The sequence below is a fragment of the Parasteatoda tepidariorum genome, chromosome 5 (genome assembly GCF_982258835.1).
Source record: "Parasteatoda tepidariorum strain Cologne lab strain chromosome 5, Ptep-v5.0, whole genome shotgun sequence".
Classification (NCBI taxonomy): Eukaryota; Metazoa; Arthropoda; class Arachnida; order Araneae; family Theridiidae; genus Parasteatoda; species Parasteatoda tepidariorum.
This window is the reverse complement of record NC_141759.1, coordinates 68,574,168-68,857,547: the sequence shown is the minus strand read 5'-3', so window position 1 is coordinate 68,857,547 and position 283,380 is coordinate 68,574,168. Positions and strand designations below refer to the sequence as shown.

Below are 283,380 nucleotides of genomic sequence, written 5' to 3'. Positions count from 1 at the left end.
AGCTGGTTTGTGTACAACCAAAATTGCGTGTTAACGTTACAGTTGAATCATAGCATAAACAAATGCCGTCATTCAGCAGCCAATTAGGTTCGACCTCCACATCTGACGTCTCTTGCTTGTACCACTGATCGCTTATAAACAAGATGGCGTGTTTAAGTCGAGCTAAGTTTCTTCACATAAGTTAGAACATTAATTAACGTGGAATTCATTAAACACAACGCCGTATTGTACATCGAATTTGTATAAATATTCTTTCTCTTCTTCGTCGTCTACTTAACTTAGATTTATTATTAGTTTATGCATTTTATTGTAACAGTGATATATTTTTGTTTTGTGCACGTGGCAACTTCGATGCATAATTAGTTTGTTTATGTTCCAATTGACTTCGCGCCTGTTTCGTGTTAAGTAAAAAATACATTGTGAAAGAATTGAAATATTTGTAAAAGAATTTTTGTGAAAGAATATAAAATGTGCCACTTAAGAGAACTGATACTTGATGGGCTTGGATTACTCGAAATAAAATGGAAAGATAGTTCCTAACGTAAACAGAGGAGACGTTTCAACAACCAATCGGGATCGAGGTACCCACACTATGTCCCTTGCAGTTATCCCATTCTTTATTATTATTGTTTAGATGCAGATTTTTAAAGTGTCATATTGTGATTGAACTCTTTTTTTTATTTATATAAAGATTTTTAAAGCGCCATTTTGTTACAATCGTAATGTCTCTAAACCGGCTAAATGCTATAGTTCTAAATTCTTTAGCTATATTTTATAACAGTCATTGAACAGCCGACATAATTTTGGATTTATGATTACGAATGTTCAACTCCGTAGCCTTGTAATTTTGAACTCAAGCCAGGAGACAAGGGAACTCCTGGATCAAATATTGGGAGAAATTTCGCCTTCGCAGAGGACTTTAGGATGGAACTAACCCGCATTGGCCTTACGTGAAGAGGAAAACCTCCCACGGTTAACCTGATTGGAAGAGGACTCTAACTCATGATCCATCTAGCACTGAGGATATTTTACGTCAACATTGTGGTCGATGCGAGCCGGGTGCGTAATTCACATCGGCCAGTCCTGGCTGGGACTCGAATTCAGTTCACCTCATTTTAAGGCGAACGTTCTATCCCCTGGGCCAACATGGCTCTTAGCTGTATTTTTAAAAATATGCAACTTTGAATAAGGAAATATTGCAATTTTCATTAATATATTTTTATCAGACGGATTTAATAACAAATTTATGTTGCTACTAACTATGACAAAAGGCATATCATTTCTAAAAATATTTATAGACTTCGCCCTTTTGTCTATATGTTTAATGTTTAGTTTCTTTAGTATGTGTACTTTTGTTGTTATTTTATAACGGTGAATACGAAATGTTCCGTTAAGTTCAAAGGTATTTTTACCTTTGATTGTAGGTAGTTTTTTACTACCTACAATATTCATTTTATAAAAGTAACATACGGCCTATTCAAATAAATGAATGTTTAGGTTGCTATCATATAACGGTATCCACGAATGTCTAGGTTGTTTCAGATGAGTTTTCACGAGGCAATAATGTTTGTATATACGAACGTAGTACTTTCTAGTACCGTCAATAAATAAAGAATTAAAATCGCGAATCAGACATTAACACATAAATTTTGTTTTGACTGGAAAAATTCGATCAAAAAGCGAAGTAAATTAATAAAAGGGAAGAGAGTATGATTGTGTATTCGAAATGAGATCAAACTATTCAGACGGAGTATTATCTATTCATTGAAATAAAACCATTTTGAAAATAATTAAAATAATTGCTTGTAATAACAGAAAAATGAAATGAAAAAATGAATGAGAATGGATTACTAGGGGGCTCCAGCTCCTGTTCGCTGCACTCGTCAACCTCCAGAACGGCTTCGCAATTTGAGGTCAATTTCATTGCACATCGAATACTTAAGTATTTAAGTTTAGGTTCGTGTGTACTGGTACACTTTTTTTAAAAAAGAAGTTGTAAAAGTATACAACACATATATCCCGTAAAACCTTTAATTTAAAAGCGTTTCGTTCACATTATATACATTGTAATTTCATTTGCATGTATATATCAACGGTTCTCGGAAATTATTTTTGGAACAATGCGTAAAAAACAAAGAAAAAGATAAGAGAATAAACACAAATTCACATTATAAAAGTAGGTAAAAATGCATTTGATGTACCATAGTCAAAAATATAAAACTATGTTGAAATAATTTGCAACGTATTTTTGTTTAATCTTTCTCTATAAAACGCACTCCCACTTATGCGTTAATAATTAAACAGCATTAAAGTAGAAATATAGTTTCGACATTAGTATGTTATCTGCATAAATTAGACAAAAATATAGAATAGTTTGTTTACATATATGAACTGTTCGTTTGTAACATTTCATTTTTGCATAACTTACAGGTAAGCTATGTTTTAGCTTTTCGTTGCCAATACGAGAATGAAATACATCGGTATCTTATGTAATATAGATGTTACCGGTATATATTTGCTCGGTATGCCTTACACTGATGTTTTTTTAAGGTCAAGTGCCATTGCCCGGTATACATTTGCCCGATACTCCAAACACTGACGTTTCTTCTAATCTATCGTCAGTAAGTATTAAAATATAGAATAAATGTAATTATATCCACGAATAAATTAATATCAAATCGGATGTAATAAATATTTCGGACATTCACCAAAGCGACTATGTGATTGTCAACATTCACCGGTGAAAGTCAAAAACCACCAATTTTTCTTATTCACAGTAACATGCACATCATTTACATAACAGCCTCATCAGGACCTTTATTTCATACTTTGCCTAAATAGCATCCGACATTGTATAGAATGCCTAGGCATTTTCGTACTTTGCCGGTAACATAGACATTAAAAGTATAGCATGGTGGGACAAAAGTCTTAATTTTACAAAACAAATGTTAAGAATCAGAAAAATCAAGTTATCACTTTTATCTTTTAGAAAACAGACATGTTTCCGAAAAAGAACACCGATATTTAAAGGGTGGGGTGTTTCCGAAATTGAGAAAAAACTTCAGCTTCTTTTAACCATTGATAATGTTGTGTTTGTAACTCTTTGTAGTGATGTAAAAGTAATTTTATCTGTAAAAAGTGGTGTCCCGCAGTGGACTAATCATTAAGACACGGCTCCCAACAGATTACAGAAGTCAAGCATCACAGGCTGAGGGTAAGTGTGCAGGTGGGTAACCATCTGGATCAGTCTGCGTAGGGTCGGAGGGTGTGTGGTATTGGTCCACTTTAAACTGTTCTACCGTAAAGTGCTCGACTTCGCACGCAGGTCGTCGGGCTACCAAAGCGTAAGAGCCATCCTCTCTGCAGAGGATCAAAATTGTGATGGCATGTCTTCGGATCATCCTCAGGGATGTTTCCCAGACAGTCGCCAACAGCCCATTCTGCAGCTCTAGTGCGATGTAAATGAACTACAACAACAACTGTAAAAAGTGGTAGGTTGTTAGTACTTAAGTTAAGATTATACTTTCGATTATAACTTTAATTTAAAAAGATATTCAAAATACATAATTTCAGAACAAAATGTGACTAATTTATCCAACTATAGAGATATCTAAGCTGACGTCACTTCATTTACCTGTCCACTGGGAATAAATAGTAATCAATAGATACAGATAGTAATTAATAAGATACATATATAAATTAGATACGTTACGGATAGCAATCAATAGGAATACGTTTCTATTAGGATGCGAGTGTGAATCGTACAATAGGAGTAGTGCTATCGACAATTGATTGATTTATTTCACTTAGTGATATAATTCAGCCTCTTGCTTGGACATCTCTATGACTAAAAAGAGACAAGTCTGTCTGTATGTGTGTCTCCCTTATAACTCCAGAACCATTTGTTCAAACGTCCTGAAATTAGGACATCGGGTGAAAGGTGTAATTTTAGCTCCCCATCCTAAAAATCGTTCAAAAATTTCAATTCGATTGTTTGAGAGAGACGCTTGAAGCATGGAATTTTCTCTTTAGTTTAGCAAAAGCCATTGATATAAATTAAACTGGAGATAATTCAATTTTTAAAAGTATTTTAAAGATAATATCAGTGATGTTTGCTAGCTTATAGCTCTTTAATGTAGAACGTCAAATCTGTCAGTTCACAAAGTTCTTCGTGTGCCCATTACAAATTATACCTCTGAGGGTACTGAATTGGAGATTGAGCTTTCTTTGGTTCAGGTCAAACTTACGATGTGTGGAGGAATGAATGGATTTATGAATGGGTCCGTCCTATTAATGGGCAGTGACGTGTGTGTGACTGAAGTAACATTCTTGATCATAGATGGCACCACTAAAAAACAAGAAATGCACCCTCTACCTTAAATTCATTTGGTTTCACCAAGCAGGTTTTGCTGATATATTGCAAGTGGCATTAGTAGAATTAACGAAAAAAAAAACGTGTTTCGATTAAACTAGATTTTTAAATTTAATGGTTATCAGAATAAAAATGATAATTTATGTTCTGAAAGCAAATGGAGAAATAATACTATTTTATTTTATCAGCACAACAAACACATTAATTTATAGGTATTAATTTGTTTCGGAGAATTGTAGAAAATCGTCATATTATTATTGACGCCAATGATGTGTAATTGATTTTGGTAATAGACGATCAATTAGATGATCAATTTTTTAAAACAAAGAATGTATTTTATAGCATAGATTTTAATATCAGTTCAAAAGTTTTGACAGACCTTTGGGCACCATGCATATGTAATTTATACCTTAACAAAGGCCTTTTCTCCATGGTCATCGGGCTCCAGAACTTGCAAATCTTGTTATCAAAACTTTTGGAGAACTCTAATCTTTGAACTAGCACTGTATGCATAGACACGACAACAACAACCTTAACAAAGGATATCTATTTGCTGTGTTGTGGAGTAATTCAGGTTCTGTTGGTATCAGCCAGAATTTAAACATATTCATTGTAAATATTATATATAGGGGAGAGTTGGATAAAACGGGATAGTCGGACAAAACGGGATACGTCTCCTAGGGACCAGACTATTACAGCTATCTAGTGGACAACGACGGAAACGTGTTATTCGACAGTGATTATATCATTCTCGGTGCGTTCCGCCTCGAGATCACTATTTGATAGAAAGTTGTAGGCCTCAGAACTTTTTTACTCTATTTTCTTGCCATTGTCTTTATTTACGTGCGTTGTTTTTTACATTGTACTGCCTACATATATGGGAATAAAATTCCGGTGAGTATTAAATTTAATTAACCATTTATTTACCAATATTTTTATGTGCAGTCTATCTAATTTTCTTTTCACATTTAGGCAGAAGCCATGTTTGTTTCAAAAAGTGTCGGAGTCGGGCAAAACGGGAGACTTGTGAATTGGATAAATCGGGATAGAGTTTTTTATGTCCCGTTTTATCCACCTATTTATTTGTTGGATTATTACGTTTTAAAATAGCCATATATTAATGTAGGCATAGGCTTTTTAAACAACTTATTTATATTAGCTATGTATATTTTTTAAAAATTTAGTCTCTTTATATAGTAAAGCAAAATTTGTTTATTAACGTTCATTATTAAGCATTTTATTTTCGACTCTAGGATTTCACATCTTTCTTTAAAACTAATTGTAATGTATTTCTCTGATGAGGACTTGAGCTTTTTTATATATAAACAATATTATTTATATATTTGCATTATTTATAATTTTATATTTATATATATGCAAAAAATTAAACATTGTAAGCCCTATCCCGTTTTATCCAACCCAGGTATGCTAAAACGGGATATGTAAGAGTTTGGAAATAAATTTTTTTTTCTATTTCGCAGTCATTAAAATTAGTTTAAAATATGTTTTTTGTGTGCTTCAATAAATGTTGTAGCTACAAAACAAATAATGTATGGTTTTCCTTAACAGATATTCCGTAGTGAATAAAAACAATAATGGTATCCCGTTTTATCCAACTCTTCCCTACATTGTAAATGTTACATATACATTGTAAATTGATAAAAAATTTAAATATAAATTAAAGGTCAATGAAGTGAGGGGATTATACAAATTAATAACATAGTAAAGTAACATAAATTGAACGTTAATGAAGTTAAGGGCAGAAATCCGTAAACAAGAAATTAAGAGTTAAGAGATCAAAAGTAAAATAAATTAAAAAAAACAAACAAAAATATATTAAGGAGAGTATAAACTTTTGATAATTAACAGTATCAAAAGGACTGTTTTTTTTTGATTTTGTAGATGCTGATTAATTTTTTACTGTCAGTTTGATTTGAAAATAAAACCCCATAAAAATCATAGTTGAAAATGGAACTAAGGTAGATAAGTGTTTAAATGTCATTCTCTTTAAGGTGACATAAAATTTAAAAAAAAAATATATATTTGTTAGGCTTCATGAAATTAGTATGTCTACTGATCACGAAATTTTTAATGGCCTTTATTCCAAATTCGATGATTTGCAAGGAATTTTGAGCTAACTAATTTTTAAGATTTAACACTTTCTTCAACAATCTGATTCTGAAGAATAGTAATTGGACGCCTGCAATTCAAGAAGAAGAAAAACACAGATACTCACACACGTGAGCTATGACGTCAGCGCCAGCTGATCGGTTCTAAGCAAAATGGCGTGTCAATTTTGAGATTCGTTTCTCCTCATAAGTTAGAATGTTAATTAACGTGTTAAGTTAAATTATTATAATTAAATTATTGAGTTAAATTATTAATTATATTAAGTTAAATTATTAATTATATTAAGTTAATTAAATACAGCGCAATATCGCTCATTGAATTTGTGGAAATATAATTCTTTCTCGCTCGTCTACATCGCTTACTCAACTTAGATTTATTATTTGTTTATGCATTTTATTGTAACTATGATATAATTTTGTTCTGTGTGCCTGGCAACTTCGATGAATAATTAATTTGCTTATATTCGACGTAGCTTTCTGTCTTTGTGTTAAGTAAGAATTATAGAGTGAAAAAACTGAACTCGCAAAAGAATCTTTGTGTGAAAATATAGAATGTGTCACTTAAGAGCATTGATACTTGACGGGCTTGACTTACTCGAAAAAGAATGGGAAGAGTAGTTTCTAATGTAAACAAATGCCACGTTCCAACAACCAATCAGGATCGAGATACCTACACTACGTCACTTGCAGGGATCCCATAATTTTTTTTCTCCATAACGAAGTGGTAATTAAGAGATTCACAAAGAGAAATTTTTGTTTTTGACTGTAGACATTCTGCGCAAAAAAAAAAAAAAAAAAAAAAAAAAGAAAAAAAAATTCAGGTTGTGCAATGGATCAGTATCTCTGTATTGTACGTTGAAACCGGTCCAAGGTATGTGCAACAGTTCAGTTCTAGTTAGCTTTCTCTATGGACTTCGACATTCCCAACCGGGGCTGAGAAGTCAAGAATCCTCAATTATTTTCTATTCGTTGTTCAACTAATGTCTTCTTTAGCAAATATTTATAAAAATTGCGGATAATTACCTCGTTTAGTGTTTAAACATCGCAAAATGTACACAAAATGTTTCCTTATTTCATCTTTCATTCCTTTTTTTTAAAAAAAAAAAAAAAAAAAAAACTTAAGAAATAGCAATTTTATATTGTTTTACATAACCTTTGACTGTGCTGCGTAACCAGTTTGGCTACACTGATTCGGCATATGTTACAAAACACTATAAATGTAAAACTAATTGCTTTTAAGCGTTTAACAACCACTATTCTTTAAGCAACAAAGTTACGTTATGTTGCCTCACTTAAAGTAAATCACAAAAAAAATTTCATTTCGAAAAAAAATTTCAAGCAAGAATCTTTCTTACTTGTCAGAAAGTTTCAATCAAAATTTGCTATTTCGGGAAATGTTGATAGTTAATAGTAAATACCAAAACGAGTTCTTAAAAAAAGTTATTAAAAATAATTAGAAGTTGAAAATTTCTATATTATATGCGCAAGTATGAAATTTTTTTTCGTTATTTCATATTATTCAAAAGTTTGTGAAAATCATCGGTAATTGTATCAGTTGATGCTTAAAATATAAAAATATACATTTAATACTAGCATTTTTGTAAGTATTAATAATATAAATAATTTCTTTAAAGGATATTCTGAATATGTTCCAACATTGTCTTTTTTATTTATTTATTATTTCAAACGTTAATAAAAATTCATGATAATTATATCAGTTAGCATTCAAATAACGCAACATATGCAAATCACTCTCATATTTTGAGTGTTTCTTCGTTTTTCCAAATTTACTGAACTTATGTCATAAAAACTTTAAAACCTACCACTTTTTTTTTATTGATTTAAGAATTAAAAATGAACACTAGAGTAAATTTAAAAAAAGAAAAAAAAAATTTTTTTTTAAATTTTCTTGTTTAAAACCCAACAATGAATGTTGAAAACATTTTACATATAAGTGTGCACAGCTGAAATTATTTTTCACAATATATGAGATGTAAAAACAAAAACGAATAAATACAAAATATATTCATAATTTAAAAGCACGAGGATATGAAGGGAGTAACTTTCAATAATCTCTAAATAGCGTTTTCACTTTCGCAGCTTTGATAACTTCCTGAAGTTTGTTAGACTTTAACAGTGAACAGTAATAATTTTTTTTTTTTTTTTGCTTCTTAATAGAGAATTATTTCATAGAAAGTATTGCGTATTGTATAGACTGTAATTATAGATATATTGTATATATCTATAATTGCGTAATTTTTCAAATTATGGGGCAATCTAAAAAAAAAAAAAACTGCAATAAATAAAAACCTGTAGAAGTGATTTCCGGCAAACAATGTATTTGCGCGGTGAAACCAACAATACAACACTCATTCACCGTCTCAAACATATACAGGCCCAGTTGTTTTTCGCATTCTTTTTGCATTTCATTGCAATATTTATTTGAATTTTCCATTGGAGCTTCTTTCGAAAATTGGTTTGCTTGATTAGCATCTCAACTATTTGTTAATTATTGTCCTACACATAATTGGATTCTGAAATAGGTTGCGTTTTATGTTTTCGAATTTTTCCCGAAATGTAAATTATTATTTTTGAACTAAAAGAATCCTTATTTTATACAGAGTGGATAATAATTTTGTTTTTAAGTCGCAATGGGTTTTTAAGTAAGACTTATTACTTATTTGTGATATTTTCAAAATAAAAATATGATTTTAAAAACTCTATTACAAAATAATTTCAATTGTTTAAATGGATGGCTTTTTTAAAGTAAGCTAAATGTTATTTTTAAACTATTTTTTAAAAAAAATTAAGTTATTGGTTTATAATATAATTATAGGTAAATAATTTTATACGCTTACAAAATAGCCTTGAAAGAGATAAATGAAAAAGGGAAGATTAATAATTTAAGTAAGTTTGTATGTTTATTTTAAATACTGGTGCAAATTATTTATAATAGAGATCTACCAGATTCTAAGAGTTTGCAGGTTTCGGATTGAATGTTTTCCCCGGCGAATTCCAGGTACCCAGTAAAAATTTTATATGTTGCTAGACTGGTCCTGAGTACCTGTTAAAATTTCGATTTAATATTCGGCCGGGTAGTATAAAATTTTTGGAAAATCATCTAACTTTTTATCTCAGAAATATTTTATAGGATATACATCCGAGAAAATTTATTGCACGCCTATATTAAAAAAATATGCTTTTAGTTTTGCATTTTTTAAACTCAATCAAAAAAGTTTTTTTTTAAAAAAAAATTACTGATGATTATTTAGATGTAGAATCATTAAACTAAAAATAATTTGCTATACATATTATGACCAGGAGACCTCATAATAAATTATTATTTTTATTTGATTCATTTAATTTTCAGTAAAATTAATTAATGTAGTTTTTGATAAACATAAGGCATATTAAAATATTTTTTACAAAAGGATAGTGCAGTTCACAATCAGGGTTTAATTTTTATTCATCGCATAACCATAAAAGTAATTTACGTGCAATGATATATTGTTTTGGTAAATTCTCTTAACTCCTTCGTTGGAAATTTTATCTTATAACCAACATTGAACAAAAGATTCATCTAGGTGTTTTGATGCTCTCAAAATTACGATTCCTATCCTAGTAATTTTGAATGTCAAAAAGGTCTACTAATCCTTATTTCAAGCTACAAAAAGGAGACAAACCGGCTTTCACAAGAAATTTTAAAAGCAAAAACTTGCAAAATTTGTTAAAGCAAAGAGAAATAAAAACCGCGAAAAGTTCCTATGGCTAGCTAGATGGTATGAGTACTTTAATCAAACTGGTTGGAGACTGAATTAATTGAACTAGCGAGTAACATAAAGTTTTCTAGTAGAAATTTTAAAGTTACCGATGGCCAAAACTATTCATACAGGCTTTTTTTTCAATGTAAAAACAAATAAACTTATACTGAAAATGTAATAAAATGTTTCTAAATAAGTGTTTTGCTGTTTTTAAACCAAAAATTTCTTAAAATTATTTTTTAAATTTTATTATTACAATTTGCTTGGTTGGACGCGTTTTTACTTGCTTGGAAATTAATCTTCATTTAAATCTAAGTTAGGTATAGAATTAGAATAACTACTGTGTCATTTGTAATGAAATATTTAATTTTTTTTGCAGCTGTTATCTTCTATAAAAACAGGTACTAATTCTATAAAACGCTAAGCTTGCAAACCCAAATAATAACATATTATTACATTTGCTCGTTTTGCTGAAAGAAAATTTAACATAAGACTAAAAATGAATATTTTAATCTAGCAGAAATTTAGATAAGACTTTCGGAAATAATGAAATATTATATTTTTTATAGCAGTTCTTCCATTCTAAATACATGAAGTTATATTTATCGTACAGTACAGACATTTAAAAAGAGATCTTACAAACTGTGGTAAAATATGTAAAATATGTCGTGTTAAGCCAAAGATGTCAACTTTTACAAAATTTCTGAAATCCTGCACAGTACTAAAATATGTCGTGTTAAGACAAAGATATAAGCTTTTACAAAATTTCTGAAACTCTGCACAATACTAAAATATGTCGTGTTAAGACAAAGGTGTCAACTTTTGCAAAATTTCTGAGACTCTGCACAATGCTAAAATATGTCGTGTTAAGACAAAGGTGTCAACTTTTACAAAATTTCTGAAATTCTGCACAATAGTAAAATATGTCGTGTTAAGCCAAAGATGTCAACTTTTACAAAATTTCTGAAATTTTGCACTATACTAAAATTGTTAAGCCAAAGGTGTCAACTTTTACAAAATTTCTGAAATCCTGCACAGTACTAAAATATGTCGTGTTAAGACAAAGATGTAAACTTTTACAAAATTTCTGAAACTCTGCACAATACTAAAATATGTCGTGTTAAGACAAATGTGTCAACTTTTTCAAAATTTCTGAAATTCTGCACAATAGTAAAATATGTCGTGTTAAGCCAAAGATGTCAACTTTTGCAAAATTTCTGAAATTCTGCACTATACTAAAATTGTTAAGCCAAAGGTGTCAACTTTTACAAAATTTCTGAAATCCTGCACAGTACTAAAATATGTCGTATTAAGACAAAGGTGTCAACTTTTACAAAATTTCTGAAATTCTGCACAATACTAAAATATCGACATATTTTACTATAGCCAACGATGTTAAGCCAAAGGTGTCAGCTTATACAAAATTTCTGCAATTCTGCACAATAATAAAATATGTCGTGTTAACCTCGCTTGTGATTACAAGAAAACTAATGGAATGGATGGATTTCTAAAACTAAAATTATATGAATGGTATTAAGATTACTATGAATTTGAATATGGTTGTGTAAAACCTAAATGTGTGTTACCCCGCTACCAGGTAAAAATGGCAGGGTCTGGCTATCCGGTACCGTGTCTTGAGACATAAAATCGGGTCCGGGTATCCAATACCGGGTAGTAAAATTATTTTGCCAGGTCTGGAAAATAACTGAGTAATGAAAATCTGACCGAGTAGGTGGGGTAGGCCAGGTACCCGATACATTTGTTTTGTTATTATTCCAAATATTTTATAATTCAGCTGCTTGATCTTAAATGAAATTATTTATATGTTTAACAGTATTACTGTTGGATGAATTGAATAAAAATTTAAATGGGTTTAGAGCGAGATAATACTTACATTTTCATTATTTCACAGTTTGTAGGATATTCATAATCTCTTTTTAAATGTCTTCATGTTTGTCAATTACGACAAATAACTTCATATTTTTAGTTTGTCGACTGTAATAAATTATATAAATATCATATTTCATTATTTAATAAAGGTGTTATATAAAATTATGTCAAATTAAGATATTTATGTCAGCACGAATAAATTATTTTACTAATATACAGCATTAACATATTTCTCAGGGAAAAAAAAAAAAAAAAAAAAAAAAAAAAAAAAAAAAAAATATATATATATATATATATATATATATATATATATATATATATATATATATATATATATATATATATATATATATATATATATATATATATATATGTAGAACATATTAATACTTACAATTCTTAGAATATATTTATATATATAAGTTTCTAAGTATTGTTTGCGATTCTTATTTGTTAGAAAAATCACCTGGTGTACTCCCTTTATTAATAAGGAAGATTTTTAATTTGATTATCTTTAGCATAAAATTAACAAAAGTTATAAAGATATATTTTGCTTGTAATTTTTATATTTATTCTTTATTTTTTGTAATATTCAATAGAAATGATTTCTTAGCATCATTCTCTATTATTATTGCGTTTTTGGACTTGATTTTTATTTCAAATTAAAATCTTAATCATCTGCGATTCTTAGTTGCAAATTAATCTTATATCATTAAGATTATGTTATTGTGATTACGCATCATTTTATTATAAATATTACTTAAAACGTTATATAACTTAATATAAAGCGCTTATAAAAGTAAATAAACAAAAGTGACTTTTATAATAAGCTTTATGTAAATCTGTATACACTAAAGGTATGTAATTAAAATAATAAATATAAAATTGTCAGAAATTATCAGAAATTAAATTTTTGCTCTATTACTAAACAATCTCTTAGGCAAAAACCAGTTAACGAGTTTTCATAGAACTCAAAAATTAAGTGGAAGCTTGAAAAACAAAATTATAACTTATATTTCAATGACAACCTTGGATGATGATTAGGCTTAAATTTTATTCCAATGTAATTAAAAACTAAATCTGTGTCAATACAATTTAATACATTTAATTGAATATTTTTTTAATTATGATGTAAAAATCTGTTCATTGCTAAGAAATAAAATTGGTTGTTTTTAAAAATAAAAAAGATTTGCGTTAAAATAAAATGGACTCTTCGTTTCATTTTCATCATTATTTACTTGGACGCCTAAGGCCGTTTACGGTCTTTTTCTCTTCCATCTTGTAAATTTTGACATTAAGATCGTACTTTCTAGTTGCTGGATTGTAAATTGGAGTAAGAGAATTAGATAAATATTTTATATTATAGATAAAGATACATCTCTGCAAAAAATAAACTCCTGTTTAAATGATTTGTATATATAAGGATATTATGCATGAAAGTTATACATGTATATAGACATTCGCAATCACTGAAATATATTCATAATATAAGTAGTTATATTTTAATCTGAAACTATGCATTTGCAATGTTTTTTAAAGTTAATGTGTGAATCACATTAAAAATCCTCACTGTAGCTTAAATTCTAGATCCCTATAACTTTTTTCAAAAAGATACTTTTTAATCTGATACATCTGTATCTTTTAAAAAGATACAGATGTTAATCTGTACAATTGCAACGTCAGCTATCAAAGGTAAAATAAAATTTAAATTCTTGGCAGAAAGCGGAACAGTTGACATCCTTGCTTTTGTTACATTTTAGGCAATGTGAAATATTTGAAAAAAACCTATTTAAGTTTCAAAATAGATCATTGGGTCATAAAGGGGACCTGGCCGTTAAATTTAGAACGTGACAAAGAATAAGTAAGGAGCTCCTGCACCAAGCTTAAGTAAAATAAATAAATAGCTTCATTTAAACTAAAAAAATATTCAAAACGGTTTTTGTTTAAGGCTGTCGGCAATATAGCCTAAAAACCTATTTTGTCACCATCTTTTTCATTCTTCTCTGGAAAAAATTCCACAGCTTGACAAATAATAGATCATTTTGGAAGAATATTTTGAACACTTTCACAAAGAAAACAACTTTCTATGCTCACGCATACTTTTTATTTCCTTAATAAAAATAAGGTTGGGCCAAAAGTTATTTATATTGTCGCCAATTTCTCCCGCCAAAGATTATTACTTTATCCCACAGAGTCGTTCCCCCCTTCATCCAAATAAAAGTAACGGTCCCTCGCTTTCGTTTGGCGATTACATCCGACCTAGATATCTTCTTAGAGCCTGACACTAGCATGTTTCCGTTTCTGACTTCCTGCAGCGGCGGGATGACCTCTTGAAGTTTAGGGAAGTTGATGCGAATATCGAGGGGACAGCCTTGACCTCCCCCTCTCTACAGAGTCATTTTTGAGGCCTCGTCTGGGGGTAGGAATGCAATGACTTCCCACCCCCATGCCTTGTCCAAAATGACAATAATATTCTTTGACTGAATGCTAGCTATATAATTAATTAAGGGGAGGGCATGCCAGGTCAATGAAATTGTGCGTTTATGATAAGTTTATGCATGAACATTTTAATTTTTTGTGCATTAATTTTTAAGGAAGTCATGGTGTGACTTTTTTTTCGTTTGATATACTTGTCTAAATCCTTGTAGTGCGTGATTTATTACGATAGCATATAATTTTTAAGCATTTTTTTAAATTTAAACTGAAAACTACGTTTTTAAAAATATGAGGTGGATAGTATAGGTCTGGGATGGCGAACCAATGGCACGCGTGCCATAAATGGCATGCGACATAATATTTTGGGCACGCCACCGATCACAAAGCTCCCTATGAAGCATATTAACAATTAAATTAAAATTCACAAAAACAAAAAAAATTGTATTAAATTAGAAGCAATTATGAGCAAAAAAATTAACAATTAATGCCAAAAAACAATTAATAACCATAAAAACAAGCTAACAGTAAATGACTAGCAAAAAAAATTAACAGTCCTGCTTAAATTAACATCTTGCAACCTGATATAAGTTATTTGTCATCTAATCTGCAAGAACAGAAGTCACACTGATGTTACTTGTTGAATTACGCCTATAACTGAGACATTGCAAAATGTATTTTTTCCCCATAGTAAATAAAGAGTTTTGAGTTGATACTATTTTGTATTATTATTTTCACAAAAATCACGAAGTCACAATTATTTGATGGCATGTCTCATTAAACTGTTTTTCAGAAAAAATGGCACGTTGGTGTATTAAGGTTCACCACCCCAGGTATTCTGATAATGTAATAAATTTCCACTAAGATGAAATTGCTGTTTTAAAGCCTCTAACGAAGAGGGGTCTAGCAAAAGCAGTTTAAATAATTTCCCTAAAAAATCGAATTCAATTATTATTTTAAACATATCTAGCATTTCGTCATTAAAATTTCATAATTTATTTTCATTTTGAATTTATTATAAGCTAATTTGGATTTATAATTTTTTAATGATTTATTATTTTTGTTTTTAATTTTAAGGCAGTTGCTTTAGTAGTAGTTGTTTTAGCCCAATGTCATGGATTTAGTGTGGAGATGTCTTATAATTAATTATTTAATCCATTACTACTTGTATAGAAAGAAAATAAAATACTAACTTCAGATTTAAAATTCCCCTACCCAAATCGGGTAAGATTAGATATTTATAAATGCAACAAAAAATTTGTCCCCTAATGTAATAATCCTCATGAATGAAGGGAAATACGATGAGGCAAATATATTAAAACTTGGTCAATATTTTTAAAAAAAATCTCAAACTGAGGATGAAGTCTTTTTTATGTAGCAATAAATTGTTTGAATCTTAAGACAATCAAAATTATTTAAATGTAAAATCATAAAATTTACTTTTGCTTTAAATACAAGGAGAAAATCTCCGGTGAAATCCGGACACGTTGGCAGGTCTATGTCCATAAGTATTGGTGAACATTTTTAAGAAAATTCAAGTTACTTTTAAAAAATGATGCTTTACTCTTCTACAACGAGTAAATTTATTTCTCAATATGCTTAAATGGTTTGCAGTTGCATATTAATTTAAAAAAAAATTCCCCGTGAAGTAAATGGTGACTGATGCTCGTTAAATCTGTAGTGTCACAAAGTCCTTCAAGTTACCGTAACAAATCAATACATCTGGGAGTGCTAAATTGGAGATTGATCGTTCTCTGGTTCAGGTCAAAATTACGATTTGTGATGAATGGTTCTATGAATGTGTCCGCCTTTTGAAACGGACTGTGACGTGTGTGTGGCTGAAGTCGTATTCTTAGCCATGGTGCCACTGAAAAAAATAAGAAACTCACCCCGGCTTTTAATTCGCTTGGTTTCCCCTAGCAGGCTTGTATTCGCAAGTGTTATTAGAAACAACAGTATATATGCAAAAAAAAAATAATAATAATAAATAAAATAAAAAAAAAAGCATTCTGCCATTTATCAAAATAAAAATTTACAATATAAATATTTTTGTACTCACATAAGGCTAATAACTTATTGTAATATTAATATTTAATAACCTTTTAATAAACTTTGATACTATTAAAAATGAAAATAATGTAGTAGAAATATTTTCAGTAAATACTTCTTGTACAGATTCACCGTCTAAATTGAAATATTTACGTTTGTTATGATTCTAATAGTATTAGTTTGTTTTCTCTTCTTTCAAAGTAATTAGAACTCTATTCTACAATAAACACATCGTTTTATCTTTCATAGAAATAAAGAAATGATATACCTCTCACTCTATATTAAATGTCTCGTTTTCTTCATTTAATTTTCGTCTTTTGCAATTCGACATGATGGAGAAAAATCGAATATCAAATAATAATCGAACATCATATCGTATAATACCCTATATATGAGAACACATAGAATCTATACGGTTTTATATATCTCTTTAAATAGTGTTTAGTGGTAGAAAAAATTCTTTAAATTCTAATTTATTCTAAGATTTTTCGAATATTCCAATTAAATCTAATTATATTAATTCTACCAATAGAAAAGATGATTTATGAAATTAAGGAAAATCCGCAATAGTTGGAGTCTGTATATGATTCTGTATACGCACTTAAAACGCTTTTGCTTGCCGGGATAGCCTGGTTGGCAGGGCGCTGGACTCACGTTTGCGAGAACGGGAGTTTGAATCCAGCTGGTCGAAGACTCCCCGTGTAGTAAATGGTGGCCGTGTAGTAAATGCACGTCAAATCTGTCGGGTCACAAAGTCATCCATATTCCCATAACAAATCAATACTTGGGGGTACTTAATAGGAGATAGATCGTTCTCTGGATCAAGTCAAAATTGCGATCTGTGGATGGGTCAGCCTTATAAACGGGTGTGACGTATGGAATGCACAAAAATCATATTCATGGCCATAGATGGCGTCACTGGAAAATAAGAACAATCGCATCCCCCTCTGTCTTAATGGCGTGGTCGACAACAACAACAACAACTTTTTCATTTTAACTTATTCTTCTTCTTCTTTTAATCTTTGAGCAGGGCCCCTGGGCCGCGCAGCTGAGTTACGAGTAAACGTAACACGACTTTTTAAAATATGAGCTATTTTCTCATTATTACAATGTAGAAATTTGAACATTAATGGGAACTGGAATTAATAAATCACTTAGGATGTGTGAATGATCAACTAATTCCAGAATTTTCATTCTTCTTTTGGCTGTTGATATTGTCTTTAATATTCCAAATTCTTCAATATTTTTGATTTCTTTTTAACATTTTATTTTTTAGTTAAAAATATACCCCAATCATGGAGAAAAAAAAGCACACACTTATGAATCTTGAAAAAAAGTACTGGAAGAAAAACCTCGAAAAAAGCACCGAAATAAAACGCATTATAACAAAGAGCACTGAAAGAAAGTCCCCGAAAAAAAGCACATCGTTAACTTTAATATAAATTTGATGTAAGATTCCATACGGGCATTGAAACTGAATTTAATGTAATTAAATAATTATCCAAACGAACTGTATTTCTTTTAAATTGTTTAGTTCGAAGTTGAATGAAAGGAGCTCTAAATTCTTAATATAATTTTTTTTATGATTATGTAATATATAATAGTATTGCAATAAATAAATGTATCAATTATAAATAGTGTCCAAGGGAGTTAATCGTTTCATAATTTAAAATTATTAACAAAAACGATATATTATTTAAATTTAATACAATTTAAAAATGCAACTAGTTAAAAAAGTATTATTTGTATATTAGTATCATTACTGTACAATAGGTATAGTTATTGGAATTTCGAACAATTTCAGAACTGCTTTACGGTCCTAATAATTTTGATAAATAGTGTGAAGTATGATAAGTTTCGTTCCTTAAATTTTAAATAAATCCTTATGCGTTGATGATTTTTTTTAAAATATTCAATCTCATTCAAATAAATATCAAATTCTATTAAATCTGGCTCAACAGCCCGAATCGAGTCGGTTGTTAATCTCATATAATTGCTGAGGTGCTTTTTTTCCCGCTTACCCTTTTCAACGGGATATTAAAAAAGATCTTATGGCTCTTATGTAGCAAAGATCTTGTGGATCAAAGTAGGATTTAAAGAATTATCGAATACGTTCTTTTTGATCAGAAGATTTCAATGAAGAACATGCTTTATTTCCTTCCTCTTCAATTTACTCAGCATTTCAGGCAATTTACACGTGTCGACTCCGTTGACAATGTGCAACTTGAAGCTGCAGTGTGAGGAAGCTGTCATTACACTGCGAACATGTGTTCCATTTGCAGAACGTCTTTCATCTCCTATGGTTTGGGGTGTCCAACAGTCCTCCTTGAAAACAAGGATGTGAGTTAGCAACTTGAAACAGCATCTACAGATGGAACAGCATATCTTTTTCTAGATGTTCTTTGTTTCCCGTGAGAGGTGGTGGGGGAGTGTGGATGAGTGACAAGTGCATTGACCCATGAACTAGAGAGCCACTTCAGTTCACTTCTTGTAAAAACTAGGTCGTCTGCTGTCTCGAGTACACATGAGACAACAGCGGCAGGACTGTAATTTGGGGGAATGGAACAGGTTCTGTTTGTTTTTTCCGAGCTATGGTTTTTGTTTTGCTTTTCATTTGGGAGGTACTTTGAGGGTCTTCGCCCAGAATCATGCTCGATTAATAGCTTTAATTCACTGAATTGATGGCACCCATGTAGCCTCAAGGGTGACTATGTCACTTGCCCGTGAAAAACAAGTCAGTTTATTCTATGGGAAGATCTTTCCTGATCGTGATCAATGCCATAATCTGACAGACAATTTATTTATTATTATATATTTTTTTATGAAGGGAGAATATCTTTATAACGGGAAATACTGCTTACTTAAGCCTCTTCAGGATAAATCTCATTTTGTCTAGTTCGTTGTATAGGGTCATAATACTCGAAAAGTGTTTGTGATGCAATTTTTTGTTGTTATATATAGAAAACAATAGAAAGTATTGTTTATGAAATAAAATAAAAGATTTTTGCTATTGTATAGATGTAGGTTAATTGAAGATTAAGCGGTAAATATAGCTGTAAACATTTTAAGGTCAACAGTTTCACTTTGGCACTTATGCTGACATAAAGGCTTGTCAGTATAACGGCTGACATATATAGGCATAATTGGTTTCTTTGAAAACGTACTGGTGATTAACTGGGTTAAATCCTGTTTTAAAGAATTGCGTCTTTTTATCAGGGGATAGGAAACCAAAACTGGACCCTTAACCTATATCCGTCCAACATTATTTGCACTGTCATTTACCAAATGCCGGCATTTTTTGATATTTGATTATTTACTTCGGTTTACAAATGACGAATCTCTGTTATTTGACTACCAGTTATTGACTGAGAAATAACTAATTTTCGAGGAAGCGTATTTTCTCATATCAGCGATCGAAGTGATGGATCTGAGGAGGGAAAATTCTTAATATGCTTTTAATCCGCCTTATTTAATTTTCACAACTGAACTGATGGAACCGCGATGGCTCAGGGGATAGAGCGTTTGCCTTCCAATGAGGTGAATCGAGTTCGATCCCCCTTGCCGTCAGGATAATCGTGAGTGGTTCTCGTGGTTTTCCTATCCACGTAACGCAAATGCGGATTAGTTCCATCAAAAAACCCTCCACGAAGGCAAATTTCTCTCACTACTTGACCCGGGAGTTCCCTTGTCTTTTGGATTGGGTTTAAAATGACAGGGCTACGGAGTTGAACATTGGTAGTCGTAAACCCAAAGATTGGGTCGGCTGTTCAACGACGGTTATAATATAAAATAAAACTGAACTGATGGTGCTCATTTACTTTATTTGGCAGTATTTTTTGATACATGTAAAATATAAGGCCTTCAACCAATCGGAACTTGAGACATTAAGCATGTGGTAATTTAGATTCCCTTTTAATTTTTTCTGGCAAAATTATACCAATACAGTCATTAGTTTTTAAAAGGTTGGTAAATAGTATACATTTGGCTGTTTTTTAATTTTTGATAAATATCTTTGTTATTGTGCTGTTTACGTTATAAGAACGATTCTAATTTGCTTTTATTAGTTTAAACCATGATAAAATTAAATTTTAAAATATCTAAAAACTGACAAACGTGCTGTTTTGAGACTCGATGGCTCGGGCAATAGAGCGTCCACCTTCCAATGAGGCGAACCGGGTTCGAATCCCAGTCGATACGAATTTCCGCATCCGGCTTGCACCGACCACAGTGCTGACGTGTAATATCCTTAGTGGTAGACGGATCATGGGTTAGAGTCCCCTTGCCGTCAGGCTAACCGTGGGTGGTCCTGGTGATCTTCCTCACCATGTAACGCAAATGCGGGTTTGCCCCAGTCCTCCACGAAGGCAAATTTCGTCCAATACTCGTTCCAGGAGTTCCCTTGTTTCCTGAATTGGGTTCAAAATTACAAAGCTACGGGGTTGAACATTAGTAGTAGTATACCCAATAAATAGGATCAGCTGTTCAACGACTGTTATAAAATATAAAACAAAAATGTACTTTTTTGAATTACTGATTCGAAACAGCATGTAGCAGAATTTTTTTGCTCTAAGGTTTTAAAAAAATTTCTTAGAAGCTCACAAAATTATCAAGGTTTATTTCCTCTTTATTTCCTATATATTTTTTGAAAGATACTGGGCTGCAGAATACTACTACTATATCATCGAAATTTGGTTAAGTAAAAAAAAAAAAAAAAAAAAAGAAGACACATTTTACCTAAATCCAAGATGGCGGGAGTAGAGGACTTTTAAATTTCCTCTTATTTTTCCTAAGCAGTCATGTGAATAAAATTGCTTACATTTTTAATTGAATGGTAAATTAACCTTTAATTTCCAAAAACAAACATGTTTCACTATGAATAAAATACATTTTGGAAGTTGAAGCATGCGAGTACCTAGTTTTACACAACCTGGTTGGATAAAACTATATACATCAAAATAACGAAAAAAATTTTTATTTTTTTCAATTGAAATATTTACTTACATTAAAATATTAAATTATTGAAAGATAATATTAAGATGACAGTAGTTTAAGCATCAAGGAACCTAAGTAATTTGGAATTAAATATGCTGTTAGCTTCTAGTAAATTAAGTCAGTTGATCAGATTTGATCAGATTGAAAATCACAAATAAAACTTTAATTATGTGTATTTGCATTGCTACAGGCATAATTTGACCTTCTTTCACAGGTGAGGCATAGTATTACACAATCCTTGGCTTTTGACTTGGACTTATAGCCTCGGACTTGGACTCTTAACTGTAACTTATAGTCTCTTGCTGTACGACTACCCTATTTTGTCTGACAGACAAACTCCCCAATATTCTTTAATTGAAAAGAACTGTTAAGAAAAGAACTGTTAATGCAAAAACTGTTAAGATAATATAAATAATTATGCTAATTTTTCTAAATAAATTTTTTTAAATATAATTTTATTTATTTTGTCTTATAACTGTTGATGAACATCCGACCCAATTTTGAGTTTATGACTACCACTGTTCAACTCCGTAGCCTTGTAATTTTGACCTAACCCAGAAGAGGGATTGGGTTTACAGTCGTGCACAATCTATTGAGAGGCGAGTGCTCTATTCCCTGAGCCCCCATTGCTCTTCTAATGGAATAGTCCTATTATTTTATATTAACATTGAAATTTTTTTGTAATAAATGTACTAAATCATTTGACCCTTTGCTCGCTGAATTTCACTTACAGCAAAAAGGATTGTTGAACGCACTCATCTAATGTTTGCAAAGCTAACAATGCAGTTTTCGCTTGCGAAATAGATAGCACAATATCTTTAACACCGTTTTAAATGACCAATGATAATCAATCCTTAAATTGCTTTTGTTCCTGAAAATGGCTTGTTAAAATAATTTAACAGATAAAGTGTATAAAGAAAAAATTGAATACAATAGTTGAGCCATTATATAAGTTATAATAAAAAATCAAATTATTTCCCACATTAATGCCCAGCCAGGATTAGGATTGCCAACTTTCTGCTCCCTGTGGAAATTTTTTTTCTCCATTGATAGCAACGTTTATGCTTTAATGTGTAACTCTTTGTATAGTGAATTTGATTTAGAAATGTTTTCCCCACCACTGCATATGAATGATCATAAAGTTCATATAAAAATTAATTCTGTACCAGATCTATCGTGGTAAGGCTCTTAAACTGTTCTCAAAATAAACCAAATTTGTGTACTTGCAACTCGAGAAGAAATGAAATGGTTATGCCTAACTATGTGATTTAAATCAGATTTGATTGGATACCTGTTAGCGACATTATGCATATGCGTCGAGCCTGGTTGTCTTCTAAATCGACAAATGCCACATGACCTCATTTAGAGGTATCCAATTAGTTTTTGATTGTCTACCACTAGATAAGATATTTTGAAAAAAGCGTAGCAACTGGCAGAAGTGCAGAAACATCACAGTGATGTAAAAAAATGCGTTAACGAAAATAATGGGCTTGGAGAAATGGATATTTTTTTCTGTTAATTACCACTGTAGCAAGACTGCTAACTAATACACTTTTTGTAACGTATTTAATAGAATAGTAGACAATTAAAAACTAAAAATTTTAGAAGTGGGGTAATTTTACCAACATTTTAAAAGCTTCATCGCGATGAAGCTGGAAAAAAAGTGGCATTTTATATGAACGTTTGAATCTTTTACATACAGTGGTGTGGAAAATACCTTTAAACCAAATTTGCAAAATAAAGGATCATACGGATCATTCTCACAAAAAGGTGATTTTTTAAGTCCCTTAGTAATAAATATTAGGAAATACAACAGATTTCTTAATATTTTTCTTCATCATTCTTCGTAAAGTTCTAACTAACAAATCATATGCATTTCTGCTAAATGTATTTAATATTTCATTCCTATTTTTTAATAAACATAACTTCAAAATCCCCTCCTTGGACGTCCCTGCGTCTGTGACACAAAATAACTTTTAATGGCTGTTGAACAATTTAAATTTTATTTTAATGGTTTCTGTAGTTTTACCTAGTTAAATGTTTATAGTAACTTTTTATTTAATATTTAAAAAAAAATTTTTTTAATAAAATAAATGACTAGTAAACTTTGTCCATCAAAAATGAAAACGCCCTCCATGGACAATTAATGTAGTTTGGTAAATATGCAATAAAGGGCAGAATATGCGAAATCCCTATAAGACAGCTGCTAGGAAAGGTAACCATTCTATTTTCTAATGTTAACTATCAGTTGTTTTTGTTCTCTTTGGTGTCAGTTTTGGATTGTTGTGTTCAAATGGGGCTTGGTAAAGTTCTCATCGTATACTCCGTGGACATCATAAGGAAGGTAAGAGTAAATTATTTTATTTTCGATAGATGAATTTCAGATTGCAAAAATAGTGCATTTAATAAAAAGAACTGCTCCATTTTTGTAACTTTAAAATCAAAAATCAGTAAAATTCAAGAACTAGTTTTTGTCTCCTCCGTGGACATAGCAAGTCCACGGAGGAGAAGACACAGTTAATGGAAGAGACAATATGTTGGATAACCATAATACAATTCTAATAATAAAAAAACTATTTTCTCTTAATTGATATTTTTTAAAATGGAACAAATGTGTTAATTTGCTTATATTTTTAAAGAAAATCAATTAAGTTTAACTTTTTCTAATCGGAGAAGTAAATATTGGCAATTTTTCTAAATAATTTCTGTGATGTTCAAAATTTTTTTTCTCTTCGAATTTTAGGAAGAAAATGGCAAAATCGAAATGTAAGAAAGGAAAGCAATCAAATGTTCAAATGCAAAAGAGAAGGGAACAGAAAAAACTTAGTATGAGACAAGATAGACAGAAATTAAAAGAAAACCCTTTATTGTTTGAAGAAAGCAAAAAAAAAAAAAAAAAAAAAAAAAGAGCAAGAAACTTTAAAATCTGTATCAGAAAAAAATTTAACAGAAAAATCGTGATTTAATGTACTTAAATTTCTAGAAATTGACAGAGCAAGCCGTTTGTGCCCAGGGAAAAAAGAAACAATAACAAGAAGAAAAGAGAAAAAACAAAAACGTTATTTGGATGACAGTATGTTTAACTTGCATAAAATGTTCATAAAAGAGTACCCTCAACACTAAACTTTCATGTGGAGTCTGAATTTTTATTTCAATAGTCTTCACATTTTAATTTATTAATATTCAGCAACAGTTACTTAAAAAATTGTTTGCCTAGGTTAAAAATGGATGTTTCCTTTCATAGCAGCATGATTAATCGGAAGTAGCTCTATCTCTAATAATGAAATATTTTATTATTTACTTATTAATGTTAAACTCATATCTGTTGCACCCAATAATTAATGAATTAGTCTTCATTGACATTTTATATTTTATAACATAAAATGCCTCCTCCGTTGACTATTACATCTCCTCCGTGGACAAGGCAGAATTTAAAATATTTTAAATCTTGTAAAAAATAAAATAAAAAACTTGACCATTATTATAAGGACATATAACAAAAATAAATAAAGGCATTTTTGTAATTTTTATCAATTTTTAATTACTCTAATTTAAGAAACTTTTTTAGCCTATTTATACCTTTTCAGTGAGAATGACCCACACATTAAAAGCAACGCCTTAGCTATTTAGCTAGTAGACTTAGCAACTTAGCTAGTAGAAGGAAGTTTTTCCAAAAGGCGTAAAAAGTTAGCATCCCTGCTGTAGCTTTAAAAATAAATAAAGATTCTCAGATTTAAATATAAACATTTTGTTATTGATTAATTATAATAGTCAGAACTATCTTGCTACCTCGAAATAAATATCAACAACAAATCACTAGTGATACCAATTTTTACTAAGCTTTTAAAAACTAGCCGTTATTTTAAAAAGACTCCAGGTACAAATGAGTTAAATCTTAATATGTTTCAAGTTTTTTTCCCTTCGCGTTTTATATTTTATTGATATTTTAGCTACAGTATATGGAATATTTAGCTGAGTGAGATTTCATGACATAGAACATTTTCACTTCGCTAGTAATAATATAATATATTATGCCAGAATTATCCAAAATTTTAAAAGCAATTAAAAATTAAGTAGTTTTAAAATATTTTTTGTTTTAGTGAGAAAAGTTTAAATATGGTGGATTTTTATTAAAACATAGTGGATAGAATTATTTTGTTATTGTTGCTAACCCTAACTGGCTATTGCCATTGGCTACACCAGCGATTTCCAATTTTTTTCGGATACGGAACCCTAATTAATCAACCTTCTTTCGGAGGAACCCCGACTTTTTAAATAAAGTTTATTAAGGCAATTGTGAACCTTATAACTTATGAAACATTGTTTTTAGACATTTAATTAGGTTAGGAGATTTTTAGTTGTTTTATTATTAATAATCTTAAATGATATTTTATGTCCGACGATTAAATTGGCAGTGTCTGCGCTCTATCTAGTCTAGTTTTAAATTTGTTTGTGTGCAGACATGAGATGAAAATGAATAAAAAAAAGACAAATTATGATTTATTTGAAATGAAAACTTAACAGAACTGCTATAAACATTAAAAACGGTATTTAAGGAAACTTATTTTCTTTTATTTGATTTTGAACTGAAAGGTGAAAACTAATGCATTATTTTTTATTTTCGTAATGTGTTTGATATAATATTATTAGAAATATTATATTTTCTTTCAAAAAATGTCATTTTCATTTCGTTGGCATTTTACTTTAAATGATTTCATAAAGGCAACCGAAAGATAAAATAAATTACATGCTGGATCTAAATATGATCTGAGGCTTCAAAACTCATCATTGGTTATAAAAAGTATTAATTCGCGGAACCTCTTTAACTCTCCAAGGGGGCCCTTTGGTTAGGCGGAACACTATTTAGGAACCACTGGGTTACACGCGTTCCTGCTGACAAAAAGTTTAACGCAATATGAGGATTGTCCTTTTATGAGATCCAAGTAAGAAAGAAGATATTCAAGCTTGAATGGAATACCCGCAAGTGATGTAGTGTGAGTATCTCGATCCTGATTGGTTGTTGAAACGTGCATTTGTTTACGTTACCAACTGTATTTTCCGTTCTATTTCGAGAAGGCTAAGCCCGTCAAGTAAAAATTCCCTGACACATTATATTTTTATGCAGTCATCGGATGGGCGATGATTGCATAGAATCGATATTTTCCGATGCATCGATTTATCGCCCAGTCCCAGTCGTAACTGATATACCGTTTTGTATTACCAGTAGCCTTTGACCTGTGTAAATCAAAGTGTATATATAAATATGTATATATGAAATCAATATGTCCGTATGAGCCGGTAGCCTTTGATGAAATTGTTCATACTTGTCATCGAAATTGATTGCATGGTCCATACAACCGTACCATAAAAGTACAGTAACCTTTTCTATAATTTGGCAAAAGCCAAAAGCAATAGCCAGAAAATAAAAGCAATAACCATAAAAGCAATAGCCAGATATTTCCTTTTTATGTTACAATTTGTGATCAAGATAAATATTTATCTTTTTACAATTATTAAGCGAAAATTGAGTTATATTTACTTTATAATAAGTGTTATACTCTTTTAAAATAAACTTAATGTATCTACGTATGAAATTAAAATAATGAATACAGAATAACTATTCGAATGTCTAATTAATACGAATTAACTTTTCGCACTATTGCTAAATAGTCTCAATGGCAAAAAATATTCAACAATTCTTTTTTGTTAGAGAAAATTATTTAAGAAGTTAAAAAACAATTGTATGAATGAACTTAAATCAAAAGAGTGCAAAATTATTATGTTTAAAATCAATCCCGATAAAATCTGAAACTGGATCGGAGTTAATTCAATTTAAGGAGTTAATTTGGGATTTTTAATTGATTAGTTTTTAATTTTGATCAAACAATCTGTTCATCTTAAAAAAAAAAAAAAAAAAAAAAAAAAAAAAAAAAAAAAAAACAATAATTTCAAAGCAATCTATCTTACGAAAACGGTTTAGTTCCCTATTATGATTTAAAATAGGGAGGTTACAAATTAAGTTGTTATGTAGAGAAATTGGAATCCCAGAATGTGGAAAAAGATAAGAAGGATCCTCTATTGTAAACTATTACCAAATGTAGAAATCAACCACAAAATGACTTAGAAATTTTCATTTTAGTCAATAATTTAATTTTTATTTCATAATTTTGATTTTAATCTTCGAGTAAAAAAATGAGATTCACTTTATGACTTTATGACTTTAGCTACTAGTTTGATGACTGTTTAATTGTATTATCTTTATTTGGATATTGAAAACTAAATAAATAACATGTTAATTTAAGATTACAGAAATGTTGCTGTTGTTCCATCAACGATTTTATTTTACCCTTAACAAGTGCTTAGTAGGTATTGTTCTTACATCCATTAAAGATTTTATTTTGCCTTTAATGACTGCTCATTAGGTAATGTGCAGATACCCATCAAAGATTTTATTTTGACCTTAACGAGTGCTTAGTAGGTAATATTCAGACACCCATTTAAGATTCAATCAAAGATTTTATTTTGCCTTTGACCAGTGCTTAGTGTGCAATGTGCATCAAAGATTTTATTTTACCTTTAACGAGTACTTAGTAGGTAAGGTGTATATACCCATCCAAGATTTTATTTTGACCTTAACGAGTACTTAGTAAGTAATACGCAGACACCCAATTAAGATTTAATTTTAGATTGCATTATGCCTTTGACGAGTGCTTAGTAGGTAATGTGCATCAAATATTTTATTTTGCCTATTACGAGTGCTTAGTAGGTATTGTGGGGACATCCATCAAATATTTTAATATGACCTTAACGAGTACTTAGTAGGTAATGTGCAGATACCCATCAACGATTTTATTTTGACCTTAACAAAAGCTTAGTAAGTAATACGCAGACACCCAATTAAGATTTAATTTTAGATTGTATTATGCCTTTGACGAGTGCTTAGTAGGTAATGTGCATCAAAGATTTTATTTTACCTTTAACGAGTGCTTAGTAGGTGTTGTGGGAACATCCATCAAATATTTTACTATGACCTTAACGAGTACTTAGTAGGTAATGTGCAGATACCCATCGAAGATTTTATTTTGACCTTAACAAGAGCTTAGTAAGTAATACGCAGACACCCAATTAAGATTTAATTTTAGATTGTATTATGCCATTGACGAGTGCATAGTAGGTAATGTGCACCAAAGATTTTATTTTACCCTTAACGAGTACTTAGTAGGTAAAGTGCAGATACCTATCAAAGATTTAATTTTGACCTTAACGAGTTCTTAGTATGCAATAAAAGATTTTACTTTGCCTTTGACGAGTGCTCAGTTGGTAATGTGCATCAAAGATTTTATTTTGCCTTTAACGAGTTCTTATCTGGTATTTTGCTGACACCCATCAAAGATTTTATTTTGCCTTTAACGAATGCTTGGTGGGTAATGTGGAGATACCCCAATTTCTTTAAGTGGTAAAGAATCTCATTGTTTTGCTTTTAGTATTTTTTTAAAATTTGATCATAAATATTACAACGAAATCTTAAATCGAACTTACCCTACTACCCCATTCTTATTTCTAAAAAAACTTTCACTGGGGTGTGGGAGATAAGAAAAGGGAAAACTACCCGTAAAAAAACTTCCCAACAGACACAACATAATTTATAAGCCACCGCCATCACTTTCATCTCGGTCCTCCGACGATCAAGATGGTTAGGGTGGGTAGAGGAGTGGAGGGGACCTCTTAAGAAATGTCGTCTGCGGCTTGGAAGATGAAGGGATGTGCACACTCTCACCTGGCACCCAGAAGCACCCTTCTAAAACCCCCCGTTGACCTGCCTTGAACTACCTCAGCTGTTTCCATTTTTCACATCCGACTATACTATAACGGCTTCTAAAGCATCTTCTCGACTTATTCCTTAAAGCATGCGGAGTGGAGAAAGTTCTCGATTTTTTTTTTATCCATCTTTTTCTTCAACTACCTCACATTATTGCCCCGTGGGGTTAGGGTCTTTCGATTATTATTACGTTTTTTTTTAATGTCTTTTTTTTTTTAATCCTCCACTTTCACTTTCGGGTGCAACAGATTGGATCGGAGTCTCCTTCTCGCTTTTTTTTTTTTTTTGATGCTTTCACTCCCTCCCTCCTTTTTCTTCTTCTTCTTTTTTATTTTTTATCTGAGAGTAAGTTTCTTGATGTCGGTGGTATTACGGTCGTCTTAGGATGGTGTTTAAAAAGTTTTTGTTAATATTTTTTTTTGAATTTGTTGTTAGTATTCTATCATCGGTGTATATTTGGTGGGATGGATTTTGCATTAGCTCTACCTTTCTTGTTTTTGGTGATGTCTTTGTGTGCGATATTTGGTTTGGGTCCAATAAGCCTATTAGATTTTGCATCTGCCTGCTTTGAAGATAGAGAATTCCGCAATCAGGGAGAAGAAAAAAAGTAAAAAGTGACCTGATTTTTAACAAAAGCAAAACCAATTTATTTCCAGTATTTGTTAGTCATCAGATTTGGTTTTTTATTTTTAAAAAATTATTAAGATACCGGTAAACAAAATAATGAAAAGATAAAATCTCGTCGATGACGTTCTTTTTTAAATTTTTTTTTTTAAATATTTCAAAAATATTTTACTTTAATAATTTTTCTTCTTCTTTATTACATTATTTTCCATATTTTCTCTATAATTTTAACTTACTGTATGAGTTTTATATACTTGCAGCTTATGCGTAGTAAATAAAACTTATCATTTTTCTTAATCTTTTTTCTCTCTTTTCTTTTTACCCTTTTTGTCTTTATTGCGTACCAGTTCTCTCCTTTTTGCATTTCAACAACCACAATAACTCTCCCTATGAGCCGTGGTTGATCAGAAAGCAGAGCACTCGCCTCCCAATGAGACGACCCGGGTTCGAATCCCTGCGATGACTGCTGAATACGAATTCTTCACCCGGCTAGCAATGACCTGATGTAGTACTGATGTAAAATATTCTCAGTGGGGTTTTTCGCGATTTTCCTCTCCATGTAACGCAAATACGGGTTAATTCCATCTAAAAGTCCTCCATGGAGGCAAATTTTTCCCAATACTCGATCCAAGAATTGTCTTCTGGATTGGGTTCAAAATTACAAGGCTATGGAATTGAACATTGCTAGTCATAAAATCAAAATTGGAATGGCTTTTCAAAGACGTTAATAAAAAATATAATATGATTCTCACTACAACGGTAGAAATCCATGCTGACCAGTTGAAAGATCCCGACTATCACATGGTAAGTTTATACTATAATTTCAAGATTATCCCATATGTCTTAGAGAGTCCTTTTACAAGGACAGTTACTTTTTACAAAGAAGAAAAAAGTGATAGAAAAAGAGGTTTATTGCTAGGATTAGTTTTGCAGGAACAAGATAGCTCTGTCTGCTATATGTATATTAGACATATATAGTATATTAGACAGAGACAGACAAGGGAACAGATACAGGCAGAGGACAGGGAAACTCCTGGATCCAGTATTAGGATAAATTTGCCTTCGTAGAAGACTTTTTGGTGGAACTAACCTGCAATTGCTTTACATGGAGCGGAAAACCATGAAAACCTCCCACGGTTAGTCTTGAGGCAAGGGGATATTACATATGATCCGTCTACTGCTGTCTCAACTCATTAGGAAACGAACGCTTTATTCTGTGCGCACATAATGTAACCAACCGTTCATAATTGGATCTGAAGTTAGGCAGATTTCTTTTTTAAAGTGAAAGATAATAATAAGAAATATCTACTGGTATAACTCTTTGCTGAACTGATATGTTCCTATAAACTAATATGTTCCTTCATCTTTTTTCGGATAGCAGTTTTTCATATGGAGACCGCTTTCTCAGCCTGTGTATAAATGGGAAAAACGAAATTCTGGAAATTTTAGAGCTTAATATTCGACCTCTTTAAAAAATATTTTGCAGAAAGTGAAGCAAAAAAAATGGAAAGTCTTTTACTTCGTTTTCTGATGAAATAAAAAAAAGCAAAAGAGTGAAAATTTCTAATATTTTGCAAAAAAACAGCCGTGGCTTAGGCGATAGAACGTGAGATGTGGCCTGAGTTTGAATCCCAGCTGTGGCTGATTGAATTCTGTTCCTGCTCGCATTAGCCACAGTGCAGATGTAAAATATCTTCAGTGATAGACAAGTCATGAGTTAGAATCTCCTTACAATTTTGCTAACCGAGGGATGTTTTTCTCTCCTTGTAACACAAATGCGGTTTAGTTCCATCAAAAACTGCTCCACGAAGTCTAGTTTGTCTCAATGCGTGATCCAGGAGTTTCCTTTTCTCCTGGTACGGATTCAAAATGGTAGGTTTTATAGAGATAAATACTGATAGTCGTAAACACAGAATGAGGTAGGTTGCTCAACACCACTCCAATAAGGGAGAAGAAATGGTAGTAAATAGTTACCTTGGTAGTATTTAATAATTTTAAAATTTCATTTGCGTCATAAATTATAAAGTTGGAAAACGTTAACGCGTTTCGAAGGCACGAAAATAGGCACAAACTATCTAAATTCGCCAAAAGTGATAGGGAGGGGGAGGGAAGAAAACAAATTTGAAACGAAAAACATACCAACGAAAAAAAAAGAAGAAGAAAGTTAAAAAACAGATCTAGAAAAAAAATCACTTTGAATCATAGATGAAAATCTGGGAAAAATACATTTCCACGCTCTATGAAGGGGTGTTGGGAAACTCGTATCGTAGGGAATCGGCATTCATATGAATTAGAGAAGATTCCAGAGCATCAAGATGAGCTGATGTGACAGAGGAAAAAAGAATTTTGGCATTATCTTAATTAAATTTATATTTAAGGTTAAAACAATGTGCGACAATAGACGATGCCGCATATACCTATGTTTATCTAGTTTGAATTAGTTAAACATTGTGATGATTAAAAATATTAACTTTTAATTTTAATTTCACAACCACTTTTAAAATTCATTAATTCCATAAGAACACTCTTCTATTTCTATTTAATACCTCTGGATCTTTTTTTAAAACTCATTTACTTTCTGCAAAAAAAGAGCTTTAAAACATTATTAACTTATTACTTTATCAATAGAAGAAGTTTTAATTTGTTGTGCATCATAACAGAGCAATATAAAATTTTATATTTAAATCAGAAATCTCGCACCTCTCTGATATTTTAAATTTAAAAAAAAAGCGAAAATATTTTAAAAACATATGATATATGCTTCCTGATATGCAATTTGAACGATTCCAGTTTCACTTTTACTTTAGAATTAAATTAGGCAGGATACAGATACATTTCCTTTAATTAAAAAATTTATTTTGGGAAATAGAAATTCGCGATCGCAACGAACTATAGGGGGCGTTGTTGTATGAGACGCTTACCTGCGATTTCTATATGAACCGTCATTCAGTTACTCTGGAGACGTCGTTAATGTAGCGTGTAGCATTGCAACGTTCCTTCTTTAATGTGGCTTATTAAATTTAAAAAAGAAAAATACTTGATCTTCTTTCTTGTACAACCGAAAACAAAATGGTATCTCTTTTTATTAGAGAAGGAAAATCCAAAACACATCGGAAAAATATTTGTACATTAACAGAAAAAAATATGTATATTCTTATAGGAGTTAAAACCTAATGCCCGAGAAATAGTATTACTAAATTTAATGATATAACATGAAAGGCCCATTTAAACTTTACATTCTATAGTTTTAAGAATCATATTAGTTCAATAATTAAAATGAACAAAAAGTATACATAAGCCTCATAATTTTATGAAATTTAATTTTGTAAACAACGTTTTTTGACAACAATTTTTATCAAAAAATTTCAAGTTTCAATAAAAATCATTATTTAGAAACTAAGAAACGTAAAATAAAGAATGCTGACGAAACAAAAACAAAAAAAACAATTCTTTTTTGTCGCCATTTTTAGTGCTACGAATATTCGTCTTTGGGATTTGCCAAAAACAAAACAAGATGCAATTTTATTTTTTCAGGAGGGAAATATTTTACCGAAAAAACGAAAATGTACCAATTCCCACAACATAAAACTTTATCTTGGTAAACGTACGTTTTGGAAATGTTATTTCATTTGGAATCTTATTCATCAGAGTTCATATGGCGATATGATTGTTTTGAATCTATGCTAAACTCTATATCGGCTCATTTTCCACCGAAATCCGATTAACTATTTTGATTTTAAATAAAGTGTTTTATTTTATGAATTGTCGCAAAAATTTTAAGTGTAGATTGGCGGCACTTAAAAACCGCCAAATCTGTAGCGGCGGTGGCGTTAATACGTAAGTACCAAATTTTTATTCCATACTTTTCTGAATCATATTATTTCAAACATTGGAATATACAAGAAGTATACATAAACACATAATGTTATACCATTTAATTTTTCAAAAGTATTTTGAGAACAATTTTTATCAAAAAATTATAAACTAAAAAACGGAAAATAAAGAATTCTTAGGATAAAAAAAACGATTTTAAGAATTCTTAACATTGAAATAAAAACTTTCATATTGTTTCTTTTTTTATTATTCTTATAGTTCTTAATCAGACGTAAAAAACCATTCTGTAGAGAACCATCATCAAATGAAAAAATAATATTTACAAGCAAATTTTTTATTGTAAAAATCATTGCACTTACCTGATTTATGATTCCCGGAGAATTCCAAAATGATAAGTTCCTTGTTTGAAAACTTTATTCTCAAATAATAGATACATAGTTTATACCTTCATTACTTTTAGATAACATACTACACAGCAAAATTTTATAATTGATATGAATTTGAATATGTAGCTAAAAACAGAATAGCTGAATTCTAGTTGAACTTATTCTTTCAAAATTAAAAAAAACTTACCAAGAAAACGATTTAAATTAATTAAGAATCAGCACAAATGGCACTATTTCAAGTAACTTGGATAATTTTTTATTGTTGTTTTCCGAATTATATGGATACAGAAATATATACTATTCTATAACGAAGAAGAATATGCTATAACTATTACAATTCTGTATGTTCTGAATTCATATTTATTCACTGGAATGACGAAAGCAATGTTGACTTCACTTTAATTCGTAATGAATTGAAGACAGAAGAAATGCATTTTACCTTAATACACACATCTGTAACAGTATCCGAAATCGGAAGTCATCAGTTGCAAGTTTGTTGATAATAGAAATTAAAAATAATTGAGGAATTTTTCTTCAAATGTTTGGCGTGTTCTGTTCCTGAAAGATTTACTAATATTCTGGAGATTTTTTTCAAGTTCTTCGGCCTTTTCCTTAGGGAAATTTTGTTTCTTATTTGCTGCTAAAAAATGGCGTCTGATTCAGTCAATGACTTTGATGGAACTAAATGAAAACGTGATAAATTAATGTCCGATATTTACAGGCTCCCGCTAGACGGCGTACTCGAGCGTTGCGATCGCGAATATCATAAGACTTAGTTTTTCCAATCTTGCTTGTGGCTACCTTGTATTAAGGCGACTATTTATGTAAAATGTAGTAGAAACTCAATTTACTTTTATTTATTTATTATCACTTGAATTATTCAATTATATCTACCAATATGACTTACATTTCATATTATTCATAGGCAAACATTTTTTGCATTCACTTTCAATAGTAAACAGAAACAAATGTACTTTAAAAAGTTGTTAGTTTTAATTTCTTACAATAAAATTTGGAATTTTATTAGTCAAGGCTTTTTATTTTATTTTTGGTCGCCAGTGGCAACCCTGCATTAAAGTACCCTGACACAAAAAGTAGTGTAGGTATGGAACGCCTATAGTTATCAATTGGTGATACAGTGCGCAAAATAAAAAATGGATCACACTTAATAACTATTAAACTAATGATCATATCTTCACATTTTAGGAACCATTCATAATCATTCGAAGGGATTACCTCAAACCTGCTGAGACGATATTGTAAGTTACGAAATCAGACAAAGAAACTTACTTTCTCTGAATAAACATCTCTGCTTTTCGACGGATTCGAATTTGTGACCACCAAAATGTGGGGGGTAGCGACAGTCTGGGAAATAAGGTTCCAATAGTTTGGTCAGGAAAGCTGTCCAAAGTTTGGCCCTGTTAATAATGGTAATTTAACATTGCGCGTATTTCGTCATATCTCGAGAAATTTTTAAACGAATTAAAAAATTTTTTACACACAATTCTAAAATTTATTTATCCAAAGATAATTTAATTCCATGCAAAAAAAAAACTTTTTCACGACTATTTATTATTTTACTTAATATTAATCGAAAAAAAATGGAATTGTAACTTTTACAATATTTGCATCATTTTAAAGAACACAATTTTACATTGCAAAATACAAAGGAGGGAAATCAGATGAAATAAAATTTTTCGGGAGCTATAATACACTGGTGGACAAAATTAAAAGATGGAAAGCATTTTCGCACATTCATTCACACATGCACGCCCCTCCATGTGTTTGACAATGGTTCCGTGAATGCCCAGAGGTACAGGCAGGAGGTCATAGAGCCCTATGTGCGTTCTTTCAGGGGCGCTGTTGGCCCTGAGTTCATTTTTATGGACGACAATGCGCGACACTCTCATGGTTAATGAGTATCTAGAAAGTGAGGATATTCAACGAATGGATTGGCCAGCCGAATCCCCTGACCTGAATCCTATTGAACATTCTTGGGATGCTCTTGGGAGAGCTATTGCGATGCGCCAACCTCCCCCCAGAACCAGTCTGGAGTTAAAAATTGCTCTGTTGGAAGAATGGGAGGGTCTTCCACAAGTCCTCCTTAACTCCCTTATCAACAGCATGCATACTCGTTGTGCATGCTGTCTGTCTGTCAGGGGTGACCCTACACCATACTAGAGGCAACACACACTGTACAAGCCTCACTTTTATTGTCATCTTTTATCCTTAAGTTCAGACTACATTGGATTTATTGGCAATAGGTCTTGCCAGTGAATGGTACTTTCATTTTTGTTTCGCATACTTTATTATCATGGAATAAGCTATATCCATACCAAATTTCATTTATTTATATTCAGTATTTTTTGAGATATTTGGGAAAATGTCTTCCATCTCTTAATTTGGTCCACCAGCGTATTTCTCGTTGATGAAATAATTATTTCATTTTTTTCAGTTTATTTCATATTTATGAAATAAACTGAAAAAAATTACTACCACTTTTGAATTTTGAAACCAATTTTAATATCAAGTAAAATTTCAATGTAAGTTGTATATCTGACAGCGGAGTCACTCGTGATGAATGCTAATATCTGTTAGCAAGCATTTCAAAGCAAGCATATTTTCACTTGTTGATTTGTGGTAGTCAAAAATAATTGTGTACGATCCGATTGCCGTTATTGACCCTTTTGTTATTTCGGCCCCATCCTGATTTAGTTCCCTTACTAATTCGATTTTTATGTATCAATAAAAACATTTCACTTTTTACTTTTTTTTATTACGGTAATTATGTTTCAATCACCCTATATATATATATATATATATATATATATATATATATTAGTTTATCAAATAATTTATTATTTCCAGTGGAAAAATTATAAATTTTGAAAGGGTATTAAATGTTTAAAAATTGTTAAGTGGAAAATCAAAAGTTTGAGTTATTAAGAATATTTGCCAGCGATTGATTGTCCACAATTTTCTGATAAATTAGCGAGAAACTTTTTCTTATTCCATCCTTTTTTTGTATTTAATTATTTTGCTAATTATGTAAAGATATATTATGATTGTTAATTTCTGTAAACAAATCAATAGGGATTTCTATGCTAACAATGCTCCACGTGGTGAAGTCCGGAAGATCCTCTTCAAATAATTTCGACCTTTAAAAAAAGAACATGTTTAAAAGGAGGCTAAATATTAGACGCAAGAAACTAATGAAATAGAAATAAGGGTCATTACATGGAATATTAGCATATTTGGTAAAATTTTTTAAATTTCAATATCTGAATGAGAAAAATAAATATGGAAAGGGAAGGAACGTTAACAGGACAAGAATGACTGGACTAAAACTTTCTGCTTCGTAATTGTGTGATTAAACACAAGGTTACTACTGTGTTGTTACATTTACTCCACTATTTCGAAGTAAGGGAAGCTATTTAAAAATTATTCAATAAAAAAAAGTAAAGAGGAAACATTATTTTAATGCATATCCTTCGAAATCTTAAATTATTGAAAATTATTTCTTCCACTGTTAGCGAACAAAAAAAAAAAAAAAGTTAAGGAAAATTTTGTGCAAAACTTTTATTTGAACTTATGAACAAGACAGTTTGTCTTTATTTATCAATACAGCAAATATTTGCAGACTTGAGTGCGAATTAAGGCTTACAAATCAAAGTCTAGTCAAAAGAGAGATAGCATAATATAGAGGACAGCACGAAGATACAGTGAGGGTGACAGCGGGGTTCGAGCAAGCCACCTCCCGGTTGTCCCGCTCGGCCAGGGAGTCTCTTTGCAAGATCTTGGCGTTTATTTTCTGTGCTGTGCGATGACGGTTATAAAATAAAAGGACTCTCACCATGAACCATGGTTGATCAGGGGACTATTCACAAATTATTGAAAAAAATTTAAGGTTAAAGTTTATTAACAATAAAATCGAATCAACTTCATGGCTGAAAATATTTTTTAGAACATTAAATGATAAATAAGAAAATGTTATCTTATGGGCTAGTATGGGCGCACAGTGGCGGGCACTCCACATCTCCTAGAAGCGAGAAGGCCTTCACACGGGTTACCATAAACGAGAAATTCAATCTTTAGTAGTCGGAACGTTGTGACATCTTTCTTATTTTCGCGAGGTTGCTGAAAAGATAATCTTCTGTATGAACAGGGCTGCCAACTTTCTACACTTTTGAGGGAAATTTCAGCAAGCGGTAGCTAAGATTATGTTTTAATGTCTGGTTCGTTTTGTAAATAAGATTTAAATTTATTTTACGGGCCTTTACATACAAATGATTCGAAAGTTTATATGATCAATCACTTCCAGATATGCCAACTTGCTCCGCTTTGTAAACTGATATTTTCTAGTGGTAACAAAATTCAATTGTTTATCCAATCTTGCTTGTGGCTATAGCTCGTTCACCAGGAGTTGGCACTTGGCTCCGCCTTAATATCGTTGTATGCGACTATACTATTTCACTATTTTCGGGAGAAGATTGTGAGCAATCCTGGCGATCTATTTGGCGATCTATTTGGCGATCGTATGGCAAAAATATTTATTTCGCAAACTTCCTTTTTTTTTAAACATTTCATAAAATTAATGATATTTCGCTCCATTTTTTATGATATTTCTCTCTTTTGAGTGAATAGTTTGTCCTTTTTGAGACATTTTGCTGGGAAAACAGCAGTTTTTAAATTTAAAATGTATTTAACTATATAGAGACACGAAAGGTACAATAGCAGATGATAAAGCGAAGTAAGTGACTGGAAAAAAATTCCCGTTTGTGTTTGGCGTGCATTAAGGGTTGTCTCAATTTCAAACGCGGAGATGTTTCTCTTCTTACTCCCGTGCTGAAATGAACTCTGCGTCCGAGGAGGTGGAGGTGGTGGAGCCAAGTAAAAAGTTGTAGAAACTCAATTCACTTTTATTTATTTATTGCCTCTTTAATAATTCAATCGTATCTACCAACATGGCTTACATTTCACATTATTCATATGCAAACATTTTTTGCATTAAATTTCAATAGTAAACAGAAACAAATATACTTTAAAAAGTTGCTAGTTTTAATTTCTCACAATAAAATTTTGAATTTTATTAGTCGGCACTTTTTTTATTTTTAGTCGCCCGTGGCAACCCTGTATTAAGGTACCCTGAACCAAGACACCAAAAGGTAGTCTAGGTATAGAACACCTATAGTTTCTGTATAGGTGTTCTATACCTATAACGGTATAGAACACCATTATAGGTATAGAACTATATAGTATAAAAATCTGTAATACAGTGCGCAAAATAAAAAATGGATCACACTTAATAACTATTGATCTAATGATATCTTCACATTTTAGGAACCATTCTTAATTCGAAGGGGTTACCTTAAACATGCTAATACGATATTGTAAGTTACAAAATCAGACAAAAAAACGTAATTTCTCTGAATTCTGCTTTTCGACGGATTCAAATTTGTGATCACCAAAATGTAGAGGGTAGCGGCAATCTGGGAAATAAGGTTCCAATAGTTTGGTCCGGAGAGCTGTCTAAAGTTTGGCCCTCTTAATAATGTTAATACAGTGAATTCGCGATAACTCGAATCTGATAGGACTGACGAAAAACTTCGACATATCGGAGGTTCGACTTACCGTTAGTTTCGGTTTGGACTTTCAAAATATTATCGGATTATTTAATTAATGCTTATCAATTACAAATCTTCCAAATGCTTACAATATTTAAGATCATTTTTCTGACAGGACATTTACGATAAGACTGTTTAAGCACTTTATGATACCCTGGTCTATCGGCTGCAACTTTGCTGTTGTGTTTGGCGGGAGAAACTGCAAGTTTACTGCTTTCAAATTAGGTAGATCACTATGCGCTGTGCATTTATACATAAAGAGTATCACTTTTCTTTTTTTAGCGAAGAATTTCCGATCCAATTTTCTTACATAGTCTTCAAATAAAACTGATGTCATCCAAAATTTTTTGTTAGACTTGTAATCCAAAGGATACTTTTTTACATTCTTGAAACATCGGGGATTTCGGTATTTTCCGATAACAAGTAAGGGCAATTTCTCTGTCCGAGACGCATTTCCTTCAACTTTCTTGCTCATTTTACCCCCTGAGCAGTTTTTATCCTTAAACATCATAGTCTTATTTGAAAGACATTTAAAAAATAAATCCATTTCATCAATATTGAAAGCATCATTTTAACTGTATGCTTGAAGCAAATTTGGTAACGTTTCATTTAATCACTGTTCACATACTTCAAGAGGGACAGCTTTAGCTTCTCCATGAAGAGTGCGAAAGACATTGTGTGTGTTTGTTGCAAAGGATGGGGCAAGATATCAGCTCCTAGGTTTTTTTTCTTGCTTTAAAAGATCCAAAAAAAAAATCGAGTTAAAGGGAGTAAAATTCGAGTAATCGAGAATAATTAACATGAAATTGAAGATAAAAGGGTCGGGCCCTCATAAGAAAATCGAGTTATAGTAATATTCGAGTTATCGAACTTCGAGTTATAGCGAATTGACTGTATTACTTTTTGCGTATTTCGTCATATCTCGAGAAATCTTTGAGCGAATTAAAAAAAATTTTTACACGCAATTCTGAAATTTATTCATCCAAAGATAATTTCATGCAAAAAAATAATTTTTTACAAAAAATACTCCATTTGTTATTTTATTTAATATTAGTCGAAAAAAATTTGAATTGTAAGGTTTACAATGTTTATATAATTTTAAAGAATACAATTTCACACTGCAAAATACAAAGGAGTGAAATCAGCTGAAATTCAATCTCTCGGGAACTATAATATTTCTGGTTGATGAAATAATATGAAATAAACTGAAACAAATTACTACCACTTTTCAATTTTAAAACAAATTTTAATATAAAGAAAAATTTCGACGTAAGTCATGTCTTCATCTGCAAAAAGAGTCTCATACCTGCCAACTTTTAATCCCTTTCATTATCATTTTTCCCAGTGGTATTAAAATGGAATTAAAACTTCAATTTTAAGCAAACAGATACGTTGTATTTGAGAAAACTTAAGTTGACAACAATGATAGTAGCGCATATTAATATATGTGCTTAATTTTTGTAAGAATAGTGGTGATCAAAATCATTTAAAAATTAAGTTTATAAAAGAAAAAATAGTATATATTTACTACCACTTTAAATATGAAAATAAAATCTTCCGGAAGAGTTGGCAGGTATGGAGTCTTAATGAATGCTAACATTTCTTAGCAAGCATTTCAAAGCAAGCATATATTCGCTATGAGGATTTGTGGTAGTTAAAAACTATTGTGTCAGATCCGATTGCCGTATTGGTGCTGTTGCTATTTAGGTCCCTTACTAATTTGATTTTTATATTTCAATAAAAACATTTCATTTTTTACTCTTTTTGATTACGGTAATTATGTTTCAATGACCCTGTATATATATATATATATATATATATATATATATATATATATTAGTTTATCAAATAATTTATAATTTCCGGTGATAGAAAATTCTAAATTTTGAAAGGGAAATCATCGTCTAATCAAAGGAGAGATAGCATAATATAGAGAAGACAGCACGAAGTTACATCCAGGGTAACAGCGGGGTTCGAACAAGCCACCTCCGGGCTGTCCCGCTCGGTCAGGGAGTCTCACTGCAAGCGTGAGGAAGAGGATCTTTGCTCTTTGCGTTTATTTTCTGTGCTGTGTGAAGGTCCCAGCTAGGAATTACTTAGCCTCTTTTTGTGATTGTTTAAATTATTTATGAAAAGAGGCACAGCTCTTTTAAATCTAATTCATTAAAATATTAAAAGAGAGCACGGTTCTCTCAATGAGCTGGATTCGAATCTGATCAATAAAAATTCGCAAGCTGGTCAATAAAAATTCCGCACCCGGCTCACACCGATCTTAGTGTTGACGTAAAATATCCTCAATTTTATACGGATCATGGATTGAAGTCATCTTTCTGTCTGGCCAATTGTGGGAAGTTTTCGTGGTGTCTTCTCCACGCAATGCTAATGCGAGTTAGTTTTACCAAAAAGTCGTCCACGAAGGTAAATTTCTCCCAATACTTGTTCCATAAACTTCCTTGTCTCCTGGGTTGTGTTCAAAACTACAAGGCTTCGGAGTTGAACATTGGTAGTCGTAAACTCAAAATTGCGCTGGTTGTTCAATGGCGGTTATAAAATAAAATGGTTCTCAGTATGAGCCGTAGTTGAGACACAGCAGTTGCTTGCCAATGCTATTCACAAATCGTTGAAAAAAATTTAAGGTTAAAGTGTGCCAACAATTTAATCGCGACAACTTCATGGTTGAAAATATTTTTAAAAATTAAATCATAAATAAGAAAATGTTATCTTATGGGCTGGTATGGACGCACAGTGGCGGGGGGGGCGGGCTGCTTCACATCTCCTAGATGCGAGAAGGCCTTCACACGGGCTACCATTAATGATGAATTCAATCTCTAGTAGTCGGAACGTTTTGACATCTTTCTTATTTTCACGTGGTTGCCAAAAAGATAATCCTTTATATGAACAGGGCTGCCAACTTTCTACACTTTTGAGGGAAATTTCAGCAAGCGGTAGCTAAGATTATGTTTTATTGTCTGATTGTTTGTTTTGTAAAATAGATTTAAAGTTATTTTACGCTCCATTACATACAAATGATTCGAAAGTTCATATGACCAATCACTTCCAGAGATGTTAACTTGACCCGCATTGTTTATTATTTTCTAGTGGTAACAAACGTTAAAATATTTTTAGTTTAATATTTTTCATTTTTAGTATTTCCCCCCCCCCCATCACATATCAAAAATTCAAAGTATCATATGAAATGCAACTTTATAGCAAATATCTCGTCTCAAAACCAATAGTTAAAAAAGTAAATTATCTTCGCCTTATAATCAATAGCAAACTCACCTTGAATTATCTTATCAAAAGCTCAATAGATAAATCAAATGCAGCAGTAATAGCCATACAACCATTAAAATCAGAATATGTCACTTAAACAAAAGAAGTTACTATATACAGCAATGATCTGCCCAGTACTCACCAATGCTTCACCTGCCTGAACAACAATACCTCAACATTTATTGGAGAAGTTAAACTAATGCCAAAACAAGATCCTTAGAAAAATAACCTGTGCGAGATGGTTCATCCGGAATACCAATATACACGCAGACTTATAATCTATAACAGCATAGCACAAACTAAACAACTGAACGCAAATTTTTTCGATAAAACCGTAGAATGTAAAACAGCAAATTTTAATTTTAATTAGCAAATTTAAAATTATAGCAAAGATAAAGACTACAGACTAATAGCTGCACATTTCACCTCCTCATATCATAACTACATCAACCCTTCTGAAAATAACGTTTCCTCATGCTGATACAACTCTGTACAACTTCAAGTTCAAACAAACATAGTTAAAAGCAAGCTGCTCATTTTATTTTTTGATTCCTCTTTAGTTGTTCAAACAAAGTGCTTGAAACATTCTATAAAACTCCATTGCCTGCTTACTTCAATGCTCAACACAACTCTGTTCAACTTCAAACAAACATAGTTTAGAGCAAGCTGCTCATTTTATTTTTTGATTCCTCTTTAGTAATTCAAACAAAGTGCCTGAAACATTCTATAAAACTCCATTGCCTGCTTACTTCAATGCTCAACACAACTCTGTTCAACTTCAAACAAACATAGTTTAGAGCAAGCTGCTCATTTTATTTTTTGATTCCTCTTTAGTAATTCAAACAAAGTGCCTGAAACATTCTATAAAACTCCATTGCCTGCTTACTTCAATGCTCAACACAACTCTGTTCAACTTCAAACAAACATAGTTTAGAGCAAGCTGCTCATTTTATTTTTTGATTCCTCTTTAGTAATTCAAACAAAGTGCCTGAAACATTCTATAAAACTCCATTGCCTGCTTACTTCAATGCTCAACACAACTCTGTTCAACTTCAAACAAACATAGTTTAGAGCAAGCTGCTCATTTTATTTTTTGATTCCTCTTTAGTAATTCAAACAAAGTGCCTGAAACATTCTATAAAACTCCATTGCCTGCTTACTTCAATGCTCAACACAACTCTGTTCAACTTCAAACAAACATAGTTTAGAGCAAGCTGCTCATTTTATTTTTTGATTCCTCTTTAGTAATTCAAACAAAGTGCCTGAAACATTCTAAAAAACTCCATTGCCTGCTTACTTCAATGCTCAACACAACTCTGTTCAACTTCAAACAAACATAGTTTAGAGCAAGCTGCTCATTTTATTTTTTGATTCCTCTTTAGTAATTCAAACAAAGTGCCTGAAACATTCTATAAAACTCCATTGCCTGCTTACTTCAATGCTCAACACATCTCTGTTGAACTTCAAACAAACATAGTTTAGAGCAAGCTGCTCATTTTATTTTTTGATTCCTCTTTAGTAATTCAAACAAAGTGCCTGAAACATTCTATAAAACTCCATTGCCTGCTTACTTCAATGCTCAACACATCTCTGTTGAACTTCAAACAAACATAGTTTAGAGCAAGCTGCTCATTTTATTTTTTGATTCCTCTTTAGTAATTCAAACAAAGTGCCTGAAACATTCTATGAAACTCCATTGCCTGCTTACTTCAATGCTCAACACATCTCTGTTGAACTTCAAACAAACATAGTTTAGAGCAAGCTGCTCATTTTATTTTTTGATTCCTCTTTAGTAATTCAAACAAAGTGCCTGAAACATTCTATAAAACTCCATTGCCTGCTTACTTCAATGCTCAACACATCTCTGTTGAACTTCAAACAAACATAGTTTAGAGCAAGCTGCTCATTTTATTTTTTGATTCCTCTTTAGTAATTCAAACAAAGTGCCTGAAACATTCTATAAAACTCCATTGCCTGCTTACTTCAATGCTCAACACATCTCTGTTGAACTTCAAACAAACATAGTTTAGAGCAAGCTGCTCATTTTATTTTTTGATTCCTCTTTAGTAATTCAAACAAAGTGCCTGAAACATTCTATAAAACTCCATTGCCTGCTTACTTCAATGCTCAACACATCTCTGTTGAACTTCAAACAAACATAGTTTAGAGCAAGCTGCTCATTTTATTTTTTGATTCCTCTTTAGTTATTCAATCAAAGTGCTTGAAACATTCATAAAGGCAACTCTAATGAACTCCAACTGAAAATTTCTCGAGATAGAGCAAAATACGGAAAAAATGAAAATAACATAAAAGGGTCTAAATATTTCACACCTCACCTGACCATATTTCCCAGATTGCGACTACCCCTTATATTTTGAGATAAAAATTTGAATCCGTCGAAAAAAAGGTGTTTATTCAGAGAAAAACTACTAATTTCGTATTTGTGACTAATTTCGCAACTTAAAATATCGTCTACACTAATTAATAAACATATCTGAGGTAACATATTATTATCATATTCGATCATTACATCAAAAGGGTGGTCGTTTTTTTATTTTGAGCACTGTACCTTTTTATATACCTATATAATTTAAATTTGAAGTCAATCGGTAAAGAATTTCTAAGTTCGAACAATTACAAAAATGTCGCCTTGAAATACGCTTTTGAAGTATTACTTACAGAGCAGAGCAAAAAAACGAAGACTAAGAGCAGCTAAGTAAAAAATTCTAAATTTGGGTGCTTGCAATTTTTCCTTAGACATGAAACTTTCGATACATCATTTTAAGGAAAGCACCTTTTAAGTAAAATAATAATGCTAAATAAAGAAATGAATTTTACAAAATCTTAGAATGTTCCAATTCCTTAACCCCTTGGGGACGAGTGATTCAGAAAAGCATTCGTACAAAATCAGAATCAAGTTGTAATTAAATAAAAAACGGTAACTTAAATGTAGTCGTTGCTAATTTGACAGACTTTGCTTTTACTTTAATTATTGTTAGTTTAATCATATATATAATCAATGTTAATTCAAAGTATAACTAAATACTTTTATTTTGAACAAAGTAATGGTGAATTAAATAAATCAAACAATTATAACTCAGCCCACAAATAAACTGCCAAAGAAATACTTTGATTACCAGTTTTATCTTTTTACCCTGATTGATACGGTTTTATGCTGGCACGTATTTGTGACAGTCGGCGCGAAAGGGTTAAACTTAAAACATATTGTTAGGTAATGCCACAAATGAACTTCATTTAAAGAAAAATGTAAAATGGAATTCTACATGAGAGTTTGTAATAAGACGTCAAATTTTAAGTAGATATATAAACTCAACAGCTTTTTTTCACTTCCTGTATGGAAAAAAAACGAATATATATAACGCTTATCGAGTAACTGAACGACCGACTCATGTTATCTTGTGGTATATTACATTATCTCTCTTAAAAAGAGTTTTCAGCGTTTGGTGATAGATTAAATCGATGAGAAAATCTTTCTAATAGTTAGATCACGATGTATCTTATAAACAACGCCTACTTTTCAATTCATTTCTAAATCAAGACTTCAAATTTTAAAAAAAAATAGAGCAATTTTTAAGAAGTATTTTTTTATTATCATCAACTTCCACGAAAATTTCATTTAAGCAGTGCTTTTTCTTTTAAAAAACGACGAAGTTCGTGTGAGAAGCACGTTCATTAACTCTCAATTTACACTTGCCGAAAAAATCCATCATCAGTCTTTTGCTCAAAAATTCAAAGTAATGAAATAAAGGACAACGAAAAAAAAATGATAAATAAAATTAAAAAAAAGAAAACGAAGGTCGACTCTGAGATCGCGGAACGGCCTTGAAAAGAAAGGGAGAGTAACAGAAAAAAGAACATGCTACGAAGAAAAGATTATAAGAAAAATCTCAGACTTCCTTGAGACTTTAGGGGGCCCTACAAAAGGGGTTTTAAGATTCAAGGACCATATTTTACTCTAAGATCAATCATTGGGTCTCTGCATGCTCGGCTTGCCCCCCTCCCCACCCCATCATCATTTTCCCATGTAGGTTATAAAGAATTTGGTTTTGAAGTGTAAAGTACCTTCACCATGGACTAGAACATTTTTCAACTTCTAGTGCAACCAAATGATCAATGATTCTTTGTGGTTTAAAAGAGAAAAGGTAGTAGTATTTGAATTGAAGTGTAATGAATAACCACGCGGAATTGCAAATTTCGTTCCTTTCATTGAACAGCTATAAATCACACAACCTCGTAAAAATAATTTTCGAGTGTGATTTAAATTTCGATCCACATTCTTTGGTTAAAGGATGGATAAAAATCATTTTGAGGAAATGAAGTTTAAGGATTCCCATGGAGGTGTTTGCATGTGTTTTGTGAAAATTTAATGGATTTGGTGGAAAAAATGAATTTGGCTACAAAGGTCATGTGTTGGAAGATGTTCTCTTGCACAATTTAAAAAATATAAGAAAAAAATAAGATATTACATAAGTTGGTGTAAATTTTTTTAAAAAATATCTAAAAATTTTTATGATTTTTTTTTACTAGGAAAGCACCCCGTAAGTATGTCCGTATTAGGAAAGCGTCCCTAGCAGTGTAAGATGACTTTTCCGGCCATGGTTTCTTAGGAAATTCTTAATCCTTATGATGTGCCCTACTTCCCCTAGAAGCTTGTCGCAACATTCACGGGCAACCTGTATATATATATACTATATATATACTGGATGCTGGATATTGGGGTTATCTCGGCGTTTGGCGCGAAGCGCCACTAACCGATTCATCGATTCTGTTTTGTTGTATTCTGGGAGGTCCTATATATCTTTGAAGTTGTAGTATGTTGTAACAACAAGTCAAGTCCTTAAGGAGTAAATCTTTAGTTTTGAAGGGAAAATCATCTTTGGATTGGGGAGATCCCCTTGAGTAGAGTTGTATGATAAAGTTAATAGTATTTTGATAGTATGCAGTCTGAGCATAAAATACTATATATATAAATATTTATAGTTAATATTTATAGTACGGTTAAATATTTTCGAGTGGTAGACTTTTAATGCATGATTTTGGTTTAGTAAATTCGATTTATAGTGTTTTTACACACCACTACTTTTAAATATAACTCAAAGGCTCATCTCATACGCCACTTTGCAGCGGTTGAACCTTTAAAAAAGTAGGCAGAATTAACCAAAAATCTGCAAATATTAGGTAGTAGCTCTCTACCAAGTGTATCAAACTGACTGCAACTGGACATTTTATTGTTTTCTTCTTTTAACCTTTTCGCGCCGACTGTCACAAATACGTGCCATCATAAAACCCTATCAACCAGGGTAAAAAGATAAAACTGGTAATCAAAGTATTTCTTTAGCAGTTTATTTGTGGGCTGAGTTATACGAGGATTGCTATTTATATTTCTGGCCTAATAATGAAAAACAAATATGTAGGATTGAAATTGGTTTTATTGTTTTTCAAAATATTCTCCATGATGATCACTACACTTTTGCATGCGTTTGAACGAATTTTCAAAGCACTTTTTCCAGTCCGATTGGGGTAACTCCAAAACATGCGTTTTGAATGCATCAACCGCTTCTTCGGGGGTCGAAAATCGTTGTCCACGTATTTTATTTTTGATGTGTGGGAATAAGAAGAAGTCATTGGGTGCCAAATCAGGGCTGTACGGCGGATGACCCATCAGTTCGATCTTTCGCTCCGTCAGAAATGCCTTTGTTTGAGTCGATGTGTGAGAGCTCGCATTGTCATGATGAAGAATGATTCGCCTGTTCCTCTGCCTTTTTCGAATTTCTCCGATGTCTTCTGGCAAACAAATGGTCGTGTGCCATTCAGAATTGACCGTCCTGCGTTGCTCTAACGCCACTGTTGTCACATGACCGTTAATGCCGAAGAAACAGGCAATCATTTGTTTCGATGTGCTTCTTCCTCGAATTTGTTGGTTTTGCCTCGTCTTGGAAGATCCATACAGTTGATTGCTGTTTTGTTTTCGGCTCATATGCATAGATCCATGATTCGTCACCTATGTAGATGTTATACACAGCCTTTCATGTATCTTGAACGTATTTTTCCAACATTTCCTTGCACCAATCGACACGAGCCTTTTTTTGAGCGTTTGTCAGATTATGCGGGATCCAACGCGAACAAATTTTTTTTACGCTCAAATGTTCATGCAATATTTTATTGATGCTAGTCATACTAATGTCCAAAGACGCCTCTATCTCACGGTATGTCACATGACGATCTTGCTTTATCAGTTCACGCACAGCATCGATCTTTTCTGGCACAACAACGGATTTTGGACGGCCTGCACGGGATTCGTCCTGGATCGAACATCGACCACGATTAAATTCGTTATACCAATTTTTTACAGTGCTGTAGGATGACGCTTTATCACTGAATAAAGAATTAAGTTCATCGAAGCACTCTTGTCTTGACAATCCACGTCGAAAGTTAAGAAAAATAATGGCACGAAAATGTTCACGATTCAATTCCATTTTTTGAAAGAGAAGAACTTTTCAATTTACTGTCAACAACACAAATGAAGCTATAATGGTAAATCGTCTGCTGAATTTATTTTTAAAAATATCAAACTTTCGATTAAAATCGTCTACGGTCGCCTAGCAACACTTACTGTTGCCAAGGCCAGAAATATAAATAGCAATCCTCGTAATTGTTTGATTTATTTAATTCACTATTACTTTGTTCAAAATAAAACTATCTAGTTATACTTTGAATTAACATTGATTATATATGATTAAACTAACAATAATTAAAGTAAAAGCAAAGTAAGTCTGTCAAATTAGCAACGACTACATTTGAGTTACCGTTTTTTATTTAATTACAACTTAATACTGATTTTGTACGAATGCTTTTCTGAATCACCCGTCCCCAAGGGGTTAAGAAAGTTAACACATTGCTGACCGGCAACTTTTCTGAAAATTACCCTATGTGCCCTTGTAATATTTTTTATTGTAAATTGTACAATAAAAATAATTTAAGAAATGCATACCTGCCAACTTTTAATTCCTTCAAGGATGATTTTCGATTTTCCCCAGTGGTAGTAAAATGGAATTTAAATTACAATTTTAAGCAGAAACTCTCTCTGTATTTTGGGCGAGCTTATGCGGTTTACCACAATAGTATAAATTAAGTTTATAAATGCAAGGAATACATAGAAAGCATCGATTTTACTACCACTTTAAATATAGAAATAAAATTTTACGCCAAATGCGTAAAAGTTGGCAGGTATGGAAATGTATGCAAACATTTTGTCAGGAATTCCAAATTAAAGTATTTTCTATAATTTTGTCCAACTAGTAAAATATTGTGCAGTTTTCTTTGTTTGTTTACATAAACTTTGAGAATGCAAGAAGTGAAACGAAAAAGATGGGCTCTGTGCTCTAGATTAGTTGTATTCAGAAGTACAGTGCGCAGGAAAAGAAAACTGACCACCCTGAAAAACTTTTGATTTAATGATCGGATCTTCACGTTCTAGGAGTCAATATTAATGGTTTGAGAAGGTAACCTAAAATATGCTAGTTAATAAGTACAAGTGATATTTTTAGTTCCGAAATCAGACACAATTACATTAATCGCTTTTACTTTCAACAGTAAACGGAAAAAAATATGCTATAAAAAGTTTCTAATTTTAATCTCTTTTAAAAAAATTTTGAATTTTATTTGTCACCACTTTTTGCGTCACCCGTGAGTGACACCGTTCAGATGCCTGTGACTACCCTTTAAGTAGGTAAAAGAATTACAGATAGCTTTTTTCTTCTAAATCGTTAGAAGAGGTGAAATAGTTTTACTATCAGAAGTTTTTTATTTTCTTGAAAAGAAGCATACCGGTTGTCGTAAAAATATTAATTCTTTCTGCCAATGATTGTACAAATAATAACCTTAACCTCCAACAAAGGTGTCAGCAAAATGTTCTTGTTAATGGAAGAAACTGAAATGGAAATATTTCTTAGGAAAGTAGAATTTTTATACGAGTTTTATCAGATTTTTTAAATATATCTAGCTCAGCGGTTTCCAATTTTTTCGGCTAAGGAACCCTAAATAATAAATCTTTTTTCGGCTGAACCCCGGTATAATATATAAATTTATTAACACGTTGAATACCACGGTAATTTTACATGGCGTGCCCGTCTGGCCACAACGGTAAATAACTACCAACTAAATTTGCAATTATTAGACAGATTTTGTTAGTTTTTTAAAAGGTTTAGCGCGACATATCTGATAAAAGTGGCGAATTATATAAGCCTACGAATTGCTTAGAAATAATGGTGGATAAAAATCTTCTAAATTGAATTTATTAAACCAAGAATCACAATTAATAAACTTGAAAATATTTATTCGCTGTCCGGAGCAAGTTGGCATCTCTGTGTGTATAAATAAAACTATTTTTGTGTGTTCTATATTGCATTAATTTCTTCAAACCATTTTAGTAACTATAATAATATTAAAAAAAATTTAAATTTACTCGAATTATGTGTTTGTAATAATCTTGGCTTCGACTATCACCGGTGACCCCTGTGGAGCTACAAACAAACTCAGTGCCGGTCACCAGTGACCCTCATAGCATTTAACGTGTTAAGGTAATTATGAACGTTTCAACTTTTAAAAAACTATTTTTAAAATATTTACTTTGAGAAATGACAATTTATAATAGTTTTATGATTAATAATCTTAAATTATTTATTTATTATTATTTATTCCCGACAGTTAAGTTTTCAGTCCTTGTTCTATATCTAGTCTAGTTATAAATTTGTTTTTGGTGTTTTTATATTTGTTTTTGGTGTTTTTATTTTTGGTGAATAAAATAAGCCGAACTATTGTTTTCTTCGAAGAAAGTGCTATTGAAAATGGTTATTAAGGAAACATATTTCTTTATTAAGGGATTTATTAATTTTGATTTGAAAAGTGCGACAGGAAATACTAACGGAATATTTTATAAGTGCTTGCTCTTTAACTAATACGTTCAATTTATTGTTAATAGAAATATTATATTTTCTTACAAAAATGGCATTTTTATTTATATGGCGTTTTACTTGAAACAATTTAATAAAGAATGCCGAAAAATTAAATAAATTATGAATTATTGATTGTATCTAAATATAATTAGTGGTTTCAAAACTCATAACTAGTTATAAAAAGTACTAATTCACGGAAGCCTTATCAATCTTCCACTGAATTCTAGGGTTCCACCACGCACCATTTGGGTACCCCTGATCTAACCTTTTATATACCTGATTAAATTATTTATACGTAATCATAGACTATATTATTTTAATATTTTTTTAAAATAATGCATTACTAGTTTATTTTTTTGCTGTATTTTATTAAAACAATGTAATGTTGTAATGTATAAAATACGACAACTTCGAAAAATATTTTCTGAAGTTAAGGAAATTTCGTAATAGCCGGAAGATATGTAGTAGCCTGGCAGATAGGAAAAAAATGTACCATTTTCACTTCTCAGTGGAAAATGAATTTCATTTCATTGATGAACTTGTGAAGAAAATCGTTTTCATTTTGTGAAAAGATAGGAAGAGCTTAATACTCTCCCACACCCCTGGAGCACCCCCCAAGAGAAGGAATCTTTTGTTGAGATTCACTTTCTTATGCGGGCTGTCACCTGTGGGAACTTTCCATTTCATCTGCACATTCGAAATGGGGAAAAAACTTCTGTTTATAGAATCTTTCTTATTGCAGCTGACAAATTGATTTCTCCGCCATTCCAAAGAAGAACGAATCGAATTACTTGTCCTATGAAGGCATCCTTTTCTATTGAGGACAATAATTGCTATGTTTGTCGTTGTTGGGATGGTATGCTGCCAGTTGTCAACGCGAATTTACATTTGATATGTGTATCTGTGAATGTCATTCTTGGTTCTGAGAAATCTATCTTCTAGTTTTTTTTCATTTGTCGTTTAAAACTCACTTATGACTGTGATTCCCTGCCTGTCATCCTCAATGCATAAAAACCTGCTGGTTGAATTTGTTGCTGAGAATAAAACACAATTTTCAAACCGGTTAAAATGAGATATAAAGAGCTAGAATGAAAAGGGTACGATGAGAATTTTTAAAAAGAGGCATATCATAGTTTGATGTGAGCATGGGACACAAATTTTTCTTCACGTGTTTGATTAAGTTTAACCCCTTAACTTGTGCGCTCGAGTTAATTCGAGCGCGCTAAGCAGGCCAAACTGCGCGCACTCGAGATAATTCGAGCGGCGTTGTATTTTATACTGCTATAATTTTTCACACTCGAATATAATCGAGAACTGAAAATAACAATGTGAAAGGTAAGAAAAAAAAATCGTTTTATTGATATTTATCATTTACATAGGATTGTAAGCTATTATTATTATTTATTCAAGAATAAAATATACAGCGGTGCCAACTTGCTCCGGACAACAAATATATATTTTAAAGTGGTAGTTTATCAATTGTGATTCTTGGTTTAATAAATTCAATTTAGTAGATTCCACCACTATTTCTAAATAATTCGCAGGCTTATATAGTTCACCACTTTATAGTACTTGTGTCATGCTATACCTTTTAAAAAGCGAGCAAAAATAGTTAAATATTTGTTAAATTTACTTTGTAGTTATTTACCGTTTTTTTTTCAAAACTATTTTGGCGTGTCCGGAGCGCTTGGCATCTCTGAATATGGCCTTTTTCCACGGAACAAAAGCGCAGTATGTCAAATTTGCCTACGAAAAGAAAAGACTATGTTCTAAAGTGTTGTTTTACATTAAAAAAAAGAAAGATTTTTTTTTAAAAGAAGAGAAGAGGAAAAGAATTTTTTTTAAAAGAGGAAACATGGATTGTAAAGAACTTCTTGGTGTTGCTACTTCTCTTAAAGATTCTATTTGTAAATTAATTAAATGTTACATAGCACATTTTGCCATTAAGCTTTTTACATAATATATAATTATTTAAAATTGGAAATCCATTTCCATGCATTTTTATTAATACAGACGTGAACTGTCTACGAGAGTATTCCTTAATTTCACGTTCTTTGAAGTTGTTCCGCGTTTTTACTACGGAAGACCCAAACGAAAATAAAAGACCCAATCCAATTATTTTGCTTGTTTGCTATAACTTTCAGTGAAAACGGGAATTTACTGGACGAAATTAGTGAACGAATTGCACATAAAATTGATTCTCAGATTCAGAATGAGACGAATAAGTGAATCAATGAATGAGTAAATCAAAGATACCGCAAATCGATGAATTAGTGAATCAATACACCTGTAAATTTAAATTAGTAAAGCAATGGTTGTAAAACCGGAATGTCAAGAAATCAAAAACTCTGTAGAGCAATAAATTTTGGAATTAATAAATCAATGAATGAATGGTTTAACTAATGGATGAACTAAGAGATAAGGAATTCAAGTAATATTAGAGCCTAACGAGTTGGAGAATGATATAGCTATTAAATCAGAGATTAAATGAATGGTAAAAGCCTTATCAATGAATCACTAGGGTCAACTAAACAGCAAATTACAAAAATCGAATTAATGAATAAGCGAATAAAAGAATCAGTCGGTCAATAAATATATAAGATATTGAATTACTGACTGGGCAAACCAAAATATTTACAAAATAATGAGTAAGGTAATGAATAAAAAAACAGCACATTAATGAACAAAGGAATCATCAGATCAAATAATCACTAATTCATTAATTTACGGATTTGTTACTTCACTCGTTCACTGATTGACCCAATGACTTATTAATTTTCTGACTAATTCCATCAGACAACAGTTGCACCCATTATTAGAAATTTCTACGCGTCACTATTGTAACATTTAACACAATTTCGACTTATTATTTCGTATGCAAATAGAATTGTAAACAGACAACTGCTACACGCATTCTTAGAAATTTCTGTGAGATATTAACATAACACTTAGCATTCAGACAACTGTTATACCCATTGTTAGAAATATTAGAGATTTCTGCTAGTTATTATTACAACACTTAACAAAATGAAATGCTGACTTATATTTCATCTGCAAATATTAATGCAAACAGGCAACTGTTACGTGCATTATTAGAAATTTCTGCGAGATATTATCATAACACTTAGCGCAATGAAATTCGGACCTACATTTTAAAATTTAAAAATGATCTTTCCCTTCAACCGGTTGTACCACAACTATGAAACACTTTAACTGTTGGTTTAGCAAATTCAATTTATGGGATTCTTACTTAGTACTATTTCTAAAAAAATTAAAAGCTTTCGTAATACGCAACTTTATTACAGTTGAGCTGTGTTAAGCCTTTTAAAAAATTGGCAAAATTGACTAAAAAAGTTTTAGTTTGTAGATCTTTGTTATCTTATAAAATATTTTGACGAATTTTGGTTTCTCTGAGTTTATTTATTTCAGTTTGTCTTCTTTCAAAATAACACTTATGACAAAAACGACCGTAATTTATCGTATCATAAACTGAAATGTATTATCGTCTTCTTTCTACCTCGCCTTGCGTAGCAGAGAAGTAAGTACACTTAATGTTCATTCGAATAAATTTTAAAAAAACCTGGTTAGTTTTATATTATTGAATTGTATGATAACTATAGCTTGTAGAGAGATTTTAGATTTGAAATCAGTGATGTAAAAATATTTAAGGTCCTTTCAGAAACCACATGCAACAATTGTTTCCCAGCGTTATTATCAGTAACATGCGAAGCAAAATTGAATTCTAAATTCCGTTGCAAGGCTTAACAGCGCAAACGAGGCAAAGTTTAATGATATTTTCCAATTCCATACTTCAGCAGAAGACATCAGAATACGATCCATAACAGTCTACTTCTGTAGTGATGCATCTATCTCCAAGATACAAAAAAAAAATGTATGTGTTTTTAGGTTGAAATACCGTTTGTATTCCCAATACCACAATAACTCTCACTACAGCGTTAGAAATCCATGATAACAGGAAAAAAGAACTCAAGCGGCTTCAGTTGATATATCAGGATCAGGTGCTTAACAGAGTGGTCGGCAAACTATGGCTCAAAATCACGTGTGATATTTCAAAAATTTGCGAGCGGCTTGGGTTGGACTTAAAGTACGGCGTGACACGTACGCCGTACTATTATAGTGTAATAGTACGGCGTCAATCGTCAGCAGTATTTTAAATTATGGAGGAGAGGAGAACTGGAATGAGTTTCAAAATGTAACGATTTTATATTTATTTAAATTAATAATGTATAGCGGAAGTCACAATTATTTTAATTAAATTAATTAAATTTAAAAATTACAGTTATAACCTATACAACCGCTTTAAATATGAAAAGAATTCATATCGAAGAGTCCGCAAGAGTTGGCAATTAGAGTTGCTATCTAAAAGGTTGAAATATATTTCCTCAGTTTCATACCTATCAGGGAATATTATGGAAGATTTCACATAACAAAACGAAAGGCACAATTTAAAAGATGATGCTTAAAGCTTTTTGAAATGGGGACCTTTTTATCCATGCATAATTCGAATCGACCAAAACGAAGAGAGGAAGTTGATAACTTTATTGTTTTAATGTCAGTACTTTCTAAATCATTTTAAAATATTGCAATATCTATATTTCGATGCTTCTTTAATTATAGCATAATTGAAAAAGGAAGAAAAAGCTTCTAATTTCTCACGCTTATCTTTGCCAACGCAAATTTTGCATAGGTAAGAAGGACACCATTTCTGAAAGCTTCAAGCTTGATCTTTCATATAGGGTCAAAAATTTTGTTACATAAAATCTCTTAAAATATTTGCTGACAAACAAAATAATATTTTCTAGTGTTGGCTACACTTCAGTTTTAAAACATCGCAGTTGTTGATTCTCGAAAGGAAATAGAGATATTTATACAGGTACTATAGTAGAGATGCCAACATGTTCCGCACAGATGCTTCGAACTGCCGATAAATATTTTCGAGTAATAGTGTCTTAATGAATTATTTATGGTTAGTAAATTCTATTTATAAAGTTTTTACTCACCTCAATTTCTAAATCATTCAAAGGCTTGTGAGAAACGAAACTTTTCCATTCATAAGCCGGGGTTTCCTTGGCCGAGTGGTATCAGTCACCAAACGCTTTTCAAAGCGTGAAGGTAGCGGGTTCGAATCCCACTGTTTCCCAGCATGTTTCTTCGTGGTGTCCTTCTCTGTATTGTGCTATCTGTCCTTCTATTTGACAAAGGCTTATAAGCCTAACTTGAGCACACAAGCCTGCAAATGTACGTAATTCCAATAAACCAATATACTTGTACCATGTTCAGCCTCTTAAAAATTTGGTAAAAAAAAACTGAATGTCTGCAAATTTTAGTTTATAGTTCCCTACCTTTTTTTAAATTTTTTTTTGTAGAATCTGGAGCAGTTGGCATCTCTGTTAAACAGGGTTCCTCAATGCATCGCATTCAAACTTGAAGGGAAGGTGCAGGATACATGGAAGGACAGAGAATTACATAGCTAACTATGGTCGGAAATGTCATCGTATGTTATGAGCTCTTCTCTACAATGAACTTCCTGTTCATGCGTTTTCAAACTAATACTTTTATTTATCTAAGTTTTCTTAATTTCATGTTGAAAATTATGCTTCCTAATAATTGTTGTCAACAATGAATTTCAAATAGGTTCTGGATTCTTCATAATTTAATATTTAGCAATTAAAGGGCCAAGCTTTGCCATTACCTCAAGCTGTCGAAGTAAGACGCTAAATAATTGAATAGCTTTTACTGAACCTATTTAAGAGTAATTACTGATAAGAATTATTAGGAAGCATCAAATTAAGATAACTCAGATAAATAAAGTTTTATTACCTGATTTGAAGCTTCGTTCGCTTCAAAAATATGCAAATATGAAATAATATTTGACATGTTTTAAGCGCTTTAAAAATAGGTGCTCATTTTCAAGACTTGCCAGATGTGAATGCAAAGAAACAAAAACGATTTGAAATTAAAAAAAACGTAAAGTTGCCAACTGAAATAAAAGTGAGAAATAAAAGTGAGAAACAAAACTAGAAAAAGCACAGAAGCCGAGAGAGGAAAAAAAAGGAAAGACAAGAAAAATCACAGTGGCCGAGATTAAATTAAATTCTAGTTATAAGGCTCATGAACTACAATTTCACAGCTCAGCCAGATACGATAAAAAAAAATTGTAGTAAAACATTTAACTTTTTTTCCTTAGAGAGTAATAAAATTAGACTAACAAATAAAACGTGTATGTCTGCTACAAATAGTGACAGACGCTAAAAGGTAACTTCTGTCAAGGAAAAAAAAATTTAATGTGTTTATTACCAGCTTAGGACAAGAAGCAATCCTGCAATAGGAATACAGAAAAGTCAATTTTCCAAACTTTGAATATTTTCTCGAATAAATAAAGTATAGTAGCATATTTTATTATTAAGCATTTAAATTTTTTATTTTATAGCCGTTGTTGAACAGACGACCCAATTTTGAGTGTACGATTACCAATGTTCAAGTCGTAGCCTCGTAATTTTGATCCCAATCCAGAAGACAAGAGAACTCCTGAATCAAATATTAAGACAAAATAGACTTCGCGGAGGATTTTTCAGGGATGTCAACTGCTCCGGATAGGTCAAAATATTTTTAAAAACGATGAAAAAATAACTAAAATTTGAGCATCTTTGATCAACTTAACCGACTTTTTAAAACACTCAACACGACTTAACTGCAAAAAAGTCGCGTATGACACAAGCCTTAGAATTATTTAGATGTAGGGGTGGTTAAAAACCGTATAAATCGAATCTGCTAAACCACAGAAACCTCCCACGGTTACCCTGACTACAAGGGAACTCAAACATATGATTCGTTTACCATTTAAGATATTTTACGTCACTGTGGTCAGTATGACCCGGGTACAGAATTCGTATCGATCCGTCATTGATGGGATTCGAACCCGGGTAACTTCCTTAGGTGGCTAGCACTCTATCCTTGAGCCCCCACGGCTCTAAAAAATTCTGATTTTCCTTATATTAAAAACCATAAACTTAAAATAATTCAATAATTGATATTTAATACTTTACGTGATAACTGTGAATTTAGTTAAGCGCTTTAATGAAGTTTAAATCATCTTTGGTTACTTATGTGTTGCTGTTTGATTACCATTTTAATACAGAGAAGAGCTTATATTTCTAAGTTGGTATGTATGAGAAAGCGCCTCCAGCAGCGTAAGATGACATTTTCGATCATGATTTAACAGTACAATTCTTAATCCTTATAATGTACTCAAACTCTATTTTACAGCCGTGTTGGCTTAGGTGACAGAGCACTCACCTCCTAATGAAGTGAAACGGGTTCGAGTCTCAGGGATGGCTAGTCAATTCGAATTCCGCATCTTGACTCGCACCGACCACAGTGCTGACATTAAGCATCCTCAGTGGTAGATGGATCATGGACTAGAGCTCCCCTGCCGTCTGGCTAACTGTGAGAGGTTTTCGAACTTTCCCTCTTTATGTAACGCTAATGCGGGTTAGATCCATCAAAAGAAGTCCTCCACGAATGCAAATTTAACCCAATACGTGATCTAGGAGTTCCCTTGTTCTATATACAATATATATATATATATATATATATATATATATATATATATATATATATATATATATATATATATATATATATATATATATATATATATATATAAGGAACCCCTCTGAGGGTACTTTGAGGGAAAAAAGGGTGAATTAAGGGGGAGAATTAAATTTCTTTTACGCAGGTAAGTGGGGCATTATTTTTTATGTATTTTTTACACTGGCGAATGAGACTAATTTCGAGATGATCTGACCAATAATGTAGAAGCTACAAAGATTTTATGCTCAAAAATATACAATTTTGTACTTGTATCTATCTATCTATCTATGCATCTAGTATTGAAATCTAAAAATAAAAAAAAACCGTGGTTTCCCATAAATTTTTTTACGCTTAATCGAATGAGTCTGACAGAGCCAATAGCATTACTAGTTCAGGAGTTGCATTTCTTTTTATGCAAATATATTGTATTACTTATAAAATAAATTTGATATGCGCGTTTTTTAAGTTGCTGCATATATAATGCATACTTTCTAATGCAATTTGTCATGCTGCCATGCTGTCATATAAAAAGCAAAGTTTCGTAGATATAGTCTAGAAAAATCAGACATCTTCTTCGGAAAATTAATACCCAAGATTTTTTTCAATGGAAACGTTATTTCATTCTAAATGATGGATGAAAACTGTACGCTTCACTCTTTTTGAAGGGAAATTATTGGGGTGATTTAGTGGGGGTGAGATCTATCTATCTATATATATATGTATATATAAAAATTATTCTTTAATAAAAAATAATTTGTTTTAATAAGAATTAAAATTCATTTGTTTTGTATTTTTAAATAAAGAAAAAAAAATCAAGGTTTTAACAAAAGTTATGCAAATAATACCATACACCGAACATACCTAAACAACCAAAAAATTCACAGGTTTACACGTACGAGTAAGAGGGAATTTCAAATTTTTTAATACATAAAACTGAAATTGAAATCAAAAGAAATAGTAGATAAAATTAAGCATAATATTCTCAAAATTCATAATATCAATTTTATATTATTAATTATTAACTATCAAAAATTAAAAATATAAATGAAACAAAGTAAATAAATAAATTATGTGATAGTAAACAGTTTTAATAGTAATTGTAAATAGTTTTAATAGTAATAGTAAATAGTTTTTTTAACAAAAAATAATTTGTTTTAATAAGAATTAAAATTCATTTGTTTTGTATTTTTAAATAAAGAAAAAAAAATTAAGGTTTTAACAAAAGTTATGCAAATAATACCATACATCGAGCATACCTAAGCAACCAAAAAATTCACAGGTTTACACGTACGAGTAAGAGGGAATTTCAAATTTTTTAATATATAAAACTGAAATTGAAGTCAAAAGAAATAGTAGATAAAATTAAACATAATATTCTCAAAATTCATAATATCAATTTTATATTATTAATTATTAACTATCAAAAATAAAAAATATAAATGAAACAAAGTAAATAAATGAAATATTTGATAGTAAGCAGTTTTAATAGTAATTGTAAATAGTTTTAATAGTAATAGTAAATAGTTTTTTTAACAAAAAATAATTTGTTTTAATAAGAATTAAAATTCATTTGTTTTGTATTTTTCAATAAAGAAAAAAAACTTAAGGTTTTAACAAAAGTTATGCAAATAATACCATACACCGAACATACCTAAACAACCAAAAAATTCACAGGTTTACACGTACGAGTAAGAGGGAATTTCAAATTTTTTAATATATAAAACTGAAATTGAAGTCAAAAGAAATAGTAGATAAAATTAAACATAATATTCTCAAAATCCATAATATCAATTTTATATTATTAATTATTAACTATCAAAAATAAAAAATATATATGAAACAAAGTAAATAAATAAATCATGTGATAGTAAATAGTTTTTTTAACAAAAAATAATTTGTTTTAATAAGAATTAAAATTCATTTGTTTTGTATTTTTAAATAAAGAAAAAAAAAATTAAGGTTTTAACAAAAGTTATGCAAATAATACCATACATCGAACATACCTAATCAACCAAAAAATTCACAGGTTTACACGTACGAGTAAGAGGGAATTTCTAATTTTTTAATATATAAAAACTGAAATTGAAGTCAAAAGAAATAGTAGATAAAATTAAACATAATATTCACAAAATTCATAATATCAATTTTATATTATTAATTATTAACTATCAAAAATAAAAAATATAAATGAAACAAAGTAAATAAATAAGATATGTGATAGTAAACAGCTTTAATAGTAATTGTAAATAGTTTTAATAGTAATAGTAAATAGTTTTTTTAACAAAAAATAATTTGTTTTAATAAGAATTAAAATTCATTTGTTTTGTATTTTTCAATAAAGAAAAAAAAATTAAGGTTTTAACAAAAGTTATGCAAATAATACCATACGCCGAACATACCTAAACAACCAAAAAATTCACAGGTTTACACGTACGAGTAAGAGGGAATTTCAAATTTTTTAATATATAAAGCTGAAATTGAAGTCAAAAGAAATAGTAGATAAAATTAAACATAATATTCTCAAAATCCATAATATCAATTTTATATTATTAATTATTAACTATCAAAAATAAAAAATATATATGAAACAAAGTAAATAAATAAATCATGTGATAGTAAACAGTTTTAATAGTAATTGTAAATAGTTTTAATAGTAATAGTAAATAGTTTTTTTAGCAAAAAATAATTTGTTTTAATAAGAATTAAAATTAATTTGTTTTGTATTTTTAAATAAAGGAAAAAAAATTAAGGCTTTAACAAAAGTTATGCAAATAATACCATACATCGAACATACCTAATCAACCAAAAAATTCACAGGTTTACACGTACGAGTAAGAGGGAATTTCAAATTTTTTAATATATAAAAACTGAAATTGAAGTCAAAAGAAATAGTAGATAAAATTAAACATAATATTCACAAAATTCATAATATCAATTTTGTATTATTAATTATTAACTATCAAAAATAAAAAATATATATGAAACAAAGTAAATAAATAAAATATGTGACAGTAAACAGTTTTAATAGTAATTGTAAATAGTTTTAATAGTAATAGTAAATAGTTTTTTTAACAAAAAATAATTTGTTTTAATAAGAATTAAAATTAATTTGTTTTGTATTTTTCAATTAAGAAAAAAAATTAAGGTTTTAACAAAAGTTATGCAAATAATACCATACATCAAACATACCTAAACAATCAAAAAATTCACAGGTTTACACGTACGAGTAAGAGGGAATTTCAAACTTTTTAATATATAAAACTAAAATTGAAGTCAAAAGAAATAATAGATAAAATTAAACATAATATTCTCAAAATTCATAATATCAGTTTTATATTATTAATTATTAACTATCAAAAATAAAAAATATAAATGAAACAAAGTAAATAAATAAAATATGTGATAGTAAACAGTTTTAATAGTAATTGTAAATAGTTTTAATAGTAATAGTAAATAGTTTTTTTAACAAAAAATAATTTGTTTTAATAAGAATTAAAATTCATTTGTTTCGTATTTTTCAATAAAGAAAAAAAAATTAAGGTTTTAGCAAAAGTTATGCAAATAATACCATACATCAAACATACCTAAACAACCAAAAAATTCACAGGTTTACACGTACGAGTAAGAGGGAATTTCAAATTTTTTAATATATAAAACTGAAATTGAAGTCAAAGGAAATAGTAGATAAAATTAAACATAATATTCACAAAATTCATAATATCAATTTTGTATTATTAATTATTAACTATCAAAAATAAAAAATATAAATGAAACAAAGTAAATAAATAAAATATGTGATAGTGAACAGTTTTAATAGTAATTGTAAATAGTTTTAATAGTAATAGTAAATAGTTTTTTTAGCAAAAAATAATTTGTTTTAATAAGAATTAAAATTCATTTGTTTTGTATTTTTCAATAAAGAAAAAAAATTATTAGTTTTAACAATATATATTAGTTTATATTAGTTTATTATTATATTAGTTTATTATTAGAATATTAGTTTTAAGAATATTAAAATTCAAATATGTTTGCATAACTATTAATGCTTTTCTAAAAAATTAAAGCTACAAAATGATATAACACACAGTGATTTATTTGTAAGTAACGTAATGACTTAGTGTCAAAAGAACCAATGATACAGGTATGTGCAATCATTTTTTCTTGATCCCTATTTTCACTATATAAGTTATTTTTCAAAAAATATTTCAAACAAAATAATAAACATTATGATGTTTAATTATGATAATGTAATGATACAGTGCCAAAAAGACAGATTATCTAAATAAGTGCAATCACTTTAACATATTTTATTAATATCGAAACTATTTTAAAGAAAATCTAACTAATAAAATATAACATGATTTTATTGCCAGAATGATTTAAATCATACGTTATTACGCAATTATTTATTGCTAAGAAACCTACAAATTTCTTAAATTGCAATCACTTTTGAAATCTAATTTATAAACGTATTAAACATTTCTATTTAAAAATGTAATTAACAGAAAAATTTAACACGGAAATTTGATTATAATAACGTAATGATTAAGTGCTACGAATCAATGATCTATGTAGAGGGCAATTAATTTTTAGTGATCTCATTTTTTTACATATTAATTATTTAAAAAAAAATATTATTATCTAAACGATGTACGATTTTGTTGTGTAACAATAATAAAGTAATGATTCAGAGAGAAAACATGAATGATCTTGATAAATGCAATTACTTTTTAGTGATCTCATTTACTTATATATTAATTAATTTGCTAAAAATTATATTTTTTAACTAAATAAATACTATAAAAACTTGTTATTTGAGTATAATAACGAAATGATTCAGTGCAAAAAATGGTTTAGACAAGTCCAACTACTTTTTAGTGATTTCATTTATTTACATATTAATTATTTTTACAAAATTTAATTAATTAAAAAATCCAATTAACTAAACGATATAAGATAATGTTATTTAACTCTGATAGTGAAATAATTCAGTGCCAAAAAGATCAATGATCTTGATAAGTGCAATTACTTTTTAGTGATCTCATTTATTTATATATTAATTATTTTGAAAAAAATATATAATTAACTCAATAATATATGATAGTGTCATTTAACTGTAATAACAAAATGATTCAGCGCCAAAATGATCAATGATCTAGATAAGTGCAATAACTTTTCAGTGATCTCATTTATTTATTTATTAATTATTTTAAAAAAAATATATAATTAACTAAATAATATCAGATAGTGTTTCTTAATTATAATAATGAAATGATCAAATGTCAAATAGACCGATGATTGTGATAAGTACAATTACTTTTTAGTGATCGCATTTATTTATATATTAATTATTTTTTCAAATAATATAATTAACTAAATAATATAAGATAGTGTTATTTAATTATAATAAGGAAATGATTTAGTATCAAAAAGACCAATGATCTTGTTAAGTACAATTACTTTTCAGTGATCGTATTTATTTATATATTAATTATTTTTTCAAATAATATAATGATAGTGTTATTTTATTATAATAAGGAAATGATTTAGTATTAAAAAGACCGACGATTTGATAAGTGCAATTACTTTTTCACGATCTCATTTTTTTACAAATAAATTTTTTAAAAAGAATGTAATTAACTAAACAATAAATAATAGCGTTATTTTATTATAATAACGAAGTTATTCTATTCCAAAAAAGACCAATGATCTCGATAAGTGCAAATCACTTTTCCAACGTTACACTTTATTTAAATTAACTATTAAATACAAATACTTCCATACATAATTCATTCATAGAGTAACTCATTAAGCATCAATCGCACTCGATTCAGCATTCATTGAAGCAAAAAAGGAAATCCTATTAAAAACATGACTGTCTTTGACATCTCGGCGTAAGTTCACAAAAAAGGCTCTCATCTGTTGCTTCCTACTATCGTCAAAATTTCTCTTTATAACCTGGATCTCTATAGACCCTGCGGATGAGCCAATGACCCAAACGCAGTTAGGTATATACCCTTTTATAGAGGCACCTACCTATATATGCAGCTGCAACTGTGTCTCGAAGAGCGTATAAGGGTGCACGATTTCCATATGGTGGGGAGAATATCTGACATGCTGAAAGTGAAAGTAATTGCTCTTTCAACTATCTGTTCAGCAATGGAAAGATGAGTTTGGGCTTTTAAGGAAACTCATGGATATCATCAGCTGTATCAATCCTATGGTTTGTCACGATTCTGCTTAATGTTTGTGGCCACGAATCGGGAGAAATGAAATTATAACGGCTGATTTATATCTTGATATTAAAAAGATCCGTTAACAAGAAATGTTGGGCGTTGTTATTATTAATCGGTGATCTGATACGGCTCGTTATAGCACACAGAAGGAGAATAGAGAATATGAGTTTTTTAAAAAAAGTTATCTCTTCAGACAATCAAGTATTGAAAAATATTAATTTAGGAAACTAGTTTGATACATATTGCTAACATCAGAATGATATTATGATGTAGTTTAATAGCAATAAAGTAGATGTAGTATGAGGTAGCTTAATCGTTGATATATTTTAAACTCGGTGCAATAATATTATTAGTCTGTTCAAATATTACGACAGCCTCGCGAAGCTTCAATCATTGCTTCATATAAAGATAAGTGTATGATTTGATGCAATTTGTTGCAACATGCAATAAAAGAATGGATGATAGAGTATGGGTTTCATTTTTAACCACTTGATATAATTAAATATAGAGAAATATTAACATTGGACACGAGTTCGATATTACTATAGTTTAACTTCGTAACATCAGAATGGTACTATGATATTGCTCAATTTCGATGAAGCAAACTCATGATATTTTTAAAACTCGTTGTAGTTATATTTCCTTAGTTAGCCTAACTATAATGACAACTTCACAAGCTTCAATCATTGCTTCGTATAAAGATAGCAGTTGATTTGATTCACTTCGTTACAGCATACAGAAAAAAAAATGGATGATTTAGTATGTGTTTCCTTTTTAACCACTTAATGTAATCAAATATAGAGAAATATTAATATTGGAAACCAGATCGATATTTTTTTCTTCTTTTTTTTGCATCAGAGTGGAATTACGATATAGTTTAACTTCGTAACATCAGAGTAGTATTATGATACTGCTCAATCTCGTTGAGGCAACTTCACGATATTTTTAAAACTCGTTGTAGTAATATTTTCTTAGTTAGCGTAACCATAATGACAACTTCACAAGCTTCAATCATTGTTGTGTATAAAGATAGCGGGTGATTTGATACACTTCGTTACAGCATACAGAAAAAGAATGGATGATTTAGCGTGGGTTTCATTTTTAACCACTTAATGTAATCAAATATCGAAAAATATTAATATTGGAAACGAGCACGATATATTTTTTTTTGCATTAGAGAGGAATTATGATATAGTTTAACTTCGTAACATCAGAATGGTACTATGATATTGCTCAATCTCGTTGAAGCAACCTCACGATATTTTCAAAACTAAGTGTGATAATGTTTCATTAGTTAGCCTAACTATAATTACAACTTCACGAATCTTCTCTTATTGCTTCTTATAAAGGTAATTGGTGATTTGATACACTTCGTTATAATATACAGAAAAAGAATGGAGGATACAATTTTGGCTTTATTTTAATCACTTGCTTCCATTGTGTTTTCGTTTTAAGATCCGGTGGTTTGAAATGCATGAAAGAAGAACAATGGACATCGTACGTTATTCTTTATGAATTTAATACAATATTGAAATATTGAAAATGTCTTATTTGTGAATGGCCTTGTATGATTTTCTTTGGCATTATAATAGAACAAAACATTAAATTACGTTAAGACAACTGTACGGTATTTTAAAATTCATTAAAATAGTGCTTCAGTAGTTAGTTTAACTATAAAATAGCAGTTTCTCAAAGCTCCACTCTTCGCTTTGTATATAGATAGTCTTAGATTCGATACACCTCATTATAAGTCACAAACAATGAGAATGGAAAATACCGTATTATTCTTTTTGATTTTTAAAACATTATTTGCCTCTAATATTGAAATTTTTTTATTTAATAAGCGTCCCGTTTGAGTTTTTCACGCTATCGTTAGTCCAATTATCTTAACTACTTTGGGAAGTTTTTATTATTGCTTCGAATAGACCTAGATGGGGGATTTTCTTATTAAAATTGCAAAGTTTTAATATGCAGGGTTCCAATCAAAAACTTGTTTTAAGTTAAATTTTTCAGGTTAACGTAGAACATGACCAATCCATTTCCAGATCAATCGGTTTCTGTTTTGATTTTCTAAGGATTTTAGCATTACAAATTTTATGGAACCACTTGATACGAAAGATTCTTCTTAAGCTGTTAATAAATGCTTGAAAATTTTTTATGTTATTTTTATTGCAGATCCTAATAGTTGGACAGATTTAACATTAGAATTAAAAATTATAATTTTTGTTTAAATAGTTATGTTTCTGTTTTTCCAGAATTTATTCAGAATAGCATAACTACATTGGGCTTTGTCTAATCTGTTTAGTATATCTTCTTCAGTTCCTTCTTTGTTGATAATTCTACTTCCATGCTAGGTAAAACTGTTTGCCTCCTTCTGTTTCTTATTTTCTAAGAACATGTCCTTTAACTGTAATTCTACACTCCTGACGTTTAACTGTAATGATTAATTTTCAAAGATTTAGTTTTATTTTGGTTGATAATATTTTAGTAATTATACTAATATTTTAAAAAAAAGTTGTCGAAACTAGCCGGATACTTTAAGTGTTTTTTTTTTGTTTTTTTTTTGCGTTTTTATTTTTTTTGATGATTATTTAAATGATGATTATTTCTCGATTGTTGTCAAAAAGTTTATCTCCTGATATCATCATTTCATCTGATTGTGCTTTTATTATAAATCAAAAGTAGCAACAAAAAAAAAGAATAAATAATATAAAAGAAATAAGCGAAAGCGATCAGATGTTGCCAGGTATAAATTATTTTTTAAATATATAAATATCTCAAGAGCGATGAGAATCGTTTGCAATTTGAGCTGTTATACATTATAAGGTTACGGTTACAGATTGTTAACAAAAAATTACTTCCCATTTAAAACTTTTTAGTGGGTCACACATTCTATATTAAGTTAAAATATATTTTTTCAAGTGCAGATGATTTTTTTCCAAGTCCAAATATTTAAGCCCAAGTCGTTCATTTTGTTACTATTATTACACCTAATGATAAGTATATATTTTATGAACAAAATTATCTTTTTCTTTTTTAAAAAAAGTTTTGGAATTTTAAGAAGAAAAAAGCAAAGATGGATGAGAGGTCATCATGAGGGCTGGTGAGCGAAGCGAGCTGTCACCAGAGTCTCCAAGTCCTTTAAAAAAGGTTAGTAATACTTAATCAGCTATTATGCTAAGAATATTTTAAATAGATTTCAAGTAATAGCTTTTCATTACCTATAGCTTCACTATCTACTTTTTTAGTGTAGATATATTTAGTATATATCTACACTAAGAAAGTGTAAGTATACACTAAAATAGTTTAGATATGTAGATATATTTTAACTATCTTCTTTTTTAGATATTTAATTAATTGGAAATTTATATTACAAAGTTACGGTTTATAGTTATATATAGTATCTTTTTTCCAAAATTGTTTTGTTACAGTAACAATAGAAGACGGTACTACAGGGTGGCTACCAAATACTGTAACACTCCAAAAGAAATTAATTGTAATCGTTCTGTAAAACAATTACTCTCACTGTGAGTAGAGCTTTGCATAAGTGCAGACGATTTTTGCTTTTCTAAATATATTGCAAAGCAATATATTTAGAATCAGTTTAAAGATGGAATCGAAAAGGTTGACGTTAAACAGCTTTTCGATCGCGTATTTTCTGGAGGTAGAATCTTTAAGCAATTAAAATCTCTTGCGTTTAATAGAACATTCATGCATGGAACTATAAATCGATTATTGTATACTAATAGCTGCAAAGATCTAACCAGGTCTGGTCGTCCACGCTCAGTTCGTACTAAAGAGCGCTTTAAAAGAATTCGTGAAAAAATAAGAGAAATCTACAACGTTCTGCTAATAAAATGCCTGCAGAAGAAAACGTGAGTCAGTGAACTATGCAAGTTATATTAAATAAAGACCTGAGTTTTCACCTATATTGCAAAAGGAAAATTCAGGGTTTGACAACTGTATCAAAATAAAGAAGGATACAAAGATGTACGAAATTGCTGAACAGGTACGGTAGCAATAGTATTAACAGAATAATCTTTTCTCATGAGAAAATATTTCGCCCAGAAAATTAGTTTTAATGCTAAAAACGATGTTGTATATATTTAGCAACTTTTAATGATATACCTGAAAGTGTTCGAACTGTACAACGCTTTCAGAACAAGAATCCAGTAATGGTTTGGGCTGCAGTGTCAAATAAAGGAAAATTACCTCTGAAATTCATCGATAAAAGGGAAAAACTCAATGCTGAATATTACAAAAAGGAAGTATTGGCTGCACATTTATTGCTACATGCTGACAGATTGTATTCCAAAAAGGTTTAAATATTTTAGATTTTGCGCCATCGCACCAATCATCGCCAAACAACACAGACTTGACTCCATGTAAATTGTCTGAAGTTTATCAAGCTGGAAGATTGGCCCCCTTCTTTACAGGATCTAAATCCTTTAAACTATTGTGTTTGGAGGATTTTAGAATCTAAAATTAATGCTAATCAGCACAAAAATTTGGACTCTCTAATGCTTTTTTATTGAGTGAATCGGACAAATTACCTCTTAAAATGATTTGTGTCGCCATCGAATAATGGCATAAGAGATTATCTTTAGTAATCGATAATGATGGCGGTCGATTTGAATAAAATTTTTTTGAAGTAAACTTCCATTTATGATGTTCATCATATTTGTTTATTTAGCATTTTCTATTTAATTTCTATGCAATAAAATGATTGAATATCTGTAACAGTATTTTGTAGCAACCCTGTAGTAAAAAAGGTACTAATATAAAAAATATATATTATTAATAATTATATATGTTACTAAAAATAAAGGTAAGTTTAAGGATTAAATTTTTTCTTTAAATAATGTATACTTGAATTATGATTACATAATTTAAGCATTACTTTTATGAATAGTAATTGTGGTTATTCGGCAATGTAAATTAATTTAAGGTAATAGTATAAGGAAGTATATATTTTACATTTATTTATGTAGCAAAAGTTTGCCTTACGACAAAACTCTTAGGTTAATTATTTTGCTTTTATGTACATTATTTTCATAATAAATAGGATTTTGCGGAACCTAATTATTAAAATTATCTTTTCTTCAGATATTCAATCCTAATCTGGAATAATTGTAAATAAAATCCGTATTATACCTTTAACTCTTATATTTAATTTTTATATTCTATTTCTCAATTTGCTTATTTATATAAATACTTTTTATTACTTTGGGTAAATAATTTTTTGTGTCTGTAAAATTCACTTTCTCTACTTTTACGTTTAATGTTAAAATTATTTCAACTATGAATTTACTGATATTTGTGGTATAGAGACAAAGGTAAATATTTTTTGGTAAGATTTCATAAATATTTTATGCATTTCATTGAGTACATTTTATTACTCATGTATTTATAATATTATAAGTCATTTATTTTATTTTCTCAATAAATATATAGATTATTAATTTATCTCATGTAAATCTGATTATTTATTGTCATATTTTCATCTTCCCATTATAAATAGGGCTTGTACCTCTAAAAGCATTGAATATTTCTTTAAATGAATTGATCTTTAATTTAATGGAACATGTTTAAAAATCTGTCTATTGATGCACATAATATTCAATTTCATACTCATGAATTTAAATTTCTTATTATTTATACTATACATGCTTTTTTAGATTGTATCTATTTCAAACATAACCTAATACAATAATCTAATAATTAAGTCCCATAATTGCGTTTAAACTTTAAACCGTGGTATATTTTTTGTAGTATTTATAACGCAATTATATTTTTTATTTATTTGATACATTTTATATTTTTTTAAAAAAATTCCTTTTATATTTAAATTTTATTTTTAACGCTTTCCTTTAGAAAATTAATTTTTCCAGTGGAGAATGACTAAAAGAATATTTTCAAGAATTAAATGCGCATTTATCTTTATATTTCGTATAGGCGTGTGTAGCACAAGGATTTACATACCATATAATTCTAAAACTGTCAAGCTTTTTGCCTTTTCAATTGAATCCGTAAGTAATTGTCTTTACCTTTTACAAGCAATCTTATGTTTCGTCCCAGAAATCAGAAATGAAGAGAAGATTTCAAAAATACAATAAAAAATACCTGAATTTTTTTTTATTCATTTCCTATAATGTGGAATGATTATCATAACTTTTCATTTACATTTTTGAAATGTAATACATTTCTTAAAAATTTCTGTTCTATAGTAATGTTATATTTCCATAATCCTACCACGGAAACCTGTTCAAATGCAGCGTCATGTTTTTCAGGAAATAAGTACACCTTTCAGAAATGTAATTTTTGAAATATAATTGAAACGTTTTGTGATGTGTAGGTACTAGCATAATGCAATATTTGTTTTATTTTAAATGATCTTAAAATATTACAAATTATTAAAAATATTATGCGAATTTTTGTACAGTTTTTAATTTTGAAGCATCAGGTAGAATTATGTTGTCATATATTTAAAAATATTACAGAACTTTAATTTTTAGAGAACTTTTGCACATTTTTTAGAGGAACCTAATACAAAAAAAAAGTATAAACACTTTCGTTATCAAAGACAGATTATTTTAAATAAATTTTTTTAAGGCATTTATCTTGAAGTTTTAAATTTTAAAGATAAAATTCAATGAAGTAATTCTATTTAATTTTATTTTAAATTAATTAAATTGTTTAAATAGTCTAATGTTTTAACTTAAATTTTTATATTATATCAACTTAGCATTGTATGAGATTTATATTCAAAACAATTATTTTCATGTTAATCTAAAGTAGTATTTTTAAAGAAATTTTAATAAACTTTAAAAAAAATGTGTTTATTGTATGCAATAAACACTTATATTTATTTCTATATTATATTACACAATTATATTTATTTCTCCTTTAACGAGTTATAATTTAATTAAAAACAAACTCAAAAGAAGAGGAGTGAATACTATGAAATATTAGGAAAAAAAGGCAACTAAAACTCATAAGTTCTAATGATTCGCGAGGGGTACAAACAAACTACGCGAAACAAAAATTTTGAGTAGAGCAAAAATAAAATCGATTTATGTTTACGGATGACAATTTCAGATTTAAATTTTTCTGTTTTCAAGTTTTTCTTACGTCAATATATGTTTTTATTTACATCAAAAAAATACTAAAGCATAAAAATCAATAAAGCATAGGTTTCCCAAAAGTTTTGATATTTTTAGTCTAAATAAATATCAGAGCATTTGAATTGAAAAAAAAATTCTTTGTAAAATCAATTTCGACTCATATGTTTTTCATAATTCAAATTTATTAAAAAATGTGTTAAGTAAAAAGGTTTAAATTTTAGATTCCTAAAGAATATAAGTTATATTTAATTATCAGAAAATTTTGACAAATTCTTAAGATATACATAGCTATTTTTAAAAACTTAAAAATACGTTTGTAATATATGTAAGAGGCATTTCTTTTCATTATTTTATCAGAAAATTAATTAATCATTAAAATGAAACATTAAGAGGTGGAAGGTGACATTCTAAAATTCACAATTTTTCATTCTAAATTTTGGGTTTAAGCATATTCTTGTCAGTCTTCTAAGTCTAGATCAGCGGTTCGTAAATTTTTTCGGCCAAGAAACCCTAAATGACGGACTTTCTTTCGACCGAACGTCAACTTTTTAAATAAATTACATAAGCAATTGTAAACTTACTACCCAATAAAAGAATTCTAATTATTTTGAAAATAATTAAGGTGATGGTTAGAGCCTTGGTGGCTCAAGTGGTATAGGGCTAGTCTTCCAATGAAGTGACCCGGGTTCGAATCCCAGTGTTGGCTAAAACGAATTCCGCACCCCCACAGTGCTGACGTAAAATATCCTCAGTGGTAGATGGATCATGGGTTAGTGTCCCATTGTCGTTGTGATTTTTGTTGCAAATCATTTTTTTCTATTTTAAATTGAAGTTTGATGGTAAATACTATTGTAATATTTTATAAATGCTTATTTTTTCATTATTTATCCTCTCTATTGTTATTCGAAAAAAAATTATTTTATTAAAATATTGTGATTTCTTTTTTTATAAGTATTTAATTTAAATAATCTCATAAAGCAATCCAAATGCTAAGTTATAGATCACAGAAGTCGTTGCAAGTTTTAAAAAAAGTTTTTCTGGAACCAAAAGTTTTTCCACCCAACCATTGGGTTCTGAGAAACGTTCTTCGTCAATCACTGGTGGGTTTAGAGAAAAAATTTTATTACCAAGCCATTGAATGAAACAGTTTCAATACGAAAGTATGTTTTGTATGTTTCCTAAATCTTGCATTCCTAAATTAACTCTAATAATATTTATAACCTTCTTCCCCTAAGTTTCTCAAATATCATTGCAGAGTACTCCTCTCAGATAGTTGAAAAGTTTTTACTAAATAATATTTGGCTGAGAAATTTTTAACTTAGAAAAATATTTAGCTGAGTGCACTCTGTTAGAAATTTCTCTAAAACAAAGTGTTGAATTATTGCTATTTTACCATATTCAAACAAAGCAGTCAAATTACCATAAATAAGATGGTATTCAAACTATTAACTGTGAGGAAAACTGTTTATTAACTGCTTTCACCTAATGCTAGATAAATGATATCAGTAAATATAACCAGTTAAATAACCAGAATTTTATCACACCAACTAAGATCACCTAAAATAGCAACTTAGTTCCTTGCAGTTGGGTACATATAATAGCCGAGTGGGCTTATCTGTTAAGATCATGATCGACGGAACGGGGGTTCGAATCCCAGCGCTAACACCACAATATTTCCTCGATTCCCTTCAACACAAAAATAGTGCTCCTTAATTTGTGTGCTGCACACTACAATGCCCATTTCCTCATCATGATTTTTGCTCCAATGTCTAGTAAAATTTTTTTTGTGGTTTTGAAATCATGCTAGATGTAAATGGTTAAAACACCCGCATAGTTTCATACCTATATTAGTTGTAAACGGTTTCAAAGCCATAAATGTAAGAAATATTCTTTACCTTAAACTTTATGGTTAATTGTATGAACAGACTGCTTTCGATTATTTTACTATAATTTTAGAAGGAGAATTTTAGAGGTGTATTTATGTTTTGTTAAGTTATAAATTATCTCCCATTTTTATACCGTAAAGAGTTTTATACTGCAAAAAATTGAACAAATATAATATTGTAATAATAATTGTCTTGATTTTTCTGATATTTTCCCACTTTGACTTAGATTTGTTTTTACGGTATCTTTCTATATTAAAAAACCGAATGCAACATCGCCACTGCTGTTTTGGGCGCTCAACTTTGAGTTAAATTTTTTTTTGCGCAACAAAAACAATAAGATTTAGAAACTAGAAGCTATTAAAATACACAGAAAAATATACAGAGAGTACTAAAATAAAAAAAAAATTAATAGTTAGTTCTAGAATTTTTAAACTTGTTGAAGAAAATTGCTAATCAGGTCGTTTAATATCCAGCAGAAATGCAATTATGAAGTTGAAATTTAACCTGCTCGAAGGATTATTCTTGTATACGAATTTCTTTTGAAATTTCAGCTTGCTCGAAAGTTATTTCGATTTTTCAGGAATTTTTCCTCATATATATCATAAAATTTTTTTTTACTTGCATACACATAAAATAAATACGTTTTGCTGAGCAAAACCTTTTAGACTTAGAAACTTGAAATTACGAAGTGATATACAAGAATGTTCTGAAAATACGATGGAATATAAAAAGTTTAGCATTTGATAAATAAATCGATATATACATAAATTGTTAAATTAAAAAATGCCGTGCGACCCGCTTTGCAGCCTGTGGAAATGCCGATTTACAACCAGCATAGGTGGACTTCGACATGATTAAAGGGCCAATTTGTTTAGTGAACTTAACACGGTTGTTTTTTAAATTCCTGTTTGTATAAAAGTTATTGCAATTTTAACTGCTTTTTTGCAAATTTTTCTGCTTTAAATGTTGGCTATTTATATATTTTTGTAAGAATAATTGGTTCTGTCTCTCAATATGTTTCTTTAAGAATTTGAGTTGATGTCAAAAATTGCGCTGACGTAAAAACGAAATAATTTTCGTTAACTAATGAAATTACTTCTTACTCATTTCTTCTTATTTGTTTAGTGAACTTAACACGGTTGTTTTTTTAATTCCTGTTTGTATAAAAGTTATTGCAATTTTAACTGCTTTTTTGCAAATTTTTCTGCTTTAAATGTTAACTATTTATATGTTTTTGTAAGAATAATTGCTTCTGTCTCTCGATATGTTTCTTTAAGAATTTGAGTTGATGTCAAAAATTGCGCTGACGTAAAAACGAAATAATTTTCGTTAACTAATAAAATTACTTCTTACTCATTTCTTCTTATTTGTTTAGTGAACTTAACACGGTTGTTTTTTTAATTCCTGTTTGTATAAAAGTTATTGCAATTTTAACTGCTTTTTTGCAAATTTTTCTGCTTTAAATGTTGGCTATTTATATATTTTTGTAAGAATAATTGTTTCTGTCTCTCGATATGTTTCTTTAAGAATTTGAGTTGATGTCAAAAATTGCGCTGACGTAAAAACGAAATAATTTTCGTTAACTAATAAAATTACTTCTTATTGAATCACACACTCTATATTCGTAATTTAATTCAATTTTTTTTCTAAATACAATCGATTTAGAGAAAAAAACTGTTTTTTTTAAGCCATTTGCTCAGGAATAAAACATTAACAAAACATTTCTACACAAAATTATAATAAATATATATTTTAATAACAAAACATTCTTTGTTTTTGAAAAAAAGTTTTGTCTTTTAAGAAAAAGCTCAATGATAAAAGAAGAGCAACAACTTGGATTGATGAACGGAAAAAAATCAGAACTGGAACCTTCTAGTACCCATAAAAATTGTTAACATTAAAATGGATTTGAATGATTCGCAAAGAAATCTTAGATTGCAACATTACTATCAAATTGTCTTCTTCAGTTGCTCACAGTTTTAGTTTTGTTTTTGGAGAAAAATATATACATAATCTTGCTTTTATTCTAGTATTGATTTCTCCAACCGAATTTCTATAATTCAACTGGAAATTGAGCACAATTATTGCTTAATGTTGAAAGAAACATTTTATTTTTACTAAAATTAAAACTTTATGCTCTAAAATTCATAATATATTCCGTTTACATGTTTTTATTCATGAATTATCTTCATATTTTTTATTCCCTGTTGAGTGTTTTCCTTTTCAGCGGATTTCAACTTTGAAAAGAAATATTATACAATTTTTGTTAAAATTACATCTTCACTTGGAAATATAACTCTGTTTTATTGTTTTTATAAATATAAAAATAATGATTTATATTTTTGAATCACTTCAACGAATTTTACCTCTCTTATAGATTAAAAATTTCTTTGGAAAAAAAATCACATGGTTAAACAAATGGAATTTTGTGATAAATAGTTTTAACAATATTAATTTAAACAATGTCAATTTTGAACTCTACATTTATTAAAAATATATTGTAAACAAAAGAAATAGCGGTTTCATTAGCGACATTTTATCTACTACTTGTTTTATTTACTTAAATGTTTATAAATTAGCTTTTATATACTTACTATTCATAGAACTTAAATATCCTCATATTATTTACCCTTTGAGGGACCACCATGATTTAAAAACTTATTTTGAAAAAATAACATCGTTAAAATAACAGAACTATATTGAAAATAGTTTTAATTATATAAATATTAATTCAAGCAATAACAATTTTGTACTCTACGTTTCTTTTAAAGATATAATAAAAGGCAGATTTATAACTGGTATTTCACTTCATAATTTGTTTCATTTACTTACATATTCTTAAATTAATTATTAATTAATTATTAATTATTCTTAAATTAAATTTTTATATTTATTATTCATAGAACTTCTTGATCCGTCTCATTTCACTTTGCGAAATCGCCATCAATTTGAAATTTACAGAATTATATTGCAAATAAGTTTAATAATATTAATTCAAACTATGTCAATTTTGAACTCTACATTTATTTAAAGATATTGTAAACAATGAAATAGCAGATTTATAACTGACATTTTATCTCATATTTTCTTTTATTTATTCAAATATTCTTAGAAAGAATTATCATTTTAATACTTACTATTCATTGAACTTCAAAGTCGGCCTCGTATCACTTAACCTTTGCGAAGCCACCATCAATTAGAAATTTAAGGAATTATATTTCAAATTGTTTTAATTACATTAATTTAAACAATGTCAATTTTGTGCTCAACATTCATTTTAAAGATATTGTAAACAAAGAAATATCAGATTTATAACTGACATTTTAGCTTATGGTTTGTTTCATTTACTTAAATATTCTTAAATATTACTTAAATATTCTTAAATATTACTTAAATATTCTTATTTTTACTTGCTATTCTTAGATCTTCAAGGCCGGCCCCATATCACTTACCCTTTGCGGAACCACCATCGGAGGAACACCGCCAAAATATTTCCTGGAGTTCACTGAGAAGCGGGAACTAAAGTTCATCTGCGGTTACCCTTTGGAGGTCGTCGGCAATACACCCCGAGAGCATCGGACTCCAGCTTCCAGTTTTATATCGGTACGGGTACAAAGTGCTCTTCAGAATAGAAGCATCAGAATGCTTACTTTTCTTATAAAGTTAAGTTCTTGAAACCAACGTATTCGTAGAGTATTATTAAGGTATTCCTCTCGTAGAGTATTATTAAGGTACGGTTCTGAGAAAAAGGACATTCTTGGAGAGGTAAATAATTAATTAGGAGAGATTCTGTTGAATAGAACATCCATGCTGCATAAAATATTTATTTTGTAGAGATTCAGAACAATCAGGCATTCTTGAAACAATACCTTTAATTTATTATGGTGCAGTCCCTCCCACCCCGAAAAAAAAGAGAACGCCTTTGGAGCAACAAATAAATACTTTGGACTGATTCAGAGTAACAGGACACTCATGAAATAATCATTTTCATTTATTTAAGTGAAGTTAAAAAGAAACAGGACACCTTTGGAGCAACAAATAAATACTTTGGACTGATTCAGAGCAACAGGACACTCATGAAATAATCCTTTTCATTTATTTTACTGTAGTTAAAAAGAAACAGGACACCTTTGGAGCAGCAAATATTTAATTTGGGCTGATTCAGAGCAACAGGACACTCATGAAATAATCCTTTTCATTCATTTTGCTGTAGTTAAAAAGAAACAGGACACCTTTGGAGCAGCAAATATTTAATTTGGACTGATTCAGAGCAACAGGACACCTTTGGAGCAGCAAATATTTAATTTGAACTGATTCAGAGCAACAGGACACTCATGACATAATCATTTTTATTCATTTTGCTGTAGTTAAAAGGAAGCATGACTCTTTTGGAGCAGCAAATATTCAATTTGGACTGATTTAGAGCAACAGGACACTCATGAAATAATCCTTTTAATTTATTTTGCTGTAGTTAAAAAGAAACATGACATCTTTGGAGCAACAAATATTCAATTTGGACTGATTCAGAGCAACAGGACACTCATGACATAATTATTTTAATTAATTTTGCTGTAGTTAAAAAGAAACATGACACCTTTGGAGCAGCAAATATTCAATTTGGACTGATTTAGAGCAACAGGACACTCATGAAATAATCCTTTTAATTTATTTTGCTGTTGTTAAAAAGAAACATGACATCTTTGGAGCAGAAAATATTCCATTTGGACTGATTCAGAGCAGCAGGACACTCATGACATGATAATTTTCATTTATTTTGCTGTAGTTAAAAAGAAACATGACACCTTTGGAGCAGCAAATATTTAATTTGGACTGATTTAGAGCAACAGGACACTCATGAAATAATCCTTTTCATTTATTTTGGTGTAGTTAAAGGGAAACATGACACCTTTGGAGCTGCAAATATTTAATTTGGACTGATTTAGAGCAACAGGACACTCATGAAATAATAATTTTTACTTATTTTGGTGCAGTTAAAAAAAAAAAAACAAAAAAAAAAAAAAAAAAAAAAACTGGACACCTTTGGAGAAGTAAATATTTGTTACTTTATTATTTTAATATTTATTATTTTATTATATACTTTGGACTGATTCAGAGCAACAGGACACTCATGAAATAATCCTTTTCATTTATTTTGCTGTAGTTAAAAAAAAAACATGACTACCTTGGATCAGTAACTATTTACATCAGGCTCTTTTGGTGTAATAATTTTCAATTATAGTTTGAATAGTCAACAAAAATGGAGTCGTCTGAGGCTGTAAGTATTTGTTTTGGAGAGGTTCCGAACAACAGAAAACTTCGGGAGTATTTCAATTACTTTCAAGTTCATTATTTTAGCTTAGATCATAACAATCAGATGCTCTATTCTTGGAGCAAAAATTTTCAATTATCCTGGAAAAGTAGAAAAAAATAATTGGCTTGGATAAGTAAGTATTTATTTTTCGGAGGTTCAGGACAACAGGACACTTCTAGAGTATTTCAATTATTTTCGATGTCATTATGAAATAATAATTTTCATTTAGTTTCATGTATTTAACAGTACCTGAACATTCTTGGAATCGAAAATATTTATTTTGTAGCGGTTCAGAAAAACAGGGTACCCTTGCATTAGTAAATATCATTTATATTGAAGATACTTAGATCTATCGGATAATTTTTCAGCAAAAATTTCAAATTATTCTGAAATAGTTTTAAAAAACTATTCGCTTGGATAAGTAAGTATTTGTGCTTCAGTACAACAGGACACTTTAAGAGTATTAAAATTATTTTTGAGTTCATTATTTTGGTGTAATTCAGAGATACTGGACTCTCATAAATTAATAATTGTCATCTATTTTGGTGTAGTTAACAGTAACAGAGCATTCTTGGAGTCAAAAATATTTATTTTGTGGAAGTTCAGAAAAACGGGGCACTCTTGCTGCAGAAAATATCATTTACTTTGAAGAGATTCAAATTAATCGACACTTTTGGAACATTAATTTTTCAATTATTTTGGAATAATTCAAAAAATGATCACGCGTAGAGAAATGAATATTTGTTTTGCAGAGGTTCAGAACAACAGGACATATTGGTAGCAGTTCAATAATTTTCAAGTTCTTTACTTTGGAGTAATTCAGAACAACAGCATGAAATGATAAATTTTAGAAAGCTAGTACAAGAATTTTACTCCACATAAAAGTGCTATTTGAAATCAAGTTTTTTGTTTGCAGACTGCTAAATCCAGGAAAGGTATTTGCTGACACAATATATGAGTATGAGTAAATGAGTATGAGTATATTTATGAATTATGAAATATTAAACATTGTAAAAAAATGATATCATTTAAAATAAATTAACTATTTTTATACAAAAAATTACATCTTTCTCATAAGAAATAAATGTAGAGCTTTTCATTTTCATTATTTTGAAAATTAAAGTTTTCCAACGTTACGTTTTACTTACGTTTTTGTAGATAATAAAAATTTAAATCTCTTTTTTAAATATATATTAATTGGAATCTATTATTTTAAAATAAAATTTTTAACTTCCATAGGGTCGATAAATATTGTAAGCCATGCTATATTAGTTTTAATGAACAGTATGAACAGTACTTACTTTTTACAACTTAACGAAAGCCTTTAAAAATTTTATGTATAAAAACTCCTTGCATATTTTGCGAGATTAAGATCAAAATTTTAACAAAGTGCTTTTTGTATTTTCACAGAACTACTAATTACACTAACTATAGAAAATGGTTCTTTTTAAATTAGGACAATTTAATTGGAAAACTAATAAATATTTTAGGGTATTAATTTCTTTTTACTTAAATCAGATCTACAGTTTCCTGTATATCCAAGAAAAATTAAGTTTAATCTAAAAGTATTACTGCCAAAAATTTTGGGGTTTTTGACTTTTAATTTGTATGTACCAATATCAATTAAATGTAATATATTTTTTAATTTGTCTGCTTATAAACACTGTAAAAAATTCCGGTAAAAATTCAAAATATGGTATAAAATACTGGCATTTTGGGTGCATCATTCGTAAAGTCAATTTTACCATTAGAATTCATTTTTACCGTAAAATATTATGCCGTAATTTTTAAATTTAATATTTATTTAATTAGCGTGATTTAGTGGTTTTACTGTAAATGTTAGATTAAAAACTACGGTAGATAATATTTTTTTATCCAGTGTTTGACAACTAAAAAAGTAACTCCAAATTATTTTAAAACTAATATTTCTTCAATTGTGATTTAACAAAGTTTCTTTTGAAACTGAAATTATAATTGCTTTAATTTAAAAATATTGCTGCTATGTAAGTTAAGATCTCTATTAATTTATACTTAATGTCGATTGAATTTAAATTTATTTACAAATTTGGCTTTAAAATTTTTCTTTACTTTCGTATCTTTTCTCATGTAATTAGAAACTTTTCAGGAATGAAATGCTTTTTATTGCCCTTTTGGTTTTGCGAAATCAATAACGAAATATCTTAATTTAAACTCTTTAATTTTTTAATTTGAATATATTTTAGAAAATAAAATATAAATACTTTCTTATGAGTCGATTTTTTTGAGTTTATATATTTTTCATTGTGATGAATGAAAAAAGTATATAAAATTACTTTATAATTTATTTATTAAATGTAATTAATTAATTTATTTTAATTTAAAATGTTATATTGAATTTCAGTTCTCTTAGTTAAGTAACAAATATATTAAAAGAACATAAAATTAAAATTCTCAAAATGTGAGTTTTATTTTAAATGCATTTCAGATTTTAAATTCATTTTTTAAAGTTAAAATTCTTTATTATTGTTCACATATTTCGGAAACTTAAAACTTAAATGACTTTTAATAATTTTTTTTAACCTTTAATTTTGAATAAAAACATAAAAATTAAATACTGCTAGAAAAAGAACATAATTATTTATATTTTGTACAGAGCTAAAATTATTTGTAACAAATCATGAAACTTAAAAGTACTTAGTAACTAAGTATTTTTCAATATAAATTTTCAAAAATATAAAATTTACTTGAATCTTTTTCAAAGTAATTATATTTCCCATTAAAGAGAAGAAGCTTTAAGAAGACTGTATCATTATTTATTTCTTGCTGGAAACATGATATTTTCATATATTGTACATATTAATAAATTAAAAGTAATCAATTTGCTTCAAAAACTGTGAAGTGTTTTTTTTTTTTTTAAATAATGCAATATTTAAAAAAGTACTATTAATAATTACACATTTACCGCTCAAAATTTTAATATGTTCTGGTAATGTGCTTGGATGTAAAATTAAATATTTTAATTATAAGGTATTTAATTTTACATCTAAACACATTAATAACGACTTAATCTTCTTATGACTTTTTTTTTAAACTTTTAACTTCTTGTAATCTTCTTATAACTTTTTTCTTAACCTGCATTAATAAAAACAATTTTTTTTTCATAAATGAAAATTAAAATAATAACTTTAGAAATAGTTATTTTAAAAAGTTTATTTTTTTAGTTTATAAATAGTTATATATTTATTAGTTTATAAATAGTTTAATTGCTAAAATGAAAGCTGCTAAAAATAGTTTTTTATTTGATTAAATGAAGAGTTTTTTTATGTTGTTGATAATATTTTGTGATAATTGTAATTTCAATATCAGTTTCAGTATTTGCTATGATACTGAAATTTGAATAACGTAGAATTTAATATTTTGATTTAAATGAATCTCAAAAGTACAGTATTTTAAATTAGGAGTAATGTATGTGAGATAATGAGATGCGAAATTCCTAGAATAAAGTATTTCTATTCGCTGATTATCTATCTCTCTATAACCAATAGCAAATATTGTAGGAGGGGTTCGGAGGAGTGAAAGGGTTGAGAGTATTATTTCTATTTGGAAGGTATTTCCCCCCTACTTTTCATTTTCCTCCTATTAGAATCTTTACAACTGAAATTTTAACTGAAGGATTTTTTTACTGGAGTTTAACGAACTGGTTCTATAAAAAAAGAGTTTATTTTTTTAAAGTTTACAAAAAATTTGTATCCTGGGTAGGGCATGAACCCCGAATGGTAGAAAGGAACTATAGCGCATTAAAAAAAAGTGTTTTTTTTTTCCTTCCTTTTTTTTTAAAAAAAAGATAGATCAGATTTTGTTAATTGGGCGTTCGTATTATTTTTCTGCTATGTTCTGTATTAGTTCAAAATTTACAATTAGCAATAAAGGCAAGTATTTGCAATTTTTTGACTTACAAAACTTGATAAAAGTTACCGTTATTTGATTTAAAGTTTCGATAGAATACGCGTTATACATATTTTACATATATTTTACACATTTCCGACGTTGTTCCATGAAAAAATATTATTCACAGTTTACAAAAAAATTGTATCCTGGGTAGGGCATGAACCCCGATTGCTAGAAAGAAACCATAACGCGTTAAAAAAAAGTTCTTTTTTTTCTTTTTAAAGATAGATCGGATTTTGCTAATTGAGCGTTCGTATTATCTTTCTGCCATGTTTTGTATTAGTTCAAAATTTACTATTGGCAATAAAAGCAATGATTTACAATTTTTTGACTTACAAAACTTGATAAAAGTTACCGTTATTTAATTTAAAGTTTCGATAGAATGCACGTTTTACGTACTTTACATATATTTTACACATTTCCGACGTTGTTCTATACAAAAATATTTTTCAAAATTTACAAAAAATTTGTATCCTGGGCAGGGCATGAACCCCGAATGGTTGAAAGAAACCATAGCGCATTAAAAAAAAATTCTTTTTTTTCCTCCTTTTTCAAAGATAGATCAGATTTTGTTAATTGGGCGATCGTATAATCCTTCTGCTTATGTTTTGTATTAGCAATAAAGGCAATGATTTGCAATTTTTTGACTAACAAAACTTAATGAAAGGTACCGCTATTTGATTGAAATTTTCGGTACGCGTTATACGTATTTTACATATATTTTACACATTTCCGTCGTTGATCAATAAAAAAATATTATTCAAAATTTGCAAAAAATTCGCATCCTGTGAGGAGTAAGAACTCCGAATGGTAGGAAGGAACTGTATAGCTTTAAAAAAAACTTTAAAAAATAAAATAAATAAAAAATAGATTCCGTTAATTATGCGTTTATATAATCTTTCTGCTAGGTTTCGAACCAGTTGAACGAAATATACTATCAGCAATCATGGCATTGGTTTTAAATTTTTTGACTTACATTTACAGAAATTAATAAAAATGTTTTAAAATGTATAATTTTTTTTTTAAAGAAAAACAAGTTAGCGTTTACTTAGCTCTCTCTCTCTATTACTCTAACATAACTCTAACACGTTAGACAAGTTAGGTTAATACGAGCAAGTTAGATTATTACTCAAGCAAGTTAACGATTACTTAGTTTAAATAAAATTTATTAAAATAAATAATAATAAATTAATTTTTTCAACTACTCTTGAATTTATTTCTACTTATTTTATCCTCGACCAACAAAGTATTACTGATAATACCCAACCCTATCTGACAGAAAGAACGCAGTTGTTGGGCTGTATTTTGCTCTAGGTTTCTCCGCCAAGTTAAATTCTAGGTACCAGAAGAGAAAAAAGCGAGACGGAAAAGAGGAAAGGCTCGGAGTAAAACCATTTCAGTTATTGCAAGTTTTCGGCAGGACTTTACTTATTTTTCTTTAAATCTGTTCAACAATACATACTTCATCTCGGAAAAGAAGCAGTTTTACATCTATCCTAAGACTATAAGAGAAATCTTGATGGTTGCAGATATTTTATTTTTCTCGAAAAAAAAAAATGCTAAAATGAAATGTTTTTCGTACCAGTTTTTGCTCTTTTTCGTCCATAAGGGCTTTCAGCCTTGCTGGGTACGGAGTATCTAGCATGGGGAGAGGGACTATCTGAATCCTCAGCGAAATTTAAGAGGATTACGTTCGTAAATTAACACGTTGAATGTAATGGGCATACCAGCCAACTTTTAGGCATTTGGCGCAAAATTTAATTTCTATATTTAAAGTGGTAGTAAAATATATGCTTTCTATATATTCTTGCATTTTCAAATTTAACTTATAATATTTTTAACCCACGGCTATTTTTTAAAAAATTAAGCATATATATTAATATGTAATACTGTTGTAGTAATCCCATACCTGCCAACTTTTACGCATTTGGCGTAAAATTTCATTTCTATTTTTAAAGTGGTAGTGAAATGTATGATTTCTATATATTCCTTGCATTTATAAACTTAATTTATAATCTTTTAGACCATCACTATTTTTAAAAAAATTAAGCATATATAATAACATGCAATATTATCATGACAGTCCGCATAAGCTGTTTCAAAATACGACGTATGCAGAGATGCCAACTGCTCCGGACACGCCAAAATAATTAAAAAAACGGTAAATAACTACAAACTAAATTTTGCTAAGATTTGACTATTTTTGCTTGTTTTTTAAAAGGTACAGTATGACATGACTACGATAAACGGGTGAATTATATAAGCCTACTAATTATTCAGAAATAGTGGTGGATAAAAATCTACTAAATTGAAATTATTAAACCACGAATCGCAATTGATAAACTACCACTTCAAAATATTTATTTGCTGTCCGGAGCAAGTTGGCATCTCTGCGTATGCTTTTGCCTAAAATTGTAATTTAAATTCTATTTTACTACCACTGGGGAAAATCCTCCTCGAAAAGATTAAAAGGTGGCATGTATGTAATCCGTTTAAGCTTGTTCAAAATACTAATATTGCATTTTAAATTTAAATTTACTACCACTGGGGAATGTCATCCTTGAAAGGATTAAAAGTTGGCAGGTGTGCATGGGGATGGTTATCGATGACCGGCACTGAGTTTGTTCGTAGCTCCACGGTGGTCACCGGTGACTGGCGATGCCAAGATTATTAGAAACGCATAATTCGAGTAAATTTTTAATTTTTTAAAATTATTATTATCGCTACTAAAATGGTTTGAAGAAATTAATGTAATATAGAACACACAAAAATAGTTTTACTTGCATATACAGAGAAGTCTTCTTGCTCCGGAGAGAGAATAAGTATTTTCAAGTGGTAGTATATTAATTGTGATTCTTGGTTTAATAAGTTCAATTTAGTAGATTTTTATCCACCACTATTTCTAAACAACTAGGAGGCTCCGCCCCCTGCTCGCTAACGCTCGCCAACCCCCGAGAATTGCTACGCAATCCTATGTGGTTAACGCCGTGAACCATGGCTCGCTGCGCTCGCTCGCCAATGAACACAATGTTCTAGCACAAAGACATAATATATTATCATCAAAGACGTAGTATTTTATCATCAAAGACATAGTATTGTACTTATGTAGAAGAATTCTACCAATGTTCTTATTGGCTTTTAAAAAAAGCATATTAATTTTTTAGATTGTACATGGTGAAAAAATCAAAACATTAGCTAAATAAGAAACATATTAGCAAAATAAATTATCAAATATTGCTTCACTAATATTCTGCATTTTAAAGCGTGAAAATTCGTGAAATAAACGTGAAATAAACGCGAAATATAAAAAAAATTCAATGCATTCAATACAAACACTTAAACGTTTTTTAGACGTTTAGGTAGCTTCCAGTAGAAAAATATCAATCCAACAGTGGCCTTTTAAAGCATTCTCACTTCAATTAATTAATTAATTCCTAATTGAGTTTAAATTAAATATTGTTATGTTTTTAGTGCATGAGTCTGAATTGAACAACCTGATAATGCTCACTCTGGTTATTGTTATCTGGTTGCTCACTACGTGCTCTTGCGCGCCGAATCCAATCAATTAAAAATGAAAACTGTTGCCAGCGCCAGAAAAGAAATATCATCGGTTTTATTGATACATACATACATACGTACGTATTAGCGTTTTATATAATATAGATTCGTAGGCTTATATAACTCACCACTTTTTTGGATATGTATGCTTGTATAGCTACCATGATGATGCTAATCCCACTATGCTTTTAACTCAATGTATGTTGCAAGATGTATGGGGTAGGCGGCGCTGCGCGTTCCAGGTACCCAGTTTTAATAAATAAAGGAAAGGAAAGATATGTATGTTAAACCTTTCAAAAACTAACAAAATCGTTTTAATGTATGCAAAGCTAATTTGTAGTTGTTTACCGTTTGGCTGCACGGGCAAGCCATGTAAAATTAGCGTGGCATCATTCAACGCATCAACATCATGTTAAAATGAACTAATTAAGTACATTACAAAATGAAAATCTGGGATAGGGGAAAAAGTATTTACTATTTATGTATAATATTGAATATGATTTCTAAGATTAACCCTTTCGCGCCGACTGCATACCTGCCAACTTTTACGCATTTGGCGTAAAATTTTATTTCTATGTTTAAAGTGGTAGTAAAATGTATGCTTTCTATATATTCCTGGCATTTATAAATTTAATTTATAATATTTTTAATTCACCACCATTTTTAAAAAAATTAAGCTTATACATTAATATGTAATATTGTTCTAGTAATCCGCATAAGCTTGTTCATAATACAACAAATGTTTCTGCCTAAAATTGTAATTTACATTTCATTTTACTACCACTGGGGAATATCATCCTTGAAAGGATTAAAAGTTGGCAGGTATGCGACTGTCACAAGTGCGTGCCAGCATAAAATCGTATCAATCAGGGTAAAAAGAAAAAACTGGTAATCAAAGTAATTCTTCAGCAGTTTATTTGTGGGCGGGGTTATAATTGTTTGATTTATTTAATTCGCCGTTACTTTAGCTCAAAATAAAATTATTTAGTTATACTTTGAACTAACACTGATTATATATATGATTAAACTACCAATAATTAAAGTAAAAGCAAAGTAAGTCTGTCAAATTAGCAACGCCTATATTTAAGTTACCGTTTTTTATTTATTTACATCCTTATTTTGTAAGAATGCTTTTATGGATCACCCGTCTCCAAGGGGTTAAAGGAGTAAAACACTTGAAATTTTATTATAAAACTGGTAGCATAAATCTTTAAAGAATTTTCTAATATGCTTATAGATTTTTGTTTCAAAAATTATAATAGTATATAAATGGTATCAGTAACAATGCTGTTAGTCTAAGCATTTATCGTGAGAAGTAAACTATCATTAATTCTTAACACCTTACCGCAAATGATGGCTGTAACCGTCCGATTTTCGGTAATGTGTAGGCAAATAACGGATATATCCGTCCTAAGGGTGTCTACCGTCTCAAACAAAAATATCTTATAGTAGATCTGTTAATGCCCACTTATTTTTTTAAACTAAATCCTCAATGTGAGATAGCTCAATCCCTGAAAATTGCATGTCAGAAATTTGGTCACACGCAGAAGACCTGCAATGCAGAACCGGCTTGCATGAAATGCGCCGATGCACATTTTACGTATTTATGTACGAAATCGATATGCGAGCCATCTAAATGCATAAACTGACATGGTGAGCAACCAGGCTGCAGTGCAAGACCCAAAAGAAAACCAAGAGGAAGTCCAACACAGCCCAGGAAAATCTCTGATTCAGCTACCGATTTCTACTGATCTTCAAAGAGATGCAGCAGCTACTAAAAGACCAGGAACTTCTCAATTTTCTTAGATCCCTGCACGCCGGAAAGCCATAGAAGCGGAGATCATCCTCCAAAACCTTCACACACTCAAAACGTGCACAACCATCTTGTGGAAATTACTACTTCTTTTGATGTCATTAGTCACCATTACCCTAGGACAGTGTTTCCCAAACTTATGACTTTTGTATACCCTTTCTAAATTTTTCATAATGCTGTGTGCATACCACTAGTAAAAGAATGAATGTATTTTTTTTTAAATGTTTATTTTTCTTTTTTGCACAAAGTTTTGTTAATAAGTTTATTTGTATCAGTGAGAAGGATGACATTGTTTTTGCTGTGATAACAGTTCATCATAATTCGGTTCACTTAAGGTCAATTTTAGTCTGATTCTACGTCCAATAATCTATTTCTTTTTTTCGACTTGATGTCCACTAATGCTGATAAAGCGACTTCACATGAATATGAAGTTAGAAAAGGAAAAATATATTTCGCAACTATACTGTTAAGACTGGATACATATTTTGCATTTGCTGTCAGAATGATGTTAAAATACAGTCCTCATGTTTTTTTTTTCAAGAATCCGTCTGAAGCCAATTCCAATAATTGCTCTTCTTCCGCATGCGACAACCTTTCTGGCATGGATGTTGCATTAAGCGGATATCTCATCCATTCCATATTTTTTTAAATCGGGGAAGCTCAAAAGTTAAAAATCACAACTGGCAGTTGACACTACTAATTATTAATTGTTAACTCTGCAAAAAGTAGCCAATAGAAAAATACGCAATCGTAAATTTTCTAAAAAAGATGTGCATTCCAGATAACGTATCAATTGTATTTTTGTTTGTTTGAGAAGAAAAAAAGAGTTGTGATTGGCAAATGACTGTTACAGCCTTCGAGAGTTTGCAATGGAAAAATACTGTTTCACTTCCGAACGCACGACTGGTCCTCAATCTCAGATGGCAGTCTTAAACAACTTAAAAAAAGTATTTCAGAGCATGATAGTCAAATTAAAAGCATGCGGCAACATGTTAATCGATATAATGTGTATATACATTTTTGTTTATTCAATTTATTGTTACTCATATGCAGGTTTATGTGCTTTAAAGTTCTTGTCAAACGGAAGAACAGTTTGTTCAAATTTAAGAAAGACATCACTAAGATACAACCCGCTATCTACACGCTATAAAGCGCTTGGGAGATGGGCATACCCTCCAACTGCTACGGAATTTCCGTAGTTTCAGAAATCTTCTTTTCAGACGGTAGCAAAATTAATGTCTTAATATTTAAAAAAAAATAATTTTAGCGTAACTTGTCCACTATTACTTATAAAAGTGCAGGCCATATGCATACCTGCCAACTTTTCCGGATTTTCCGGAAGATTTTATTTTCATATTTAAAGTGGTAGCAATACTCAGGTTATTCAAATTAACTTTTTGAATTATAATGATAATTATGAATGAGTTTGACCACCGCTACTTATTAATAATTACAATAAATATATTAAAGCATAATAATCCTTGCGCAAGCGAATTTCAACGGGATCAAAATGTAAATATATTTGTGAATCAGATTGTTTTTCTTTTATTGCTTTACAACCACTCTGAAAATCAATTCTCGGGAAGAGTGAAAGTTGGCAGGTATGCATATGGCTAGATTCTTAAGTTCTGATAAAAGTTTTATGAGAGATCCATTTGCTTTAAAAATTTCTACTTTGGTTCGCTACCACTAGAAAGAATTATTTTCAAAATCCTCATAAGTTGGAGGGTATGGAGATGGGCATGGGTGAAAGCCCTTACATAGCAAGACGGAAAAGAGAAAAACCTGGTACGTAAAACATTTCATTCCAGCATTTTTTTCGAAAAAAATGAAATATCTGTAATTATCAAGATTTCTTTTATAATTCTGGTATATATATAAAACTGCTTCTTTTCCAAGATAAAGTAAATATTGTTGAAAAATTTAAAAGTAGAATAAGTAAACTCCTCCCCAAAACTAGCTATAACTTGAAATGGTTTTACTACCAGCCTTTCCTCTTTTCCGTCTCGCTTTCACCCCTGGAGATGGGCGAGATCGCTCAGCTGCAGAAAGAAGCATTTTGAAATGTTTTTACCACCAGTACTTAATATATTTTTCGAACTTTTGTGTATCTGGTTTTAAAACCTCAACCTATGGTGGATTAATAATACCTAAAAAAATAAAATAAGATCCTTTCCAAAAGCTCTTAGATTTTATTATTCTTTCAAGAAAATATCATTGCGTGTCTGTTAAAAATGCAACCTTAAAATTTTTTATTGTAAAACTATTATTATTGCCAAATCTCATACTGTTTTACTGTAAAAGTTTTATGTAATCTATTTATGAGCCAATAAAAATTCTTTCGAATATCAGCATCACTAAATTTTTAATTTTTAAGTCTTTAATTACTTAGAACCTGGAATGGGTAGCACTGGTTCATGGTTCAGGTTGTTTTTCGAAGGCTATGCCGTCACATGAAATAACGCTTTTTCACTAAAGATATGCAGTAATTATATACCCATATATAATACACATTATATGCCTCGACGTATACATTTTATGTACCTTGACATAAACATATTACATACCTTAACGCATACATATTATTTACCTAGACATTTACATAGTATATACCTAGACATGTATTCCTAGGCATATACCTAGACATCACACGAAAATGTTGTGAGTTTGTAACAGTTATTCGTGTAAACTAGGTTAAGGTTTGCCTATTTGTAACTGGCGCATTTATGCTTCCTATAAAAATGGAAGAAGTGGTTGTGAAGGAAAGACACAGTTTTGTAAAAATCAAAATGACTTGTGACCTAAGTCAAAAATATGTGTAAAGTCATTCCTATACTGCAATGTCTAGGTTTATGAAACTTTGCAAAACTTGAAAACTATCCCATACATCTAGAAATTTACATAAGTTTAAAGTGATAACATTTTGAATTTAGCAGTCGATGTGGTTGCTAATACAAAATTACAAGCACTTTGCTTGGGTAAATAAACATTTGAATATCGAAACTAAATTTACACATATAAATATAAGCATATAAATATAAACATAATTTGAAATATATATACATAGGTTGACATAGATAAACATAGTAGATATAACATTTGACTATAGCATCTAAATTGACACATATTGACATATATAAATATAAACATAATTTGAAATATATATACACAGGTTGACATAAATTAATATAGTAAATATAACATTTGAATATCGAATCTAAATTGACATCTGTTGACGTATATAAATATAAGCGAAATATTGTTCATTAAATACGATAGAATTTGCAAAGAATTTAACGTGCATAAGTTGATATATATATATGCATAAATTGGCTATATTATCAGAAAATAAAATTTGATGTAATTTAATGTAACATAAGTAAAAGTCTACTGTGAAAAGTTCACTGAATTTAACTTGAGAATCTTGAAAATAAGAATAAAACTCACTGGGTTTGAGATGATTCCCCGATGATCTCCCTTAGAAGACGGAGCACTTCTTCATTTTTTAGCAATTCCTGTAATTCTTCGATTAATGACACTAATCGGTGAGCAAGTTTAGGCGTCGAATTTGATGTTGCTCGAGGGCTCCTTCTGCTGGGGCGGGTCTCGCACCCAGTATAGTTGGCTGTGTGGTTTTTGTAGCAATTACAACATTTTGGAGGTGTTGTTCTGTCTTTGTTGCATTCATGAGACTTGTGGTTTTCAGCGCATTTTACACACCTTGCAGGTGCAATGCAGTGGCTTTGCGTATGTCCATAATTTTGACAGTTGTAACATTGTGTAGGTCTTCGACCTCCTCGAAATCGTTCGATTATGATCGGGATCTGCTGTATGTTGTTGACTTTGAATACTCTATGGTGATTCACCGTTGATGTTAGGATTATGAGAAAAAGTGGAAGGTGCCGATAGGCCTCTCCCATTCTCTTCTTAAACTGCACTATTTTAAAGGTTTCAATATTGTTTTTCTGTAATTCTGTATTGATGGCATCTTTATCAAAGTTCACAGGCAGGCCCCGGACCAAAACCTTAATAAATCTGGCTTGCGGTGTTATTTCTGGTTTGCTGGGCGGATCCTGTACTTTGTCGGTAACCTCCTTAGGTTTTGTTGTCGGCAAGATAGTGACGTCATCTGCTGAGTTATGTTGGCTAGAAGAAGGACAGCTGTTTGTAGACATGAGTGTAGAACTCTGCAAACAGAGATGCCAACTAACTCCGGACAGCAAATATATATTTTAAAGTGGTAGTTTATCAATTGTGATTCGTGGTTTAATAAATTCAATTTAGTAGATTTTTATCCACCACTATTTCTAAAAAATTCATAAGCTTATATAATTCACTGCTTTATAGTACCTTTGTCATGCCATACGTTTTTAAAAGCAAGCAAAGCAAAAAAAATTTGCAAAATTTACTTATTTTGGCTTCTCCGGAGCAGTTGGTATCGCTGTGTAAAACATTCAAATTAGCTTTGAAATTTTTTTTTACTACTACATTTAAATATACGAAAAATAATATATTTGAATTAAATTTTAAGCAATGTGGATTCTACTGTAAATTTCTTAACACGTTCACGGCGGGGTGACCCACTGGTGGGTCACGCTAGATTGTCTCATCGAGCGGCGCACCGGAGTAAAAACTGATAACAAATAAATAAATTAATGGTTTAATTTTTGAGTTTTTTTCCGGGAATAATAAAAATTCATAACTACCAATTGCTTTTAACGGATACAATTTTTATATTGAATTGCTTCTTCGCCGTGATCAATTTATGCTACTTTAATGCTGCATAAATCAAAATGTTTGTAATTCAACCTGTAAATTATTTCATGATGTATGGGTTAGGGGCCGCTACGCGGCCCAGGCACCCAGTTTTTTGTTAAATAAAGCGTAAAAGCGTGATCAATTTCCTTACAGTGAATTGTTATTGTTGAGAATAAGATTAACTCCTCCCGAATATTATCTAATATTGAAATAGTTCTTCTACCAGTATTTTCTCTTTTCCGTCCCACTTTCAGGCGCAAAACCCGGCGTGAACGTGTTAAACTAAGTCTGTAATTCTTGTATAGCTACCATAATGATGCTAAACCCAATATGTTTAACTCAATGTATGTTATATTTCATGATGTATGGGGTAGGGGCTGCTGCGCGGCCCAGGTTCCCAGTTTTAATAAATAAAGGAAAGAAGGAAGCGATGTGGTTAAAGTTATGACAGATTAATGTTCATTAACCCCTTGGGGACGGGTGATTCAGAAAAGCATTCGCACAAAATCAGAATCAAGTTGCAATTAAATAAAAAACGGTAACTTAAATGTAGTCGTTACTAATTTGACAGACTTACTTTGCTTTTATTTTAATTATTGTTAGTTTAATCATATATATAATCAATGTTAATTCAAAGTATAACTAAATAGTTTTATTTTGAACAAAGTAATGGTGAATTAAATAAATCAAAAAATTATAACTCCGCCTACAAATAAACTGCTAAAGAAATACTTTGATTACCAGTTTTATTTTCTTACCCTGATTGATACGGTTTTTTGCTGTCACGTATTTGTGACAGTCGGCGCGAAAGGGTTAAAAGTGTTTGCTCGTTGTGAATTGTAAGCTTATATGTCTATGTATTAGTATTAAGTCAATTTTGTTTTCTGCGTGGTTATTGCTGATTTTACTGAAGAATTGCTACAAAGGGTTATGGTTTTATTACCAGTTTCAAGTGAAAGTCTGTGTTGAATTACCACCCAAAATTCAACGGGATTAAGTAAATTTTAGTTTTTAGTTGCTACCACTTTATAAAATCATTTGCCGAAAGTGGAGCAGTTGGCATCGCTGATTCCTACTATCAAAACATAACAGAAATGCCAACTGCTTCGGATTCGAAAAAATATTTTAATAAGCGGTAGAGAACTACAGATTTAAATTTGCAGATTTTCAGTTAATTTTGCTAACTTTTTTAATTTAACTGAAATACGTATCACGTAAGCTGAATTATTTAGAGGTAGTAGTAAGTAAAAAGCACTTAAATCGAATTTACAAAACAATTAATCAAACATTAAATGGCTATCATCGAAAATATTTATCTGCTGTCCGGAGCAAGTTGGCATCTTTGTCTTAGTACTCGTAATTTTACAAAGCTAAAATGCTTGGTAACAGAAAGATATAGCCGCTTTCATTTCGTAGGTCTTCATTATGCATAGGCTGTTTTTTGTGACTGGGCATTAACACTAGATTGCCTAAGGAAGTCATTTTGATTGCTTTTAGTTTCAATTAGAAGAACGATGATGTGGCGCAATTTCTTAGAATTTTGCGTAACATAAAATTTTTTTAAACTTACTAATAACTTGTTATCTAACTATAAATAATATAAAAAATATTAAAAATTAATTTTAAACAAATTTTTTCACACATTATTTATACTTTTACAATCCAGACCTTTTAACTTCTTTTGGGCAATATAGGTATATATTAAGTTTCCGTTTTTCTAGTGTTAATATAGTAGTAAATTCGACAGTTTGCTATTAACAAAAGCACAAACAGTGTATGTAGTCTTTGTAATTACTTTATTTGCTTCATTTATTTCTGCATTTCGAAAGAAAAAAGTATCATGTCTTCTTAATAATAATTTCAACATACTGGAGTCAGTTGGCATACAATTTAAGACGGACATTGATGAATAATTTCTCTGTATTATCCCCCGCAATATATTTCCCGCAGATTTTAAAGTCAGATTAATTTTTTTAAAAGTGCCTATGTAGCCACCAACTCAAAAATAGACGCTAATTAAACAAAGTTTTTTTTTCTCTTTGAAACACGGTTTTGATTTATTTTTTTAAAAATAATTATTTATTAATTAAATTATTTATTAAGCATCATTTTCAATACTTTTGTTTTGAAAACGAACACCTCGATTATTTATTTTTGGTAATGCAATTTGTACTATAAAATTTTTTCAAAGCAATTGTTTTTGACTCAATTACTTTAAAAATAGTAATTGAGATAAACCTTAGCGATATTACGATAATTTATTTATTTATTTATTTATTTTACTTTCAAACCTCGATTGTAAATTTATTAACAAAAAAATACTCTTTTTTTGCAGGACAAATTTCCAATCTGTAGCTACATTTTACTGCGATGCAAAGTAGCCTGTATTATATTTTTTTAATAAACATTTTGCAGTAAATAATTATCGAATACTATATTTTTATTTATTGCAATTTATTATGCACCATCTTAACCTCACGTTCCTAATACATTGCAAGCGGCTCACGTAAGAATTACGTTTATGAAATTTCTTCGATCCATACAAAAGTTAAAGTGGTAGCAAAACTACTGTTTTTGAAAGAAATTATCCATTCATGATTTCCATAAACGTATTTTTTTAAAATTGAAATTGCAGCTATAGTGACAAGTTTGCTTCAACTTTTATGAAATCTTACCAACCAGTTTTTTATAATTTTTATCGATAACAGTTGTTATACAATTTTTAGAAAAGCTGCCGGCGTGCAATGTGTCAAGTGTTATAGTAAATAAAATTGTACGTTATGTTGAATTTATAAAACAGCTGCGGCGTTTACAAATTTTTAATATGAAGAATTACTAGGGTACCCTGTGTTGTTCTTGCAGCTTCTATTATGAATTTAAAAAAACTGGTAAGAGAACTAGGACACTATTCATCTTTTTTTTCTTCTTCTTTTTTTGGGATAAAGTAAATTGTTTATGTTCGAATATTAACCCTTTCGCGCCGACTGTCACAAATACGTGCCAGCATAAAACCGTATCAACCAAGGCAAAAAGATAAAACTGGTAATCTAAGTAATTCTTTAGCAGTTTATTTGTGGGCGGAGTTATAATTGTTTGATTTATTTAATTCACCAATACTTTGTTCAAAATAAAACTATTTAGTTATACTTTGAATTAACATTGATTATATATATGATTAAACTAACAATAATTAAAGAAAAAGCGAAGTAAGTCTGTCAAATTAGAAACGACTACATTTAAGTTACCGTTTTTTATTTAATTACGTCCTGATCCTGATTTTGTACGAATGCTTTTCTGAATCACCCGTCTCCAAGGGGTTAAAGATCTCAGAGGTTCACATATTTAAGCAGAAGTAAGCATCTGACTACTTATGTTTAAACATTTTTCATCCTTATGATGTTATATTTCTGTGTAACTATTTGAGTTAAAGGGTTGTTGTAGTGATTAGAAACATTTTACAATAAACTAGCCTCCATTGGCTACCAGCTCGGTTACCTTTGAAAATTATCTTGATCAACATAACATTTTAATGGTAACCAAGACGAACGCACGGAACAACTGTATTTAATATTTCAATCCCTTTTACAATCCTAACACCTTAACCCTTTTGAAGGCCGTGGTAAGTATACTTACCACCACGTTTTACCACTTTTAATTTAGGTTTCCATTTTTCAATAACTTCAGCTTTCTTGAAGTGAGTTTGAATAAAATTGGTAACCATTTGTCACTTTTAAAAAACATATAAAGTTATAAAATACATAATTCCTTTTGAAGTTTGTAGCATTTAAGGAATTTATTTTATAAATAAAGAAAAATAAAAGTCAGTAAGTTCCTAATAGGTCATGTTAAATATATTTACCACCAAAAAAATGGCATTTTTATAAACTAAATGAGTTTTTTATTTTTTATATCAATTACTGTTCTTAAAACAATTTCAATTCCAAAAATACTTTAATTTACCTTTACTAGAAATAAAGAGCCCGTTAAAGGGTTAATTAGCTTTAAATCATACATTAACAAAACTTTTCACCGAGCTGAAGTACTTTGACTTCGATTTTAACTATTTTCAAGAGATGTTCACGATATTGTCAAAGTTCTTTATGTATTGAATTTTAGTAATAATTTCAAATCTGTCCGGCAGCCATTGACTTACACAAATAACCGTAAATATGTCTTCGGGACACTTTAACATTGTAGGGAGCAGAACTGTTAAAATTACTTTTGAGTTACTTACATTGCTATCTAAATATTCGTTACAATTTATCAGTTACAACTTAACGGATATTACTAAATATCAGTTTTTTCCACATACTAATGCGGAACAAAAAAAAGTCAAGAAATAATGAATTATCCCATTTTTTTAAAGTCATATTGGCAAAAATTTAGCTACACAGTATTAATTCCCGACTCTAATGGGATGAAATTTAAACCTAAAAATTTTGTTCCCTTACAGTTGTAACTTCCTTCACAATTTCGTTTTTTTAATTTCCCATTTAATTTTTGTTTAAAAACATTATTGTTTTTGCTAAGGAGATAAATTAATGTGTGAAAAGTAAATCCCAATTAAGGCTTTAGTATTCAGTATTTATTTAGTATTTATTATTTTAATTGCCTAGGTTGACTACAGTTTTACACAAAACTTGATAAAAATTAAGCATAAGTTTTTTTAACGCTCAATGATAGTGAATTATATAACAGTAACAGCAATAGTTGTAACGGTTAAGTTTTGATACCGATTTATAGATATTTATCATAAAATGTTGCGCAATAAGGTAATATTATAAGATAACTTTTTAATAGCGAAACACAGCTTTCAATTGCAAATCTACAACTGGGAATGATAAATAAATGCTACAGGAATATTATCTTTAAACTAGAGTTACAGAAATATTTTTCAAACTAACAGTACCATTCTACCTTTAGTAATTTTATGCTGATAACAAACTATAAAATTTTGATATCCGTGTGAAATAACCGAATCATACCATGTGATTTATGTCTTCAATGAAAGTACAAGGTCTAATCATAATTTTTGGCTGATTTCTAAGTATTTAGAACAAAAATAACATTGAATAATTTTAAAGAATTAATAAAATATTTAGAAGAATAGTAAAAAAAAATATAATAGTCATGAAATGTTGTGCCATGTATTGTACTTTATAAACTTTTTGATTCGCTAATGTTCTAATACGCTGATTCATAGATAATTTATAACAACGATTGCCTTAGCAACAATACGTTAAAAAAAATTTTTTTTAGTTAATTATTTACTTTTTTAAAAGTATAAATCCTGATAAATCAAGGCGGTGTTTTTTTTTAAAACAAAAAGTAGCAACTAGAATTAGAAAATTAATATTTGTGTTTCATTATTTAAGAGATCTAGCTTAAGTCCTAATTTTCCCATAACCTTTTCGGGTTAAAAAATTTTTTGAACGAAACTTTTATTCAAGAAAAGACATAAGAATTGCGCTTATTATTGGATACGAACGTTTATAAAGAAGCGAACGGTTATACATTATATTTTTCAAAGTGATTGATTAAAAATTGCTCTGTTTAAAAAGACAGTGTTCCTTAAACGTCCTAAAAAAAGATCCTTGTTCATTTGCAAGATTTTCTCATGAATATTGATGCTAGAGACCTATTTAATAATGTGAGAAATATACATATTCAAGGTACTTTATCTGAAAAATATGTTAAAATATATATAAAAGATTTTTATTACGATATTAATTACTTCAATCCTTCAACAATATGTCTATTGTTAAATGTCCATTGTGCAACAATTTTTTTCAAAAATATTTCAATCTTTAGTTTTTTTTTTTTTTAAATAAGGTCTACAACAATTGTTGCTTAAAATGAATTGAACCATTGAAATTTAAATTACAAATTTCTTGTAAAAAGGCATATTGAAATTTAAAATTTTATTACTTTTTATCTATGTAAACATATTTGAAACTATTTCAAGTAACATTTGTTTCAAACCTTATTCGTATTTAAAGATATGTAGATTTGATAAAAATTATATTTTCATTATTATTTCCATAATTTTTTGTATTTTCATTCAATGGTTTATTAGTTGTGCTGCTTATCTTATCTGCCAACTATAGCTCTTTCAATAAATTATTTTCTCAAGTGTTGGTAAATCGTAACTTGAAAAATCAATTAGAAATAATTATATTTTTAGCATTTTGCCTAGAGCTTGAACACATCAGTGGAACGTTAGAAATTTTTAATATCTCAGTGCGCTGCCGCTTAGCGGCATTAACTGATTCACCGGTGATTAAATATTGATAATGGTGGGTTGTGTTGAGGATCTGTAGTAGCTTGAACACATCGTCTTTCCTTTTGTTCTTTGAGCTGGGCATCTGGGCCACGAAGCGACCCCTATCCCATCCATATGTTTGTTTTGATATTTGTGGTAGGAATTTTTAAGATCAGCAGTCTATGTGATGGCACGCTTGAATACATCTACATTATGAAAATGTATATATGTATTTTTGTAGTGGTAATTAAAAACATTTATTATTACCTCTGTAAATAAAATGGAAAAGTAAGAATGAAATAGAAAATAAATGAAAGAGAAAAGAATGAAATAGAAAAGTAAATGTTTTACTACCATTTTAAATGTAAAAATAAGATCTTTAGAAAATCCGGAAATCCAGCTAAGTTTCCTCTATATTTTTATTTCCTTTTATTTTTGGTGAAGGAGCAGTTAGCCCTTTGGAGTAGGTACTCCGTACCCAAATTAACATCGTCCTAGTATTGTTCTGAAACTTATCCCCTCCATAGTGAACGTGCATAATATTTCTAGTATCACATTGCGGTCTGCTGACCTTTTGGTTGCTAAATGAAAAGTTCGAGCACTATACTCGAGGAAATAAAATAAGTTTAAATAAAAGGAAGCAGCTTGCTCAAAAACTTTAGATTGTTGATTCTAGATGAGGTTAAAGTATCAGCATGGCATGATTGCTGTATTATCTATTTACAAATTGGACAGTCACAGTAGATAAAATTTTGTTGTTTGCGAAATCGGAATTGATCAGGAGTTGAAATTACGGTTAAAATTTGTGTGTGAAACTGAAGCTGAGGATGAGGTTTGATGCTGATGAGATTTCTTAAGGGTTGATGAGGTTTATCAGATTGTTGGGGTTATTATTTATTTATTTTGATAATTGTGATATGGAGTGTCGGAAGTGAAGTGTGTTGTTATTGGTCGAATTTTTGAACTTTATTGAAGTTTTCAAGGTGGAATATTTGATTGAAGTTAGCAATCTATGGCTTGGTCGAGAAAATCTGCATTTAGTTAGTATATATGTTGTGATAGAGTCGGGGTACAAATTCACATCGGCATAGCAGCTAAGGCTTAGAAAAATGATTTTAAAGGTCCACTGTCCTTAGGGAAAAAAAACTATTAAAAATGGTGTGGTTATTTAGGTTTCTTGAGTTAATTATATATTAAATGTTTCTTGAAGTATATCTGTTTTTTTCCTTCACTTTCTGATTAAATTTCTCTGTTTAGGTGGCGATATCACAACAGATTTTAGCACTTACTGTCGTTATATCGTCTAGACGTGTGTAAATTTATTCAAATTATTTATATGTAGTGGATAAAATTATTATAAATCAACGTCGTTATATTCAGATAAAAAAATTTTTAACGCATACATTTTGTTACCATTTTAAAAATGAAAATAAAATCTTTTTCAAAAATCAGGATCTTCAACATCTTTGGAACTTACAGAGCTGCCAACTTTCTACGCTTTTTGTAAAGATTTATTCCAGTGGTATCTAAGTTTATGTATTATTTTTTATTCATTTGAACTTGTTTTCCACACCACTACATATAAAAGATTTAAAAGTTCCTATGCAACTCCACTTTGTTCCAGTTCCATCGTGAGAAGGCTTTTAAAATGTTGGCGAAATTACCAAAAGTTCTAAAAGCTTTGGTTTTAAATGTCTACCACTTAATAAAATATTTTGCAAAAAGCATATTAGCTGGCAGGCCTGTATTTAATAGCAGTAAGCTATATACATGCTTAGTGGTAGGGTCGCTTCGCGGCCCAGGAGCCTAATAAAATCTAAACACTAGGACATGTTTAACGGCAAATAATCTTTAGCTAGATGAAAATGTCTCTTAGGTAACATAATATTTAACTGCCATAAGCCACATTTATGCTTACTTATCAACAAATTATTTTCAAACATCAGACGTAAATACTTCTTAGAAAACATACAGAAATTGCAAAGTACTTATGAAACTTATGAGGCTTTTTCTTGTAGCATCAGTAATTAAAATTGTTTAATTTATGAAAATGAAAATTGTAACTCAGTCTATTTTTGATACTTAGATCTTAAAATGTCACATACTGATATTTAAAATCTAAATAATAAGTGAAATTTGAATATGTGTGTTATGTTCGCAATGTATATTAGTTTTGTTTCTAAGGACCGCAGGCTATCTAAAGGAAGATAAATTTGCTTTCACATCCATATGCAACAAATCACCATTTTGTAAGAATGTATTTATTCACATAAATACGATTTCAATACATGATATAGGTCTTCGGTGTATAAATGACAATCCTTAATTATATGGTAGATATCTACAGAAATAAAGTATCTAGACACGTAGATCGCTTTTAACGTAGATTGCAATCACATATATGAGGTTGGTGTTTCTAATTATATGGATGCTTTGATATCTTAACTAAAAGCATCAAGATATTCAGAGTAACTCAAAACAGGCATAAATTTATAAACCGTGCTTCAATTCATAATAGTCGTCTTTGCTATTGAATCCATTGGATGAGGCTTTTTATTCAAATTATTTATTTTAGGCGAAAATTGCGTTGGTACCGCTGAAAATTATAAGTTTAATTTCAGTCAAAATTAATTTAGTACATTACGATACATATGAGTACAAGAATACAAAATGATAAATTTTTACAGCTGGTGAACTTTCAACATTAAAGTGTTTACCATCCAAAAGTTCAAATCTATTGGTATTACTGTTTGAACTTTCTAAATATATGGATGCCTTAAGATCTTTAGTTAAACGCATCAAGATATACAGAGTAACTCTGCAGATGCGTAGCATTAAAAGTGGTACTTATTTTCAATTCATAATAAACGTCTTTGCTATTGAATCCATTGGGTGGATAATACACTCAAATTATTTATTTTAGGCAAAGATAGTGTAGGCACATGGTGAAAATTAAAAATTTAATTTCAGTCAAAAATTAATTCAGTACATTATGATACATATGAATACAAAGTGATAAATTTTTACAGCTGGTGAACTTTCAGCATTAAAGTTTTTATCATCCAAGAGTTCAAATCTGTTGAAACTACTGTTTGAACTTTCTAAATATATGGATGCTCTAAGATCCTTAATTGAACGCATCAAGATATTCAGAATAACTCGGCACATGCATAACTTTATAAATGGTACTTATTTCATAATAAACGTTTTTGCTGTTGAATCCATTGGATGGATAATACACTCAAATTATTTATTTTAGGCAAAGATTGTGTTGGTACATGGTGAAAATTATAAATTTAATTTCAGTAAAAAAATAATTCAGTACATTATGATACAAAGTGAAGTACAAGAATAGTGAAGTACAAAGTGAGTACAAGAATACAAAGTGATAAATTTTTACAGCTGGTGAACTTTCAACATTAAAGTTTTTACCATCCAAGAGTTCAAATCTATTGGTACTACTGTTTGAACTTTCGAACTTCCGCCAAGAATGTTGAACCGTTCTTTGGCACACGATAACCCATCTACCGGCGCGTGCCAACAAACAAAACGACTGATGCCAGCACAATTGCCTTTGTCCATTATTCTGCCATCCGCTTTACTTCGAGATAATCGAAAATCGAAGAAAAACTCCTCCTGAACCCTTTCCAAGATGTAGTGAAGAACTCAATTTGTGCTCACAGGAACCCGAAGGAAGGGTGAAAAAAAAAGGGTTAAAGTCCCCGTGGGTCAACGAATCCGTACTATTGATGAAAAACTCATTGAAAAAATATCCTCACCTGGAAAATTTTTTATGGATATACGTAACATCTGCGGATATCTCCGTCCGTACGGGATCTCCTTAAAAAATCAACCCTACCCCTTTGGATACAAGCCCTTACCCTAGTGATATGCCACCATTTAGTATTTTTTACCTCTTGCTCTAACCCTTTTTTTTGCCTACCTCCGTCTCAGAGGTAGGTGACCGTCCGCACCCACGGGGTAAACGGGGTACGTTTACCCTTTGAGCACAATGGAAGAGTTGTGGAACTAGGGGTAGGGCACAACCGGAGGAAGAGAAAAAAATAATAGAAGGATGGTACAAAAAAATGGTGCGTTAACCCTTGCAGTTCAAAAACCGTTGACCCCCGTGAACTGAAGAAATCTCTAGAGTTAATGATCCCTTATCCATTTCTAGGTGTTGCGTTTAGATATCGTAGACTCTGCGAGACGATAACAGAAGGTTCCGAGAAAGAAGAAAAAATGGCGGGAAAAGGTGAAAGATCGAGTGGGTTAAGAATCGTGATCGAAACTGTGGGTTGAAGATTAGTAGATCGGGTCAACAAGAAAAAATATATCACCCACGGGATGTGAAAAAATATTTATAACCCTCTTTTTTATGACTCATTTTCAAATAATTGTACACATTATAATGCGTGTAAATTGTGTTCAAATCATAGATATTTTTTTTAATTGTTTTATAATTTGGAATATCTAATTTCAATTCAGGCCATCAGTATCAATATAATTAAACTCAAGTTTTTAATTACAACTATGCGTAAGACTATTTATCAAATTTTTAGCTTCTGATATTTTATGTTTGATTATCATTTTATTTAAATAGCGAATTCTAATAATATATAAGCAGAACTTAGGCTACAATTAATCTCAATTTAATTGCTCCTCTTTAAATAAAATAAAATTCTCTTTTATTGTTATATTATATTATAAATATTATATTGTAAATATTATATTAGAAATATTACATTTTTAATACAAGCATTTGTATTTATAATAATAATAAACCATATTTAATATAATGAGAGAAAAAAAGCTTAATTTTTAAAAGTCATTAACAATGCAGGAACTTTTCAAAATTAAACCAAAGCATTCTAAACAAGCATAAACTTTACTTCAATATGAACTCATAAAATTGTAAATTTTAAAGTTAATTTAAATTTTTTTTTCTTCAAATTTGTATAAATTTTTATAAAATATGCGCAGTTACTTTAATAACAACTAAAGACGAGCATGAAAAAATTCAACGGGATTTGAAAACATAATCTGAACTACTTTTTTAAATGACTCCCTTTGAAATTATATTAATAATAATAAATATAATTTATGTAAATTGTGTTTAACTTGTAATTAATATTTTATATTACTTCCTAATTTAGAAATATCTAGATTAATACTAGGTCATCAGTATTATATTACTAAACCTAAATATATTCTAATTTTATATAACACATCTGTGCAAAGATATTTTTTATGTTATATTAGCTAATACTTTGTGACTGCTTGTCACGTAGTATGTATGTCAATAATATGATGCCAATTATAAATTTTAACTTAAATGAAAATCAAACCAAATCCATAATTAAGCTGAATTTAATTGTCATCTTTTGAATAAAACTATTTTTCGCTAATTATAAAAAATTAAATTAATTATAGAAGTATTAGTATTTATAATAACAGTAATATTTTATAAATTGTTATAATGAGTAAATTGCTTGATTTTTAAGTGTAAATAAAAATGAAAGAATATTTTAAAGTTAAAAAATATTCTAAACTAGCATTAAGTTTATCATCGTATTCACTGCGCATTTCGAAAAAAATTTTCAATATCCATTTTGGTTTTCAGTTTAAACTGATGCAAATTGATTTGGATGATGGTAAAAATTTCTTCTAGTGAAAATTGCACAAGAAAGATATTTAACAAATATTTAAGAACAAGCAAATGCATAATAATTAACTAATAGTTAATACTTAACTCATATATATCTATATATAATACATAATTACATCATCTAAAATTATCTTATTATATTAACATCATTTCAAAATTCAATGCAGAATTGTATTGGTATGACTATGACGGGAAAAAAAATAATAGGTATTCTAAAACAGCGCAAACTTCATGCCTCATATTCCAATTGAGTGAAAATATTGAATTTTAAATGTTTGATATGGCAGTATAGAATATAGATCAACCATCATTTTATTTCTGAAATTCAAATGAGGAAGATTAAAAGCGTATTCATTATTTCCCCCTCAGTCTCCATCCCATCGACGTGGAGTTCGGTCGAGAAGGAAAAGGCCTCTAAAGCATTTATTTTAAAAAAAATCAACAATATATTCATAATACAAATATTTATGTTTAATTTTGAGTCGAAGCACAGAATTTTTAGATATACTTGATATAAATAAATATATACAACTTCCCAGATAGAAGACAACGTTACGGCAAACGTTTTATTTTCATTTTAAATTCGTTGGCGAAGAAAGGTTGGCTAATTTATCTTCTTTTTTTGACTTAGTAGATATATCAGTATGCCAAACTCGTTTCATTAAAGATTGAAAAAAGGCAAGCAAAAAACTTTCCAAAAAAAAGAAGAAAAAAAAACTTTTTTGGCTTTTACTGAAAACCTAGTTTTTGCCCTTTTTTCATTCTAGTTTTGTTCAGGCTCTCAAATGCAACATTTTGTTTGTGTTGAAAACTTAATGATAGGGCCAATCTTCAATTTTGATGTGTTAAAGAAACCATGTTTAAAGTGATGGTCATAAAATTTAAAATAAATCAATCTTAAGAAGGGGAATTTTTCTTTAGTTCGGAAAGGTTTTCTACTCTTGATTTGCAAATGATGTTTCATTTTTGATTTCAGAAGGTTTTCCTTGCCTTATTTTCTAAAGCTAGCCTTATTTTGCAAATTTCGATATAAAAGGTTTATTTATGCAGGCTTAACGTGAACCTCATAGCAGGCAAACTAGCATAGTTAAATACAACATTGCTTCAAGCTTCCATGGTTTATTTGTTAATCATTTATAAACCTTGTTAGATTTTGTGGCAAAGGTTGTTGCTGACATTAAAATTAACCTTACTCTGTAGCTTAGGTTGTATATAGATCACTTGGAGGGCGAAAGTTGGTCAAGATGAGTAAACTAGATGAGAAGAATCAAGCAGATGAATCAAAAATACTGAGATCATATAAATCGTCGAAAATCATGTAGAGAATTTTATAACCATTCATAGTTGACAACTTTTAATCTTTTTAAATAAAACTTTTCCAATGGTTTTCGTTGAGCAAAAACTTCTAGCAACATGTCTGAAACCATCTCTTCCAAACTCCATCGCCATCAGATTATAAAATCTTTTATGCATGTGTTTAAATAACGAGTCATTATGATAAAAATAATTTTAAATTAAATTTAATTCAACCGAGAACTAAATATTGAAGCGGACGTTTTACTTCTAACGGAAAAAATCTTGATTTTAAAAAAAAGATGTAAAAGTTGCCAGCTGTGACTTAAGATTTGTTGCTCACTGTAAGAGAATAGGGAAATTGGAATAGATATATTCTCTAAGTATCATTTCTAAATTAGATTTATACATTTACACACAACATTCAGATTATTTTCATACAATTTATTGTAATTTATCAAGCTTTTTCCTTTAGTTCAGGGTTTCACAAATTTTTCAAAGTTGCAGCACTCTTATGAGATTTAAAATAGCCTCGCGTCACCTAATGTTTGCCTTGAGTACGTTTCACGTGTGTGTAATATACTGCATGCACATCCGGTTACAAATATGAAATATACATCTTATGTATGTTTCATGTGTGTAAAACATTCATGCAATTGCAGATATGTGTGTAAAACAGAAACTGTAGAAGTGGCAAGAATATAAACAGAGTTAATACAACTAATACTTAAAACTACCAAGTCCTATTAATAAAAATATCAATCATTATATATAACGTAAACATTGATAATATAAAAGAAAATATAAGCAAGGAAAAATAATTCTCCACCCTCTGAAGTATTTTGAACTCATTTATTGCAAATGGCAGACTTGTTGCTCGTTACATTTTTTTTTTTGTCGAATCATAGAATAAAACTCATTTGCATTTTTTTCTCGATATTTATTTTACCAAATCCAGCTTCGCATAGAAAGGAAGTGACTAAAGGAATGAGACCCAGGACGTTTTCTCTGAGGACAAGATATTTATATTTTACATCAAGGAAAAACTCTATCAACTCTACCTTATAACTTTTTCCTTTTGGATAGCAATAGTTTACAATAAAAAATTAATATTAGATAAATAAAATATATTTTGATATCTTATAAATAAAACATGTTTGGTATCTTATAATAAACATGGTTGATATCTTATAAATAAAATATGTTTTGATATTAACTCATAGTGTTTCTTTTTTTTTCTTTTTCACCGTGTGCCTTCTAACTTTATAAACCTTCCCTGCTCCCCAATGCGATTGTTGAGTTTTACTTACGCCACAGATTCGAAGGCATTTTTCTCTTCTGTTAAGTTGCGTTGTTCTGAAATGATCGTATTAGTTACCAATTCTAATCAAGTGTCGAATGTATGTGATGGTACTGAATTTTTTGGCCTTGCATGTTGAAAAAGGGAGCTACTTTTAACCAAATTTTTCTTTAAGTGAGTAACAAGACTGAAAACTTGTGTAATTTATTTTATGTGACGCTTCAGAAATTTTTATGACAATTTATTCAAAACATTTTATGACAATAGTACAAATTTGATAGATTATACAATAGTGAAATCTTATTATGTAATGTATTAAACTAAATAGTAAAATAACAGTATGGGTTGTTATTTGAAGAGCAATACTGTGCAGAAAATAGAAGAAACATTTTTTCTAATCCAAGTATAACGTAACTTGTTAGCTTTTTTTTTGTATTGCTTTTTGAAGGAAAAAAATTTATGAAACTTTACGTACCCATATATTTTTAAAACAAGCATTTCACATTAAAATCAAGGTATATAACGTATTCAATTATCGAATTTTAATTTACTAAATTTTCTAATTAATTAATTTTTTCTATTTACTGAACTCTACAAATTTCATTGAATATTTAATTTATGAAAATTCCAAAGACTATATCTTTGAAGTCAAATCAAAATGTGAAACCAATCAAGTTTACAAGATTACAAATTCATTACTACAAGTTAAAAGTAAAACATTTTGTAACACTAGTATATAGTGTCATAATTTTTCCTCCCATAACGTTTTTTCGCTCACGATAAAACTAATTATGGAGTAATTAAAGGATTGAGTTACCAATTTCGCTACCTTTTGAAGACAAAAGAACTGTCTCAAACTGAGGTCGCTAACGAGTTAATTATTATTATATTTCCACTTTAAAAATTGTTAGGAACTAGAACATATAAGAACGGTTAATAGATCACTTAATTAACTTGTTTTATCCGGATGATACAAAAAGATATGAAGTGATACAAAAAAGATTCTTTATGGAAAAAGTGGTGTATTGGGTAGGTTCCCTGACACGGTGCCTTTGGAGCCCGCTCCAAACTGTTTTGACGATGCCGTTCGAAAACAAACTGATAAGTTTAATCGGTTTTCATCACATGAGAAGAGTGAAGATATTTTTTCCTTCTCTTTTTGTTACAAGCAAACGATTTTGTGTAGAATTTAAATGTTTTGAAAGCAAAATTATCATTTATATACAAAATATTTTCCAACGCTGCACCGACACAATTTTGTGTCTTTCTTATTTTTCTTTGAAATAAATATCCATATAAAATATACATTCAGAATATGAGACTTCGATTAGTGCATTTAAGGTAGAAATATCAACCGAAATTCTATAGGAATGTTTCCTAAGTTTGTAAAAATCGTGAATTGTATTTTATTTAACTTTAAGAATTTAACTTTTTCATTGTCGTTTAATTTTCTGAAAGAAATATTTAAACTATTGATAAGAGAATTAATATTAGATGAAGATTAATGACGTCACGTAAAAATACGAATTGAATCGATCGCAATAATTAACAGTTAAGCGATTAACAACCGTTAAGTATTAAACGATAAACTTCTCTCAAATTGAGAAAATTTTGAACGGACTCCAAAGCTCCGTGTCTTGGTACAGATCTAATGCATAATATTAAAGCTAAGTTACTATTTTTTACTAAATTCTCAACTTTCTATGACTATCTAGATCTAATCCCGGATACCTAAATCAGTATTAAATTCCATTAGGTGAAAATCTACTGATTTTTCCTAAACAAATGATAACAGTAAAGCAATTGTTCTATCACAATGTATATTTTTGAGAAAAGAAACTGTTCCATAAAGATGACTCTCAGCTTTATGCAAAGATACTTATAAATTAGTAGCAAATTTAAAAATAAAAATTCTAGAATAAGGGACATTTCCGCCAACTCTCTAAAATTTTAATCACGAAAAAGCTGCAACTAGGATGCATTTTATATTAAACTTTGTAAGTTTGATATGTTGTTATGGAAAAATAAATCAAAATCAAATTTACTAAACTAGAAATAACTTAATCATCGACTACCACCAGAAAATATTGTTTTTAAAAACACGTTATCATCTCTGTGGTTCATCTGAATACTACGAAAATCTATCGCATGAACAGATTTCATGTATAATAAAATTATATATATAATATAATTGTTTTCTTGAAAGCTGACAGTAAAATGCTCTGAGAATTTTTCTTAGTGTTTTAATACAGTTTATGGTTTCACAGGGTTGCTACTTAGGGTACCACATGCGCCGAAACTAATAAAAGTAGTAATTAACAAAAATCAAAATAAAATACTGAAAGAGAATAAAAGTAACAACTTTTTCTAGGATATTTCTTCCAATTTACTATACAGCAAAGAATATTTGCGCTTTAAATAAATCAAACTTGCAATATAAGTCACGGTGGTAGCTAAGATTGAATAATTGGATAGATTAAAAATTAAGTAAATTAAAAATTAAAAAAAAAAAGATTTAAATTCCTATAACTTCCTTTAGGCATCCCTAGTTGCAGAAAAAAAGGAAAAAAATTAAAAAGTGATGAATTAAAAGTCAAAAAAATAATTAAAAGTTAAAAATTAAAAGTTAAAAATGAAAAATAAAATAAATGAAAATAATGAAAAATGAAAAAAAAAATGATAGTTAAGGTTTCTCAAAGATACTAAAAATTGTTTAAATGTAGATTTTTGAGCATTACAGAAACAGAGAGCTTTGGTATCCATACGTATTTCCTTCAGATTGAAAATGCTTGAACAGCATTGAGAAATGTTTTAGAGAAGGCCAAGGCCCTACCTTGGCTGTCTCATCAATGATGATGATGCTTTAGCTCTCTACTGGACGGAAAAATTCGTAAATCGCTCGAATGTTAAAGGGTATGGAATTCCCTATCCAACATGGAATAAATGTAGAAGTACTTAAAAAATCATGTTTAACTGAATACTGAACAATGCTACCGTTCATTGGTTAACCCATTACAGCTGTTGGACAAGACATTTACTTAAGTGGTAGTTAAGATAAGAAAATACTACTTCCAAATTATAATTTTATTGAATAAGAAATGTGAGTCGGAAACCAGAAATTTATACTAATTTCAGAAATTAATAATAAATTGTTAATAACTGCTAATAATGTGCTTAATACTTTCTTTTATGTTTGATTGGGTGCTTCTTTTAACAAGTACTTTTGGCATTTTTTATTTCCAAATGTAAAAGAAGTTTCCGCAATAGAATGAAAGGTGTTAAATAATGTTCAAAAAGGAAGAATTTTCGCACGTTCTTATCAGTTAGTTGTTTGTCTTTTTATGTTAAGTGCTTTACAGTTGATAACCAACTAAGTTTGTTTTCGCTTCACCTAATCCAACTGATAATAAACAATTAATAGGAAATGCAGTTTTCCTAAAATCAAAACATTAAAATGCCCTATATTTTTGCTAAATAATGGATTGTTCCTGCTGTTTTGATTTTTTTTCGATAAAGTTTTAAGAGTTAGATAAAAAAAAAAAGTTCGCAATTTTTAATCATTTGATACAAAAAAATTTTCATTGTTTCATTTAAATGTAATTAGCACATTGTTAAAATCGCAAGGTGTTCAGTTTACTTAACCCATCGGAAGATATTTTTCTATTTTCTCTTTTTTGTTTTGACGCGATATGTGCGCAGGTATTAGGATTCTAAATGCCAATTGAATTGTACTTTCTGTTATCTATAGACTTAGATTTCTAGGAAAAATGAAAAAACTAGAGATAATCTTTTAACAGGATAGATATTTGAAAATTTATTGTTTTAACATTTTCAATTTTTTAAAAAAAAAGAACTTTTCTGTACGAAATTTTTAGATTTAAAAGGTAAAATTGCGAGTTTACGAATATTCTTTGAAAGCTTTTACTACCAGAATTTTTGTTTCCTTTAGACTGTAGTTAGCCAAGTTATCTGAGTTTTTATTCTAAAAATGTAAAAATGTTATTACACTGTAAGAAATTCAAGATCAAATTACGGTATAAAATACCAGCACTTTGAGTGCATCATCCTTAAATTTCCTTTTATCGAAAAATCCGTTCTTGCGTAAAAGTCATTCTTGCAGTAATATATTATACCGGAATTGTTACAGTAACATTTATTTAATTATCGTGATTCAGTGATTTTACGAAAAATATTACTGTAAAGAAATACAGTATGTTAAATTTTATGTTCCGTAACATGTTCCGGTAAAAATTACCGACATCCTGAGTGCCGATAATTTTTACAGTAATTTGATACGGAATATTTCATTGTTGATTAATTGTTGTTAAATTGGAATATTGCGCAGTATTGGAATATTGCACATACGGAATATTGCGCAGTGTACAGTTATAGAACTGCAACAATGACAGAAAAGGTTCTTTTGTTTTTGCTTTCGGTATACTAAGTTTTTCTGTAGACAAGTATTTTTGTATATTTTTTATCAATTATGTCAAATTAATTAAATTGTTCAAATGGAATGAAGTTTCTTTAGTGTTTTAAACTTAGTTTTAAATCAATTTATATTAAATAATTTAATCTGTAAGTTTATTCGAAGTAATACGAACAAAAACTACTTGCAATTTCAATCTAAATTAATCCAGTGTACGTAACGATTCTACAGTTTTAAGAGAGCGCCACACGCAGACATAGATAAATTCTTCATTTTATTATGGATAATAAAGTAATACGGATGTTATTAAAAGCTTCTATTTCCTTATTTCTTTTAATTATTTTTCGAAATAGCTTTAAGGCCGTTAAATTGAATAAATTCCGTTTAATAAAGTAGAAAGTACGAAGTAAATATTTTCTTAAACAAATATTCAATATCTATTACAATTTTAAACAACTCTAAAAACCTATTTTGTTAAATTATTAAACTTTATAAGAGATCACTGATATTCCATTCAAACTTAAAAGAAATGTAACAGTTGTTTTGTCAGCTGCTTAACATTATATTTTCCGAAGATGATATAAACAAATTTACATCAGTAATTTTAAATATTTTAAAATTTGAAAGATAATTTAAATTTAAAAATTGGTGTTTGCGTATTTCTTCTCAAAATTAATAGGAAACACTTTTATACGAATTAGTGCTTAAAATTGAAAAGGCTTTATTTATGTTATAGTAAACTAATTTTTATTGGAATATACTGTAGTATTTCTTCTATTTTTCTTTAGCAATATTTTAGTCTTCGCATTAACTAAACTATTTTAGAAAAAATCTAAAACGTATGTAAAACTATTTTGACGTTATGCGACTTAATCCTTAAAGTTTTCTAGAACTAGCACGTGTCACACAAAAGTTTATAAATTTGCAAATATATGGTTGTGTAATTTATAAAAATACTGAATAAAGCTACGTTTAAAAAAATTTTTCTTATTTTTTTTATTCAAAAGTAGGGTAGTGTAAGATAATTTTTTTTAAATGTAAAATGCAACATTAATTTATTACATCAGATAAAATCAGAAAGTACCATAACAATTTTTATTTTGAATCAGCTCTGACTATTTTCGTTTATTTTTTATAAAAAAATAGGCTTTTTAGTTTATATGAATTTATTAAATTTTAATATAAAGAAAAAATCGTGTCATAAATTTGTAACACTTTTCCTGATTATAATCTTTTAATTACTGAGGGGTTCAAACCCCTACACGCTTCGCTCCCCTTCTGCCTGATAACTAAGCGATTAACTTTGTGCACGTAGAAAAAATATATTTTGAAACTATCGTGCTGCATGGTAATGAAATTTACTGCAAAAAAAAAAAAAAAAACAATAATTCTAGTTAATAAAATCAAAATCATTCATTTGGTAATTTTTTCTTTCATTTGGTAACAGTTTAACAAGAAATCAGGCTTTTAAAATTAATTGTAGTTCTCGTCACCACATATTTAGTAAAATGAATACAAAATTTAAAAGAAAATTTAACCTAATAAATAGTTTTTTGTCATGTTCTAAGGTATCATGGTAAATATAACAAATTTTACCACATATGCTAAATTTTATTCACACATCATAAAACCATATCTTATTGTTAAATTTGCCAAACTCATAATCGAAGCACTTTAGTAAAAATTATCTTTTTTAAGCTTTTTAGTGTTCCCATAGAGCCAGAAACACAATGGTAATTTTACCATATACTGGTAGGTTTGAGCATTTTTTTAAAATGTATTTCGATGTGAAACAAAAATTTCATTAAAGAGCAAAATTTATTCCAGGTTATCGTGATGCATTGATGTTAGCCTCCTCTTCTTTGTAACTTTAAACTTAACTTTGTGCTAAATTTGCTGACAAAGAATCAAATTCATTTTTAGGTATTGTTTTTTCGAATGAAATTAAAAGTTAAATCTCTCGCGTTTGTCAAACATTTCATGCATTTTAGAATTTCTTTTCATTTACGACCCTATAGAGACACAATGTGACGTTTTGTTTCGCATTGGAACAAAGAAATCTTACTAGAATAGTAATATGTTTTGTTTTCTGACTAAAATTAGTGCTCAAAATAGTAATTATTTGTTGTGGTTTGTCAGTTTAAATTCATTGTGGAAATGCATATCAAATGTTGTAAAAATAATTTTGTTCGGTACTCTTTGAAAAAGCCAAAAGAAAACCGCTTGAATTTTTTATTTATTATATAAACATATTACGGTATGACTAACAAATTTTGTAGAATAAAATGCCATGCAATCTACAGCGAAATCACACTCAAACATTGAAATCTATGGTACAAGTTAAAAACAAAGGTTAATGTTATTACAAAATGAATAATATTTTTAAGCAATCTAGCTTTGTATGAATTTATTTTTCGTAAAAAATTGTATCGGGCAATTTTGAAATAAATTTAGATTTAAAAAAAGAAATAAAATCAATGAAAACTTTTTGTTGTAAATTTTCAATGCATAATTTGCTCAGAAATTAATTTCTCATTATCTGAGAAAGACAATTTGGTCAAACTACCAAAATATGGGAAAATTTACAGTATTTTAGGCTCTGTGGGAACGCCAAACGCTTTGGTAATTTTTATCAAAACGTTTTAGTAAAGATTTTGCAAAATTAACAAATAAAATATGTTTTCATTATGTATTACAAAATATGGTAAACCAGGTAAAATTTCATAATTTTATCATGATATTTTAGAGCATGGCATGAAGTTCTTTTAACCATGTTAATCTTTTAATCAAATTAAATTCTTTTACTGTTCAGTTTTTTAATTTTTTATTCAACTTGTGGTAATAAGAATTATAATTTTCAAAAATTAAAATTTGTAGTAAATCATTACTATGTTTATGGTAAAAATGTTGAAAGAATCGTTTAAATGCTGTATATTTTGGTTTTATCACTAGAATTATGTTTTTTCCCTTTTTTACCAATACCAATACGGTAATTTTAAGAGAATTTTTTTTTACATGTAGAAAATAAAGATTAGCTTTAGTCGTTTAAATGAGCTACTTTTAATATGTTCTTAAGTTTGTTTTTGGTCAGCCATGTTATAACTCCTATTAAGGGCTTCATTTTGTACTTCTTAATCTTTATGTTTTAATTTTAATAATTTTAATAGTTCGACATAAATTTCCTAATTTTTGTAAAAAGAAAGAAAAAATGCAGCTTGTGTACAATACTTCAACTAAAACAAAATTTTTAATGTAAGCAATTTATCAGTTTACGCTTTAAAAAAGTGTAAAGCTATACAAATTTATTTTATCCTTCAGAAATTCCCGCGTACTTTTAGACAGATGCATGTATTGATGTTAATCCATTATGGAAAAAAATTAGTTTCCCTTTCTTATTCTCTAATTATAAGTGCTTGACTTAATTTAAGTTTTATATTTGTTTAACTGGTTTTTTTTAATATTTATTGTAAATAAATTTTTAAATTTTAATAATTCTCACTTAAATTTAGACAGACATGCAAGCCAGTGATAATCATAATGAAAAAAAAAATTTTTTTTTCAAATTTTATACTCCAATTGATAAGTGCCTGATTTAGATATTATTAGTTTTACAATTGTTTTAATGATTTTATTTAATATGAATTTTAATAATTTTCACCTGCAATTATGTGGATACGTGGCTCAATAATAATCCATAATGAGAAAAAATTAGTTTCAAATTTTTTATACTCGATTTTATAAGTGCCTGATTTTTTCTATCTGTTTAAACAGTATTATTTAAGATAACTTCCATTAATTTTTTTAAAAAAATAGCTTGTCAACATTGATTCAATTAAGATAAAACTATTTATTAAAACAACTTATCAAACTCCTCTATGAAATAGTTCTCAGCAATATGTATTTGTTACATCTTTCAATAATACCCACCTACATTTAGACAGATACGCGAGCCGATGTTAATCCATGATGAAAAAAAAAATTCCGCTTCAATTTTTTATACCCTCCTTCTGCCCAGAGTCATCTCATCTCTGGATATTTTTTTAACATCCCGTATCCTCGAATCCCAACCCCAGGGAGATCTGAGGGGTAGGGTAGCGGGGGGTCGGGTCATATATATAGGGAACAACGTTAAAAAAAATGGTAATGTTTTTTGTTGAGCCCGTACCCAAGGGGCAGACTAGCGCACTCCCGGAAAGTTTTATAAGAACTTTGGCAGAGAAAAATTCGAACAGGCTGGTTGCGACGAAAAAGTTTTCGGCATACTATCAGATATCCTTTTCTCAAAGTTTAATGGGTCAGCAACTCCTTAATCAGCTAAAAACAATGCAAAGATCTAAAGTGTAAACAATAAATGTTTTTGATATTAGAGAAAGGTAGTTAGTTGTGGTTTCAGCCGCAACTAGGAAGTTTTTCGCTGCAGAACTTTCCTTCTCATTTACCCTATCTTTGGATTGTTTTTCATTAGTGAAAAAGATTTTTTTAAAGAAAACTTTCTAGGATTTTGTGCATTTTTGGATTTTCTAATGCTGTTCATGGTTTTCATCATTTTTAACAATTAAATTACAAAACTTCAAAAGCTTGTTGCAAGAGATATTTAAACGAACTTTAATGGATTGATAAAAGCCTATTAAAAAAAAAACTCTGATTTTTTGACATTTGAAAAAAAAACTTTAGTACTGAACCATGATAAATGTTGAAGTGTGGACTAAGAGATTTTCTGACATTTTTTTAAATTTTGTGGTTGAAACTGATTTGGATTATTCCAAGAATTCCCGTGGAACAACAGAATTCAAAATAAACTATAAGGAAATAGCACTCATCTCTGTTAAAGATTTATGGAATAATTCTATTGCATGAAACAATTTTAACAAGCACGCATATATGAGATAAATTCAGTGATATTTTTCCTATATCTATATTAGTAAAAAATTAAAATCACACTTTAAAGACCTTCTGGTTACACATTTAAACGCCATTTTTCAGAAAAGAAGTGCATCAAGAACTTAAACAATTATAAGTCATTTACTTTTCAATCAAACCAACTCTTTAGATTACAGAGTTGTAGTTTTGAAAAATATTATATAATATATTTGAATAATTACTTTTAAATTCACAATATGGAGAGAAAAGATAGAAGAAAAAAGCACAAAAAGACTGGACATAACAAGCAGGAGAGGAAGAAGTCTCCACAGGGTCGTACGAAATCTAATCATGGTCAAAGACGAGATGAAACCAGAGTTCAAGAAGTATACACGATACACTCATCTGAATCAGAAAAATCTTCTACTTCACCTGAGCGGTAAGCATATTTTCAAAAGCTACTTCTACAGTTAAAAAGACAAATTTATCTTAAAATCAATGTAAAGAGAAAAATTCTATAAAAAAAAACTTATGTTCAAAATAGATATTAAATTTCAACAACTTTTAAATTAATGTCTTAAAAAAATTTTTTATCGAAAAATATGCTATGTTATTGTATTTAAAATATTTTAAAGCAAAAAGAAGGAACATTTTATTTTAGAAAACGATTCTATAGAAGACACTATTTCGCTATCGTTTTCTTATTTTAAAATTAGTTTATGCAGAAATTATGATATTCAAAGGTATGCTTTTGATAAAAGTATAATTTCGCAGCAGCATTTCCTGTATTGCTTAAACTTTTAAAGCTATTTTTTAAAAAGTTTATTTAACAAGAATACAAAGATAGGAGGCATTTTATAATTTATTCCGTACTTTATATTACGCATCAGTACATTTATTTGGCAGATGATTAAAAAAAAAGTCAGACGATAAATAGAAATCTTAATTTCAAATTTAATATAACTTTTTCTGGCTTAAAAAATGAATTCATAAGAAAGTATAATTAAACTATCTTTGAGATGCATTATATTAAATTAAAAAAAGTTTTTTCTTTAAATTTAAAAGATTGAAATGTTGACGAAAATTACAAAAAATGAAACCAGTAGTTTTTTTTAAAAATATTTTAGGCATTAATGAATTTTTTTTTATCTTAATGAAACGTTTATTAACGATTTCACATAATTTGAAATAATTAATAAATGAAAAAAAAATATTGGAGTGTTAATATTTTAAGGAAAAAAATTCAAACGATATTAACTTCTTGTAAACTTCAACTGCATTATACCATTTTTTCATTCGGTAGAGTTAAATGTTGGAACATATGATTTTGATTCGTGACAATTAGTTTAAACGTGAAAAAAGAACTTATATATTTATAGCAAAAGTAAAATTAACTGCAATAGCAATAAAATAGACAGACCTGAGAACGAAAATATAATTATGGAACATGTACTTATGGTACTTTTCTTAAAATGTCTTCAAATTTGATGCGTGATTGTCGGAACAAAGAATAGTTTCTAAAATGTTGGAGACAGGTAATTTTTCAACTAATTAATTTAATTTTGAATTATTTTAAAACTAATTTCAATAGTAATAAATACACAGGCATCAGAAAAAAAATTATGGAACATGTGATTCCGTTATTTTTCTTAAAAAGTCTTCAAATTTGATGTGTGATTGCCGAAACAGAGAATAGTTTCTAAACAGTTGAAAACAGCTAAAAATTTCAAGTTTTACATTTTTCAAGATTCTTTTTTAGTTTCTTGCTTATTATGCAAGAATCGAAAAAAAGAAAAACGATATGAAAATATTACGTTTTACTCGTTATTTTGCAAATGAAATTATTTTTGTTCAGTAAATACAATTTTAACAAAATCAGGAGTTTGATAAAAAATACTTTTTTTTAATATTTTTTATCAATTATTCTACATTGTATACATTTAATGTTATGTGCTGCGAATTTGAAATAACATTTTATATAAGAGAACAAAGAGCAGTTGTTTGCGTTTAAAAAAGCACACAATAATTGAGTCAACTAAATATTTATTTATACATTTTTATTTATACTTTTTTATTCATACATTTTTATTTAATCAACATTATATTGAAAGAAGATTCCTATTTCAGTACATTTTGGTCTCTATTATTTGAAAATTGTTACTGAAGAACAATTTATTATTTCTAATGGAAACAAATATATTTTTCAAATTTTTCTTATTTATGTTATGTTTGTCCGAAAATTTCTATACATTGCACAACTCCACAGTTAATGTTCATTTTCAACTTATTCTAAAGTTATAATTGAATTATATTATCTAATTATTTGCATACATTATTCCATAAAAATAAATTTTAAAACTTGTTTTGTGAGGCAAATTTTTACTCAATTCTTAAAGAATTTGTTCAAGCAAAATTTTAAAATTGTATAAGCAAAGTTAATATCTGAATCAGGTTTCTTCAAATTTTAAATTAATTAAGCAATAATTTCAGTTAAATCTATAAATTTGTATTTATTATAAAAAATATTATTTTAGCAAAAATTTTATAGATTATTTTATATTGTTTCGTATTATTTTGTATAAAGCATTCAGGCAATTATTTTAGTAAATAAAGAATATGATATTCAATATTTTTATGGTAACAATGAAACAGAAGATATATATTGTACAACAATTACAAAAACTATAAAAACAAAGGTTTATAAAAAATAATGTAAGGAGCATTAATGACATGCTTCACATTATATCAAACTTGCTTTCTATTCCATTCTTTCGGAACTTTACTCAAGTTTCTGGCACGTTTGAGATTTCTGCAAATTAAAAAAACTTAAACAGTTATTTATGCTAAAAATCGAAGTTACCATTGCCAGTAAAAATTTTATTTTCAGTACAAATTGTTATTACATTAGATTGTTTTGCAGAAATTTACATAGAGTAGTGATGATACAACTTCAACGAACAAAAAAATACTGCCTTCTATAATCCTACTATGACAACTAGAAAGAAAAGCTTCATTGTTCAAAAATTACAAAACTATATAAATGATAAATGCAAAGCCAGTGTGATAAATTAATATTGTTAAGCTTCTTGTTACATTGGGTAGCTTTATGATAACGTAATGCAATAAAGTAAATGTAATAAAATTCATAATACTTATTAAATGATATTAGCAAATTAAAAGGTTGTGTTACAATTTCTCAATTAAAGGAAGTTGTTGGTATACATTTTAATACAGCACAGCATGCAATATTTAAACTATGGAAACAAACTAGATAGAGAATATTAATAATACAATAATTTAAAAAAATGCATAAAATGATTCATAAAAGTCAATATAATGAATTAATAATGACAAGTTTCACTTTCCATTACATTTCAAAGTAGTTTTTTGATCATTTTATAAAGCTATGAAACTCATAATACTTTTCGATAACAAAAAATTATTCAGAAATTAGTAGGTTATGGTACACTTTCTTTTTCAAAAAAATTTAGTGGCATACATTTTAATAGCCTACTTTTAAAACTTCACAGCTGTTTAAGTTTGGGCGGTTCAAATACTTCCTTTATGAACTTGAAGAGCCAATCTGATTACCGCTACACACAGAACGCTCGCTGCGTGATTGGCTGATCATTATTAACGACTAACTACACTCTGTATGACTTCTAAAAGCTTAAATTTTTTTTAAGTTACGCTAAAAAATTAAAAATTATTATATATAAATAAATTTTCTCCATTTTTTAAAATTTTTTTAATTTTTGAAATAGTAATGTGGTAATTAAATAATTATCATTGAACATAAAAATTAGGTTTAGGTTCTTTTTTATAGATATAATAGATCTTAAAAGTCTTTTTTATAGATATATGTAAAAATGCATTTTAAAAATATAAAACTGTATATGTTTTTACGATAAATTTATTTCAAACATGCATATTCGTTGGCTTTTAATATGTGATAAACTCTTGTTATTTGCATATAAAATACTAAAGACGATTTTTGGAGAAATAAAATGATCCTATTTAATAAAATATTCAAAATTTCTTTTTGAGTTTTGTTTACAACCACGGAATTCTTTCTTTTAAACATTTATTTTGATACTTTTAGATTGCTCAAAGTGCAAGTTTTTTTTCCGTAAACATAAATTTGGAAAAAGTTACCGAAAAAAAAAACATTTACATGGTAAAGATATTTGAATGGCAATGCATTGGCATTAAAACTCGCCTGTTATCTATAATTTTCTTACTACCATTATATCATATGTTCTCTAAGAGATTAAAGATGTATCTTCTTAATATACTTTTTCTGCTCTCTCAAAATAGCAAAACAGGAATATCAAAAAATTTCCTCTAAATCTCGTAATTTTAAAACATACATTCATAAATTCTTAAGAAATGCTGAAAAATCCGTATTTTTGTAACAAATTACAGAAATTGGCAAAAGAGTCTATCATATTATTATAATTTTTAGTCATTTAATAAGCAAAATTATTTATGAATTTTTTAATGTACGAACTTGTGCTACATAAATCATTTTTTCCAATTTTTCTCTGTTAAATCACAAATAATTATGCTATCTATTATTTTTAAAAAAACAGTTATTATTTAATTACTTTTTGCATATGTTTCTTGCGAACTGGTTTACTGAAAGTTTTCAAACTTTTTATGAAAGGAAAATGACTTATTTTTTTATTCTTCATGCTTAGAAGTTTCCATTTATATCCATTCTCACAGCGTCATTTTTTGCACAATAAATTGAATCTTGCTGACGTAAAAGGAAGTTAAATTGTTGATATGAAAGAAAAGGCAAAAAGAAAGCAATTTATTTTTCAAAAAAACAGCCAATCTTTTTAAAACCAAAATTTTGATTATTCGCAATTATTGTACTTCTTTTTTTTGCACATGAAAGAGAAAAAAATTCTGTTAAAATTACCGTACTGTATGGTAGTAACATTTCCGGGGGAAAAACCCATAATTCTTCTTAAAAAATCCAAAATATATTGTATTTAAACCATTTATTTGTTAATTTCTCCGTTCAGCTAAAATTTTGGTTTTCAAAATAAAAGTTCTTATTACTAAACATTTAGTTAAAAACACAAAACATAAAAGTTAATTAAACTGAATGAATGATTTTCATGCCATGCTCTAAGAAATCATAATACAATTACCAAATTGCACAACCCCTAATTTTATCATATATTTTAAAATCACCATATTACCAAAATGCTTCGGTAAAAATTACTGAGCTTTTTGGTGTTCAGATAGAGTCAGAAACACGATATATTTTACCATATTCTGGTAGTTCTTACCGTATTTTTTTCTCAGTGCATTGACAATAATTTTAAATTTTAAGGCAATGAAAATAGTATTCTCTTTCTTCATGCATAGAAAATGTCAAAAATAACATAAGTAGGAACACATTTTTTGCTAAAATAAAGTTGTCTTTCTCTTAATTTTGTCCAGTTTCTTGAGGAAAAAGCTATCACGATCAATTGCGTGTCAAAAAGATACTCATCGACTTTTATTTTATACGCCATGGGAATCGAGTTTCCGACATTTGATACGTTACCCAACATGTGCACGATGTTACGAAGTACTCTTAGTGGCCAATTAAATGTGAAAGTAGAAATTCATTGAGGTTCTTTTAGGGCCACTTTAGCTTTATAATGTGGCATGTATCCATAAAAGTTTCACGAATCCCAGGTCATATTTCACCAAAAACTTGAAAAACCCATTTGTTTTGTAAAGAAGTGACTTTATTATATATGGCATGATTTCAATACTCCAACTTTTTTGTAATTTTTAAAAATCTAAATTCTAATCCTACATGATTGATCAAATAAATAAAAATGATCAAATATTATATAGTTCCCTTGAGTTATAAGGAATTGAAATTATCAGCATTATCACAAATAAATTTCAATATTCTTCTTTCGCTGTTTTGTATAGTTTGTTTAGTTTTTCTTATGAATGACACTATAAGTGCGAGAGGTTCACAAATGCCTTCCAATGGCGAGCGCTTGTCCTTTCATTAAAGATAATTAACATTTTTTTTTTAATAGGAAAAAAAATACAAGTTTTTCAATGTATACTTATTTTATATTTACATATTATGATTTATTACGTTTTATAATTTGTTACATGATTACATATTATGATTTATATTTACATACATTTTATATTCTGTATTTGCTTATTATGATGGTATTTCGCCAACCGAGAATTTCGATACTCCTTGTCGGGCATATCTGCTGCTATGACAGCCAATCTGTAGAAAATAACAGTTTAATATTTTATTGAAATATTCATTACGTTAAATATTTTCGAATCGAGATTCTTAAACTCAAGCAATTAAATTGTCTGCTGTTCACCAGCAATAAAATACTTTATTTGACTAATAGAAGCGTGTATTTACAGTTTGACAAAATTATTTTAGGTGTTAACCATTTTTCGTGTTCACTTCAAATGTCGAAGAATCCATTAATGAGAATTAAACTTTTTAGATTTTGCATAAATTTTCTTTCTTAAAAAACGTATTTCATAATGGATAAAAACAGTATTTTTCATGGTTATTAATTTTTTTTACGTTTAAATTAGTTTCGAAACATTTCAATTGAAATTAAACATGAAAACGAAAAGGTACTGATGACTACTAACACTAATGATTATTGCGGGTATAAAAAAAAATTGTCAAAATTAAAATGCAGAAATTTTTTAAAAAAAATTTTGTTTAATAAAGACGTTTGTTCAACCATGCTGCATACTATTGATGCGACAATAATTATAAATGTTTAAAGGCAGTAAACGTTCTGCTAACATTACCTTTAAAATACTATATTTATAATTTGTAAACTAACTAACTAAATAAATACGCAAATAAAACACTTTAAGCAAAAATCTCACTTAGGTAACGACATATCACTTATTTCGAAAGGAAAAATTCTAATGGGGAAGTCACTCAAATTACGTAAGGGGATAAAAAAAAATGAAAGTTTCCCTCTGATTTTTTTATGTTCCCGACCCCACACCTTTTTTTCCACTCATCGAAAAAAAAAAATTTGGGGGGCTTTTCCTTGCAATTCTAATTCGAAGATGGTTCTGCCATCTAGTGGGCACATCAGTAGTTAATTTCAGTCAATGTTTAATTGGAAAATAAAATTTAAAAAAAAAAAAATTATAATAATAATAATAACTCCTTAAAAACATAGATTTTTTTAAAAAAAAAACTAGATTCCTTATGGTTAGTCAACAAGCATTCTTTTTTAATTCCTTTTCCTCTTGAAATAATTAAAAAAACAGACTTTTCAATAATACAAACTCTTCAGTTTCAGTTTTATTTTCATAATTTTTGTTAAGGTTTAAAATTCTTATTAATTTATTTTATTAATAAACTTATGTTCTCTTATATTAAAAACAATTGTCATTTCACTTATGATTTACAAATAAATAAAAATTTATTATTTCCATTAAGATTAATTTAAAAGAAAAACTTAGATTAATAGATTTATTATTTTCAACAATGAACTAAAATTTCATTACATTTTTCATGTAAAATAATATGTTTGTTTTGAATAATAAGAAAAATCTGAACACGACTTTTAGGGTGTCAGAAATTATTCCCAAAAAATGACATTTATTCAAAATTTGAACCTATAGACTAGGAATTCTCATATGATGTAAGTAAAATTTATAAAAAACAACAACATTATTTTAAGTTATTTTACGAATAGCTATCAGAGATAGGCTTCAAAAAGTATACGAATTATAGTCGGATCTTCCACTTAGATTAGTTCGTTTATTGTTAGAAGGCAATGCAAGATAATCTACGTATTAATAATAATAATCGCAAGATAATCTATGTATAAGAATATTAAAGCAGTAAGAGCTTAAAATTAAACTAAACATAATTTATTATTTTTTTCTTCATATTTTAAATTCTCTTAGAAATTTTTAAGTTATAAAAAATAACTATAAAAAATAATAATAGTTAATAATTATTAAAATTTAATGTCAATATCAAATGTCGTTTGATTTGAACTAATTTTTTTACTCTTATTAATTCTCCACTTGACAATTCAGAAAGAAAACAACGTGCATTGCAGGAAAACTGTATATCGTAACGTGAATTGATTTCGTTGATGATCTATGGTGGAATTGAAACGTAACCAATTCAGCTTTAATTAATAGAATTATTCATGTACAAAAATAATAATTTACATTTACAAGAGCCCATTTCAGCAATTTATTAGTTTATTTTTTTCTTCGTATTTTGTATTCCCTTAGAAAATTTTAAAGATATAAAAAATGATTGTAAAACAAATAATAATAGTTAATAATTATTAAAATTTAATGTCAATAAAATTCAAACAGAAAAAAACAGTTCAGGGGAACTGTATCTTATTTGTTTTTCATTATTTCCTGTGGTTTACTAATCACGTTGTGTAATAAAATTTATTGTCTTTTTTTATTAATTTTGTATTCAAACAATAATGAACAGTACATTTTTGTTTTCTCCTTTTTTTGGATATATTTATAATTAAAGAAAGAAAAAGAAGAATATAGATTAAATCATATTATCTGAAAATTCCCTTTGCTTCGTTAATAATATATGACAGTTAAAGAGCTAAAAAAAGGAAGATAAAGGAAGATTGATTTAGGAAAGTAAAAAGAAAGAAAAAATTGAATAATGCTCAAATTAATTTGTGCAAACGATATTCTAAGTAAACAAAAACATACTATCTCTAAAACATACTATCTTTAAATAAACTTTTTGTGTGTGTGTGGCAGATTTGGTTTTCTGAGTCGCAAACTATTGGGGGTTGCCACAATCTGGGAAAAATGGTCCTAATAGTTTGGTCTGGAGGGTGGTATAAGGTTTAGGCCCCTTAATCTTGCGTATGTCGTATATTGCGTATTACCCTTTTAGCGTACTTCACCATATCTCAAGAATTTTTTAAACATATCGAAACATTTTTATACTCAATCATAAATTCCGTTTATTCAAAGATAATCCTGTGCAAACAATGATTTTTAATGATTTTTCAGCATTTTTTAAAATTTTATTTAATATTAGTTGAAAAATTTGTAATTCCAAAGTATAAAAAGTTTTGCGTAGTTTAAAAGAATGTAACTTTATAAGGCGAAATATGAAATTTGAACTAAATCAGTCGAATCGTTCCTAAAACATCGAATTTTAAATATACTTCTTTAAAATTTAATTTCTCAGGGACTATTCGTCAAATTTCGCTCAAATTTTGTAGTTTGCCTTATGCATGTAAAAAAAAAAACGACCATAACTTATATCGCCTGCACAAATTAATTACCATATTTGAGGTCACCCCTCGAACCATTAAGATTTAGTTGCAGTACGTGGAAATCCGATCTTTAGATCAAAAGTTTTTCAGGGAGTTTCGATTCTTCCTTTCTTTTTTTAACATTGCACGATACTTTAATAATAAAAATGTAATTATAAATTTAAAGTACATTTATAAATTTTAATAATTGAAGTATATTTGTGTTCAGAGTTATGTTTGTGAGCTGTTTAAAATGAAATAGAGTCATTTCGATACGTTTTGAAGATTTTATTGTATTTTTTTAAGCTCTTACTTTTCTTTTTTCATACGTTTCTTTAATTCTTTGGTGCAAATAAAAGTAAATTTTAATTGCATTTTAGGCATCGATTGAATATTTAATATTATTAGTTTATTATTATAGTTTTTCTCACTGTTTTATTCTGAGTTTAGAATAAATTGTACTTTCAAAAATCAACTCTTTATGTACGATAAATTTAACAATTATTTTTGAAAAACTTGTTTATGATGTTTCAACGAAAAAAAAATTTTTTTTTTGAATTATTATTCACATATTCGACTTCAGGTTTATGTCAAATAGCAGAATTTTTAGGTCAATCAGAAGAAATTTAATAACGTAAAAAATATCTCCAACAGAGCTTTTGCCATTAATAAGAAAATAGAAATTGTTACTTTGAATATTTTCTTTTTTTCATTCACCTTTCGTTTGATAACAAAATTATCAGTCATTATATTAACTCTCCTTTAAAAAAACTATTTTTCAAGTTGAACGATGTCTAATTTAAACCACTCAAAATGTATGTTATAACAGTTAGGTTTTAACAAAATTCCCTAACTAATAAAAGAATGTTTTTGGACTTCCAATCTTAAAACATAACTGTACGTTATTTAATATCTGCGTGAAAATTACTACCAATTTTTTCAGGTAATTTATTTCCGTGGTGTACGTCAAATTTATCCAAATTGTAATTAGTTAAAACTATTTCGTGTAGGAATGTTTGAAAAAGATTCTTTTTGTCTTATTGATTAATAATAGTCATTTAATTTTTTCGGAGACTCATTCAATCTAATCAGAGATTTAATTATGACTTTTTAATTTATTGGCTAGGTAACTTTGACCTAAATCAACACTTTTACGCAATATCTTTTAAATTATTATTATTTTTTTTTTATGTTTCATTTACATGATAAAAATGACATATTTTGTTTTAACACTATGCGTATAATTTTTGATGAAAAAAAAAGTAGGCTCACAATTTTTATTTGACTCCTACATGCCAGACCAGTGCAGTTATTATAATCATTATTATTTTTTAATATTATATGATGTGTACATTTTTAGGATGGAAAAATAAAATATTTTGAACAATTAATTAATGATAATTTTATCACATTTGCCAGAAATTGCATACCTGATCATGTCTTCTTTTCATTAAATAGTTTAAATATTTTTATTTTTGACGAGGAAAAATTGTATGGTGTAAGTCTAATTTCGTCACATATCGCTCTGAAATCATTTTAACCATTTTATGACAAATTGGAGAATAATTATGACAATTTCGTCGCATATCGCCCTGAAATCCTTTTACCCATTTTATGACAAATTGGTGCACAATTATGACAATTTGGTGAATACGAAAGACTAATTTCGTCACATATCACCCTGAAATCATTTTAACCATTTTATGACAATTTGGTGAATAATTATGACAATTTGGAGAATACTAAAGTCTAATTTCGTCACATATCGCCCTGAAATCATTTTAACCATTTTATGACAAATTGGTGAATAATTATGACAATTTGGTGTATACTAAAGTCTAATTTCGTCGCAGATCGCCATGAAATCAATTTAACCATTTTATGACAATTTGGTAAATAATTTTGCTTGTAATGCAAACGGATAAAACGGCGTGCATAATACTTCCGATGAGGCCCCCTGATTCCCACACTCTTAAAATTCGATTAAGTAAAAATTATTCTTTTTGAATTCGCTACACGAGGCCAGCAACGAGTTCATTTTGAAGCCTTTCCAAAAAAACATGAATGAAAAAAAAATGGCAAAAGATTCCACAAACTTCAAAGTGTTACCGCAGCTAAATCCTAAATATAAAAAAAAAAGCCTCAATGGTCCAGAGGAAAGGTGAAAGTGGTGCGCTGAGGGAAATGGGTGTAAAAAGGGGATTTTCAAAATGAAAGTGAAAGGAAAGGGAGGTAAAAAAAATAATAAAAACGAAAATGGGCCAAGGTCGTCCCATCCAAAATACATCCCCCTTTTTTGGTGTCGATTTATTTTTATCGTATCTGTCAGAATAGCGGATCATATGGGATCCGAAAAAATCAATAATCGACTTGTATGGGAAGGGAATAAGAAAAAATTAGAATTTAAAAATGAACATCAATGTATATATTTTTTTTCCTGATGTAAACGAATCCCACGAATCTAGATAACAGTTACCAAAGTGATCTAAAGAAATGGAATAGACCGTGTTTTCCTTCCTTTTGTAGAAATCTATTGATTTGTGTAGAAAACATGCTATAAAAAATTAAATTCAAATGACAGATGGCATCTTCAGGTGGCCAAGTATCATTTCATTTAAATTTATAGCTTTCAATAAGTTGGTATTATAATGCGTTCTCCAAAACTTTTGTCTTAATATAACCTCAATATAGATATTCTCAACACAAACTTTTGTTTCAATATAGACCTCAATATACATATTCTTAATAATAAATGTAGCTTACATAAAAATGAATTCTCGTTGATAAAAGTAGTGCAATTATAACATTGTTTTCTCTTTGTGCTGAAAACAGGAATTCACTCCATAGTTGAAAAGTATCCATAGTTGAAAAAGCAAATTTTTTATAAAAACGATACTCACTTTTTTTAATGACTGCAAGAATTTTTCTTGTCAAAATCTATTGTATTGGTCATTTTTTTAAATTTTTTTTCCTACGTAGCATTTTAAGTTTCCTGAAATTGATGCACTCAAACTGTGGTAAAAAGTACTGGCACTCAGGGTGCCGGTACTTTTTACCGCAAAATTCATTTTTGCCGGAACATGTTAGGGAACAAAAAATTTTATATATAATAAATTTAATAGTAATAATTATCTTAAAATCACTTTATCACTTTAATTAAATTAACATTAATGCAAAAATTACGTTATATTAACGGTAAAGATGGATTTTACGGATGATGCACCCAAAGAACCGGTACTTTATACCGTAGTTTGATCGGGAATTTTTGTAGTGCTGTGTGTATCGCCCAGAAATATAACATTTCTCTTCTGGTACCACAGGTATTATCTAATTGAAACTCACTTCATGTTACTATTGATCTATGACAACGTCTTATTAGTTCAAAAGTCACTAATAGTTCAAAATAGACAGCGGTTAGTTAGCAAGGGTTGCTGTGGATATATGAGCATAGCTTCTGAAATAATAAGTTAATTAATTTAATGAATATTTAGCAATAAATATATTTTTCAATTTTAACTCAATTATTCGAGAATATAGTTAATTAGCCCACATTTCCCTTAAAATGAATGACAAACAATAGTACTGATTGCACACTATACTTGTTGAATTTTCTAGAAGTATTCACACAGATTTCCTTTATAACAGATTCATTTAAATAATCATTAAAAATCATTAATTAAAAAAACTTTTGAAATATGTATGATTTTGTTAAAATAACTTATGTAATCAATTAATTAAAAAATAAAACGCAAAGTTGATTGTATTAATAACTATTCTAATTTTCTACATTGTGAGTATAATTTAGCATACGAGGGAATGAATTCAATTCTTTTGATCATTTGACCAAATAAAGAAACAATCACCATTATAAGTATTATTGAATATAGATGCATCGACTTGTCTAACTGTTAAATGTGATTGTCTATAAAAAAATTTGAGAAAAAATTCAAATACACAAATCAACAAACCCATTTGCAGGTCGATCACTTCTACGCCCATTCTGTGAAACGAAACTTAAAAAAAAATATAGCCTAATGACCCTTAATATCTGCTTATATTTTTTTTAGACTCAAGGGCGCCATTTTTATAAATACTAATCCTTCATTCAAATTACTGTAACAAGTCTCACGGATTCAACGCTATTTTAGCCAGCCAGTCCAAAATAAATACTCACATCCCGAGATAATAATAACAATAAGCTTAATTCATCCGCAGAATCCTTTAAAAAGTAACCGCAAGAGGTCAAAGACAGAAAACCGCAAGTAAATGTCTCAAAATTGTGCGAAAGTGATGTTTTTTCCCTCATGCAGAGAATTCTTAATAGGTTTGTTGATAGAGATGAGCTCAATGTGCAATATTTTCGGTTGAGCACATTGCACAATTTCCATGAATTTAAATAAAAGGGTTTTTATCATTTGATTTCTTATCTAAAGCCGATGTAATCGATAGCATCTAGGAACTACAACTATTGATTATGAAGATATATAAAAATGCATATAATATCGATTCGATTTAAATACATATTTTATAAAATTGAATTCCTTTCAAAATATTCTAAAATAATACTGCAGAAATCAGAAATTCTTAATAAATAATAAAACGAAAAGTTTATATGAAGTGAGAATTGCTATTACAGTAACAATAAAGCCTCGTTTTCAAAAATTTTTGAAATTATCAAATAATAAAATAAACTGAATGTTATAAGTACGGAATATAAAATAACTCAGTTAGAAATTTTAGAGCGTGAACCATTATATTATTTAATTTTGCTTCAACCTCAGAATGGTGCTAAAGTTGAAGCATATTATCATACTTCTTTAACCGAATTACGAGATAGTATGGTTAAGCATGGGCAAAAACATTGTTCTGTTCTCAAAACATTGTTCTGTACTAAAAAACAGCAAATTTGCCTATTAATACTGTTTGCATTTTAAATCGGTAATTTTTCTGTGACATTCAATGAAAAGTTTCAAATAATGTTTAAAACAATAATTTGAATGATATGAGCCTAATATCAATTTTCAGTAAAACTGACTTCATTTTGAAACTCTAAAGCAGAAACTATATTAAAGATGGAAAAATAAAAATAAATCAATAAAAATAAAAAATTTAAAAAAAGACTTTCAAAATACATTTTTTGTTACGAGTTTACTAAAAAGGAGATAATAAAGTAAACTAAAAAAAAAGTTTATCAATATTACAACAAATACAAATAAATATGGCATAGCATTTACAAGGAGAAAATAATTCTACTAAAATTACCGTACTGTATTGTAATTGCATTTCTGTGTAAAAAAATGTTTCTGGTATTAAAAACAAAATATACGGTATTTATAAGATTCGTTTCGCAATTTTTCCGTATTTATAATAACGGTATTCCAGAAATTCTGATTTTCTAATTTATCGTTTTTATTGCAATACATTTAGAAAAAAATACAAGACTGAAAAGTAAATTTATCCGAATAAATAATTTTTATACCATATTCTACAATATCATGATTAAATTACCAAATTTTACCACATTTGATAAATTTTATCATACGTTATTAAAGCAAATTTCATTGTTAAGATTACCAAAATCACAAAATGACTTTGACAAAATGTATCGAGTTTTTTGGTGTTCCCAAAGAGTCAGAGAAGCAGTAAATTTTATCATATTTTGGCAGTTTTGACCATATAGTCTTTCTGAGTGTAGTAATTGAAATTGGTTAAAAGTGAATCGCATATTTAGTTATTGTAGTGTAGTAAATTGACAATTTAATAGTATAGTAAATAGACTTTCTTTTACCTCGTGAATCCGCCTTTAAATGCTTTGTAGCAGAACTCAAAACCTACTTATTATACTATCTATATACTCGAACTTCGAAATTTTATAATATAAAAAATAAATTATTTTTGATTTTCCTAATCTAGTTTTTTTAATGATTAAAGACGTTTTGACTCTCTTTATTTAATTTTATATTGATTACATTTTTCTTTACTCTCACGATTTAATTTTATAAGATTTAAATTTTTATTGAACTGATTTCATTACGGTTTAAATTTCTCATGACTTAATTCATTTTCTTCCCCATTTAATTTGAATGAATTTGAGTGAAAGGTAGGAATGTAACAAAATTATTTAAACACTAATGAACGATTTTTTATCTAGTTACATGAGAATAAAAAACCTAGCTGTCGCTAATGCATTTTGTTTAGTTACAATTCAAAAGCTAATTTCCATTTAAAACTCTACTGGATGTAAATAATTACCTTAATCAAAATAAACTCAGCAGTAGGGAAAGGAAATCAAATTAGATGGATATCAATGAAAGCGACGACACGGAGTGAAAGGGTTGAGTGAACGGGGGAAGAAAAAAAAGAAAGCTCCCTTGTAAATTTTTTTTCTCTCCACTCTCTTCCTTTAACAAAGTTGCTCTTCCATTTGAATAGAAAAAGAGACGATCGGGTTAGGGGGTCACGCGAAGGGGTTGATCTGTCAGGTGGCTATTTTTGTAATTTTTTGTTACTAAAGGAAGGGGGGACAGGAAGCAAGTGGGCGTCGGAACGCAGTGCTTGAAGTATTCTAAAAAAATAGAAGGGGCGTTGAAGTATTTGCACTGTTTCCCCCTTCCCTCGTAACCCATTACTCCCGGTCTATAACCCCATCGTTACAGCATGAGGTTTCTAAATGGAGAATTTTTTAGGTGGAGTTGATAGAGTTAAATGTAGATACAGACGAGAATGAATATGGAGTTATGTCGGTAGGGGTGATCTTTATCCGTGTAATTTGAATTGTTTTCTTTGTACTTAAATACTACTTTACTGTCAATGTAAAGGGAGTATCTATATACTGCATCAGGGAGAGAAATCACCAATATTTTACATTCATGAAACTATCGAACAATTTTTAAAATATTAACAAATGCAGCATTTTTGGTTACCAAAAACATAAAGGAATGAAGAACTTAAAAATTGAAACGTATTCTTTGGTATAATAATACTACATTAAAATAAGGTTGTCATGAGATTTCAGTATTTTCAGAAACAATGTTTCCCTAGGTGGAATGTGAGAGACCCAGCATTTTTTGCTCTTAATAGAAATAACATGCCATTACTTTGGTTTCAAAAAACTATGAGTCGCTCGATTGAGACTCGATAAAAACGTATATAGTTTAATTTAAAATTCAGCATACAAACGTTATTTCTCGCCATCAAAGTATGAAACTTATACGCCAGCATCAAATATTTGATCGCCTATGGCAAGGAAATTTCACGCCTGGTATTACTGTATACTTTTAAAATTAGTCACTCATCTCCAAGTTCGTGACACAGATCATACAAATTTAAGTCAATAAGTAAAATTCAAATAATTTTTTTTTTTTGGAATACACAAATTAATGCAGTATGGTGACTCTTTTAACAATTTTTTAAGCTATTTGACTGCTAAATGTCAAGTTAAATCAAATGTACAAATGATTAATTCTATAATAAATCTAGAACATAAAGCTATCTGAAAAAGAAATATGGAGACCGTACATTTATGAAAAAATATTGAAGAAATAATTATGTAATTTATTTAAATATCATGCGAAAATATCCTACTTTAAATAAATGTACCTTAAATTGGTAAATGTTGTAGTTGCTATTAATGTGAAAATGTTCCTGTTATCTCAGAAATCGATTATTCTGCCTTATAAAGATAACTCAATAAAATAAAAAATATCCTTCTTCTTATTTCAAAGTATGTATTAAACAAAATAAGAATGGAATGATTTTTTTATATATAATTTGTTGTGGTTATTTTAGATATCGGGACAAATACGTCAAAGTGTTTTTGCAATTGTTGTGTTCGAACTAAACAATATTATATGAAGATTATTACTAATCAATAATCATATTTTACAATTCAAGTTTCCTCTTCAAAGCATCTCGTACTGGGTCATAAATAAGGCAAAAGCCGTAGCATCTGCGCGTTAAGTAATACATAAGCCTTAGATGAACCGTAAACCATAGCATCCAATATAATAAAAATCCTAGTGCAAGATTTATAAATAAATATTTTAGAGTTTTATTTCGTGAAAATATTTTAAATGTGACATAAAATGTTGAAAAGGGAGTTGATTGTTATTTGATCAAATTTAAACAGATTCAAAAGCTATAAAAATGAATCTCACTGAAACTAAAGTCATATTTCCTGATTGAAAATTCATTTGCTTCAGAAATAAACAAATATGTAATAACAGTCGACATGTTTGAAGCACTTCAGAAAACATTTCGCTTCGGTGCATTCACGTAAGTCTTGAAAAGTTTAAAACATGTCGACTGTTATTTTATATTTACGCGAAAGTTTTCAATCAGGTTATATCTCACCGCTTCAGCGTTTCGGTATTACTTATTTACAGACATATTTGTTAAAATTATAACCTGTATGTTATTTCACATTTCGCCACCACATTCAAATTGGATTTTTTATGGGCAGAATTTTCAATCTTTTTTAATTAAAATATATTTTTAAATTTTATGTTTTTTCTCTTTAACACGTTCTTCATTCTCGTTTTAATTAGTACATGTAGCAATAAAGTTTCAAACATAATTCAAAGATATTCGAAGCTACTCTGAAATTACGTAGGTATACAAAACAAAGAGCAACTACTTATAACTTGAAGAAAAAAATTTTATGTATACATAGATATCTGGTTCTTACTAAGAAAACCACAACATCCAGTTTAGAAAGAAGAGAAAGTTTTTTATTCTCTTCCCAAGTTCAAAGACCTTAGCCATGAAAAATAATGATCTTTGTGGTTTGCTTCATGAATGCGCGAATTCAGCAATAGGCTACTATGTCATTGGATTTTGCACCCACTCATAAAGAAATTGTAAAGATGATTCAATTGCGCATCCTCTCTTTCGCTTACCACAAAGCAACCATACAGTCACTTTCTTTCTCCTTCGAACATTTTAACAAATAATGGAACCCATATATTATGTAACCGTTTCTTAAATTTCAAAACTATTAGCAAAATTTTATTTAGATTAATTGCTGTGCATTACACAGCGCACATACTTAATAGTTTTATTTTTTATTTATGATTTCCATAATTTAATGATTACCATGTGCTTATTTAAACTCGATACAAAGAAAATTATAATTAAGTTTTGTAACTAATATTATTTATTGTAAATATTTTTATACTTCAAATTAGATATTTTATTACTTATATACCTTAGTGCACGTGTGTAGTTAAAATTTTTTTATCCGCAGCTTCATTCATTTTGCTTCTGAGTTAACTGCTAATCAAATGCAAATTACTTTCGTTTAAAATGATTTGCAAAATGAGTTTTTTATATTAATAATTACTTATATAAAAAAATTTAAAATTTTCGCACTTTAAATATTTTAAAAGTGGAATTATTACGATTTTAAAAATGCAAAACATAAAGTTATGTAACCCATTATAAGGACAGACGTTAATTTCTCTACGATTAAATTTCCAAAAAAAGTTTTGGATCTAAAAAATTAATTTAATGATTTAAAAATTAATATTACGATTTTAACATTGCAAAACATAAAGTTATGTAACCCATTATAAGGACAGGCGTTAATTTCTCTACGATTAAAATTCCAAAAAAAGTTTTGGATCTAAAAAATTGATTTAATGATTTAAAAATTAATATTGCGATTTTAACAATGCAAAACATAAAGTTATGTAACCCATCATAAGGACAGACGTTAATTTCTCCACGATTAAATTTCCAAAAAAATTTTTGGATCTAAAAAATTCATTGAACAATTTAAAAATTAATATTACAATTTTAATAATGCAAAACATAAAGTTGTGTAACCCATTATAAGGACAGACGTTAATTTCTCTATGATTAAATTTCCAAAAAAATTTTTGAATCTAAAAAATTTATTTAATAAGTCTAATTATTAATTCACCTTAAAAAAATTAAGATTTACTAAAAAGACTTCTTTAGATTTATCGATTTTAAAAATTTTTTGGCGCTTTTCAGCTGACATGTCCCTTTTAGTTCACCTCCCCATTCTCTTGATGGTCCTGGGCCGGAGAAGCTTTAACCTGTGTTCTTCCCACCTCAAAACGACCGTTCTACCTCTTTTTGTCATTGTAATATTAAAAGGGAGAAAAAGGATGAAAATAACAATAAAATTTACAGAAAAGTAGGTCAACTTCTGCTGCATCCTCTCTTAATAAGAATAAAATAACTGCATGAAATCCTTCTCCCTACCCAACTATTATTATATTTAAAAAAAGTATTGACCGGAAGGGGGGCTCACATTACTATGCGTCACCCTTTGTTGTTCACCTCCCCCTTTAAAGTAACCTTGACCCAAATTTAAAAAAAAAAAAAAATCTTCTTCGGCCCTTCTGAGAATGCCCCCTCCCCCTTTGCTTCTATAACGGGATTCGAGAACTTTTTTTTTTTTATTAATGTTATTTTATTATTCACAGAGAAGCAGTTTTCGTTTTCGATGCAAAATTTTTTTGTTTTCATTTCGTTTTATTTCGTCACCTTCGATGACAGATTCTGACCCAGAAGAAGAGGAAAATGAATAATTGAATGGCCAGGAAGTCTTTTCAATGCATTTGGTCCACTCCAAAAAAAGTTGAAGGATAAACCATCTTCACACAATAATTTGTAAACCAAGGTCATAATTTTTTTTTTTAAACTTCTCTTTTATTTTATCAATGTCTCTAGAAATAGTAAGCTATCTTGTAATTTAATTTACTACTATTAGTAAAATTTTTGCTTGGTTGCCTCAAAATTTAATTGAGTCTTTTCTTTTAAATATAATCTGCAGTCTATTATCAAGAGTGTAAAGCCTGAAAATCAACATTTTTTAAAGAATTCTGAATATATATATGCAAAAAGTATAGTTCTGGTTAACTGTTAGTAAGTTTTGTAGCATCATTAATCGATCAAAACGAATCATATTGCTACAATAAAGACTAATATTATAAGAAGCTTCATTTGTTTCAGAAAATATATCGAAAGTAGAATATTTACGGCTGCTGTGATTGCCAAAAAACTTACTAATGCCTAGACATTTATAAATTAAGTTTTTTTTATTTTTATAAATTAAGATTACAATTAAGTGCCAAATACAATAAAGTGCCAAATCTTTTTGCATTATTTAACTGTAAAACAATAGATATTTGTAGAACTTAAAAAGAGTTTAATCCATATTAAATCTATACCGGAGGTTAAAGTCCAGCCAAAGATTTAATATGGGTCGTAGGAAGCTTAATGGAAAGTGATACAAAGAAATTCTAGTCAAATTTGTACCGTACTAATTAGCTTTCCTTGAATTTTTTAAATTTTATTTATTTATTTATTTATTTTTTACACGCAACGCATCTGACACGTTTAAGCAGTTCGAAAATGAGTATTAACTTCGCATCTAAAGACTTCTCTCTCTCCCTTTTTTTATTAGTTATAAATTTTTAAATCTATCATTATTTTAATTCTCTAAAATTAATTATATTAATAAACTCTAAAGTTATTCATCTGGTATGTACACACTAATACTATTTTTATACATTTATACACATGCACAATTTCTGTAGATACAATAAGAAAAAATAAATCACAAGCTTCTGAATTTATAATTACTCAATAAATATTTTGAAACATAATAATATTACAAAAAACTGTTGTATTAGTCGTTATAGTATATTAGTATGTAAGTATTTTATATTCGTATATAAAATTGTCTGTTTCAGAGAACGGAATTTGGATTTCGTAAAACAATATTCCTCTCTTCATTACTTAAAATATACCACAATAATATATCCTATTTCTTATTATAAATGATAATTAAACAAATCAACTATGTAAACAAAATAAGTATTGAAATGAAAAGAGAGAAGCATTTACTTTTATATGTTTCGAAAGGATTTATTATTATTCTTTTTAAGTTTTCTCTGTAATTTTTTCCTAAACAAATAAATTTATTTATTTGAAAATTTGAAAATTTCTTTCGGAGTAACTATTTATGTTTATTAAAAATTTTAATGTTTTTGCTCAATCTGCCGGTATTTTTTTCTGAAAATATTTAACCAAATACTATGTAAAATGTTTGAAGCATTTACTTGCTTTACTTTACTCTAAAGAAATATATTTATTTAAAGTATAGATACTGTGAAGATATATTTCAAATTATTGTTTTTTTTAATAGTATATATTATTTTTCTAAAATTTCCAAGAAAAAGATATTGTTGCATTAATTAAGAGCTGAATGTATTGAAGTTTCATTCTTTTTGTGTTTTTTTTTCCCCTTCATTTTTTCATTATTTATTTAAGGAAAAACAAGCAAAACTTTTCGTTCCGTTGTTGGTAAAAATATTTGAATAAATTATCTTTTCATTTGCATGCTAGATGGCAGCACTAGCTATTTAAATAAACATTCATCCCTTTGCTCCCCCTGCTCTCAAACCCCTTTGTATCCCCTTCCCTCCTTCTAATATATTAGGGATGCATTGAAGCTTGCTCGTCAGGAGGGTACTGATTTAGGTGGAAATAAAAGCCGTTATACCTAGTGCAGTGCTTGACGGTTAAATGTTGAATTGTTTAAATATCAAATTATTTTTGAAAGCATTCACATTATTTGATTAAGCTGAATATATTTTTGAAAAAGTTTGCAATCAAATAATTCGGTGCTGAAAAAATATCTTGAAAACAAATGGATAAGTTCTGAAAAAAATTTTGAATTATAAAATTTGAATGAAATATATTGTGATAAGCATTTTTGTCTTTCGTTAATGCTCTTCGCTAAAGATTAATCAAAATATTAAATTACTTATATTGTACAGTTGAATTCGAAATTAGTTATAGATATTGCATAAGTATTATTAATTAAATATAAGAGTTATTTTCAGATTTTGAACAGTACAGAACTACACAAATTTAATTGATAAATTTAAGAATTTATGTTATTAAATACCAATTTGTATGCCTCAAGTTGATAATTGTTTCAAGTCGATTTCTGGTTTTGCCTCATTTAATTCTATTTTTTACGTAGAAATTCAGTTGAATGAATGTTTTCCTAATTTAATTCAATGATTGGTTTGTTATAATAAAAACACAGGTCCAAAACTTGTCAAAACATTAAGAACTAACCAAAGTTTACTGATTCTACTGAGGAATTTTCTCTTTGAATTAGATTTATTTTGACGAAGACAATATTTATTAAGTTTTATTTAAATTACATCGCATTGCCGAGAAAACATACAAATATTCTCAGGCGTTCCACTTTAAATTTTCTTTTTCATATTCTTTTATTTTTTAGCATATTAACTAAGAAAATAAATAAATAGTTAAATAAATGGAAAATAAATAGAAAAATAAACAGTTTCATACTTTTATTTCAGTGTAATTCTAAAGTATTATTTCCCATTTTTTTCTTTCGATCAGAGTTTGTGCAAGTAAAGCATAAAGATAAAATTATAAATTTCCAATTTGAATAAATTTATGATCAGAAAAAAATGTTTGACTCTGATATTTTGAGGATTGAGTTATTATAACGGAAATAAATGTTTCGATATACCAACCATATGAAGTTTCTGGGAAACAACTTCAAGATTTTAAACATCATTTTTTGTAGAAATTATATTTGTAAGGATAACGGAAAGCACTTCCATAAAAGGTCTTTTTCCTCTTTCTCCCTCTTTAAGCCTGAAATCTTAAGATTTCCGTCCTTTCGTTTTCTTTTTCTTTTTAATTACGAGTTTGATACTTGAAAATGTAGAGGGAAAAAGTCAATTTCCAGTATATTTCGTGAATCAAACCAACTGTAAATGTCGGTTTCTTTATACTAACTACTTTTCTAGTTTATTGTTTTGACGGTTTCCGGAATAAATGAGAGGGGGCCCATCAAGAAAAGGGGCCCCAGGAGACACGCTTTCACTTTAAAAGCATATTTTTTCTGCAAACAGAGATCATTGACCGCTAAGAAAAGTGCAGATTAGCAGTGTCGTGTCTAATGAGGAAAGAGGGATTTCGAGGGGTCAAACTCGTATAAAATTCCAGGCAAACTAGCTGGTATAGACCCTATAACGTTCCTCAATGGATGTATTTCAAGATTGTGGAATCAAAATAATGGCTATGTTCTATATTTTTAAATTCTACTTTTTCAATCTATTGCTAAATTGTTTATTAACAGTAAATGAAGGTGCAAATTATTTAAAAAAATTAATTGAACCCCAAACTAAATTTTATAAATCATATTAAGACATTCAAAGCATTTCACTCAGTTTAAATATGTTACAGACAAAACTAAAAAGGAACCGGAATAATTAGGCAATTTTCTCATTACTTGGTATCTTTTGGCATCATATGACGTATGAGATTTTTGATATTGAGATATTGCTAAATTGTTTATTAACAGTAAATGAGGGTGCAAATTATTTTAAAAATTAATTGAACTCCAAACTAGATTTTATAAATCATATTAAGACATTCAAAGCATTCCACTCAGTTTAAATATGTTACAGACACAAAAAAAAAAAAAAAAAAAAAAAAAAGCCGGAATATTTAGGCAATTTTCACATTACCTGGTATCTTTTGGCATCATATGACATATGAGAATTATTAGATGCTTTTCTTAGGTATTGCATAGGAGCCGATTATTACACATATAGATTAATCCCATTTCTTGAAATATTCTAAAATTAAGTGTCAAAGCTCTTGCATTTCTCTTTGGATATTTAGAATAAATTTCCCAAATGAAAAGAAGTAGCAACTCTCAGCGACGAAAGGTTAATAAAAACATTATATTCTGAAAGGAGGTTCAAGAAATATTATGTGCTAAATTCGATACGATAATAATTACTCAATTTCCACTCATTATCCACTTGCACAGTAGTTTCCTGGAGTTTATGGAGTCAATGGCTGCAGTGTGTGAATCATACAATTACTTAGGTATTTCAGAGAATGACAAATATTTTTACGCAGAGTAGCAAAAATAAATTCTTTATGCAGCTATTATTTAAAAGACGCGCATTCCTCAAAAATTCGAGTGTAATTTCGAATAAAAAAAAGGGAAAATATACCTTTTAAGGGGCATTTTATCTATGGAAATCTATGAAACGCCTTGTCATCATACAATACCTGAGGATTTTATAGAATGCTTTTGTGTATTTAATATTTTTCTAGTTTATTACTTCGTATGCTAAATAACAAATCAGCAAAACACGAAACACTCCAGGTATTCTATAATATGATTTATCAATATGTGAAATGATTTTTCGTATCCTACTTTGATAGCAAAATTTCTGTATTCTATTAATTACCTAGTTATGTTTTAGAAGCTGGAGTTTCATTCTTTTCCGGTAGTATATATAAACTTTTTTTTTCCATTGCCGGCCTGGGGAATGAACTTTCGTCACACAGGCATCTGAAAGGCAGATTTGTTTACTTTTTCAGGAGTACCATATTAGGTGGGCTGACTTTGCTCCCACAGTAAGAACAGATAGTACAGGGACTGAAAGAACATGCATACCTTGCCCGGGATTCGTACCCAGAACCTTTCTGACGCAAGGCCAGTTCCCTGATCCCTACATAGGCCGGTCGGCGGAATATATATATAAACTTCACAACGCAAATTGATTTTACTTCGTTTCTTATTTCTTTTTAGTCATTGTTTAATACGATAAAAGATTTCAATTTTTACGAAAAGCTTTATCTTATCTCATTTTTTTTAAAAAATGCTTTAAAGTATTTAATACTCTATATCTCCATAAATATCAGAACATTTCATATATATATTTAAAAAATACATAATATATTACCGCGATATTAAATAATTTCCAATAGATATTTTCATTTAATCTTATAAGTGTAAACACCAAAGCTCTATTTACTCAGTGGCATTCCGTGTCTAATTTTTTTAGGTATGTCACTTGCTAAAATAATAAATAACAAACCACCACTGTTCAGTTCAATGACCTGAGAAAATAGAAAACACAATAGAAAAACTAAAAAATTCCAGAATCGGGATTAATCATTTAATATAAATGCACCTTCTCTCACGTTTTTAATTAGCAAGTCATTGCGTAATTTCGAAAACAAGAAGATATCAAAGAAATTAAATGATGATGTAACAAATGAATTAAAGACGTTATTAAAAATATCGTTTGTGGCGCACGAATATAATGGCGCAATGAAATAAAAGAATAACTAGTTCGTTCACCTTCTCATTTTGAAAATGAAAAGATCGTGAGAAAGTGTGAAGAGGTGCTCTTAATATTTCGTAATTTGCTTCCGAAATTTCAGTTATTAATGTCAAATATATCTGAAAACAGATCCGCTTCACCTTCGAGCATGATTAATATTTGCTTGGGTCATGAGATGCAAATATGGAACTGCAAGGTTAGATTTGGATTGTTAGTTCATATGGAACCGTGTCGTAACTCATCTCACCTTTACAAACGGACGTATTTTTTCTTCTTCTCAAGTTAGGAAATGATTTTTAAACTATATGCATAACATTGAATCTTGACGTGAGATTAAATTTATAATAGTTAATCATCGGCTTCTATCTAAAATTTCATAATATTATTTCTGCTGTATTTAAATAATTTTACGTAGAACGATTTCGCTCAAATTTTTGCATCTTGCCACGCAAAATTATGTTTTATAAAATGATGTAAAAAATTGTATACCTTACACAATTCAAAATATTTTCGACCCTTATTAAGTAAAATAATGAGAAATAATAAATATTTACTAAAAGCGGAATTATCTTTAAATTATCAATGGATCTTCGGATAAACGAATTTTATAATTGTGAGCATAAATTTCTCAATTCGCCTTGTAATTTTAAAACCAATTTAGAAAACAAGGGAACTCCTGGATCATACATTGGGACAAACTAGCCTCCATGGAAGACTTTTTGATACAATTAATTCCCATTTGAGTAACAGGAAGAGCAAAACCACGAAAACCACACAGGCTTAACTCGACGGTAAAAGGATTCTAACGCATGATCCGTCCACCACTGTTATTTTTCTTCAGCACCGCGTTTTTTGCTTTAGAAATTTTTGAGTTTGTTGAATCATAATATCGCTCAAATAATCTGCTACCTTAATATGGTACTAAGTTTAACTATATTATCTTACTTCTTAAACTTCGTTTCATGATGTTGAACCGATTGTTTTGAGAGTGTACCATTGTATTTTACAAAAGAAAAAAAAAAAGAAAAAAAAAGTGCTACGCGATAAAAAGTATGGTTTAAAAATATTGTAGCTTTTGTCAATTTTTAAAGTGCACTGTAATAAGATAATGCTTTCACAAGGGTATAAATATTTTTTTGCAAATGTAGCGTTAAAAATTAAGCAAAACTTAAAAACTAATTTGCTGAAATCGCTATGAGAATGAAGTTTGCTTTTGTTTGTCCTTTAACTTTTAGAAAAATAGTTATAAAAATTAGAACTACATATCATTTGAAAATTACCTGGGCGATAAAATTTAAATATAATTAGGAATCAGCTTTCAACAAATTAAAATTTAATACATAAATTAAAATTTCTTTCTAAGTTAAAGTGATATTTTTAATTTATGCATACTCATTTGAAGCTTTAGTATATCGTAAGTGGGAAACACTTGACACCGTATTGTATTTCAGCAAAAAAATTCTTTTTAAAAAAATGCTTTTAATATATCAATGCATTTCAAATTACGTTACTTTAAGACATTTAATTTTGTTTTTAGAATAATAGAAAAAAAGTTTACAATTGTATAATTTTACAACTGTGCAAAAATTTTAAAATTTTTAAAATCTTGGTTTAGTTTGAAAATTTAGTTTTTATATAGTATCACATTTAAAAAAAAATTCATTTACGTTATTCATCGTTATTCTATTAAATTTTACTTTATTTAACTATGTTTTGTTTTCGATTTAGTTTCTTATTAATAATTTTTCATGCAAACCATTTCCCTTTTTTTTAAAAAAATTATTCGTAGAAAGGCTTCACATTTTACTTAAGAGTTAAAACTGGTTAAATTGGGGTTTAAAGAAACGGAAAAGCTTCACGAAAGTACCAGAAAAAAACTATTATTTTCCACTCAAATAATTTTTACAACGATTTTCACATGATTTTCGCAACCATAAAACTCAACTATTTGGAATCGGGACTTATTATTAGTGAAGTTTTCGCTTGAATCATCGAATCTCACTAAACCACATAAGTTTAACGAATTCGTTTTCTTCATGCCCTCCAGAATTGGTAAAGTCGGACACAGGTGAATGATACAATTCAAAGAAGAAATGCGTTTTCTTACTTGAAGCGGATGTTGTAGATATTACTAGGAAAATTCCTTGTATAATAACTTCGAAATAGGGGAATAGCGGTGAAACAGCAAACAAAGTCACGTGATTTTGTCTTAAGTGTTACAAGGTCGAATGTCTGGAAGGTTGTTTGGCTTTGTTCCCTCTTTCTTACTTTCCCCTCCAGTGTCTTTGACCCCACGATCACGTGTTTTAACAATACAGAATTGATAAACGACATTCCTTTAGAATTCTAAAATAATGAGTAATTAAATTGCTTTAATTAAACATTTGGAGTTTTCACGCATACTAAATGAATCGGAAATAAGGAGGTAAAAATATGTCATCAAAGAAAAATTCTTAATTATTTCACAAGGTTTGTAACATATTTTTGTATTGAAATCACTATAAAGTGATTACTTATTAGTTCTTAAAAGGAAAGTAATTTATTTGGAACTACTAGCTTTTATTTCAAAATAAGTTTAGTTTAAAGATCAATTTTGCCTATTTTCCGAAACTAAAAAACAAAACCCATGAATGCAGTTTTGAATTTAATTTCATATTAGAGTTTAATTTCATATTAATTTCATTTAGATTTTAATTCCATATTAATTTCATTTAGAGTTTAATTTCATATTAATTTCATATTAGAGTTTAATTTCATATTAATTTCATTTACAGTTTAATTTCATATTTAATGTCCTATTAGAGTTTAATTTCATATTAATTTCATTTAGAGTTTAATTTCATATTAATTTCATTTAGAGTTTAATTTCACATTAATTTCTTATTAGAGTTTAATTTCACATTAATTTCTTATTGGAGTTTAATTTCATAATAATTTCATTTAGAGTTCAATTTCATATTAATTTCATTTAGAGTTTAATTTCATATGAAATATTTTAAATTGAAGTCACCACAGAAACATAAAACAATTGTGCCTACGTTGCGTTGATAATCTTGGTTGTAGTACCTGACCAACTACTAACTAATACCTGACTAAAAAATTAGCCAGTTATTAGTGAAATCAACCAAAGTTATCAAAGTGACTCACTTTGTTATGTGAGCTGAATATGAGCTCAAATGATTTCATAGTTAAGGTGCTTTGGCTTTCTAGAAAAGTACACGCAGCATTTATTTATTATTTTAAAACAAACTTGAGAAATATCTTTTTCCCCCCACATTATTTATACTTTTCGAGTAAAATAAGGGGGGGGGGAGGAGCTGAGTTAGGCAAATGGATTTATATTTCACAATAATAATATAATAATATTAAAAATAATGAAATAGTTGTTTATTACTGGAATTGCTCAAAGACAACAAATAGTCATATTTCTATAAAACTGTATATAATGAGTTTTTGAAGAAGATTGAGCTAAACTAAGTAAAAAATAAATAAGTAAAAAAATTGGATAATTTAGCTACATAAATATGCAAATATATGTAGCTGAAAATGTATAGGATGTAATGAAATATTACTAGGATTTATATATGATGGAAATGTGAAGTGTTAAATGTAAGACACTTAAATTACATCTACAATGAAAAAAAAATATGGTCAAATATAGTAAAACTTACCGTGTTGAGGAACTATGGGAGCAGTAAAACTCGGTAATTTTTAACGAAGCGTTTTGGTAATGATTTTTGTAAAACTAGCAACAAAATATAGTTTTATAATTATGTGGTAAAATTAGGTAAATATGGTAAAAATCGGTAATTTTATCATGATACCTAAGAGCAAGGCATAAAAAGCATTTATTCAGTTAATTTTACTTTTCAGGATCGTATTTTTTAGTAAATGTGTAGTAATAAGAACTATAGTTTTAAAAACTAGAATTCCTGGTAAACCGGTACCATATGATCGGAAAACTTACCAAATGAATGGCTTAAATACCGTATATTTTGGTTTTCATTACCAGAATTATGCTTGTTTAAGACAAGAAATGTCATTACCATATATTACGATGATTTTGTCAAATTTTCTTCGTCGTATACAGTAAAGACCACTGAATTTTTTTATAGCATTATATACAAAAATGGCTTGTACTAAAGCGTTTTCATGTGTAACCTTTTAGGTAAAAACACTGAGTGATAATATGTAATAGTACATTCAGAGATTCAAGAATTCCGTAACTTTTTCACGTTATCGTGTTTTTAAGCTTGAATAATGACAAAAATGTTGTTTTCCAGAAAATTCTTAAAAGTTTTCTACCACATGTACTTCCTGTTCGAAAACTGAGATAAAAATAACTACAATTCTATTCTAAGAATGGTTTAAATAGGGTGCCAATGCTTTGTTTATAGATAGATAGCTAGTTGTAGATTTAAATAAGTGAATATCTGCTAAAATGAATTAAAACAAACAATTGATTACGAGTTGCGAGTAATAATCAATCGTTAGTAGAATATTCAATTTTTTTAAGCAATATTTTTGAATATTTTATAAAGTTTTCCAAAAATGCATGTTTAAATTTAATTAAATCAAAACATAGTATGTTGCATTAGTGTATAAATAGAAGAATAACCATTAGCAATCTTTTAATAAATTTAAGAAAAATAACGTATGAGATCTATAAAAAATGCAATCATTTTATCTATTAAGCAATCTATTAAGCAATAGTAAAATAATGGCAACTGTCTGAATATCACAAGTTAATTGTCTGTATATTAGAGGTCTGAATATCACAGGACATCGTATGGTTAATCTTTCTTTTGTCGAGTTAAGCTTCTAACTCATATTATGGTAAATCTAATAGTATGGAGCAGATCCGGAATTTGAAAAAAAATAAAACGAAATACTAAATAATTTTGTATTAGATGCCATGAACGAGTATCATGGTGATATTAGTGTACTTATCCGTTTCGGGGGGCGGTTAGGAAACCTATTATTACAGTACCCATTTTAGGCACCTATATTGGTTTAACAGGCTCTCATTTTCACTGCATCTATAATACCATATTTAATTCAATATCAATGGTGCTAATAATAGTTTGGTGATTTTTACAACCTTCAATATATTCATATTAGTTCGTCAAAAATGATTAAAAAACATTTTTGTTATTGATTATTTTCGAAAATTTCAATTAATTTATTTCTGTAGTATATACAAATTTAAGTAAAATTCTAATTATTTTTTAATACTTTAAATTTTTAGAAATTTTTTTTAATATTTTTAATTTTGTTTTTATTTTTTTTAGAAATTCCAATTATATTTTTAATATTTCTTAAGAATTTAGATTTGTAATAAAAACCGCAAGAAATTGTCATACTTTTTTTTATATAATTTTGGTAATACGTACAAACGGAAATTTAAAAAAAAGTATTGTATTAAAAATCTAAATGGAGAAAAGGAACTTACTCGCTATTCGTCTAGGTGAACCACAAAAAATCGCCATGTTTTATTTTTGATACCAATGATACTTACTTAATTTTGGTAATAAATGCTACTGATATTATGTTAATTGGTGTTTTTAATAGGTAATAAATATAAAAATAATTGAATCGAGATGCCTACTGTAGGAGAGTGGAAATAGGTTTTTTACATCTAAACACCACCGAATATTGGCGATTATGGTAATACTTGACTGTCAGGAGTAGTATTTGGCAAAATTATACTGAATATAGTTAATCCTTATTTTGATGGGATGAATTTATAAACACATATTGTGCTTAATCGTATAACATAAAGCAACCGGGAAGAGTAACAAATAATAATAAATTTAAAAAAAAAAGGATTTGTTTTACCTTATTGTGTCGGTATATGTCTTTCAGTTTTGTGCATAATTTTGCAGTGCAATACCAATTTAATGATTATTCATTCTCCCCCCCCTCGCATGAAGAACGGGTGTTCAGCTAGTTTTTAAAATATTTGCGAATTAAAAGGAACAGCAATATCTTTTTTTGAAAAAAAAATTTGTTTCACGAATTTTTTAACTCCTTAGAATGAAAATACACCCACTGTATGAGAAATAATGTAAAAGTAAACAGTAATAACAATGGATAATATAAGCTTACTTGAGCAAAAAAGTTTAATTTTCAATATTTTTCCTTTTAATTTTAACTGTGGTTAAAACTAATTAGAAAACTACTAAAAACTTAGTTTTTAAAAAAAATGTTTTCTTTTATTCGAAGGGAGGGGAAATTTTATAAAATTTTGGAGCTCATTGTAAAATGTAGTAAAAAATCTACTTTTCACAAAATTTAATGAAAAATAAATTCTTACAATTATTTTCGCTAAAACTTTAACTGAATAAAAATTTATTAATCAATGAAAAATTAAGAAAACTTCACGTAAAAAATGAGATATTAATCAAACGTTTGATTCGTGTTGTCATTGATAAAATTAAATCGAATAAAGAACTTAAATGTAATTTAATGTTATGATAAATTATTATTGGAAGCTTATTACGCCTTTTACATGCACTTGAAAAAGAAGTACCTGGTACACTAATTGGTTAAATAAGGATTACTGCTATTCTTTTCCCCGTGAAATAAAAAAACTGAAGTGAAAAAATTTACTTGTCAATGGAAAACTTAATTAAATTCAAAATTTTGAGTGAAATTATCGACATCAAAAGGTTAAGTTTACTCCCTAAATTTTTGAGGTTAATGAAGTGTATCTTCTAACAAGTAAAGCTATCAGTCAGTTTTAAAATCTCATTACCTGCTGATTGATTTTCCCAATATCAGATATGCTAAATGAATACAAATTTTGTTTAGAATAATTTTAAAAGCGATAAGAAATAATGCAATTAAAGTAATTTTCAACTCTTTCAGTGCGTATTCATAATAAATTTATTTCACCATTTTAATTTTGAAGCATTGTGGAAGATAGGGAAGTGTTGCGGTCAAAACTAAATAATATTTTGATTTGTTACTTCTTAAAGATTGTTTACCGCTATTACTAGATATAATGTTATTTTCAAAGTTCATTATTTGTTGATTGATTTTGCCCGTCTTCAAAACTGCTTATGGGTTCAATTCTATTCAGAAAAAGGAAAACATTTTAAGGAAAGGAACAATAATACCGGAACTGAGATTAAAAAACAAAAAGCTTGTTTTTCGATGGAAGGTGATGCTGCACAACAAACAGCAGATGTGAAGATGTTGACACACAGTTATCAATCCATTGCGCAAAATATGCCTCCCCCTTTTTTTTCCACCTGGTTTTCAATTTTTTTCCTCCAAAATTTCCTTTGAATCCTTTGAAGACCCCTCCCTGTTGACCCTTAGACTCAGGGGGGTGTCGTAAGGGTCGTAAAAAACTGCAAAAATAAGCAGACTCTAACTCATGTTTTTCTAGTGAAAAGTTTTTTTTTCTTCCTCCTCTCTCTTATTTTTTGTTAAAGAAAAAAATAAAAAAAGATAAGGAATGGAACAACAAGAAGGGTTACCTTAATGTTCAAAAAGCGCACTTACTTTCTCATTTCCCTCTCTCTTCTTTTCTAAACATTGAATATTGTATTGCATGAATTAATAAAAAATATCTTAGTCTTAGAACGTATCTAAGTATAATTTAAATTAACAAATAATGTATGCTTAATTAGTTTATTAATAAGGATAAATTTTTACTATTACTTATATATTTTTGATCTAATATTACTCATATCTTATTATTACTTTTGTTTTATTACTTTTTCAATTATTGTATATTACTATATTTTATTTCTTTAAAAAAAAATTTTCTGTAAATGTTACAATAATTCCTTTTTTTGTTTTGCATGTGCAGTAAGAGAAAAAGCGTAAAAGTTACACTGTTAATATTTTTAATTAAAAAAGTATTTTCAGAGTTCAAAATGAAAGTTAGAGAATTATTGCATAATTTTGGGCAAATAACAAATAATATTTTGATAGAGGGAGAGAGAACATTTTATGTGTAATCCGGCAATAAAATTTCCTACTACGTTACATTTGCTAATAAAATATGAATTTAAAGAAGCAAATAAGAAACTTTTATTAAATAAATGTATACATAACAATTATAACTAAAACATCGACATTAATTTACTAACTTATTAAAACACATTATATATTACAATATGTTTTAGTTAACTTCCTCTTAGTTTAAAATAAATAACCGATTAAAATATTTAATATTGATATTTTCTTATTCGAGAATAAAACAGTTCCTTAAAATCCTTAAACTTTACCATTGGAGCATCCTTGCATAATCCCCTTATTTTCTTCTTTGGTAAAATGAAGCTCAATTTTTTCTTCTTCTCATGATCATAAATTAAAATTTCATGTGACATTCCTTATTAATAAGAGCAAGTAAATCTTTAATATTTTACTTCTTAATATGTTAAGGATTTATATAGTTTAATGATTACGATATAGAATACTTAGCTATTAACGAACTTGGCTTCTTTTTTCAGATAACTTTACGCAAATGTCATGCATTTTAATCTAACAGTATTTTCCTTGGCGCAATTTAGAAATTCTCTTTCATATAGTAACCCCTAATACCGTGTATGCTTGACCGAAGGAAGGGATCGGAAGAATATGGTAAAAAACACTCTCGCTTGAGATATGGAGTAAAAGAAAAAAAAACCAAGTAAACAGCCACCTTCCCCCTTACCTGTACGTAATAAAAGTCAACTATATAAAAATATGTAAACAACATATGCAGTCCCGACAATAGTCAATTTTTGTGTACGCCTCTTACCTGCAAAGAAAAATAATTTTGTATTCAATATTAATGTGTATAATCAGAATAATTCCTTTTTTGAAATCAAATTTATGAAGTTACAGAATTACATTGAATAGAATTTAATGCTACTGTAATATCATAAAAATGTCTGCGTTGTCATATTGTCAACAGACGTCTCTATTGCGTTAAAATGAGGACAAGTTTTACGCTATAACACTTGTGATTATCCTTGTAGCAAACATATTGCATTAAACAGTGCTTTTTTTTTATTTGCTTAAACCTGTTTTTTCAAAATTTATTCAATCTGGGAATATTAAATAAACTTACAAGAATTTACTCAGTATAGAACTCCAAAGAAATTAGCTACTAGATTTAAAGAATGTTTGAGATTTATATGAGTGACGAAAAGTATAATTTAATAATTGAAAATTATATGAAAAAAACGTGATATTTTATATTAATGTAATTAAACTTTTTTGAAACAAAAAAAGAAGGAAATTTTTGAATAAGTAAAAAACTAATGAAATAATATAAAAGCGCTCAGTATAACACGTGTAGAAGATAATTGAAATTTTAAATTTAATAACTAATTTTTCAATTGTCAAAAATTAAAATAAATCTTTAAAACTTCGATATGTTTATTCAAATTCAAAGTTAGTAATTTCAATTTGGAAAATTAAAACTTATATTTGAAAAAAGAATTCCTTAACCTCAAAAATAAGAATGCAGAATTTTTGAAATAATTCAATAGGCAACTTTATGTATGTTAGAAACTTCTATTTCTAGCTATTTTTCTAATGATTATATTTGAAAAATTTAGTCTTGTAGTTGTGAAACTTATTTAAATAGTTTAGAAAAAAAATAGAGACAAAAAGTAGAGAGCACCAGTTTCCGACTTTACGGGAACACAAAAAAGCTCAGTAATTTTTACCGAAGAGCTTTGGTTACGATTTTGTTAAAATTACAATGAAATGTGGCTTTATAATATGCGATGAAATATGGAAATGTGGTAAAATTTTGTAATTTTATCATGCATGATATCTTAAAGCATGGCATAAAAAGCATTTATTTGGTAAAATTTACTTTTCACTTTAGTATTCTATACTAAATGTATGGTAATAAGAACTATAATTTTGAATACCAGAATTTCCGGTAAACCGTTACTGTGTGGACGAAAATTTACCAAATGAATAGCTTAAATACAGTACGCTGTTAGAATTTTCTCCCTGAAATAATGGTAAAATAACCGGTAGGAGTCAGTCCATCTGATTAACTCCAAAGTTTATGGTTAGGAACAATTTTTACTGTTATGGTTTTAAAACCGCTAAAAACTAGTACGGTTAAAGAACCATAGATTCAAAACTATACAGTTTTGTAACCATTTACAAGTATCATAGTTTCAAAACCATAAAAATAAAACTTAAACGGACATAGGAGCTCTGTGGGTGCTGCGCAATAGATGCGTGAGTGATAATTTCGTATTCTAATAACCCAGGGTCATTGATTGAAGAGTGAGATAATGGAAATTCTTCATGTATTGAAGGAACAGAAGAAATAGTGCAGTATCAAAACAGGGATTGGATTGAATGTGGCAAAATGATAATTAAATAAATTACTATTTAACCATCCTTACCGAGAAATTTCGAACAGTATATAGTTTGGTTTTATTAAACGGAATTATATTTTTTCTTTCTTTCTTCATATTTTTTACCAGAATTATCATTACATACAGTGCGGTAATTTTAACAGAATACTTTTTCCGTGCGATGGATGTTTCATAACATTAATTGTTTATCGTTCATCATAGTAAGAAAATATAGAATGCTCGTAAACATAATATCTCTCAAATTTGATGCAACTTGCATCCTATTGAGGTTGCAGCAAATGTACAAGATTAATTAATGAAATATGAGAGTATTATAATCAATTGGTTCAAACTTGGATTAATTTTTTTCGGTGAATAGTTTTTTATAGCAACAATATATAGAAATAAAAATTAATTTAAATTATTAACAACTAATTGAATAAATTTAAATTAATTAAAAAAGCTATACACAAGCAAGTATTAGTGTTAAAAAATCTATGAGAATTAGAATACTGTGCACGGTACTGCTTGGAAAAGTAACTTCCTCGAAGTCATTCGCTCTTCTTTGTCACTAATGCTCCACTTTCCTAAGACCATGAACTATAAGCTCTACAAAAGCGGCAAAACAATTTAATTTAAATTTACAAAACCGTTTTGAATTGATTAAATTTCAGAGGAAGTCATACTTCCTTACACACCCCCTCATCTTCCGTTTCTGCCCCTGTGAAGCTAGTAACCTGGACTCCTCAAGCAAAGTGTTTGTTCCTAGAGCCCTTTGAGACTCAGAATGAAGTCAGCAGAAAAGGGAAAAAATAAGGGGAGTGGGAAAAGCGAACAACTCGGTTGTTTATCAGGGGTCAACGAGGGATATTGCTTTCGAAGGGGAGTGCCTATTTTTCTATCTAAATGTCTTCACAGGTCAACGCCTGATGCTTTTTTTTCTCTAGCAGTAGAAAAATTTAAATGACCTGTATTGAGATCATCTTTTCTTTTGTACGATGAGTTGAACAAGTAAAGTGGTCAAAGTTAGAAGTCTATACAATATGATGCAATCCCTGTGTGGCTTACTTTTATGTTAAATAGATGTCCCCTATTTTTCTTAATTCTGTACTGCCCATGGAAGCTGGGAGACTAACCGGAAAAAACACTATTCGGGGGGAAAAAAGTGCTGGAAAAGAATGTAACGGATAAAAAAATATATTCCGGAAAAAGTGCAACAAATGAAATTCACTTTTAAAATTTAATATTTAATTTTATAATCCATAATTAATATATTAGATTAATAAAGTTAGTACAAATATGGTGTTTGTAAATCTTATGCTTTATATTTTAAAATAATTCATAAATTTAAAATTACGCTTTATTTGAAAAAGAACTAATTGCTAACATAATTTCGTTGTTATTTGTTTGATATATAATAATGTTTTTTTTTGTTAGCTTTATTGAAAATAATAATTTATCTTCAAGATCTAATCAACCCAACGTGTACGCAACGCTACCCAACGTTAACGCAATTGTTTTGGACTTTTCAGGACACACCAACTATTTAATTTAAAAATAAACTCTTTGCTAGGCACATTTTGTCCATTAAAAGTGTTATTAACGTCAAGTGTGTTGGAGGCTAAAACAAATTCCCACCAAAGGATCAGAAAACAGTTAAAAATTTAAATTGTCTGTATAGTTTTCCCTAATTTTTGCATTGGTAAATCACCAACTCTCTTTGTAATAATTGGAGCTGCCTAATGCTCATGCTATTTTTAATGACTTCTGAATCAAATTACCTTGTAAGTATTTTTTCCAAAATGTACTCAAAATTGTTATGAAGTTAGGATTTAGATCATAGTAATGTTGGGATATAAACTGTTCGGCCTAGAGTGTAATAACAAATGTTCAAGGATTTCAGAAAATAGAAATTCTGGTAAGGAAAAAAAGATGATCTGAGCAGTTCTCTTAACGGTAACAAAATAAAAAGGAAAAAAAAAAACAGAATTATTAAGTTTCAATGAGAGGAATTTTAAAAAATCTATGAATGTTTAAAAACATGTAAATTTAATGACCAATTAATGATCATGACATTAACTTAAAATTGGTGAACGTGTATTTGTAGATTTTCGATCTTAAGTAAAAAAAAAAAAAGGGTAGGTGTGAGCAAGTAATAAAATTGATTATATAAACTATTGTTGTTCTTAAAAAGAGCAGGTATAATTAAAATGGAACAGATTTTTACCTAAAATACAGTTTGAAGTATATTATTTTAACATTTTTATTTAAAATAATGTTAAGGTCCAACAAGTTTTAATTTATAATTACTAAGTGAACTTAATTCCATCTATATGGAGAAAAAATTTCGCGAGTATTTTAAATAAATTAAAATTTTTTTTTTTATTTTTTTATCTCGAAATTGATTCTTATTTAATAAACTACATTTTGTGAATTAATATTAGTTGAGAAGCAATAATGGTATTTCGGAAATACCAATTTAGGAAGACAATAAAGAAATAAAATTCCACGGGTAATTATTATTTTGGATCATTATTATTAAAATATGTTCAAAAAAATTAGTTTCTAATAAATTCTCTATTGGGCAAACATTACATGGTAAACTTTTTTTGAGGAAGTATGAAGATTACAAAGAAATTCTATTCTTGAACAAGGTTAATCGAATTATATATCCTAAGAAGTGATTTTCTGGTGCTTTTTTCCAGTACTCTTTTTTGTTCTCCTACTTAGACCACTTATGGTCTATTAAGGATTGCTTTACAGAGAAATTTAATAGTGAAGTGTTTTCGGTTACCTTTGGTATTAATGTTTTTATATCACATATACGTTGCCATCCGTGCCAGTGCTGTTTTCTGACAGTTGTGCCTTGTTATCTTTTTGTAAACTGAGTTTTGCCATGGTCGGCTTTCTCATTACTAGAATGTCGATTATCTATATTAAAACATATCAGATTTAAAAAACAACTTTTTATTCATTTTTTTAGGGGAGAATCATTACACATATGATTTACAAGCGCTTGTATAGTAGATAAAAAGTTCAAAAATCCAGATGTTGATAATGTACCGAATTTTTCCAATTTAAGAAATCGCTTAAAGCATGGTACTAAGCTCTGTGATAAACAAAATCTTATTAGAGAATCCCATAATGGTATATACATATAATACCATGTACTTAATAACATTATTTGATATTATTGAACTGAAAATTTTGACTAAATGACTGAAATGAAAATTTTGGTATTCTATCGTAAAATTTAAAGACTATGAAACTACATTTATTAATGCATTATATTCATTGTATATTCCATAAGTTTAAAACAATTGATTAAAATTAAAATGAAAATTTTAATGACCTACTAGTAGAAAGTTTTATATAGAATTTCAAAGATGAGCGATAAAAAAAGAATTATAGAGCATTTAATAAATCTTTTAAAAAGTTAGCCAATTTTATAATTTTTTTTCTTAAATATTGGGAACATTACACACAAAAAAAATTTGACTTTTTTTTCAATTTATTGTTTGAAACTTTCAAACGATTCTGTAGGAAAGATTATAAAAATATTAAAACATTTCATTTTCAAGCCATAAATCATTATTTCATTTCTTCTAAAACACATGCAGACTTATTATTTTCTCTGTGCATTTTAACAGTCTTTTAAAAATTTATTTGAGTGACTTAATTCGCGAGCTATGATATCATAAAATATGTGACGAAATGGCGCAATTATTAATTTTTCTGGTTCAAATGCAAAGATATTTTTTCAGCTGTTAATATTATATTGAATAATTTCTATACATCTTTCTAAATTTCATATTAAAAATGATACTGAAACTAATTTCTGTTTCAAAGTTCACTGTCTTCTCTTACACAAATATTTTTTAATATTATTTGTTTAGTTCATTTTACAATTTTTAGAAGATATTTACTATAAAATAACGAAAAACTTTACTGTTTTATTAATTTTCATATCTTTAAATTTTTACTGAGTGTGTTGAGTACAGAAGCAGTACACATAATTAGTCAACCCTTAGCTGCCTAAACTAATAAAAACGATTTGTTACTCTAAAAAAGGCGAGAATAATTAAACAAAAATTCACATTAATCTTGATTAGTTCTCTCTTACTAATATAACAAAATACCATTTTACTTTGCTTAGCTAAATCATTTCCTATTCAATATAATTTTGACAACTTTGTCTTAGTCCAAAATTTAATTCCTCTTGTATAATTTAATTTTAGATTTATAAAGCATTGTTTATCCATCCTTATACTCCAAACATAGTTTGAAAAAAATTATCTGAAAAGTTGATTAAGTGAAAGGCTTTCTAAGAAAAGTTTTCTATCAAAGAAATTGCAGCACTATCATCACTAATTTCTGAAAGGAGAATTTTAATCTTCAACAATCAACAAATCTTTATTTCTGTACTTTTAAATGTTTTCTTTTTCAGCTTATGCTAAAAGCAAAATCTACTTAACAATATAATCTTTCCTCGTCGCAAATTGCACCATTTTTTTTAGGTTTTGACGATGAATTGTTTGGCTTTAGATACGAAGCTGTATACAAAATCCTTTCATTCGCTTGCAACTTTCATTGCAACTGATGAAAAAAGGTTGTCTTTATTTAAAAAAAAAAAAAAATCAGGTTTATTTTTTTAATAAAGATTATCTCTTACTAGCAAAAGAATGATGATACCCAGTGATATAAAATTGAAATGAAATAAACGATTTCTTTAAAAGAAATAGAATTTTTGATGATTGATAGCTTAAGGTTGATGACATTGATTAAACCTTATAACTGCTTTCATGGAAATTATCCAGAATGTTTAGGTGATTCGCCTGTTATACTTGCATGTTTATTTTTAACAGGTTCATTGAACGGAATTATCTGAAAGCCTAAATTTTTTTTTTATGAGTACGATATGACTTATGCACAGATTTCACTAAGAGTATTGCCAGAAAAACGCCTATTTAATCGCCATCTATAAATTAAATCGTAGATATTTTTTTATAAATCCAATGCATGACTTTATGATTTAAAGTCTTCAATAAACTTGAGAATGCAAAACGTAAATATTGAAAATTGCTTTTTGTTGATAACATTAAAGATGCTACCGTTTTTTTACAGTTAAATCTATTTTGTTATCCTTATTTTTTTCTTCTATCATCCATTTTTTAAAGATTAATACTTTAATATTACTTTATTTACAATAATTATAAAATCACATTAATTTTTGATGGAAGGAAGCATTGATCTAGTATTTTGATGATAAATCAGCTTCTTTCTCATTTTCAGGACGTTATTGATGATTAGAATGCTGATTCATTCTGAGAAGAAATACAAAAGTTAAAAGTAAAAATATGCAAGTCTAATAGAATAAGCTGTAATAAGATTTAATTAATAGCAAAACACAAATAGTTTTGATATACTTAAAGTTACATTTTATTTAAGTAATGAGTAAATCAAACAAAAGCTTTAGCATTGAAAAAAAAAACACTTTTGAACTTTACGACAAAATTCTTTTCTAAAAACGTTTTTCATAATACTATTTATTTATAATAAAAATAAGTTTTAGTTATAGATAAAATTTGATGATTGAAATTGTTGTTTTAAAAAAAATTCAAAGAAACACTTTTGTCTGCAAATAAAAAAATTTTCGAAAAAAAAGGAGAAAAAAAACACCCGCTTTTTTTAGATTAACACTGTGCATAAAGCCTTTTGCTAAAACGGATAATTAGTTTACTATTTTTAAGTCAAAAATTTAAATTTTCCGAATTTGCAATTTAAAAAGTTTTGTTTTTTAATACAGTAAAACAATTTCAGTTGAAATTTACCAAAAGTTAAACTTAAATTTCTCGTCAATTATTTAGAAACATTATCACGAACAAAAACAAACAAGTCGAACAAACTAATAATTATATCATTATCATGTTTGTGAACAAGTTTATTAGCAGTGCTTAAATATGCTGTTATTTCTAATCATCATAGAGCAGGTGGTGTGCATCGGTTTACCTGACCGCTATGCGTACGTATTATTGACCCAATGACCTGAGCAGCTGACGATCTGTAGAATAGAGAGCGGACTTAAATATGTGCAAACAACCATCGATACACAGTTGCCAAAACTTTAAACCGCTGGACCGTAGTTTGCGGGTTTTTATAAGAATACGCCTGAAAGTTAGAATACATACTCCTTTTCATCTTTATGGGTTTAAAACCCTTTTTTGAAAGTGAAAGGAATCCTGTCTTCACTTCAACTAGTACTTCCGGTCACAATTCACGAATGTCGCCGGTGCCATTTGTCCACCAGCTGCATATGCAGCAGAATTTGTGGGTTTATGTGTCAGTGGTATGTGCTTGAAATAATGTAAATATTTTGAAGTCAAATGCAGCTTATTGTAGCCGAATATCTTTATATTAGGAATAAAAAAATATATATCATGTTTTTAACTAAGTATTTGTTTTTAAAATAAGTGTAAGTTTTTAAAAAATGGAAATATATATTTGAAAACAGGGTGCGTGGTGTTTTTAAAAAGTGCTTTAAAGGTGCTTATTTTTGATTTTCATTTTTAAAAACCCTTAAATGTGCTTTTTTCATTCGGGGTTTGTAAAAAGTGCTTAATTTTCTATCTTTTAAAAAGAGATTTTTCTTTGCCGTGTCGATTGTCGTTCTAAATTACAAAAATGCAGATTTTTTAACAATTTTCTCCACAATTTTTTTATCAGAAACTAGTTATTCTATCATAATTATGTGAAGTTTTTGGAAAGTGTTTTTGAATTTTATTGATTTTATGTTCATAAATTAAGAGCAAAAAACTGTAGAAAAAAATAATTTTTATTATTGCTTAGATTCTAATTATGATTTTTTTTTTTTGGAAAGGGATTAAAAATATTTTTTGATGCTTAAAAAGTACTTAAAAGGTGTTTATTTTTTGTTGAAAAATTTGGCTACGCACCCTGGAAAAGTATTGCTAACATTAAACTTCAATACTAACAAAATATGCAATAATATGATGCAAACTACAAACAAACATGATTCTCTTTTTTATTCAGAAAGTAATAGAAATTCATTATAAAAACTAGGGTTAACAGCCAGAAATATAAAAAATATTCTTCATGCAGTAATTTAACTATAGTATTTGTAATAACATATAATCTTCTCATTATTAAAAAGAAAATTTACTTTATAATAATAAAAATTGTTCGTTACAAAAATGAGAGTTGCTATAAATCTATGTATCGAGTTTAAGGTTCTTATTCAAAGTATTAATATAAATTTGCTTTCCAGAATTTCCATGAGATTTATTTTTACGAATAATTGTAAAGTAATAAACAATCACCAGTTTGAGAATTATTTTTCAGCCTGTTTTAATGAAAACTCTATCATAAAACGAACGTCTTAAAGCAAGTGAAGTTATCTTTTGTGCTTCACAACTTATAACATTCGAGTGCACTTTAATTTGTCCTCTCATTCACTGTTAGAAAAAAGTATAAAAGAATGAGATCAAAAATCAACCTTTCGTAATTTTAGAAGAAAAAAGAAAATTCTTAAATTGCACTTTCTTCTAGCGTGTGATACGCATTCTGATACGGCACATAAATTTATATTATTAGCACAATCACATTTATTTGACAAATGGACATTTTAAAACTTGAAAAATTATTTTTAAATTGTTCTTTAGAGAATGCAAATCAATAAAATCTTGAATCAATTAGCATCTAGTATATATTTGTTATTACCTAATTTAACTTTTTTTAAAAAGTCAATATTTAGCTGCTTTAATATTTCAAGTACAAAGCTTCATATTTTTTCAAAACTATAAGCAATTTCAGATTAAATATTTTTTTTATCAGCATTCATGTTAAATTTCAAGACAAGATCCCTTAATGATATTGTTATAATAATAATCGAGATTGTGAAATAATACCTTGAAGACTAATAAATTATTTAAGTGCTTAAATGTTCGAAATATACTAGCATTTTTATTAATTGGAAGGAATTTTTACCATTTCTAACTTGCTCCTCAATAATCTTCAAGCCAGTCACGAATTTTCATTTATCTTCTACCGATCATTTTTTTCGCTTTTTTCTAAAAAGCAGGTGTTAAAAATATGTTTTTAGTAGTTATAAGGTTGCGGAATACACAATGGGGCAATAGGGTATTGTAAAAAGATGTACTTGCGAGAGGCGCGTGTTGTGCATGCGAACGGTAATGGAGTTTTGAAGTGGTGCGAGGGTAAAAAAAATTGAGTGTCAAGGTCATACTTCATCTTAAAAAAAAGTACGGCACCTCATAAATCCGGAACTGCAGCAAGTAAAATGGCAGCTGTTTCACGCAATCAAGTAAAATAAGTATTTAAATTGAAAGTATTTAACCTTTGTATATAACTGAACATATAATTAGCAAAACACATTTTAAGCGGCACTCAAAATTCCGTTCCACTTTGTGGATGTTTTCCGCCACAATTTATGGTTTTTTGAAAAATAATTTAGGATTTTCTGGAAAAAGGTTCATAGTACTCATTTTTAAGCTTTTTGTCGTGATGTCGAAACAAACATTCTGTTTTCTGTTTTCTTTCACGAAGGAATTAAATTGCTATATATATATATATATATATATATATATATATATATATATATATATATATATATATATATATATATATATATAATTGAATTGGTTAAAATTAAAATATATAGTAGTGGTGGGTTAGGATATAGAGCGCTCGCTTCCCAAATACGGTGGCCCAGGTTCGAATCCCAGCGATGTCTGGTCAATAAGAATTCTATACCTGGTTCGCACCAACCAGTGCTGACATGAAATATTCTCAGTTGTAGGCGGATAATGGGGTTTGAGTCCCTTTGCCGTTAGGCTAACTGTGGGATATTTTCGTGGTTTTCCTCTCCATGTAATAATGCAAATGTGGGTTAGCTCCATCAAAAAGTACTCTACGCTAATGGGCTAATTTCTCCAAATACTTGATCCGGAAGTTCCCTTTATTGTCTTCCGTACTGGGATCAAATTACTAAGTCACGAAGTAGAAAATGAGTGGGCTTATTAAACATAATGATTTAATTGAATGAAATAAAGGTCTGTACCAACATACAGCGGTAAAATAATCTTAAAACTGTAAAATTGTCATCAAAATGTAGAATATGCTACTTTTATTATGAGTATTTTATGCATTTTATTTTATTTTATAACCGTCGTTGAACAGCAGTATTTAATGTATTGAGATCTATTCAGATGCTGACGCTAGGAATGTGTACATATGTGTAGAATTTTATTTATAATGCATTATATTAAAAAAATTTCCACGCGTACTTAAAAAATAATTTTTTCTGGCTTTGGAACAACATTTGCTGAATTTCTTCAAATGCTGACCTGACACTTTCCAATTTCGATACACTTGACAAACACCAGACGGAGTGTACATCAACACGATCGAAAACCATCTGTTTCTGGATGAAGCAGGTTTCAAAGCAGATGGTTTTATCTGGTGCAGCTTTCTTGTCCTCTGCCATTTGTCCCATTCAAACATTTCTTCGATTGTATGCTGATGGTCCATTGAAGTTGACACGTGCCTACAATGCTATTCTTATCAAAGGTCATACCTACCTTTTTTTCATTACTTTCAAGAAAGAGTAGCTCGGTAATAACTGTACTTTAATAAAAGAATTCGAGCAGTGAAGCAGATCAAAACTGGAGAAGAATTATTTCTGCACTATACCAAAATTCTCCCCAACTTCAAAATTGTTTGATTTATTGTACCAAATGCTTTGATTTCATTTTTGAAAGAGTGCAATAAGAACTTATGGTGGGGATCTTTGTTTTAGAATGTGCTAAAAAGCAATTTTGAAAAATTCCGAAATTTCCGCAATTTTGAAAATTTGACATTTTCCGATGAAAGATATTATTTCAATTCTATATTATTATATGTACAAAATTAATTAATTTTTTCAATTCTTTAAATCTGCATAAATTAGTGGATATCTAAATGATGTTTAGTAGTGGATGTCTCTGTATAAATTAGTGGATTTAGGGACAGTTTTTGAGTAAATTTTTATAATTTTTTTAAACCGTCGTTGAACAGCCGACCTAATTTTTTTTTTTTTTGAGTTTTCGACTACAAAAGTTTAATGATAGCAAACTAAAACGCTAAGTCTGCTCACGAATTATAGATTTTGGCAATAGGATTTTTTTCGAACATGAAATATATTCGATGTTATATTAATCTTATTTCCGATTGTCATAATATATCTTAAAGCTAATATACTTAAATTTATTAAAACAAATTTACTCACCTCAAACTAATTTACTAACTAAAAACAAACTTACTCATTTAAAAATCATCAACCCTGCTCTTCAAATATGTCATTTTCTTACCTTTTTTGTTAATAAAATGAGACATAACATTTTAGCTATTCTAGTTTAGAAATTTAAATTAAGAAATAGTGAGATTGAAACCACACACATTAAATTTAATGAGTTTGATCATTGTTCAAGAGAAACAATAAAATATTTAACAATAATAACATGTAACTATAAATGTATTGACATGAAATAACATGTAATGACATGAAATAACATGCAACGACATAAAGTAACATGTAACGACATAAAATAACATGTAACGATATAACAATTGAATATTTAAGAGAAACATTAGCACCAGAAAATAAAAATAATGGATAAGGTTATGCTTTTTAATTTAAGAATTTTCTTACTAAGCATGTATCATGATAAACGTTTATGCCTAAAACAAATATTTAAATCATAAATTCAACAATTCTTAGCCAGATGATTTCTTCCAAGTATTTAATCTAACCTGCATAAAATCTGAGCATCTTTATAATTGGTATCATATCAATCAATGCCTTACTGCTATTATTTTCCAATTTTCATATAATAATTGGAAAATAATAGCAGTAATAAAGGCCAGTTCCAAAATTTCATTTTTAGTCAAAAGCATCAATAGAATACAAGCAGTGTAAAGATTATTTTCATGTGTGTTTTTATTAAAATTAACTTTTATGTAATTCATTATGTGTAATATGTATTTTAATATATTTTAATTAAACAGTTGTTTTTAAACTACTATTATAAAATATTAATGTGCCTCAAATGCACAACTTTCTAAAAATTAAATCAAAATAATATCTCTTTTGAAATCAAAGCTATATAATAATCATTTTGAATTAAGAAACAGTCAAACGATTTAGAAAAAAAAAATTAAGAACTATGCAACTAAAAAATAACATAATAAAAAAAATCTTTTCTTTTATTACTTCTTGATGCAACACAAGTGTAAAAAATTACAATTACTTTTCTGTCTGAACTTGTGAAAATAAATAAATGAAAATAACGTTAAGAAATTATCATCAACTTCCTCAAAAAGTTTCGAGAGGTCAACGGCGTAATACCAATTATCTCAGAATTACTTCTACTTTTATGGACTTCCATCGAATTTCAGGATGCTTGGATTTTCCGGTTGAGAGAATCAGTAATTAATCCCCTCTACATTTTTTTTTTTGAAACACATATTGTTGCACAGCCCTGTTCCCGATGACCCGCTTTCTTGGACGCGGTCAGCAACAGCCAGCCGTTATGGTCATTGTTGAGGTCATGGACGGCCGATCCCAATGAAGGGGCGTATCCAGAGCCCCTCAACAGTACCTCTTTTCACTGAAATCTCTTTCTAGCGTGTCTAGTAAATCTTAATCGGGGATCCACAGAGAAATAATAAGTGGCGGCAAAGGTCAAAGCTATTTTGTACTCATATGGCACGTGAGTGCAGGTGCCACCCCGTAGAACTTCAGGTCATATACCCGGGTAAAGTCTGTTCAAATCCTTTAACAATGGTAAAGTATTTCTGTGGTTATTGGGCAGAAAAGTCAACTGCAATAAAATTCTGCTCCAGGGTGATGTAATTTATTATTACGGCAAAAGGGAAACGTAAAATGAATTCGTCTAAATAGGGTGCAACTATTTTGCAGTACATTTGAGCATTATGTTGAAAAATTTCTTGTTCTGCTTTGTTATGTATGTTCACAAAGTTTATGGTTAAAACAAGTTTTTTTTATGACAAAGATTAGATTTTCTTTGTTTCAAAAATGTGAAAGTTCAGAAATCTCCAACTTATGTAGATTCTGTAAAGGCCAGTTTCAATGTATAGATTTCGAAACGGTTAGATTCAGAAATGGCCAATCTGCATGCATTTATACAAAAATGGCCAATTTCAGTTGTTTTAATAAGAATTGCTAAAGATAATGGATAAGAATGATCGTGTCTGAAAAAATATGGACTTCTCTTTTGATGTAGTTTCTTTCTAATTAGCTTAGAAAAATCTTGAGGCTTGATTACAGCTTTGAATTTTGAAAAAAGGTGTAGCTTTAAATTTTGAAAAAAGGCAACTGAAATAACTTTTAACAAAGTAAGGATTTCGAAACTGTTCGAGTATTAATTGTATTTTAAACAACTAAGCAATTTTTATAATCAAAATTTTGATTTTTAAAGAAGATTATTTTTTTAAATTTTTTTTTATAAAGCACACGTGCCTTTCTCAAAAGTGAACATAATTAATTTTTTTAATATAAGTTTTAAAAATTACTAATTATAACATTTTAGTTCAAGTATGTTTAAGAAACGGGGAAGCATTTTTAAGTTTAAAAATATTTTCCCTGAAAACTTAATACTCATCTTTCAAATAAATTTAGAAAAGGAAATTTTATAAATTTGTTTGAATTAGCTTAATTTTAAAACTATAAAATTTGATGTACCTCGTATCGTCCTACTAACCTCTTTCACTGAATGAATTCTTTACGGTAAGGCAAAATGAAAGCGAAACTGACCGATTACAATGGTCAACGGAAGTGCTAAAGCACGGGGGGAAACTTGTCCCATATTATCAGATAAACCACCCACCCCAAATCACTGCCCATAACCTGAAAAGAAGAATTTGACAGCTGCTTTCTTCAATCCAAGCAGCTATTCTAAGAACATGTTCAAAAAGGGGAGAAGGAAAAAAAATGTAACACTTTCACTGGAAAAAATGGGTTCCCTTTAAAAATACTAAAAAAATACAATTCTTTATTTATTTTTTTGTTCTAAGATTAACTTTTTATCCCTTTTAGGAGTTGCTTAAAAATGATGTCCATGTTGTTCATCACATTTCAATCATTATTTTGAACGAAAAGTTAAAATTTCCAAGCGAATACGTTATTTTTCCTTTTGAAATTAAATATTGAAATTTGTAGTCAATACTAATAATGTGGAACTTATCTAAGGAACAACATATTTGGTAAATGTCTTCTGTTTGGAGTGAATTTTGGCTCGGAGGAATAATTGGATCATTTCTGTTCATGTAATCTCTCGTTTAGGTGTCGCGTCAGGATTGTTCCGATACACCACGCCATTAAATCCTCTTATAACTTCCTATTTTAAGGCAGTAAACCTTAGAGCATCCAAGCATTAATTAGTGAGATTCTGAATCACTGAAATTACGCAATGAAATTACTGTATCACTGAAATTACGCAATAATAAATTGATTTGGAATACGTTCGTTTACCAATAAGAGCCACTTTTTATTTTCATCACTAAATAGACTAAAAAATTTTAATTCATCCATTGATTTTTTTCAGTTTTGATAATTATTCGCTCGAATATTTATTTGTGACCTTCAATGCAAATATTTAATATTCTTTTATTACATAGATTCTGAAATTAAGGAAGGTTTCTACGGAATATCTAATTATACGTTCATACAAATAATATCTCGACGTATTTTATGATTAAGTAAAAATTTCATTATTGTATTTTTTTTCTTGCTCTCATTGGGGCACATTGCAATAGTTTAAAATATCTAAGGTTCCATAAGAATTTAGTATAGTTGCACTTGAAGTAATTATTATGATTAATGCAAATAAATATAGAAATGTCATATTACTGAAATGCCCTATTATTTAATGAAGAGTTATTAACTGTGTCTAAGCTGGTCACCATAGGCGGCAGATAAAGGCGGCTAGTATTACATTATTGCATAATATAAAGCTTGGTTTCTGTAACCCTTTTAGGACCAGGTAGAATAAAAACTGCCACACTTATTTTTGATAATAATATAAATCACTAAAATTGTAATAGTTTTTATTTCTTAAACAACGTGACTTTTGGTCTTTCTCATCTTTATTTTTTTTTTTTAATTTTCTGCTCCGTAGGGAGTTAAATTAATGAAAACTTTTACCTGTTACCACAAATTTACTACAATAACCAAGAATTATATTTGTTTCTTCTTATTATTGTTTACTATTTCAGTCAAATTAAGGAAACGGAAAAAAATTCCTTACATTCAGTAGTAAGATCAATTTATTTATTTATACTTCTGTCTTTCAATATTATGACGTCTATTAGATAATCAGTCATTATTGGCGTAATAAAATGGAACCATGCATCTAAAAGTTACGAGTTTAATCAATTAACGGGGATTATTTACCGCATGGGAGCAAACAAATTTCGACACCAGTGTAATCTTATGAGATATGCAAAGGTCGGTGTTCGGAGTCAGATAATGCAACAAAGATTTATTTGTAGTTGTAGAAGAGCAAAGAACTATTCTGGTCGTAGTAGATATTCAACGATAGGACTAATCTGATTGAGAATGAATCGCCAGTTTTCTCGGTCATTGTCAAAGTTAATGCTTGTCCAGATCTATCTCAGTCAGGGGCAGATCAAAGGGGAGAAACAAGGACAAACTTCCTGATGCAAAACTAGAAGGAATTCCAAAAGCTGAAAGATGCAAATAAATTAATCATTTTTTACATGAAATACTTCCAGTGGTAGGTGGATCGTATGTTACATGACAGCTGGGTTAACAGGCTGTCCCCAATCAAATGCAAATGAGTGGTATTTAAGTATGGCAAAGTATATAAGTGGCGTTTTCACTTAAAACGGCTTCCATGATGAAGTTTGCTGAAGAGATTCTAAACTAAACTTGTCTGCTGGTTGACGTTCAGAGATGAATGATTGCGGGATTGAACATTAAGGTTCAATCCTGCCTTTGATTAATTTGTATAACTTTAAGGTTCAATACTGAGTTAGATCCGGTTGACCAACTCAGGAGGTAAAATAAAATAAAAGCAAATCTTAAATTACCTTCCTGTAAATATCAAAGAATATGGTATAAAAAAATTGGTTCTAGCTTTAATAATTTAATAAAACTGATCTATGGTATCATAAAATTTTTTATTCAATGAGAATTTTTTACATATATTTTTACTATTTCTCATATTTATGAAAGGATGATTTTTTGATCAAAATTTTGCTTTATCAAAAAAAAAAAAAAAAAAAAAAAAAAAAAAAAAAAAAAAAAAAAACGTGTGAAATCCCGAAAAAATACGCCAATCAACCGAAAGTCTTTATGAAGTTAAAACTATTTTTTAGATATTTTTTTTAATATTTTTTTTTAAAATTCTATTATTTACAGAAAAACTATTTATTAATTCATTTTAATATTACATATTTCCTTATTATTTAAACCATTATTAATAATAAATATTAGTCACAGTTTTAAAAAGGCAATATCTGACTTTTGAAGCATTCTGTAAGGGCTTCTGGTTTGAGTCATGAAAGCATAATGACATTCAAAGTTTTATTATCCACAGATTTAAATTAATTCATATAAAAGTGCATTCATTTTTCTAATAAAATAATTATTTTACCCCATCCCTTCATTTTAATGGTTCTGTTAAATACCTACACTACTCTTATAATTTTAAAATTTAAAATGTTTATTACACATTCCTTATCAATTAAGATTTTAAATAAATTTAACTAGCATAAAATACTCACCTTTTAAGAGGAGACAGTATATTTTTTCATTATAAATTAGCATATTATTTCACAATAAAAGAACTGAAGAGAAAATAATCAGAAAAAGATAATTTTCCTTTATCAAATCGCACTCTTATAATTCTCTCAACAGTTCAAAGGTAATATGTTTCTAGATTATACATTTAAATCAGTTTTACTTTTGTATTACATACAAAATTAAAGTATTTGCAAATGGAGTTTCAAGAAGGCGCAAAATATTAGTGAAAACACTTATAATTTGCAAAAGTTTTAATAAAAATCTCTGGTTTACTATGCCTTAAACATGGAGTGCATCATGAAAAGTCGCCTTTTCAAGTATTTATTTACCTAATTATAAATAAATAAAATAATTATAAATCAATAATATTGCTTTTTTACTAATAGGAAAATTTATTAAAACTTCTTCCTTTATTCGTTTACATCGTTTTTAAATTTTCAAAAAAATAATTTGATTTAATACGTTTTAAACTCAAATTTTACAATAAACGCTTACGAGTACAAATATTTTTTTAACGCTTCTTTCAAATCACTTATGATATAATTTCTTTAAATGGTACTATTTACAGTGTACGGGCAAAAGATTTTTTTTTTCATTTTTCGAAGGAAAATGACACAAAATTTATGGATTGATAAAGAGAAATCAATAACTCATTGTTATGAAATTATGAAGTTCCGTATCAAATTACAGTAAAAAGGTGCCATTCAGGGTGCCAGTACTTTTTACCGTAAAATCCATTTTTACTGGAATATGCTATGGAACAAAAAATCTGATGTACCATAATTTTTACAGTAATAATTTCAAAACAACCGAATCATTAAAACAAATATTACTTGCAAATTACGGTAAAATGGATTTTATGTACGATGCTATTAAAGTACCGGTTCCTTATACCGTAATTTGATCCAAATTTTTTTTACAGTGTAATTTTTATTCACTGTAAAAAATATTTTTAATGTACACAGTGTAATTTTTATACTTTTAGTAATTCATTTGTGATACAACTTCTTAAATGGTACTATTTTTGGCACAAGAAGAGTGAAATTTAAATGTCTTTTACTAAAGAAAGTAACTAAAATTTTATGGACTGATAAAAAAAGGAATTGATAGAGTTCAATCCTGATAAATCAGTTCTTTACCTTTAAAAAGGCGTTCATCTTCGGTGAAACCTCTGTTCACCTTGACCTTCAGTTGTCAGTGCATTGCCAAGGCAAGGTCAAATTTTTACAAGATTATAAGAATAACATATTCAATTCTAAAAACATACGTGACTTCTAAGCACATGCACCAATGGACATTCTACCAGAATTTTGTTTCTAAAACAAAATCTTGTTAGAGAAGATTTGTTAATTATAATTATCAGGTACATGCAATTATATTTTTTCGAGTTTCAATTTCATATTTGCAACCATAAAAATATTTATAAGCATTTAACAGTTTTTGTTTCAAATTTTGATTTCTTTTTAAAAAATCATCCACTCTATTTTATTACAGTTATTTAATTTTATGCTTGATTTCCTTAGCAAATCATATTTCTTACAATTAATCACTCTTCTCATCTTTAAATAATCGATATAAAACAACTTAAAAGTCTCAAAATGTGTTTGTTCTGTGCTTTAATTGGTGAAAAAACAATTGGTTAATTGAATTCAATTTAAAACAATGTAGAAATATTATAAAGGAGTTTAAAAATCTTCAAAACTGATAGAAATTCATTGTAACAGAAGCTTCAAAAAACGATAAAAACCCAAATCACCTTCGTGTTCTTCGTACCTTCAAAATTGATTAAAAGATTGCCTACCTTATGTTAATAACTCACCTTTTTGCTTTAAGGTAGCTATTTCTTTTTTATATTATTTGCATTTATTTTATATTTATTCTTAATAGTTTCATATTGATGTCTTCATTTTGAAATAATCTACGCAAAGAATTTCAACAAGAAATAGTTAATCTAGAAAATGGAAGCTTTCTTCTTTGAAAATTGAACAATTATTAGATTTAGTATATAGAATTATTGGTAGGGAATAAACCTATAATTAACTTATTTATGAAAGATGTAAAATTGTGAAACATTATTGAGTCATTCAATTTCTTTTTTGTTTTGTTCCGCGAACTTTGAGTCTAACAATATTTTTTAAACGTTTCTAAAAGATTTGCAGGAGAAATATTTATGCCATGGATGGTAATCTGGGGCGACACGTTTTTATATAAAATCAGCAAGCACTCCTTTTAAAATTTATAAACGGGTAACTCTTAACGTTTCAATTTTTTATTTATTTACTATGTTCCTTTTAACTGGGTCTGTTCTTGTAGTAGTGTTGTTCAAGCTATTGTTAATGTGTAATTTGGAACAATGTATTATAGCTTATTTTCTGCATTTGCTATACTAAGACATCTTTGTATCTGCAAATCTACTAAAATATTTGTATTTAATTCTACACTGAAGAAATTTCAGTGTTGAATTACGGTATAAAGTACCGGCATTTTTTCGTAAAATTCATTTTACAGTAAAATCCATTTTTACCGTGATATATTATATTGTAATTTTTTATTTAATAAGAATGATTCATTATTCTTGTTATAATTATTAAAGCGATTGCAAAAGTATTCAAGCGATTGCATTCAAGCGATTGCAAAAGTAAGATAAAAAGTTTTTTTAGTTGTTAGTACTTAACTATAAGACTTAGTAGTAAATGAGAATTATTTGACCAGCTTTGACAAACAATCATTCCTAATCGAAGCATTGAGGAACATATTTTGTATCATATTACAGCCACAAATAAAATTTTATTTAAGTAACACGTAGAAGAAACAGAAGCAGTAGAAACATTAAAGATTTAAAAAATATGAAATAACAATGAAAATACTTTCTGAAGCAGCATATGGATAAAAAAGTGCACAAATAAAATTTCATGTATTGTAGGGACATGGACTTTACTATCTTATTTTCTTTAGGTGCTTTTATAAGCTTCAAAATTTGTTTACACTAGATATATATTCTTCAAGTTTTTGTTTACATTTTACATTTAATTCATCCAAAGCTAAGTAAATTTGTGTAAGTTGATAAAAGGAGTAATTTTTTTACTAAAAAAAGCAAGTCTCTGTTTATTTTTAAAGATATTTACAAAGGTGAGAAGGTAATTATTTTAGCTATTTAACATGATCTAGTAGAATCTAACTAAATATAAATTTAAACCCCACGCTCTAATAGTTTTCGATACAGATTCAGTTCAATTGTGTTATTGTGTTAGTAACTATTTTAACTATTATATAGTCTATTATTCTTTGTTTCTCAGTTTAGTATAGTTTACTCTAGCATTAATCTTAAATATCCTCCCTCCCTCCGGTCGCAGTGAGCCGCAACATGGCCGAGTGGCCTTCTGCTGAGGTCAACGACCCTACTCGTAGCAGAGTATTCTCACACGAGGGCATGGCGACTTCTTTTTTTCTTAGTCTTTTTTTCGATTTTATTTAGAGTTGTACACATTTTAGTTTTGCTTCAGTACTTGTAATGTTTTTTTTTTTATTTCTCTTTATTCTACCCCATTGTGATTCTCTTTGAATAAAGTGTTTTTATTGGCTTCCTGTTAGCGTCAGCATTCTTCACTCTGACGTAACGGTCAGAGAGAGGAAAAGGGTGATTTGATGTTCTTTTTTTCATTTTTTTTTTTATATTCTCTCCCTTCTACCGATTATAATAGGGATACTTCAGGGGGTTTGATCTTGACCTGTTGCGGCGTTTACTAAAACAAAGACCCTTTCCTGCCGGTATCCGGTGCCCCTCGTGCAACAATGCAGAATGTATCCTGTCCCTGTCTCATGTTCCTTCCCTTATCAGCATGAAGAATCATCAGAATGGGAAAACGCACGCATATCTTATTTTGATCAGGTCATTATAAATACATGCATAAAAGTAAAATGAATGGCTTATATAATATAAGAATAAGAGTGATGAACAAAATGTTGACAAATTCGACAACATTTCTTGCCAAAATATTAATAACAGTACTAGATAAGTCAGATAAATCTAATTAATATTAATAATTTTAATCCGTTGATTCTTTTAATTAATGTAATGCTTTTTCATACTAGAATTAATAATAATGCATAGTATAATTAACTATTATTAATTTAAATTGTAGCTTTGCACAGCAAATTAAAGGCTTATATAATATAAGAATAAGAGTGATGAACAAAATGTTGACAAATTCGACAACATTTCTTGCCAAAATATGAATAACAGTACTAGATAAGTCAGATAAATCTAATTAATATTAACAATTTTAATCCGTCGATTCTTTTAATTAATGTAATGTCTTTTTTTACTAGAATTAATAATAATGCATAGTAAAATTAACTATTATTAATTTAAATTTTAACTTTGTACAGTAAATTAAATCTGTAATTTTTTTTTTAATTTACCTTAAGTTAATCAGTATGTATTTTCTTTCTTTCCTTTGGTATAATTTATAGTTTATTATTTATTTACTGCCCTTAGTTTAATACTTATAGATTTCGCTGAAGCTAAAAATCTGCTTATATCCGTTAAAATAACATCTTTATAAATAAATATTAATAATTTTGAAAAAAAAAACATTTTTTCAAATAATAAGAAACGCTACAGATGTCAGAAACTTAAAGATATTGACTGCTATGTGTTATTTGCGTACGATAAACTAATTAATAATAATGAGTATCTAGCATGCAAGTAGAAGTTTAAATAAAATCATAAACACATGCGTAAAAAATATTATTTCATACTTTTATTTTATCTGAAGCCACGTTGGCATAGAGGTTAATGCTGTGACTGTTAAAATGATGAACTGGGGTACGATCCCCAGTGGCGGCTTAAAGCACACCTAGCTGCACATCAATGGGATCGAGCTTGTCTGGAAGCTTGGCTTTGCGCTGTAATAACCACGTTGCCGCAATCATGCCGTTGGTCACATATTTGTGCAGCCTTAACTCCCTCGCCTACAACGGGCTGTTGCGAGACTGTTTTCTTTTATTTAGTTTATTATATAGCTATGTCCAGTTTCAGTTATTGTTTCTGATTTCATTTTATTATAATGTTATTCCATTATTAAAATAACTTTAGATTGTACGAAAAATGCTTTTTTATCTGAAGTATAGAATTTAATGGTTCAACCCAGAAGACGAAAGGGTGTTACGCATTAGCTTATGCATTCCATTCGTATGCTAGTTAATGATAGAAAACTCATATTTAAAACTAATATCTTTTAGTTCAAAACTGGTCCTTTGGGTTAAATTTTCGGAAAATTTTGGTAGTCTTATCTTTCGATGATATATTGTGAGCTTCAAGAATCGTAAGATATCAGTATTTTGGAAATAATAAATTTATTGACTGTAAGTAAATTAAGTTCCAAAAGTAATATGTTTTGCGAGAGAAAAGCTTTACATTTAATCTAATTAATATTTAACAACTGAGTCACTCATTTTAGTTTATGAAGGTATCTGCATTTGCATTTTAGTTTGACAGCTGTAGTTATTGTATAACTCAATTCGGCTCATTGCTATTATATTGCGTTTTTTTCTGATTATATAAAGACAAAATATCTAAAAATATTAATAAATACGTAAGACAAAATATTTAAAATATGAAAAATATTTATATATAAAGACAAAAATATCAAAAATATTTAAATATCAAAATATTTACATATAAAGACAAAAAAGTTTTTTAAAAAAAGAGAGAAAATTAAGAACGTAGAAAATTAAGAAAAATAATAATAAATTAGATTAATTGCACATAAGCTGCAAGTATATAGAAATATTTCATTTTGATAATTTTTCTTCTGCTTTTTTCATTAATTTCTATTACATTTTTTCCATGTTTCTCTATATTTTTAACTTACATCTATACATGTCAGGTTGCTCTTTATGCTCTAAAATATCTATGCTCTAAAATATCTATGCTCTAAAATACGTGTTAAAATGCAAAATTTTTACTTATTATTTTTTTCTTGATCTTTTTTTTTATTTTTTAACCTTTTTAACTCATTTAGATTAGTTCGAAAACGATCAATCACCAAACTTGATACAGAATGAATAAACTTATCTCCGTCTAATAGCATTTTTAACAGCTTCAGATAGCTTCTGCAGCGTATCTCTTTTCCTACTTCAATTTCGAGGCAAGATTTTGGATAGAAATGTCCTCTTTTAAGTGTTATCTTTAAAAATTTTAATTAATTCTAGTAAAAGTAACTAAGTCGAAGGTAGTTAAGATACTTTTAAGTATTTCGACTGTTTTTATTGGAAATACCATTTATTTAATTTTCATCACGCGTGTCTGACTGTTACTGAAATAATATAAATCTATCTCATTTCGTGGTATACAAAATGAAATTGATGTCAATTTTATGTTTAAAAAAAATCTCTAATCGAAGTTAGGAAGCATTTGGAAAAATAAATAAGTTTGAATCTTTCAAGGTTATGTATATGCTTTGCGTCGTATGTCATTATATACCATCATTAATTTGAAAAGCAAATAAAAGAACGGATTTTTAAATTATAGTTCAAAAACATTAAAAAAAAAATTCTAATTCCATAAAGTTTGAAAGAAATATTTAAAAAAAAGTAATATTAAGAATGAAGTTTGGGAAATATAGCCAAAGGAAATAGAGAAAATGAAACTAAGGAATACGCTGATTAAAGCGAAAAAGAACATGAATAAAGATTTAATGAAGTACAGAAATGGACATACTATAGTTTCGGTTATTTAAGCAAGAACTTTTCATAGTGTCTAAACACCAAAAGATAGAAGAAAAAATAAAGATATTAACACATGTAAAGTGGTTTAACCATTAGGGACATAATTTTATTATCTTGTTCCTCTTTCCCTATGGCTTAAACTATTTTCACCTTTAAACTGTACCTTATCAACTTCAAAATCTACTGTTAAAAATAACTGCTGTAACCCATGTCATCTTATTCTGAATCTTTCCAAACTCGCATCTCAGTTAATTCTTTATTATTTATGTATAACAAACAATTGAATAAATGAGGTGCGCTGTACATCTTTTTCAACTTGTATTTAGGTATTATACTGAATTGTCCAAAAAGTTTATGCCTTGTTTCAAAAGGTATGGACAGGCAATGACGATTTATGGATAAGTTTGTATATATGAGAATAATTAAACGTAAATTATATGTGTAGATATTCTAAAATGCTCGAATAGCATTGCTTTTAAATTCAAAATAGCATACTTCAGAGTTCGAATAGCATTGCTTTTAAGTGTACAAACAGAAGAAAACAATTGAACGAAGAAGTTGATGGCAATTAGAATAGGTCTTTAAAAGCGTTTGAGGTGTCTTTGACAATTCAACAAATGTTGCTTGAGCTTAATGAGGATGTTCTATCTCATCCACCATGCTAAAGAACACTTGTGCTTTAAAATTTATAACTATTTCAATAACTACACATTTATCTTGATGGAAAAAAACTTCAATTCTTAGGTCAAGATAGAAGCCCATGAAGAAAAACCTGAGAGTTTATGTAAAAACGGAGATAATAAGTTACTTGAATGATACAAAAAGATTTGGAACAAAATGCACTTATTTTAATTTAAACCAAAGTTGTGGTTTTTATAGTGTTTTCCTTCAAAATCGGATCGAACTTTCGCAACAACTTAATATTTATGCATGTTACCTAAAAAAATTAGGTAAAAAATTTAAAAATATAAATTCTATTCAATACGTTTTATATCATTTATACATTAAAAAAATGTCTAAAACTCATTACAGAGGAATTGATTTCTGGTTTGTAAATGTCATGGCTCAATTTTAGATTCAAGGAGAATTAGATTCAAGGATAATTGCCATATTTATTTGAAGCTTTTCATTCATTTAAGTAAGACGATATGATTAATCCATTATTTGGATCCTAAACGTTGTAATTTTCAGCTGATTTCCTATTTATGTCCTTACTTCTATTCCTTGATGTAGTACTTGTTATTTCTTCCGATTAAAGGTAGGCTATAAGTCATATTTCGAACACTTATCCAAAAGTAGGTACTTTTTAATCTGGAGATCACCCCTAAACTTTTCTTCCTCTTTCATATATTTGGAAAGTTAATTAAATGATTCTGAGAAGATTCAGTGCCGTAAAAAATTGCTGGTGTCAAATGTTTCGCTTGAATAATTTTGTAAGAAATTTTATGGATTTTTCCGTTTTCTATGAAAGATGAAAAGAAAAAGCGTGGGACATCATCGGTTTACTGTTTCGCCTCAGTATAACATAAATAGTTAATTATGATATTCTAGCATATACAGTTAAAGTCTGACATTTTTTGTTTTTATGCTTCTTAATATATCAATATTTCCTACATTCTTTATAGAATACATTTTTAAAACGTGCTTAGCTTCTCAAGCTTACACAACTGTATAGATTTAATTTTGAATTTTTTTTCTTTATCATTATTAATCATTAATTTAATTGTATTATGTTTAATTGGGATTAAAGCAAGACACAAAGTATAGAAAATTATGAACTGTTGGAATTTAAATACATTTAAAGATAAAAAGTTTCTTTATTTCAGAAATATTTAATACTTAATTATAAGTTTAGCTCTTTTATTTCAATTAATTAATTAGAAATACTTACGAATTCAATTTGAAGCAAAATAACTTTTTTAAGGCAATTAAATGGAAATTGAATAAAATCTATAATGATTACTTCTTTCTTAAAAAATATTAATTATTAAATATGACTCTAAAAAGAGTTTTTGAAAATTTATTAAATGAAATTTTTTAAGGAAATAAGCAAATCGATAGAATTCAGATATCAAGTTAATTATAATATTTTATGAATAATCAATTAAACATTATTTGTAAAATAAAGCATCAAAGTTTTGCTGCTTTCGATTTTTTCTTTAGTGAAATTATGACTACCTAATTTAATTTTTGATGAGTTTTGCTTAAAGTTATTCAATTTTTAAAACTGAGTTGAAAATTTGAAGTGTATCACTTTCCAATGGGAAAATATTTCCTAAAACATTTAGTGGTTTTCTTTCATGATGTAATTAGTGTTACTTGGATTTCTCTTTGTGGTCCTTATTTCATAGTAGAGGTAAAATCTTTCTTAATGCATCATGTTTACTTTATTAAGCCATTCACATCAATAAATGTCTGGGAAATATTACGTTAAAAATTAAATGTCATACTTTTCCGTACATTATTTATTTTGTTGTTATTTTAAATAAAAATTATTATACAATTCATCAAAAATTACATAAGTAGCCTGTGATTTTGTCAACTCTAACCAATAACCATTTCGACTTTATTGGGCACTCATATAATTTTTAAAAAATATGTATGCATAATTTTTATTTTCTATTCGTATCTTTCTTTGCTCTGCGTTTAAAACTGAAAATGTTCTGAATGATGGAAATAGATCAGTTTAATACTTTAAATTTGATATGACAAGTTGTTATAAATGATGATTTCCTACGTATCTGGCTTCATAAAATATTGACCTTGTGCCCCCAAACATGAAGTTAACGAATTCAAAGGTCGGTTATTCAACTCGTTATTATAAAAAAAAAACTGTTAAAGGAGTTGATACTAGTTTTTTTTATCCAGCGATGTATCTAAAAAAGAATAACTTTATTTATGCAGGCATTAAGCGTGAAAAAATATTTCGCAACTTTCAAGATATTCTATTTCCATTTTTGTAAAAAACTGTGGAAAGTATTTTTCAACATTAAACACTATGGAAAATTTAAGGTGGAAAATTCTCTAATATACTTAAAATATATAAAGTAGAATATGAGATATTAAACTAAAATATATTTTTATAATTTTGTATACACCGTAAAAAATTAGAGAGTGTTTTGAACTAAATATCTTTCAATTTTGTTCCAACTTTAAAATGGTGTAAATTTTCTTTAATTTGCATGAAAACTTTTCTTAAGTTTGAACGCTGGGTTTTAAAATTTTTATCACTTTAGATTACTTTTATCACTTAAGTTAATTTTTCATTTATTATTTATATGCTCAACTCATTTTTACTTAAAAAAAAATATTGTTTGCAATTAGAAATCTTGCTTTCTTACAACAGAATAAATTTAAATTCGACAACTTCCGCGTGATCAAAACAAACCACAAGGTATTTCAATTTGAATCGTTTTATTTAAACATGACTTAAAACGACAAAAACTGAATTACAGTTTTACTTAAAAAAATTTAGATCAGATTTACATTGTTTTACATTTTATTTGAATACATCAAATCATACAGTGGAAATTTTTCAAATCAATTTCTTTCATGTGTATAAAGAAAACTGCATCAGTTTAATTCACAAAAATTTGAATTAAATTTTAGTTTCATCAAGAAATGAATTTATTTAAAAAAATTCGTAGACTTTTTCTGTTGATATGTTTGATAATTTGATTATGCATATATTCTTTTCAATTTTATCTCATCTGTCACGTTCTTTAATTTTGTAAAAATTTCATTACAAAGAATCACTTAACTCTCTCACTTTTTTCCATATATCAATCAGGCTCTTAGTATTTATTTACTTTTCTCTTCCTCGAAGTTCTTTCTTAAAACAATTTCTAGTAAAAAAGAATTAAAAAAGGGATAGGTTCAAAGGAAAGTGAGTGTTTCTTGTTTCCGGGATTGTTTTTTCTGTCTTAAATGACAAGTGCAAAAAGGAGGCACCTCAGATAAAGTGACGAAAATAAGATCGCGTTGGCCCCAACAACGCTTCGCAGTTCATTGAACTTTTGTGGAAAAACTTATATCGTATTTTCTAATACGTCATTTTTTCGGAATTCCATTGAGTCATTTAAAGGGTAAAATTACAAAAGATAATAGTTCAAAATTTCAGCTTTTTTCTAATAGGGTGCCAAAATAAAACACTTAATGGTCGCGTCTGAAAATGAGGTTATCAAACACGCTCAACGCAATAATATAATAATATTGAACCTTAAACCGTAATATCATTCAAATTTGCTGCAACTTTACTAATGTGTTTAATTAAATCATGATTCTGGTTAACTCAAACTGTAGTATCATGCAATTACATTTAAAATGGTTGAATCTGCGTAATAATATGGTCCTACTTAGCAACATGTTAGGTTTGCAGAAAATTTGTAGTATAGTTCGTTTAAAATTTTTTTGCAGAATACAATCAAGTTAGTTACTGAAGCAGTAATTAGTCAAATTGCTGATTTGAATCAAAATATAAATGCAATTTTTTTTTGTTGAAGAATTAACGTTTAATGGAAATCTATATTTTGACAATTCAAACTATTATATGTCGTCGTAAACTCGAATTAATATTTCAACATTTTAAGTAACAGTTAAATTATTTAATTTTGTTGATAGTAATCATTGATTTGGATTATGTGATTTTTTGATGACGATGAAATTCGCTGATCCACTTTGGCACTCATTCAAATCAATAATTCTGGTAGTGTTATTTGAAATAATCGATGCTATTCCTTGAGTATAATTGATTGATTCATTTCTACGCTAACATTTATTTCCACACTAACTATTTCTTGAGTGTAAGCTATTGTTTTCTTCCAACACTAACTAATCCTTGAGTATAATTGATTGTTTCATTTCTACACTAGCGTTTATTTCTAGATTTACTATTTCTTGAGTATTCCTTCAGATGATTTTTTCATTTCTACATCAAGGATTTTAATATATAGATTTTAGCTGTTTGTTTCTAACCACTTTATTCGAACTAGTGAAATTAATCAAATAAATAGAGCCATTTAATTCAAATAAGTTGATAATAATTTATAAATTTAAATAAATAGAACTAACTAAAAAGGAACTTCTATGATTAAATAAAAAAAAAAAAATTTAAAAAAAAATTTAAAAAAAAAATAAATAAATAAAAAATAAATAAAAAAAAATAAATAAAAAATAAATAAAAAAATAAATAAATAAACAAAAATAAATAAAAAAATAAATAAATAAAAATAAATAAATAAAAAAATAAATAAAAAAATAAATAAATAAACAAAAATAAATAAAAAATAAATAAATAAATAAAAAATAATAAATAAATAAAAATATAATACCTCCTTTCCTTTGAAAACTATAGTATTTTGCTGTATTGCTTATTTCAGATTACTGATAAATAAAATTTCACACCTAAGCTATAGTTTTGGCTCTAAGATCTGTACATTAATGAATAAAAAACTCTGTATTTAGAAAGCAAAAAGTTTAAATAAAAAATTTTCGAAAACACAGATGTAATTTTTCAGTTCCAGAAAAAAAATAAATAAATAAACATCTTCAAAATACTATTTTACGTTCCATGGTCAGCGTCTGTTCTTTCAGAGTGAGAAAAAAAAAAGTCTCTTCAATTTTCCTGCTGAGAGGCAATTTCTCCCGAAGGAAAGAAGATGAAGTGTCCCCACGAGACATTTCAGCCTTGAACTGTTCTAACAAACGTAACAAGATCTGTCAATAACGAGCATAACTCTGACTAAACTATTCCTGGTTGCCCATTTTGCAAAATGCGAAGAGGCAAAAGGATGAACTGATGAGAGGTCAATGAACTCCTCTATCCAATGGGAATTTTAATCCATGATCTTAAGCAGAAAACTCACTATGTTTGAATCAGCATTCTTTTTTTTTACAATTTTTTTTCGACTCACCTTGAAATAGGAAGTCGCTTGTAAAATGCTTCGGGTTTGAAATGGACACGATGTTTACTACAATTTGTATCATCCAGAATTTAGACAAATAAATAAACTTGTTAAGAAGTTTTGAACTTAGAAAGTTCAACTACAAGGGCTTTTACATTCATTAACTTTTCGATCTGTTATTTTAATCAAGAGAAGTGTTTGATTTTTTTTTTCTTTTCATTTCAATGTATTGTTGCAACTGCAAATGCGTAAATTTAAATTTGTAACTTTTTATTTCCGTAATAATTACTTAATTATGATTTTCATATATGCTAGATTTTTTACACTAATATCTCATCTGTGTTATAAAAAAAGTAGTTTTATAACTCTACCTGTAATATTATTATTTTAATTTGTATACATTTCTCTTTTTTTTCCTTTTTAAACTCATTTTCATTATCAGGTAAGGCATTTACTACTAAATTGAGTTCTTTTGTTGAAATATTTGCTTCGTTTTCTTTTCCTTTTATTTTCTCTCTCTCTCACTCCTGAAGAAAATACATAGTAATAAGAATATAAATTCGCATTAAAATGATCTATTTTACATATTTTTTTAAATTTTAATGTGATAAATTTTTATACACTTCGTAAAACTGGAGTCATATTTTCCTAACAATTATTATTACGAACTGAAAGGAGTGCAAGCAATTTTTTCGCTAAATCCTAATGTCAAGGATTGACAAATATTATATATAGGATTCGTGGTAAATATAATGCAGCTTACAGAACGCAAATTTTTAATGAAGTCTATACTAAAAATTACTTTCACATATGGCAATTTTTTAGTAGAAAAGAACTTCTTATATGATCCCTAGTTGAATTTATAGAAACTTCTGTACTCATAGGATAAACTTCAACTTCCTATAAATACGTTATATCATAAAATCTTGTATTGCTTCGTATAAAATTGACCTTTCATAACAACCTACATGACCAAGCAGTGGAAAAACTAGTTGATATAAGTCTAGTTTCACTAGTTTCTTACCTTTATGTTTTACCCAACAGGGCCTCATAGTGCATTATTTACTTTCACAACTTTCTGCGATTTCGATGGCATTAGCTTTCATTTTAAAACTTCCTGTTAGTGAATGTGCATTCTATTTTTGTCGTTCTTTGTATAGATTTTTTTTATATTGTGGTTATGACCTACTTTTTTGTCTCTCGTGAAATATTAGTGATTCTTGGAAATAACTCCAACTTGACCTGCACAGTATCATTCAGTAAATGTGATATCTATGCTTATGTTAATGGTGGAAATCGGATATTTCAGCAAATCTAGTGATTTGGTTTTAAGTTTATTAATTTATTACCATACATACTGATTAAAACAGCCAGTACTATTGTTTAGTTATAAATCATGACAACTGAGTGCAGGCATGGTAAAAGGTAGTAAATGCCTCTCAATTTTTTGAATCAATTATTCGAATCACTTATAATTTGGTTACAATGAATAATATGTAGTTATCCTCTTGTGGCAAAGTATGTTGTATTATTAATTGGATATTATTGGACAATATCTCATAAAGTGATGAAGTAGTTAAAATTACATCACTTCAGCTTAAATTTTGCCTCATTGTGCACTTTAGTTTGTAGAAGTCTGCTATATCTGATAATTTTTAAAATTTCATATGTAGTGTATTTACTCTTTTTAATTTTTTTTAAAAATTAATTTTGAATCATCACTAAGAATAGAACTTAAAAAACAGTAGGAAAAATCATTGAATAAAGTAGTCTTTTGTACAAAAATTGTTAAATGCATTTTATTTTTTATAAAAATGAAAAGGAACAATACGAAATAGTTTTTAAATACCACTGGTAAGACAATTTTAATTTTTTTTACTTGAATATTATTGATAATACTATTATTAATAATACTTCTCAGCTATTATGATGCACCTATTACAGCTTAAACTGAGAAGTATTATCAATTATAGGTGTTTATATAAGAAAAGAAGTAGCTAATTAAATGCAAACAATTGATAATTGATGTATGTACGCCATAGTTGATTAAAATAATTTACAACAGGTAAATTGAGCACATTTTTGTATTATTAATAATACTGATTTACAACAAGTAATGTTCAAATTTATTTTATTAAAAATGCAATAAAAATGCGTTATAATATTAAAGGTGATGTCATTTCAATGGATTTTTTCGAATTCATTTAGGCAAAAGATAAAAACATCAATATTTCTTCTTTTTTTTTCACGAAAATCATTACACTCACCTTTGTATTACCTTTAACCGGTTTTTAAATCATTCAAGATGAGGTATTTCGTTCAGTAGAGGAGATCACTGTTATAACGGACGGAGGTAAACAACATTAACTTCTGACCTGAAAGAAAGGGGTAATAGCTATTCAGCCATATAATAGTTAGTATAACTAACATGCATTACGTCACTCTAAAATAGTATATTAAAAACCCATCATTCAATATATAAAAAAGATGAATTTATATTTATTAAGATTCAGGTGATGTAAATATCTTATTGTATTCTTTCTTAACCTCTTTTCTCATTGATAGTCCATACAGAATTATAGCTCTTTTCTTATAAAAATGGGTCATTAAATGAAAAAAATTGCATTTACTATTCCTTGAAAAATTCCAATTTCTTAATATTTGGAAAAATAAAGTTTTTAAATTGACAAATTCTAAAAAATTATTTTACGTCTGAATATTTGTAACTCTGTGAAAAATCAATTGAATTTTTTTGTTTCATAACCTAATAAATCCTTCCGTATATTTATGATTACATGATCTTTCTGGTCTTGTCGTAGAAATCATATCATGGATATCTTCTCCTATCTCAAAAGAAAAAAAAACCTTTTCAACAGGTAACCAGTTCTAACACAGAAATATTTTCCTACTTCACATAAATATTACTAATCGCATAGCAAGGAAAAAAGAAAGAGGAAAAGAAAAAAAAAAACGCTGTTTTTTTTCTTCTTGTATTACATCACAAAAATCTATTTAAAGCTTATAGGAATTTTTCTGACCTCCTTAACATTCATATCATAGATATCATTTCGTGTTTTATAGAAACCTCTCGGATCTCGTAATCATTCATATCACAAAAATCTCTTCGTATTCTTCATGGAACTTCCTGATTTCTTACATACTCATATCATCTCCCTTCTTAAATGAACCACCCTGATTTCGTTACCGTTCATATAACCTTAATCTACCTTCATTTCATATGAACTCTTCTGTTCTCTTATTTGCAATCTTCTAAAACACACATATAGCATAACAATAAATCCAGTAAAATTCGCATCGTCCAGCCAACGCTGGCATTCGGACCCGGGTCACCTCATCGGGAGGCGAGCGTTTTATTCCCTGAGCAATCACGGCTCTAATTGATAGATTATTTAAATGTAAAACTAATTGATAGATAATTTTTCTTTGTGATTGACATTATACTAAGTTATTTTAAAATCTAACCAAAAGAAAGAGTTGTTTTGTAAGTGTGGAATGAATTTTCTTGTTTGCTTTTAGCTTATTCAGATATATATATATTTTTAAATCTTGTAGTAAGTCACATTCTCAAATGCCCGCTTTCTAAATAGGCTTCAGTATTCCTCTGTAAAAAATAATAAGAACAATTATCAATTATTTTCTAACAATGTATGAAGAATTTATTCAATAAATATTACAGCTACCAAAATTTTCTGTAATGAAAATGCTTGAAATCAATTAAGTATGTAAGGAACTTTCATAGTTCAGCATCAACATAAATTTAAGAAGATAACAATTGTAAATTTTATTACGCAAAGTTGCAAATTTATAAATGAAAAAACTGCGATTTAACATTATGGATTTATGATTATTTATTATCTAAATCATCCTATTGAATCCATCCTTGAATGAGCAAATAATTTGTTAAACATTTCGACACAATTGCTCAACTCTTTAAAAGGAAGTAACAAAGGATAACTTTTATCCCTGTTGTATTGTTTTTGTCCTTCATCAATCACCAAGCACTTCTTTCCATGACACTTTACTATCTATTACTCTATTCTTACAATTGATGTGAGCGTTACCTAACTTACTGTTTCACTTTAAGAATTGAAATTGTGGAACTGACAAATAACTGACACAGTATTATAGAGAAACCGATTTATGTTATTTAAAAGCGCTTAACGTTAGACATAAAGAGACTCAATGTTTTAAAGAAATACTCTGTAGAGAGAATTCAGTTAAACATATATACTTCAGCTGATTGGATAGTTTCTGTTCTACTATGGACATAAAGGGTATTAATTTGTAAAATTTACAAATGTTAAATTAAAATTTGACTTATAAAAATGTGTTGAAACTAGTAATTACAATGCCATAAATGATTATTAAAGTTGAATATGCATAATAAAACAAGTAGTAATTATGTATAGTGGACTATGCATTTTTCATGTTTAAGATTTATAATTTAAGATCCATGGTATTTTAGATAATTTAGTTTTTATTATCTCTATATCTGCAAAGACGGAAGAAATATCTTTATATTTACACATTGCATAGTATAAATGTGGCTTTTTTACTACTTTTTTTCCATTTAGAAACTATTAAGATGATAAGAATATACACTCCGTGAGGGGTTCCCGGTTGCTAATTAACAATCAACGGGCTTTTAACGACTCACTCGCTTTTTTGGAGATTGGTTCACGATTTGGTGTAGTTTGGAGATTGGTTCACAGTTTGGTTTTCAATTCCTCCAAGATTTGTTAACTGAACTAAGAAAAGCAGATAATCAAATATATTTTTAATTTAAAAAAATACTAAACGAGAGAGGGGGTCGTTAAAGACCTCTGGATTGAAAAATCACTTCTCGGTATATCTGAAATCCTAATCAAGCGCAAAACTTTTTATGCAGTGCATATAAGTGTATTTAATTTTACACAAATTTTAATTTAATCAAAAATTAAACTTAAACTTTACTTAAAATACAGACTGGCTGTAAAATTAAACACCTGAATGTATTATAAAATAATTCAGTTTGCCAGTCAATTATTTTTACAAAAGCAATTTCTTAAGAAGTAAATTAACATTTATAATGGAAATAAATTTCCCTTTCAAATTTAAGAATTAAATCTGAATTGCTTGCGTGCGTAGTGCTAAAACAACAACGATGCTATTGAACCTTAATCACAAATAATATATTGCAAAACTATAACGATACTCATGACAAGTTTCTACAAGAATTCCACCAAAAACACTGATGATAATTTTTAAGCTAGTTCTCATTTCATCTCATCTATAATTCATCTTTTTTTTCCTCCCTCAAATAATTCTTTAAAGCATAGTATTAACTAAAGCACCCTCAAAGTTATCTCAGTGGGGTGTTCGAATGATTCTTCACAGAGCTTCCATTATTCTCGAGATTAATTCGAGAAATTGGATCTTAAGTCTCTCATTCTTAATGCTGTGACCTAGCTAAAGATGCACCAAAATCTGCAACAAAAGCGTATCATGTAGTTGCATGTAATTAGAATAATAAATAATGCAAAAACGATAGGAGGAATTATTCGGTTTCCGGAACTACATCATTTTTATTTATTATTATTCATTTATTTTTTCCCTCGTGCACTAACCACGGGAGGCAAACAGCGCTTCGATCAGTAGGCTTCAGGGTCAAGCTATTACAATGGCGTCGATTGAGGCTACTACTGCTCCGAGTTCATTGACTTGGCTTGACCAAGTTTCCGTTATAATGCTTGAGTATCATTTTCTTGCTTTTGTTACCATGCTTTTTATTTTGTTGGTAGTTGTTATTTACTATTATTACCCTCAAGGAATTCGCATCACGTGACCGGGTTGCTTAAATTTTTTGAGTAATATATTTATTATATCGAATTTTAATTTGATGTAATTTAAGTGTTTTTTTTTTAAACGATATATTAAGGTGCGTTTTGTAAGTTGAAGAAATTGTTATTTATCTAATTATCGCTCTATTATTCTAGTTTTATGAGGAGTTTATATAAATGTTTAGGTTATGTTGTTCGTAAACAAATTTTAAACTAATCATCTATATCCTGTTCCCCGAAATCTAGAATACAGAAAAAAGATATAATATTATAAAAAAAAGATACAATAATGTATTAAAAAATTATATAATTGTCTATTGGGCTTAAGACTCAGATGTTGCGCAATTTGAATCTTAAAAAAAACCAGTAAAAAAGTAGTAAAATATAAGCAAACTTAAAGTGAATGGAATATTTTAATTGACGAACTCCAAGTTTAGAAAAAAATAGCATAGGAAGAGCATAAATCCTATTTCCATAATTTTTAAAGATTCTATAAACTTCCTAGGTTAATTGTTTATTGTTTTACTGTTTTGCAACTTATCGTTTTATTTTAAGCTTTGTAGTTAATTTTTTTTTATGAATCATGTAACACCTTACCATTGCTTGTATTTTTAAATATCTTTTATTTAAAATTATCTCTTTTTGGAAGTTCAAATAAACTCCATTGCCTATCAGAACTTCTGTTTACCTCCATAATTATTTTTATAGTTGAGTTAGTTGAGTTTATTCCATTTCAACACCGAAAGCAGTTGTTTATAATTTTATAACTATTAAAGAACGAAAGCAGCATAATTAATATATTAATAAGCATAAATGAAATAAATATAGATAGAAATAAACACTGACTTAAGTACCTATAAACACTGACTTAAGTATCGCTTTTATCACTTTTTGATTGTACACTTCTAACTTCAAAGTTCTTTCATAATTTAAAGTAAATTTTCATTAAAGAAATCTTTTTCACACTTCACACAGCGTAACAAGAAAATTTGAATTGAAAGTTTCAAATGATTTTACAAATTGGTAAACAAATGTATATGCATATATATTTGAATGTGTTGTTTTTTTGCTGAATGCTTTAAATTGGCTATAAAGCAAATAAAAGTTATCGAAATACAGCAAAAGTTAGCGGAACCTACAGGAAGAAAGTAATACTGGTAAATTAACTGTACTATATTGTAATGACATTTTCAGTAAAAAATCGTAATTCTTATTACTGAAACAAAAATATAAGGTAGTTGAACGATAGTAATTTTTTCGTTCGTATGCTAAGGGTTTTCTGAAAATTCTGCTTTTTTAAAAATAATAATTATTATTACCACACATTTAGTAAAAAAAATGAAACACCGAAAAGTAAATTTTACCGAATAAATGGTTTTTATGAAATGCTCGATGGTAACAAGATAAAATTACCAAATTTTATAGCATATTACAAAACAATATTTTTTGGCTAATTTTACCAAAATGATTACCAAACAGCTTCTATAAAATTTTACAAGCTTCTTGATTCTCTCATAGCTTCTTGATTCGTGGTTGAAATACAGAGACACGATAAATTTTTATTTTGACCATACTTTTTTTCTCAATGTACTAACGTTAAACTAGTATTTTTTTATTATAAATACGATATATTACTCAACCTTATAAGTGTTTTTTGTTGGAATATAATGATTTACATATTAGTATTATCAGAAAATTTTTTTTATAAATTTTGTCTCCTGCTATACAATTTTGTCTAAGATAAATCTTGCCTCCAGCTTAGTTCGTTCTTTTTTTTTCTTCTTTTTTTTTTTTTTTTTTGGTTTGAAACGTGTATTATGTATTAAATGATAAGTGCTTCTGGCATTTGTCAATTTCTTTAAATGGTTGATTGCCATTATTAATACTTTTTCTTGTGGGAGATTTATTAAGTGTTTGCTTGTTAGTTTCGTAAAACATTCGATTAAGAAATTCTCAAAGTTAAGAAACGAAATATTTTTTTAAAACTTTTGAATACTCTTAGCTATCCTATAGAAAATAGTTATCACATAAATTATTAAAATAGTTTTTTCACTATAAGTTTTTCTTTAAAAATAAAATTTAAGTAAAATGCGAATTCGTCAAAATATGAAAATATATTACTATATATTTTTTTTACAATACCCAATGAAAATTTCATATAATAACACATATTTTATAGATTTAAATAGAATGCCTATAGATGACATTGAATTTACGATGTACCATTTCAACCACGCATATTATTAAATAACACATAACTCTTGTCCAATCAAATAAAATACTTATAACTTTAAATCTGGTTTATAAATCTAGGTGTATTAATGAATTAATTATATTTTCTTTAGAGTTCACCACTGAATTAAAATGAATGTTGAAGATATGTTTTCATACATTCCTTTTGTAATGTAATATAAAACCAAATTAATAATGAGTATAATATTAATTTAAAGTAAATAAATAAATGAAAATATTGTTATACAAAGACATTATTTCTTGAAATATATATTTAGAGGATTGTTATTATATTTTTGTTGAAAAAATTACTCTGGTGAAGCTAATTATTCTTCTTAAGCAAGAATACGTTAGAGCATCGTAGCGTAAGTGTGAGGACGTAAGCAAGAGTACGTTAGAGCATCGTAGCGTAAGTGTGAGGACGTAAGCAAGAGTACGTTAGAGCATCGTAGCGTAAGTGTGAGGACGTAAGCTAGAGTACGTAAGCGTGAGGTACACACAGAGAAAAAAAAATCTGCTAAAATTACCGTTCTGTATGGCAATGACATTTCTGGTAAAAAGGAACATAATTCTGGTAAATAATACCAAAATATACGATATTTAAACCATTCATTTGATAATTTTTCTGTTATATATTAACGGTTCACCGGAAATTCTCATTTTTAAAATTATAGTTGTGTGTGAGTGTGTGACTAATCCTCTCACTGTCTAGCGGCAGATAGACATTATCCATGAGTCCATACACTCTCAAAAAGTCTAGGACAAGCAAGGGGTCCGTCGCGAAAGTTAAATTATAGTTGTTATTATCACAAATTTAGTAAATACAAAACTTAAAACTAAATTTAACCAGATAAAGGATTTTAATGCCATACTCTATGATATCACTATAAAATTATCACATAATCATTACTTAAGCACCTTGGTAAAAATTACTGAGCTTTTCGCTGATCCCATAAAGTCAGATACACGTTATATTTTACCATATTCTGGTAGTTATGATCATACTATTTTTTTCTTAACGTAGGATTTAATGGCACAAGGTTCAAAAAAGGGCACCTTGTGTCAAGTACCAAGAAATAATGCCAAGTACTTGGATTTAAGATACATATCTATTGTGAAATAAATAAAATTGGCATAGCACAATGCTTTGGAGTTAAAACTATAAGATTAGTAAACAATATCCCACGCATAAATTTCAGTAAACAAACATAAAAAAATAGTTTTTAAAACTAAATCCTTGGGTCATTCATTTTAATTGTCAAACGGAAGCACTTCATCTCCGCATTACAATTCAAATGATTATTTTCCAACAACTTTTGAAAAGACCACTCAATAAAGAGAACAGTTCGTTGTTGGTAAATAACTCTTGATTTCTTAATTCTGACCACGTTTCATTTACAATAGCCCTGACGGAGATATGCCGCGAAACGTCTGAGCCATAGTTGTTCTACGCAGATATTTCCTGCTCAAACTACTACAATGAATGTTATTGTTTTTCTACACAAACAATTTTGTATACTCATACTTGCTGCCGAATGCTCTTTTTTTCTCTTCCATTCTACTGGTGTTTGCGCAAGAACTTTCTATGAGTTTTAAAACAAATTGAGGTCACTTTATAATGAAGGTGTTTTTTCTGAAAGCTTTGGAACAGATAAATCTGAAGTATGTGAAAGCGTCTTTACATTTATATAAAGTGAACTAAGGAAATAACGTAATTCGAATTCACTTTTGCATCCTTAACGCTCATCTGGTTTACGATTTTTCAACACTAATGCTTAATAACACTTAATAAGGGGAATGTTTTGAATCACATGCATCTGAAAGTAGTATACTGAAAAAAATTCCGATTCAAATATCGGAAAAAATTATCGGCACCTTACTTTTTACCGTAAAATCCATTCTCATATAAACATGCTACGGAGCAAAAAATCTGATTTACCATAATAATTGCCGTAGAAGTCACTGAATCACTCGGATTGAATAAATATCAATGTAAAAATTACGGCATAATATTTTACGTTAAATATGGCTTTTACGGTAAAATGTATGTTATTGATGATGCACCCTAAGTTCTGGTACTTTATATCGTAATTTGTTACAATGTTATCCGATTTTGACTAGATTTTTTTTTATTATTTTGATAAATCTAATTCAAACATTTTATGCGTATTTTAATCATTTCATTACGTATTTAATCATTTCAAAGAACCAATTTTATTTGGTTATAATCCAATTTGGTGTTGTAGATAGTAGTTTAATTGAAATAACAATATTTTTGTAGCAGTAAAATTTTTCATGATATAAGATTAGTCAGTTACATGAACTAAAGATATATTATATAAAAAAAACAATTCACAACTTTCTAAAATATCCATGTCTGAAGCTTGTCCTTTCGCAAAATTAGCAGCCCTACGATTTTCCTTTCCGATGTAATAATATACAGAAAACCTTAGATTTCATATATAAATTAAAATTGTTGAATTACCCTATAATCTAACACAACATAACTTTTTGTTGTCCTAGCGTCTTGGAATGTCTTATTTTATTTTAAAACAATATTTTAAAGGTAAAGGTATACGAAATTTCAACTAAAAACTTTTGTTTTTTGCAAAAATATGATAAAACCGTAACAATGTTTTGCTGTGGAATTGTACTGATGCAGCTTGTAATCTGTTTAAAGTTTTTTAATAGCATAAAATAATATCAACAACAAACAATACCATTTGTGCTTTTGACGTAATAACACAATAATTTTATTTGGTAGGCAAACGATGTTAAGAGTTACCTAAGTATTTAACTCCAAATATTTAGCATTTAGTGAATGTATTTTGAACAACATATAAACATGAAAAAAATTATTCTGAAGACTTAAAGTAACATTAAAACAGTAGATAACTACAAGAATTTAAAATCACTTAAATAGTTTATTAAATTTTAACTAGTTGGATGTGTATAAAAAATACCCATAAAAATACTGCAATTGTTATTTTCAATCCATTTCTCGCACCCTAAAGTTATCATTAAAACTATTATTTTTATTTTAGTTCTTCTGAAAATAGTAATCTTGTATGCTTTATCAAACGTTTATGAAACTTGTGTATTAAAAAAAGTGTGTTTTAATCAGTTTAATCAATCAAAATATCAGTAATCAAAAGTTGTTTAAAAAGATTTTGTAAATAAAAAATAAAAACATAAAATCAACCTTTCAAAAAATGTTTCTTATCAGGAGCTAATCGTACCGAATATTTCTGTTAAATCTCTTTGCTGTATCAGAAACTCTGATAGTTAAATGACCGCAAATATATTGCATCATGTGTATTCCGGAATTATATTATTTTCTCGGAATTATCACAATCTTATTATTTTCTTGCTCAAGTTTTATCGAACTTATAGTTGATATTTCCGTGTTTTCTTTGCCATGCCACCCCATTTCATAGTTCTTTCAATGCTCGATTTGGAAGTTAGGTTTTCTAGTCATCTGAGTTCGTTTCAATTTTACGAGGTTATGATGTTTAAAAGTTTTGAGTCATTGATTCACTATGTATGTATGTTGTTGGAAAAATAAATGAAGGTTAGATACATTTGTCTTGCACTCGGCATTTTTTAGGGAAATAAGCACCTTAAAAGGGTATTAGCAGCTGAATGTGGCTTTTTAAAATTGCTTATTTACTTTAGATTAATAAATTTAGCGTAACAATTAATTAATATTAAGGAATTTTCAGTAACATGAAAATAATGAAAAAATATTTCACGCAATATAAAACGAATTTTTTCTTAAAAGTTGCTTATTTCCTCAAACAATAATAAGTTTTGCTTATAGAAATTATGTGCCTCATGAAAACTAGAATCTGAAAACGTATTTCCTAATGGTGAGATCAAAATTAATGAATTTTTAATTGTTAAAATAACTTAGAACTAAAGTTGATATAATTAGTTAATTAATTCAAAATACATGAAAAACAAGAGTAATGCAAAATTGAAATGTTTTCTGAAACCTGAAAGTCAAAACCTCATCTTTTTTTATTTCAGATTTTTTTTGCTGCTAACTTAAATAGTACTTTAATCAGAAGGTAGATTTTTATTTGACTTTTTAAAATTATTTCTTGCTATGGTAATTTATTTCATAAAAGAAGATACACTTATTAGTTTTATTTTGAAATCGCTTTGCTTATTTAGATGATTTCTTCGCAGAAAAACTGAAACAGATGATATCAACAAACTTAGATCCGGCTTCGCGTTGGCGCCTGTGATAGTTTTTCCTGTCAAGTATGACTTTGTGTAAGGAAATAGTTTTGCAGGAATTTAAGATAGTCGAAGTCAGTTTAGTAGTTAGTTAGCCATTCGTATATTCGTTTTTCCCCAAGTGTCGTAAGAATTGATTCCGTGTAGATTGCGTTTCAAACTGAATATTTTAATAATTTTAGGGTGGGTATTTTCTTTCTGGTTGTTCTTTTGAAGTGGTTTTTTTGCCCCTTAATTATAAAAGTTTTATTTTATTTATTTTTATGCGTTCGTTGAAGAAGACTTGGAATAATTTATCATGCGCAATTTGTAAATTTTTATTTTTCTGAACAAAACTAATCTTTTAACAAAAATATCTATGGTTATAAGCTTCAATATTTGCAATTTAGTTTTGTTGAAATACTTTGAACTAAAATTTCATTTGATAATAGCCCAAAATAGTATATATTGAAACTATTTATTTTCAGCATATAACTTATTACAAAAATGTTTTATTATAAAAATGAAATGAAATAAACATTGAAATAATTAAGCCTTTATGAAAATTTTTATTTTATGCAGTAAAGTGGCTGTAATAAAATAGTGCTCCCTAGTTATGATGTCTGAAAGTTTCATAGAAAAACTTTAATAGTTAATCTTCAAAGAATGAGTTTTTTTTAAACACATAATGCGCATTTTGAAATAAATAAAAATAGGCATAAAAAGAATGTTACAAATAAACTGCGCTAAATTTAAGTATGGAAGCTACGATCTTTCATTTAGGGAATGGGACTTCCAGAATTTGGATATCACAATAGTTTTTTTCTAAATATTCCTAAAACAGAATTTTAATAAAATAAATATCATTTTTTTCATGCCCAAACAAAAGTTATGTAATGCACAGTTTAAGTCATTTTTTTTAAATATCATTATTATTTTTTCCATAAGTAAATAAATAATGAGTCAAAAAATAGTGCAGCGGAAGAAGTAGTTTCATTTACATACGCTTTTTTTTTATTTAAGAGAGAAAAAAAACTCACATTTTCCATGATTTTTTTTTTTGTTTCCTTGAGACTATATTCCATTTAAACATTTTTATTAAACAACATAATTTTTATATTATTTAGTCATTTATTAAACAAAAACGCTTTTTATTTATTATATAATTTTTGTATTATATTTTTAAACACCGTCGGAAATCGATAAAAAATCTTCTGTAGAGAAAAATCTTTCTTCAGATTATCTTCTTAGATTATCTTCTGTTGAGAAAAAAATTTAAGATTTTTTTTTAAAAATAGCAATTTAAGAGCAATTGCAAATAAGTGCTTTTTAATAAAACACATTTTTTTTAAAATATTTTCCTTGCGTTGCATTACAAGTTTCCCTCATGCGCTCTACATTTAAAGTGCTGCTAACTTTTATTGAAAGGAAACTACTTGGTGTTTCAATGCTTTAGCCTTTCATGGTCATTTCATATTAGATAAAATAAGCTTTATTATAGGGTAAACAGAGATTTTAAGATAAATTATAACAATAATTTATTCTATAAAATAATAGTAAGCATTATTTTATAAAAGAATTTTAAGAATGCACTTTTGAATAACGTTCTTGTTAATTTGCTCTCTCAGTTTTTTATTCTTCTTTATTTAAAATTGTTTACTCAACATTTAAATTTATAACCCTTCTACATCCACAGCATTCTCCCAACACCTACTTTCCATATATGCAAATCACCATTTCCCAATGTCACTGTCATTCACGGTTCATACCCTTTTTTTTATCTCTCCCAAAAATGTCATAATCTGCCGGACACATTTACGAAATCTTAATTTATGAGTTCGGAATTTTCTCTCTTATGAAACCGGAGTGTGTAATATCCCTACAGCTGGTGCAAAGAAATTCGGAAGAAGCAACATCTTCCCCCACTCTTCCCTACACCCCCTGCCACTACTCGCTCTATTCAACGATCGCCAAAGGTTCTGCTGTGTCGCGTGGCTCTTATTCTCATTCGCCACTGTGCTTCTTAGTGAATCGGAGGAGCCCTTACGTCCTCTTGCGCTTCAGAAGTGGCCTAGTACTTGGACGGGCATAGTCCACTCTTCTGTTCAGTTATATACTATTTAGCTTGTAGCTCTATTTAGCCAAATTTTTTGGTTTGAAAAGTACAGATGAGAAGTTGTTTTTAAGGTCTAATCTGTTATAGATTTGAGAGAAAAATTATGATTATTTCGAAAGATTTGATGGTAATTGGGCAACATTATTTGAATCTGAGTCAGCACGAAAAAACAGGAAATATGCAGTAAGTTTTTTTTTTAAATAATGACATTAATTAGTGCTTCGTGAAAAATAATTAAGATTGAAAAAAAAAACGTATCATTTGTTTAAAATAAAAATTTTAATTTGTGTGAAAAAACTTGGGTATAATATAATAACATCCACGAATTTAGGCTACATCCACGAATTTACTGTCATGTCATAATATTTAAAAATAATTTTTTTTTAATCGACGAAAATATATGAATTTGAGTTTTTTTTTTAAAATTATTTTTTGATTATTTTTAAACGTGATTTTTTTTAAAAATAGACTTCTTTAAAAAACTGTTTTTTTTATTAAAATAAAATTTTACTTTAAAAAGTTTAAAAAAATAATTTAATCAAATGACATTTAATTAATTATAAATCATTTTAGTTTTATTTTGAAATTTCGAAGCTCGTAAAGAATACCAAGGATATATGCTAAATAACTTGAAAATGAAGTGTAAGTCTAAAAACCTAATTTGATATTTACTCTAATTTGATGTTTACTGATTTAGTTTACTAATTTATCATTTTGAAATTTGGGGTATTTCTGCATAGAGAACATCCATCCTATCCTAAAAATTATAAAACTAATAACATGTTTAAAATTAAAAAAAAAAGAAATTCTAAAATATACTTTGGAAAGGAAAAATTTTATGAGCAGTTAACTTTAATAACATTTAAAATAATATGATGAAAGTATGTTACATCAAGAATGTTTTTACTCTTAAGTTTGCTTATTTATAGCAGAACTTAGAGATAAAACGTTTTGAACTAAGTATTTATAATTGGTAATAGTTAAATAAAAATAATAGTGAGAATTGGTTACTTGTAAGTAACAATAATATGATTAAAAAATATTGTATTTGATATAAATTATAAAAATAATAATGTAATTAGAAGGTTTTACAATCGTTTTGCAAATAAGTCATAAAAATCCGCTTTTTACTGTGCTATGAAAAAGAGATGCGTTGAGAAATATGATTTAAATTGTAGAATAAATGTGGAAGTTTTATTTGCAATTTATAATTCTATTTTAATACAGACATAGAACTATTAAAATATTAAAATTTAAGAAAATCCTTAACTGTTTAAATATTTAATATTTTCATAAAGATGAAATGTCTTAAAGATACAACAGAGGTATTTCCAGCTACATAAGTCTGATCATATTCATTACCTTTAGAATAATTAACTTTTTTGTATGCAAGTTTAATTTTATAATTTTTTTGTTCATAAGAAATAAATAGTACATTTTATTTCATCACTTTAAATATTGTCTAGGTAATTTATTTAGTTGATTCCAAGCAATTATTTTCCAAGTTTTAAATTTTTAATTCAAGTCAACTCGTCTTATTTTAACTATGTAACTTTTACAATTTATTTTAATAACTGGCATTAATTAAATAACTACATTGTTTAACTTAATTTATTAGCAATTTCTATCAATTATTTTACACAAGCTTTAATTTATTCATATTTGAATGTTTTTCTTATTTTTTTTTTCAATTTTACAATTTCTTACCCTAGATTAAAGTAAATTATTTTAATAAAAGTAGACATTAAAATAAACAAATTCCAAATATTTCACGGCATTAAAATAGTAGTTAAAAATTTACAGTAACACAAATTGGAAAAAATTTAAGAAGTAAATATACAATATCCTTGAAAAAACATTATGGCAATTTAATGTGAAGCAAAGTGGCTTATTTAATGACAAGTGCAAAGTTAATCACATATAAACACAGGACGTAATGCATCTGATATGACACAATACTAAATTACTTGTTTCTTAATGCCCTTCTCTGGTCATGCTCCATTATCATCTTCTTTTCAATCCACATCACGTTTCTCAAAGTCTTGCAAGGAAGTATTCGTTGGAGATTTATTAATAGTCTCTAATAGACATTATATGTCTTATGATTCCATTAAAAGAGATAATAATACTTTATTTTGGTAAACATGAAATCTACGTTAATAGAGATAAATTCTTTGCTAAGTTACGATTATTTTGAAAGAGGACTGAGGTAAAATTTATTATGTTTAAATCAAATTTATTATGTTTTATACAAAATGTTCTTCGATACATAATAAAATAAATCAAAATGAAATTTTAAAATGTTGATTTTAATTTAGCTTGTAAACAGAATGATTTGTGAGCCATTAAATCTTTACAATTTTCATTTTATACTGCTTTTAAATCTGCTTTATTACAACTAATTTTATATCACGAAAAACATGAAACCTCTTTTAATATGGAAATTTTTTTCACCGAATTAAGACTTTAAATTATTTCTAATGATGATTTAAATGTTCCTAAAGGTATAATTTCATATATGTTTTATATAAAAACCTTATATTTTACCTTATGAAATTAATTAAAGTAGGAGGAAAAATTTTTAAGTGTTAAAAAGGGGCAAATAAAATGTTTAAATAATTGTTCTCAATGTTGAAAAGTGTTTTAATAAATATTTTTAATTTTGTTTGTTAACGAAAGACTTTTTGAATAATTATTTGTGTTTATTTTCTTAAATTTACACTGAATGATGGTATGCGAATTTTAGTAACGTTATCTTTTTGACTATACTTTGTTATTCATTACAAACTTTGAAAAAGAATTTGATCGAATCAATTAAGAACACTACTATTATACTTTTTTGATGCATTACTAAAAATAAATTAAATCGTAATTTTTATTCACGCAGCGGAAACATTTATTTTCTTAGTAGAAATAAATATCAATATTATGTACTGGGACTATTATTACTTGTAATTATATATATTTCTACTATTTACTTTATGGTGCAACATTATAAATTATTATTATGAAAAAAACAGTTACGCACAGTTTTTATTTTTATTAGATATTTTTTGTCATAAAATATACCAGCGGTATGACATAAATTAATGTGAGAGTGCCTTTACATTTTTGTTTTTGACACAAAATATTTATTTTTGTAGATTTAAGAGTATGCGAATTTGATTTTAAAAAGCTTTAACTCAATATTCAATATACAGGCATTGAATACAGTTGGTACCAAAAGAGAAAAAATGTTAAATTTTAAATGTATATACACTTTTTCCTTCGAAAATTTCATACATTTCATAATGTTTACAATTTTAAAAATTATAAAATAGCCAGTTTAAATATATTTTGCTTGTTCAATTAAGTTTATTAATAAATCGCAATTTTATTATGCTGCATTAATTCCATTATAAATTATACATGATAAAATGAAATCCATTTTATATAGTATATTTATTCAAACGTTGGAGTAAGTTATATTTAAATTAATGAAATTATTGTTTTCGCAAATAATTTAATTTAGTTAATATATTAAATGAATGCTTCTAATTTTGTAACCAATACGGTTTATGGAAAACTCACTATGGATTTAACATATTGTTTCAAAAACTTGCATTAACATGTTGGGTTTTTTGCGAGATTTGTGACAGCATTTCAATTGCGTTTTGTTGTCGAATTCGATTTCCAGATTGCTCCACTTTAGTTCTTATTATGAATTTTAATGTTTTATTTTTAGTCCTATCTTAGAATTTATTTCCTTAGATAACTAAATTTGAAATTAATGAAACATTAATCAGTTAAGTATTTTAATTGATGCATGGATTTTTTAATAAGATTGGGTGAATAATTATTCATTAATTTGCAGTGCAACAGCCATTCAATCATTAAATACTACAAGAAGTAATTTTTTTTCAATCTAGCTTTTATGTGATACAGAATTTAACCGCGTGTGATTGTAATTTACAAGATACTTATTTTAAACTTTGAAATGAAAAAAAAAAAAACGGAATAAGTTATATATTTTAACATACTTCCATAAATATTTCCCTTAAAATTTTAAATTGAAAAATGACATTATATATCAATTTATATTATTTTATCTCTGCGCACTGAGTATTTTTTTTTTGTAAAATTACAGTACTGTATGGTGATGGCATTTCTGGTAAAAATACCATAATTGTGGTAATAAAAGACAAAATATACGCTGTTTAAACCATTCATTTGATAATTTTTCCTTTCATATGGTAAAGGTTAACCGGAAATTTTGGTTTTCAAATTCATAGTTCTTATTACCAAACATTTAGTAAAATATACAAAACTGAAGAACAAATTTAACGGAATAAATGGTGTTTATGCAATGCTCCAAGATACCGTGATAAAATAACAAGAGTTAACCAGCTTTACCAAATTTTATCACATGTAATAAAACTATATTTTATTGTTTATTTTACCAAAATCATTACCAAAGCACTTCTGTAAAAATTACAGAGCTTTTTGGTGTTTCTTTAGAGTCAAAAACTCGGTAAAGTTTACCATATTCTGGTAGTTTTGAACATAATTTTAAGAATAGACACTTCTACTCCAAATAAAGAAGAGACATCGTATCAGTATTTTACATAGAGCAAAGGGCAATTTACTTAATCGTAAACTTTAAGTTTTAGTTTTTTTGTATTTGAAAACAAAATTCATGAATATCATTAATGAAAATTTTTAATCAATCATTTTTAAGCATCATATCCTTTGCATTATTTGTTTTATTTTGCTGAAAGGCACTTAAATCTGATTTTATTATAAGAGAGTCTTTCCAAGGTTCTCCCTTGACCTTACAGCTAAACTTGACATTAAAGTTACGAGGACAGAGACTATCTTTATTTTTCTTTTTTAATATTACTGTCCGTGAGACAGTAGCCTTGGCTGAGAATTTGACGATTGAAAGAAGACATTAATATGTAATTTCACGCGACTGATTAAAAAATAAACTGTAACACGAGTACTTTGTACATAAACAAATCACTTCTTAGCTTTTCCATCAGATCCACCCTTTTCCAATTTACTTTTAATTTGCTGGTGTTATGTGAGTGCAACTTTTTTCATTATGTGCGACTTTAATAACTTTATGCGTGAGTTTGTGCGTTTGGGGTTTCTTGAAAATGTTTTTTGTCGTATAATTGGACTGGAAAGGTACTTCTTTGAAAAATTGTTTATAGTCTTAACTCTGATTTATGAAATATTATATTTAGTGTAAAATAAGTGTATTTCTCACATTTTTTTCTGGATACTGATAAAAATATAAATTTGTATTTTATCTTATGTATATAAAAACTAAATAAGAAATGGTTGACTAATGCATTTCTACTAGCTTTTAATTTTAAAACGTATAAGCTTTCAGATCAGATAATCAAATGAACGAAAATCTTTTTAACAGAATTGTTTATTTTTGAAGTTAACTCATTTTTAGCAGAGTTTTGTATTTTTGACGTTTAAAGCTATTGCGTTGAAAATATTTTGAAAAGTTTTCGGTATAAGTGAAAACGTAATAAAAAGTTTAAAAAGTATTGTATAACTTTATTAAAATCTATGGATATGAAAAAAAAAAATAAACTTATAAAATTTAATACAAATGAATAACAAAAATAATTTGGCTTAATATACAAAAAATTTCAATATTAACATTGAATACCGGAACATTTTCTTTTTAACAAATTTGCTTCATTCCTAATTTTTTTATTTCCTTATCTAAAAGTTTAATATTTTAAATCTTAATTTTTTCTTCCACGAAATTGTTCATTAAACTTTAAAAGTATAAAAAAAATATTACCAATACATACCTGGTTTCACTTTTTTTCGGCTTGTATTCTGTTAACTAATTTAACATTTATGTTGAAAATGAACGATACGCAGTAACAGGTAAAAATATTTATAAAAAAATTAAATTACATTATTTTTAGCAATATATAGTGTAATCTACTACAATCTGTAAATAAATGTGTGAAAATATATGCGAAAGTTACATTCTTAAAAATAAATAGTAAATATACCTCGTAACATTATGTCGTCCGCTACTTTCCTGTATATAATTTTGCTAAAATATTTATGCGATTTCTTTCATAAATGGAAACGAAATAAATGAATTTATATGTTTGCCCATATAATCCCTATTCACCTAGTGGCCCAGTGTCTCGATTTCTGTCTTATCACACCTACCTCTTAACCGCATATCTTATTTCAAAATACTCTCTTATAAGTAAATATACAACAGGTTTGTCTACTAAGGTCCCTAACCCGCACTCCCTGATAACTGCTGTCTAGCCCCCTGCTTAATGACTGTTTTAGTTGCAAGGAAGTAAAATAGAATTGCCTATCGTACATTCCAGAAAAATGATTCTGGAACTCTCCACTCCCCCTAATAGAGGCCTTTTACCAGGGGCAGACACAAATATTTTTCATTCGGGATGTTTATTTTAATACATTCCAGGCATCAACATAACATGCTAATATATATATATATATATATATATATATATATATATATATATATATATATATATATATATATATATATATATATATATATATATATATATATATATATATATATATATATATATATTATAATATAATACAATCGACTGATTCTTTGCTTGAGTAATACTGCATCTTATAAAATGATACATGTTATGATACATTTTCTGTAAATAATTTTACTGTTGGAATTTAAATGTTCATAAAATGATAAATGTTGGAATATATTTCTCTATTGATCATTTCATAGCTTGAAAACTTAATATTTATGAAATGATAAATTTAGTTAAATTTTACATTTAAAGTCTACGCTGATATTGATTAAGTTTTTTGTTTGGATTTTAATTTCTTTCTTATAAGCTTTTTTAAAATTAATTTCTGATTACTCACAATGCATCATCATCGTAAAAAACTATGAGAATTCGGACAGAAATATTATCTTCCTCTTACAATTTTTCATATAACAGCATATAACTAAAAGTAACTTTTTTTTTTACTCCCAAGCATAGACACTATATTTTAAAGACGGTTGCCTATTAATTGGTATCTAATTATATATACAACATAAAGGTATTTCAAAATAATATTACAGCTGCAGTTCATTAAACATTCGTGATGTTCTTCTTATGTTCTTAAATCACGATCGTTATTACTTCATTCTTGTGTATTGCAATATTACTATAAAATAAATTAAAATAACTCCAAATACTGCAGTTTAGATTAGAATTTTTAGCCATTAATTCTGTTTATGAACTTTCTATCCTTTCTTATTTGCATCTGAATTAGGTATCTTATTTTTAATTGAAAAGAGAGATTACGGATCTTAATTTATTTTTGAAAGGAATAACGAGTTAATATCTTTTAATTCAAAAATATTCTGACAAATACTTAAACAAGCATTTACTTGTGCATTTTTATGTTGAGAAAATTTGGATTTTTGAAATGAATTTTCAAATATTTTTTCGTTTGTGCGAAAGTTGTCTTTGAAGTATATGAAAAACAGATTACTAAAATTTTTTTAAAAAAAATACCTTTTTCAAAATTTAAAGTATGACCCTAACAATAAAATGTGTTCAGTATTATATGAGAAAGAAAGGGTGAATCAAAGTTGTCCAACACATAACATCCGACTCCATGTAGGAGGAGCATTAGCTATCAGTTTTAGATATTCACACAAGATGGCGCTATATGACATAGAATTGAAATCACGCTATATATTATCATGTCATTAGAAGAGGAACACGTGCTGTTTTGTTCCGCTTGTATTTTTTAGTTTTTGGCATTGCTGTGTCACACACACCGACTAATCTGCATTATGGTTTTTACCTATTCACCTTATGTTCGACTATTCTTCTTTAAAAGTTGAAGCCCAGTTAGAATTTCGCAAAGGATTTTTAGAGTTTTTAGCTTAAGAATGGGACTAAGCATGCTAAATCTTTAATTTTTTTATGCGATCATCTAATGTGAATTATGCACAAATTGTGTTAAATATAAATTCAAAATTTTATTTTTGTTTTAGAAAATCAATGCAAAAAATATATTTATATTTTTGAGTGTTTGCCCAATTCGATCTATTTGACACAAAACATAGACCAATATTAATAATTTTTTTAGATATAACAGTCATTTAATTACAGAAATTAAGTACGAAATTATAAAACTCTATCAAATTTCTTAATTATTAATTAGTTTTTAAGAATTTTTTTTTTAGAACCTTAGTTAATCGTGAATCGGGGGAAACTTATACTTATATGAATAATAAAAGAAAATAAACATTACTTTGTCGTTGGATATTGTAAAATGTTTTTAAATTGCAATTACAGAACTTAAATATATGTAATAAATTTTGATTTTTCTTTAAAATAATAAGCACCTTCAATTTTAGAAAGTTCATTAATCGTCTTAAAAGTTAAAAACAGTATTTAGATCAATCTTTTTATGCTAGCAAATGTTTTTAACTATTTTTTATTTTATTTTCTAATTTTTTTTTTTAATTACTATTTTCGAAATATTGTTGGAAGAAAAAAAAAGGTTAGTGTGAAGGTTTTTGTGCTGCCATCTATATTGGAATTATGACACTAGGTTACGGCATAGCTAATAAAGTATCTCTGCTCCCTTTTCTTTTCTAATTCACATGCAAACATTCTATATTAATTTTGAAATTAAATAATATTAATATTTAAATAATATTATTTTTTTTAAATAAATATTATTATATAAGAATCGAAACATTGATTTAATTAGGAAGTTAAAATAAATAGGGCAAATTTAAGCAAAAATTTTTACATAAAATTTTAATTCCTACAAATTCTGCTTCCTTTTTTAATTAAAAAAAATATTTTTTTTTCTACATCGGAAGTATTTTCTTTAAACTGATAAAAGCACAATTTGAAAATGGCATATTGTTTGAAAGAGGGAAGGGAAATATTCCCATCTTGGTTTTTTAATAATGAATCATACATTTATTACAACTTTTCCACAGCTGCATGTCCTTCACCTAACGACTTTAACCCGCTCTAATCCAACAATTCAAACTGAAAAAAAAAAAAAAAAATTTGAACATGGTCCGTCCTTAGCATAATCCACCTCTAACCCACCAGATAAATTCCTCAACCCCTTCTCACACGTTTTTGATTGTTAACCGTCTTATTATTTGTGAGCGCGGGGAAGCAATAAAAAGAAGTATTTCAAAATCGGAACCCGAAACCATACCGGAAGTAGCTAAAGGCGCAGCCCTGAATCACTTCCGTCCTTACCGGTTGACCGCGACTGTATCCACTGACCTACAAGAAGTGGATGCTATGGATGGCACACGTGTGACCCAGCGAGCATCAAAATGTGTGTATATATTATTTCTCAGTTGAGCATGGACCTTATATAGTCTGTCCTTGGTGGGTCAGTAACCTTAACACATTGAATAATGGTTATTTTATCTTGTATCGAATCCCCAATTCTGTTTATTCTACTTCAAAATAACTAATTCAACATTATTAATTAGTAATTTGCATTCAGTTTTTTTTCTTCACTCATTTACCATTTTCGACATATTTTTATACTCATTTTTCCTTTTGATTTTTTTTTCATAATCCCCGATTGAGTTACCAATATAACTACAAATTATAATGTGTTTTATAATTAGCTGCTTTTATATGCGTGTTTTTGACTTTCTAAAACAAATAGTTACTGATTATTTTTCTATACGTTTTATGTTTTCATAGATTTTTATTTTATTTCGTAAAATAATCGGAAAGACAAAATACAATAGGATTAGCATTATTCACTTATTGTTCATAACAATCACAATATTCATTTATTATTATTATCACTAATTTTAAGCAATAATAACATCAATCAAATGTTGCTATTGCTTAAATTTTATTTGATTAAATTTGACTTTATATATATTTTGGATTTAGTATTATAGATTCTTTATAAATAGGTAAATCAATGTGCGAGAAAAGCAAATTGTAAGTTGTATTTTTTTAGCAGAAATGTTATTTAGTGTTGTTAATTTTTTGAGTTAAGTAAATAAGTGATAATTGGTAAACAATAAAAAATAAATTGGTTATAAATATTATCTATTCAAATTAATTAAAAAGTTACATTTTTATTTCTTTAGGTCTCATTTCTTATTCGGAGAATAGGCGATAACTTGTTTTCTCAACCTCTTTATAGATGGCGCTAAAAGCCGTTCATAAAAAAATATCTACTTTCCGGGGGCATCCTCCCCATCCTCCAGCAATTGATCATGTATTGGTTTTTTTTCTCCACATCATCTTGCGTTTTTTTAAAATTTATTTATTTACACAGAAGAATTTTTAAATTAAAAATAAATGTAATTAATTGCACATTGAGTTCTATAAAGCTATTTATTATACATGTACTCATATAGTAAAAGATTAATCTTATTGTATGCAATTAAATGCAATGCAAATTAAAAAAAAGAAAAAAATATTACTTTTCATAGTATCGGACTAAGTCAAACTTTCTTTATCTATAGAAAAAAAAAATTGCATTCATATTCTAAATACAAAATAGAATAATACCTAGTATACGAAATAAAATAGTATGAAATATATAACAGCATGCAATGAATGAAATGGAAAAAACATTTAATAAATGAAGTTAAAATAATTTTTATTCTGTTAAATTAAATAGACGCCAAATCTTTGACCCTGTATTATTACAGCCTCAAATTCTTAAACCCGTTTGAATGGCATTCCATCACCTGTAAAAAAATATTTAAAAACTGAAATAAATAAATAAAATAGTTTATTCGAATGAGATAACTGTAAAAACTATTTCTTAAACTGACGTGACGACTCCAACCGAAAGAAAAATAGACAATAATTTTGTTTCCCTTTCCATCTCAAGAGTGAAGAAAGCAATTTTTTTTCGTTATAAAAGTTTTCTCCTTTGCCTTTTATGAACACCGTACCGTACTGTAAGGCAAACATAAAACATGGGGTAATAAGAAAGAGAAGGGGAAAGAAAAAGTTGAGTGGCTCTTTTATTGAACGAATTCCGACATTATGTTTTCTCCTATCAACAGCGACCTTGACTCAGTGTAATAAAGAAGGTTATTTCTGTTGATTTGAATAAGACTCGGATGACGTCTTTCCTCTAACATTTTCTTCTTTTTTCTCCTTTCAGTCTTTGTTTCAGACCAGCTGCAGAATCTAAATTAAGGCACTCGATTAACTTACGCTCAACATCTTGATTCTTATTTTTAAATTGTATTATGATCGCGATTCATTTTTTTTTTAAATCCAAGGATGTATAAATAATGATTTCTCTATATTGAACTTACAAAGTTTGGTATCTTAAATTTTATAATGTTTAAAACGCTTGGTTAATAAGGTGGTCTAAAGGTTATTCAAATCTGTGTTGCGATACAGGGTTCATTGATTTGGACATACACGGAGGAAAAAAAATTTTTTTTGATAAAATTACTGTCCTGCACGGTAAAGACATTTCTGGTAAAAATAATTTTCGTAATAATACCAATTTTCAGTTACAATACGGTATTTAAACCATTCACATGCTAACGGCTTAACGGAAATTCTAACTTTCAAAATTATAGTTATTATAACTACACTTTAGTAAAAATACGAAACTGAAATGAAAATTTAATTGAATAAATGGTTTTTATGCCATGCTCTAAGGCATCATAATAAAAAGAAGGAAAAATTAAATTTACCAAATTTTCTTACAAATTCTAAAACCGTATTTTATTCTTAATTTTACTAAAATAATTACCGAAGCTCGTCAATAAAAATTACCGTGCTTTTGGTGCTCCCATTAGGGCCAGAAACACGATAAATGTTACCATATTATGCCAGTTTTTACCGTGCTTTTTTTCTCAGTGAAGAAATAATAATTCAAATTGGTGGATTTATTTGAATTAGTGTTTTTATTTAATTAACTAGTCGACCAGGATATTGAATTGATGATTCAAATTACTTGGTTTCAGTTGTTCTTATGAATGTTTTGATATTTGGTTCAAATAGTTTTAACTAACTTAGTGACATAGATTTAATGGTTTATTTGAATCATTGTTTTAATTCTGAATTTTAATTTACCTAGTTTAATTTAACAGTGAATAGAATATTCAAACTAATATCAACTATTGGAATCAGTGATTCGATTTAGAATTGAATCTACTTCTTTAATAAAACTTAAATCAATTTTTCAACTTACTTGATATTAGTAAATCTACTCAAAGAAACGATCTTTGGTTCAATTGATTTTAATTAACTAGTTAACATTATTTTAACAATTTATTGGAACCTGTGCTTTTATTCAGGTTTCAATTTGTCTTGTTTATTCGGGTACTAAATCAATTATTTAAATTATTTGATTTAAATTTATTTTAATCCGTAATTCCCCGTATTCTAATCTTCTATTAAACACTGATTCAAATTAAACACTGATTCAAATTAAACACTGACTAAAATTCGTAACAGTTATTCGAATTAGTGTTTCGATTTAAGATTTAACTATTTCTCTAAATTTAAAACTCTAAGTAAATTTTTCAAATTACTTGATATTAGTAAATCTCATCAATTTTTCGAGTTCTGATTCAAATGTTTATAATTACTATATGACATAAATTTGGTTTGTGTTTCTATTCAGTGTTTGATTTGGCTTGTTTAGTTGAGCACTGAATCATTGATATAAGTTATTTGATTATTTGATTTAAATATATTCAAATCAGTATTTCGATTAACGGCTTAATTCATTCTAATTACCTGAGTATAATGAGTAGAACCAGTTCCTTTGATTCATGATTCAAACTGTTTCCTTCAAATCTCTGAAGCGATTCGTGGGTTAATGAATCAAATAGTAATCCCTGGAATAAAATGAATTCGTATAATTTAAATCAACTAAGTCGCTTGATTTGAACAAGTTTCACTTTCCTTGTTCTCATACGTTTATATAATTTTTAATTTTTTTTAGTTTAATTTTATTCACTTTTATACGAGATAAGCGATTGAGGAACTTATACACTCTATTAGAATATAACAATTAATTCAACACTTAATTAAACTTTTTTTTTTGAAATTCCTGGAACAACATGGAAAATTCCTGTGCAAAATTTCATGGAAACCTACAAATTTTCAATAATATTAAGTTAATTGAAAGTTGACATTTGAAACAAATGGTATTTTGAATGATTTTTAATTTAACTTAATATGAGATCTTATACTTTCATACCAATACTTACTAATCAGATAAATTTTTGTTTGAAGTTTAAAAATAAATGATATTACATTATAAATTATTTAAACTCTAATGGTATTATCATATAAGCTATATTATTACAATTGGACTTGTTTTCATTCGAAAATTATTTTTAATAGCTAGATATTTCGCCTTTCATTAATTTTCCTAAAGATGAAGCATTTTATTTTCTAATTTATATTTTGCTTTTTAAAAATTTTCTTAAGACCAACCAAACGCAAAATGTATAATATTTTCGTTATATAGTCTGTCTATTTGTAATTTTGTAATGTGTAAAATTAAATTTATAATTTTATATTATGTAAAATTATATCTATAATTTCATAATATGTAAAATTATCTTAAAACTAGTAAATTTTCAGAATTCTGTAAAATCGTTTACAAAAAATTTTTTATAACATGCATTCATAATTTATTTAAAAACAATATCAATTATGTATTTTAATTTAAATATTTTTCCAATGCTTCTTTTCCTCGTTTATTTAAATGAGCAGGATAAATGAATTGCATATAAATGAAAATAAAGAACAGTTACATCTGTTTTATTTCTCATTATGCAATATCCTATTTGATATATCATTCTTTTATCTCTTAAAAATTCTTTCCTTTTTTTTCTGGCGAGTCTAACAAGTTTCCCAAAAAACTGGAAGCTTGGAATTTTGTTTCTACTGACACATATATTCTCTACACCCTTCCCTGCTCTTTTCTTTTGAACTGCATTTTGCAGGGTTGTCGCACAAATGGTTTTCTTTACTCTCATAATCGCCAAATATTATAAAGTTGGCGATCATTTGAAATATTAATTATATTTGACGATCATGAAAATGCCGCGAAATCTACCTACAGAGATTTGTTTTTATTTTCTATAATAAGCGTTATTTATTTCTTTAGTCGAAAAACTTTAAGTTATGTAAAAATGTACTCTTTCTAGTACTTTGAATCTCTATAAATTTTCTCGCCGCTAATTTTTGTCACTCGAAACTAGCGTAGTCGGTTATTCCTTTTAAGACAGAATTTTTGTTAACTTTTCATATTATAATTTTCATTATTCATTTATAATTTCCTCATTTTGTATTAATATAGGCAATATAAGTGATCAATATTATATTTAGCAATTTAATGATTTATAGTTATGGAATACAGCATAAAACACTGGTGCCTTTCTTTTGCGTTAAAGGTAAAATTTTTCTAACATGGTTCACCTCCAAACAATGCATTTTTTTTAAAATTTACAGTTATTCAGGTCTAATAGAAATAGTTATTCATCATTGAAATTTAATTACTTTATAAAATCAATTATTAATAAATTTTTCATTATGAATGAAAAAAATTCTCTAACAACTTTTTTTAGATTTTATATTTTAGTTCAAATATAATTCATTCGATAACCTAACAGAATTTTTTAGTAACTATTATTTTTAGTTAAAAAAACAAATTTTTTTTTGCTTGTAATTAAGAGAGTTAGAAAAGAAAATACAAGAAGGACATCGGTGTCCAATACGCGTCAAAGGGCTAAAGTAGCTATTTAATATCTTTTTCCCCCTCACATGCTTTATTTGATTACTTTATTTATTATTATAAGCATTAAATAAACTCTATGCATATTGATAAATATTATTAAAATGAGGGAAATTTATTTTTTTGATTAATATTCCTTTATAGTTTTCAGGAATAAATAAAGTACTACAGATTCCTCATGTTTTCTCTTAATACACAGAACCTAAATTGAGATAAAACGCCAAATATTGTACGTTGCGTGCCAATCTTCAGTCATTTTATGCGATAGGGTCGTTGACCGTAACTGGCAAACTCACAATTCTATCATAGGGTGCATTCGCAACTGTTGTGACATTTATCCTATACACCTATTTCTATTTTTCCTCTAAGTAAAAGGGAAATGAATATATGGATAATATATTATGATTTCTGTCAAAAACAAACTTAGAATGATCTATTTTTAAAGCAATCAGCAAAATCTTATCACTAGATATTACAATATTTAAAGTAAATCTGCTGAATCAGTATGAAAGTTTTTACTTCATTAACCCTTTGGCGCAGAATTTGTATTAAACATATTTTTCATACTTATTTTCATTATTTTGTATTAATTTAGGTTAAAATAAGTGAATATTATTTTTAGTTTTTTAATAATTTATGGTTATGAAATACTACTTGTTATACATCTTTTTCTGTGTTAACAGTATAATTTTTCAAACACTGCTCACTTCCAAACAATAAGGTTTTAAATTTGCAATTATATACAGTACTAAGAGAGACATATATACATCATTGAAATTTCTTTAATTTACGAAATCAATTATAAAGTTTTTGAATATGAATGAAAAAGATTTTTTCAAACTATTTTTTTTTTTTTTGGATTTATATCTTAGTACAAATATAATTTCTAATCTAACAGATTTTTTGAATAAATATCAGACTGTCATTTATAATTTAAAAAAATTCTAAAATATATTTTTGCTTGTAATTGGAAAGTAAGAAAAAAAATATTAAATGCACTGGTATCTCATTTGCAGCAAAGGGATAAACAGTTTACAGTATATTAAAACATGCAAAAATAAATCCAATTAAAAATTACCTTTCAAAAATCACCATCTCCAAAAAACATGAAAAAACTGACATAAAATTGTAAATAAGTTATTTTATTTTTGCTTAATAAATACTATTTGTTGTGATATTTTTTAGAACGGGTACTTTTGTAATTTTATTTTTCTTTAAACTGTAAGTATTTTAATGTTTTCATTGACGTATGTGTAAATATTTTCATAAGTTTCTCAGAAGTTATTGACTTCTATCATAAAATATGGAGGTAGTAAAATCAAAATAAAATCAATTTCCTATATTTACTCACTTTTTATTTCCCTGTAAACAAGTCAAATGCGTCATTGCAAATGTTAAAGCCTATAAAGCATTTTTTTTATTGTTATATAACTGAAATAAGCTAGAGTAAAACCCTTCCTTTCTTTTCACATAATTCTTTAAAATTAAAAATTTTCCGGGTAAACAGTAGTTACTTTAGAATTCTAAAAGCAAGATCAAAAATCTAAACGTAATTGGTCGGAACATTAAAATATTTATGCATTAACAAACATAGAAAAAAATTTTTTTACCTCTTAGTTTTGTTGTTACATTTTATTCTTTTTTTTTTAATAATAGCACACTGATTGTAATTATTTTTACGCAAAAATTATTTTCAAGTTTAATGTCAGTGCGCATACGTTAATGTGAAATGGTAATGTGCTACATTTATGTGATTATATATATTTAGGGAGTATTTTGAAAGTTATATTCTTTTCCTTTATTAAAAGCAGAAAAAAAATGATCTTAAATGAATCGATTTCCCGCATATTACGCACTATTCAGTAGGTTACAGAGTCACTAATACTGACTCTGTAAAATAGTTTTCACTGCTATAATTGATATATGGCAGAGAAAATCACTTTCCTCACACGCAGATCGTGTTAGTTTAAAGGTGTGCACTTACTTCCTATGAAGTCGATAGCTTGCGTTTATGACTGAATAATGAAACATTATTATTTAACTGATATTTTTAATTCATGTCAAAAACGCACACAAAGCAAAATATATGTAATTAATTATTTATTTTATGCAGTTTTGTTTTAAGTGAATATACTTGATTTTGCTAAGTTATAATTGTTCTAATTATTTCATATATATTTGTCAGATAAATCATTTGATGATTTTAATTTAGTTTTCAGTATTAACGCGGAATATAATCAAGTTTGATATAAGATCGAAGCAAGTAGTTTGTTTTCAAATTCACTTCTTGTTATTTTTAAAATTAAAAAACATTTGTCTTGATTTAAATTGCGTTTTAAAAGTATTTCATTTATAAAAAATATGGTTTCTGAAATATTTTAGCACATTAATTTTACTTAATTAACGACTTTTTTAAAGTCAAACTCATCTAATGAAATTATGAAGCTGCCTTTTAAATTATATGTTTCCATTTGCATTCATATTTAGAACTGTTAAATCTTTCTGTAAATCCTTATTTGGGCAATATTTTAATCAAAACAAAGAACTGTATGTGAACTTGAAAATAAGATTTTAAAAAAACTATTCATTTATTTAGACTATTCATTTAAGTTTCGGATAATGAGGCGTTATTTCTCTAAAAATGGTCAAGTTTCTTTAAAAAAAAAAAAATTAATACGTATTTTTTAAGAAATCTTTAAAATAAACAATAAGTGCTCTTCATTATTTTTGCTTCAATAAATGCTTGCTTATGTATTCAAGTCATTACTTTAGATTTACTAATATATTTTCCATTGTTTCGCTAAGTAACTACTTTGTTTCTTAATTTTTTGTTTTCACTTTTGTTTTTTATACTAAAATAATATATTTGTATCAATTTTCATTTATTATTGATTATATTTCAACTTCATATCTAACTGACATTTTATTTTTAAGCCATCAGTATAGTTTATATTTTAATGTTTCATTAATCTTAGCTATTTAACTTTGTGTTTAACTTTTTGTGACTTATATGTAATTATCAGAATTGATGAGCATTGAATTATAAAGATAATAATATGAAAATGTCATACACTATTTCAGAATTACTTCACTTAATGCATGTTTAGGTCACCAACCCTTAATATTTATATACTATTCACTCCATTTTAGCAGGTGTGCTATGGTTATTAAATCCACGTGTTTAGTTTGGAATCATGAATAGCTGAGATTGAAAGCAAGTTACATAACAAATCTACTTTACTTATAAATGAAATGTACATGAATCATCCCATATTTTTTACGCCTTTCACCGTTTTATTAGTTATAAATATGTATTCTAATAAAACTATGAAGCCGTTAAAGCTTTCAATATCTTGATAATTTTCAGAGTATTTAATACTGAAAGATAAGTCAGTTTTTTCTTCTCTCATTATATTAATAGTAAATGTTGATCTCATTATATTAATAGTAAATGTGATAATAGTGAATGTTGATTTTTATCTAATGTAGTTTTCGATGCGTATACATAAGATGAAAACGATTAAAATGCAATTTTTTGTGATTGCATGTCTTTTCTATAGGTTATTGTATAAATTGTTATTAGAAAAATTTTATTTCTTAAAATAATAATAAAAAAATAAAGAAAAGAATTAATTAAAGAATTAAAAGAATGATATAATAGCGGCAACCGAAATGTTGAACAAACAATGGATTGTTGATTGAATTTAAATATAATTAAGAGTTTCAAGAAAAACGTTGGAGCACTACTTGGACCCTTATAACTTTTCGTTGGAGCACCATTAGGAAACCGCTGCAATACACAAATGAATACACAATCAATGAATTAAATTGATTGAATGATTGAATACACAATGAAGAAAAAATGGTATTAAAATATTATTGTATATCAAAACCTCGAAGATGAATTAAAAATATAACTCATTTATTAAGTGTGTACTGCAATTATATGGCTCTTCTTTCATTTGTTAAATTGCGGCAAAAATATCTCTTAGAAGTTTATGTATGTTGTGTAAAAATAATGATTTGAGATAAATAAATGATTGAGATAAATAATTTAAGAAAAATAATGAGAGATTTTAGTTAATATTTTAAATGGGGTTTCGCTTATATATTTAAAAAAAAAATAAGTGCAGATTTAACATGATTGGAAGTAATAATTAAGTGCAAATATATATATATTTTCAATAACCTTCAATAGATGAAATACAATTTTCTACTAATTCAGTCACTAAATTTTTGTTCCAAACCTTTCTTTCAAATTCATTCTCTGCACTTGCAAATTGAAAATTTACACCTTTTGCACATTGCATTGGGAAAAGAGAAAAAGTTAAGGAAAAAAATCGAATAAAATGTATTGGTAAAAAAAATCGCCCCACCCCAGAATAAAAATTTATCAGGCTCTATTATTCGTTTTATTTTTTTTATGGCAGCATCAGCTGCATTAAAAAAAGTATCCATGGTGGGGTTGCTTCTAGTAACAAAGAAAAAATAGTTTTATAAACTTTTTTTTTTTAAACTTATGGGGTGCAGGGGATATTCGATCGATCAGTTCAAGCGGGGGAGGCTCGAAAGAATAAAGCTTGCACATTGAATTCAATGCTTCGGAGCCGTTTTCTGTCACCCCTTAAAAGTTTAGAATTTTTTTTTCATCTCAAAAACTTGAAAGTTAAATACAAATTTGATGAAAAAAATATCAGATTTTTTGATCGGTGGTGGTTTTTTTATACTCTTTTTTTGCATGGTGGCGAAGGTGGTTTTATCGGGTTATTGCCCTGGTAGTTAATGTTGATCAATATCAATTAATTTAAATGCATAATTAATGAGTGTTGTATTTCTTCATTAAGCGATAATTTAAACTTATATTAAAATGCTTCCAATTTAAATATGGTAGGCTGCAATGTGTACTACAAAACTACAATTAAAAACATTTTGTTGGAAATTTAAGGTCGTTGCCCCTACTCGCCCTAGGGGCAACTACACTCCAAACAAGTTATATGCGCCAAGAGAACGGATAACAATTTTTGCTCAAAAGAGTTTTTTAAAAGAAAGTTTAAAAATGAAAATTTATAAATATCTTTTCTAAAATTATGTGTTTATAAGAATCATATTTTCTAAAAAAAAATTTTTTTTTTCTTCTCCTCAATGTAGTATTGCTTCAATGATAGTATAACATATTCGGTAAAATTTTGTTAATCTATTATTTTTTCTCAATAACAGCCTGTAAGATATTCTGAATTTAAAAGATTAGTTTATAATTTTTTTTTCTAGAACATTTTTGTACATTCTCCCATTAGAAAATAACAAACGTAACTGAACGACGAGATTAGTGCTTTTGTTACACTAAGAAGGAAAATATTTTCAAAACTACCAAAATATGGTAAAATCAGGCTCTGTTGGATCACCAAAATTTTCGGTAATTTTTACCAATGCGCTTTGGTAATGATTTTGGTAAAATTAACAATTAAATATAATTTTACAATATATGATAAAATTTGGTAATTTTATCATGATATCTTAGAGCATAGAATGAAAACCATTTATTCGGTTAAATTTACTTTTCAATTTTATATTTTTTTAATATTATTATAGTAATAAGAACTATAATTATGAAAAGTTTTAATTTCCGGTCCATAAGAACAGAAAAATTACCAAATGAATAGTTTAAATTACGTATATTTTGGTTTTGCGTACCAGATTTATGGCTTTGTTTCAAAACAAAGCTTTTACTTTAAAAATAAATTATAATTTTATATTATAACTTTGATAATTTTCTATATAACTACAAATTATTGTAGATTTCATAAATAGGTGTTTTTAAAAGTGTTATCATAATTGAAGACCTAGGGAGAAAAACGGTTTATGACCATGAAAGGAGATTCTGAGAAGAAAAAAAACTAATTTTAAGGCAGGAAGGAACCGTTTTTTCAGAGTTCGACCCATCTTTACTGTGTTATAACTCCTGAGCGATTTTCCACGTCATTGATTTAAAAAATTTAGTAACCCTCAAATGGCAACAGAATGCAGTCTAATCTTCATGTTTGAGAAAAATGAACGTAAACAGTTCTTCCCTTTTAATCTTCCATTATCTGAAGTAACCATCACTGATTATTTTTTATAAGTTTTTTTTTCACGAATGATTTTCTTGTCTGTAAAATTTATGTGATTTAAACCTGTTTTAACAATGTAACACTAAAATGTAATACTAACAAATAGTTTAAGAACCGAATTTATTTTATAAAAATAATTCAAAAATAATATTTAAAATTTTTTTTTTCTAAATTTGAAAACAAGAAACAAAAATTACTCGTTGCGTTTGAGATACTAAAATATCGAACCTTTTTTTAGTTTTGACAGCAACGTTATGAACAGTTAAACAACAACGTTATAAACAGGACGTAAACAGTTCTTCTCTAACAGTTAAACAACAACGTTATAAACAGGACTTAAACAGCTCTTCTCTTTTAATCTTCCATTATCTGAAGTAACCATTACTGATTACTTTTTATAATTTTTTTTTCACGAATGATTTTCTTGTTTGTAAAATTTATGCAATTTTTACCTGTTTTAACAATGTAACACTAAAATGTAATATTAACAAATAATTTAAGAACCGAATTTATTTTATGACAATAATTCAAAAATAATATTGAATTTTTTTTTTTAAATTTGAAAACAAGAAACAAAAATTACTCGCTGCGTTTGAGATACTAAAATATCGAAGCTTTTTTTAGTTTTGACAACAACGTTATAAGCATATTTTTTCAGTTATTGCTGACCGCTGTTTTTGTCAACATTTTAGGTCAGACGTGTTACGCTTTAGCATAAAAATCGGAAAAGGCTTGATGGATTCTCTCCAGAGTGTGAAAGATAGGAAATTTTTGGTGAAAGTAATATCTAACGGTCGCATCGATCAATAATGTATCCATCGGCTCTTTCACATTTTACAAACTCCCCCATTGGCTGACAGAAAACTTTTTTTTCTTCCTTTAAAGGGATACGAGATTTTTTTTCCCCTACTCAATCTATTTTTTTTTTATCATGCCCGACCCTTTGTGGGTTCACCAGAGGACAAACGAGAGACAACATGAACCCACGCAATTCCCACGACTCTGGGTGGTGATGTTAACTAAAGTATAATTACTGTACTAATAAATAAAAAGAAAAGCATATTTTTTGAAACTGTAAAATTTTTTTTTAAATAAAGTGAACGCACTTAAACTTATCAAATGTATTTGTTATTGAAGCCATAAACTTTAGAACATTTTATTGTGTGAGGTATGACAGGGTTTTTACATTACGAGGTCTATGTCCTTGATTAGTGAAGGAAATCAAGATTCGTTTACCATACTTTACTGGGTTTTTAAAATGTGGTTATTGACGCGATGAAGCGTACCCAAATAAATAAAAAAAATAAAAAGACAATTGTTTTAGTATTCTAAAACTTGTTGGGGACATCAAAAATTATATTTTAAAAACAAAGCTCCGGGTTCTTGGAAAGAATTTAATTTTAATTTTGAAAAATTTATTAGTTCATTCTAAAAGATTTCACGAAGTTTAAAATACCTGTTAATATTAAAACTGTGAAAGAAAACACTGTAAATGTAACACATTTTAAAACACTGTTATCAGCAGCAAAAAATTAGTAAATGAAAGTTGCTATTGTAATACGATCAAATTACTATTATTAATAAATTACGCGAAAATCAAGTCTAGTTCTTATTTAATTGAAATTTATGCCTAAAATGTCATTAAATAAACAAAACATGTTAACGGGGATTCTTATTCGTTGGTGATCCGAAACAGTTCCTTTCGAGGGTTCAAATTCAACAAATCCGATTAAATAGATGTGAAACAACTGTTTCTAATTAATGGACTTAAACGAAATATAACACATTAACGAACTTGAATCAACTATTACTTATCAACAAGTTAGAATTATTAATAGAATCTACAGTTCTTACAAATATTAGCAATAATAATAAATTCACATCAGTGAATTTGAATCAAATCAATTGATTGAAATCATTGATTCATACCAGATTAAAAATCAACTGATTACTTCGCTGATTCGAATCACCGATTAAGTTCCCAACCTAATTATGCATTCAACATTATTAACAGATAAAATATTCTATATTACACAACCGATGTGTGAGAAAACGTTTCAAAGATAGTTACGAAGGAATCTGTTTTAGAAGTTTTCTATTAATTGATTCGAATCAACTGATGGAAATCAAAAGATTGCAATCATTAATGAATGAATAAATCAAAATGAGTAAATTAATTTGCTGTTTCGATTCACCGATTTAGTTCTCAACATAATTGGCCACTCAACGCTATTAGCGGATCAAATATAAGTTCGTTCGCAATGCTTATTACATAACCGATGTGTAAGAAAACGTGCCAAAGATAACTAAATGTTAGAAAAAGTTATCTCTGGCGAAATATAAGAACACAGCTCGTTTCATTTTTAAGTGTCTCTCTTAACTCCTTGTCTCCTCGAGATACAGGCAAAGGTGTGAAAAGAAAAAGGAGAAACAAAACTTTTCTTTCTTCCTTTCTTTTTTTTTCTTTTTTGAACTTTACTTTTTTTTTCTTTCCCTTCTTTCTTTGTGGCCGATTGACTGAGTGATAGAAGGCAGTAGAAGTACATCAGAGAAGTAATCACGTGACTCGGTCGGTCAATGACCCTGCTGTGAGCGCAAGCGCAGCACTGACACATAAAATCCTTTCTCACTGTGCTAACAGTATTCTCAAGCAAATAACGGAATAAAAAAAAAAAGGGAGAAAAGATAAAAGCTCTTGTAATCATCTACATAATGAAACGAAGTTGCGTGAGGTATTAAGAAAATTTTGAACTTGACTTTGGTGGGAAGAACCGTAAATTAAAATTGCTCTTTCGTGTTTATGTTTTTCTACGAAAGATTTTATTGTAAAACTGCGTAGTTTTATTTTTATTATTTTAATAAAACGATTGGTAGAAACAAGTCTTCGAGATTTTTACGTTTTATTGTGGTGGATAATTAAAAAAGAATTTTTATTTGTATTAATTATAAAGAAAGATCTAATTGTTTATTTTAGATAAATGTCAAGGTTCCTGAAACCCAAAAAACAAGTTTAAATTAACAAAGGTATTCATAATTTTTAACAATAATATCGGTTTCCTGTTTTTAGTTAAGTAGTAAACGAAAGAATTCCTGATTTAAAAACTTATCTAAAATACTTTAAAGCCTTTGCACATGAGAAAACCATTATAAAACACTTGAACATTAAAATTTTCTTTGTTATTCTTATTTTTTTTACAACGTAAATATAAAATAAATAAAAATATCAGGGCTAGTTTCGAAGTAATTATTGAATAGTATTAAATTCAAAGCGAATAATAATAATAATGAAAATAAAAAGCTAATAAAATAAAATTTTTCGAAGAACTTGGAATCATTTTATGAAAAAAAAAAACAGTGGATTTTTTGTATCTTATTTAATGCATTTATTCATACCTCAAAAAATTTTATAAAATAAATAAAAGCACATTGTTATTTTAGTATGAAAAATAAATTGTTTTCTGTATTTTAACATTTATTTAACGTATAGATGTAATATAAATTACTATCTTTTAAAAGCTAGTTTTAAACTACTTATTTCGATGACTTTGACTTAATATCTTAATTTAGAATAATGTCATGCGGTTTCAAAATCATTAAAAGAATGTTAAAATTAGAATTTATACAAAAAAATTTCGAAAATATGCACAATTAATTGATTAATATAAAATATGTACTATTTCGCCATCAATAAATTGAAGCAAATCAACCATTTTTTTTTTTTAAGGATGATAAACTATATCCTTACATATCCACTATCAATTTTAATTGCTATCATCAATCAAAAGAATAAAAAAAATCTGCTTTTTTTATTATTTATTTATTTATTTTACTGAAAACAGCATCTTTTTACCTTCTTCATCGGAAAAGTTCTATAGGAAATACGATTTCTAATGTCACAATTCTCGAAAGAACAAAACTATGATTAGTTTATAGCCAATAACAACATTTTATTCCCTAGAAATCCTCAACTTTTCCAGACTGCTTCAGACATAAAATTGAAAGCATAACATTTCGAACGAAATCTTGGTAAACGTTTCTGACAGTTTAGTATTATAATTTTCTATCACCTAAGAGAGTGAGGGCTGTTCGTAAATATTTGTGAATCTGTACTGGGAGTGTGTGTTTTGCGTTAAAATCGGATAATTGGAGGAAGTTAGCTTTTTGGAGGACATTGACCCTTTGTGTTATTACTAATGTAAGTTCCATTCTAGTGGTAAACAAGTCCTTTGGACTCTGCATGGGAGTGTTTTGTGGGAGAAGGGCTACGGGATGAAGGGTGCTGTGGCGCCTGATAGGGGTTGTTTTGTAACGGGCCTTTCCCTTATTTTGAAGGTAATTCTTGTGATCGATAACTTTATTTTATTTTCTTTTACAAAGAAATGATATTTGATCTTATAAAAGGATTATGAATCATGTTCCGAGTTTCAGTTCCGTGTTCGTACAAAAACAGATACAATCTGTGGGAATGTGTGAAAAACATTTTTTTTCCTCCCCTCATAACTATACATGGACATAACGGAAAAAATAATTTTGCTTAAGGTCAAATAAAAAAAATATGGAATAAAGATTTGTATTCAATAATTTAAGCAAAGCGATTCAATGAAGTGATATTTTATTGGAATCATTTTCTAATTTTTAATTTAAAAAATTTACTGTTAGATTAAAATATGGCATTCAAGATTATTCAGGTAGTAAATTCTGCAAGTTGTATAAAAATTGGGAGACAATTTTTAGATGTTTATCTCAAATTGAAAAGTAATATTTTACTAGTTGTGTAAAATGTAATACTGGCATATCCCTTTGAGGATCGAAAATTTCTGAACAACAGCATTTTGTATGATGTGAATATGCACAATTAACACAAATTTGTTAGAGTAGCAAATTATTCTATAGTATTATTTCGAATAACAGTATTTTTTGAATAACAGTATTTTTTGAATAACAGTATTTTTTTTCCCAGAGCATATAGTTATTTTACAGAAATATTATTCAGGCTAAGTAGAAGATGAATTCTTCAATTCTTAGAGTAGCAAATTATTTTATTTACAACATTATTTTTCAAGTTACGTAAAATATGTCAGAATATGATGAATACCAGATTTTCTGTACTAGCAAATTATTCTAGAACAACATTTCTCAAGTTGTGTAAAATATGGATCCAAATTTCTTGCAAAAAAGCAAATTATTTTTCAACTATATTCATCACGCTATGAAAAATATTATATTATGTATCTTTTATCATACCAAATTATTCAACAACACTATTTTCAAATCTTCGTAAAGTAAGAAAAATAAATTTCGCCCAGAACAACTAATTATTCTATACCAATATTTTACAATATGTGTAAAATTTTATAACAAATTATAATCAGAAAATATGTTTTTAGAGCTTGTACATAATCTTAAATAAACATCAGCTTATCAGTTCAGTAGCATTACTTAATAATATGCCGGGCTTACTAAATAAAAGAACAAAAAGCAACTAAAACAATTTTAAGTGCTGCTGGATCATTTTTTTTGTTTTAATTTAAAATCTCTGACAAATGTAAACTAAATGAAGGGGAAGGCTACTATCCTCTCTTCCTCTTAGGGAGAGAGAAACAGAGATACACTTCCCTTTTCCCGTTGCTAGACTTCGGATAAATAAACAAAACTTCATCGCAACTGAAAGGAAGGTACGTTGAAAGGCGGCAGGGAGAAAAAAAAATCTGCTTTTAAAACTTCCGTTTTGTAGAAAGTGAGTCTCTTTTACCCACCAGTGAGCTGTAAAACTAATGCATAGTTATGGGTGTGCGGGATATGGGGGTGCAGAACGTTGACCCCAGCAATATTCGTTTTTTTTTTTTTCTACATAAGAGAATATATGCGGAGAATTTAACTTACTCTTTACTTCCGCGTTAATATTTGAATATTTTAAAATTTAAATTTTTTGTTATTCGGACAGCTGCTCCGGTATGATACACATTTATAATGCTCCTTTAACCTCCTCTCTATTTTTACGAGGTCAACTTTTTTTTACGGGATAGTTTTGATTGATAAAAACCGGAAAGAAAATTTACTCTGAACATATGTTGATAAAAAAAAATGCAACTAAGTAAGCAATTATCTACTCAATGAATGATGAAATATTATTGGGCTACAACGGATTGTAATGAAAACTGATATTTTCACCAAAATCGTTGTCTTTTTAAGATAAATAGAATACAGTAAATAAAAAGGTCATTAAATAAATAAAAAGCTGAGCGTTTGCTAATAATGTTGAAAAGAATATGATGCTTAACATGTCAGTTATGAAGGCTTTGCTAAGGTTAAATTTCCTCACTCATAATTTGTACACTGATAGAAATTTCAGAGAGAGTAATGTGATACCAAGGCATATTTTATGACTAAGCCCTTCTGAAAATCGATCTGGGGGAAAACTCAAAATCATATAGTTCGATTCTGTAGAGCTTCTTCGTACTGAAGTGTAAAAACAGAAGAATCATAGCTGAGAACAACAGGTCATGATGAAAAAGAATCGAGAATACCAAGGCTCACCCCGGGCTGTTGTGCTAATAATGATGATGAATGCTACACAAATTTTCTGCACCTTTAATAATTAAACCATTATTGCACTTCTTAAACGTAATCTCATAATACAATTTTAAGTCTTAGTAAGATTGCAGTATATTTAAACAGTATAGTGTACCAATTTTAAGGTTCGACGTTAACTGTAATGTCGGTTCAACGTTGTTGTCTGAGAAAGTACTAGAAATTGCGTTATTAGTTTATACAGTGAGACCTCTTACCACTTTTATATAATGAGCATTGAACTGAAGAAAAAGAAACAACAACCTGGTATTACCTAGCTATATTTAGTAAAATTTTAATTTATTTCCAGTATTTATCTCCTAATTTCGGATGACTAAATTTAGCATTTTAAAAAAGAGCATAGTTCATAACTCATGTCAACTATTTATTGATTCAACGACTCAACGAGAAATTTCATCCTGTTATTTTGAAAGTCACAGTATTTGATTAAATGGCGTTTCAGGGGTATTTAAAATTGCGCAACATTTCCTACATTATATCACTTGATCGGGAATATAAGTGTCACAAATTAAAACGAGGCGATCATTCAAACTGACTTTTTCTTTCTTTTTTTTTTCTTCTTCTTCTTCATCGCAAACTCTGACAGAGTTTATATCAGGCAATCAACCTTCAACTTCACCTTATTTGCGTGCGTCTCTTTTTAAGGTTAAAACTCCTCTTAGAATACTCAAGGTCAACAATTTTTTGGAAAGTTGTACTCGAATTCAATTAAATGGATGATTTTAAATATCAAGATGGACTCTATGGAACATTCCAGACAATTAAATAGAATGTTGAGGCTGCCTTATTTCAATCTTGTATAAATATGTAACACGTAATATTTTTTTCGTCTTGCGTATTAAAGAGTTTAAAAAAAACTAAAGATGATAAGGTATCTTTTGATTAAAAAAAGAGCATTAAGATACCAGCGTATCTTTTGTTGAAATGAAAAAAGATACAATGTTTTAATGAAAAAAATGAAACATTAAGATAACAACAAAAATATTGTTAGAAAAAAAAGTCGTTAAGATAACAAAGTGTCTTTTGTTGAAAAAAAAAACATTAAGACAACAACGAAAATATTGTTTGAAAAAAAAATGACATTATGATAATAAGGTATCTTTAATTGAAAAAAATAAATTAATTACAAAAAGCAAATCTATTGTTGGAAAAAATCATTATGGTTACGAAGAATTTTGTTGAGAAAATAAAAAATAAAAAACATTAAGATAATAACGGAAATATTGTTAGAAAAACAAAACATTGAGATGAGGTGTGCTGCTGTAAAAAATCATTACGATACCAAAAAAACTTTTTTTGAAAAAAAATTAAGATGATAACGAAAATATTGTTTTAAAAATAAATAAACATTAAGATAACCAGATGCCTTTTGTTGTAAGAAAAATATTATAATTGCAAATAACGAACCTATTGTTAAGGAAAATAATCATAAGGATATCAACGTGTCTTTTGCTGAAAAAAATCATCTGGTAATAGCGAAAATATTGCTGAAAGAAAAACCCATTAAAATAACAACTTTTCTTTTGTTGAAGGAAAAAAAAGACAATAAGATAACAAAATATATATTTTTAAAATATTAAAAGAAATTATCATTATTTTCAGTGTTAATCTTCTTGCCAAACTGTTCCTCGCTAAAATTTCAAAAATGTTAAAATTAAAAAAAAAAAAAAAAAAATAAGGAGAGAAGGAGTATAATGAGTTTTTAGAAGGAAAAATCAATTATATTTTTTTCTTGTTACATTGTGAAAAAAAAGCAGAAAAATAATGCGATAACAACTTAAAAACGCACACAATTTTTGGTGATAACTGTTTTAAATTAGTTTTCTTATAGACTTCTTATAGTTGGGATACAAAAAATTCAGATTTTATAACTGAGAAAAAAGATTTTTGAAAAAATTTATCGTATTTCTTTTCTGTGTAACATTTGCGAAAGTTAAAAAGCATTAATATAACAACTTGTCTATGTTTTTATCAAAAATATTGTTGCTTTCAGTGTTAATTCTTTCTCCCTAATTATTACCTATCGCACAGTTATTTAAAATATTGGAGTAGCAAAAAAAGTAAAAAGAAAAATACATTTATGAAAAAGTCTAGATTATTTTGACCAGATATACAGTTAAAAACAAAAAGAAAATAAATAAAATTAGAAAAGAACCTCAACAAAAAAAGATACCGTTATTCCTAATTTAAATGCTTTTGCATTAGTTTTTTTTTTCTAAATGTCGATTGAGTTTTAAAAAGGTACCTTGATTTCAAGTCTTCACTTTTTTAATTACACTGAACTTTAATTTATATTTAAATAAAAATAGTTTTATTGTTGGAGAAATGCATTCCTTAATTATAAGAGGATTTAACATTAAACGTTTGAAAAAGAATTAAATTAACATTTATTTTTTAAGTACTTCTGCACCTTCTGTCGTTCATGGAAAACGTAAGGAAATAAAACTATCATTAAATATTAGAATTAATAAAAATAATTTTCATTATAAGAAAAAAAAGAAAGGAATACTTTACGACTCTAGATTATTATTCTTGTTGTACATTTAGGAGTTTCAAAACACCAAGATACTATTTACAATTTATCTTTTTTTCTAAAGGAAGTTTCACTTATTTTGTAATCTTTTTCCAATTGATTGTTTTCCCCATAATCACTTTTAATCTTGTTATGCAACTGACTAATCGTTGTAGAAATTTATTAAGATTGCGATATTTATTAGTGTCATTAATAAAATTAAGTAATTAAAAGAGTATACTTGATTTAATTAGATGCGCGTTTTTTCTCTTAAATATACATTTCCTTAAAAAAAATTAAAAAGTCCAAAAAAGCATTGTATATTAAAAATGTTTCTATGATCGCTCTGAAATAGTTACAGTTGTATAATAAAAAAATTAACTGGAATTTTTGCAAAAACTAAATTTAATTTAATCATCATTGAATTTTTTTTTTTTTGAGTTAAAGTTATGAATTAAAAATTCAATTTTTTATTTAAGAAGCTTTTAACAGAAATTGAAATGCATTTTATGATATTTAAGATATTTAACCATTAGCAAATTTTTTTAATGAATTTTTTTTTTCATTCTAAGCAGCTGAATTGTTCAGAAAAATTAGTTAATTTGGTTTATAAATTTTAAAAAAAAGTAGTAAATGCTGATTTTTCACTGTCATTGAAGTTTATATTTCTACGTTACTTACAAATTGAGTAAAAAATTCAGTATTTGAAATCTTTTCATAAGTTTTTCACGAATTTTCCCATATATAAATCCATTTGTGAGGTTTTCTGAAATTTTTTGGTCTAAAATATTATAAAAAAAGGACATTGAACTCTTGGTATGACTTAAAAAAATTGGTGAGAAATCTAATCTTGTTTTGCTCATCTAAAACGAGTCAAAACGTACTTCTTTGAGTGGTTTTAAATATGATTTCAAGGTCAACTAAAGCTGTGGGATTTTAAAAATAGAAAAAAAATCATGAAAAAAAAATGAAAGCATATGCACCCCTTTCTGCACCTGACATACAACTAGGGGGGAGGTGTAAAAAAGACTATCGTTTATTGGGTTAAGAGATTTTTTCTTTGCGTCATCCTTTTATACCGTGAGAACTTTTTATTTAAATTAGTACTACTATCACCTGCGATTTGGGCCTGACAAGCTGGTGTTAACCCTTTTTTTTAAAAGGTGGGTTAGTAGTGCTCGTGCAGTTCGCTTTGCAGTTGCCAGGAAAAGAAAGGGTTGGAAAAGTTTGGAAAAAAAAATCCTTTTTATTTAAGGGGGAAAAACATTATACGCTCAAGAGGTTCTCTTTCTTCTTTTGTGAATTGATTTATTTAAAATTTGAAGAAAAAAATTGTTTGAACTTTTACAATTGAAGCATTTGACGAAGGGCGGTGTAGTTTTAAGGAGGATAATAGTGTCTTGACAATGAAGGAGGTTGTAGGTTTTTAATCTGCAAACATGGAATACATTTTATTTAAATGTATTTCAATGTTTTTTTCGTGTACATCTATTTTTTCTCTTCCCCCTGTTTTTGCATTGCTTAGGACGTAGGTCTTAAAAGAACTTATATGTGTAACTGTGATTGTACAAAAAAAACAAAATATCAATTACATGATTAAACATAAATGAAAAAAAAATATTGAAATTTATCGTACTGTATAGTAATGGCATTTCTGAAGGAAAAAAAAACTATAATTTCGGTTAATAAAATTAAAATATACGATATTTAAACTTTTGGTTTCGTATTTTTTTCTTTCATGTGGTTTACCGAAAATTCTGGTTTTCGAAATTATAGTTCTTATTACCACACATTTAGTAAAAAATATTAAATCAAAAAATAAATTTAAACCGAATAAATGGTAAAATATATTATCACATTTACGAAATTTTTTCACATAACTACCAAATAATTACCGAAATTAATGAGTAATGAGTTATAATAATTAATGAGTTAGTGCTTTGGGGAAAAATTAATAGGCTTTTTGATGTTCCCATAGAGCCAGAAGCACGGTAATTGTTACCATAATCTGGTAGTTTTGAATACTTTGTTTCAGTGCAGGATCGTGCAAATTTAATAAGATACATCGTTGAACTATATTATCGTGTTAATTAAACTATCTTAAATTTGATAATTCAAATTATTTGGAAGCATGGCTCAGTTAAACACCTTATTGAAATTGCAGTTGTGGCTTATAAGGTGGAAGGCTAATGGCCCCGGATATCGAACGAAGGGAGGGTTTTAATCAACAACTTTAATCTTTTAATAAAACTTTAATTCTTTTTCGATTTTTTTTTTCGTGAAATCATATTTTACGCAGATATTTTTATTCAGATTGCTGGTATTTTTAATAAACAGTAGGTGCATACTTTATTTGATTTTCATAGTAATATGTCACAAATTAACCCTAGTGAAGTAAAATGACGGTTTATAGTTCCCTCGTCCTAGGGATAACAGTGAGAGGCTTTAGTGATTTTTCGCCTTTTCATTTTCAAAGAAGGATGCTGTAAAACACTTACACAATGGAACTAAATGCATAGATATAAAAACAAATAAAATTTCAAACGAAAAACACTATATATTTAAATATAAAATTAAATAGAATGATCAACATAAACTTAATAAACAATTAAGATAATTTATAATTATTAAATAACTATAAGAAAATTAGTAATTGGCTTTTAGAAAAGATTTGCTGTTAGAAGATTAATAATTTTCTAAATACACAAGAATTCTTATAAACTCATTTTGGCATTTCATACCAAGCGTTTGCTTATTTTATTATGAAACATTAAAATTATAAAACGGAAAATATATGAACGGAAAAGGTATGATTATCAGATATTAAAAAAGCACGACATATATAAATGTATAAGTAAATATAATTACCTATAAAAACATGATAAACAATTAAGATGATTTATAATTATTAAATAACTGTAAGAAAATTAGTAATTTACTGTTGGAATAAAATTATTACTGTTGGAATTTCTTTTTAAAATATTAGCACAACAATTCTTATAAACTCATGTGGTATTTCATTTCAAGCGTTTGCTTATTTTATTATAATACATTACAATTATAAAAATAGAAATATATTTCATTGTCATGTATTACCTGACTATGATTGCTGAATAGGGAAGTAATTTGTGAATATTCACAGGCGCATCCATGCATTTCATCATTTATATTAGCCAATTATATCTGTTTAGAAACATCATATACACAGTTGTAAGGACAGCCTTAAGGTTTATGCTGGCCTTCTGACCCAAACACGTGAAAGACCGAAATAAAATGATTAACTCGGTAATATTTATTTTCTTTCATTTTCTTCAAACGCATCTCAGTGAACTAGTGACCGACGAAAAACAGACTTACGAGTGTTTAAATTAATCAAATTTATATTTGAGTGGATCTCCCTGTAAGTTAGTATGTTAACAAGAAATGAAATATGTCAGAGGGATATCTAATTTAATTTGATTTATAAAGACATTTTTTAGTTTTAATGATAATTTTCCTTTATGCGAAGTATTTTTTCCTTATAATAATCTCATTAGTTTTTCTATTTATTTTGTACTTCTTTTTTTTTTAAATTTTTACAACAGAATTTTTTTCTTTTAATTTAAATCATAATAAGGCAATTATTAAAATGGGACTTTTTCTTTTTTGTATCAGTAATTCTATAGAAACATATGAGTAATTCAGTTTAAGTGTTATATTTTAATAACCTTTATTTGTAAAAATAATTTCAATATTTATCAACTGTACAAATCAAAATATTTCGAGCAATTCTCAATTTCGAAATGTTATTCCTGCAGCGATAAACACTTATTGAAAATATCTAGTAAGCTTAAATAATACGTGAAATTACTTAATAACTTTTAAAATTGCAATGATAATAATAATTGTAAGATTTATAATACATGATAAAAAGAATAAGGATTAGAATGTATAAATTACCTATGTTATAATATAAGAAATAGGTAATAAGTATCATGCAAATTTGCTTCACGAATCAAAAACTTTTTTAAAAGTATTTTGTATTATTTAATTTAATAATAATCGATAAAAGTTTTGAATTGTGATGAAATCAAATTTTTTTATTATCTAAAACAATGTAGAAACCTAAAACTTGAATGAAATAGGTCAAATGTTTATTACGAAATAAAAATTTAAAAATTAAATTCTTTTTAAATTTTTATATAGTCTTTTGCTTCAATTTTAGAAGCTAATATTTAAACTTAAAATTTATATGACTTACAATTTAAATTAATGAAATTAAAAACTAAAACATTAATATTAAAAATATTTTTTTACTTTTTAGTATGGACTAAAGAGTGTTAAAAGTTTCGGTTCTAGCAAATATTTTTGACATCGTACAATGCACTAAAAATTAAGAAATACTCTATTCTAAACATAGGGACGATATTCCTTTTTGCACAATCTCGAATCGAAGGATAACTTCCAAATCAAAAAAACTTTTTACTTTAGTTTGTAAGTATTGTCGAAGAATGCATAGTATCTGTATCAATCATAAGATCTTTATTAAAAGCGATGAACTAGATCATTTATTTGAAAACGACAATAAATTAAAAAAACGATGGGTGATCTAGCTACGCCATTGATGTTTTTCTGTTTTGTTCATTGGTATGATGTTCTTTTTTTGTTATCACTGTTATGCTTAAAATAATTCAAAGTTGTTAAGTTTTTTAACGTTGGAATTGGCAGTTTTTTTAAAAATAGAGTTGTGTCTTAATCAGTTATAGTACGTGTTTTAACAATCTTTTCTATACAGAATTTCAACCCTAATATCGTATGAATGCCAGTTAGGCCTCTGCATTTAAGGGAGATGGAACTAGAATTCTATTTTCGAAAAATATTCAGGTTTATTTATTATCCAATGAATATTTTAAATATTGGTTTCAAATAGCTGTAATGTTTACAGTAGTTACTTTATTACTATTAATTTGGGTAAAATGTTCATTATTGTTCCTTAAAAAATACTCTCATCGATGGCTTTTTAATTCTGATTCCTTTGTAAAATGTACTTTTAATTAAATAAAAATTTGGAAATTGAATATATCAATGTCGTAATTTTACTACCAGATTATAAGTAATTATCATTAATAATAAAGAAAACTGGTGATTTGAACCTATACTTTCTAATGATAAGATAAAATAGTTTGAAATTTCATACTTACTTAAATAAACGGTTTAAATTAATACTTACTTATCCTGTAAGCGTAGCTAAGTTTATAATTATTTCAGCCCGCTAATTATTTATGCAAAATTGTTAATTAAAATTTGTTCGCCATACATCAAAATAATTTAGAAATACAAAATGCTTCTTTAATTGTATAAAGTCATACGAGAAATGAATTTAGTTTTCAGAATTTAAACTAAAAAAAAATATCTAGTACACTTTTTCTTAATATGACCTCTTTCAATAAGAGGCCAAAAAACCAGAACAGTACACTAATGTTTTTTTATACCCCCAGATATCTTCGAACTAAAATTTCCTATAATTCTTTCGTTCAAATCTTCCCCGCCAGATGCCGCTTTCTCAATCCATGCAGGTTGCAAGTGAGCAGGGAGAGCGGCGAAAAACCCAGTGATGTTGTGCTAAGCAAGGACTATCAGTCATTGAACTTGACTGAAGCCAAGCAAATTCTCCTCTGTAAAGCAGCTTCACTCGCAGCTTACGCATCACAGTGACGAGACGTTCTCTCTTATTTCGGAACGGCGCGTTTTTAATTCTTCCATTTGATTCCTGTCTCACCGCGTGTTTCCATAGCATCATATATATACATGTCACTTTATCAGTGTGCTCTTTATTTTTATTCATATTGATAGGACGTCATTGTGATTTATTTTTAGTCTTTATTTAAATTAAGTATTACAATGTTGCCACTAAGTTATGGCTTAGAAGTTATACACTTCTTAGAGCATCCTCATCATAATAGACCGGCCATCCGGTGTCCTCAACCAGCCAAGAGGTAAGATAATTTTGCAAAATTTCTTCTTTAAAATTTTTCATAAATTTTGGCACGGAATTTTGATAAGTAATTTAAACATTAGAAATTGTTCATTTGTTTACAAATTGAATCATTAATGTTTCAGAAATTTGAAAGTGATTAAACTAATTTGTCAATGCATATTTGTGTAATATTTTGACATAAAAAAATAAGATCGATTCGTGTTTTACTTATTATTTTGATTTAAATTAGCTACAGTTAATCATTAAATTAGTTTTATTAACGTATGGTATATAACTCATATAGTTTATATTATAATTTTCCGAGTAACTGATGTAAAATGAAACAAAGTTATAATATTTATTATAATATACTTTGAGTAGCATATTATTTGTAAAAAGTATGTAATTTAAAAAAAAAGTTTTTTTTCTTTCAGGAATCAATTTTTGGCAAATTAATCGCAATTATTTTATTATGTTACTCATCAAATTTACTAGTGTGTTTAGATAATTTTTAGCATTAACCAGAAAATATTATTAACTTAAAAAAGTTTCTTAGAAAATTATAGTTACATTTATTTGAGATTGTATTAATAATTTTTCATAATTATAAAATGTCGAGCATTTTTTTGTACTGATTATGAGTACAAAAATTTTCTTGAAAAATTACTCATATTAATATTGCAATATTCTCATTAGCATAATGAATAATTTTAGCATTAACATTTAAATTTTTATTAAAATTTATGTTAAGTTTTTCTTTATGCATTTTACAATATTTTTTGACATGGAAACAAATTTGCATCATACATCAAATAATATGATAATAATATTTTACTTATAAGGTTTTAAAATAGCTTTTTTTAAGAATTAATCTTTAATTGAAGGCTTTAGTTCAAAACTATGTTTTACAATACTGTGCGAAATGAGAAAAAATTAAATATTTTTGTTTATTGTAATGCATATTTGACTCTAGTTTATGTGATTTAATAACTTTTTATTATATGTGTTCATGTTTAATAAATATAACTTAATACTCATCATTTATAATTAGCAATTTCAAAAAGTTTTTAATACAATTTTGAAGAAAGCTATAGAATCAGTGAGAAATATATTTTATGAAATATTATATTATGTATTTATTTAATATTTAATAGTTAATTAAGAAAAAAATATTAATGAACATAATATAAATAGTAAATCATTTGAGTCTTGCGTTTATGAAATGAAATTGTTTTTTTAATTTGTAATTGAATTGTTAAAGTTTAAATAAAACGTTCCATTTAAATTAAATTTCAAATTGAATATAATAATAATTATTTAGTAAGTTGACTGAAGCGTGTAGGAGATAAACTTTAATGATAAGCAGTTTTAATGGTATTTTAAAATACACTGTTTCAACTGAACATGATAAGCAGTTTTAATGGTATTTTAAAATACACTGTTTCAACTGAACATTGTTAAGATCATTTATCATTCTCGAATCACTAACTACTTCCTCCTAGGCTTATGAAACAATTTTACTTTTTTAAAAATTTTCTTTTTAAAAGGCCTGAAGTGTTTTAAGGTGTTTACTCTTGTACACACATATATGTGGCCTATTAATTTAGCACATTGGTTTTTTAAGTTTTTGAATTTTTTTATAAATTTGAAATTAGGTTTGACGTGATTATATTGAAGTTTTTTTTAATATATAGAAATTTTAAGTTTTAGGTATCATTACATTTTATGGATATTTTATAGGAAAAATCGGCATGTTTGTTAAAAGCATTATGCTATTGTGAGCAATGAAATTAAAATGTACGATTTATTACTAAATTAATTAAAATATTAAAAAAACATCAATGTTTATTTCTTTAAGATTTATTTTAGTTAATTCAGAATCACGAAGATAGGAAAAATAAGTTCTTTATGGTCTTAAAATATATACAACCAGAGTGAATTAAGGTTTTGATGTTATTTGTATAAATACATTTTGTGAGACAAAATTGTGATATATATTCATTTGATCATGGTTTTCCACAGGATCTGCAATTCTTTTAATTTTGCTGATTTCATTCGTGCGAATTGCATGATTTTCCATGGGATCTAGGAATTAAATATGCTAGTCATTGGATTACATGTGATAATCATATGCAATGGCATCTAATTTTAATTTTTTAGGAATCTGAAAATTTATTGCAATGTACTTTTTCCTGATAAAGTTCAGTGCAATTCATGTTTCACTACAATTTTTCTTGAGGTACACAATTTTTTCTCTTTTTTCTTGCTCTTATTGTATTTAGTTCTAAACCAACAAACTCTTTTCTTGCTCAATTAATCAACTTTAAGGTTAAATTATAAAGTATTTGGCAGAGATGCAACTTGCGTGTATCAAAATTTTGTCTCTGAATAAATAATTACTTGCTTTACAAATAAAAATAAAATATATAGAATTACTCGTATGGTATAATTATCAAATTAAATGTATCAAATTTAAGATTATTGCAGCAGCTTTATATGTATGATATATTGCCTTATATGTATGATTTAAATGTTTACCAAGTAAATATCATTTTGGAGCATAATAATTTTTTCAACATTCTAATTGTTTTTAACTGCCCATAACTCACTCTTTATAATGGAACTGATGGAAAAGTTATAAATTGACTTAAACATAGCCTGTTTTTCTCCCTACTTTTTAGCACTGTAATTATTTAAACTACTTTGTCCAATGCTGCAAAACTTATATTTATGAGGGGGAAAAATTGTATTTTGGGTCTTTCCTGGCCGACATGCTAAAACTTTTTTTAAAGAGAAAAGATATCGTAAGATTAGGAATGCTAGTAATACATTTTAAAAGGCCTGCCTAACCGGTTTCCCGCATATTTTAAATCTATATGAAGCATCACAGAAGAAAAAAGTAATTTTAATAGTTTAAAAAAGTTATTAAGTTTCTTTCAAAGTAAAGGAAAAAAATAAACAACTTTCGTTCGTTCGCATTCTTTCTTTCACATTTCGAGTGGAAAGGATTGATAAAACCTAATTGAAGTGATAAAATGGAACGTCAACAAAAGGGAAATAAAAATTTGTTTTAGTTACGAGTGATAGTTTATTTTATGTTTTCTAAAAAGAAATAAGAGTACTTCAAGGTCACGTGCTTTTTTTTTTTTTTTTGCTTTTTTTTTTGAAGTCCCTCCTATTCCATTCCACGCCTACCTGGAATCGAGATGGTATTCATCCAATCAGCTTTCATGACATTTGCGGATGACATCATCGACTTTTATTCCCCCTTCCCCTTTTTGTTCTATCCCTTTCAGTGGAGTACTGGGCACGTGTGCTTGCTTGCTGCTCTGGGAGGGGGGGGGGTGAAATAGAAAGACGAAGGTAAGAAGATTAAAAAAAGAGTGAGGAGGGAGGGAGAAGAGGTATAACCTTGAAAACGTTGGCTTCTTCACTTATAGAATGTGGAAAAAAAGGATTGTATGCACTCTACTGACAGGATTCCAACTCTTCCCCCCCTCCTAATTTTTATACTATTTTTCGATGACGTATACCGAAAATTCAACTGCGTGATTTCATATGCCATTCATTTTAAACATTATTCATTGATTTTCCGCAATTATAATCCGGGAAGTTTTGCATAAGTTGAAAGGCCGTGTATATGTTATTTATTTATTTTTTTAAAAAATAAAAAGCTTTCCCTTTTATTATATTAAATTTTTGCTGCTGTGGGCATAAAAGCCTATTTATCTCACAAATGTGTAAAATATTATGTATTAATTAGCCTGCGTTTAAATAATTTTTAAACTCATAATTATAAATTTATACATATATTTTTTAAATCCTAATAACTATGGATACATTTCACTTATAATGATTTTTTTAATGCATTTTATAAACATTTGTGATATAATTTTATAAAATTGCTGTTGTAATACTCATATATTTTCCGTTTGTTTTAAAATCTCGTTGGTAAAATTGATATTTCTTTAAAGAGAAATTAGGGTGATGATGATTTTTAAGATGAGATTGATGAAATTTTTCTCCTGTATTTTACCTCTGCTGATAAACTTACTTTTTTGAGTTTTTAGTGATTTCACAAATTCATTATCTTTGATGAGTAACTTCTACTAAGTTTTCTTTCAAAACATCTTAAATTTCAACAAAACAAAAATAAAGGAAAATGAATTGACTTTTCCAAGTAATAAGCATGAAGGAGCCTTATCATTAAATAAATATTTTGTCGAAATCTCCGTGGTAAATTAGAAATTGCTAGTTTCATTTAGGTAAATTTCGTAGAAAAGCTAGCATGTTTAATCGTTGTATGATATGATAAAATAAAGGAAACTTTTTTTTAACAAGTTTATTTCAAATAAAGTGATTAACTTTGTATGTATTACGTATTTAAATTGATGTTTCTTTTAATTCATTTTCCAAACAATATGACTTGTCCTTCTAAAACTATTTTTAAACCTTATTTTATTGTTTCCCTTTACGAATTGAAAACAATCATTTACTATACCAACAATAAAACGTGATTCAACATTTGTTTTTGTGATAGTAAAAAGACAATCACATTTTGCTGTATTTTATTTGACAGGCGATGAGTTATAGATAAAGTAAATGTCATGTTTTTATTTTGCATCATTTTTCTGTCAATAACAACAACTACTCTAGCTTCCTTTTAATTTTTTTTTTTATTTTCCTTGTCGGTTAGTTTAGTTATAAGCAAATATTTTAAATATAGGTAAAATATTTTAAAAAGTTCATCATTCATTATGAATTAGATCCAGATTCAAATAAAAATAAAAACATTAATTAAATTTTACAAATACAATGAAATCAGTGTAAAACATATTTTATGAAATATTACAATACTTTAAAAAATGTTATTTAATAAATATTTGATGTATATATTTAATGCATTTATAAAATGCAAGTATTTTTTTTAATTAGAAATATAAATCAATTGTTAAAAGGTGAATAAAATATTCCTTCTTTAATTTTTAACAAATTAATAAGTCATTTTTAATTGTAAACAAATATTTTAAAAAGTTCATCCTTTCTTCTGCATTAGACCTTGATTCAAAATAAAAAATTGCGATCCGAAGTTAAATAATGTGTGAAGGTTACATTTAACAGTTAACTGTCAAATCCTGGTGGATGATTTTTTCCCCAAAATGGAATGCAAGGTCTATATTTGAATTAAGTTTGATTTCACCTTGAAAAGCGGGGTAACCAGGCGTTAGATTTTGATCCAAATAATCAGTAAAAAATTGACGAAATGACTTTTGACTCTAGTGTTATTCAGATGACAAATTTGTTGCTACGTTCTAATGAATTAAGAATGACTATATGATCCTTGAAAAGAAGATGTCATATTTTATCCATGGATTATTATTTATTATATTTTATCCATGGATTATTTTTTATTATATTTTATCCATGGATTATTTTTTATTATATTTTATCCATGGATTTTTTTTAATATGAAAGTCAGATTAAATATAAGATATGATTCGTAATATTTTCTTACTATTACTTTTATTTTGTATGTTTGAGGAATGGTGAATAGTAAATCTTTAGCTTTCAATGGCTTTATGTGTTTCCTGATTTTAATTTTATCTGTTTTAGGCGAGTTATTATTATGAATTCAAAAATATTTATTACAGCAATAGCTTACTGAGTGAAATTTTTTTTTAAAAATATACCCGTATTATTTTTTTTAAAGGAATTTTTATTTTACCTTATGTTGAATATGTGATATTTGATAACAGTTTCTGAATGATATCTTTGGAAAAAAAAGTGAATTTATGATTGCTGTCTGGCCATACGTAGTCTACAAATAAATAAGTAGTCTACTTATAAATCATTAATTAATCATATAAAAACGTAGTCTACTTATAAATTATATATAACTATTATATCCCTACTGTCAGGCCATCACGAGATGAGCTCTCAGTAAATTTTGCTCTCTGTGAAGTCGGGGATCCATCTCATGATGGCCAGACGGTAGGGATATAATTTTTATGTAGACTACCTTTCTTAAGTACACTCAGTTTAAATAATTCTTCGAAACTTCGCCTAAGCTCCAAACGTTATAGGGCTGAAAATAAAGCTGAAATCAGTTGTAATACTCGATTCTTACATATTCTATAAATTGTGCCCATATTCGATCAAACATTTGTCTTTTGCTGATTAATAGTAATTAATAGGTTATTAATACTAATAATATTAATAATTTTATTACGATCGTTTGCTATGAAACAATTTTTATTTCGTGTGTATATCAAATGGTAACTTTGAGAGTATTTTCAACTGTATTTGTTCGATTGGGTGCGTCTATCCTTAAATAAAAATCGAATAAAAAATATCGGAAATGCACAACCGTTTAGTACCTGTTTTTTTCCCTCCTCACATTTGCCTAGCAAAGGAAAGCCTTCTCTTCGGTGTAAAAAAATAAGACGAGCGTCATCTCCGTTTTATGGGTGTGGGGCGCCCCCTTTTCACGATTCCCGCATCTGTCGCGGGGGGTAAGGAATAACCCAACACCCCTTTTTTATTCATCCTCTCTGGCCTAACCCAAGTTTTTAATTTTTTATACACAACCATGATTTTTTCCCCAATCAGAAAAACATTCACTTTTTCCAACTATCTGCATAACAGCTGGTGTACCGCCGTCGTACTAACTGCATCAGTACCGTACTACTTGATGAGGCATTTTTTCCCAGGAAGGTCTTTCCACTTTAGCCCTTTTTGCCCGACTTTTTTTTCTATTTTGCAAGGTTAACTTTTTTTCTCTTATCTTCATACTTTTTTTTTTTTAATTCAGTTTTTACCTCTTTCACCTCTTCCTTTCCGTATGTGGGAAACTCTTTTGAAGTGACTTGAATGGGGCGATCATAAAAAACAATGAGTTGCGACTAAACTCGAAAAAAAAATCTTTTTTTTTTGTGAGCACTCTATACGGGCTGGTGCGCTTTGTAAAAAACTGGCTTTAACAAAAAAATATTCTAAAATTTAATTTCTTGGTACATTTTAATGCAATGTGCGTTAATAAATACAATTATACAATATGGTTACTAATTTCAGAAGAAAAAAAACTTCGAGTGCATAATTTACATTGCATACAAGTTACGCACAAATATGCAGCATACGCAGATGCGATTTACTAGAAATGCGCATCAGCTATAAGATTTTTAAGAGTTACAGCTTCTCAAGATAGTGTATATTTAACAAATACAAGTGCACAATAAAATTCCCAATAACATAAAAACCTTTTTCCATTCATTTAAGTTACATTTACAATTTACAAATAAATTACAGCTTACATAATTTTTGATTTAAAAGCTTTAAGAGATTATCAGTTTCTGATTACATTTCAATGCAACAAGAAAATTCTTTCAACATGCAAGTTTTAAATTTTACTTAAATACTTAAACGAGTTTCAGCTTTGATTTTAAAAATTTTAACTAAATATGTATTTAACTTAAGTTGTATGAATTTTCTCTTAAAATTTTGAAAGCTGTGACTTTCTAAGTTTGACTTCAATTTATAATATAAGTATTTGTAATTCTAATGTGTGAGATTTTGTCTTAATATTTAATATTGAATATTAAATACTCCACATTTTACAAGTTTCAATTTTAAAATTTTTGCAAGTTAAATACTTATGCGAAACGTGCAATTATATATTTATAGTTAGTATTTAAATTATTATGTAAAGAAATCAAGTGATATTATTTATACAAATCGTAGTGATATCATTTTTATTATAATATTATGCAACTTGCTATGGGCCGTACGAAATCATTAAATATATGTAATAAAAGTAAAAATAATCGATAATCAATCAAACTAATGAAATTGCTTACGAACTTTCTTCAAACTGTTCTTAATTGATATTATTTTAGATACTTTTTGTTCCTTTGATTAATTTTTTGAGCATTGTTATTTGGCTTAAAGATTAATTTATTAAATTACATTCAAGTTATATTGTTTTCAGTGAAGATAAATAATTGTGGGTTTCAAGGACGCTATAGTTGCCCCAATGTCATGTTTAATTTAAAATCACGCTGGTCCTTGTATTTTATTACTTTCGTGTCAGGCATATTATGGTAATAGTTTAAAAAAAGAAGTTTGGTAAACATGATATCGTGTTGTTCTTTTATTTGATAAATTTAGATGCATGACTTAAATTACTTTTATTCACATATGGCCAGCAGTATACACTGTGTGTTTATGAGAACTTTTTAAATTTAATGTTTTAATTTAATAACTTTTTTTTAACCATTTAGTTTTTATCGATAGGTAATTATTTTCTGTTATGAGGATTGAAGCCGTATTCTGAATAAAATGTTTATGTTTGCGATATTTTTTTATAGCAGCTATTTCATTTCAAAAACTTTGAGTAGAGAAAATACTTAATGTTATTGACAAATTTCATTTGCTTTAAAATAGTGTTTTCACGATACAATTTATTTTAAGTAGTTATAAATTTTTTTTATTCAGCAACAAGCACTTTATTGCTTTATTAATTCGCAACTGTGATTATTTCATTTTTATTATGTGGTGTGATTAATAGTGAATAGAATACATATCGCAAAATAGTCAATAGTAATTAGATTTATTCTTCTAGAAAACAGTATTTAAATTATGATAAATAGTTTTTGGATTTATTTCAACTATAAGTACATTTGTTTCTGACAAATATTAGTTCATATCCAAAATTAATATCTCAAACATTTGTAAACTGTAAGTAAAATTAAAATATACATTTTCAAAATTTAATTTTACATATTATTTATTCAAAGCTAAGTATTTTTCGCTAAAAGCTCAATTTTAAGGAGGGAAAAATCAGTTGTAAAATACATGAGTAATTCCTTTTCATATCAATTGCTGGAGGTCGTTGTAAGTTGGACGCTTTTAACCTTAGTTTTTAACACAAGAACTGAGTTGCTGGCGTACATCGGGGTAGCTCGGGGCCTAACGGGACTTTTTGGAGGCCATCTTTTTCTTGACACACATACGGGAAATAGTTTTCCCCCTTGAAGTTCAGGGTCGGTTGTGCGCCTGGCTTGGAACGAAAGGGTAGAATTGCCCCCTGACGATTCTAATTGCGGAATGGGGAGTAAAAAGGTTTTTTTTTTTATCCCTATTACATAGAATTAAATAAATAAAAAAACATCAAGGTCGTCCTTTCCGGGTCCTTGACACATGTTACTACCTCATGAGTTATAATAGACACACTGAGTAGCGATGCATAAAGTATTTCGATAAATGATGAAAAGTAAATCTTCGGCTCATTACGCTTCATAGCCTTATTCTATACTATACCTACCGATTAGAATAACTGTTCTTACAATTCTCTCAAATTTTGCTTATTGTCTGTGCTAATCATGCGTTGCTTTTATGTTAATAATTTTTACCTTGATATAAAAATCCTACAACTGGCACAAGGACGTTTATTTCGTTGAAGATCTATCTGAAACATTATCGCGTAAAAAATGACTGATGTATTTAATTAACCTGTTTAAATAAAAAGAAAAACTACGTGTAAAATAAAGGTAAATGTTTTTGTTATGTAACCTATTTCCTTTCAAATTGATATTGTAGAATATTTCGAATCAATTATAGTTACTTGCGGAAGCAATGATACCATTAGAAACATAAAAATGTAAAATATCATTGAAGTTAAAGTACTTGAAAAAGGAAGAGCGAAAATATTCAAATTATCTCTATCTTTTTGTATCGATGTGTAATCAATATTTTACTGTAAACTGCTTAAAATTATTCTGTTTAAACTGAGAGACATGTTTCTCTTTTATGCTAATTTTTATAAGTCATACATTTAAATTAAAATTAACATATCCTTTTTCCGCATTTTTTAAAAGTTATACTTCTTTTTTTTATTTTTGTAATAGACTATGTTTTCTTTTTATGTATCTGCATTATAACTTTTTTTAATGACTTACGAGTTTCTCTTTTATAATTATTTTTGTATTCAGATAATTTTTCCTAATATCATGATTTATATGTATTCATTTCAGTACATTTTTATGAAAAAAAATTTAATGATTCTTAATTTTATAAATAAAGTGTTTAATCCATAGTTATTCCTCAGCTCTAAGTTAAGAAACTTATATTTTTTAGTTGTTTTTATTTTAAATTTTAATGTTAGTAATTTTTTTTAAATGAATATTGTTAAAGATAATTATTTTAAAACTATAAAATTTTAAAACAATATTTAAGATCTTAATATTGCAGATTTTTCCCCCTGTTGAATTTACCTTATAATTTTTTTTTCTCTCTCTAAAGATTCTTTGTGTATAAGATCATTGAGCTTTATACCCTTTTTCTGAAACGTTTAAGGCCAAATATCAATTGCGGCTGATATTATCCAACTTTTAAGTAATTCCATTTGTCATTTTTCTTTCGTTTCATTTTTGCGATGACATCAATAATTTATTGAACTGAAGTTTAACTAATAACTAGAGTTAAATGTAAAAGCCAAATACCCGTTTCTTCTAGAAGAGGAAAAGAAATACGAATCCTAGTATGAAAATGAAAGCAGTTATTTGTCTATTCCAGCTTGTATCTTATTCGACCCACTTGCGTTTTCTGGGACAGTAAGGTGTTACAGCGAAAGTGCACTAACTTACCACTCCTTGCTCTTACTTCCGATCTCAATGAACGATTTCCACCAGAAAAATCGACATCATCTGTTAAACAGCAAGAAAATCTAACGCTACCACCATGATCGGGATATCCGTTCGATTTTTAAGAACGTGCCCGTTAAAAGCGAATTTCATTTTTGCGGGTACATAATTCTCCAAAACTTGTTGACCCACTTAGATGCTACACCTATTTTCCTGTTTCCCTTTTAAGGTGATCCCGAAAGAGAAATTGGATTTTTGCAAAGGTGGTTGTTCACTTTCGTTAAAAATTTCCCTTTTTCTTTTAACGAAAAGGATGGCCCAGGTGGGCACTTCAAATTCACTTTCGGATATCCGTTCGATATTCAAGAGCATGATAGTGCTGAAGTTTAAACAATGTTTTATAACTTTGGCCTAGTTGCTTTTGTCGTAAATGAACATGTTTAGAAGAAAACAATCGGATATCCGATCATCAGGCATTGTTGTAAAAGTTTTTCAACCCATTGGAAAATTGGCAACAAAACATTGGCCTACATTTTGTTTAGGTTTTCAAAAGAGTTTTACTGTTCAGTGAAAGTGACCCCGAAGAAAGTGAACTTTCTTTTGCAAATTTTTATTTACTTTCACCTGGTAATAGAAACATAGGATTTCCGTTCGAATTTTGTTAGAAAGCAAAAGCTTTTTGTATACTTTCAGAATTTACTGGTGGCCTAGAAAATAAACATTGACCCTGCTAGTCCGTTAGTATAACAGTTAGTAAACAAATCTATGTGAGTCTTTAAACTCTTGCGAAAAAAATCTGCTATGAAGCTTAGGATGTCCTGATTTCTTTTGAATTCTTAATTTGCTTTAAGCAGCTGGTGTTCTTGTCCAGTTAAAGAAAGTGTTACGGAAGAACTCACTTTCAGTTTATTGTATCCATTCAACATCTTATTTGAAAGAGAAAATGACCTCAAAGAAAGTGAACTTTATTATATATCTATCTATATTGTTTCGATCACACGTGACTTAAGGATTTCCGTTCGAATTTTGAAATAAAGCAACAGATTTTTAAATGCTTTTTTAACTTAAAGGTGGCCTAAAATTTAAACATTGACCCTGCTGTAGCCGTTAGTATGATTAACAATAAACAGATACTTGAAAGTTTGAAAAACTGCTCCGATTTTTTCTTCTTTAATTCTCTTTAAGCAGCTGATGTTTATTACCAGTTATAGTAAAATTTCTGTTCAAAGAAAGTGTTACGGAAGAACTTTATTTTAGTTTTGTGTCTATTCATTGCTTGTTTGGAAAGAAAAGTAACCTCAAAGAAAGTGAACTTTATTATGCTCTTATATTGTTTCGATCACACGTGGTTGTTATAGCCATACAGGATTTCCGTTCAAATTTGGCAATAAAGCAACAGATTTTTAAATGCTTTTTTAACTTAATGGTGACCTAAAATTTAAGCATTAACCCTGCTGTAGTATGGTTAACAGTAAACAGATACTTAGAAGTTTGAAAGTCTTTTCAGATTTTTTCTTCATTAATTTGCTTTAAGCAGCTGATGTTCTTCACCAGTTCTAATAAATATTCTGATCAAAGAAAGTGTTACGGAAGAACCTAATTTTGGTTATGGTGTCTATTCAATATTTCGTTTGAAGGAGATAGTAACCTCGAAGAGAGAAAGTGAACTTTTTATGTTCTTTAAATTTTTCGATCACTTCTGTTTGTTATAGGCAAATCGGATTTCTGTTCGAATTTTGCAATAAAGCAACAATAAAATTTAAATACTTTAAAATAAGTTTGATTCTTTCTTTTCATTGCTTCATTCTTTCTTTCTTTTTCATTCAATTGATAAAGTTTGTTAATTCATTAAAACCTGGCACAGTAACAAATAGTTTAAACTTACACGCAAAACATATCTTTTGTTTAACATTTCTTGTTTGATTCTATGTTTTTAACAGTCTTTTTTATTACAGCTCTGCTTTATATTTCCAGTACAGCTCTAAAAATATAAATTCTTTAATGTAATTGCTGAAATTTTTTTATTAATCTGTAAGAATACTATTTTGGAATTTCTTTTTAAGCAATCGTGATTTAAAAAAAAAAAAAGGAAATCCGTTTTTAGTTGTATGTCTTTAGTTTGCTTTAAAGTAGTTTGAGCTTTGAACACATAAGAAAACAATTGACCTACATTTTATTTTTTTTTAAAAGCTGTCGAAAAAATAGGTAGCCCAAATAAATTTTAGCGGTCGTGGTCAATTAATAATACGCTATTATTTTTTTCTTATAAATAAAAGAGGATCTTTTAAATTTTTTATATTGTTCACTTCAAATCGTAAGTAGTTCATGTAAAATTTTTAAGACATTATGATTTTCGGTTTGCTTTGTTTGACGGTATGTTTGGAAATGTTTAAATGGAGTAATGATTTTAACGGCGTTTTACTTCTACTGTGTATTTGACTCTGTGATATATAATATGTAATATATTTACGAATGTGGAGATTAAAATGCAGATTTATTTGATATTCCTTATGTTTTCTACCGATAACATTCTTACTTGAATTAAAGGAAAAATATACCGGTGTATTATTTATTCTAAGAAGAAAGTATGATTCCTTTCACAAGCATTATTTTTGGAAAATAATCCTCTTCAAATCTTTATTGATTAATCTGTTGAAATTCTTCATATTAATATTTCTGCTCTTGAAATTTTATACTCGTAATTTTTGATAAGTATAATAAGTATATAAGGCATTGCATAGCAAGCTTAGTAATTTTAGCATAAGCATATAAGGCAAGGTTACTTTTTCATGTTTTCAGTTTTAATATTTTTAGGTTATTTTTAAATCTTATTTTTAGTTACTAATTTCTTAAAACTTAAAATGTTAGCATATTTCTAAGATATTATTTTTTTTTAAAGCATTTGCCATTGAGAAAAAACTTTGATCGTTATTCTCTGTCGACTTACTACTGCACGTGTAATTACTTATATGACCTTGACTATTTATTTAGTTTTACCTATCACGAATACTGAGAGGGTTAAAGAGTACGCAACACAAATAAAAAAATGGAGTTACGGATTTTTTTATTTTTTTTATTTCTCTCTAGTTTTGTATGTTTGTAAGTAAAAACCCCTAGGAAATTAGTTGCAATTCGTGCTTTTTATAAACCTGCGATAAGAAAAAAACCTGTTCGATTTCTTAGTGTGCTGTAACATGTTGTCTTAAATGAACAAGAACACAGAAAACTAAAGCGAAGGATTATTCTAGAATAACCAGAGCGAAACGCTCACGTGTTTTTAGGTTCATGCAGCAATTTTTTTCGTATTTTCCAATAAATAGTAATTAGTTTCTTTATTTAATAAAGTTCAAATTTTTCTATAATAAAACTATAATTATTACTTTATTAAAATAGTTAGATATCAGGTGCTTAGTGTATTTAGGTGGTCAATAAAAATAGAAAGACAGCTTAAAACGTCTCTACTGTTTCTTAACAAATTATTTGTATCACTTGTGACAGTGTTGTCTGTAATCTAAAATTTAAAACGTTTTTCCCAATTGCTAAAAATGCCCTGAGTTTTCAGATGTTACTTTTTTGATTCTCAATCTTTCTATTGAAACTTTTAATTAAAAAAAATGCTTTTGCATTATCTTTTATGGAATCTCAAATTTATTCATTATCTGCAATTAACACACTAATTGTATTTTCAAATTAACAACTTATGTGATTTAAATCCAAGCAATGTGTAAAAATTTAATTACCCCGAACTTAATTTGATTATAACAGATAATAATAATAATTTTAAAGATAAAATCATCTGTCCGTTAAATTATTCTTAGATTTTACCTATTAAATTTCGTACTTGTATTTCTACATCCAATAATTCATGCAAATTTGATACCCCATTTATTCTATTTTATGTTTAATATAAAGTATTTTATTATATTTTTAAAACGCGTATTATTTTAAAACACCGTGAAAAGTACCGTATCAAATTACGGTAAAGAGTTCTGGCACACTGAGTGCAGCCTCTATAAAATTTATTTTTATCCTAAAATTTCATATTGCTAATTTTACAGTATTTTTTCTATTGAATTACAGTAATTTAGTGATGTTACAGTAAATAATACTCTAAAAATTCCATTTTATCGGATTTTTTGTTCCATAAAACTTCACTGTATAAATGGATTTTAAGGTAAGAAATTTTGGCTCTCAAAGTCCTGTTACTTTTTACCGTAATTCTTTACAGTGTGTTTCACCTGTAATTAATGAGAAAAATTTATTACATAAATAAATTTTAAATAAACAAATTAAACAAAAATATATATATAAATAATTACTATTTTTTTTCTATCCACTGCCAGTTCTAAATAAAGCATCTGTTTTAAATTCACAAAAAATATTATTGTTATTTTAATTTTTCTTTTTAAAAGTATGATTTCCATTGTAACAAGATTATTTTTATTATTCTTGTCACAAGTATGATCTTCATTGTATTTTGGTTCAATTTTTTTTCAATAGAATTCAATTTTTTTTGTCTTTTATTTTTATTTATGATTTTGAAGAACAAAGAGTCAACTCTATTTATTAGATTGCCGAAAATAGCAATTTACTCTTCGGGAGAGAAGGCTATTTAGTAAATAAAGGTTTACGAGTTCCTCTAAAATAATTACAACTATTATTTTTTGAAGTCGAAAGAGAGAAATTATTTTCTGAAAACCCGGATGTCGTATTTATACCGCCTTAATTTTATATAAAAAGTTTTACCTCTAGTTCTCATTCAGCAAACTCCACCTAACATCTTTACTTGACCCAAATTCCGTTTCTCAGACTGATAACTAAAAATATAGTGTAAAATGGGCACGGAGGGGGATGGTATTTTCTCCCCTCCCACGCTCGACTATTTACTCCTCCCCCCTTATAGTATAGCCTCCCCTGAATGAGAAGTAATATTATAGTGCTATTTTATAGCTGGAGTAAAAGCTGAGGCGTCCACCGTTTTGTTTATAGACAGAAGAAATAAAATATAAAAATTCAAGACCTGTGCGGGATTTTTCCCACGCTGTTGATAGGAGGGCTATGTTGATGTGAAGGTGTGGGTCTTATAACTGGGTCAATCCCGTAGTAGTCTCACAGGGTCAATGATCTTTGGGGCTGTTACGAAGTGGAATGTTAAAAATACAATTTTTAGATGTGTTTATAAATGTGAATGCACGCTTTTTTTCCGCCGAAAATTCCTTGAATTAATATTATTTGGTAAAAGGGCGTCACCTACGATCAAGCTACAAAAAATTGTTATTTTTTGAACTTGTAGTCCTATTTGTCAACGTCTTGTGGAATTGATCGTGTGAAAAACCTAACAACTTGTTATTTTGTATGCTGATAAAAATGTTGGTTCGCTTAGAACCAACGTTTCTAGGAACCATGTTAAATCTGTAGCAAATCTTAACATTTTAAGATTTTCTGCAAACCAATGTGGTTGAGCCATGTCATGCAAAATAGATGTTTCTGAATTTGAATACAGGATATTAGGATCCAGCTTAAACGGTTGCTTGGTTTAATTTTAACTCTTTATTTGAGGGTATGGGTTTCTAACAGGAGCGTTATCACACCGCTCAGTATGCGGAAAATTTTTATCAATCAGTGGCAAAGATATATCTTTTATAATGATATTGAACATAATGTTAAAAAACTAAATGTGAAATAATAATTTTTAGTATATGGTAAAGCTTTTAATAACACATCAATGTTAACAAATAAAAGACTAAATAAAAATATCATATCAACAAGTAGATTATATATTTTTAATACTTATACAATTTTTATCTTTTATAATGCTTTTGAACATAATGTTAATAACTGAATGCGAAAACATAATTTTTAGTATACGGAAAACTATTAATAACACATCAATATTAACAAAGCAAAGACTAAATAAAAAATATCATATCAAGAAGTATATTATATATTTTTATTACTTATACAATTTTTTAGAGCAAACTTACTAATTTTCTTAAACTTTCCTAAAATGTTTTTGATGATTATTATAATTCTTTTTCATAAATGAGCTTACTTTTTATTCTTTAAGTTTTACCAAATTCTTTTAGGGCCCATAACAGCATTTTATAAGCGAAATCAACAAAGAGATTTCTTTTAATGTCTGTAACAATTTTTTTTATAACTTATCTAATGTGATGCTAATTGTATCCATTTCCTCGACATTAACGCGCACTCCAAAAAACGTCGGTTAATTTACATCCTCTGTGAATGATTATAATTTAATTCCTTGTCTCATGTCGCTTCTTTCTTTTCCTGCATTGCACTTTCACCTAGTAGGCAATGCATATAGGTCAATGCCCCTGTCCTATCGGAAATGGACATCCGCCGCACGTTGCTGTCTGCTCCTCTCTCTCCCTCCCTCCCTCCGAAATTAGGACGATATCCAAGAAATGCTTCTTTGCCCTAATGGACTAATGTTTCATTTGCCAGGTTTTGTCAGTGAGATGACTAGATATCAATATTATTTTTTAGTAGTAATTATGTATAAAAATATTTTTAACGTTGCACAATTTAACTTCGTTCTTATAATTAATATTGCAACGATATTTGTCGCTGAATGTTAAATTATGGTAATAAGTTCTGATAGCGAGTTGCTTAATGTGATTTCACAAATGGAGAACAAAAAATCACTTTGTTAAAGATTTGTTTAGCTTTTATTTTTATGACTGAACTTATTTTCATTTGTGGATTTTCAAACATCGTTTTGTGTTCATTAATGTACTGTTTAGTTTGTGCATTTTGTTTTAAAACTCTTCGTAGGGATGGGAAAGCATTTGATAGTGTAGCATGATTTTACCGTCACATGGAAAGTTTATCATCAATTTTAAAAGAAGGAAAGTGTCGCTATTAAAATATTAATTATAATTTAATGTTTGTTATAACCTGTTTGTTAGTTGCTTGAATAAAATGGGAAGTGTATTTTTAATCGATATTCAAAAAGTTAGTGGTTGCAATATGCATTTGAAATTGAAATTTATCTATAGGTAGTAGCAGTTAATGAGTCTAATGTGATAAAATAAGATACCATCGATTATATCTGTCGTTTTATATTATATATTAATTACCAAATGTGTAGACATTGTGTACTGTTACCTTTCTAATTAAATTTTCATTTACCCCGTGATCGATTACACGAACTCAGTAACAGTGTCATCCAGTTTCAAAATAAAATTGAGAAATATATTCCACATGTTCACAAATCTTATGGAATTAAACTGCTCAAAAACATTTATTCTTTTTATCACAAATTTTATCAAACTATATTGCTAAAAAAAAAAGCTTATCCTTGTTATCACAAATTTTATCGGTTTAAGTGGCAGTAAGAAAACGCTTATCCTTGTTATCGCAAATTTTATCCGACTAAGTGGCAGTAAGAAAAAGCTTATCCTGGTTATCGCAAATTTTATCAGTCTTAAGTGGCAATAAGAAAGCTCTTATCCTTGTTATCGCACATTTTATCAGTCTTAAGTGGCAGTAAGAAAACGCTTATCATTGTTATCGCAAACTTTATCAGACTAAGTGGCAGTAAGAAAACGCTTATCCTTGTTATCGCAAATTTTATCAGACTAAGTGGCAGTAAGAAAACGCTTATCCTTGTTATTGCACATTTTATCTGTCTTAAGTGGCAGTAAGAAAGCGCTTATCCTTGATGTTACAAATTTTATAGTATCATTTGACTACCGAGATAACGCCTCAAAATATTTTACCATTTAATTTCGTGAAACGAATAAATAAAAAAAATTCCAGTTGTCAAGCTGATCGGCGAAGTTTGCAAATTAAAGATTTCCCACAGAGAGCATTCTACGGTTGCTGTCATCTGTGACATGCCTTTTTCTACTTCGTTTGCAAAACTTTCTAGAATCGGAGAAAAAATAGAAGGAAAGAAAAAAAAACAGTTGAATATGTATAAAATATATTTACAAAAAAATGGGAAGAAATCCTAGGTAAAAAGGGTAAGTACACTAGGTCGTTCACACACCCGACCAAAAAGCAGATGATTGAAATGTGACCTTGAAATAGAGAATAGTAAGTTATTATTACACAGATGTCTGTCTCCCTTTTATTGCGTTAGGCTCTCTCGCGCTCAAACATAAAACCGAGAGAGCAAAAAACCGAAGGCTTATGTGTTTTTACAGCTGTTTTACGTTACATGAACTAAGTTGATACCTCTGCATCTTATACCAAACATTCACCATTGTCTTAAGATATTCTCTATACCTGTTAACATCTTACTTGCTTGTCCCTATAAGAACATCAAGTCCTTCAACCATTGTGCGCTTGTCCCTACAAGAACAGCAAGTCTTTCAATCATTGTGCTCAACTATTCAATATGCTTTTTACTGTACTTTTTAAACAGCTCTTTAAAATTACAAGTCATTTCTTCCATATCATTTAAAATTTTAACGGACAGGTATTGAATGTAATTTGATGATGATAATAGATCAATATCGAAGTGATGATAGTCTTTATTTAATTTGATTTGAAATAAGTTCGCTTACGTTGAACGTGTATATGATTATAAGGGTTGTAACTTATTTCTGAGGGTTCTGCAGATTCATTCTGAATTTTCTGCAGATTCAACTCAGTTCAAATATTTTGAGCGAGTTGTACCACAGTAACGCAGATCAAATAATCTTTTACTTGACTTAATGGATATTATGGTACGAATTAAGGCCTCATTTTGGTAGCAGCAAATCTTCATGATACAATGGTTCAGTTTAGCATTCGAGTAAATTCGACCGTTTGAAGCGTAAAGTAAATTTCCAATACTAATAGGATGAATCACATCGCATATGAAATATTTTAAAAGATATTCAGTTTTATTTATCACAGTTCGAATTTTTAATAATTTTCATGTCCATCTTGACGAATTTTATTCACAAAATTAATCGTTATAAAAAATTTAAAACAAGTTGCAAAGATATATATATATATATATGAATATGAATTTTCTATATATATATGAATTTTCTGCATATAATAAAAATGGTACTCGTTATCTGCAATTTAACTCTCGTTACAAATATTTTATTCTTTCAAGATGTAACAAATTTTTCAAATAATGTACTCTTGATTTTAATAATCTTGACATAATTTTTAAAAAATACTGAAAAGTAAAAGCGTTATTTTTATGGATATTGCGAAGAGTTGAGAGAAAATTAGATCTAAATTTTGAAATGAGTACAGTATAGAATTCAGTAAAGAAGGGATGAAAAAACCAATTATTGGAGTGAAGGTTAAATAATATATTAACTTCCTTGTCAAGACGCAATACTTGTTTAAAGACAACTGTATCCTTTTCATAGTTAAATCGTTATACACGCTTTTTGTTGACATTTCGATTATGTAGTCGGTTTGACCTCTTTTCCTAAAGTTGCCCTCATTTAGTCATTTTAATGGTGAATTTATCCTTGTATTCAATCACTAGAGTAAAAATAAATAAGTCTTCTCAGTTTCATAATAAAGGAAAGAGAAAGATCATTTTTTTTACTTTTTATTCAATGCTTTCACTTGTTTCGAAGAAAGAAAGGTGATTGTTGTCATTTGTTGAGGCACTATGCTGTGTATGAAATTAAAAATATTAATGGATTTTTTTAAGTCACTTCTTTAGTTTAAAGAAAAGAACTGGCTTTAAAAATTTCACCAGTTTAAATAAATTTGAATGATTTGGTTTTTTTAACATATTTTCAGGCATGTTTAAGCGTAAATAGAAACCTGACTTGCAAACTTCGATTTTGTGCATGAGACGGGATTTTTTATTTTTTTTAAATCAAATCTTAAAGCTAAATTTTGCATTCACAAGATTAAAGTAAACTATATTTTGGTGAAAAAGGACTAATGCAAAGTAACGAGACATACAAGCGAAAAACAATTTTTTAATTTTTTTCTGACTTATAAAAAATTGAAGAGGTTTTTCAAAGTTGTTGGACTTTTAAAGATTTAACTGAATTGTTTGGATGTGTGCCAACTAAATTTTGTTTTCCCAGTGAAACTTATCTTTAAAAATTGTATACTTAAAGTTCTTAAAAAATAAGGAAAAATGTATTCAAATTTCCTTTTTCAAAAATAATTTGATTTGTCAACATAATTAACTTATATTATTTATTATATTTATGCTACTTTTAGTATTATTTATGTGCTTATTTATTTTTGTTGTCTTAGTTTTTTCTAATTATTATTAATAATTCTCTTTCTATTGTTTATCAATGATAAATTTTCTTTTCAAACCTAATTTTCTCACCTTCTTCCGTGAGCCCAGTTTATTTTCCCACCTACCCTTGAAAATAATATGCCTCGCACTTTTCTTTCTTCGCCGGGATAAGTTAACCTACTTTTTACGTTTCTCCTAAAATACCTGTTGTTATCTACTTGTTCAACTAACACCAACCTTTATTGCATAAAAAAGCGTTTCTTTCTTCTTTTTTTTTATATTCTTTAATATATCTGGCACAATTTTAACAAGTCCTATACATTTACTTATATTTTTTTGCCCGTTCCGAATCTTTCTTTTTTGAAAATGTAAATGTTTGAAATGTTATGTTTAATTAGATACTGAAATTATCTAATTATAGATGATGACATCTACTTGTTCAACTAACACCAACCTTTATTGCATAAAAAAGCGTTTTTTTTTAATTCTTTAATATACCTGGTAGAATTTTAACAAGTCCTATGCACCCAATTCTTGTATATTTTTGTCCGTTAGGAATTTAATATCTTTCTTCAAAATTGCAAATGTAGATGTTTGAGATGTTATCATTTTTACATTAGACATTGAGTTACTCGTGATGTATTATTATATTAATGGCAAAGAGAATTTCTAATTTGCTTTCAAATTATAAACACATATTTGTTACAAAATGTGCTTAATTTAAATTCATCTTAACTTATTATTTAAGCCATACAATAGTATATTATTGTATTTGAAGTTTTTATTGTTTCGTTGATTTATCTCTGTTATTATTAACCAATGAAACGACTCCAAATATAACTATGTTCTATAAACATTTTTGTTTACGTTTATACTCTTAATTAGAGCTTTATTTACATGTTTTCGTTAAATCACGTTATGTTATACCATTATTGGTGTTTAAAATCTGTAGGGTTTACTGAAAACGCCTGTGTTTTAAAGTCCAAGAAACTGTTTGTAATGAATTATTAACATATTTTTGTTGAGGGACAGTTGAAAATATTTTGGTAAACACTCGATTATTATTAAGGGCTAAAAATTAATTGTTAAGCATCTGTTATTCCTTTATTGGTGTTTACAACCTATAGGGTTTACTGAAAACACCTGAGTAATAGGACATTAAATAAATAAAAAATGTATAACTAAGCAAAATTTTAGTTCAACAACTGATGGCTAGAAACAAATCCCACTGGAGTTTTATTGCTTCTTTTATTATTTCATTGCGATTCCGTTCGCTTAAACCTTGAGTTGCTGTGGTTTCGAGAACAACAAACTTATAAATCACTCACATTGTTGATTTTTAAATTAAGCGAAACTTCTGAATGCACCAGCGCATTTTTTCTATAAAAAAAAAAATCAAAAAATTCCTCTCTTTAATTTTTTTTCTTCTTATCTATTGCATTTTGCTCAAATTGATCAAGTCTAAAAAGATCTCTAAATTTAATTCCGTATTAATTCTGTATTCGTTTTCAGTAAATGTTTCAAGATCGTCATAAAAAAATAAACTGACTTCAGTGCGAACTAGAACTTTTAATGGTACAGTAGTCAAAGAAACTGAATGGCTGCTACACTGACGTCACACTAGTGTGTCTTACCATAACATTGGTTTCTTCGTCCATTATGTGATGAAAATTTGGTGTTCTTTCCATCTTCTGTTTTAAAATTTAACACCCTATTTAGGTTGCAGTAAATTTTCACAGCAGTGCAGCTTTCAGGCACATAAAGTTTAACACAATCGTGTTTTGAGAAGCATGATATGCTACAACTTAGCACCAAATTATCGTAGCAGTAAATTTGCACTGCAATAGGCATTCAAGAAATATAATACTTAAATATGGAAATTTACACATAATTTTGTTTTAAAATGTACGATTTGCTACAACTTAGCACTAAATTATGGTTGCAGCAAATTTGCACTGCATTATGTTCAAGAAAAACGATACTTAAGTACGCAGATTTACCCAAAATCCTTTTTTTTAAATGTACGGTATGCTTCAACTTAGCTGCGCCAAATTAAGCTTGCTGCAAATTTGGATGATATATTATGGTTTAATACGCTCCAAAATTTCCATAGTGTGTAAGTTCCTAGTTTTAAACCCATAAGCTCAATCATAATTTATACACTTTTTAGTGGCGTTATAAAATATGAACTCAAACACGGTAAGATTGACGTAAAAAATAAAATGGAACAATATTAATAATAAGCAATCATATTTTAAAAAAATATACGTATGATGAAGATACATGGCCAGAATTTTTATTCGCGGAACTAAAATTTCTGCTGAAGTTTTCCTTTTGCTTTTAGGGAATTTTTTATTACGATACACGATTAAATTCTTGTTTTTAAAGAATGTCTAGTGTATTTTATTCTTATATAATGATATTTATGTTTCATAATATGTTTTGTGTTTTTCAGACTAAAGCCAGAGGAATCTCTTGGACAGATAAGAACTCCCGATGGTGCGGACGCCAATCCAACCAACAGACAGAAGCCAGTTGAATTGGTTTTTAAAGATGTGTGCGTATCTCACGAAGGAAAGCAAATCCTTAGAGATGTCAGTGGATTGGTTAGACCTGGCGAGATTCTGGCTATTATGGGACCAAGTGGTAAATACTTAAAATATAAGTTTATCTGTTATTAAGAAAATGATTTTGTAAACACTTTTTTAGTACATTTCGATTCTGTACATTTTTGAAAGTCCTTAATTTTTTAGTCTAAGTAAGTTGTAGGTATAGAATTTTGTTTTATTCTGCCGAGTAACGAAATATGTCAATTTTAATGTTATGAAAGTGTATGTTGTATGTAACAACTACAGTAGTTCCCAAAAGGTGTTCCGCGGAATTCTTGGGAGGATGGCAGGGGTTCCGAGAGTTAGGTTATTTTTAAACCTTAATAATAATATTAATATAGAATCAATAATTCATAATTTATTTAATTTTTCGCTTGTTTACATGAACTTCTTTTCGTAAGATGCGAATAATAAAAAGTTTCAAAATTTAAAATATATTTATAGTTTTTCGATAACAATATATTGAATAAATTATAAAAAGAATATACATTTATAAAAATATCATAAGTATTTCTCACCGAACTTTTCTTTGAGATCCACTTTCCCTATTTCCCAAAATATTTCAGAACATTTCAAACTAGTTAACACATTTATGGGGGAAATTGATTTTCGAAGTTACTTTTAGAGAAAGCAATAAAATCCCTTTCCCTTTTTGTTTGCATTTCAAACGAAAAACGGATTTTCAAAATAAACGGATTTTATCACTACCAATTAAACTTACGAGCACATGTAATGTATGTTTAAAATTACATTTACAGGAAATGTAGCTTTAATTTTATTCATAAATTTAGCGCTTTTTTAGTTGTAAATGTATGTAGCATGATAGTGTAACACTGGATAATGTTTTGCTCTATTCTTGCTTTCCATGCATATTTCTTTTATGGTTAAGATTTATGACATAAATAGTAGATACTAGTTTACAACATAAAGGTGTATGAATTGCTATTTTATACCTAAGGTTTATGAATTAAAAACTTCTTTTGTGCTGTTTAAGTATTTAGAAAGGAGATTTCCTATTTAACGAATTTTCCATACAACGAACTTATTATCGGGATTTTGAGACTTTGTTAAATAGAGGTCCGACTGCATATAATAACATGATAATGACCCTCATGCATCATTTCTGAGCAATATTCGTATTTTTTCCCATTAAGAAATGTTTTTGTGTATTCTTTAATGTAATTATTTCGAATTATTTTAGGATCTGGCAAGACCACTCTTCTGAATGCCATTGGTGGTCGTGTTCACATGGATAGCGGTTTAGTAACTATGAATGGAGAAGAAATAAACAAGCAGTTACGAAGAAAAATTTGCTATGTTCTACAACAAGATGTCTTCTTTACAGACCTTACCCTCAAACAGACGCTTACAGTAAGTTTTGATATCCACTTGTCTTATTATTTATTAGAAAGCATCAATTCATTCGAATTCATTGTGTATCTCAATATAAATGATTACACCAATGTATAGGTTTAATTTTGAATTAATCAACTGATGGAAGGAAAGGAATTTGTACTGTTCTTTTTGTTTCTTTTTTGCAATTTTAAGTTTACTGTTGAGGGTGGAGGATGAGATTCTGATCTTATGTTAATGTATGTTTAGAATATATTGGAACATAATTTTGTAATTGTTGTAGTCTTATACATTATTTAGTTATTTTTTACCATTTTAAACCTTATCAAAAAAGTAATAGTACTTTAACTAAACTAAATCTACTAAAGAATAATGGAACAGTATAATTTTTAAACAATTAAAGATGTTTAAAAACAGTTATTTTATCTTTGCAGAAATAAAAAATTACATCAAAATTGGTGTTAAATATTGATTCAAAGCTGTTCCTGAATCAGTATGTTTCTATTCATTGCTATTGTCAGAGGGCAACTAGAAATTTCAGATCTATTTGTCATGATAATCTGTGAGGAGAAAAATAGTTTAATATTTATTGTGTACAATTTTTTTTATAACTTCTTTTTCTATTCGATTTCTCTTAACCCGGAACCAGACCGTAGAAGAAAAAAAGAAAATACCGCTACGTTTTGCTCACTGTTATTATTTTTGTTGACTGTTATATTTATAAATAGCATTCAGACCAACGGTATAAAAGAGAGAGAAAAAAATTTGTCAATGCATCGGATTATGCCAACTTTCGTCTGTAATATGACATTTGAAAAGAAAAGCAGCATGTTGAAGGAAAAGGTTTTCAGAAGGAAAAAAAAAATCTGTAAAAAAATAATAATAATAATAAATTTAAAAAAATAAGCAAGAAAATTGTGGACCTCCTTCCCTTGCGGAAAAAAAAGTGGACTGCGTGTTTTTTTTGAGTACGGTTATTTTTAGAAAAATCTCAAAACAGGTGATTTTTCTCCTAACTATTTCCAGTACAGTTGTTCGGGCGGGTGTTGCGTACGAAAATTTCAACCTCCTGACCCCAGATTTTGAAAGTGAGAGGAAAAATAGCATTTTTTAGGGGAAAATGTAATTTCTTGTTTTTGATTCTTTTTTATTATTATGACTATTCGTCTGCTCTCCCCATATTCTCTTATTCCTATTTCTGGAAACCAGAGAAAGTTCTTTCCCCATAAGGCATGTCCTAGAGAAACGAAAAAATGTCGCTTTGTTGGGGGACGCATGGGGCATTGTCGGAAAAATCGGGTGGGATGGTGGTTGTTGTGTTATTGTGTTGTTGTTACTTTTGTGTTGTGTGTGCGGCTTTGGTTTTTCGATCTGTTATGGGGGTCCTCGATGACAGGTGACCGGTCGGTCGTTGACCTATGGTCGGCCATGTAGATATGCTTAAGGACAATGGGCAAGTCTGCCGGAAATTCATCATCGCTCTCGATCTGATGAAAGCACATTTTCTTGAGTATGAGAAACTTCGTACCTAGGAAGTGAAAGCGACAGCATTTTTTTCTTCATCTTTTTCCTAACAATATCATACTTATCTTTGTGAATTTGAACTCTAGAATCATATATTGGTAAGAACTATACATATTATTTGGAGTTGCGTATCATTTGAACTATTGTAAAAATAGTATTTAAAAAATTATTAAATAAAAATTTGAAATTATGTTTCGGAAAGATCCTTAAATATTATTTTAATAGACGTATGTTTATTATCTGGAATTAAGAAGATAAAAAAATAAAAAGTATTGCGAAAAAGTATTGAATAGAAAAACTGAACCTGGATATTATAATTTGGAAAGAACCATAAATATCAGTTAGAAAAAAGCATGCTTTTCATTTAAAATAGTGAAATTAAAAATATTAAAAAAATTAATAACTTAAATCGTTCTTTAAAAAGTACCTTAAATAGTATCATGAACGTTGCATGCATATTATTTAAAAAATGGGAAAGAAAAAGATAGTAGAAAGTCTTTAAGCAAAGAAACCATTTTTTAAACTTGATTTAATATTTAGATTTCTTTTTTTTTAATTACATTAAAATGGAAGAATTGAATTTAATTACGTTATTAAAAGTTTGATATTTAAAATTAATTGCTATCAGCAATAATTAAAGGGAACATAGAAATGCATTGACGTAAATAAATTTAATCACCTATAAATTATTAAAGTAAAACTTCCCTAAAACAAGCAGTTTCTTTTTCATTTTCGATTAAAATATTTATTTTTTAAGCTGAAAATTTCAATAAAATAAATTATATTATTTGCTCACCGATATCTTTTTAAACTATTACACTTCAAATTGAAAGTGAGAGTAGTAGAAGGAAAAGCAGTAATGCAGATTAATATAATCAGCTGCTTACTATTACTAAACTAAGTTCCCAAACAAGTTTTTGGATTAAGAACACGTTTGTGCAGTCTAAGTCTGGGAATATTGAATTAATTAGTATGGGCATCTCGTATGTAGTTCAATCACTTACTATAAGATTTTTTTTTTCATTATTGCCTTTATAAATTATTTATTCGAAATACAGTTGTATACACTGCATTTCCTGAATTTAAGTTGACTTTTTAATAGCCGTTTGTCCTCTTCTATTCAGTTTGAATTCATGAAGAAAAAAAAAATATTCGCTGTAAATAGACAATAGTTAAAAAAGAAAAATGAAAATGTGAAAAGTATTTTATACAAAAGTGCTTTTGTAGAATACTCAATTTAATCTGTTTTTATGCCATTAGTCATACTAGATTATTTCTCCCTTCTAAGCATTTATTTCAGAAAAGTTAATATGTACAGATTTATGTTTCAGTTTGTTGTCTTTGTTAAAAGATTTTAAAACGAGCTCAATCAATTCTGGCCAATATGAAAAGATTTATGTTTCAATTTGTTGTTTTTGTTAAAGATTTTAAAACGAGCTCAATCAATTCTGGCCAATATGAAAAGATTTATGTTTCAATTTGTTGTTTTTGTTAAAGATTTTAAAACGATCTCAATCAATTCTGGCCAATATGTACAGATTTATGTTTCATTTTGTTGTCTTTTTAAAAGATTTTAAAACGATCTCAATCAATTCAGACGGGACAAAAAAAAACATCTCTGCATCTAACAATTAGAACTTGAATAAATGTTATTGTAAGAACCTGAGATAAACCTTTGACCAGCTTTTATATAAATTTTGGAGCATAAAACTGTTGCACAAATTTAAAAAAAAGTATATATAATTTTGTTCAAGGTAACTTTGATATGAACCAGTTTAATCAAGTTAAAATTCCGTTTAAAAAATTATTTTGTGAGATTTTCTTTTAGTAAAATTATAATTCTCTAAAGGAGTTGTAATTTAAAAAAAAAAACTTATTCTAATTATGTCTTCATCATATTTATTTGGTCTATTTAATATTGTTAAAAAAAGCTATTAAAATATTTGTTTGCTAAATACTGATTTAATAATCGAACAAACCTGAAGTAATCTTTCATCAAAATAAAGTAGATCAAATAATGGCGGAAAACTGAGAAAACGTAAGAAACTAAAAGAAATACTTAGCTGGATTTGACACTAAAAAATGCAATTTTATTTTTAAGATCTTACACTGGTACAATCTATTGATTATCGAGCTAAGAAGTTGTTCCTCATTATTTTGAAAAATTGATTTAAATCAATAACATTTATTCTATTTGCTCACGTTCTTTTTAAAAGAACGGTGGTCATCTTCATTACCCATGACCTTAAAACCAACATACCTTTCTTGCGGAGCGAGACAGTAACGTTTAATAACACAAATTGCTCCATAACGGCCTGGGTTATCAATCAAAATGTAACAGTCCCTTTTTTTACTGCTGTTACAGAATGAAAAAAAAAAAAAAAAAATCTTGGAATGATATGTTCTGGATCTCAGCCAAGTTAGAGCACCTTATCTTCTTTGTATTGGTGGACCGACTAGTTTCGTAATCCTTCCATTGGTCATCTAGTTTCTGTCACATGACTGCACCCTGTACTTAGGTTAATGGATTTTCATAAGATATATGGATTAATTTCACTTAACATCATAGCGCTGTAGCAATTATTATTCAGGTAATCTTAATAATGAAAATATCTGAGTGGCAGGTGCTGCTTAAGATAAAAAATATTTGTTTTTGAGGGTTCTTAATTTTATTACACTGTTACGGACGTGTTGTAGTCGTTCAAAGTTGCAGCAACTTTAATATGGTGATTGTTTTACATGATACTATGGTTTCACTTGAACAAAAGGATGGTTCAGTTTAATTCCTTATTAAGGTTACAGAAAATTTGTTACGTTTTATGATTCAAGATACTGATATTAATATTCAATTCCATTTCTTACTAAGGTTACAGAAATTTTTTAACGTATTATGATTCAAGATACTGATAGTATGGTTCAATCTAATTTCTTATTAAGGTTACAGAAATTTTTTAACGTATTATGATTCAAGATACTGCTATTATGGTTCGATCTAATTCCTTATTAAGGTTACAGAATTTTTTTACCGTTTTATGATTCAAGATACTGTTATTATGGTTCAATCTAATTCCTTATTAAGGTTACAGAAATTTTTTAACGTATTATGATTCAAGATACTGATATTATGGTTCAATCTAATTTCTTATTAAGGTTACAGAAATTTTTTAACGTATTATTATGATTCAAGAAACTGATAGTATGGTCCAATGCTATCCCTTTGACACAAATGGGGCAGTGGTGTCCATTTTATGTATTTTTTTCTGACATTCTAATTGCAAGCAAAAATATATTTCGGTATTTTTTAATTTAAAAAATAAACTGTCGAATAGTTATTAAAAAATCTGTTAGATTATCGGAATTATATTTGTACTGAAACATAAAATCCATTAAAGGTAACTAACTACCTTTGGGTAATTAAAGGTAACTATCATTTTCAAAAATTTATCAAAAATTGATTTTGTAAACCGAAGAAATTGCAATGATGAATAACTGTTTCTCTTAGATCTGAATAACTGTAAATAAATGCAAATTTGAAAAATTATTGTGAGCCGTTTTAGGAATATTTTACATTTAACGCAGAAAAAAAAGAAGAAAAAAAACACCGGTGTTTTATGCTGTTTTTTATAACCATAAATTATTGAAATGCTAAATATAATATTTTTTCACTTATTTTGACCTAAATTAATATAAAATAATGAAAATTTATGAAAAATATGCTTAAAAAAATTCTGCGTCAAAGGAATAAAGCAATTTTTCTGAGATGAAAAGTTTTCTCTTTCTATGAGATGTTTTATTAAATTTTAATGTCCTGGTTTAATTAAAAAGTTTTTAGGGAATGTTTCGTAGTAAGTTCTTAAAACACAATTTTTTAAATCAAATAAAGAGCGAATCTGGTTACCAAAAAACAAATAATAACAAACGCGTTTTGCCACAATGGAGAAAAGACTCGTGATTTTTTTTTCTCGTTACGCAAAAAACGTGACATTTCAATTGCTGTGGTTTTGAATATATATCTGTGCTATTGTCTCTCTAGTGTTTTTAACACTAACCTACAAAGCTTATGTAGGCAACCATTTTTTTTATTTATTTTTCTTCAGAATCATAATTTCTTTGTTTTATTATTGAGAAATAATGTACAAAACTATTTATTTAAGAAACAACTTGCAGTACCTAATAGTTAACTGAAAACTAAGTTAGTTTTTAATTTAATATTAGTTTATTCCAAAAATGGAAATGAGTTATTATAGTACTGATATCTTATGCGAAATTGTATAACATTTGCATTGAAAATTTAGTGTTAAGACTTTTTTTTTTATATACCCGACTTTGATGTTGAAACTTAGCAGATTAAGTTCTTTCTATGGATTGGTTTTTTTTTATAGAAAGGTTTATGAAAATAGAAAGTAATAACTCCTACTTATCTCAGCCGTTGTCTTGTTACTCGATTCTTTCATAATATATTTTCCTCATAAAAAGTTGAGTGGAATGATCGATTTTTAATAATTTTCAATTTTCATCTCTTGTTTAATGCAAATTCACGAATTTCTCGTTCTTTTTTTTTGTTCAATGCAAATTCACGGACATAAAAGGAAAGACAAGTGAAAAGATATTTTTATTTGATTTCGTGTAGGTCAGTGGTCAAGAGACAGTAAAAGGGATTTATGGAATACCACCGACATTTTGACGCCGATATAGGGAGGAAGGGGGAGAAAGAAAGAGGCGGTAAAAGAAATCTTTTAAATGAAGAAGAGAAGAGAAAAATAAAAAAAAGAGAGAAAGAATCAGAGAAAGTTTCTGTCTTGTGAAAGAATAAATAAAAGAAACTTTCTACAATATGACAGCTATAAACTGGTTTTCCTCTTTAAAGATTCATTTTGGTTAGAAGGCCATGAATACTCGTAGATTGAACTTACTCTTCGGCGATTATTCTTGTTTTACGATTATTACTACGCGCTTTATTGTGAGGCGCCGCTTTTGTTCCTTTCTTTTTCTTTTTTAATTTAATCGGGTTGGCAACAAGTAGGAAGATTTAAAATCATGACTTATTAACACTGTTTGTAATTAACTCGAAACGACCTTTCCAAGGTTTAGAATAATAATCCTTTTGAAGGTGTTTTTTTATTTTATTATTTCAAGTTAATTTATTGATAAAAAATGATCGAACTTTTTTCAATCAAGGAATTGAGAAAATAAAGTTAGAAGGATTGTAATTGTATGAACTAATATTATACCACTATAATATTTAATTTTAGATTATAAACTTTATTACTGCAATACACAGTTCTTCTATTGTCGCTTCAGTATGTTTAACATGACAAATAAGAGTAATATCTAACATAACTTCAGGAAAATTCTATGCCTTCCTGAATTTCAATTAAGTACCGTTTCTTCCAATAAATTTTTGCGTGAAATTAACTGTATATAAAGAGTTAAATATCATTTTTCTGTAAAAAAATTAAATCTTCCTAAAATACGACGACTATTTTTCGGTTACATGAATTAAATAAATGATGGATCAATACTATTGGAAGTGTATAGTTAATTTAAAATCATTTATGCTGGTAAAAGTTATAAGTGCTTCACTGATTTGTTTGAAAATGTATGTTAGAAACGTTCGTCTAAATTTAACGAGATGAGAGAAATTTAAAATATTGAACTAAATGATGCCGACGCCATTTATAAAGTGGTATACAATTTTTTTTAATTTCCAAATTCAAATATTTTTATGTCTGTAGTCTAAATCAGTTAGAAAGCTTTTCAAAGAAGCTGAAATACAAAAGTGTCGAACTAAGAATCTATTTAAAGAAATTGTAAACTCTAATCTTAACTTTGTTCTTGAAATCTATATAATGAAATCTAAAACTTTAAATATAGATCCTAAACTCTATGAAACTAAAAACTTATAAAACTAAAATTGAAATTCAGTTATGTCAAAATTGAAAATTAATTAACAAACTGGTAGTGTAATTAAGCAACCATCGAAATCGAATATATTATCTTCTGAAATATAATAACGTCTAACTTATGAATGTAATAACTTCTAACTTATGAATATAATAACTTCTAACTTATGAATATAATAACTTCTAACTTATGAATATAACAACTTCTATCTTATGAAGTTAATAATGTGTCTGTAATTGAGGAAATTAAAATCTAATAATGAAAAATAATTAATGAAGTTGGAACATCATATTTGAAATCGAATAATAGAACTGGAAAAAGTTAACTTTTAAATTTATTTCACAAACCTGAAATCAAAACAATCGATTTAAATATAAGGAAAAAGCAACTTTAAATGACTACGTTTAATTTTTTTTTAATGCAATTACTTACTTCTGTGAACACACTTGTCAATTGATCACGCTTAAAATAATAAGAAAACTAGACAAATCGATCTACAGCTGAGACTATATTATTAGTTGGAAAACAGGAAATCGCTGCCCGTGCGAGAAATACCCTCTCATATAATCCAACAAAATGACTCAATTTTAAAGAAATGCTTTACTTTTTTTTGATTCGCTGCTCTTGCAGCACTCAAATGACAGTTAAATTACTCCCCTTCTCTAAATGAGCAACCAACCCCCGTCTTTCTTCGCCTCGCAGATCTTATCGGACAAAATCCAATGGTTTACGATAGGACGTGTTTACTATTTCAAAAAGATTTCTTGCTCAATAATCACGATTAAAGAAGACAACGAACCCTGTCACATATATATGTATGGGGATCTCTGTATCTTCTTTTGGTTGAATAGTTAGAAGTATGAAGAAGAGAAAGGAAAGAAAAAAAAGAGCAATTCGACTTATGCGTTGAGGTACTGCGGAACAAACAAGATGCTCTTTTCTTTTGAATTGCTTCGTCTCCCCTCTAAATGCAGCCAAGATTTGGTTTACCGACCTCATAGGGGTCAATCCACTTTTTCCCTTCCTATACTACACGTCCAGGATTGCACTTACTATTTCATTTTTTAACTATTGTTTTGGTCTGGAATTGGAAGACAGATTAAAATTAGGTTTTACTTTCTCTTCTCGATTCTGAGTATAGATTAAATATCAGTTTTCAGTGTCGTCGTCTTTGAAACTTGAATTTTTTCTAATAAGTATTATTTTATGAGCTTAATTTAATATCATACGCTTATTTTTATGGATAATGTTGGCAGTGTGAAAAGTCATAGAAATGTTATTACTCGAAGTTTTCCAATAAAATTAAATTCTATTGTTACTAAGATTTTTAAATACCTTCCTTTAATCTTCGATCAAATTTTAAAACTAAACAATTTATAGTGTATGACCAAAAGAATGTGTATAAAATGTGATGATTTATGAATATTAAAATATATGATATATAATTATATGCATGATATAGTGTCTATAGTGGTAATGAGTAGGCTATAAAATGTTAAAATTTTAATTACAGATAAGGTGATTTAAAAATTTAATTTGTAATTACTTTTTAATTATAGTTACAATATAATCAATAATATATTGTAGCAGCTTAGATTTCATTAAATCACTTCCCTGGATGCCCCCCTGACGGGAGCGGAACGGGGTTAAGCTTTGATATATATAAATGATTTCATTAAATCACACATCTGATACTACTGAGTTACAGCGTTTAAACGTTAAAATGTAACTGTATTTAGAAACGACTAAAGAAATCTTATTTAAACTTTCGTCGGAGTATTGTAAAATGTTTCCGAAGTTTTTTCATCCGTTCCCGAAAAATATATTACCAAAATGAGCAAAATACTTATGATAATTGCAAAAAAAAAGTCTGTATTAAATCCAATTTTCAAACTATAAAGAGGATATACTTTTCACAGTTATAGACTATTTAATGTGTACGGTTAAAACGTGTTACTCATAAATTATCAGTTGAGGACATTTACTTTTATCAGAAATCTTTACGGTTGTGATTTGATTTGATTAGCTAAGCCTATTTGAATGTTAAACGAGGCTTTACAATCTAGCCGTCGTCATAAAAAAAAGTTGAAGATAAAATCAATTATTCCTCTATGAATGGTTTCCGCTTTCATAATCAGCAAAAAAATAAAAAAAAAAATCTTAAAAAAATATAATTTAAATGGTTTTTTATGCATGTGAAAATGAATTTGTTTCTTGAAATTCTAGATACTTTTTTTTAAATCATTGATTCATATGCATCTTAATTAACTTTACTTATTAATCTTTCTTATTTATCTGTAATTGATAGGATTCTTGAAATGACTATTTGTTATTATTTTAAGTTAAATGATGATTTTAGTTTAGGGATTGTTCTGGAAAAATATAGCAATAATGTAGTTTTCTATACTACATTATAATTTTAATAACTTTAATGTTTAGATTGTAATCTATTTTTAGATTTGAAAATGCACTATGCTAATTGTTGATAACTTATTAATTGAACTTTTCTAGTATGTCAGGCTATTTAAAATCTATGCAATTAATAATAATAACATTAATAGCTAATGCTATTTTTTGAAAAAGTAATAATAATTATGCCGTATTTCATAATAATAATTCAATTTTCTTTCAAAAACTATTTTTTTCCTATAAAAGTATGCCTTTATGGGGTGACCATTCTTTTTTTTTAATTAAAAAGTGAAATAACATTTATTAAAACTGTTACATTTTTCTCCTCTTACAGTATTCTGCACTTTTGCGATTACCTGATACCATGTCTTATTCAGAAAAGATGCGACATGTGGAATGCATCATAGACATACTGGATCTCAGATCTTGCCAAGACACTAGTAAGTTAATTTTTCTCTATATATTTCCCTCCTCCTATATTAACAATTCATAGCTAGGGAAAATATTATTGTAAGTTTTGATGGTATTATTTTCGTATCAATTATATTTTTTTTTTAAACTGAACACTGTCTTTCAGCTTTTTTGAAAATCCGAAAATACTAAAGCAGATAATCAAAAAGTACTAAATGAAAAGATAATTCAAGAATAATTCAATCAAGAATTTTCATGAATATAACCGCATGAATAATAAGAGTCGTGAATCTAAATTTATTCGTCTTGCTGCGCTGCGGGGAAAAACCCCACGCGTTACTTCGTCAGAAGTGATGGAAGGGTTGAAAGTTTTTTTTCTATTGGAACCTTTGTGTGCAATTCTACTGTCGTCATGGCTTCGATCTTTGTTTACTTCTAGTTTCTTACTTTCGTTCCCTACTTGGAAAATCTTACTTTCGCACAGTTTCACCACTTTTAGCAGAATATTGTTTTATGCTTTAAATGGCTGTTAAGTTAGGTTTGTCCAAGGGTCATTAGAAACAACAACTTTTACTTACATTGGCACTTTTAATTTTTTTATTCACTTTAATTTTTCCCAGTGTAAAGCACTTCTAATAGTTATTGAATTTTATCATTTAATTTCAATTATTCATTTTAAACAAGTTGTTAATTCTACCATTTATAAATTGTGATTCGATTTGGCTGATTAGTTGTCAACCTACTATAATGACTCTATTAGACAATAAACTAGCGTAGGCTGTTTCACTGATACAATACTTAACTTTAAACTGAGTTAAACATCAGCTCTTTCATTCATATGTTACGTCTCTTTATTCTGCTGCCGCTCTTTCTTTCACATTTTTAATAAGTTTTATTCTGTACATTTAATAGTGTATTCTTAGTTGCTGAAAAAAATCTGTCACCATAAATTAAACACAGCACGCGATTACAATGGATTTTTTTTTCATTTGTGATTTTCCTCTATTCCACCTGACATCGTGAGCTAGAAAATATATCATTTCTTTGTGGAAAATAAATATAAAAAAAAGTGTTTTGGAAGCTGTGATTGTGTTTGAAAGAAATTTGATTGTGTGTGTGTGTCCTAGTGACAAGAATACTGTGCCCGAATTCTTTGAATGCTGGTGTAGTGGTACTAGGTAATAAAAAAAGACCTTCCCTGTAGAGTTCAAGGCGCCAGAAATGTCCATATTAGATATTCTTTCCTTCTAAGAACTAGTCTCTGCAACTTATAGGGATAAAGATGGAATAGTGTAGACAGCTTCTTCATACTGGGTTCAAGGTCAGCTATAACGGCCAGTTGTTCTCAAGAAATAAAAGATTGGAGTAAATAGGTTAGGTGGTTGTTCCGTTTTAACTCTTCTAATATTGACCAAACTCCTTATTGCTCTATAGCCTATAATCAAAGGTTTCTATTTATCCGACATTTTTAAATTTATGGATTGAGAATGCATACTGAGGCACGTGCTTGCTTTGTTCTAGAGCAGTGGCGGGAATCCGTGATTCTCGTGTTATTGTTTCCAGTAGCGAAAGCTAATTTTTCCTAGTTTTATATTCTGTTTGCCTATCGGATTGCTTTTCGGATATTGATTAACATTCTATGGTTTTACCTTTGACATTTCTCGATGCTTGCTCTTTCTAAACATAAAAAGGTACGATGCATTTTCTAAGACCAAAGTAAACTAATTATTGCATATTAAACATTATTCCCAAATACAATTTTCGCGAATATTTCAGTTGTGCGGAGTTGCAATATATTAAAATATAAAACTCCTAAAAATAAGACACACTTAAAATAAAAATAAGAGTATTTTAAGGTTAGATAAAAATAAGAGTATTTTAAGGTTATTTGCTAAAAAAATATAGATTAACACTATTCACTAAATCTAATATACACATAAGATATAAAATAATGTGACAGTGCGTTCTGTCTCTCTTTCTTTGCAGTATTTTATACAAAATCAAATTTTAATGCATACTGCAGATAAAATATTCATAATTCAAAGGTAAAAAAAAATCTTTTTCAGCACCTAAATATATTGAACCATACAACTGGGCCTTCTTTTGATTAGCGTGGCATTACTAATATTCAAATTATTTGCTAGTTAAAACTTTTTGAATTCTAGTTATCATCACGCATGCTGGTGTCGTTTAATGCTGTTCACAGTTCCAAGAAAAATCTTCCCTAAGGCGTATCATAAAACCGCAAGAAGAAACAAAAAATTACTCTTTTTCTTCTTTTATGCAGTGTGAATGACCGCTGCAATTTCGTTAAAGCCATCTTCGTTATATTCCCTGGCGTATTACAAATCCTTTTTTCCAAGGCTGTGTTTCTAAGCCCTACAGCTAAGCCAACGCGGGTGTCGCCTTTTCTTTGTTTCTTTTCTGCTTCTGCATGTATTTGAATCCAAGTTTTCAGGCCAAGGTTTTTGGGTCAAACACGTTTTGGTTACTGGTTTCAACTTGTTCAACCCAACTACCCATTTCCCTTATTTTAAACGTTTTTGGCGACATTTGATTAATGTTTTTTCTTTTTAGGCGTTTTGAATTCCAGATGCTTTACCATGCATTTACTCATGCCTTAACGACCTTAATGACATTTTTTGTTGTTGTTTTATTTAAAAGAAATTATTATTGAATATGCCTATTCATTTATTTGAAAATTTGTAACAACATATTTGCCTAACAGTAGCAATTATACTTTAAATTTTAATGATACTAAGCAATGCATTGTTCATTCAATTTATTGTGTTCGATTTTTGCTGTAAAAATAGTTTTTAAATAGCTATAATAATAAAATATCGTATAATTAATATTTAAGATGTGTAATAAATCTGAATAATAGCTAATAATATTATTCAATTTACTCGATAGTGAGCTGACTAGATTATGCAATTAAATTGTTAATGTGCCTCTTAAAATGTGAAATTAATCTTAATAGACTCAGTTGATTTTACTTCCTATTTTTTAATGATAGGTGTACAAATAGTGCGATCTGTAACATCATAGTTCCATGCTTTAGAAATTTCTGTTAGGCTTTCTCGTAAATTGCTTTTTGGCATGGATTCTTGCATGAAATGCAAACAGGAAAGGATATACTGCTTTCTCTAAAAGTTAAGTGACTGCGAAAATTAATATTTCCCCATCAAATGCGTTAACAAGTTTGAAATGTTTCGAAATATTTTGGGAAATAAGATCTAAAAAAAAATCGTTCGTTAATTAGAAAACTCACTCGATACTTGGAAGTTATTTTACGAAGAAATTTACAAAATGTTCTTGGTTCCTCGAAGAAAAAAATTGCAAAATAGAAAATCTCTTTAATAGAAGTCCGATTGTAATTCGAAAATAAGGTTGATAACTAGAAACTTTATAAAAAATGGACTCCCCTTGACTGCGATGACTTGATCCAAGTTTGCGATCTTGAATTCTGGGAGAGGAAAGGTTAGTATGTTTTTAGACTGAGAGTGAGTGAAGAAATAACCCTCAGGTTATTTCCTTCTGTTTTTTTGGCCTATCCCCAAAACACATAGTGTCTACATCTGATTGAAACAGTTTAAATAAAAATTGATGTCTAAAGAGTAATTAGCGATATTTCATTGTTGCACCGGCTGACAAACAGCTTGAATGTTTCTACAAATAGATTGCTTTCATTTGTGATAACGTAACTCATTTTCTCAAATGTTTTTTTTTTTTTTTTTTTGTTCTCGCCTCCTTTTCTTTTATTTTAGACTATTTCTTTTTTGTCTCACAAGGAGAGATTTTTTTGACATTCTTAATCACACTTCAGGTTTAATTTAAGTAATTAAGTTAATTTCTTTTGTTTCATATATATGGTTATATTCCATCTATCCATGAATTTATCCATTCATACATGTTGTTAATCACACTTCAGGTTTAATTTATGTAATTAAGTTAATTTCTTTTGTTCCATATATATGGTTATATTCCATCTATCCATGAATTTATTCATTCATATATATTGTTAATCACACTTCAGGTTTAATTTATGTAATTAAGTTAATTTCTTTTGTTCCATATGTATGGTTATATTCCATCTATCCATGAATTTATCCATTCATATATGTTGTTGATAACACTTCAGGTTTAATTTATGTAATTAAGTTAAATTCTTTTGTTCCATATGTATGGTTATATTCCATCTATCCATGAATTTATCCATTCATATATATTGCCAATCACACTTCAGGTTTAATTTATGTAATTAAGTTAATTTCTTTTGTTCCATATGTATGGTTATATTCCATCTATCCATGAATTTATCCATTCATATATATTGTTATATTCCATATATCCATGAATTCTCTCCATATATATTGTTATATTCCATCATTATTTAATTATATTCCAATTAAATGAATGAAGAAGTGATAACCTCATTTTGGCCATACCCTACAATTTTTGAACTTTGTGCGAAATAAAATTATCAGTGGTAGTAAACTAACTTACACAATTTTCATAAAAAAAAATTTCTCTATGTCTCTCTATGAATTATGTCAATTACTAAGTATTGTGATTTTTTTTTATAGTTATTGGTGATATGTTAAAAAGAGGATTATCAGGAGGAGAAAAGAAGAGAGCAAATATAGCCTGTGAGCTGTTACAAAACCCCTCACTTATGCTTCTCGATGTAAGAAAATTCTTTTGATTACTCTTTGAAATGATTTATGAAATAAATATATTTTGCTGTGTTTAATATTCCAAGCTTAATTAATTTGAATTATAGTTGCTTTTTACTTTATTCCTGCACTCTTTTCTTTAAATAAATGCAATTTTTACTTAGATATTCCTTAATCATTTTAATCGTCAATCGTGTCAGAAATTCATAATAGTCAGTATTTTTTTTTAATATTTATTTTAAATTTAGTGTAATTTTTGACAAAAGATTTGATGATTACCAGGCTCAAAAACAATCGATGATTAAATACATTAAAATCATTTTTGTATCATTATAATTTTTTTTAAACATTGTCTCCTTTTTAAACTGGTCTAGTTTTTAAACTTGATAACAATTTTAATACAACATTCTTATGCTTTTCTAATGTCATGTTTATTTCATTTCAGGAACCTACCTCAGGCCTTGATTCTTGTACAGCACATTCTTTGATGGTTTCCCTGAAAAGGTTAACAGCTGAAAACAAATCATTGGTTGTAACTGTTCATCAGCCGTCCAGTCAAATCTTTTACATGTTTGATAAATTACTGTTGCTCTGCAATGGTCAGGTGGGTATATTGTTTTATTTTACTACATAAATATATATACTTTTATATATATATATTCATGTAAGATGTAAAATTTTTTCAACATTCTTTTTAATTTTATTTATATATTTCTGAATACTACAATAATTTTTATTTATATCTCTTAAGGTTGCTTACTTTGGAGAAGCTGGAAAAGTGGTTGACTTTTTTACCCGCTTGGGAATGCAAATTTCTGCTCACTACAACCCTGCAGATTTTATAAGTACGTATTCTTTACAAATCAAAATTTATATTTCTGTAACTTGCATAGCAAAGCAATGAGTTTTGAATTGGAAATTAAGTTTCTGAACACCATCTAAAATTTTTAATGTTATTGTTAAAAATAATATGCTTTCATTACTCTTAATCCATAATAATATTTTGAAGCTGTTCATTTAGTAATTGTTAATTGTCAACTTTTGACAATTGTTAATTGTCACTTTTTTACTGAAAATTTAATTACCTTTTTTTTAATAATATTTTTTTAACATAATGTTTGTATGCTGATTAAAATATGAATGGAATTTTTTATTGCAGTGGAACAAGTGAAGAAAACTACAGATGTTCAAGAAAAGATTATTCATGCAGCTATTGAACAAAAGTAATTTTTTTTAAATCTCTAATATTCGCTTACTAAATTATTGTATGAACATATTTAAATTATTATCGAATCGAAAACTATTCGTATTTTTCATTAAATCACATAAAATATAATCAAACTTTAAATGTTTTTCTTAATAAAATATATTAATTTTGAAAAAATTGAAAAATTAAAATTGAAATTTTATTTATATTAAAATTGAAGTTAAATAAATTTCTTCATTATTATAGTAATTTGAAAAAATCTTAACATCAAATTTAAATTTTAGGAAAGACCCTGAATACCCCAAAGAATTGCAAGAAGATTTCTATTGCCCATCAGTTGTCATTGACTCATCTCCCCCATATGATGGAAATGGAAAGTCAGTTGAATGCATTCAATGCCATAGGCAAATGTGGCCCGGTATGAACCACAGGTAATTTAAACACTTTATCATGACTTTAATATCGAATTTATCATAACATTTATAAGTATATATTATATTTATTAGAGCATTTATTTTTTAGTTAACCTTACAGTGTTTTGTTGAATATGTCATTAATATTATTTATTTAAAGCATTTATTATTAAACTTATTTATTGATATTTTTTGTTTAGTTTATAATTACATGTAATTAATAAATTTAACAATTAATTGTTTGTAAAACTATTATTACGTATGTATTAAATTTATCCTCGCATTTATTATTTATTTGCCTTTAAATCTATTTATTGATTATATTATTACATTCATCATTAATTATACATATTTTTACAGTTATTTATTACATTCATCATCCACATTTATTTGTTTTATTTATCACTATATTTGATATCAATTATATTTTAACAGTTATTTATTAAATTTACCATCATATTTATTTTTTTTTATTCATCACTATGTTTTTAATCAATTGTAAATTTTTTTAACATTTATTCATTAAATTTATTATCATTTTAACTTGTTTTATTTCTTACTATATTTATAATCAATTATGCATTTTTAATATTTATTTATTACTAAATGTATCATTAATCATTACACATTTACTTCACTATATTCATAATCAATTATGCATTTTTTAACATATATTTATAATCACATTAATTTTTTTTATTTATCATTACATTTATTTTAACATTTATTTATTAAGCGTTATTACAAATTATATTTTCTGACAGTTTTTAATGAAATGTTAGTTGTTCGTTTGTATTTCTAACAAAATATTCCCAGCAGAAATGAAGAAAATTGTGAGCCATGTAACCATTCTCTGTGGAATATGTCTGAAGAATCAATGGATCACAACCAACCAGTTGAATTGAGAGTTGTTATTGATTCAGATAAAAAACTACAAACAGTTTACAGTAAAGTTGGTAAGGAAAATGTTTTTATATTATAATTCATTCTTCAAATGTTTTATATTAATTTTTTCTTGCATTTGTGTATAAAAAATAAAATTCTTTGCGTTTAATTAATTATATTCTTATTTGAAATATGAGTAATAAAAGAATATTTTAACTTTTACTTTGAGTTATATTTTTCATTTATGTGAAGTTTATATCGATTTATTCTTATGTTAGAATCATTTTTAAATAAATAGTTTTCAAATTTTAGGAATTAATTTCGGTAATTGGTATTAGTTTTCTATTATTATTTTCTTAAAATGTTAAGAACTTTTCAAAACACAATTCAAGTAATTTAAATGTAAGTTTTTTTAAACTAAATTTTCACACAAAACTGAACAGTTTTCCTAAATGAGTCATTGATAATCAAGTATCTAGTACTAATCATTAATGATAAAATAATTTTGTTGTGTAAATATATGTTTATTTTGCCCAAATCCTAACCAATGTAAGTATTCACTCCATAGCACCCTTACAAATAATTTATATTAATTTTTTTCCTGATAAATAGGCAGCTGCTTTTATTATTATTTTTTAATTTTGCAATGCTTGCTTATTCTCTTTTCTTTAAAAATTTTTTATTGGTGCTCATGTTGTTCATTCGCATTGTTTGTTTTATTTTGTTAAGTTTGAATTCTTTTTCTTTATTGCATGTTGCTTTTAATTTTTCTTCTTCTTTTGCTTGTATTTGTGGCTGTTTTATTAAAATAGAGCATGTTTTGTTTTACAAGCAGATAAGTGTATAAAATAAGAGTCGCATATTTCTTTACTGTGTGGAACTGATGAAGGTAGAGTGCATCAGAAGGAATATGGGAATCATATGGATTATAGTAAAAAATAAAATTAATTTTAAGTTTTTTAAAATTTATTTATTTCTACAATTATTTCCTTGATTAAGTAAGGTGAAGAATTAATCTGAATTTATTTAAAATTATTTTACATTTTCTTCAATTATGTTAGAAAATGTTTACTCTAAATACATTATTATAATACTGACTAATTAAGTTTCAATTCATATTTTACACCTTTTCTTTATTATATTTATGATCTAATTATTTTTTTACATTTTATTATGTGTAGAGATATAAAATTTGTTTATCTCATATAATGAACGACTTCTTTAACTTATAAAAATAATTTCTTTCTAATTGTATTATTTTGTAGAAAGGAATTTCTTTTAAAATTTTTATGATAGCACATTGGCATGATGATTGACTTAATGATTTCGAAGTCGACCTAAACCTCTTAATTGTCTAACGTTTGTTCAGATTTTATAAACAATCAAATTTGAAAACTGTGCAGTTTTGTCGAATTGTGATCGATTAGTTATGTTTTAAATTATAAAAGTAAACTTGTATTTTAGGAGTACGCTATTTTTATTTTAATATGTTATTATTTTGCAAATAGTTTGTTTAGACACGTTTGCATGAAAAATGACGTCATTCTTTTTAAGTTACATTATGTCTCTAAATTCTGATAATTTAGAGCCATTGATGATGTCTTTAAATTTACAAATGCACTAAGTATAAGAAAAAAAAGAAAATCATTCTGAAAACTGTGCAGTTTTGTCAAAAAGCACTTTGACTAAATATTTATGAAGATCATCTATTCTTTAATTCAAAAATTTTTTAAATTGAGCATTACAATAAATGAAAATATAATTATTTAAACAATTTATAATAAAATATATTTTGTTACTAAGTAATATTTTTCCAAATAATTTTGTAGCTAGAATATTTTGCATGAATTCAGTAGCTATAATTTATCTAATATTTCATTACACTTTTAAAAAATGGTTATGTATTTGATGTAGTAATTCTGAATTTTCAGTTAAGCAATCAAATTTGACTTTTTTAATTTAAATAAAAATTTTTCTTTGTAATAGAATCCAGAGATGACGATGATTCCGGTAGGTCTTCTTGGTCGGAAGCAGCTAGTTCTACTTTTAGTAGCGAGGTAGACCTGAATGAGGAGAGAAAATGGCCGACATGTTTTACCACGCAACTAAAAGTTCTCACAAAGCGCAACTTTGTTGAAGCTCGATCCAGAATGCTTTCCAAACTGAACTGGGTTCAAACCTTTGCATTGGGAATTCTCTGTGGTCTTTTATGGTTCCAAGTACCAAGAGTTGAATCATCCATTGTGGACATTAGAGGATGGGTAAGGGAAATAACATTCTCTTGTTTATCATAACTGTCAGCTTTTTTTAAAAATTTTGATAGTGGCTGTGAAATAACTACTAAAGTATTCAAATTTATCTCTTTTTTTAAAAAAACCCGAAAAAAAGGAAGAAAAAAAAAGAAGAAGAAAAATGTCCGCATTTACAAAATAATAATTGATAGTCATGATTTATGTATACTTATGTTTAATTTTGTGTTAAATTGTGCTACTGCTGAGAAAAATGGATTGTAAAAAGTGTAAAAGTTTACAGCCTCACCATTATATATTTAATTGTGTGCTTAATTCAAGACAAATCGAAACATAATTATGTATGTTTAAATCAATGTTTAATTTTGACATCACTGAGAAAAATAGAGCGTAAAAGTTGGCAGTTATGAATGATATATTTAATTATACAATAAATACTTGATTATTTTTTTAAAACTTTCAGTACATTTTTTAAAATGTCATTATGTTTTGCTTATTTGCAGATATTTTTTGGAACTACATATTGGATGTTGTTTGCACTTTTTGGAGCTTTAGTTTCTTGTAAGTATGATTACAACTAAGTTTTCCATTGTAATATTATTAAATTATTAAAGGTATCTATTCCAATTTGCAATCAACTAATACTTAAAGCTTTAATGTAGCAAATAGACTATTAGCATTAGTCAATTTCAATGTGATCATAATCATTTAACACTCTATAATATAATAATTGTATAAATATCAATTTGGTAGAATAATAAATTCTAAATGTTTTTTTTAATATTCTGTGAAAAATATATTAACATGTAACTTTAGAGATTTATATTGATAAAGTTAAATTTGCATTGTACTTTTAAGCATTCATTAGGAATGTATTTTCATATCTTTTGTTTCACTTAAAAAGATCTTTTTATTATACTTCTCTCAAATTAATTAAGCTAATTATTGGTTAAATAAATGTATAAAAATATTTCTTATGTATTTAATTCATTGCATTATTTTCCTTATGCATAATAGGCCTTGCTAGTTATTTTAAATTAATATTAATATGAAACAAAATACATTAAATAGAGCCTTTTTATTATAATTAATGTTTGTTTTTATTTTTCAGTTCCCCCTGAGAGAGAAGTTATTAACAAAGAGAGAGCATCTGGAGCTTATAGATTATCTGCCTATTACATAGCAAAAATGATAGGTGAACTGCCATTAGTTATGACACTGCCAACAGTTTTTCATGTGATCTCATACCTCTTGCTTGGAGCTCACAATGCTCAAACATTTTTCAGTCTCTGGGGCTTCCTCTTACTTAGCACAATAGTATCACAGGTAATAAATCTTCATTTTATAACATTTTTCTAAATGTTTATTTTTAATACCGCTGTGACTGAAATTGTATTCGATTAATGTTATAAAGTCTTTTTTTTATGAATAAAACTGAGAAACAGTTTTGCATATTTCTTACATTATGTGTGAAAAAAGTATTCCAAAAGCTTTACTTTCTAATATTATTGATTGTTTGCACACACATACTGTACAGCAGAGTTTAATCATGTATGAATTTTTTAAGTCTTAGCAATGGAGATATTTGCCATAAAATTGCTGTCAAATGTAATTGAAATTTAATTGGAATCCAATTGCATTTACACAGCCCCAATACAGTTATTACTGATAATTTCATCAAATGTGATTGATGATGTCTATATTTAAATACAAATATTACCATATCCAGAAAAACTTGACACTTATTTTTTTGTAAATTATTATTTGATACAAAAAGTTACCTATGTGTGAAATATTGAAGTAATTGAATGTTAAATTGTTAAGAATATTATTGTTAGAGTATTTATTGCCTTTCAAAAAAATTAATTAAGTGCTAGTTCCTTTAAATGCTTTATATTGAAAAAACATTTCAAAGTAAGAAAAGGATTTTAATACAAACAAAAAAAATTTTTTTTTTTGAAAATGAGACAGCATTTTACACATTTTCAATTTTTTTTGTGTTAATACATGTTATATGGCTTAAATATGATGTAATGAGATATTCTATAAATATAATAATTACTGTAAACTGACTGAACTATTGAAACTAATGTTAAAATATTAATAATTAATGTGGGATTTTTATCAGTAGGAAAAAACAACTTTAAAAGGCAAGTTTAAAACTAATTAAATTCCAATGAATTTAATTGTATTTGTGTAGTATATTTTACAATTAGTTTGTTTTCTAAATTATAATTTTTAATTTCTTTTTTTATCAGAGTGTGGGACTTTTTATTGGTGCTGCTTGTGTTGATCTCCAAGTATCCATCACAGTTTCTGCTCTCTACTCTCTTTCAACCATGCTATTTGGAGGATATTATGTATCTTCTATTCCATATTGGTTGAAATGGTTACAGTATTTCTCCATGGTTCATTATGCCTACCAAAATATGCAGATGATTGAATTTGGTGGAGGACCCCCCATGAGGTAAATAAATCTTCACAAGTTGTAAAACTTCTTTGAAAGAGAACTTGTTTTATGAGATCTAATACTTTAATTATAGAACTTGCAGTTGAAAAAAATAAAAATTTATTGTAGCCATCATTTTACAAATAAATAAAAAATTTTATGAAGATATGTTTTATCATATTTAAATATAGCATACAAAAATATTAGACGTCATTATGAATCAAAATTTATATTCTTTTCACAGTTGTACTTATTTAAAATTAAAAATAGTAATGTAGTAAAAAAAATTCTGCTTTTCATATACATTATGTTGCTTCTGCATTTTTCATTTAATTTTGAATTTGAAGAGATTTAAAAACGATGTTTTAAAGTCAATAACAGTTTTGAAAAACGAACTCTTAGTCTCAAAACCAACAGAGACATTTTAATAAATTTTGACAAACATAATTTAATTGTTCGTTTTGTCGTGTAAATAAGAAAAACTAAAGAAAGCAAGTGAGGAAGTCACAACATTCTTGAACTGAATTGCTTGTAATTTTATTCCTTTGTATAATTTTAAAAAATTCATTTAACATTAACTTTCAAAACGATTGCTAAAATAAATTATGTTAAAATATCTAATTCTATATATATTTTATAAATATGTAATTGTGTATATGTATATATATATAAATATATATATATATATAAATTTTAAATTTATAATAGAAACTTTTTTTTATTTGTACTTGTTTCATCACAGAAGTTTTCTTCTGATATTACGTATTAAGAAATGTTGTATTCCTAATATTTATAAAGAAAAAAAAATTTAAGAAAATGTGTGGTCAAATTAAAAAAAAAATCTCAAATAGGAATCCAGAAATCACGAGAGTATACTTTATTAGGTGTATTTCTTACTGAATAATAATTTTTTACAAAATTGTATCATCAACAAATTTAATTATCTACTAATTCAATATATACAGACTGCTAATGTTGTACTTTTCCTTCACAGGTGCGCTGAAGAAAATTCCTTATTCGAAATTTGCCGTAACAGTAATACGAACTCTACAGTGTACATTCCAGCTGACCATATTGTCAACCAGCACGGCCCATCACTGCCAATGTGGGCGAACACACTCATTCTCTTAGCGTTTCTGGTCATATTCCGACTGCTGGGTTATGCAGTGCTGAGATACGCCCGGAGACCTAAATAGTGTATTAACCACATATATCATCAACCACGTGACCACCGAAACATTCTCATTTTTTGAAAAATAATTCCTTTTATTCTTAAAGGAATAAAACAAATTGCACTCTTTTCCAAGTCATAGACTCCTTTGGACAAACGCAAATCTGAAGTTAACTGATATATTATAAATAAATCCATTTATATCAATACAGATTTATATATATATATATTATGCAGTATAAATGTCTGGATATTTAAAATATCAGTTTCTGCATTAGGGTAAATAAGTACCTAAACAGAGGGCTGCTCTCCCTCGGAGAAGAAGTGCATTTTTGTTCTAGAAAGAGTACAAAACGTGCTCATTTTTGGATGATGTGTTCACCGAGTGAACGTAATATGAACATATTTTGATATCTAGCCATTATGTGAGTCTCTTTTAACATTTTACTGTATATAAGTTATGAACAAATTGATAAATATTATTAGAAGATATTTGTACTCTAGTGCCAAATGAATAACAATTATGTGGAAGGCCCAAGATTAAAGAGAGGAGGAAGATGTTGAAAATAAGGACAGTTTAATTGTGATATTAAGAACAAAACGTTCTTTATTATGAAACGATTTAAATGATGGAAATACATTTCTAACCATTTAAGTACAAGCACATATGTTACATGCTTCAGTCAAGGTGCATTCATCAATGCATTTCTTTTAAATTACTTATATGTTTAGTGCATGTTTCATAAGGTAGTAAATCATTTGTTTGAATTTAAACATTTGTCTTAAGTTGAGATGATTAATTGCACAACTTTGATTTGATCAATTTCTTGCCATTTAGAGTTGAGTTGCATTTTCACATTTTTATAGTTCAAAGTTTCATACATTTTAGCATATCATTACTGCACATAACTGTCCATATTCAGATTTATATTTTCTTTGTCTTTTTTTTTGGCGTGGACTTTAATGCTTGTAAGAAATTCCTCATATTTTAAGACAATTTTTTTGATTGAAGTAACAGTTTTCAAATATATTAAGAGCTTATAATATAAGACTGTCTTGGGTTTTATCTCATGTAATTTAAACAGTTTCATGATTAGTTTTAAGTAATTGTTTGTGAAGAGAAAACTAGCCTGATAATTTCATTGTACTTTGAAAATTTGTCCATGCCTGTCATAAATTCATTTATGTTACTTTTTTTTAATGTTACGTTGATGTATTTCATATGTGTTTGAAAATTGAAAATGTGCTACTGAAAAAAAGCAATTCGTAAAAAAAATGCGTATTTTATTATTTAATGTTTGAAGTTAATTGATTTTACTCAAATAATTAAATATTGATCTTAATTGAGAGTTGTACAAAAGTTTATAGTTAGTATTTGCATATACGTTCATAATATATTTATATATGATTATCATTTTTAAGTTTTAGAGCAAAAGTGCCTCTATAACATTTGAGGATTATTGGAACGCTATAGCTAGGGCTATTAAGTTCACATGCACAAGCTGTGAGAGTGAAAATGGCTGAATGAAAGATTAACGAAATGAAATTGAACGTTTTTGAAATAGTTTTCAACTATGCAATAATTCATGTTGATTGCTTAAAAGGGGTAATAAAACAGATTTATTAGGTGGATAAATTATCTTATCAATCATTTAAATTTAAAAACTAATCGATTATTTTTCATTTTTTGGTGAACAATATTATCTAATGTAATTGAAAAATCATAATTTATTTTAAAAAAAGTATAAAAAAAATAATGATTAATATTAAAAAATATACATCTTAATGTTTATTAAATAATTAACTAATATAACAATATTTCTTCAAAATTTCATTTTAAAAATAAATTTAAAAGATCAATTTGTCGATGTGATTCTGTAATACATTTTTTTTCTACCTTATCTTATATTATCCCTTTCTAGCTTTCAAACATACGTAAAAGCAGTGTTATGTATTTTATGAAATCTTAATTATTTAAACTATCTGTACTTCTATAAAAATTCATTTACCTGAATTACACCTTATTTAATTAGTATATTAGAAGCAGTGCCTCTTCTTACTATGTTAACGTTCCTAATATTGTGATATCACCATATAGGGTGCTAAGAGAACTGCTATCTATTTAAGTATGATAATTCTTTTAATATTTCTGATCAAAATCTTGCTTATTTTTTAGTTTTATATTACGTTCTTCATTCCTATAAATAAGACTAAAGTCATAGTCCTACATAAAATCAAAGATTGTACATGAATTTTTTTTTTTTGGTTCCTGTAGAAAAATTTTAGTTCAGTTTTATTTTTCTTTTATTATTATTTAAGTTTTGTCCTCGTTTGATAAAGATAGTTTTATGTATGATTTGTATTTTACTTGTATTTTGTTCTTATTTCAAAACAAAGCTTATTGAATCTGGCCTCTAAAATTCCAATTCATAATAAATTAAAAAAAATTTTATTTGTTAT

At 28.1% G+C, this 283,380-nt stretch overlaps 1 protein-coding gene across 6 annotated transcripts; it reads left to right on the top strand.

Annotated features, from left to right (window-relative positions):
* The first annotated feature begins 117,455 nt into the window (after nucleotides 1–117,455).
* On the top strand, nucleotides 117,456–282,674 carry LOC107444682 (uncharacterized). Of its 6 annotated transcripts, none has more exons than XM_016058907.4 (15): nucleotides 117,456–118,639; nucleotides 256,116–256,306; nucleotides 257,471–257,640; nucleotides 267,794–267,899; nucleotides 272,457–272,557; nucleotides 272,992–273,150; nucleotides 273,298–273,391; nucleotides 273,706–273,769; nucleotides 274,038–274,184; nucleotides 274,986–275,122; nucleotides 277,038–277,312; nucleotides 277,804–277,861; nucleotides 278,412–278,626; nucleotides 279,559–279,767; nucleotides 280,744–282,674. In XM_016058907.4, the coding sequence occupies exons 1-15, from the start codon at nucleotides 118,458–118,460 to the stop codon at nucleotides 280,943–280,945; spliced, it is 2,310 nt and encodes a 769-aa protein (XP_015914393.2). In that variant the 5' UTR covers nucleotides 117,456–118,457; the 3' UTR covers nucleotides 280,946–282,674. The 6 variants fall into 6 exon arrangements, with proteins under 6 accessions (XP_015914393.2, XP_015914388.2, XP_071040950.2 ...); XM_016058902.4 differs by having other exon boundaries at nucleotides 117,485–118,639; nucleotides 274,983–275,122; nucleotides 280,744–282,196; XM_071184849.2 differs by lacking the exon at nucleotides 117,456–118,639 and adding an exon at nucleotides 196,724–197,079.
* Nucleotides 282,675–283,380: the final 706 nt, after the last annotated feature.

Bases quoted from the DNA above. Each gene is read 5' to 3' on its own strand.
- LOC107444682 (XM_016058902.4), top strand. From the start codon at position 118,458: ATGGAGAGAAAAGATAGAAGAAAAAAGCACAAAAAGACTGGACATAAC. The intron at 257,641-267,793 runs GTAAGTTTTGAT...CTCCTCTTACAG, and splicing joins CCCTCAAACAGACGCTTACA to TATTCTGCACTTTTGCGATT. The intron at 273,392-273,705 runs GTACGTATTCTT...TTTTTATTGCAG, and splicing joins CAACCCTGCAGATTTTATAA to TGGAACAAGTGAAGAAAACT.